Source organism: Pinus tabuliformis, chromosome 5_1 (assembly GCF_031772625.1).
Source record: "Pinus tabuliformis cultivar Carrire ecotype Pingquan chromosome 5_1, CPIR1, whole genome shotgun sequence".
Lineage (NCBI taxonomy): Eukaryota > Viridiplantae > Streptophyta > Pinopsida > Pinales > Pinaceae > Pinus > Pinus tabuliformis.
This window is the reverse complement of record NC_142305.1, coordinates 620,607,006-620,895,363: the sequence shown is the minus strand read 5'-3', so window position 1 is coordinate 620,895,363 and position 288,358 is coordinate 620,607,006. Positions and strand designations below refer to the sequence as shown.

At 39.8% G+C, this 288,358-nt stretch overlaps 1 long non-coding RNA gene across 1 annotated transcript; it reads left to right on the top strand.

Annotated features, from left to right (window-relative positions):
- Window positions 1-65,691: 65,691 nt before the first annotated feature.
- Window positions 65,692-267,675, top strand: LOC149166461 (uncharacterized). Its single transcript, XR_016260137.1, has 5 exons — window positions 65,692-65,715; window positions 65,861-65,883; window positions 246,055-246,175; window positions 267,214-267,315; window positions 267,418-267,675. It is a non-coding gene; the product is annotated as an uncharacterized LOC149166461 (long non-coding RNA).
- Window positions 267,676-288,358: the final 20,683 nt, after the last annotated feature.

Here is a 288,358-nt window from a genome sequence, read left to right as displayed (position 1 = left end):
AGAACACATAGAACTGATAAGAAGGAATCAATCACACATAACACAGAAGAATTTACCAGAGGAAAGCCTTAGCCTAAAACCCCAACTCTGTATTATCATACAAGTAGAAATATAACCAGTATTACAAAAAGAATCAGCTCAAAAGCTATCATTCTCTCTCTGCAATACCTCTACTGCTCATAGATAGTCAAAGGCCTCTATCTAACCTCTGGTATGCCCTCCAAGCCTCCTATTTCTTTGCGCAATTTTGATTGTGGTCCAGTGCAGCCACTTGTGTGAATTGGCGTCTTCACACACTCACTAACCTCTGATCCAACTATGCAGTCTTGAAGGAGATAAATCCTTCTCCATGGATGAGCTTCCTTTATAAGAAAAATCCATCCAACTGATAGTACATTGTCCCTCCTCTGATCTCAACTGGATTTCTGTCTGAACTGACATGCATGAGTTATTCATGAGAGAATATTCAGTTATCTGAAGTGCAGCAGTTATATGCAAGCATGCATTAACTAACTGAACTCACATTAATTTAAACAAACTGTTTAAATTAATCTAACTAGACTTGACTAAGTTAAACTAAGTCAACTGATTACAACTCAATGTTACAACTCATCCTTATCTCTTTAACTGATGGATAAATTCCTCAATTAATAGATAAACTGTTGCATGTGCTCACATAGACTTCAAGTTTGATTTTCCTTAACTAATTAACTCAAGATGAATTAATTAATTAATTTCCAACAGCTATTAAGTTCAAATTCGAATTTTACTTCCTATGTTTAGTCCAGGGACTGACTAAAATAGGAATCCATCCTGAAATGCTAAAAATAGAATGTTATTTTTAGCACTTCCATTTTTCATTCCCTGTTGCTCAATCCAACACTGGTACCCAAACTGCTATTTATAGCAGTGCTATTTTTAGCACTTCTATTTTTAGCATTTCATGTTGCCATTTTCAACAAATCGCTGAAGAAGTATAGAGCTGAAATGGCGAAGGCGAAGAGGATGATCCTGGATGGAGTCAAGGATCATGTTGTATGCCACGTTGCTAACAGAGGGACTACTAAGGAGATATGGGATGCCTTAGCCACATTGTATCAAGGATCTTCCAAGCAACGGAAGATGTACTTAGAACAGAAGTTGAGATCTGCGCAGATGTAGAAGGGAGACCGTGTGGATCCATTCCTCATGAAGTTGAAGGAGACCCGTGATGAGTTGTCGACTTGGGGGCACACACCTCAAGATTCAGAGTTAGTGAGATTCTAAATTTTGTCTCGAATGAATGGCAAGTCTCTGTCTAGAGTATTCTAGGTAGAGCAGCATTGCCAAATTAGGACAAGATGTGGGCAGCTCTGAAACAAGAAGAGCTGAGGAGAGACCTGGTTAAGGTCAAACTTGACGGAAGCAGCAGCAGCAGTGGGTCGAAGCCCAAAGTAAAGGAGGAGGATAATGCAACTCTTGTATGAAAGGGACAGTAGGGGCAACAGAGACAAAAGGAGGACATCTCCGAGGTGAAATGTTTTAGATATGGCGAGATGGGCCACTATGCATCCCAATGTCCTTTGAAGAAAAGTGATAAGGATGAGAAGCACGAGCCTAAGGTTGCAGCCGCAAAGATTGAATAGAAGGAGGAGTTCGCCATGACTGCCAAGATACCTTTAGGAGGGAGGTGGCTGATATAGAACTCTAGTTTGATAGAGCTACAGATGGGTAGCATCCTTGAGGAGCCCACCTCTTGGATCATCACCTTGCTATGGGAGCCCATAATCAGTAGTAGCAGTATGGTGGAGTTTTCAGCTGGTGCCATGGAGTGTTGATTCGACAGATGCAGTAGTTAGTAGTGCAAAGCAGAGGGGTAGCAGTGCAAGGACACACAGTGCAAAGCTTCAGCGGTGCAGTAGGCTTCAAAAGACAGTGTGGATCTAGCAGCAGTCAGGATTTCAGTACCAAGGTGTATCCACTGGATACTTATCCAGTTTTGGGTGTTTTCAATTGCTTCTCCCAGCAACTTAGTTGCAGTGCGGATGTAGTGTTAGTAGTGGCAGTGCTAGCAGCATAGCAGATGTAGCATTTGAGAGAGAGCTACAGTACATATGTAGCATTGGCAGTGGCAGTGTCAGCACAGTAGCAGCAGCAGCACAATAGTTGGTGGACAGCATGTTACACATCAACAACGTAGAGGATGATGCTTCAGAGTCATAGTAGTATGCAGTAGCAGTGTATTGGTAGAGAACGTTCCTCGCTAAGAGGGAGTGTTGATTTGGGGTAGCATTAGATGTGCTCTTAAGCCTAAAAAAATTTCGGGATGCTTGGGCACAAGTATTCCAAAGAATCCAGAAAGTGTTCTGGGAAATTCCACTTAGAAGTGATTTTATTAAAATAATTAATATTTTTAATGGGGTTCTTAAGTCTAAACTTAGGAAAATTAAAATATTAATGGGTATTAATCTAATCAGGGGTGAAACTTTTAGAAAAGGCCACAGATCAAGCCAAAACGATTTGAGCCTTTGATTAAGATATAATCTAGGCAGTTGGTTGTCCAATAGGAAGATATAAGAAGGGGCTTGAGGGTCATTTGGAAAACACACTAAGAGATCAAGGAAATCGATTTTTTGAAGTGAGAAGTTCTCAAGAGGAAAAATTGATTGAGGAGATTTCTTGCAGCAGGGGGGTAGTGAGAATCTGGAAGAAGGAATTTCCGGAGAGTACAAAGCAGAGGGAGAACATAGAGACATCCAGAGGAAGGCTGACATTGGCCAACGCATTGTTGACGCAGAGGCAACACAATCCTTGAGGGGAAGTCGAGTTTCCTGTGGAGGGAAGTTGAGTTTCAGTTGCCGGAAACCTGGTTGTGAGTCTAGGAGGTAGAAGATCGATTTTCTCAGCTAACTAAGGATCCAGAAGAGGGGCAGTTTAATACCCAGGAGGGGTGATGCAGAGCCTCCAGTTCAGCAGGATCAGTCACTGATTCTCCCAGTGACAGGGTGAGATCATTTTACCAGTATTTTGTTCAGTATTCTCTCTATATCGGATTTTGAGCATCCTAGAATTGTACTTAGATTTTCTCATGCATAATAATAAAACCCTTAGAGCTGCTGCACCAGTTTTCCCACATTGGGTTTTTCCGGGGACATTTGTCCAAAAATAACGGTGCCCTATGTGTTTGTATTTCCTTGCTTAGTTTCCATGTTTCAGAATCATATTTAATTTGGTGTAGGCTACTTCAGTAATTTGCTTCAATATTTCAAGAAGAAATCTGAAATAACTTTGAAATGTAATTTACAATCTAGGTAGAGTAGATTTAATTCGTTGCAGTAGGATTCCTGAGATTGTTAGATCTAGCAGTTTTCACTCTTGGTTGATCCAAATGGATCCAAGAATGCCCTCTAAGTCTTCATGAAACTTTTAAAATCGTGCCCAAGGCCAAAAATTCCTTAAAAGATTGAAATTATCATAAGAGGGACACCCTTAGCAAGGCGGAGAAACACTATCGGGAGGCCCAAAACCTGTGAAATCGTGAATAAAACAGAGTATGGAGTCATGGAACAATAGATACATAGGTGCCGTCAGATTTGACCGATCAACAGCCCAGATCTGATCGACAATCGCAATCGGGACTCACAGAACAGGGATATCGGCGCTCAACACACATATATGGCGACAACGAATTGGTAGAGTTAATATGGACCGTTGATCAAGCGCGCAGATCGATGACCCATATTACATCACAAGATCGCTATTGGAGAATGTAGTGGAGCACCTTATAATGGCCCGAGGGTTATTGCGATGAGCGATTGCGATATATCGCATCGCCGCCTCGCATCGGAACTATGCAGTGGAGCGGGGACGATACCAATAAAGGCAGCGATATTACGGACCAAATAATATAATAGGCGGCATTGCATATATTTTGAAGTGCGGAAAACTGAGTTTTCCTTTGTAAATCGCATTTTCGCGAACAAATGAAAAACCAGAGGGAAAAGCGTCGATGTGACGTTGCGGACCCGAAAGTGTTTATTAACGATATTGGACAGTATTTCAGGTCCGGGAATGTGGGATTTACAGTTTTTTAATGTTTTCGTATTAAAGAAAATACACAGAGACAGAGCCATTCTGATGTGCGATAGTGACCGATAGGCAGACCCGATAGGGGAATGAAGTGTATTGAAGGACTTTTGAAGTCCGACATATCCAATTTTTGGTGGATTTTCTCTGTTAAACTGTATTTTAACTGTCAAAATAGAGCGCAACTGTTACAGGCGTTTCAGAGGCCTGAAGCACTCTAGCGCTGCGGAAATGCTGGCCACCTCCTCTCCATGCGCTAGGCAATGATTGTATAACTCTGGAGAGGGATTCAAAGTGTTCAAGAGGCCGGGGAGACTAAGAGCCGAAGATGTGAAATGAACAGGCAACATGGTTGGCTTTAAAAGCCAAAGACAGAGAGTAAACGGGCAGAGTAGTATTCAGGCAAATGCCGAGACAGAGTTTAGGACAGAGAGCACTAGGGGAGTCTGTGTACTCGTAGAGAATTTGAGAGGTTCAAGTAAGCTCTTATTATTGTATTTCTGTTTGTGTGTGAGGCTCAAATTGAGCTCACTGTTGTAAACAAAACTTTGCTTGAAGACATAATAGAGAGGCCACCACTGAAGGCTGGACCAGGAGATGTAGCCCAGGAGTATTGGGTGAACTCCTTATTAAATTTGTTGTGTCATGTGTTATCTATTATGTTTTGTTACTGCTTCATTGTCTATGAATTTCGCAATCGTATCAATCCATTGCATATAATGACATAGACTAATCCATGCACATAGGTTTGTAATACCTTATTAATTGTCTTAGATCTCATTTTTAGATCAAGTGGTATCAGAGCTTTAGCTTGCTAAGGTTAGAAAAGCTTGCGCTGGACTGTTTGTGAATGATAACTAGATCAAAGCTTAAATTAGGAGGAGAATTGGTTGAAACTAACCCAAAAATTGGTAGAGTCTATCCTAGGAGGAAAATGCCAGAAGAAAACCCTTTGGAATCAAACTCTCAGTTCATGGACAGTTTCATGACCATGAGAGCCATGGTAGAAGAGATGTATAGAGAATTTAAGAAAGGTAGAGGTGAAGATTCTTCAACCTCCAAACAAGACAAAGGAACAGAAGAATCTTTTCGAGATGGCCATTGTGAAGTGTAATATCCCTTATCAGGAATATTCCTCAAACACAAGCAAAATCCAACCAGAGATGGATTGGGAGGGCATTTACCAGATATGTTGCCTCTGAAAAGAGGACGAGATCCGAAGGCTACTTGGCCCTTTCCAGACTCTGTCTAAGAGTATAGGAGAAAACACACAAGTGGTATAATGATCGAGAATGCTCAAAGAGATAAAAATAACAATGGTGCAGCATATAACAATATAACCATAACAGATACTCGAGAAATGCAGAGAGAAATGCTAAGCCATTTTATTATACTGAGTAATAGAATGAGTACAGGAGGTGATCAGGAAGATGGCACCTCGACTTGCACAAGGCAAGTGAAGAAATACACTCAGAATAGCAAAGGACTGGCCCCTCTGAATTGCGTCCAAGCTGCTGGAGAACTGTCGTGCTGCTGCTGCTGCTGCTAGAAATCAGATAAGGATTTGGGGTTGCTCCCATTCTCAGAAAAGGCTGAAACTATGGAATCAGACTCTACTCAAGAAATCTAGAAAAGCCCAGAAAGCTTTTCTGAAATGACCAACCCCTTAAAATCACCCCCTTGTGGTTCTACACAGTCCCTCAATGCTCTGCACTGCCACTGAATGAAACGCTCCAGAAATCTGCCTGAAACGCCTGCCAAAACTCTCCAATCTGCAAGGGCTGATCACCTGCTCTATCTCTCAGCACAAATCCTCCTGCAAACCCTCAACCCAAACTCCTGCCAGAAAGAACTGCGTCCCCCTCTCAGAGCTGTGCAGTCCTCCAAAACGCTGATGAAATTGCTGCTGAAATGCTGATGAAACTACTACTGAAATGCCGATGGAAATACCTTGCCCAAGCAGGCACTCGAAGTCCCCTGGGGCTAAGGGTGAGATCTCCGAACGAAGACACTCAATGCACTAAACAGTGTTGCAGACTAGCTAAACAACCAACGTGCTCTAAGTCAAAATGACTATCACAAATGCACATAACTAAATGATCAAAATGAGGGGGCTCCTCTCTCCTTTATAGCCTTTGCCTCTCTCAATCCCAAGGCTCACCTCCTCCTGCATGATTCCTCTCTTGCCACGTCCTGCGCAGTCCTTCCATGTGTCTGCGTGGGCTCCATTTCTACGTCCCCCTTTGGCCCCCTTGGCTTCCCTTTAAGTCACAACGTTGTGCTACTAGGAAGTGATTTTTTATTTTAAAAGCGAGTTATGTCCCCCTTCCTCACTTTTTTATTTACAAATAACTATAGAAGGCAAAAATTGAACAAAATCGAATATTCCAATTAGCCATGGCTAATTGGGAATATTACAGTCTCCCTCGGCAAAATGTTGCTTGTCCTCAAGCAATTGAAGTGATGGATGCTACAAGATCTTCTCACTCTCCCAAGTGCCATCCTCATCCGGCAAAATTCTTCCACCTCACCAAGAATTCCCGGACCGTCTTGCTCCGCCGCTGCCTCTCCCTGCTATCAATGATATCCTCCAGCTGCAATACCAAATGCCCCTCATCATCCATGGGTGGTAGCTCATCTGTCACTGTCACCTGCTGCCCCAATGCCTTTTTCAGGCATGATACATGAAAAACATTATGAATCTTGCTGCCTTGGGGCAGCTCCAACTCATATGCAACCTGTCCAATCCTGCGTATCACCCTGTATGGCCCATAAAAGCGGGGCTTGAGCTTCTCAGCCCCCTTCTACTTCAGTGACGACTGTCGGTATGGCTGTAATCGTAAGTAGACCATGTCCCCTACCTCGAACTATCTCTCCACCCGACCCCTGTCGGCATACAGCTTCTGCTGGTTCTGTGTTGTAGCCATGTTATCCTTGAGAGCTCGGAGGATATCCTGACTCTCTTGGATCCAAATCTTAGCTCTAGGAGCCTTGCTATCACCAAACATCACGTCAGCAAAAGATAAAGGATGATACCCATATAAGGCATAGAATGGTGACATACCAATGGTCATGTGATGTGAAGTATTGTAGCAGTACTCCTCCAGATGCAGCCACTTCAGCCATGCGCACTGCTGCCCACTGACATAGTTACGCAAGTAGCCCTCCAGCCACTTGTTAACTATCTCTGTCTGCCCATCCATTTGTGGGTGATAACTGGTACTCGGTGTCAACTCCGTCCCCACGAACCGGAAAAGCTCCTGCCAAAACCCGCCCATGAAACGGCTGTCCCTATCACTGACGTTGGTCTTAGGAAGACCATGTACCCTGAAGATCTCTCTGAAGAACAACTCGGCCACTTGTGCTGCTGTATAGTGTGCGGATATGGCAAAAAAATGTGTGTACTTCGTCAGTCGATCAACGACGACAAAGATACAATCTTTGCCCTGTACCATGGGCAATCTTGTGATGAAGTCCATCGAAATACTCTCCCATTTCCCCTCCAGAATGAGAAGAGGCTGTAATAAACCCGCGGGATGGCTCATCTCTCCCTTGTTCCTCTGGCAAACATCGCACTCCCGGATGTGCTGGAGTACATCCTCCTTGAGGCCCTTCCATGAGAACCTATCTCTAATGGCCCTGTAGGTTTTGGTAAACCCCTGATGCCCTGCCAATGGTGAATCATGTGATGCCTGGAGTATCTTCTTCTTGAGCTGAGACCCCTCAGTCAAGAAGATCCGGTCCCAGTAATAGATGATCTCATCGACCACCCTATTCCTGTCATCTGCCACCTGCCCATCCAGAACCTCACATGCAAGCCTGTCCTTGGAGTACTCTACTAAGAGTGGAGCCCTCCATTCTGTATCGAAGCTCATTAGAGACAACGTGGCTGGTCTACGTGAAAGGTCATCTGCTACCACATTGTTCTTACCCTTGACATACTGAATGTCAAAATCATATGCTTGGATTTTATTGATCCACTTCTGCTGCCTCTCCTGTAGCTGCTTCTGCTCCAAAAAGAACTTGAGGCTATTGTGATCAGTCCTCACCCTGAACCTGTTACCCACCAAACACTGTCGGTACTTAGCCAATGCATGCATGATGGCTAACATCTCCTTGTCATATATAGAATACAATCTCTCGTGCGGAAGGAGCTTCCGGCTCTCAAAGGCTATAGGGTGACCTCCCTGCATCAATACTGCGTCGATCCCCTCTCCCGACGCATCACACTCCAAACAAATGGCTGCATAAAATCTGGAAACGCAAGCACTGGGCAGCTGCTCATAACCTCCTTGAGCCTGTCAAAGGCTCGCTGTGTTGTATCCGACCAACTGAATGCCCCCTTCCTCATCAAATCTGTGAGGGGTGTAGCAAGCTGTGAGAAACCTTTGATGAACTTCCGGTAGTAAGTACAAATACCAATGAATCCTCGAATTTCCGTCACGTTTCTCAGCTCCGACCATTCTTTGATGGCTCTGATATTCTCCTTGTGGACTCTCACTCCTTCCACCCCTATGATGTGTCCCAGATACAACATCTTCGTCAACCCAAACTCAAACTTGGAGAGTTTGGCATAGAACTGCTGCTCCTGTAAGATACACAATACTGTCTCAATGTGCTGGAGATGCTCCTCCCAAGTCCTACTATAAATGAGAATATCATCAAAGAATACCAACACAAACTTCCTCAAGTGACTACGGAAGATGTGATTCATGTAGGACTGAAATGTAGTGGGGGCGTTGGTTAGCCCAAAAGGCATCGCCAAGAACTCAAAGTGCCCATAGTGACACCTGAAGGCGGTCTTGGGAATGTCCTGCTCCCTAATGCGAATCTGATGGTACCCAGATCTCAAATCAATCTTTGAGAAGAAACGTGCTCCTCTCAACTCGTCCATCAACTCATCGATCTTGGGTATGGGGTACCTATTCTTCAGGGTCTTCTTGTTCAGGGCCTTGTAGTCAATGCACATCCTCAATGTACCATCCTTCTTCTTCACCAACACCACAAAAGAAGCAAAAGGACTCATGCTCGGTCGAATGTGCCCAAGAGCTAGCAACTCCTGGATAGCCCGTTCAATCTCATCCTGATAGGCCTTGGGGTGCCTATAGGGGGTGGTGATCACTGCCTGTATGCCCTGCTCAAGCTCGATGGTGTGCTCAAACCCTCGATCCGATGGCTGTCCTCGTGGAATCTCCACAAACACTATGGAATACCGATCAAGGATGGACTGTATCTCTAGATGTATCGTCTGCCCTGTAGTCCCTGCCTGTGATGCACACAGCTCCACTACCCACTCTATGTCTCCCTTCTGGAAGACTGCCTCCATTCGATGAGCCGAAACAATCTGAGGCGGATATGTGTGCTGTCCTCGTATCTTCTCATGCCTCCCTGTCTTCTCATCATCCCACTCCATCTCTAGGGTCTTCCAATCTGTCGTGACCTTCCCTAGAGTGATAAGACACTGAACACCCAGTATCATGTTGGTGTCCGAAATATCGACCACGAAAAAGTGGTCAGTCAATGTGTAGGTGCCCATCGTCACTGAAAGCTCTCGAACATAACGAGCACACGTCATGGTCTGATCTCCTGGGACAAAGACTTTAAACCCATCGAAGCTCTCTATCTATATACCTTTCCTCTCAACCATCTGTGCATCAATGAAGTTGTGGGTCGCCCCATTGTCAACCAAAACTGATACTCGTTGGCCATGTACTGTCCCTCATACGCGTAGCGTCAGATACTTGGGAACTCCTCGCAAGGCTGCAAGGGCCCATCCGGTGGGTGCAAAAAATGCACAACTTGCTTTGGCGGTGGAGGTGGCAAAGGTCCCTGTACGGCATGGCTATCTCCTGCCTCCATATCATCCTCGTCATCCTTTTCTCCACTGCTCTCAAAGAAGACCTCAATAAAATGTGCCTTGCCAGCAGCACATCTATGCTCTGGTGCCCACGGCTCCTGACATATGAAGCACAACCGCTTCTTCTTCAGCTCCCTCCTGACATTGTTGTCAATCTGTACTCGTCTTGGATTCTCCTTGGGAGGTGGAATCCTCACATCCTTCCCCTTAGACTAGAAAGTCTGTCTTTGGGGGTAAGGTGTCCGGGTCCTAGGTAAGAATCCTGTAAGTCCCAGGTCCTGCTGATAGCGTCTTGGAGTGTGGCTGGTTTAGTGGATCGGACTAGACCCTCAAGTAGCTCTGCTAACCCCTCAACATACATATAGACCCTCCATGCTGTGTATAGGTCTGGCACTATCACAGAGACCCTCAAGAAATCTGCAATGTAGGTCTCTAGGCTCCCTATCTGTTTGAGCCTCGTCAGCTCAACAAAATGCCGCTTTGGATCTCTCCGATTAAATCACTTCATCAATCTCTTGGTAAACTCAGCATATGTCATCACTGTAGAGTGCCCAAGTGTAACCATCCCATGAAACCACCAATCTTGGGCCTCACCATCTAAATGCAACGTTGGCACCTTGATGGCCCCTGTCTCCGACATCTGGTTAAGCTGGAAATAAATGTTCAGCTTCTCCACCCAAGACTTTGCCGAACTGTTTGATGAACCATCAAACTTAGGCAAGTGGAATCTACTCGCTTCACGGTGGGTGTCACCATCATGGTAATGACGTTACCCTCTGTGATGGTCGCGGGGTCTACTATCCCGCTGGAGCTGAACAAAATCTCTGAATGAGAGGGCTTCCCTAAACTCCTGCCCATAGGCCTGGTACTCTGCAAAATAATCACCCATATGTCCGGGCTCTGCCTCCTGCTGGGCTACAACCCCCGTGTCTGCTCCTAAGAAAGTGGGCATGGTAGAGCATGTAGGGGCATGTGAGGCCACCTGCTGCGCAGTATCACGCTGCTCTGGCAAATGGTGGGATGCGCCTGATCCCTCACCAACCTGGAAAACTCGTGGGCTCTCACGCTGTCTAGCCTCTACTGCCGTGAATCTCTGCCCCATCACCTCAATCTGCCTCGACAGATCTTGCACTGATTTGAGGAGCATATCCGCAAATCTCTTCCCGTCATCATCTGCCATCGGAGCCTCCTGCTTTGCATCCACCACAGGCTCCTTCTATTCTGCGTCCACCACAGGCTCCTCCTATTCTGCGTCCACCACCGGAACACAGTCTCCCTCTCTGTAAGTGTTCTCCAACCTATGCCCAGTGTCCCTGTATCTCCGACCTTTGTAACAAATGTAGGGTTTTTCCCCGGTGTCATAGATTGATAGCTCCACAAGTTCAGCCAGATCTATGCTCTAATACCACTGTAATATCCCTTACCAAGAATATTCCTCAAACACAAGCAAACTCCAACCAAAGATGGGTTGGGAGGGCATTTACCAGATATGTCGCCTCTAAAAAGAGGACGAGATCCGGAGGCTACCTGGCCCTTTCCAAACTCTATCTAAGAGTATAGGAGAAAACACACAAGTGGTATAATGGTCGAGAATGCTCAAAGAGATAAAAATAAGAATGGTGCAGCGTATAACAATATAACCATAACAGATACTCGAGAAATGCAGAGAGAAATGCCAAGCCATTTTATTATAATGAGTAATAGAATGAGTACACAAGGTGATCAGGAAGATGGCACCTCGACTTTCACAAGGCAAGTGAAGAAATACAGTCAGAATAGCAAAGGAATGGCCCCTCTCTGAACTGCGTCCAAGCTACTGGAGAACTGTCGTGCTATTGCTGCTGCTAGAAATTAGATAAGGATTTGGGGCTGCTCCCCTCCTCAGAAAAGGTTGAAACTCTGGAATCAGACTCTACTCAAGAAACCCAGAAAAGCCCAGAAAGCTTTTCTGAAATGGCTGACCCCCAAAAATCACCCCCTTGGGGTTTTGCGCAGTCCCTCAATGCTCTGCGCTGCCACTGAATGAAACCCTCCAGAAATCTGCCTGAAACCCCTGCCAAAACTCTCCAATATGCAAGGGCTGATCCCCTGCTCTATCTCTCAGCACAAATCCTCCTGCAAACCCTCAACCCAGACTCCTGCCAGAAAGAATTGCGTCCCCCGCTCAGAGCTGCATAGTCCTCCAAAACGCTGATGAAATTGCTGCTAAAATGTTGGTGAAACTACTGCTGAAATGCCAATGGAAATACCTTGCCCGAGCAAGCACTCGAATTCCCCAGGGGCTAAGGGTGAGATCTCCGAATGGAGACACTCAATGCACTAAACAGTGCTGCAGACTAGCGAAACAGCCAGCATGATCTAAGTCAAAATGACTATCACAAATGCACATAACTGAATGATCAAAATGAAGGGGCTCCTCTCTCCTTTATAGCCTTTGCCTCTCTCAATCCCAAGGCTCACCTCCTCATGCGTGATTCCTCTCTTGCCACGTCTTGCGCAGCCCCTCCATGTGTCTGCGTGGGCTCCATTTCTGCTTCCCTCAGAATGTTGAGATTCCACTGGACGCTCCCTCAGTCGGTCCGGCAAACCCCTCCGGCCCTCAGATCTCTCAAAAACGTTCTCATTTATCTTCGTCCTCAGACTCTGATAAGGATATTCCGCGGCCAGGGCAGAATAGTCTACAACTTGTAACGGCTCAGCCAAACTCCTCTGGATGGGTCAAAGTAAGCAAGACAAAAGGCAAAAAATGTCGTAAGGCAGTAACTGCCCTCTCAGGGTAGATCTCTCTGCTTAGTTCTAGCTTTTTGTATTCCCATGTTCTCTATGGCCCTTTCCTTGTTTGTCTATTTGGAGCGAGGTGGATAGCCTTTCACCTTCGGCTCCCTTGCTTTTCTGCTAAGCTTGCATGCAAGCTTGATTGTACTATACTTTCTAATCTTAATAGAATTAGTCTTTATTCAAAAAAAATAAAAATTATTATATATAATTATTAAAAAGGAAACATATTAAAATTAAAAATGTATATTATTTATTAATAATTATTTTTAGAAAATAAAAATTATAGCATTCATATGTATAATTATTAAAGGGAAAAAATAAATTAACTTTATATTTTTATTTTCATAATAAATTTAATGAAAAGTTAAAAACATCTCATATTAAAAAATTAATGAAGATTTTTTTAATCGTAATAGATTTTTCTTTAATTATATATTTTTCTTTAAAAATAATTAGTTAGTAATAACATAAATGCATGTGTTTAAACTAGTAATTCATAAACACATACACATCCATAAATTCCACATATCTATTTATTTCCATGACTAACCAATATCACATTAAAGCTAACTTTTTTTTTTTGCTGGTGCAAGAGACGAACCTTCTATAGCATTAATTCAAAAAATAACTTACATAATTTACAACCACTCACGCACAGAGTGGACACAAAACCAAGGTGCTATCTACCAATGGTACGAACTTTTTAACCCAAAACAAATGAATGACAGACCCAAAAGGAAACCAACCCAAAACGTGCAGACAAAAGCTTAACGATCAGTTGTCCACAACAGCACTCACTAAAAATGCCAAAAGATACGTGGTCTAATCCACATCTTAAACCAACGGCGGAGATGAACATCTGACCAGGAACGGCTAACCGAACATAGTACCCCAGCCCCACAAAAAAGCCCAAAAAATCCTGACCGTTGATCTCAATCAACAGATCCAATGGCGGAAATGAAAATCGCACAACCCCACATGCCGCTTTTTAACGTGCGATCAAGGCGGTTTTCCAAACGGTCCCACTGCCACGTGTTATACATTGAATGGGATCGCTGCAAAAAAGGTAAAATCGCTTCCCGTTCACGGGTCTTGCGATCACCCCAAAACCGCTTTGGATAAGAAAATTCGTCCGGAGGCGAGAGGTTAAGGATGTCGAGGGCGCCAAGGGCTCCCTGCTCCCAATCGCACATCAAACCAGCGCTACCAGTGACATAGAGAGAAGAGGCCTCTGTCTACCTATCTGAAACCCTAAGAAAAAATCCACTCACTCTGCCACCACTGAAGCCCTGAATGAGCGTGCTTCTCCAGACATCAGACCGCCAAAGCACACTACTCGCTGTAAAACCAATAATGTACATTCCTCTTCTCATATCGCTTCTGGGTTATCTGTGCTGCTCTCCATGGTCTTGCTCCTAAACATCAACCAGTCTTCCTCGGCTTGATCATGGCATTTCGCCTTCAGACTGAGCTGAGGAAGCTCTTGTCATTTTATAGCAAACTTTTCCTCTGCGCAATTCACTCCTTGATTAGCCAGGAGATCCGCCAGCTTATTGGTCGATCTTTGAACATGTTTAAAAGTTATTGTACAGAGACCTAGAAGGTGGTTGTGGATCTGTTGAAAGATCTGAATGAGCCTCCAATTCTTTGAGAATAGCATCATAATGTAGATGGGCCAATTTTCAGTGCCATAGCTTGCTCAAATGATCAGAATCATGGACCAATTCTTAGATGATGTTATATTTAATAATTAGGGAGAATTACTAGGATTTTGGAAGTGGATTTTGATGAACTAATCGCTGAAATTTATCCATATTTTTGTTGAATCTATCTAAATGATCACTAGAATTATGAGAATCAACTTTTCATTGAAAGTATAATATTTATTGTGAGTATACTTGTTAGAATAACAAATTTGTGAAAAACAATTTAAATAATAATATTTATTATATTTATGCCGTAAGGCGTTCCATTTGAAATGAACATCTCTCTGGGCTTAGTTGTCTTCACTATGCACCATTAGATCAAGTGTTAGATGATTAAAATATTCTCTGTTGTTGATCCCATGAAGTGAACTTTAAACTGAATCCTTGATTTACTCTGCTCAACTAACTCGCTCAACCCTAGATTTACTCTCTCAACCAACTTACTCATTAATTTTTCAGTTGGACCTTTTTATCCCACCTACTAAACTAATTGTCATTAATTTTTCAGTTGGACCGTTTTATCCCACAGTTTTTGCCTTTTTCCCAAATTTACCTCATGCTAAAAAAAACCCTGATTTTGCCTTTGTTCTTCCCTTTAACCCGGATACTTAACACACAGCCTGTCTATTTCCTTTAAGTTGGAGTCTTGATCAGAGAATATTATTGAGCACCACATTTTCAACGTAATGTCTGACACATACCATTCCATGTGAGTATTCAAATGGAATTCGATCTCACGATTACGATTGCAGGGTAGGCTCATAGAAGAAAGTAGTGGGAAGTTATTCTTAGTTTCAATAATTTTGGAAATCATTCTATCACCCTCTAGCATTACCTGCACATTTTTTCCTTCTTTAATGCTCTGTAGGCGAAGATTCTTGAGAGCTTCAAGTAGAGGTCAAAACTAATGAGACAATGTCCTCTATTGATTGTGGTTATGCATTAACCTAGCTTCAAACTCCATGTATGATATCCTTTGAAGAATAATTATTCAATTCAAATGTATGATATCATCATCACTAGCCTTTGAAGGATAATTATTCAATTCAAATTGAAGTCTATATCTACTTTTGCATTGAAAGAGAAAATTATGTAATCGAACCTTGCCTTGTGCTCCTGATATTGCTTCACTCCCAATGTTTTTGTCTATGCAACATCTTAACTCTGTTGATCGCATTTATTGAGATTGAAATGTTGAGAATATAATTCTCTTCCTTTTACACAATGATTTGATCATGGACTCTTCTGAAACTTTTCGCGAAGTAGCGCTAATGATAGGTGGTTTTGTGCATATAATTTATAGTTAGACAATCACTTTCAAACCATATGAAATAAATTATTTCTTTCTGATTAATAATATAAGATCAAGGTTTTCACTTCATGCTCTAGATTTCTTTTGGCCATGAGATGATCGAGAAAAAAAAATGGTGCACCACACAGACAGAGAAACATATTGTAAAGCAACCATACAAATAAATAAGAAAAATAGCATTTCCATTGCAGAATATAAATATAAGAAAACACAAACAACAGAAATTATTTAAGAAAACACAAACAACAGAAATTCACTGTCATAGAAGATAGGCATAAAAGGAGGAAACGTATAAAACTGATGAAAATGGGATGCTAGAAGAAAAATCAATGAAAGCTTGATATGAACAATAAAACCAGCTCTGGAATGACAGAACCAGTGACTGAAATCCAAGTTTTATATAAAAATGGAATGACTGTTGGAAGGAGGTTGGAGCAGCTGCTTTTTCATTATCTGAAATTGAGGCAGAAAAGAAGTCTTCTGGAATAATCTGGTCATGCACAGACATTAAAATAAATAAATAAATAAATAAAATGGTGCACCACACAGACAGAGAAACATATTGCAAAGCAACCATACAAATAAATAAGAAAAAAAATATCATTTCCATTGCAGAATATAAATATAAGAAAACACAAACAACAGAAATTCACTGCCATAGAAGATAGGCATAAAAGGAGGCAACGTATAAAACTGATGAAAATGGGATGCTAGAAGAAAAATCAATGAAAGCTTGATATGAACAATAAAACCAGCTCTGGAATGACAGAACCAGGGACTGAAATCCAAGTTTTATATCAAAAATGGAATGACTGTTGGAAGGAGGATGGAGCAGCTGCTTTTTCATTATCTGAAATTGAGGCAGAAAAGAAGTCTTCTAGAATAATCTGGTCATTCACAGAAATTGAACGTTGCACTGTTGTCTTTATATGGTTTCCTCACATTGAACGGGATGGACAGCCATCAGGTTTAGTTTGAGTGTGGAATCATTACTCGTTACATTACCGTCGGGTGTAGTTTGAGCATGGGAATCATTACTCATTACCCATTACTGCAACATTATATGCATCATTTGGCTTTAATATAATCTGTTGTGTCTTGAATATAGTGATAAAGTGTCGTCTGGATGGATACAATCGTCCCTTCCTATTGGTTGAATACAGTGATAAAGTGTCATCTGGATCGATACAATCATCCCTTCCTATTGGTAACTCTACTCGAGGAGCATAGTACTTTATTTAGCTAACCATTATTTAAATCCTTACTTCATGGTTTGGTATGCACTTCACCCATAATGAGCATATTAGGAGCATAGTAATTTATTTAGCTAACAATTATTTAAATCCTTACTTTGTGGTTGGTATGCACTTCATCCATAATGACCATATTATGATCCGTGGGTAGTAGGGGTATGATATGGAATTTTGGGTTTGTCCAATTATTAGAATTTTCGAAGTTTTAGATTCAGAGTGCTACAAATATCATTCCAAAATTTGTGTTCTCATTAAATGAATGCCTAATCATCGAGCAAGGACGTTCACAACCCAATTTAATCCATTAAAGTGCCCATGTCATTACTCCTAGTATCAATAAGGGACATCACAAGACTAGGGCATGACATCATCATGGTGAACAGTGTATCGTCCCCTTAAGAGGGGTCCCATGTCATCACCATCATCAAACATCCTCAAAACTAGGGCAACATCCATCAACCAGGTGTAATGGTAGCCTATGGACATCTTGTCATCTCGAGGGTGTGTCTACTCTCAAGGTAACATTCTAGCTCTTAATAATAATGTCCAAGAGGTAAGTGAGGGTGTCATCAACTGTGTCAAGTCATCCCAAGGTCAACCTTCCTCAATAGATGCCCAACATTCCCTGTCAAAGTGCCCTCTGAAATAATCAAGTGGGATGGACTTCCTCTATGGAGTGTTGGAGAAGCATCATAGAATCCCTCAATGGATGGAAGTTGTACCAAGGAGTAAATATCTAACACATACTCACATAATCATATGAGATAAGCATCATGGGTGCAAGAACCATAAGAGTACTAGAATAAACCATATTCAATGTTAAAAGCATCAAAGTACCTCAAAAATGCATCATATTCAAATATCTTCCTAGCTTATGATTTGTATACAAGTTATGATGCTTTAGTATGGGAGGGTTATTACATGACATTATTAGGCTCTTCCAACCTTAAGGGAAGGAACAGTTCCTAGGCTCACCCTTTCAGAAGATAGGTGTATGTGATGGTGTTATGGATTGGGGTGTACTTCATGAATGAAATTCATAGTCTTATGATAGGTTATATCAAACCATTATACATGAGTGCCTTTGTAAAAGGAGTGGTTAACAATTCCTGAGTTTCCTTCCTCGCATTTTTTCTTCCAAATCCCCATATTTTCCTTTTGTCTTTTCTTTAGATAGCTTGTTTAACAAGATTCATTGATTATCATACAATAATGAGATAACTCCCTTTTGTGATGGGAAGTTTATTACTTCATCAGGGATGATATATTCATAGGGGGTTTACTTTCATAGGCATGATATACATGGATACTCTTAAGGATTAATGGCAATATAAGAAGGGGTAGTGACTCATGCTATAATTTGGCTTTTACTTGTTTTAATTCCCTTGCCACTCTTTTTCACTTTAACATTTGGCATATGTTTTTTCCTCTCCTACAATTACATCAATCTCAAGTATATACAACCCCTTATTCTCACACTAACAAGGTCAATAGTGAAACAACATGAGTGACTAATAATAACCAATCAAAATGTAGGACAATGGAGCAAGGTAATGATGACAAATGTTAAGCTTATCATGGAATGCTACCATCATGAGATCCTCCTATTTGTGCCCATCCTATATAGTGAAATAAAGTCCTCAAGGAAAGTCACACTGAGACTAATAGCAAGTGATAACCACCAAGGTGAAAAATGGAACAAATGTATAACCAATAGTAGTCTAACATCCAATTTAGCAAGTGATCCATATTATAATTCTCTTAAACATTAAATGAAAGCACTTAATATAGAAGTGGTTAATATACATCATAATATATGACCCACCTTCATCAAAGGAGCAAACAAATGGAATGGAATCACTGATTAGAAATTGGATGAGAAGCATCTAAGATTGGTTTTCTGTGGATCATGATAGTACTACTAGTTAGAAAACCATGTCATAGGATAAAAAAACTATTTGAACCCAGACATGCCCCTCCTATGGTTTATGTATTAATAAACATATAATCCTTCTATATCCTAGGTACATGTGCTAATAAGCCTTATAACCACTATTGTCCCCATAATAACCCTTATGGTCTATTTGTTATTAAACCTAATAACCTATATGATCCCTTTTCTATTGATACCTTATACATGTTATAACCACTAGAATCCTTGTTTTAATAGACCTTATAATCCTCATGGCCTGTACAATAATAATTTCTTTGGTCCACTTGCTAATACCCAATATGACCCTCATGATCCTTGTGTTAACCATTCCAATTGTCCTCTTCCTAATATCCCCTATAACCCTTATGATTATTGTGCTAATAATCCCTAAAAACCATATTGTTGATGTTCTAATAATTCATATAACACTTGTGCTCCCCATGCTAGTAACCTTACTTATAATACTTGTAACCATTATGGTAGCCATGCAAATAAATTATGTACACATATAATCCTTATGGTATGTAAGTGAATAGCCTCTAAAACCCTTATGGCCTTCATGATAATAAGCTTATAACCCTTATAGCATCAATGCTAATAATTCTTAAAACCCCTAAAGTCACTGTGCTAAAACCATCTTGAAATCTTCATGATACTTATAAAATTCTATAATGGATTCCAAGCTTTATTAAAACCAAATGGGTGCTAACTAGACTTCCATTGTATGTGTGGGGAAACATCAACAATTACCTTATTGTGGCCATACGTTTCACATACAAGCTTCATTTAATGCACCTAATAACTCCTTGGAAAGATATCAAAGAAGAACAATATTAGCATTGGTGTATAGCAAAAATTAATATCATATGTAATAGAGCACAAAAATTATTGTTTCGACCCAAAAATTGTGTAAGACTTTTCATGACTCAAAATTTTCCAAAATAAGGACCATTTCTAGACTGTCCCAATACAACCCATTAGATTAGTTGTCACAAATTATATTATTCCCATACCATAACATCAATAAAGTGATATATATTCTATAGGGTCATAGCATGGAGCTGGGTTACACTTTTTGGAGAAATGAGGGCACGTTTGGTGAAAAAGGATGCTCAATCAAGTAATTTTAAGCGCTCGATCGAGTTGTTGAGGTGCTTAAAAGTAGCTCTATCGAGCTTTTTTCTAACCTGAGTTAAAGGCTTGATCAAGAGTTATGGCTCGATCAGTTATATTTTTTGATCAATATTTATGGCTCGATTGAGTTATATTTTTCGATCGAGCATTATTTCTTATTAAAAACCCCATCTGCAACCTGTGTAATTCATTTCACTTAGACTGTGAGAGGAAAAGGAGTTCGATAGAAGATTTCTAAGCTCAACTGAGATGGAGGAACTCAATCTAGCTACCTATCAACCCTGGCAACGACCTAGAGGCTCAAGCCAATGAACAAAAAGGACAAGTATACAATTTAGGTAAAAAAAAATAGTAAAGCAGAGCTATCCTTGGACCCAAATATACAAAGAGAGTTATACATGAATATAGTACTAGGACCAGAATCCAATCCCTATACAACTACAACTGGAACTTACAAAGTGAAATAAAGATAGATAAACCAACCTCAAAGTCCATTCTTTTCTTCAAGATTCAAGTGATACATACACTTTTCTCATTAGCATCTAATTTAATTTATTCTCTAGGTGCCAATTCGGTGGCCTGCAAGTAGAGATGAAGTATGGAAGGTAAACATACCTCATACACATCTTGCCGAGGAGAAACCAGATCAGAACTAGATGGTGGTGAATCGAGATAAGATCATTTTTCCTAGCGAAGGAACTCATTTCCACTATGGAGCTGACAAGTACATTGTTTCCCTTGCAAAAGTATGACATTTTTGTGATTTAGGATCATTTTTCCTTCTGGCCAGGGTAAATATGTCTACTTTGCTTTTATTTATATGATGCAATTCTTGTATGGGATGGAGCTTCAAACTACATGAAGGGGTTAGTGCTACTATTGTGTTACTTTGACATTGCATCATGCTTCTTTCTGTTGCAAACACCTCTCACAAAGGGTAGGGATTTGCTTTGAGGGATTATCAATATTCTAATCAAATTATTTATAATATGTGTTTTTTCATTTCTAATAATATTTACAGGACATCGTCATCACCATCACGCCATAAACATTGCAATCCTGGATGAAAGAGTTGTGACAGAAACAATTCAAATCAAAATATCACTTTAACGTTGCAATCTTGGATGCAAGTTCTACGAATCAAAATATCTCCTTAACACTTCGAAACTCACTACTCATTTGCAGTGAAATTTGTATCAAGTGATCAGATGTCGTGGAGTAAACTTGTAGCTTTAGCCATTTCCTGTTGCTGATGTCAAGGAATAACATTTGATGTACATTAAGAAACTTACTCTGGGGAAACATATCCCATAGTTCCTAAAATCTGAGTGCATATTTCAACATTCCACTTTTCATAAGCAAGTTTGCTAGCCCAAAATCAAACACTTTGACACTGTAATTTTTGTCAATTAGGATGTTGTTGGACTTAAAATTCACCGTCTTTTTTACTTCTTGAGTTTATTTGTCAATTACTTTTTTAAAGACCATTAAATGAGATGAATGCCTGATGAGAAATGACGAGGAGTGGTTTGAAGGCTAACCCATTAGACGGCTTCCTATATTATTGAGAGAGGACAAGATCCAATTGGTAGATGCTCTTCAATGACCATTGTGCTTGTTGGAATTGCATGTTGTTTATGTTCCATGAATGCTCCAAATGATCATTATAGCATAATACAATTGCGGGTTTAGATGTCCGGGTCCTTATCAATGGATGAATAAATTATTTGTGAAGTCTTTAACATGGTGGAGTGGGATGGTGACTAAATTGTCAGTCATGCTAACAATCTTGGGCCAAAAAAAGTATCTATTATAGGTATTATAATATTAGGCAAAAATCACTTGATATTGGTCAGTGGTGCTCCTAGTGCAATCAAAGAGATGTCTTTCCTAAGTTCAAGTAAAATTGCATGGATTCTAATTTCTATGTGAGCTTGCAGAAGGCCAATATAAAACATATGTGAGTTTTTGATGAAACTTTAGATTTGGAAAGATAGTCATCATATTGTTAGCTATCATATTTTTCATGAATTAATGTTATTTTATTTAGCTTATCTAATGTCATCTACTAGTACTTTTTCAAAATCTATCAAATATTTGCTATTGGAACTTGAAACACCATCTTTGAAGATTAAGAGGCAATCTATGTTGGAAAGGTAATTTATTTCTCTTTATCTTCTAGTCCTAAATGACATTTTGTTTACTAATTTTTATTTTCGATTATGTTTTATATGGTAGGATTCTTCTTGAAATTATGCCTTACGGTGTTTCCTTTGCAACATTTGGTGCAATTGCTAGTATTTTTTATTTTGATAACAAAGTTTTGACTTCTAATTAGCTTTGAAATTTTTAAATAGATTCTATAAAGTTTATTAAAGTTTTGAAAAAAATAAATGTTAAATTGAATATTTTCAAAATTAAGATTTTTTTTTTTTCAAATATGAATTGTTTTTTGTAATTGGTTGATTTTTAATTGAATTATGAGATATAAACTTACATTAAAAAATAAAACTAAAAAAATACATATTTGCCAAGTGTCATAATAATGGTTGTTACTTTAGTGTTTGCACAACACAATGCCACATGGATAGCTTCCCACCATAAGTTGAGCAAGTATTTGCATAAAAAATGGATAGGAACAAGATGTAAACAAATACACTTACCAAGATTTGTTGTTGCCCACCATTATTTATGTTTTTTCAACACTTTAACTAGTAAGAGTAAAAATGTAATTGTACAGACTTAATTATATAATTTTACTTAATATCAATAAGAAATCCGTAAAAAAAATATTAATAATAAATTCAAATGGTTATCAATTCAAATAACAAACAACTATGTAAATAAAACAACTCAATTTTTTATACTTATATTTTTCATTTTTGAAATAATTTGTCTATATTCAATTTTTCAGTTCTTTATCATTTTTACTTTATTTTAGCATTCAATTACTTTTTGCATAAGAGGCATATACTAATTGTTTAATTTTCCAAAATTTCACCACTTACTTTATTTATTGTTTAATTTGCCAAATTTAAAATGTTGAGTAAGGTGAGTATAAACTCAAATTTTTAATTATAAAATATTATTTTAATCAATATCGTAAGCATTGAAGTTATTACTTTTTGTATGTTTCCATTATTAATTTGTGTTTCCTCTCGTTTAGAAAGGAGGAAAATTGAACATTCACTCTCGTTGTTTGGAAATTTATTGTTGTACCAAAATCCTCTTTGGATATGGGATAAAATTCCTCCCAAATTTTTCTCAAGCATCAGAAGAAAAATGTGTGTGGAGTCTCATCTAAGGTGTGTGTGGAGTCTCATCTAAGGGAATGGACCCATGTCAAAATACATAATGCCTTTATTCATTGTGGACTAGATGTGCTCTCCTCAAAAACCTCATCGGAGTGCCTCTATTGTTTGGAAAGGTATCCTAAAGGTTTACCCTATTGTTGGCGACCAACCTTGCTAGAAGGTGGGGAATGGAAAAAATGTTTTATTGGGTAGGGATAACTAGATTGGAAATGTACATTAATATCAACTTCCATACCCACTGATACATCCCTTGGAAAATCAAAGGAAATTCCCTCTAGCCCATTGCCTCTCCATCCTCCATTTTTTTGTCAACAATCATAGATGTTGACAGCAAACCTCTATCTTGAAGGATAGGATGCAGTTGCTTGGATAAATTATATCAAATCTCTAAATGTAATAACGCACCTCAAGTTATAGGGAACATAGAAATATTTGCATGCGTATGAGACATGCATATGATATCTACATATGCATGTATCACATGTACTACACTAGTACACATGCTCACTAATATTGGAAAATGTATAAGTTTAAGGTAACATATTAATTATCGAACTAAATTCCTAACTCACCAAAATATAATGAATATATCGAGTGGGATACTTGATAAGTATACCATCATTATATATAAAATTAATGCATTAATGAAAAATGGATAAATACAATGGGGATCTGGGCGATGGGAGTAACGTTAGTAGATAAGGTGGGGAGGCGGCCAAACGTCAGTACATGCATGCGAGAACGGTGTGGAGTTAAGACGAAGGACACACGATGTGTGATAAGAAAGGTCCCATGAGGGAAGTGGTGCTCTGCCTAGTTGTTTTGGTGGACAACACCTCAATCGTTGGGCATTTCTCCCTCAGGCAGATTCAGTTGGATTGTTTTGTGGTGTTGGTGTTCTATGTTGGTGAGTTCGTGGTGGAGGTGTTGCTCGCCAAAACTGTCACTGCAACCGAAAAGAATGGAAAGCGATACTGGGTATGTTTTTTCTCTTACCTCCCCTCTGGGCCTGAAGAATGTTTGTCGTAGTCATGAAAATGTTAGGGTTTTGGGATGGACTGGTCTGATTCGGTATAGTAGTCATCTGCATGGGGTGTCATGGAGTGAATTTATACATATCAAGTACATTGTTTTTATCACTGTCTTAGTTATATTTGGCATTATTCTCTCCCGCATGAGCATGTTTCTCTTTGTTCGGGGGTGTCAGGGTAGGCCAGGTTCCATGCGGCCTGAAGAAGGTAGTAGGTTAATCCAGGTCCGAGTGCGATGAAGGACCCTTCCAAGACCTTTTACTTTCGTGATGTGTTAAATTGCATTTTTAAAAGAACATTAATGAATACATGTGCATCCTATAAAAAAGAGGAACATGACAATCATCAGTAACATAAAAACATAAGTCGTTGATAACGGAGTTCATCCAAGAGGGACTACGTCTCCAGGCCCTGGTGTCAAGATGGTGTAGGCCACTGCATTAAGTGATGTCAATAGTGATGATGTACATAATAGGTGATGTCGCTATCATACAAGGAAAATTCCTCACGTAGAAGTGGCTCTGAGAGATGTTCTGCTACAGGAACTCTCAGTAAAAAAAACTCCTATCAGTATGACATAAACTCATGCATGATGAGCCTCCCGCCAACATGGCATAAAAGGGATCTCAATGCAAACATGCATGACGACAACATAAGTATCCCATCAACATACAACAAAGGGATCTCAAAACATAACATGATGTTTCATGACAACAAGTACATAACATAGACAATTCCGCGTCACATCAAGCAGGAATCATGAAAACAAGTAATAAACAAGATCCCACATCAAGCATCAAACAGGGATCTATGCAGCACAATGCATAGCAAAAGAAGTACATGAAGGCACTGCATATACCTCACAACCAGGGGCCATCTGAAGAAGCGAATGTCAAACTGTTGAATTGTTCGTGCCATCGATCTCACGGCATCAATCGCATGGAAATCGTTGCTCGCACATAAATGCTAACATCTGCATTCCACTTAGAAAAGTGGTTGAAGAATAGAATGAGTAAATGAAAAATCTGAACGCACCATCATATTTGTGGCGTCGAATGGTGCAAAATCGACTATCAAATTTTTAAATTCTGAGAAATTGAGAATCTGGGGCTCAAGGAATCTTTTAGATTCCCTCTAGATTCCTCAAAGATTCTACTCCATGGTTGGACTGGAAATCCGTAACTCAAAAGGTGAATCTGACCTCACCATTGCGATCCCTGCAGAAAACCGTGAAAAAATAACTATAAACTTGACTATATTTCGACATGGAGAAAATTACCTCCGCGGGAAAATTTCAAGGATCATGGTTCCACTCCCTGTGGCCGAAAAATGCAAAACTCTTATGAAGAAACAGACAGCTCCATTGAGTTCATGGCATCGAGAAGTGCTGAAACCATATAAAATTTGTCAAATTCTGACAAAGTGAAATTTCGCCCCTCCTGCAAAATTTTGCCTTGAACCGCGTGCACTACCTCCTCTGCCTAGGCGCACTGAAAACTACGTTTTAAATAGAAATTGGGTGACGGATTTCCCAATAAAGTTGTTAGTGGAGTTGGTTTGAGATCCAAATATTGGGGAGGAGGTCGGGCGGTCAAACCCCGCCTCCTCCCTTTTTTTACATAACAAAATTTTAAAGTGGGAAGGGAGGTCAGGCTGGGCCCACCTTGGGCAGCCCGCCCACCTCACCTGTCCCCTACTCCATTTCCTTTGTGCGGGAAGTTGTATGCTGGGTCTGCGCCCAAAGGGTCAGCCCACGTTTATAGGCAACGATGGTCTCCATTTTAATGTTGGTGGTTGGGTCCGTGCCCCAAGGGCCAGCCCACCACCTTAACTTTGGGCTTACGGTTATGGCTTCATGGTGTGGGCTCCGTGGAAAGCGTGGGAGGGACCAGGGTTTGTGGCCTGCCCGTCCCCTAATTAATTTATTTTTATATGGTGTGAGTTGGGGTGGCAAGGTTAGTGGCCCGCCGCCCTTTTTTTTTGTTATATAAAAAACAAACTATGCATTTTTGGAAATTCAGTTTTGGGCCAAAGGAGTATTTTTAACGAGACCACGATTTTTCCTGGAATTTGGTCAGAGTTGGCCGGATTCCGTCCGCCGGAAAAAGTTGAAATTGCAGCCCCCTTAAGCCTGCCCAGTCAGCAAAAAGTCAACCCAACTTTCACTGCCTTGATCTCCTTCATCCGGACTCTGATTGACGAACCGTTCACACCGCCGCGACCAGGACAACGAGATCTACGCTCTGGTCCTAGTTCAAGCATAATCCAAACACTTTGATTTTTGAGCTTTCTTGAGTCCTCTTTATCCTGTGTGTGTCTCTAGAGCCACCTGGATCAATCCTCCCCACTGAGGAGCTTTTGGTCTTGGAAGGGTCCTTCGTCACACCCAGACCTAGATTAAGTGATGAAAATAGTGATGATGTACATAAGAGGTGATGTCGCTATCATACAAGGAAAATGCCCTGAAGCAGGAGTGGCTCTGAGAAATGTTCCGCTACAGGAACTCTCAGTAAAAAAAACTCCTATCACTATGACATAAACTCATGCATGATGAGCCTCCCACCAACATGGCATAGAAGGGACCTCAATGCAAACATGCATGACGACAACATGAGTATCCCATCAACATACAACAAAGGGATCTCAAAACATAACATGATGAATCATGACAACATGTACATCACATAGATGATTCCGTGTCACATCAAGCAGGAATCATGAAAACAAGTAATAAATAAGATCCCACAACACCATTGCGTTCGTGGTGTCGAGAAGTGCTGAAACCATATAAAATTTGTCAAATTCTGACAAAGTGAAATTTCACCCCTCCTGCAAAATTCTGCCTCAAACTGCGTGCACTGCCTCCTCTGCCTGAGCACATTGAAAACTTCGCTTTAAATAGAAATTGGGTGACAAATTTCCCAATAAAGTTGTTAGCGGAGTTGGTTTGAGATCCAAATATTGGGGAGGAGGTCGAGCGATCAAAGCCTGCCTGCTCCCTTTTTTTACATAACAAACTTTTAAAGTGGGAAGGGAGGTCGGGATGGGCATGCCTTGAGCAGCCCGCCCACCTCACCTGTCCCCTACTCCATTTCCTTTGTGGGGGCAGTTGTATGCTGGGTCCGCGCCCCAAGGGCCGACCCACCACCTTAACTTTGGGCTTACGGTTATGGCTCCATGGTGTGGGCTCCGTGGAAAGCGTGGGAGGGGTCGGGGGTCGTGGCCCGCCCCTCCACTAATTATATGGCGTGAGTTGGGGTGGCGGGGTTGGTGGCCCGCTGCCCTTTTTTTAATATTTTTTTGTTATATAAAAAACAAACTATGCAATTTTGGAAATTCAATTTTGGATCGAAGGAGTCTTTTTAACAAGGCCACGATTTTGCCCAGAATCTGGCCAGATTCCGTTTGCTGGAAAAAGTTGAAATTGCGGCCTCCTTAAGCTTGCCCAATCAGCAAAAAGTCAACCAAATTTTACTGCCTCTATCTCCTTCATCCAGACTCGGATTGACGAACCATTCACACCTTTGCGATCAGGACAACGAGATCTACAGTCTGGTCCTGGTTCGTGCATAATCCAAACACTTTGATTTTTGAGCTTTCTTGAGTCCTCTTTGTCCTGTGTGTATCTCTGGAGCCACCTGGATCATAGGTTTTTCGAGCAATGGGTTTCACTACAACTTTGGTAAGGCAAGGGTCTGTTATGGTTGTCTGTGTCTTCTGGTATGGTTTGGTTGAGGTCTCAGTATGACGAGGAACTCCTCAGTGGTGATAATGTTCAAGGTTGTTGTTGCATGCATAGAGGATATTTCTATGGCCTTTTGATTCACTCGGTGTTTCACCACATTGATATACGATGGAGCGACCCACATGAGATGAATTGGACTCTTTTTTGGTGGCATAACTTGGAACCTGACTATCTTGTGATGCTCTCTAATGATTATATAGTAGGTCTCTGTAATATTAGTGTCTTCTGTGATTGCGTGAATATTTCTTGGCTCGGGCTGGTGGTGGGGCTTCTAGACTGGCCCAGCTGTGCTCAACGTGACAGTGTTCAGTATAGGATGGTTCAGGGTACAAAAATGACGGGGGCTAGAGGCCATGGAAATGGCAGCAGGTACAAGAAGACAAGGGAAAACACATCCCCTCAGTCAGAAAATCAAGAAGGAGCGGTCGATGCACCGACACTCAGAGACTTCAGGAGGTGATGTGGGCCTACCATTCGAGTATGCCTGAAGATGTCAACCATTTGATTAAAACCTGGGAAAATGATATTAACCATGAGGTAGTCTTGGAAGTCAAGGTGGAGGAATGGAAGGATCTTGTCCCAGACCCGGGCAACACCTATGGTCGTCTCACACAGTACAAGCACACTGTGCACCTTTACTGGATTATGAAGAGCTTGGTGGCCATAGCCATAATGACCCCTCAGGGGCATGCCAGGGAGCTAGACTCGGGACTGCAGGAAATTCAAAGAGAGCTACAACTGATCCAGGTTTAGATTCAGCATCAGAACAAGCGCCTAGGCTGCATTGAGGAGCACACTCAATGCCTCACTCGGACAAATCTATCGGGTTCGAGTGCACAAAACCCATCTCTAGTGGAGTCTTCTTATTAGTTGATGTTTTTATTTTTAGTGTGGTGGAATTTTACTAGTTTTTAACAATTATATATGTCGTCTACTATAGAATTATGTAGATATATTATTAGAAACTGTTCGTTAGACTTACAAACATATAGAGCCTTGGTAGACAGACATAAAACTTTCAGATTCTGGATGGCATATAATGCATTTTGGTGGCCAATAGACCTGGTTTCCCATAGGGCAGGTTGAGGCCACTGAACGTATTTTACATGTTTGTAACCTACTTTTACTTGAATGAAGAAGGACTTACCCAGTTTAAAAAAAAAAAGGATAAATACAATGGATTATGAATTAAATGTATTTAATTTATCATTTAACTTAACTAAATTAATTTATTAACTTTTAAATAAAGTGATTTATTTAACTCATAAATAAAGTAATTTAATTTAAATATAAATTAAATAAAATAAGATAATGATAATTTATAAACTAAATAAATAATTTTATCCAACGTTCCATTACATTGTATAAATACAACCACCTCGAAACAAAGGAAGGGGATTCTAGAAAGTATGAGACCTACAATAGAGGAATGAGATATGGTGATAAGTTTGGAGATGGTGGACATCGAGGGGAATATAAGGAGATCGAGGAGGGCATGAAGGGATGAGTTTTGAGTTTTCTTATCTCACAGACACAAGAGGAAACTACCGAGAGAGTCACAGATAGAAAATGAGCAATTGTTCTTGGAGTTTTGGGCACGGGGGGTAGAAGACCAATATTACGGAGTCTTCTAATTTTGGGAACCAGATAGGTTTATCCCATATATGATGGGAGGAAAAGGGTCGGTTTGGTAGCGAGAACAGGAGCAACAACAAAGCTTAAACACCTTCAAACAATAGTTTCCAGCAAGTACTTGCAAATTCTACTTTAAAAATTCATTGTCTGGAATATGAGTGTTGGGCAATTTATTGGACTTAAATTGCTGCATAAATTATCGACCAGGGAAACTCGTAAGCTTGTGATGATGCCAGCACAATATATGCAGGAGTAGGCAACTAACCTATGTCTAACTAAATTATTTACGATTCAATATAATATGCAAGGGAAGAGGCTCCTAACTAAGGAGGTCATGGTTGTCCTTCCCTACAGTATCATAGAGAAATCATTGATTATATAAAACTAGAAACTTGAAATGAAAACAAGAGAATGAACTTAATTGTTGTTCAGATTCAAGTAGAGAGAGAGACTAACTTAGTCTCTTGATTGTCCTCTCATGTACTAATCCAAACTAAACTAAGTTTCATTCATAAGCATAAGAAATGAAATGACTTGAAACATAAAAACAAAAGAATGAATTTCAATTACCATATAAATCATTGGAGAGAGAGCCTAACTTAGACTCTTGGTATCTCCTCATATGATACTTGAAACATAAAAGCAAAAGAATGAATTTTAATTATCATGCAAATCAAATAGAGAGAGAGAGTCTAACTTAGACCCTTGGTTGTTCTCTCACATGCTGATAAGATTTTAATTCAAAACTCATTCACCAATCAAATCCTTAAACATCTAAACAATGAAATGAAACAAGATCTAATATGAAATAACATGTTTCTCTCATCCTTTTAGAGTGAGCTCAATTCTCTTAAGAACAAGACAAATTATTCCATATACTACATTAAGAAAACTTATATCTAAAACTACATAAATTCATATCTACATAATGGAAATATATGAAAAATGAAGCCTTATTCTATTCCATCATCAATTGGATACAATGCTCTAAGAGTCCTCTCTTTGGAATGGAGGAGGTACTCCTATTTATACAATGAGAGGAGATAACAAACTCATAATGATGATCCATTAATCTCTCTTTTAGTTCCATACATTTCTCAACCATCTAGACACATAACCCTATCCTCCATGATTTCCTCCATGAGGTCCATGATCTTCTCCATGATCTTTTCCATGAGGTTTATCTTATCAAATTCGAATTTGATCATTCAAGGCCACATAAAGATGTCTTGGAAGCTTCCTTGCAACCTACACATGTCACCAAAACAACCCACTTTCCATATATAAAGTAAAATATATTATTTTCTAATATTTAATCAAGAATTTCTCTCAAAAATGCTTAAAAATAAACAATATTTGGAAAATATAAATGAGACCCATTAATGGTGAATAGTAGGGAAAATGGAGTGACAAGGTGATGAATAGTGAGCGAAATAATGGAAGCATAGGTGAAAAATGTATGGTAATGAGTGCCATTTTTGGAGCCCAACATACTCCCCAACTGAAGTTCTTGCATGTCCTCATGCAAGCTACTACAATGACTTATTTGATTTGATTCTTAAATGAGCTTCCTTTTAACTTTGCACATCTTTGGATAACTTTTATTTGTTTGCAAAGCATTGACATATTTTAATGATTGGTTTTTGTGTTACAATCATTATTTACTTTGATCTCTTTTTAATGATTGGTTCTTGTGTTTACACTCATTATTTACTTTGTTGAGATCTCTTTTTAATGATTGGTTCTTGTGTTTACAATCATTATTTACTTTGTTGAGATCAATCATATGCTCATCATTTTGTAGTAGTTTTTATTGTGAGAAGACTATGTGGGTTAAGATGTAATATGAATGAGAAAAAAAGAATGAAGTGTGAAATTCCCCCCTCCCCAACTGATGGTTTTTGGCAATTTTAAATGAGAAAGGAAATAGTGAAATAGTGGAATATTTTCCAAATATCATCATTTTAGCATCTAAAAAGAATTTCAAGATTAAAGGTTAGAAAACATCATACCTTACTTACCTAAGGAAGTGGATGAATCATGCATGTTCAGCTGCCACAATTCTGATCTGAAGCTTCTTCTTCAAGTTGTGGATGAAAGATGGGTCTGTGTTGTCGTATCGGCTGCTGGATCCTCTGCTACTAGATGATGAATCTGAGGAGTCTGTTGAACATGGTTGAAAGTTGTATCTGCTGCTGGATGATGAATATGATGAGTCTGCTGAATATGGCTGAAAATCTATAAGGCTTGGAAGGTATACAAAACTAAAATGTTGGGCAATTTATTGGGACCTAAATTGCTTCATTAATTATCAACCAGGGAAACTCGTGAGCTTGTGATGGTGCCAACAATATATATGCAGGAGTAGGCAACTAACTCTATGTCTAACTATATTATTTACGATTCAATATAATATGCAAGGGAAGAGGCTCCTAACTAAGGAGGTCCTGGTTGTCCTTCCCTACAGTATCATAGAGAAATCATTCATAAAACCAGAAACTTGAAATAAAGACAAGAGAATGAACTTTAATTGTTGTTTAGATTCAAAGAGAGAGAAAGACTAACTTAGTCTTTTGGTTGTCCTCTCATGTACTAATCCAAACTAAACTAAGATTCATTCATAAGCATAAGAAATGAAATGACTTGAAACACAAAAGAATGAATTTCAATTACCATATAAATCAATGGAGAGAGAGCCTAACTTAGACTCTTGGTATCTCCTCATATGATACTTGAAACATAAAAGCAAAAGAATGAATTTTAATTATCATGCAAATCAAATGGAGAGAGAGTCTAACTTAGACCCTTGGTTGTTCTCTCATATGCTGATAAGATTCTAATTTAAAACTCATTCATCAATCACAAACAAATCCTTAAACATCTAATCAATGAAATAAAACAAAATCTAATATGAAATAACATGTTTCTCTCATCCTTTTAGAGTGAGCTCAATTCTCTTAAGAACAAGACAAATTATTCCATATACTACATTAAGAAAACTTATATCTAAAACTACATAAATTCATATCCTACATTCACACAATTTATATCTAAAACTACATAATGGAAATATATGAAAAAATGAAGCCTTATTCTATTCCATCATAAGTTGGATACAATGCTCTAAGAGTCCTCCTTTTGGAATGGAGGAGGTACTCCTATTTATACAATGAGAGGAGATAACAAACTCATAATGATGATCCATTAATCTCTCTTTTAGTTCCATACATTTCTCAACCATCTAGACACATAACCCTATCCTCCATGATTTCCTCCATGAGGTCCATGATCTTTTCCATGAGGTTTATCTTATCAAATTCGAATTTGATCATTCAAGGCCACATAAAGGTGTCTTGGAAGCTTCCTTGGAACCTACACATGTCACCAAAACAACCCACTTTCCATATATAAAGTAAAATATATTATTTTCTAATATTTAATCAAGAATTTCTCTCGAAAATGCTTAAAAATAAACAATATTTGGAAAATATAAATGAGACCCATTAATGGTGAATAGTAGGGAAAATGGAGTGACAAGGTGATGAATAGTGAGCGAAATAATGGAAGCATAGGTGAAAAATGTATGGTAATGAGTGCCATTTTTGGAGCCCAACAATGAGCATAAATTTTCGTTAAAGTCTATTAGTGTACAAACTTAGGGCTTCACACTGAAGTAATTTATTTAAATAAATTTTTTTACTAACTTTCAAATAAAGTGATTTATTTCATAAATAAAGTAATTTAATTAAGTTAAATTATAAATTAAATACATTTAATTCATAATCCATTGTATTTATCCTTTTTCGGTTAATGCATTAATTATATATATAATGGTGGTAAGCCTATCAAGTACCCCACTCGATATATTCATTATATTCTGGTGAGTTAGGAATTTACTTCGATAATCAATTCATTACCTTAAACTTAGACATTTTCCAATGTTACCCACTATGTGTACTATTGCAATACATGTGATACATGCATATGTATCTATCATATACATGCATATGTAGCTATCATATGCATGTCTCGTATGCATGCTAATATTTCTATGTTCCCTTAATAACCCGAGGTGGGTCATTACACTAAAATTCAAAAATGTTACCATCTTTGACAATGAATATGGATACCTTTGGGAAGTATGTCTCGAAATATGGATACCTATCTCAACTTCATGCATCTGAAAGTATTCCCTAGTGGGGAGTTTTTTTGGAAATAGCATGTCCCTCCAAAGACAAAATTATTCATGTGGTTCATGTTGAAAGGGAAATCCTCTACCTGGGACACTCTCCAAAAAATGTCATTTTAAGGTCTCAACATATGAATCTATAAATCACCTTTTTATTGAATGTCTCTTCACAAAAAAAAATTGGGTGGAATTAAAATGCTCATGCCCCCAGGCGTTAGACTAGGCTGCTAAGAACATCAATCTTTGTTTGGAACCTTAGCTCCTTAGCCACCTTCCAGACAACCTTAAGGGACTTCCACTATGTTCCAGCTGGTGTATTTGGCTTGAAAGGGATGCAACTATATTTGAAAATAGACCCCATATCTCCTCTAAAGTTTCCTTACAATATCTGGCCATTGTCTCTTTATCCTCCTCATCTTCGTTTGTCAGTTGTTTCTCTCCTCTTTATCTTACTATTATACAAACAGACTCACCCTGGGAATTTTTTAATGGTGCTGCTCAAGGCTTCCCCAAAACTAGAGGCACAAGGGGAATTCTTCATCTCTTTTACTCTCATTCTCTCTCCTTCTCAGCGAACTTTGGGCCAGTTACAAATAACCTCATCGAAATATTTGCTCTCGACATCATCATCCTTCTTGCAATCTCCACGAATTTTAGATCTCTCCATATATATGACAATTCTTAAGGGTTATTAAATGAATGCAAAGAAAACAGCTCTTATGAATTTCACCTTGTTTCCTCTCATGAAAAAGATAAACCAATTTTTTTTCTCACATATCTCTTATGATCACTTCTACAGGCACAAAAACAAAGAGGCAAATAAGCTCTCGAAAATTGGATTGGATCTAGACAAAGACACATGCTCTATCTCTTAGATTAAAGAAGGCGTCGAAACAAAATTCATTTTTGACCTTTGGGCTTGACTAAACATTGGAGTAGGGTTTTTTTTTTTTTGTTAGGAATCATATGCATGATTTTTTTGCTAAAGTTGTTTTGTTTATTTTAAGCTTTTCACTTTGTATAGATTAGCCCACACACACACACACATATATATTGTTAGTAATTATTTTAGACAACATTTGGTCTATGTGGACTGTATTTTTAGAGACTTCTTTGTTGTCAGTCTCTTTCTGTAAGACCCGACAACATGTAATCCAATTTTAACATAGGATAGTTGTAAAACAACTATAGCATATTTTTACATACACATGAAAATCACATGTGCCATAAATTTTTTTTGCTTAATCATCTATAAATGTAACCTCTTCTATTTTATATATTAGAAGTTGCAAAATATGAATACAATTAACAATTCTCAGGTCAATATCTATATATCTATTTATTTATTACATTGCAAAATATATTATATATGTATTTATTCGATGCATTATTCGTTGATTTTAAAAATGAAAAAACTTACTTATTTATGCATTCAAAAATATGATTTAACAAGTACTCCCCAAGGAGGGTGCCTATGAGTGGGCATTCCCCCACCTTGATATGATGTCAGCTCAAACTAAAGGGAGTTTTGACTCCCACTATACTTGGCAGATTGCATGCACTATTGTCACTTCATAGATCATGGCATGAAGCTGACACCAGGTTAAATGCCATTTGAATATTGTAGGCCGCATAGGGAGGTACAAGAGGACTCAATAGGAGAATTCTATCATATTGGAAAAGTTGGGGAAATAATTGACAATATGGACCACACACTAACCATTCTAGCTAGGAGATCAACCAACATTTCCTTCTCCTCGGATGAGGGTAGTCACCAGCCAACGCGAATGCCTAGAGATTTTGTCCAATAGTTGTTATGGCTCACTGGATTTTTGCATGTAGCACTAGTAGTCTTATTTGTCTTCTCATGTCAATGTATATGAAAGTCTGACATAACCAGCTTATTTTTATAAGTTTCTATTTACAAATTGTTCTATTTAGACGAGATCTTAGCCACCTTAAAACTTGAACTTATAATAATGATCTAGTTTCCTTTTAACATATCAATAATTTATGTACTCTTCATTTAACTTAATGCAAAATGCCCAAAAAAAAAAAAACAACAACTTAAAATAATTAAACTATGCCACCAATAATATTAGTATAAATTAATTCACTCGTAATAATAAAAAAACTTTGTATAAAAAACCTTTATAACATTCATATCAAAGGAACTTAAAATTTTAAGAAAAGAAAAAGCTAAACATTAACCTATAAATAGGGATATATCCCAAATTCCTTAAAAAATTATTACATATATAAAATGCTTTATTTTCAAGAATAAATACGGGTACATGTATGTGAATTAAAACCTTTAAAAAGGTATTTCAATTATTATTATATAAAGATTCTATTGAAAGGAATTTTATTAAAATGGTAAAATAAAAAATAAGATCACAGAATAATATTTATATATTATTTATAGATTAAAAAAAAGATACGAGATAAAATTAGTAATGGTTTGTGATATCAATTCTCTGACAAAAGTGTAAATAGTGCAAATGTTAGTGATGGTGGGTTTTTTCAAGTAGTTTTTAGAAGTTGATGGACCATTATGGTTCTCATGGGTTTCTGAATCAAGAAATATTGCTTATTTTGAGATTAGAAAATTGAATTGGGAAATTTGGGAAGTGGGATGTTAAATTTTTTGGTTCGTTTGTTAATTAGCAATTTAGTTTTTCCTTAAACATGTGTGGGTCGAATTATGTTTTTAATGGTGTTCAGTTGTGAGGGTTTTCTTGAAGGTGGTGAGTCTCCATCTTCCCCTTCTATAAATTTGGTAGGCTCTAAATTAATTGTCTGAAATTTTGGGGATGATTCAATGGTTTTAGGTTTAGGGAGTCAACCTAGAGTGTTTTCTAGTGTATCTTGTCTTACCTCTTGTTCTTTTACAGTTTGTGGCTACCCAATGTGTCCCCTTTATACAACAGTGATGCCTCATAAACAACGCATGTGTTGTAGAAGGGGAGGAGGTAGCCATGTTTCTTTGAGACTGAGAAGGGTCAGACCCTTATATTATGATTATGTAGTGACACATTTTAATGTTATTCCTCCAGATGTGAGAAAGGAAATTAGTGGGTTGGAATCTCAAGACAAAATGGAACAGGAAGTTCATTATGACTCGAAGCTGCTTAACGATGCTTAGGAAAATATTCTTGGCCCTGGTTATTGCAGACGCAAGAAGAAACAAATTATGAGCTCATTAGCTTTGCATCAACAAATCACCTTCCTGTAATTAGTCCTCAAATATACACAAGCGGAAAACTATAATGTTTTATCCTCCCTGGAGGATGTTAAAAGAATGCTTCATAATCAATGTTTTTGCTTGGACAACTTGGATTCTCGTTTGGCATGTGTTTAGGGTTACATTGTGAGTGATTCTAAGAAGGGAGACCTTTTGGATCCCCCAATCTCAAGTTCTCAAGTAATAGGAACAATTTCTTCCTCTGAGAATGATTAGTGTTGTGGAGATTTAACAATGTTGGTGGGAATTTTTGTTCCTATCCTGAGTCATGTTTTCATTGAAAAGCTAGTTTGATTTACAATTATGGCATCCTGGTTACTAATGCTTTGTAGTGATTCTAATAGGCCTTCCATTGCTAGGTGTTGGCACAACTTTTTGTAATTTTCTGTTGTGATATTTTGTGGTCTCTCATGTTAAATTTTGTTGCTAATGACATGTATTCATGAGGAGATTATGGTATAATGGTATCTAGCTATTGTGAGTTTTGAATATCTTAGTTTTCACAATGTGTTGTTTCCATTTCTAATTTTCTATGGATTGGATGAAAAAGCATTGGATTAGGCCCCACTAAATCATATGTCTAGTTGACCAATGGTAAACAATGACCCATCATTCAATGGACGAGATTGAATTGTGGGGAGTGGGTGGGGAAGGGGGGGTATGTCCTCATGATATCAGCGGAGTGGAGGGTCGAGGAGGTATGTTATCATGGTTCCACCTCTCAGTTCCATCCCCTCAATCTGACGACCCAAATTAATCCAACGTGGGGGGGTACCTTGATTGGCGTACAGAGAGGGTGAATCCACTATCAAAGTTCCACCCCTCCTAGAACCTTGCCCCTTCATGACAAAGCATCGGGATTGTATCTTGCGATGGATGAGGTTCAAAGTCATGTAAGATTGACTCTTGATTTCTCTATGGGATTGTAAATAAAGACTAATAAACATTTTCTTGAAAAAACATTTTGAACCAATAAAACATATTCTTTTATTAATATAAAAGCTTGTCAAAAAAACTTAAAATTATAATCCCAAAATGGTAAAGGATCAGTAAAATATTTGTAAAAATCAAGAAACATTTGTAAAATAAAAAAGAAAAATACAAATATTAAAAACATAAAAATAAAAAGTGGTTGAAAAAATGGTCAAACGATAAAATGCGATGGGCCAAAAAAATAACCTGGCCAAACAAAAAAAATCGAATGGGATGTTTGCAACATTAATATGTTTGAATTTAAATTTTTATATTTCCCATTTTTTTCAAAAATTTTTTTAATGTTTTTGCCCACATAATGTTCAAAGGGTCTATCTCTAGAGAAAAATATTGAATTATGAGATTAAGATGGATTGCCAAAGAGTTGTCCAAACTTGAGCTATTGAATTTATGTGGTCTCGTCATTCCTATTGACGAGGATTCATTTGCAATCTTGGTGGGGTACTACTATAGACTTGCTTTTTTCTCTATCTTCTTGGGAGGTGGGGTGTGAGTAGATTCGTTAATAAGATTAAGATCTAGATTTTTTGGACCGGCATTAATATCTTTCTTTGGAGAGGTTGTTAGTTGGTTTTGTGCATATTGATCATCACATAATTCAATTATAATTATAAGTACCAATTATTTGCTTCTTTAATGAGTGTTTTTACCTATTTGGGTGAGCTCACATACAAGGGAAAGTGTCTTAAAGAGGTATTATTTATTGATAATTATGGCATCTAAAAGGTGTGTTTTCATTGGATTGAGAGGTACATTTTGCAATTTATTATGAGGGGGATGTGTAATAGTGCTCAATTTCAGGTTGAAAATGCCTCTTTTATAACAAAAATAAATATTCTTTAAATACAAAAATTAAGTTGCGTATACTAAAAACAACAATAAATACACATATATGGATAATTTAAATTAAAATCATTATAAAATATCAGTAATCTCATTTATTCCTTGTTGATATTACAACCTAGCATGAATAAGATGTGGTAAAAATATTTCACTTTCACTCTCACCCATAGTTAAAATATTTTGATATCATGTGAAATAACATAATTTTATATCAATTTTAAAGGGAGATAAAATAACTAAAAGTATAAAAAGTCTTAATAATTGTCATTATGATTAAACAAAAAAAAAACTATGTATATATTATATAAAACAACTAAGAAAAATAATTTTTTATTTTTAAAACATTTCAAGTAGTCTCATTATTTTACATTTTGGCATCTTTTTAGTCAATTTTTTTTTTCAAATTACAAGTGTAACCTATGTAGTCTATACACTACAAGTGCCCATGGGAAATTTCAAGGAGTTGAATATGTTTACATTCAAAAATGAAATTTAAACAATGAAAAATTACACGTGGTGTGTGTGTGTGTGAAACCATGGATCTATCAAACAGAAAGAAGGATCAAATCTCTCGAGGTGTAGGTCTTTTTTCATCTTTTTCACTTTAAAAGATGTTTACACCTCAAGAGATTTTATCTCTCTCAACTTTTGCTAGATTCATGGTTAAGATGGATCTATACTTGTAATGTAAAAATTGTGTCCAGTGAAAGTTTTCCTTTTCTAGAATGATCTCTTGTTAGATAAACCTAGATTAAAGTTGAGCTCAACACAATTCAAGCATATGTTAAGAGGCTAAGTTTGATCGGATCTATATTTTCTTCAATAAACCTACCATGGGAATTCCCAATATTGGTAAATTCCACACGCTATTGGAAATTTTGGGAGTCAAACTCAAGCTGACCTTGTGGTGAAATTCTTGGTGCTAGAGTTGAATTCGAGGAATCATGGAGTAGAAAATAGACTTTCTCTACCCAAAAACTAGGGTTCCTCCTTGAAAACTTGCTAACATTCAACAAGATTTGTAAATTAAATAATGAAGGAACCTTTATAACATAATTATACTTTATAATCTCTTATCCTTGTCCAAATGGAGTAAATCCATTGATACAACTCAACGGTATGAAGTTAAAATCCATTAAATTGAAATATTACTACATTAGATGCATAGTATGAGAGTAGATCAAAGACTTCATGTTCTCATGCTTTGAGCACTAGAACTTCCTGTGATCTCTCAATAATATAGGCGCTAGGTGGACGGGTTGAAGTAGTGATGAAAGGTGTTATGTTGACCACAGATTTGAAAGAGCAAGGCTTTGAGAAGGAGGGCATATTACCCCATACACCTCCACAAAGTCATAAGGCTAAGAAAATCATTCAATCATTACATATAACATATTTAGAAAGAAAATAGCCTACAGGGGGAAACTTAATTCACATGTTTTGTGATATGGATTAGATCATTATATTGTTTGTCATCCTCTCAATGCTTTAAGAGTGGATAAAGTGGAGGAATCAACTCTCAGGACCATTTTTATCAGTGGGACCCAGTTTGGAAAATTGGGTTATGAAACCTTCCAAAAGTGTTTTGAGACATCAAATGACATTTTTTTAGGATAAAACTTTGGCACTTTAGCACCATACATTTTCTTCCTATTCTATGTATAAATACCTTCCCAATGACACAATAATCATGTTAATTAGAGTATATATGTGAAAGTTATGCAACTTATAAGTCGACCTTCATGTTTTCACCACCATACTTTGAGAGGATGTCAGGTAAACCCCCATTAACCATGAAAAAGGAGCTAGCCATGTGATTAAGATGAAGAAGACTCTAGAAGAGTCTATATTCTAACTCTGGTTAAGAGTTGAGGTAGTCAAACCTAAACACTAGTAGGCTATTGGGTTGTGTTATAATCGAGCCACTAGGGGGAAAAAGGGTTCCATTCTTTTCAGTGCATTTGTTCCATAGCTGAGAAAAAATAGGCAAGAGATATAGGAGATAGAACACGTGAGGATTTGTGCACTCTAGTAGCCCACATACCATACTTCTTTCTACTCACAAATATTTTCTATTTAAAGAAAGAGAGCATAGTGACCTCAAATTCTAGTTGGGTTTTTCTCCTGAAAGGATTTCCCAAGTCATATCTTATTTCAAATGTGTGTGAGATATTTTATTTCGGTGTTATCTATTTTCTGCGTAATTTTTAATTCGCATTCATGCATTATCAAAAATATTCTATAAACCTAGAAATCTAAAAGGAAATAAAACTGTAATAGTGCAAAATTTCAGATTTTAAATATAATTTTATTAGATCTTTTGTGACCGTCCTACTTTGCCTCATTTTGTGGATGAGCCCGAGTTGGAGAGGGAGCCAGACGTAGTTGCAGATTTTGTCCACTCAAATGCATCTGGTATTGATGAGTATGAGGGGTTGGATGCCCGAATTAAATGGGTGATGTATTTTGGGGAGTACATTCACCTCAAGGAGAGGCATACTACAAGGGTTGGGGCCCACTACAGAGGGGGAACATCCAACCAAGATGTCCAGAAGATAGCAGTGAAGGTTACACTCCCAAATGTTGATGGGTTGGCAAAGAATTCAGCTATGGCATTGATGGCTTGTTGAGACTTGACCCAGGTTCGGAGGTGATTTAGCTAAACAAATCCTGGTACTACTGGCCCTTTTGGCAACACTGGCCCTTTTGGCAACAGTCCACGGAACACGGACTAAGGTCTCACCTGAAGTACTATGGGAGGGTGCTAGAACCAGGTTTATGCATCCTAGAGATGTTTGATGCTTTCAAGTGGTCTGTGGCATGCACGTCGCTACGCGCACTTACCCGTTCCCCGCAGCCTGTGATGCTGCCTTCGTGCAGCCCTACTCGGGGGGCCGAACAATGTTATTCCCCAAATCCTTACTAGTAACCCGATATTAGTTGATTAATTTAGCTTACTTGCATGTGTAAAGTATACTTAGCAATATAAATCATTCATACAAGTGCGCGCAGTAAATAAAAAGTACATTAGCAATTGATATCAAACATGTAATAACTCAAGAATAGATATGCGAAATTCAGATAAAACTTCTCTTTATTATTCTCTTCCTTCAGTTACAGACTCTATTCTGCCCTGCGCACTCAGCTGCAGGGGTCCGCGCACTCAGCTGCGGACTCTACTAGGCCTCTGCGCACTCAGCTGCAGAGCCTATTCCTACTCTATGACCCAAGACACACTTAGATACTTGCTCTGTGCTTCTATCTCCTACTTCACTCTTCCTTCTCTCCCTTTTACACTTAGATCTTCAATCTATTTATACAATCCCATGGTCCGTGGACCATGGGTAGGCCGACATTACATTCAAAACTAAACAACGTTATGCTTCTAACATATATTTCGCGCCCGCAATTCGCGGAGCTTTACAACAATATCAACTCAAAACTTAGGCTTTGAGCCCCAAAACATGTTGTGGGGGGATTCCAATCCCAACAGGCCCCCAACACAAACATTGTGACTCGCCCTCGAGTCACTCTGTTGGTGCGACGATCTTGGCGCGGAGTCCCTCCAACTGCTCTCGAACGATACTAATGTCCACAATGCACTGAGCTGCTGCTTGTTGAACCTGTTGCATCCATTCTTCTGAGACCTCTGTGGCCAGCGTGCTTTCCTGCATCTGTGCGTGCATCCCCTGTATGTGCGCAAGCTTCCCTTCAATATTTGCCGTGATCGTGAAGGCCTCATCAATCCATGGTTGAATGCGTGCTTTGAGAACTGCTTCCTTATGGTGCGCCACGTCCACCTGCTCATTTAATGCCTTGGCTTGCTACATGCTCGGAAGTTGCTGAGTGAGGACTACTGTTTACGCAGTTCCTCTGACACTATCGTACTGTTGCTGGAGTTCACATGCCTCTATCTCCAGGTGCTGGATGTTGGGGTCCTCCTGCAAAGTTGTGAGGACCTCAAGTGCCTGTTCCAACATGTCGGTAGAGTCGTGCACTGCACCACCAATTTCTTCCAACCCCGCTGCGATAGCACTAGCGCATTGTTCTCTAATTTCTGGGGGAGTGGAAGGCTGCGCCTTCACTCGCAGCTCAGTGATCTGGAGATTTAGCTCCAGTTGCACCTTTGTCGTCTCTTCCCTGGCCTCGCGGACTCCGGTTGTCAAATTGTGGATCCACACTTCTACCGATAGATCTGCTACGATGGCTAGCTCCGGGATGCGTCGGCAAGCGTCATCTACTATCTGCACCAAGTGTTGATTTTGCAACACCAATTCATCACGCTACAAGCTGAGTTGTTCTATGTTTATCTTCTGCTCACTAAGAAATTGGATCGCGCGGCTCTCCCTGGCCCGCAACTATGTTGTTATCCCATCTGTAGTTGATACAATGTCTCTCCAGGGAGGGTAGCCAAATTAAGGCCAAGTCCTTTCAACATGCTAACCAACAATCGATCCATCGCATTTGACGACACTAAATCTCCCTCCAACAACATTATTGTATTTGCCATCCTTGCGTGCAACATCTGCTCTGCTGTTGAAGTTCCTGCTATGACATGGGTTGACAAGGTACCTTCCTGAGCTGACCGCACCTGTAATTCCTGCAGCTACGCCCTGAGAGCCCCCAACACAGTCTGATGCTCCTGCATAAAATCCTGAAGCGCTTCATTCGTGACGTCGCGGACCATCTCGCCGATGTCATGGAGATCACCTTCAGTTAAGGTGATCGGTTCAATGGCCAACTTCGAAGCCTTAACCTTTTTCCTTGGTCCTGCTCTTTCTGCGATGCGTGGGCGATTTAACTGTGTGGACGTGGCCCCTGGGTTCGTGCTCCCTTCTGCTATTTCTGTTTGCTCCTCCTCCTACCCTCGCGAGGATGTTTCTTGGCCCTCGTCTTCTTGTGTTGCTACTGCCTCTACTGCCTGCGTTGCTGCTGCTGCTTCTGAGGCCTTTTCTGCTCAACGTATTTCTGTGCTGCTTCTCGCGCTGCCCCTACCTCAACTGCTGCTTTTTCCTTTCGCCTTTTCTCTGCCAAGTGAGTGAAGCGTAGCTTGGCATCGTCCTTTTTCTTCTGGGCTGCCACCTTCTCTAGTTCTTCCAAATCCGAGGCGTGCCATTCGGGAGGCCATGTATCCAAGACAGTAAAAATCGCTTCGTCAGTGGCTACAAACGGTAGCTTCGTCCACTGCTTTGCCAGATCCTTTCGCACCCTGATATAAATGTTGTGCATATAAGCTTTGAAGTCTGTAAAACTATGCAGACTATTGTACACCGTAGGTGACAGACACGACCTCTGATTAATCCACATCCATATGCTCACCTCCATGAGCAACCAGAAAATTTTGGTGTCGTGAATCTGTTTTGCATCCATCATGGCCCAGAGCAAAGCGTACTTTGCAGCCTCCGGTAAGTCTTTGTCAATGTTGGGGAATTCATTTTCTTCTAGTAGTTCCCCTACTACGAGCATGATGGATAACAACAACCACATGTAGTTGAAGGTTTTACCCTGCTTCTGGGGTTCATGACAGTTTGTCAAAAATTCTTCACAGAGGAATTCAGACTAGTAGAACTGGACCCCCTATGCGCATTGCTCGGCTAGTGCGACCATCGGCATTGGTACCTCATCGGTGCGACACTTCCTCATAACTTTTCCAGCCAGGAGTTGGGTTGCTACGCGCACTCCTTTGTCCTTGATGCTGGAGATGGTGTAGCCCCTCTTCTTCTTCTCTAGCTTGCATTTCGCCTTCATGGCTTCTACGAGAGCCAAATCGTTTTCCTTTCCGACTATAATCGCGGGGTCCTTTCCTTTACAGGGGAGCCAAGAAATACGATGAATGAGGTCTGCCGTGATGGGAATAGGCTCCTCCAACCATAGATACCCATCATGCACCAGGTAGAGCAGCTTCCTGATGATGAAAATGGTGATGGGTGCACGGTGGAAATGTGGTATCCATAATAAGTGTAGCAACCCAGCCTTTTCCACACCGCGCAGCCATTTTCGCGGCTCTAACGTTATCACCGCCCCCTCAGTATTCTGCTTCATCAAAGTTGCAGTCTCCAGATGAGGGAACTTCTCGCGGTCAGCGAGGTCCCAGTCTTCGAACTTCATGGTTGGCACGCGGCCCAGGTGTGTGCCTTCAAACACGATGCCGTCTGGGAGGAGTGGGGTCTGGAGCGGACTCTTGGTTTCATCCAGATTCTTCGGCACTTTAGTCTTCCCTTTCCGTGGAGGGACATATGCGGGCAGTTTCGTTGCAGAGCGTAATGGTTGGATATCCTCCTCCATGTCTTCTTCTGCGGCGACCAGGGCCTGCAAGTCTTCTTCTTCCTCATCTGTGCTAATTGTGACAGCTTTCCCTTCTTCTGCCATTGATAGCTTGTTGCGCAGCGGGTTTCTTAAGGACACGCGCACTGGAGCCATTGCCTATTTATCTTTCTTGGGCCTCAGCGTTCGCAGTGATTTGGGGATTTCTGCCACAACCCCAGTGCCTTCTGGAACATCCTCTGCCATTTGGGTCTACGCAGCCTTGCCGACAGTTACTTCTTCAATTCCCAACCCATCCTTAGTGGCCGTCATCATATCTAGGCTGTATTCTGTCACTCGCGAACTTAGGGGCTCAATTATCGCTCAGCTCTCAATGCTCAGTGCTCTGCTCAGACGCTCAACTCTCAAATGACCAAGGGTTGTTCGTTGGCCAGCCCTTTGTGTTTTATAGCGCCTTTTGAATTCAAATTCAATTTTTCCCCCCAATTTCGGGCCATTAATGCTTTCTTGGCTGCATATTTTCCCAAATATTTCCCATAAATCACGTCTTAAATGCCTGTCGCCCGCTCCATTTGGCCTCAAATCGAACATCCCATCGTGAACAGTGACACCAATGGTCACTTTCCGCCCAATCCGCACGGCAGCGCAGCCCTCCGTGCGCGGTTGCAGACCCTGTGATGCTCTGCTTCTACACGTATCCCCAATATTGCGTAGCTCCCAAGCAGAATATTTTATAGTCTCGCGCTCCCTTTCAACTGCCTAGAGTGCTAAGACTATTCTTCCTACAGCTAGTCAGGTGGTCGCACCACCCGTGCAGGCCAAAATCATGTCTTCCATCATGGTTCGTGGAGAATCCCCATCTTCCATTATGGTGATCGGCATCACACACTCTACTATTTGCAATGCGTTACCCTAGTCACTACATTTGGTGATATGTGGTCCAAGCCAAGGCAGCAAACTAACCAGTTCACGACGATAGTTTTCCAATTTTTCAGTATGATCGTACGCACCTTGCCTTACCATCCTTGGTTTTTCAACGAGAAATGCTTCCTTTATTTCATTTTCCAACTTCTTGACCTCCACGTCCATCAAAGCGCTTTTCTCCCTTAGCCGTACCCAGTCTTCTTCAAGTTCGCGAAGTCTAAGGTTTCCTCGTTGGATTTCTTCCTCAAGTATTATGTGTTCTGTTTCTCACGGCTGTGTGATTCCTTCGTTCCGTGCTTCGCGGACTGTCATATCTATGGGTGGTTCTATTCGTGGACTAGGCTTCGCATGCTTCCCAAGGATTATAGCCCCTACTTCATATTTCAGCTTTGGAATTGCGCGCGCGGTCAGGGTCTTGCACATGGTCCTATAAGCCCATAGAACCATTGGTACGCGCAGGTCCTAGTCAATACGTCTTGCCTGGTAGACCGTGTTCAAAACTTCGCATACCTTGTCAAAGGATTCCCAGCGTATGATCTTCGGTGCGCTTGGTCTTATCACACTTCGTCGTTTGCACCCTCGTCTTGCCCATTCCTACTTGTTGTTTCTGTTTCCTATAGTGAGGACGGTGTGCGTTTGTGCAGGTTGCGTACCATACGCCTGTACCCATCTAGAGAGGTGGGCACACATGCTGTTTCGTCCATCATACCCGACTTCCATCCACATTGAGGCTTCCCAAATCGTAAGCGCATGATCCTTCTGCGTACGCGCCAGTCGTAAAAAATTCTTTGATGCGTACCTCACCACCTTGCAGGCGTAGAGCGCAGTGCCCATTTCATAGCGTCTAAACACTGCTATTCTGGCACTTCTCTTTCAAATTTGTTCAGAAATTCATCCACCGTTGTCAACCCTTCATACATAGGTAGATCCCTTACCTCTATTGTCACGTAGTGCAATGATCTCACTATCATGTTGCAATTGAGCGTGGTTACCTCGTGTCACCGGTTCTGCCATCATTCTGTTTCCTCATCCGAATCTGATGTGCAGGAGCTTTGCGCTCCCACAAAATTCTACCATCTACTATAGGATTAACCCAATCATGTTCCCGAGAAGTTATCTTATAGATACAGTCTAGCTTGTCGTTTCTCTTGTCATCGCGCACTGGCTCTGTGTAGCACGCTCCTTCCGCAGGGTCTAAGGGTACCACTACGCGCAGTGCCTTCTTCTCAAAGATAATTTTATGCTTCTTCAGGTTTATCACTCCATTCATATCAGTGGCCCAATCTATTCCCAGTAGCGTGGGATAGGGATTGTTGTCATCGACAATGTCTATCACTTCGAAATCTACAAGGTGTACTTGCAACCCAAAACTTAAAAATTTTAGTTCTTTGCCAAATCGATCAGAACGCGATATTGGGAGAATACGATATCGGTTTTGAGTGAAACGATTTGCATTGGATTCAGATCACTGATATATATCCAATCATTCAGGTTTCGAGCTCTGTTGCACACTTTAAATTTTGAGCACTATTTTTATCCCTTGGATCACTCCCCATTGGAAGCTTTTGGAACTCCAAAAGCTCATTTTCAATCAAAAAATTGATGAGGGTACAGTTCTCTCACCCTTCCAATCTTAATCCACTTACCTTTGCTTGGATTTGTCACTTTGAGGTTTTCATGAAAGTACATCACTTTCCTTGATTTTGGAGTCCTTGTCTTATTGTTAAATATGACATCTTACTGTAGTTTCCCAAGATTTTCAGAAAAGAAAACTGCCCTTGAAGGAATCTAAACATTCCCTCCTCGGTCTTCAATCAAAGGAAACTTATTCAATTTAAAATTCACTTCACCTTGAACATTGTCGCCATAACGATGCTTCAAATGTCTAGCGTTGTACTTGGCTTGACTCTTCACGAAATGTGATCACTATCGCCATGAACCATCCTTCTTCAAAGCCACAAAATTATGAAACCCACAAGAATATATTTTAGAACCAATGTCCTCTTTGTCAAATAGCCTTTGCATTTTATTTTTGACCTTTGCATGCTTTAACACTGGCTTGTTCATACCAATGTTCAACAATGAAGCATCCTGTTGCAATTGCACTTCATTTTGTTTACCTCTTTTAGGAGGAAACTTGTTAGACTCCTGAAACATATTATCACATGAATTAGAAACCTCAATGAAATCAGATTTCAAACTTGATTCATATGCTTGAAAGGATTTAGGTTCCTCAACATCTTTGTGCTTGAATATTAACAATGCAAAATTCTGACTAGCATTAACAATCCTCTTCATTTGTCCAACATTCACAAGAGATAAAGTCAATTTCTTGTTACGCACTCTAACAATGTACTCAATCCCATTATTGAACAAATGGTATTTGTTCTCATGGTGATGAAAAATAGCTCTCCTATCATAAAGATATGGAATTCCCAAAACAATACTGCATATATCAAGAAGAGCTACATCAAGTTCAACCTCATCAAGAAAGTTTGCAGTGATTGCAAATCTAAGTATACATTTCCTTGTTTAGGATGAGGAATGATTTCTACATTCAACTTCTTGACAATGTCTTCTGAGGTACGATTTGCTTGTGAACCACTATCAAACAATGTATCTATCTTGGTATGTTTTGAAATGACTCTAATGTGGAAAATCTCTATTCTTGTTTTTTCATATTGAGTATCATTGAGACAATTTGAAGAACTAGTACTTGCAATGTCCTTACCTTTCAAACCCATGGTTGTGATCTTTGTTTCATCCCTGGAATCAGAACCTAAATCTTGTTGTGTAGTTGCAACAATCTTTTCTTTCTCCTTGTTATTAAAATTTTTGGGTCTCATCTTAGGATGAAGTTTCCAATAGTGGTCTTCATCATGGCCTTCTTTAGAACAATGTTTACATGTGATATTTTCTCCTTCTTTCTTGACTGCAACATTTTTCTTATCCTTGCCTTTAAATTTCCCTTTTCCTTTTTCTCCATACTTGAATGACTTCTCACTAGTTTCTTTAGAAACATTTTTCCCTCTTGCCTCTAAATGAGTTGCCTGTACACAAACTTCATCTAGTTTTGTAGGGTTAAACATGAGAATGGTATCAATACTTCCTCCAGTGTATTTGAGCAAAGTATCTTGAGAGGACAAATCTATACCCAAAATCAAATCTCTTTTCCTAAATTCTTGAGTATAAGTTTGCACATTTTGCCCCTTATCTTGCCTAAAGTTTTGCCAGTCCATGATATCTTTATGCATGTATGCTAATGTATAAAATTACCTTCTAATTGCAACAAAAAAATCATCCCAAGAGGATAAAACCTTACCATTTTTCTTCATGCCCTCTTGACTTTTGACTTCCCACCAAATAAGTGACGCACCTTCCAATCTAAGAGAAGCAAGTTGAATTTTGGTCTCATCATCCTTGATTCTTTGTATCTTGCAATACACTTCAATCTGATGAACCCAATTATCTAATTTCTCAGCATCTACCTCTCCATTGTACATAGGAAATTCAAACTTAATATCAAGCTTTAACAAAGGAGTTTTACCATGTCCTTTTGGAGAATTTGGAGGTGTTTGTGAAAGGGTAGAAGAAGTAGAAGATGAGGATGAGGATGATGGAGGTGAAGGTGGTGGTTTGTCACCATTCCCTCCATTCCCTTTTGGAGGCTTGTCTCCTTTTCCTCCATATCCTTTTGGATGTTTTGAGCTCTCTCCATACAACCTTGCATTTCTCTCTTCATAAAGAACCTTTACCATTTCAAACATCTCAAAGAATGATTTTTTGAAAGCTTTTTCATCTTCAAACATCCCTTCAAGACCTTCTTTTGTTCCATGACTATTGAAGCTTGAGGTGTGTTTTTTCTCCTTGAAACAATTTTAGATCTTAGCTCCACAAGTTCTCATTCTCCTCTTTTAAGATTCAACCTTGCAAGCATCATAAAAACACTTGCAAACAAATCAAACCTTCACAATAACCTGTGATTTGATACCAAAATTAATTGTAATTGAAACTTAAAGATTTGAATAAATTGCAAGTAAAATTTATATGTGTTTTGTGCAATGGACCAATTTACTAAAGACATAAATAAGTGTTTTTGAACCAAATTTTACAGCCAAAGAAAGACAAATAACCATATCTGAAACACATAACAAAAACATGATAAAGGAGTTCACCACTCTCTTGGGCTACATCTCCTAGTCCATCTTCCAATGTAGGGCTTCTTTCATTAAGTGCTCAAAAGTGTGCTTGTGTGGCCTTACAATGTTCAAACAACAGAACTTATGTCTCCAATTGATCCAGAACTATCAAAAACCCCCATACAGGTTCTTCTTGCACCTCATTTTGCCAAAAAATGAGTAAGTTATGCCTGTTACAAGTTTTTCCCAAATTCCCTATCTAGTCATCCTACAATTCGACCCAAATCTAGCTTGAGCGCCCCAAAATAGGAACCGGTGCGCAAATCTGGCCTACAATCCCACCCAACAGGCGAAATTGTAGGATCATTAATCCGCCCATTAAGCCCCCACTTCCGAAAATTTTGGTCACATTGGCACATGCGACCGCATTGGGAGTCGAGATTCCAGGGCCTAACTCCACACCATTTGGTTTTTCCGTGTTCTTAGTCGCATTGGGTCCTGGTGACCTAGGGCTAGCCCCCTTACTCCACGCGCGCTCTTATTCTATGGCTCATCATGTGGCCTTGGGGCTGGCCCCTCCTCATTTTCGCACCCATGGTCATGTATAGGGTCATGTGACCACGAGGTTGATGCTTAGGTGCCGGGCTAAGGCCTAGCCCCTTGTTCCTTCCACCTGTGGTCCCGTGGGCACTAGGGTGGCCAAGGGCTAGGGCTTAGCCTGACCCTTTCTCCAAACGTGTCACCATTAAACTTTATATAGTACCCATCTACCATAGCTATTAAGAAACACTTGTGGCACGATGGTGGAGCACGATGTTGCCACTTGAGAGGTCTACTGTTCGAATCCCATGGAGGCTCGATCTGGCCATAAACCAAATTTTGCTAAATAAAAGGAAGCCACGTGGTAGCCACTAATTGGCCCATGTGGTTCTCCCTCATTGGTCCCGCACTTAACTAATGAAATCACACCAAACACAACCAATAAGAATGAGACAAGTGTCATCCAACCATAGGTCCTCATAAACACAGTCATCTGCCCAGTCAGTGTACGGACTCTTGATTGGGTGTACCTACAACCCAAAACTTAAATTTTTTAGTTGTTTTCCAAATCGATCAGAACGTGATATCATGATCATACGATATCAGTTTTGAGTGAAACGAGTTGCGTTGGATTTAGATCATCGAGATCTATCGATTCATTTAGGTTTCGAGCTCTATCACACACTTTCAATTTTGAGCACTTTTTTTTACCCCTTGGATCAGTTTCATGGTCCGTATAAGGTGGTCAGGAGGGTTGGAGAGGTGGCTTATGAGTTGGAGCTACCTTCAAAGAGCCGAATCCCTAATGTGTTCCATGTCTCTTGCTTGAAAGAGGAATTGGGGCAGCAGGTTACAACAACAACTGAGTTGCCTCCCTTAGATGATGAGGGGCATTTGGTTTTGACACTAGAGTTCATATTGGAGACCCAAGAGAGGAGGTTGAGGAACAGGGTGATCAAGGAGAATTTGGTCAAATGGAGGGATTTTCTCGAGGAGGATGCTACGTGGGATAGTGGGCAAATTTTGTGGCATTTGAATTTGCAGTTTCTTGGGGGCAAGCAACATCCGGGAGGGGAGGACTGTAATGTCCCTTCCTAATTATTTTCCTAAGGTGAGACAAATTTTTTTGTCAATTTTGTCATTTTTGGGCTAAGGCAATTTTTGGTGAAGAAAACTTAGGAAAAGTGGGTCAATGAACATCTTAGTGCTATGTGGGGGGCACTTACCCACAAATAATACGCACCCCATGGTAATAAATTAGATTTTCCTAAGTGAGGTCGAAATTGGAGACGGGACCCACATGAGACTCAAGGCCAGTAAGCATAAATAGGAGAAGAGAAGCATCATTTGGGGCCTTTTGACATTTTGATAATTGATTGTCACTCTAGTTGTTTAGCTGAGTTACAAGTGCTTCTTAAGACAAGAACTTCCCAAGGAGTGAAGCTTAACCTTTCTTTGAGGGACTTCGAGTGCCACCCTAGGAAGGATTTTCTCTTGCTGTGGAGGATTGGAGAGGAGCATCACACAGGTACACACTATTCTGGTTTAACTGGGACATAGAGGGAGAGGACATGAAGTCATTGGGAGGATTGGTGTCGGAAGTTGGGGTCTCTGTTGCTACAGGGGTGTTCTTGGTCAGATTCCAGCCAAAGCAGGGAGATATTGGGAGGAAAAAGGGAGTCCCTCACTACTGTACGAATTGTTGAAGCTTGCTAATGCATCATCTTTCATAGGCCTGCTCAGTTCTCTTCAGTGATTGTTGTGTGGAGTGTCAGTTGGAGGATTTAGGGGCTGAGTTTCTAAGATTTAATTTGGAGGGAGATTGGGTGATTTCTAGCATTTTGGAGCAACAATTCATCATTTTCTGCTACAAGTGGAGCGTTATGGTATTTGAGGAGGGACAAGCTATTTAGGATCGAGTTTGGAGGGTCAAAACTAGAGCAAACCCTTTCTAGGTTTTTATGGGTTTTTGAAAAGGATCGCATCCCCAAATTTACAGAATTTTCTAGGAGGCTTTGAGGGGCCAAATCAGGGTGGCAAGTAACCCAATAGTGCAGAAAAATTGGGCCAGCGCAAATTTTTGGAGGGACAAACTATTGCAGTAGTTGGGCATTGAGAGATTAATCACTTGGAGCTTGTAGATTTCCTTGAGAAAGCCCAGGTGCACTCCTTCCAATTTTTTTGTACTCCAGGAGTTCATTTATAATAAAATTAGCCATTTTGGGTGTTCTAGAGCATTTTTCTCTTCATGGGTATTTTCTAGAAATTTATTGTGTTGTTATTTTTGTGCATGTCTTTGATTATCTCTATATCTATTTGGAATATTACACCTCCCCATAGCCAATACCTTTTTTGAAAATAATGTTACAATGAGTGCAAAGAAAGGAAAGGGTTTTTCCAAATGATTTGCAAGAAAAGTTTATTCTTATCAATACATTCAAATGGTACTTAAAGCTATATAATCTGTTGTATGGATTTTTAATGGAAGACATGGCATTTGGTAGATTAGTGGTCATGACTAGGAAGCCTTCAAGCAACCTCATGTCCTTTTCCGTGTATCATCCACACATTTTACCTTTCTCTAATGAAGATGCCCCAAAGACATTCAACCCTTCATGTACATAGACCTCCATTCTCCCATATTCTTCAAAATTGACAAGGTTGACCTTACCCCCATCATCTTAATGGTGAGGTACATGCCATAACAACTTCCCAAAAATAAAAGCCCTCTTCTGCGATATAGTGAAATAATTTGTTTGGTAGAGAGGTTTCATCCTCATTGTGAATTTCATGATGGTTACTTGTTATGACGATGATTTATGTATTGAGGGTTGCCATTTCTCACAGTTGAATTGGCTAAGAGGTACATAGAGCACATTGCATGGTATTAGGTATGAATGACTAATGAAATGGGAGAATCAATCATCATTGCCACTCGTGGCATTAATGTTGATGCAATCATTATCATGGTTTTTCCTCTCTATTGTCATAGCTACTATTACTATTACTATTACTTGCACCATCCTTTTTATGAAACCCTATCTTCACACACACACACATAAATCCATCTTATTTTAAAATCTTTTAAGCACTAAAATATTTACATTTCAATCTTTTAATTCTTTTTATTATTTAATATATTTAAAATAAAGGCCAATTGAGTTTATCTAGAGCCCTCTCCCAAAGTTCAATTCCCAAAGTGACATTATGAGCTTTGATGTAATGATTGAGAATAAAAAACCTCTAAAAAACCGAAACACACACAATTTATGAAAATACAAATTATTTTAATATTTTTTTCAAATTATAATTTTATATATAAATTAATAAAATATATAATAACTTCAAAATCTAAAATCTAAAATTAAATTCCATATTTTTAACCGATTGATATTTTTTCCCATGATTTTTCAAACATCAATAATTTAACAAAAAAATATAATACTTTTATCAAAAAGAAAATATTAATAGAAATTAATTATCCCATTTTTAAAATATGATACAAACATATCATCTAAGCTAATATTTAAAAATATTTTAAAAGGAGAAAGTTCTTCTAAATTTTTCCTTTCTTTATTGAAATTTGAATATAATTTTTAGTGATATATATTTTTTTTGTAATTCAAAGTTCTATTCATTCACATAAAAAGGAATACATGAGTTTCACAATGCAAATAGTATCACCTTGGCCAGGTTTGTTGACTATTGTGATCAACATATGACAAAGAAACAAAAGAATAACTAGAGACATAGTCCACAATTTAGGAGGCCAAAAGCACCAGAAAACATGTAAAACAAGTAAAACATTTGTAACCATGATTAGTCATCTGAATTAATTGAGGCAGGATTGTCCGGAGCAATTCCTGGAGGAGGAGGAGGGTGGAAGGAACATTGGACATGCTCCTCAAAGTGCGCCACCCATGACTCTAGCTTTTCCACCTTCTCTGATATCAAATTCGGGCCACGCCAAGATACCACGATCAATTCTCGAACATGACACTAGAAGTAATGCATCTTTTTTAAAGTGGCAATGAGTGTGACATGTTCTTCCTGCCACACCCTCTCTGAAGTTTCCAAACATTCCAAAAGAGATTGAATAAAATCTCGTAAGGTATCCAGACAACAATGTTATTCCATCATGCCTCCATGTCCAGGTCATCACGTTGTGCCTCGACTACTAGTTCCTCTTTGTCGCGACCCCCCACCCAGCTTCGAAGTGCACGGGTTCCTCCCTCCACGGCCACCGCGACTAGCCATCGAACCGCCATGTCCCCCATGCCCCCAGATGTTGCCCAACCCGCTCTTTTAGCGGTGCGACCACCCTGACCTGAGGATAAAGATGCGTCTGTTACCATTTCCACTTGCAAATAAGAGACCTGCCCTCTCGGCCTGACATAAATTCGTTTGGTCGGAGGGAGGGAGGGAGCGTTGCGTGGCTCTGGACGCATCATAACAATATTGCCTTCTCCAAGAAAAGACAAAACAAGCACACAAAGACAATGCACTCCAGAATTATGACTCTAGGGCAGCCTCCCAACCCCTCCTAGTTCGACAATGGTAACTACCGGACACCAAGGCCCCAAACCGACGAGGACACTATTAGCTCTGACTATGGTAATTACCGAACACAAAGAACCTAGATCGACAAGGAGATTATTAACCAATGAATTGCAGACACCAACACGTCATAGACGAAAATCTAACCATACACCCTGAGAGTTGCCCCCTCCCCACCACAAGAGACCTATATGGATACTCAAGGGATAAAACTAGCAACCCTGGAGTGCTAGAAGAGACGCAAAAGCTCGAATACCTGACCACCCACTGATAAGCTAACCGATCATCTCAATTGTAGTGAGCCAAACCCTTAGCCTTCTCCAAGAATCCAACAACCACCCACAAGGAAAGAAAGCATCCAATTGAATATCCCCAACGCTAAGGAAAAGGCACCAATGGTGGAATTTCCACCAATCCCATTCAAGATGCCAAACACAGGAGTGCTCTTTGCAACCCGAGATCCAATCTCAACCATCAACCCACCATAATAGCCACAACATTTTCCAAAGCATATGTTCACCACCTTCCAAATACCCATGCCACTCATCTGCTTCCTCTCCCATCAAGGTTGATGGATGGTTCACACGCCCAACATTAACATCCCTTGTATGAAGGTCACCGTGAGAGGCCGGGTTTGTCAGCCCTGCATCATCGGCCAAGTGTCTGGAATCATCCTCCATGTGTTGGGTTTATTACTATGTACCCCATCACAAAATTTTTTTGTGATATTTTCATTTTTTATTATTTAAATTATATAGATTAATAGATTTTGTATCCTAAAAAATCTTCATAATAATTCACATAACACATTTTAAAATTACAATTTCAACAAATTCATATCAAATTTTAGAGAAAAAAAATAAAAAAGATATATTTTTTTTTATTATTAAATTATGCTTTTAGAAAAATACAATAATCTTAGTATTTTTTTTTTGTAAGCTGAGGCGATACTCTATTTTTCCATTACTGAAAATAAAAGACATTACAGATATAGGCAGGTCTCAACCCGCCCTTAAGGGAAACCGGGTTTCTTGACCATCTGAAGTTTTTAAAAGCCATCCAAAAAAAGTATATTACCAGTCTATCTATCCACGCTAAATACCCGTCTATTCTTACTATAGTCAAACTGTTTTTTCTCTGAGTCATTAACATCTAATATTCCAAAAAACAAAATAGAAATATATAAAAACCTCCTTGCAGCAGCTCCATCTTCTACTGATTCATTGTATCTAGCTTTGGCTCTCTCTCTACCTTGACTCCCATTCCGCCCGCTTGAAGCATCTGCAGAATCTCGTCCATCTTTCTGTCTTGCATAAGTAGAGTGACCTGGATATTCTTCAATTCCTTTTTCAGGGTGGGGATTCCTTGGGCCAATTCAGCCATTTCCATGGCCACCTTCTCCATTGCTTTGGCCAATAACCACTTCATTCCCCAATAAACATGTAACGATTGTTTATACAAGGACATTCTTCCTCTCGTATACCCCGGGTCAGGGAGGAACCGCTCCCAATCTTCCATTTCGGGATCTGAAATCTCCTGCATGGCTTCTTCCTCTAAGTGGTCAATTATCCTTCTGATATTCGGATTTGTATCGTGGTAATACGCTTCTTCTGCTTCCTGTAGTTTTTTCCTCATGTCTTTCTTACCTCTTTTTCTGCCTCTTACCTCACTAGCTGTTCCCTCCTCGTGTTCCGATCTTTCGCCCCTACTCCCTCGACCGCCTCGTCCTCCAGTCCCCCCTCTGCCTCTCTGGTTAACGCGCCCTCGCGTTCCTCTGCCCCTCTGCTCCTTCCTCGTCTGCCAACCTCCTCTTCTTCCTCTGCCCTCAATAATCTTAGTATTATTTGTGTTGTATTAAAAGTTTTAAAAAAAATTAGTAATATATATATATATATATATATATATATATATATATATATAATCATCTCTTATATCTTATATATAATTGTATTAGTAATATAATAATCATGCCTCCATATATATATAAGTATATAATGTAAGGATGATTAGAAAAAATAATACTATTTAGTAAATATCATTTTTAAAAAATTGTAATTAATTAATAGTTTAGTTTTTTTGAGAAAATAAAAAATACATCTATAATTTAAAATTTAAAAGTATATCATAATAAAAATGAACTTCTCAAATGTCATGCATCATAGTCTTCCACTTATTTGTACCTTACGATAGCATTTATATTGCCTCAATATAATACATACTGCGTTTTTTTCTCTGAAAAATAAAAATGATAATCTAATTTTAACTATTTAAAAAAAAAAGAAAAATTTAGATAAAAATTATATTTCTTACTTTTGAATATTTTTATTTTTATTTTTTTTTAAATTGGAATGAGTAGTAACTTATTACTATTTATATTTTGAGAGAGAAAAACTTATTACTATTATATTAAATATGAGTATTTTGTAAATTTTACAAATAAACCAATTATAACATATTTGTAAATATTTAAACTTGTATAATTATGATCTCAGTGGACATTAACCATCATCATCATCAAAAATAAATGATTCACCAAATTATTTGAACTAAAATCTTTTAACAAAATTTAAATTTTAATCAAATTAATTAAAATTATATAAAATACAAAACTAATAATCCTCCCCATTTAAAATTTTAAAATTAAATAGAAATTCGATACTTTGTCTTGACTATAAAAGTAACACAACACACATCCAAATAACCTTTCAATCTTGTTTGATATTAAACGTAAGCAAAACAAAAAATTTCACATTAAATTTTAATCAAATTAATTAAAATTATATAAAATACAAAACTAATAATCCTCCCCGTTTAAAATTTTAAAATTAAATAGAAATTAGAAACTTTGTCTTCTCTATAAAAGTAACACAACACACATCCAAATAACCTTTCAATCTTGTTTGATATTAAACGTAAGCAAAACAAAAAATTTCACATTAAATTTTAATCAAATTAATTAAAATTATATAAAATACAAAACTAATAATCCTCCCCGTTTAAAATTTTAAAATTAAATAGAAATTAGAAACTTTGTCTTCTCTATAAAAGTAACACAACACACATCCAAATAACCTTTCAATCTTGTTTGATATTAAATGTAAGCAAAATAAAAAGTTTCACATTAAATGTACCCCATGGCAAAGCGTTACTATATCAACAATCATGATTATGATTGTACCCATTGGCCTTTTCTAAACTTGTGTTATTATAATAACTAGATACTTGCGTTTTCTAACCTTGTTTAATAGTTAAAAATGTAAAAATAAAATTACCTTCAATTTTAAAAATGTCAAACTTAAATAAACTTCAATTTTAATGATGCCTATGAATAACCTTCATTCAAACTGGAGCGTTCCACCTACGAATCTCTGCGATCATGATTTACAGTGATAGACACCTAAGGTCTCACGGTTCGACCTCGTGACCTGGGGTAGAAGCTAGAAATTGAAATTCAGAGATATCTGAATTTCAATGGAGCCCGCGGAATATAAGAGATTTTGTTTGGAATTGTGGATGCTCGTTGGATTGTAAAAAGGTGAATGTGCATTCCGGGGAGGGGAATCTATAAATTTGAATTGTGTCGAGGTAGCTTTTCTAACGGTGGGGAAGGATCTCGATCGATCGGTGGATCAAACGGCAGAATGAATTTGACCATTCACAAAAGCTAATTCCGGCAAGGGTAGGTGTGTTGTTGAAGTTATAATTCGAATTTTGGGAGATTGCTTTTTTTTTAAGGTTGGAATGATCTGTAGGGTCCGAAGGATCAAACATTGGATATAATTGAGAAAAGCGCATTACCGTTAACAAAAGCTAATCCATCTTCTATTTATTCCGTCTCCATCTCCTCCTCTTCTTGCCCCGCAATGCAGTCTCTCAAATCTCTGTGCTCCTCTGCTCTGTCTCTCAGGCGAGGTTGTGATGTCTTATGGAGCGCTCATCTTTGTTTTTGTTTGTTGTGCGATGTTTCTTTGATCTGTATCCATGGTTCTGTCTTGTGACTGTTCGTGTATGTGTAGTCTGTGGTCTTTTTATGTTTTTGTTTGAACATTCTGTTTGCATTTGATGTGATGAGTCTGAGAGATGGAGACAGAGATACCTTTAGTTTTTGGATGAGCAAATTCAGAGGCGGACAATAGATGCACGATGTGTTTCTGCCGGTCTCAGTGGTGATGAAGATCTGTATTTTTATCGGTTGTGTATTAATATGTTATTTATCATGATAATAAATAAGGTCGGTTTGTTTCTTTTCCCTTCTTTAATTATTACAAGTTGGTTAGTCTAGAAGGATAATTCTTTTGTTTCTTTTCCCTTCTTTAATTATTGCAAGTTTTAGTCTAGAAGGAAAATTCTTATCAGTTTGATTTTTAGCAGGAAGGACGGACTTATGCCAGAGAAGCAATTCTTATCAGTTTGATTTTTAGCAGGAAGGATCGTAAGAGGAGAGTAAAGCAAGAAGAATTAGATGATCATCTGTAAGCAAATTTAAATGATAATATTATGTAACGGTATTTTTTGTTTTTATTTGTTTGGTTTAATTTAATTTTCATTTTATTTTCAAATCTTCAGATTCATTCCTGGGAAACAAATTAGGCGTTCCAGTACTGTGCAAGAAACGGTGATGGCTCCAGCAGCAACATCAAATTCCAGAGAGTCACCCTTGAAGGATTCAAGTTGGTACCTCTATTAACCAATCCTACCTACAATTTATTGGATTTTCCATTTTCTAACATGAAAAGGTTTACATATATGTGTTTATATAATAACAGGGTTTTCCGTTTTCTAACATTAAAAGTTCTAAATATATGTGTTTATATGGTTTTCCATTTTCTAACATGAAAAGGTTTACATATATGTGTTTATATAATAACAGGGTTTTCCGTTTTCTAACATTAAAAATTCTAAATATATGTGTTTATATGGTTTTCCATTTTCTAACCTGAAAAGGTTGACATATATATGTTTATATAATGACAGGGTTTTCTATTTTCTAACATGAAAAGTTCTAAATATATGTCTTTCTCTAATAACTGTAAAATAATCAGAATTCTAGAAAATGTTCAAGAAAATATCTACACATACACTGAAATTCTTTAATTCTTTAGGTATATAGTCTGCTTTTTAATTAATCATGGCATTTCTTTTACTTCTGCCCTTTTTTTTTTTTCTAACTTCACCTAATTCAAACGTTTAATCCGATCATAGTTATTTCCATAAATAGAATGGATTCAACACTGTATATATATTGGATCTTTTGCTTTTTCTCTGTTTGGTTCTTTAGCATTTATTTTTCAGATCCGTCCCTGGGAAGCTGCAAGGCATGTGTTCGAATCCCATCCTTAGAAATGACAGTGGCTCCAAACGCACTCTGACAACATCAACATCAAATTCCAGGGAACCTCGACGGATTTCGGTGGGTACCTATATTAACTAATTTTACCTGCAATTTATTCGGCTTTTCTTTTTTCAAACATGAATAAGTCAGTAGATATATGAGTTTGTACGAGAATAGTGATAATGGTGTAAATTTCACTGGAGAATATGTGTACTGAAATTCTTTACACATTTATAATCTATTTTTTTTCACCTCTGCTTTTCTTCTTATTTTGGTACAGGTGTAGAATCCCTCCCCCACTCAATGACTCCATATATAAATCCCACGCCTCCAATGAATGACGATGCGAAGCATCCCTCCTCACGCCTCGCATTTCCCTTCCCACTCAATGCCTCCATATATAAATCGCACGCCTTGAATTAATGACATGGACGAATTTTTATTAAAACCAGTCTATCCCATTCTAAAATAAAATAACCACAGGTTACCATAGTTGAAACTTGGAAGCCGGTTGATGCCTAACTGATTAACTCAACCCTTCCCAACCTAGGTTAGTGAGCTGAGTGACATGGTATTTGTAGTCGTAGATTTTATTTGGAGATTAACACGTAATAGGGCAAATTTGACTATGATGGAGAATAGTCATATCACTCAGCAGTGTACCAATTATGTGGGTATTCACACGTTAATAATGAAGATCAAAGGCCGTAATCCTATGGGATTTTTACTTTCTATAAAGAATACCCACGAATTGCAAGTTATATTTTTTTATTAAAAAAATATAGAAATCAACCTTTCACGTTCTGGTCATCGGGCTACATTTTTACAGGTCTTATTATTTTATTAAAAAAATATAAAAATCAGCCTTTCACTTTCTCTTGTTATTCTGTTTGTGTTTGAACATTCAGTCTGCATTTGATGTTAAATGGCGAGTTTGAGAAATGGAGACACATATCTTTGGTCAACAAGTCTGCGTACATCTGCCGCCCTCAAATGGAGAGCCTCTTGTGAAATGTAAATCGAATTTCAATTAAGGGAGGAAGATCTGTATTTTTACCGTTGGTGTATTGATATGTTGTTTATAAAGATAACAGACGGAGATAATAGATGGAGTCTGTTAGTTTCTTTTCATGTTCTTGTTTTAATTATTAACCAAGGAAAATTTCTGATTAATTGATTTTAAATTTGGAATATTAATGTATTTTTATAGAAAGTATAAGACTTACACAATAGAAGCAATGGGAAGAGGAGAGTAAAGCAAAAAAAAAAAGTATACAACTATTTTTAAGTATATTTAAATTTACTTAAATGATAATGTTTTAGGAAAGTATTTTTTGTTTTTACTTGGTTTAATTTTCTAATTTTCATTTTATTTTTATCTTTCAGATTAGTAAAATAAGCTCAGAAAAATGACAATGGCTCAACATCAAACATCAATTTCTGGGGAGTGGCCCTCCAAGGATTCAGGTACTTACCTCTATTAAAGAATCGTACCTACAATTTATTGGGTTTGGGTTTTCTTATACGATAATTGACGGATAGTCATATGCTATGATATATGTGTTTGTACAATAATTGGGGGATAGTCTCAATGCTTGAAATTTTTTAGTAGATATATGTGTTTGTATTATAATGGAGGGATAGTCGAAATGCTAGAAATTTTACTTGATATTTTACTTGAGAATATCAAGGTTATACATATTCACCGAAATTCTTTACATATCTGTTTTTCAATCAATTATCGTTTTTTTTTTTTTTTCATTTTTTAAGTGTACCATCCCTCCATCGAATGAATGACTTGGATTGATTTTTATTGAAACCCGCCTAAATTAACCTAAATTAACCATGTTATCATGGCTGAAACTTAACTCTACCTTATTTAGGTTAACCTAGGTTAGTGACTTGAGTGACCATATTTTTAGTGATAGTCTTTATTTGAAGGAGATGGGTTGATTTTTATTGAAATGAGTCTAAATTAACCATGTTATCATAGCTGAAACTTAACTCTACTCTACTTATGTTAAACTAAGTTAGTGAGTTGAGTGACCATATTTTTAGTGATAGTCTTTATTTGGAGATTCATAAGTAGTAGGGCATATTTGGCTACCCTGGAAAAAAAAGTCATATCACTGCATTGTACCAATTATATGGTCATTCACACTTTTAACTTTAGAGTTAATGACGAGGATCAATGGCTGAAATCTTTTTGAGTTTTTTCTTTTGAAATCTAAGGATTGCAGGTTTATTATTTTATAAAAAAATATAAAATTCTCTTCATCACTTTGGATATATTTTTACAGATTTTATTAATTTATTAAGAAAATATATAAATCAGCCCTTAGCCTTCTCTTTATTGGTTCGATTACATTTCTACATACTAGGACGAAGGTTAATGGTCGAATTCCTTTAGGGTCTTTATTTTCAGCAAAGACTAATCACAAATATTATTTCTTAAATATTATTTCATAAAGAATTAAGAGATCCACCTTGCAACTTCTTTTAGCGTGTCAGAAATTAGATTTTTAAAAAATTAATTTTTTTTTTTTTTTTGTAAGCTAAGGCGTTGCTCTATTTTTCATTACTTAAACCAAAATATTACAAAATGGGACAGGTCTCCACCCGCCCTTAAGGGAAACCGGGCTTCGTTACCATCTAAAGTTTTTCAAAGCCATCCAAAAAAAGTATGTCACCAACCTATCTATCCACGCTAAATATGCATCTATCCTTACTACCAGTACATTGTTTGCTTTCTGATATAGTAGTATCTATATTTCCAAAACATCAAAACAACAAAACAACAATATATATAAAAACCTCCAAGCATCAGCTACATCTCTTACTGGTTCGGTGCATCTGTCTTTGGTTCGTTCTCTATCTTGACGCCCAATCCCCCTGCTTGAAGCAGCTTCATGATATCATCCATCTTTTTGTCTTGCATCAGTAGAGTGACTTGAATGTTTTTCAATTCCTTTTTCATGGTAGGAATGCCTTGAATCAGTTCAGCCATTTCTAAAGCCACCTGTTCCATAGCTTTAGCTAATAAACGCTTCATGCCCCAATAAACATGTAAAGACTGTTTATATAAGGACATTCGTCCTCGCGTATGTCCCAGATCAGGGAGATATTGCTCCCAATCCTCCATCTCAGGCTTTGAGTACCCCTGCATTGCTTCTTCCTCCATCTGTTCTATCATCCTTCTGATATTTGGATTTGTATCCAGAACATATGCAGCTTCTGCTTCCTGTAAACGCCTCCGCATGTCTTTCTTGCCTCTCTTTCTTCCTCTTACCTCACTAGCTGCTCCCTCCTCCACTTCCGAACGCTCATTCCTGTTCCCACGGCTGCCTCGCCCAGCAGGTCTCCCTCTCCCTCTTTGATTCACTCTTCCCCGCGCTCCTCTGCCCCGACCGCCTCCCTCCACCTCCTCTTCCTCATCTCTTACCAGATCCTCACTCTCCTCCTCGCTGTCCCCCGAATTCCGCGCTTGGGTCTTCCCTGTACCCGCTTTTCCTTTCGGACCTCGTTGAAACTCCTCTTCTGCAAAGAAATTTCGAATGTCGAAGTCTTCTTCCGAGTCATCCTGGATAGTCAAATAAACCTTTTGCATAGCGTCTTCAACAGTGCCCTTGCCTTTTTCCGCTGGAGTTGCTGTTTTACTCCTCGTCCACCTTCCTACTCCCCTGTCATGGTGCTCCGCCATCTTACAATCCTTCTGCTGCTGCAATTCCTCTCTACACTTCCTCGCTCTGCTCTGCTGCATTTGGAGATTCGCCTTTGGCTTTGGTCGATTGCATGCAATTCTTAAATGATCGTGAGGCTGCCACCTTGCCATCGTGAACCTTCGCTGCATCCTGGCTTTGTCATTAATACCCATTCCATATACACTTCCATGATGGGAAGCTAGTACTGCCTCGCCGCCATTACCACTAATTCTCCTCGGTACCTTACCCGATTTCCGTCTTGGGATGCTAAACCTTCCCATGGGTTGATTACTGCCACCCTTCATGACTTTAATCCCATAATCTTGAACTTGTAAATGTTTTGATCGCGCATTAAATCCTCTGTCCTTCCCCCTCTTTACTATACTCCAAGATCTTCTAATTATTTCTTTGCTGTGCGGTCGCATCATCATAATCCTGGTTTAATATAGTTTTTAAGTCATTCCACCTTGGATGATTTCTTATGGAATAAAACAAAATATGTGAAAGTTACATTTTATCTTTGATGCTAAATGACGAGTCAAAGACAAGACAAATGTACCTTTCTGTTAAGAAAGTACAAATGATCTCCCTTGGCCTCAATGGTGATGGAGAGTTTTTTGTTCAATGTAAATTGAATTTTAAGTAAGCGAGGTGGGAGATTTGTATTTTTGTTGGTGGTGTATTGATATGTGGTTGATAATGATTATAGATTAGGTTTATTTGTTTTTTTTTTTCTATTTTGATTATTGTAAATTGGTGATTAGAGAAGAAAAATTTTGAAAAGCAAGAAATATTAGACACGTATATTTAAAAGATAATGTTATACAAAAGTATCTTAGCCTTTTTATTTTATTTTTTAATTTCCATTTTTATATGTGTTTATACAATAATTGACAAATAGTGCTAGAAAATTATCTAGAAAATATCCAACTATATACTTATGTTCTGGAATTCTTTACATATATAATATGTTTATAATCAATTATAATTTTTTTTACTTTTCTTCTGATTTAATGTTATACTAAGGCATTTTTTGTTTTTCTTAAATTTAGTCATCTAATTTTCATCTTAATATCTTTTATGATTTTAAATGATAATGTGATAACAGGGTGTTTTTGTTTTTGTTTAGTTTAGTTCTTTAATTTTCATCTTTTAATTTTTTCCTTAGTTTAATTTTCTAATTTTCTTTTTCAGATCAGGTGATGGAAACAAAGCGCAGGGTTCCAGTCTATGGCACTATGACAACATCAAATTCAAGGAAATGACCATGGACGGATTCTAATTTTCATCTTTCAAATCAGTTCACGGAAGGATTCGAGTCCCCACAGAGAAATGACTAAAGAGTGGCACTAGGACAACATCAAATTCAAGGGAATAGTCATCCACGTATTTAGGTAAGTACCTCTCTTAACTAGCTACAACCTCTATTAACTAATCCTACTTACAATTTATGAGGTTTTCCTTTTTCTATCATAAAAAATCAGTAAATATATCAAACAATAATTGATCCATAATTATAGTATTAAAAAAATATCCACTAAAATTATATAACTATAGAATCTAGTTTTGAATCAATCATAAAATTTCTTTTACTTTTACCCTTCTCATGATTTTAGTTGAAATATACCATTCCTCTCAGCTCAGTACCTTCTATATATAAATCTTGCGACTCCAATGAATGACATGGAAATATTTTTACTAAAACAATTATATCCCATCCTAAAATAAAATAACAGGCTTGATGCCACTTATTAAATTAACCCTACCCAATTTACTTTTGACTAGGTTAGTGAGTTGAGTGACAATAATTTTATTCTTATTTTAGAGTCAGTGATGCCTTTATTTGAAAGACCCATCCTAAAATAAAATAACAGGATTGATGCCACTTATTAAGTTAACCCTACCCAATTTACGTTTGACTAGGTTAGTGAGTTTAGTGACAATAATTTTATTCTTATTTTACATTCAGTGATGCCTTTATTTGAAAGAGATTAACCTTTAATAGGGCAGAGTTTGCTATGGTGGAGAAAAGCTGTATCACGTAGCGGTGGTACAATTTATATCCTTATTCATATTTATATTTATATCCTTATTCATATTTATACCGATTTGAGATGCATTTTGTATATACATTTAATAAGTAGGGTCAATGGCAGATTTTTTTATTTTTGACAAAAATCAATTCAAAAATAATTATTTCATAAAGAACTTAAGTAGCAGCCTTGCAACTTCTTTTGGCTGGTTAGAAATAGCCTATTTAAGAAACTTTCCAATTTTTTTTGGCTATCTAGAAATAGGCCATTTAAGAAACTAAAGTTGGATAGATTTATAATTTTGAATTTTTTAAATACGAGTGTTTATCAAAACAAAATTGGTAAAAGTGAAATTTTATCTTATAAAATTTTGGTCAAGTTTGTAAATGTATTCATTTTATTAAAAATATATTTTTTTTACCTAAGTTTGTAAATTGAGTTATTTTATTAGAAATATAAATTTGCTATAGGATTAACTTAAATTTAAAGACACCCTTCTAAGTAAAGTGTATTTTCTCATGTTATTAATAGAATATGATATGCAGTTGACTATTTGGGTGAGTACCGACATAAAGATGAATTAAATAGGAAAAAGTGTGGAGTGTAAGAAGAGACATTGTTTAGTGGTATTTTAATTAAGACATTTTGGCCTTTGCATATTTTCTAATTAATTTTGCATCTATAGAGGTTTCTTTAAGTTTGAGTTGTGTAATATGTAGAATTCCACTGCCTCATAAATTTTTTAAGGCATAAAATACATTTGTGCCATCAAAAATGCATTTTAAACAACATATCAACATATGACAATTTTCCCAAGTTTGAGTTGTGTAATATATAGAATTCTAGCATCTCATAAGTTTTCCAAGGTACAAAATACATTTGTGCATTCAAAAATGCATTTTAAACAACATATCAACATATGACAATTTTTCCCAAAATTTTATTTCCAGATTGAGTTTGAGTTGTGTGATATGTAAAATTTGAGTGCCCCATAGGTTTTCCAAGGCACGAAATACATTTGTGCATTCAAAAATGCATTTTAAACAACAACATATCACAAATTTTCCAAGAAATGTATTGCAAGATTCTCTATGAAAAAATCCGAACCCTCTATTTATTAGATGTGGATGTGTAAAAAGAGGCATTGCTCTTGGGGATATCACATTTCACTTTTATAGTAAGTTTACCATTTATAAGTGAAGAGAACGCATATTGAGGTTTAGACAGAATTATTATGCTTCATTTTTATATCACATTTCATTTTTATAGTAAGGTTACCATTTACAAGTGAAGAGAACAAATAGTGAGGTTTAGACAAAGAATTATTATGCTTGGCACTCCATATTCCATATTTGAAAGAGACAATTTAATACCTCAAAGGTGAACTATTAATACACAAAATCGTATTACCTTTTGAAAAAACTTGTAGATTCATTTCATACTTTGATGTTCTTATTTCTGAACTCACTCTTTTTAAGAGACTATTTTTTTAAGATGGTTCATGGACACTGGGTGGCCGCTACATCCACAGGAAAATCCAGGCATATCAACCCAAAGGGATGTACTCGTCCGCCAAACACGCAGGGCCTAACCACAAGATCGTCGAGGAGATTTGACCTTGTGACCTCCCAGCAGGTGAGGTAATTAGCAACGAGAACTCGACCAACTGAGCTAAAACCAACTTCCCTCTAGAGTAATCTTTGGGTTAAGTTTTTTATTTTTTTATTCTCAGGTATTTTCAATAGTGCATGGTTCACCTTCTTTCTCCCAAAATTTGAACCATAATCCAAAGGTATATTTAGTCTCTCCTATTACACATTAGAGGGCTTTCAACTTTGGCCCAATATCACTTTGCATAAGTCTATTTTACTTGGATATATTCTCACCCTACCAAGTGTAAGTTGGTTTCTGATTACGCTAGGAATTTAATTCGAAGGTGATATGTGTAGCACTAATACTATAAAGAGGGAGTTGTTTATGTAGGGAGTTGTTCCATCTTTTAATAAAAGGAAAATTTTCTTTACTTATGAAGAGACCCTTATCCCTCAAGTTACCTGAAGAGATTTTTAAAACATCAAGGTTATTTTGGGATATGATTAAGCTAAGAGAATTTAAAACATCAATGGTCATCATGGGTGTTAAGTGTCATGACCAAGAGATTTTCAAAACATCAAGGGCTATTATGAGATAAGGTTAAGAGAATTTAAAGTATCGATAGTCTATCATGGATGTTAGATGTCATGACTAAGAAAAGGAATGGCATGCAAATCAAATGATCATGATTGTTAAGGACAATGATCAAAAAAGAAATGTTATTTAAATAAAATGATCGTGTTGATCACTTGATCATTCTACCAACTATATAAATAGATAATATTATATCAATTTCTTAATCTCAACCTAAAAACTTATATATATATATATATATATATATATATATATATATATATATATATTAATTTTAATTTTAATATACAAAGTAATAAAAAATATATCACACATTTTTATTTTCATATACATACTAAATAAAACTATTATATATACTTAAAACAATCTTATAACATATTTTTTATTTTAAAATATAAAGTAATAAGAAATATACATAGTATCAATATATTATATATTTTATTTTTCAAAAAGCTTCAAAATATTTATTACCTATAAAGAGATTTATCTTTAATTTAAGGGGTTTTAAAAATCAGAAGTCACCATACAAAAACGAAGTCGGCATGGAAATTAAAATTAGCGTTGCAAATTCCCCATGGATGTGTCATTGCATGGGGATGTGGGGATCAGGGTGGGTGCATGCCACCCTAATGATCCTTTGGTCATTTAACAAGGGGTGACGTGGAACTTGGGCGACATGCACCCCCATGTGAGAGAGGAGGTCGAGGTCACTCAATAGTTATTCTATTTAAAGACATTCTGGTGGATTTGTAGTGTTGTGGTGCCTTCGCGGGAAAGAGAGTCGGTTTCCTAGTGGTGGGTGTTTCAGACTAGTATGGGATGGACTTGGGAGTGATTTCAACCTGCATTTGCTAAGCAGGGTGGCGAGGATAATGGGGATTCTTATATGTGCATATTGGGAGCATTTGTCGAGGAGGGTCTTTGTTGTGTTTGGGGAGGTTGGAGCGGAGGGCCATCGGTTCAACTGAAACTTAATTTGGATCCTGGAATATGGTATGGTTGTTTGAAGTTGTATGGAGATTCAATTAATCTTGTCTCGCTAGTTTATGTCGTGGGTGTGCCAATATTGCTTCAGAATGAGTCGTGGAAGCTCCATTCCTGGAATGAGGTAAGAAATTGTGGTTCTCTCCCTTGGTTTGCCTCTTTCTTGTATGAAGAGCTTGGTTGCCAAGCTATAGTAAGGTGGTGCCAGGTGTTGGTTGTCGTTCATGGCAGTTTGACGTTTTGTGCTAGCGTTGTGGGGGGTTTGTTATTTTACTGGAGGGTCGAGGGCCTTGGATTGGGGGAATTGCACTCAACTTCTCCTCTGTTTGTTTTGGAAAGCCTTTTGGCCCTTGATAGCATGTGTTATATGTCCATTTCAGTGGGGGGAGAGGAAGCCATGAGGTTTGGTGATCTGGTACTGAGTTTATTAGAGTTGTGCTTGAGTTCAGTTAACCACCTTCTATATCAGTTTGAAGGTCATGAGCTGTTTGTGTCTCAGTGGGTTAACAGAGGAACTTGTGCAGCTGGTTATAATTAGGCACTGACCTGGGATGTATCTTATGGTCACTGTCATTTCAACGCTTTTATGGTGCCTAGTGGTAGCCGACCAAACCATTGTGGGGGTCCTCTTGATTTTTATACCCAGTGTTTTGCAATGACAAGGCTCTTTGGTTCACTAACTTGTGAATGGTGTTCTTGTTTGTGTTGGAAGCTCCATAGTTTTGGGGTTGTTGACTTTCATTTTGGGTGGGGGATCAATTGGACGAGCATCGCCATCAGCTAGAGAGTGGCCCAGTTGACAATGCCTCACCAACAAGGACATGTGAGAAGAGGCTTGGGAGAAAGGGGGCTACATGGGGGGGCATATGCAAGAAGGTCATGGATAGGGTTAGGCTGTAGGCCCGACCCCTGCTCAATCATCTGGCACTATATCCATCCCCCCTTACTTGATGATATCGACATTGTTTTGTGGAAAATTACTCACTCTAGACCAGCTTGGTTGAGCTTGTCATGTGGATCGAAATGTTGTCATAAGTTTCATGAACAATCTTCAACGCAACTAGTGGCAGATGCATGATCGCTTGACCAACCTGATGAGGGGGTAGAGGGGTATTCAAGAAAAGCTAGATCGATTTGAAAGAAAACTTGCCTATATGGAGAAGCATGTCCATTGTGATTTCAGGCCTCCACCATCTTTTGGCCCGGGACCATACCACCTTCCTCTAGTCAACTCTTCTGATTTCTGATGGTGGTTGGTTGTATTTGATCTTGCAGTTTTTTTGGTATCACTTGCCTTTTTAGTTATGGTTTTCTATGTTATTTTGGAAGTTTTCTTGTATCTGGGTTTGCACCTACTATCCAATAAATCTAGTAAGAGTGAGGCTAGTAGGATTTTGAGAAGTTGTAATTTGAGATGTAATCTTCTTGCTTAATAGAAACTCTTTGATTCACAAAAAAATAGTGTTGCAAACATCCCGATTTCAACACGAAAAATCACGAAATCGTGATTTTTTGGCCTAGATGATGTTCGCTGATTTTTACCAATATTTTTTTCATTTTTTTGTTTTTTGTTTTTTAGACCCTTGTCAATTTTATCTAAATACCGATATTTTTAATGTTATCAATATTTTTTTATCAACTATATATGCTTAGATCACCTCTATATCAAAATATTCATCTTTGTATATAAACTAATTTAGATCACTTCTATATTAAAGAAAATTGTGTAGTTTTAATTTATCTAATGATGTTTCATATCTTATTTATATATTTAATATTTAAAAAGTTTACAAGGATTTAATTTTCCTCAAAATTTTCAACCATTATTTTATTGGATAGTAGTGTTTCATTTTCTATTCCTAAATGAATTAAAGGTTGTTTTTTCACCAAGCTATTTTGGGTGCATGCAACTTCATTATACCATTTAGTTATTTACTTTTTCTGTTAAATATTTGTCATTTTCAATATTTATAATAACTCTTTTACTTAAAATAGAAATTAAATGAGAATTCATTTTATAATGACTTGCAAGATAAACATCACTTGTCTAAATAGACAAATTCAAGTGGTGAATGCTTTCTTGGTGTTGTGTTATACTCTTTGGATGTAGATTTTGCAGTCATGAACAAGGCATTAATTGTAACATGTAGATTGGGCATTTATCCATGAATGTTATCTCGAGTTCAAGGCTACTTTTTCCTTTCTGCTTTCATACTTTTTGGCCCATTATAATCTAATATGGGTTAAGGGATTAGGGTTTTAACCTAATTTGGGTTAGTGGATTAAGGTTTTGGACATTGTGAAATACCTAAATGTTGTATTGTGAATGTTAAATTAATACATTGAAGAAGATAGATGTGTGGTTCTACGTGAGCCTATTTTTCTCAATTAAAGGTTTCTAGGCTAAATCTCGGTGTAATGTGTGTTTGTCATTTTTGTTCTTTCTAAGTTAATTTTAGAATCTATATGCATTGCTTCACTTGAAAGGTTTAAAACTTACATGCCTAATCTCAAAGAATGGATGTAGATCATATTAGTAATATAGCATGTGAAATGTGAAATACACTTTTTCCCATTATAAGAGAAGATGGCTCTTAAAAACTCTCTACAAACTTTGTTCATTATTGTTCTACCTTATAATCTAACCTCACTCACCTCTCTTTTTTTCCAAATAATACATGAACATTAGGCTCCACAAGCCTCCAAGCACAACATTCTATTTGAAGAAAAATTAAACGCACATACGTAGTATTCACATGACACAAATAAACAAAGTATGTTTTATCAAATCATTTTACATGTATACATCCTCCATTGGTGCTTCGCTGCTACTCAAGGACCAAACTACTTCGGTAAAGGAAATGCTTGCCAGTCTAAGTCTCATCCCATGCTTGTGTCAATAATTATCTTGATAGGGTTCTTCGTTTGTATATAGGAATTATGGGTTGCTTTTCAACTTTTGCCTCCCTAAGAGCTATGGATTTTCTATTTTACCAAGCAAATTGTAGGGCCACTTCTTCTCCTTACACTAACTAGGTTTATCCCACTTCTTTGAGAGCTACAAGCTAATTTCCTTTTCCCTCTTCTATAGTTCTACTTGATGTGTTCATTTTTTTTTTAGATTCTCAAAAAGTGATTTGACCCAACACTACTTTTGCTTCATGATTCTACCTAGCATGTAACAATGAAGGCTTCTTTGGTCCTTAAGAGCTTTGGGACCTTCTCAACTATTCCGTGGTTCTACACAACTACCTTTGTTGGGACCCTTACCACAAAATTTGGCACCCTAGTGCTAGGTCGCTCTAGATCCCCAACAACAATAGGACCCACCACCATTGTCACCTTAGCAGTGAAATTCCCCGCTATTTTGTGGGTGGATGTTATCCCCACAAGGTGGGCTTCCTCAACAAGACTTATAAGTTAGATGAATAAAGGGATTCTAGCCCAATGACTCTTTAAGAAGCTTGCAAAATTTAACATTCCAAAACAGTCTTCAATAAAGTATAACTCCAGGTGAAATGAAGTAGCTAGGTCAAAGAAACGGTCGCTCAAGATAGGCTTTGGAGATGCTCAAATTGATGCCACTTTGAATTTAATGATTTTAAAAAGTATAAAGTGATAGAGAATAGAGGACAAGTGGATTGGCTCAACACTGAATTTCTTGACATATGAAGTCAAACAAGGAGTGAGTCAATCGCTGAAGACCTTGGATGGCATGGGAAGGAGAGAGGAATAACCTCTCAATCCAACCCTAGCAACTTTCCAAATTAGGAGACTTAAGGTCAAGGAATGCAATCTAGTTTCCTTGATGGATACTTGATGATAGATTTTGCATGAGAAGATAATAGATTTCATAAAAGATGTTGCAATTGTTAATATGACACATGGAAAATCCTACTTTAACAATTGCAGCAAAATGGAAGATAATACTCACAATAAAATACCACTATTCATCTAAGCATCACTTCGTCAATCCAAAAAAAGTTCCAACATTCAAAACATATCTTTCCCAAGACAATTCACCTCACTTGAAATATCCAAAGCCAAAATTTACAAGGAAAATCGCAGAAATTTCATATTGCTATGAGATTTCTCCCCCAAAAATCCATGAGAAAATGAGAGGAAGTGCACCTATATTTGTAAAGGAGGTGCTAAAATTCCCTCATAATAAAATAATAATGTTTTAACCTAAAATCCCCTAAGTTAGCCTAAGGAGGGGCCAAAGGCCCTCTCTACATATATTAAGCTAAAATATTACAAGTTGGGGCTTCTAAATCCACATGTACTAAATCTATGGGCATAAGCCCCCAAAAGATGACCCTTCTCCCTAAATGGAAGACAAGAAAGGGGTGTTGGTACCGTGTTTAGCTTCCAAAGGCCCTTCAATCACATAAATTCTTCAAAAATTCTTCCAATCGGCTACCTAGAAGCCTCTAAATTTAGGCGCATAGCGCCAAATAGTGGACACTCAACCAAATCAATTATTAGTGCTCCAAAAGAGGCTTCCAAAGTGGGTGGAAAGTCCATCTACAAATGATACAACATCCCCAACAATAAGTACACGTGGGATCTGAAATTTCCACTTGGCCCTCTTACCAATGACCAAACCCATGAGCTCTTCATAAACCTCCCAAGTTGGGTAGTTGTGGCCACAATGTGGGCTTGCTAACCTTGAGGGCCACCAAACATCTCATCTTCTTTCATAAGCAATGATTCCGAGAAGGGAAACCGGACTCAACATTACTACAGTGGTGACAAACATGGGTTATATGATGCCATGTGAGCAATAAAGAGACCCAAATGAAACCAATCTACCCCAATACTTAGCAAGGAATTGTATCAAATGTGATAACCAATTGTTTCTCCACATAACGAACTACCAAAGAACCACCCCTATGTCGGTTCCACATATGCCAGGTTGCTTATCATCATTTTATAAACAGACTTTAGTCGGCTCTGCTCCTTTACTTTAAAATCAATTTCAAAACCAATTATGGGTTGGCCTTGTATTGCAAGTATGGTTTTGGCATATTATAGGTCTGCCCATACGTAAATTTCAACGGTCCAACATATATATTAGACACATAAACCCTATTTTTACTTCTGATATGCTCCTCTATGCAACCTTAGGCTTGATCCAAACGAACTTCCTGGGTTGATGTCTGGTCATGACCTTTGCAACTTGGTTTGCTGGTACCTTTACCTCTGTAATTCCTTAGGAGCTCAGCGGCTCAGCCTTCTGTAATTCCCTCTACAATTTGTTCGCAATTTCTGTTTTCTTTCTTTGACAACTAGTTTAAATGCAGCCTCAAATGTTCTCTATTATAGGTCTGCCCTCAAAATAACAGGGCTCTGAGTTGGCCTGAGATCTTTTCTGGGCACTTCCACTGTTTATTTCTAAGTAGAGTCTATTCTTCAATGCTTCCAAAACATAGGAAATACATTCCTACAATTTACATTCCATTACGTATCTGTTGCCACAGATCTTTCATACGTTCGACATAGAAAGAAAAAATTACAAATTACAACAGCGTTATTTCCACAGTATAGTTTTCCAAGTGTAAGCAAAAATTTCTAATTTGGGTCTTGGGATATACACATCTTCATCTTTTGGGTTGCATAGGGGCTACAAGTCAACATTGTTGTTGCAACATGCTATGCTTTGCCACGTCCAGGCGTCCAGGTCTATGTGCTGATGTATATACTTGTGAACAACTGACTTTTATTGGCATTCCATTCAACATAAAAGAAAATTTCTTCTTTATGTGTTGTCACCCAAATATCACCCAGATATTTGGGTGTCATACTGAAACTGATTTTGATTTAATATGGTTACTCCTCACTTGGTACCCAGCAGAGTGGTGGGTAACGTCTGGCTCCAACTCGGGGACAAGTTTGGACAAGTTTTCTCTTGAGAACTCCGAAAGTCTGGTTATAATCAATATGTCAAATGAAGTCAGTAAGTTGAAGTTAGTGACCCAATGCAACCATTCCCTTATTTAATTAGTGAAATTCCCTCCTCCTCTATGTTTGATTGCAAAAATATTGTGGACACATCAAGGTATGGATAGCTATAGGGTGGAATTTCCATCAAGAATGCACGAAATGATTCATATTTAACATCTTTGAAGGAAATTCCAAGAAGAATGCACGACATGATTCATATTTAACATCTTTTATTTCAAAGCTCTTGTGTAGTTATTGATTGTAGCATATAGGTGCAAAGCTCAAGGCTAAGGCATCATCATGTACATACCCATCCAACACCATCTTCTTAGCAGATCCTAGTGTATGAGGTATGGTTGGTACCCCTTTATTTTTGCCTCTAGGCTCTCTTTTTAAGGTTAATTCTGTGAAAATTCAATCACTGCAGTAACTGATTTATTTTTCCTACTTATTCCGCAATAAGTTATTTATGAAATTACTTCAATAAACATTAAAATAAATACTGTTGCAGATATCACACCATAATACAGAAACAAACAATAACACATTGACACAGATATTTTGGATAATAGTCCCCGGAAAAACCTAATGTGAGAAAACCGGTGCAGCAAGGGAGGATTTTATTATTCAACAATTTTTCTGTACAACAGGGTGCCAAACTTGCTTACCCACAGAGAGAAATAATTCTCCAGCACTTCTCCCAATCCTAGTGTAAGCCCGACTGACCTCTGCGTGGCTCTCAAACCCTCTGCATCAGCCCCTGCTTGACTGTGTCAGCCCTGGGCCTCTCTGTGTCACTCACGCAGGCCCAACAAGTGACTGCGTAGTCTTTTGCTGCCTCTGCGTTTGCCTGAAAAGCCCTGCGTCTGCCTCTCTTGCCTCAGCGCTGATCTCCAGTGGTTGATCCCGCCTCTCTGCTCCGTACTAGCTGCCTCCTGACTACTCACCAGACCATTGGTTCAATTTCTCAGCTAAACCCGCTCCATAAATTGAACTGACTGGTCTCCCTTAGTGTGTTCTCCAAGTGACCTTTAAGCCTTCTTTTATACTTTTCTCATTGACAAATCAACGGCCGAGATTAAGTCCCTAATCAACATCCAAGACTAGATCTAGCTTGATCCATGACTTTTGGACCATTCTAACACAGTTTTATATTAATACACATTAATATTTTATTTTCCCTAAGTTTAGACTTAGGGACTCCATTAAAAATATTAATTATTTTAATATCTCCCAAACTGTTTAGAATCTGCCCAAACCATTTCTGGGTATTGGAGATCTCATGTTCTTTAGCCTCTCCACCAATTTTCGTGGCTAGATCACATCCGATGCTACCCCAAATAAACACTCCCTCTTAGCGAGGATTGTGCTCTAGCAATACTCCTCACTGAGTATCACCATGATCATCCGACATCGGTCCTTGTGCTGATGCTAAGAATCCTTGCCCAACATGCTCTGCACTGCTGCATTTATCACTCCCATTTTTGCTACTGAAACAGGTTCTTTACCATCCCCATCTTTTCCTTGAAGTAGTAAAATTTTGTCCTTCCAAGGGCCTTGGTGAGGATGTCTGCTACCTGTTCTCTTGCAGGAGTGTAGCTCAACTATACAGCTCCTCGTTGGACACAGTCCCTAACAAAGTGACATCGGATATCAATATGCTTCGATCTATCATGAAACACTGGATTCTCGGAGAGCTTGATGCAACTTTGATTATCACACATGATCCTAGTCACCTCCATATTCCTTCTGAATAGGTTCACAAGCAGTTTTCTAAGCCATATGGTCTCACACGAAGCTGTGCTTGTTGCCATATATTCTGCCTTAGATGAGCTAAGAGCCACGGACTTTTGTTTCCTACTGCACCAGGAGGTCATTCCTGATCCAATGTTGAAACAGTACCCAGAGGTACTTTTTCGATCATCTGAACTTCCTGCCCAATATGCATCAGTAAATCCACTCAATCTGATATCCTTACTCCTGGTGTACATGAGTCCATAATCGACATTTCCCTGTAAATACCTGAGAACATGTTTGGTTGCTGCCCAGTGCGCCCTCTTTGGTTCCACCATGAACTGACTGAGGGTGTTGACAGAGTAGCAAATGTCTGGCCTGGTATTGACCAAATGCATCAGGGACCCTATGAGCTGCCTGTATAGGGTGGGATCGACATCCTTGTCTTCTGATGCATCAATCTTCTTCCAATTGGTGATCATTGGCATAGCCATAGGTCTACAACCCTCCATCCTGAATCTTTTCAGGATTTCTGTAGCATACCTCCCTTGCCCAAGGAAGATTTCTCCCTTCCGCTGCCAAACTTCCAACCCTACGAAGTAGTGTATTCGTCCCAAATCCTTCATATCGAATTCTGTGGCTAGATTCTTCTTGCAGTCCCCAATGAGTCTGGATGATCCTGTGAGAAAGAGATCATCCACATACAACACTAAGATTAGCGGCTCGTTCTCTGCAACCAGATAGTAGAGATTCGGATCCGTGTTACTCTTGACAAACCCCATCTTCTGCGAGTAGCCATCTATTCGACCATACCATGTTGTCGGTGCCTGTTTCAGCCCATACAAGGCTTTCTTCAATTTGCATACAAGAGACTTCTTTTCATGAGTTTCAAAGTCCTCTGGGTGTTCAATGTATATCTCCTCTTCTATTACCCCATTCAGAAATGTCGCTTTGACATCCATCTGATGGATCTCCCATCCCATCTGGTCTGCAAGAGATATCACGGTCCTAATAGATGTATACCTGGCTACTGGGGCAAAGGTATCTTCATAGTCAATCCCTTCCTTTTGAGCATACCCCTTAGGCACAAACTTGGCCTTGTATTTTTCAATACTGTCGTCTGCAGCATATTTGATCTTGTAAATCCATCTTGAACCTACCACTGATCTGTCTTGAGGTCTTGGCACCACCTCCTAGACATCATTTACCATTATGGAGTTGTATTCCTCTACCATTGCATCTAGCCAAACCTGATGTTGAGCCGCCTCCTTGAAACTGGCAGGCTCTCCATCCTCAGCTACTAATGCCTGATATCTATCTGGCTGTTTTTGCTCCTTCTTGTTGTTCCTTGGCACACCGATGAAGTCCTCTGCATCTCGTAGAATCTGATGAAGTTCCCTGCTAGTTCTTCCTCTGCTAGTAGGTGCTTCTGTTCGCTCCTCCTCCTCATCCTGAGAATCTTCCCGTCCTAAGGAAGAATTGTTTACTTCTGTTGGTTGAAGAGGCTTAATCAATGGCTCCTCTTTCGACTGCTCCTCAGAAGGCATCTCGCGAGATCTTCTGAAAGCCGTGTCCTCCATGAACTTTACATCTCTTCGTACTACTACCTTCCTGCTCCCTGGAAGATAAATTATGTATGCCTTAGCGTTCTCTCTATATCCTACTAGATATCCCTTTTCCGCAGTCTGATCCAACTTCTTCCTCTTTTCTTCGCGTATGCGACAATGTGCTAGACTCCCAAATATCCTAAAATGACTATCTTTAGGTGTCTTCCCTGTGAAGACTTTCTTTGGAGTAATCTTGCCCACTGCCCGATGAGGAGTCTTGTTCTGAACATAGACTGTTGTGTTGCATGCTTCTGCCCACGAGAATTTTGGCATGCCCTGATCATACATCATGGTGCTAGCTGCTTCTACAATAGTCCTGTTCTTTCTTTCTGCCACCCCATTCTGCTCTGGATTATATGGATTTTCCACTCTCTTTTGATGCCCTCCTTAGCGCAAAAATCAGTGAAGTCCTTATCGACATATTCTCCACCATTATCCGAGTGCAAAAATTTTATTTTCTTTCGAGTCAGATTGTCCACTAGAGCCTTGAACTCCTTGGATTGATAGAAAACCTCATCCTTGGTTTTCAGAAAATAAATCCTAGTTTTCCTTGAGTGGTCATCAATGAAGGTAAGGAAATAATCGACACCACTAAGAGCTTTGACAGACATAGGTCCGCAGATATCAGAGTGTATCAATCCTAGTACACTCTTGGCCTTGTGTTTGCTCCTAGGAAATGTTGCCTTGGCATACTTTCCTAGAACACATCCCCTGCATACATCATCTTGTTCCGTACTCAGATCCGGAACTTCTGTTAGAGTGCTCCTGAGAATTCTCAGAGCTCCATGGTGCAAGTGACCCATTCTTCTGCGCCATAGTTCGTTTAAGTCCTTGTCTCCATGACTGCCTATTAGTGCCATTGGTGATTCTAGTTGCAATCTATACAACCGATTACTTTTGATCCCGATCTGCACTTTCTTTTTCCAGCTCGGGTGTTTGACGTATACCTTCTCCTTGATGAAGTAGACGTCATAGCCCTTGCCTTGTAGTTGTGACATGGAAAGTAAGTTCATCCCCAATCCTGGTACATGCAGTACATTTGTAGCACGGAACCGTTCTCCCGATTCTGTTTGAAAAACTATGGTACCCTTTCCTACTGGAGTACACTTTACCTTGTTCCCCATGGTGATCTGAAAGTTCATCTTCTCTTCTCGATATTCTGAGAAACACTCCCTGATTCTTGTCATATGCCACGAAGCTCCACTGTCTATATACCATACTTCTGATGATGCAACACTAGTCATACACGCCACTTCTTCTTCTAGCCTGGAAGCCAACATAGAGAAATCGAAATCTCTTTCTCTTGTGCAATCTTTTGAAAATCTGTGTGAGTCACTTGACGTGGATGCCTCTGCATCGTGGTCTTGACCCATAACTGATTTTCCCTTTCTGTTTGTGATTACTTGCTTTGATACCATGTGAAAATTCTATCACCGCAGCAACTGATTTATTTTTCCTACTTATTCTGCGATAAGTTATTTATGAAATTACTTCAATAAACATTAAAATAAATATTGTTGTAGATATCACACCATAATACAGAAACAAACATTAACACATTGACACAAATATTTTGGACAACAATCCCCGGAAAAACCCAATGTGGGAAAATCGGTGCAGCAAGGGAGGATTTTATTATTCATCAATTTATTCTGTACAACGGGGTGTCAAACTGGCTTACCCATAGAGAGAAATAATTGTCCAGCACTTCTCCCAATCCCAGTGTCAGCCTGGCTAACTCTTGTGTGGATCTCAAACCCTTTGTGTTAGTCCCTTCTTGATTACGTCAGCCCTGGGCCTCTCTACGTCACTCAGGCAGGCCCAGCGAGTGACTGCGCAGTCTTCTGCTGCCTTTGCGTTTGCCTCTCCTGCCTCAGCGCTGATCTCCAGTGGTTGATCCCGCATCTCTGCTCCGTACTTGCTGCCTCCTGATTGCTCACCAAACCATTGGTTCAATTTCTCAGCTAACCCCGCTCCAGAAATTGAACTAACTGGTCTCCCTCAGTGTGTTCTCCAAGTGACCCTCAAGCCCTCTCTTATACTTTTTTCGTTGACAAATCAACGGCCAAGATTAAGTCCCTAATCAACGGCTAAGATTAGATCTGGCTTGATCCATGACTTTTGGACCATTCTAACACAGTTTTATATTAATACACATTAATATTTTATTTTCCCTAAGTTTAGACTTATGGACTCTATTAAAAATATTAATTATTTTAATATCTCCCAAATTGTTTAGAATCTGCCAAACCCTTTCTCGGTATTGGAGATTTCATGTGCTTTAGCTTCTCCACCAATTTTCGTGGCTAGAGCACATCTAATGCTACCCCAAATCAACAAATTCCACAATGCTATCATATACTATAGGATTCCTCTCAGACTCATCATAATACAAAGGAGATGACCTGAGTTTCTCAGCTGAAAACAAAGAGAGGTCAATTTCCCTGACATTTCTCATTATTTCCACATTTATTTCAAATTTGGTTGTTCGGCTCATATTCCTGGCTGTAACAATGCATTCCTCATTGTAAGGAATGCATTTAAGAATTTGCACAAATAATCTGAAAGCTGGGTTTTTAAAAGCCTTGCACCCTTTTGACTCTTGTACATAGTTATTAGCATTTGTACTTGATTCACTGGGTGTGCAATTCATCACTAGATCGGTAAGATGATTTTTTAATGGGGATAATGATCCATCTGCTGTTATTTTCCAGGTAGTAGGATAAATTGATTTCAAAATGAGAGTCTGCATCCAAGGAAAAACATATTTGCACCTTTTTGAGCAACTATGTATGGTATCTCATCTGGTGACCTATGTTGTAGTCCATCCCGTGATTTCTGTATAGAAACACCCTTAAAACATATTTGCACCTTTTTGAGCAACTATGTATGGTATCTCATCTGGTGACCTATGTTGTAGTCCATCCCGTGATTTCTGTATAGAAACACCCTTTCATCACAATGCTCACCAACAAAAACAGGTGGTCCATCAAAGTACAATACATACAACCAACCATTGCTCTGTTTTAGGCACATATATAGATAAATGGATGTTCCATGGCTGTAGTTGTATTCTTCAAGATCTATAATGTCCTTTTTAGTTGTATCCAGATTATAATTGCCACCTCCATCTTTTTTTTTAATGTTGAGCTTATTATAGTTTTCCCTAGAATATTTTCCATTTTCATGATGCCTGTCATGCCACTGCTTATTTGGAACAAGAAGCATATTATTATGGGCTACAGAGTTGTAGATTGAAAGGGGTTCAAAAGAATTCTTCCTTGTGTTACAACCATAATATTCAATGTTCAAATATATTACGGGGTTGCCCTTGTTGCAGACTCTTGGTAACTCCTTCCACAACCTCTTTGACATTATTATTAGTTTGATTAGCATTGTTGTCTTCTTTTGGGGATAAAACTTCATTTTTAACAGCAGTACTATTATCATGATGTGGATCTTCATCTCTTAAACTGTCCTCTTGATTTTCATTAGGGAAGTTGATGGAAACATCATCAAAACAAGGCTTATCATTCTCAAAGACACTGATATCTTCAGCATCATCATGATCTTGCGTAGCAGTGCCTTCATTAGCTTTCATGGGCTGCTATCTCATCATCCAAGTGTGGAACAACTGGGAAGCTATGATGGTCTTTTTGCACTATTATCAAAAGAAATCCTTTCAACCATACTTTGAATATCCTGCTTTTGCTGAGATGCTCATCTTCCAAGAGCTCAGGAAAACCTCCTTCTTCAAGTGTTTCTAACAAATCTTGATATATATCATCATGCCATTGCAATCTTAGACCACAATGCTTGAGAAAACTTTAATCAAAGATTTGAGAGTATGAATTGTCTTTGGACTACAAGGGTGCTTGAGTTAACCACTATGATCTTGTCCCAAAGATTAAATGAATATCCTTATCCTGACATCCTCATGTCTTTCTTTGAATTTTGAGATATGTCCCATATATGCCAAATTTCCAAAACATGTATGACAATAGGCAAAGGAGTACCATCAAATGATGGAAGCTTCTTGCACAAGTTTGGATGAGGCTTGTTTGGATATCCTGGGATGCTTTCAACTTTCAAAAATTCAAAAATTGAAATTTGCAATTTTGTACCTTTCTACAATGGAGTTACCAAGGTCAGATGTCGAATGCCTTCAAGTGGTGCTTATCTCACCTCACAAGCGTCAAATCTTCAAAATATTCAAAGAACAAGGGCTTCGTTCCTCTCCTGGAGTTGCTTGGATTGAGAGATATTTAAAGAAAAACTTCATCTGCTATTGTCTTTCGAGAACCAGACTTCGTCCCTAGCAATAGTGCCAAAAATGTCATTGCAAAATCTAGCATCCTAGTGTTAGGTCGCACTAGATCCCCGACAACAAAGGGATCCACCATCGTCGTCACCTTAGCAACAAAATCCTCTGTTGTTTTGTGGGCATATGTTATTCCCACGAGGGAGGCTTCTCCAACAAGACTTAGAGGTTAGATAACTTAAAGGGATCCTAGCCAAATGGTTCTCTAAGGACCTTGCAAATTTTACTCCCCATTATAGTATTAAATAAAGTATGGTTTCGAGTGAAATTAAATAGCTAGGTCAAAGAAACAATCACTCAAGATACACTTTGGAAATGCTCAAACCAATTCTGAAACACATGCCACTTTGAATTTAATGATTTTCAAAAAGTATAAGTTGATGGAGAATGGAGGACAAGCAGATTGAATCATTACTAGACCAAGGGATTGTTACCCACCACTAGTGGGTGACCCCATGGGAGAAATTTTATCCTAAAATTTGTATTCAGCCGGTAGCTAGCAGCTCCTTTCCAGCCACTTGATAGCTTTGATGTGCTACTTTTCTTTGCCACTTGATCTAGCCATTGTGTACCCTCGCTCATCTATCATGATCTTATGTTTGAAGGTGGGCCATCCAATCCCAAAGGTATGATTTTTCATTATGAAATTGGGTGTTTATGCTTGTTTTTCTTGGGCACATTTGGGCATGAACTATTGGAGGACTTGCAAGAAGGAAGGGCTGTGAATGTACTCTTGTTCCCTTACCTCAATTAGGGGTTTAATCATGAATCCTAGTCCCATGGCATCTCCTTTATTGGCTATTAGCTTTAGGAAGGGAACTACATGGGAAACCCTGATTTTAGTCCCGTTTCTCGATACCATATATCTCACTCTCCTTCGCTCATTACAATCCCTTTTTCACATTTCCCCATCTGGGTCCACATTTGTCCATCGTATCCGCAAGGTGTTAGCATCTCCTTCTCCTTGTCCACACCCTGGGTCGGGCTTGGAACAATACTCCGGAGGTTGATGCAACTAAAAGAGAAGAAGATAAAAGCATAATATAACCACATACAACAAAAAATGTACCACTAAATGCAAAAGATATTTAGGACAATAAAATTTAGCAAGCGTGCAAAAGCCAAACTTGAGTTCTGCCCCCTATCATTATGGCTATCACCCCGGTTCCTAGGGCCCCTATGAGTGACCCTTGCATCATTAAGGAACCCATGAATGTCCCAGCCCCTGGTGGAAGATGAACTGCCCCATCTTAAGGGGGTAATCACTACTATATCTTACACATCATGCTCTCATCCCCTTGAGCCCCGAGTAGTAAAATAAAGAAAAATAAATAAAAGGAAAAAAGCATATGAAGAAGCGTGGAAAAACAATGGTCGGGGTAACTTATGTACCACAATTTCTCCCTCCTACATTCACACACCCCAGGTGTGGGCCTCCTTCATCATAGCTACCCTTGTACCATGGCATGTGGCTTGGAGCCTTACCTTTGCCCCCTCTTCATTCCATCATTATTTCACAAGACACCTGTCATTTGAAGGATGTAACTTGGATGTGTCATTCCTTTAGAGGTTGAAACTACCTAATAGGGTCCTTCATTAACCATTCTTACCTAAGAAGGTAACACTAATACATGTTCAAAACCCATAATTTGGAAGGGAAACCCATTACGAAGTGCTCACTTCTGCCCTTGATTAATGAGCTTATTTACTCAATTGCGCTAATGATAGTTGTATTGGAGGGTGAGGAGACACATTGGATCTTATATAGGATTGCAGGTGGGTTTTCATCTTGCACTTGGCCTCCCTATACGAGATCCAAGCCCTCCATAGGATCACAATAGCACTTGTAGGGTGAGCGTTAAGATCCATGGGCCTCCATTAAGGGCTTTTGTAATGTCCCTTCCTAAATTATTTTGTTACAAGTTTAATTTCCCACAAATCTGGATAATTTTGGAGGCCATGGAACCCACTCAATTTTGACATAGGGACTTAGGGAAGAAAAGGAGGCCGAATTATTTTGTTAGTGGAGTGTGGGGGCCACCCACATGGGAAAAAGGAACTTGGCCAAGTGAAGAGTTTGAATAACATTGGAGGGAAATCGAATGGCAAGGTGGAGGGGACCACGTGGGAAGGAAGGCCCACAAAATTATAAATAGGGAGAGCTCATTTTCACAAGGGGTCTTTTGTCAATTGAACTCATTTTATTGCTCGAGCTCCTTAGTTGAGTCACTTGCTATTTAGCAACGAGTTTTTTATGCGGAGAATACACCCTTTCTTCAGGGGACTTCGAGTGCCACCCTAGAGAGTTTTCTTCACTTCATTCCAGAGGAGAGGTGGGGGGATATTTCAGCACTTACATTAAGACATTCACTCAGTTGTAGCGTGTTCCAGGAGGACACAGGAGGAGCACATTTGGGGGTCATTTCGAGTACCTTCCAGGGAGAAATTGCTGGGAGGAATTTGGTGAGGGAAGTTCAGGGATATAACATACTTTGGGTGGAGTTTTGGAGCAGGAGGAGGCAGCTACAGTTTAGCACAAATTTGCAGCTCCTGGGCTAGCGCAGAAGCCTCTCACTGGGCACACGTGGGAGTTGGAGGATTGTGTTGTGAGGCTGGTACTTGCCAGGGAGATAAGGGAATCCTTTGGGGGAGTGTTTGCAAAATTTTGGAGTGCTTGGGGAAGGATTTCACTGGTGTGCAGGCAGGTCGTACTTCCTAGCAATTTGTGGAGGACGTGGTGCTTTGGGGGCCGAATTTTGGGGGTCAAAACTAGGCCAAACCCTTTCTGGGTTTTGGTGGGTTTTCCGTGAGGAGCTTGGGATCAATTCAAAAAAAAAGTTGAGCATTGGAGATGGGGTTTTCAGCAGCATCTTTGCAGGAGACAGTGCAGTTTTGCTGGGGCAGTGCAGGGCATCATTGAGATAGCTGATTTGGTCATTCGGGCTTGTATTTTGATCACCTGGGCTTTGCTTCACTTACCTTTTGGGCAAGCCCAGGTGCACTCCTTACATATTATTGTATTGTTGCTCCAAATGCTCCAGATTCATAATAAAATGGCTATGTTGCTTCTCATTTTCAATCTAGTTATGTGTGTGCTCTAAAGTTAGAAATTTTATGTTGTTGAATTTGTCATTTGCTTTACATATCATTGTTTTTCCTATTTTGGAACATTACAGTGGTATCAAAGCCCAAACCTTGGCTCAGCCGTGGGAGAATTTTCCTATGAGTGAGGAGGACAGGCAGAATATCACCTACAGGAGAAAGAGGTATCAGAGCTGGGAGAGGGAGTTAGAGATTACACCGGACATTGAGGAGCATGGGAAGGTTGTGGTAGTAGAGGACATGGTGGAACCCAGGAGTAAGGAGGATATGGCCTTTGATAGCTTCTTGAAGGCCCTTAGTGATTTAGCGAAGGGGCAAAAGGAGATGTTGGATGAGATCAAATAGCAGAACTGGGACCAAAGCATCCACCAAGATTTCCTATTTGGGGAGACTTCTGGGGCCTCCCAACAGTATGACCACCCTTCACCGGCTACTCACCCACCAGCCTCAGGTGGGCCAACTAGGACCATGCTGCCTTCTTTCCTACCATCAGCACCTAGTGAGCAGGGTGGACCAGATGACCAGATGCCCATGGGGGAGTATTTCAGGGAATGGCAATCCATGGGGGAAGATTTCAAGGCAGCCCTATCTTTCAGAGACTATTGTTAGCTCAAGCAAAATGAGAAGGGCAGGAATTATGGAGGCAGGGCATGCAGAGCTCCGAGTTGCAGCATATTATTGGGAGGATGTACTTCCCTACATATGATGGCACTACCAAGTGCACAACTCAGGCTTGGGTGGAGAAGCTGGATACTTATTTCCAACTCAACAGGATGACGGAGGTGGAAGCCATTAAAATGGCTACCCTACACTTGGAGGGGGAGGCACACAACTGGTGGTTTCACGGCTTGTCCACTCTGGGGCATGCCAATGTGACTTCCTATGAGGATTTCACAAGGAGAGTGGTGGAGCGTTTTGATCAGAGGGATCCAAAGGCTCACTTAAGGGAGATGACCCAACTTAGACAAACAAGTCACCCAGAGTATTATATATCAGAGTTTCTGAGGGTCTTAGTCATGGTACTAGATTTGTTGGATGCTAGGAGGGTGTACACGTTCATAAAGGGGTTGCTCGAGCCACTACGTGGACTGGTGAATTCATGTAGGCCCTCTACTCTACAGGAGGCTATGACATGTGCTCGAGACCTGTAGGGGGCAATCCCCAAGACCAGGGTACCTATTCCATCACATACTCCCTACCCTCAAAAGGGAATTGATATTAAAACACCACCATAGAGAGCAGCCCAAGGACGTGGGCTTCTAGATGAGGAGACTCGGAGAGACCTCAGGAGGAGGAAATTGTGATTTACTTGTTGGGAGCCATGGGCACTAGGCCGTCGATGCACAATGGGCAAGGCCTATTATATGGAGGTCTTTTCGGATTAGTGATCAGGAGGATGATGTGGATTTGGAGTATGGTGGGGGAGACAGTGAGGGTCCGGCAGATTGGGGACCACCAGCACCACCACCACATGGGGGAGCATGTTTTACACCATGTGGGGGAGTCCTTGCTTCCTTGTGTGGGGTCCCAAAATTTCTGACCTTGAGGATCAGAGGCACAATGCAGGGGCAACCTGTCTCAGTCCTAGTAGATAGTTGGGCCACCCACAACTTCATTTATGCTAATATGGTCCATAGGAGGGGCATCACCACAACAGAGTTTGAGGAGTTTTTTGTTCTGGTGTCGGGGGATAGGACAATGCAATGCACTCAGTATGTTCTCGCTTTGGCAGTGACCATGGGGAACTACTCGATGACGGACCATTTCTTTGTCGTGGACATACCAGACACCAACATAGTGCTGGGTCTCCAATGGCTATACTCCCTTGGTCGAGTCACAATTGATTGGAAGAAGCTGGAGATGGAGTTCACCAGGTCGGATGACAAGCTGATAGTCCTTAGGGGCATGCACTCGTATCCTCCATAGACACTTTTAGCACATCGGATGGAGGAAGATTTGAGGCACAGAGACATAGCTTGGGTTGTGGATCTGAGGATTTCAGAGGTTGAGGGATAGGCCCAACCACCACACCCGGGCATACAGGCCATACTAGATAGATACTAAGTGGTTTTTGGGGACATCCCACTGGGGAAGCCACTAGACAGGGGATTTGAGCACACAATTGAGTTGGAGCCAGGTGTGCGAGTAGTTATCACCACCCCTTATAGGAACCCCAAGGCCTATAAGGACGAGATTTAGCGGGCCATCGGGGAGTTGTTGGCATTGGACCACATTAGGCCGAGTTCCAATCCCTTTCTTCTTCAGTGGTGCTGGTGAAGAAGAAGGATGAAACCTTGCGCATGTGCATTGATTATAGGGCACTCAACAAGAAGACTTTGAACAACCGATACCCCACCCCGTGCATTGATGAGTTGATGGATGAGCTTAGAGGAGCTAAGTACTTCTCTAAGATAGATCTCTGCTCGGGGTACCATCAAATCAAAGTGAGGGATCAGAACATCCCTAAGACGACCTTCAGATGCCACTATGTGCATTTAGAGTTTTTGGTCATGCCTTTTGGGTTGACCAACGCACCTGCTACCTTCCAGTCGTGTATGAACGATGTGTTCCGGGGCCAGTTGAGGAGGTTTGTATTGGTGTTTTTCGACGAAATCTTGATCTATAGTAGAACTTGGTAGGAGCACCTGCAACACCTGGAGGTAGTGTTGCGTATTTTTGAGGAACAACAGCTTTACGCCAAATTGTCCAAGTGTGAGTTTGGGCTAACAGAGATGCACTAATTGCGGCAAATCATTGGCACAAAAGGGGTGAAGGTGCATGAAGAGAAGATACAGGCTATTCAGGATTGGTTGGTGCCTAGAGATGTGATAGTGTTGAGGGGGTTTTTGGGCATCTGCACCTATTACCGAAAGTTCGTCAAGGGATTCTCACAGTTGGCAGCACCCCTCACGGATTTGACCAAGAAGGGGGATTTGCATGGACAGATGGAGCCCAATTAGCTTTTGATCACCTCAAGGAGGTGATGAGTAGTTTCCCGGTGTTGGCACTCCCAAATTTCACTCAACCGTTCACAGTGGAGTGTGATGCATCAGGAGAGGGGATTGGGGCAGTATTATCCCAGGATGGGCATCCCATTGCTTTCGAGAGCCGGAAGCTCCTACCACATGAGAGGTCGTATTCTATATATGACAAAGAGATGTTGGCCATCATGCATGCATTGGCCAAATTCTGGCAGTACTTAGTGGGTAACCGATTTCGGGTGAAGACAGATCACAATAGTCTTCGCCACTTCATGGGGTAGCAGGGCCTCAATGATAGACAACAGAGATGGGTCAGCAAGGTGCAGGCCTACGATTTTGATATTGAGTACGTGTGGGGAAAGCACAATGTGCTAGCTGATGCATTATCTAGGAGACCCGCAGGCCTCTTACTCATGAGCATTTTCTATGACTGGAAGGCATAATTGTTGGTAGAGTACTCCGAAGATCAGCGGGCATGCAAGATCTTGGAGGGAACACACACAGACAAGTGCTACCGGGTGATGGCTGAGGTCATATATTACAAGGGGCGCATATTTTTGGTACGAGGCTCACAGTTGAGGGAGAGGGTACTTTATGCAACACATGACTCCCCATTATTAGGGCATCAAGGGTTTAGGAAGATATACATGGCATTTAGAGAGCGCTTCACCTGGAAGGGCATCAAGGGAGACGTGTTGAGGTATGTGCAGGAGTGTGAGGCATGCTAGAGGAACAAAGGGGAGTTGACCCATCCAGCTAGGTTGTTGCAGCCTCTTCCCATTCCTAAGGGGAAATGGGAGAGTATCTCCATGGATTTCATCACGGGGCTTCCCACGGTGTAGGGAAAGGATTGTATTTATGTGGTGGTTGATTAGCTAACCAAATATGCCCATTTCTTTGCCATTTCGACCTGGAATTTACCCTCGCAGGTGGTCGAGTTGTTCTTTAGGGAGGTCTTCCGTTTGCATGGACTCCCTAAGAACATAGTTAGTGACAAAGACAGTAGGTTCATGGGGGGATTCTGGTAGGAGCTCTTCAGATTAGTGGGTACTGAGCTCATCCCGATCATGAGTTACCACCCACAGACGGACGGTCAGACAGAGCGAGTTAATAAATGGTTGGAGGGCTATCTTAGGAACTACGTGATCGGGCAGTAGAGGGCATGGATTCGATGGATGCACTTGGGCGAGTATTGCTACAACACCACTCATCACATGTCCATCGGTATGTCACCCTTCCGTGCTTTATATGGTTATGATGTTGTATCTTTCGCTGATATTTTTTTTGGAGATAGCAGGGCCCCAAAGGCCAAAGATTGGATCCTAGAGAGCCAAGACATTCTCAAGGCTCTCAAGGACAACTTATTGACAACACAAAATCAGCAAAAGATGTATGCTGATAGGCACAGGGTTGAGAGGCATTTTGAGGAGGGAGACTTGGTGTACCTACGGCTACAACCATATAGACAGTCTACCTTGAAGCAGAAAGGGGTCGAGAAGCTGCAACCATGTTTCTTTGGGCCGTATGGAGTGGTTAGGGAAATAGAGAGGTGGCCTACGAGCTGGAGCTTCCCCCGGGGAGAAAGATTCACAACATCCTCCATGTTTCGTGCCTTAAGAAGGTGCTGGGCCAACAGGGGACGACAATCATAGAGTTGCCCCCACTTGATGATGAGGGGCATCTGATTTTGGAACCAAAGGCCATTCTGGAGACTCATGAAAGGAAGTTAAGGAAGAAAACCATCAGAGAGTTTTTGGTGCGTCGGAAGAGCTTGCCGAATGAGGATGCCACCTGGGAGGGTGAGCACATATTGGAGCAGGCAACGCTGAAGTTGCTTGAGGAAAAGCAACATTTGGGAGGGGAGGAATGTAATGTCCCGTCCTAAATTATTTTGTTACAGGTTTAATTTTCCACAATTTTGGATAATTTTGAAGGCCATGGAAGCCACTCAATTTTGACATAGGGACTTAGGGAAGAAAAGGAGGCCGAGTTACTTTGTTAGTGGAGTGTGGGGGCCATCCACATGGGAAAAACACACTTGGCCAAGTGAAGAGTTTGAATAGCCTTGGAGGGAAGTCCAATGGCAAGGTGGAGGGGTCCACATGGGAAGGAAGGCCCATGAAATTATAAATAGGAAGATCTCATCTTCACAAGGGGTCTTTTGTCAGTTGAACTCATTTTGTTGCTCAAGCTTGTTAGCTGGGTCGCTTGTTGTTTAACAACGAGTTTTCTGTGTAGAGAACTCACCCTTTGTTTGGGGGACTTCGAGTGCCACCCCAGAGAGCTTTTGTCACTTCATTTTGGAGGAGATATGGGGGGATATTTTAGCACTTACATTCAGAAATTCACGCAGTTGTAGCGTGTTCTAGGAGGACGCAAGAGGAGCACACATGGGGATCATTTCGGGTACCTTCCGAGGAGCAATTGTCGGGAGGAATTTGGTGAGGGAAGTTTAGGGATAAAGCAGACTTTGGGTGGAGTTTTGGAGTAGGAGGAGGCAACTACAGTTTAGCATGAATTTGCAGCTCTTGGGCCAACACAAATGCCTCTCCCTGGGCACAAGTGGGAGTTGTAGGATTGAGTTGTGAGGCTGGTACTTTCTAGGGAGGCAAGGGAATCCTTTGGGGGAGTGTTTGCAACAATTTTGGAGTGCTTGGGAAAGGATTTCGTTGGTGTGCAGACAGGCCATACTTTCCAGCAGTTTGTGGAGGAGGTGGTGCTTTGGGGGTTGAATATTGAGGGTGAAGACTAGGCCAAACCCTTTCTGGGTTTTGGTTGAGGAGCTTGGGATCAATTTGACAGAATTTTATGAGCACTGGAGGCAGGGTTTTCAGTAGCATCTTTGCAAGAGAGTGCAGTTTTGCTGGGGAAGCCTAGGGCATCATTGAGATAGTTGATTTGGTCATTTGGGCTTGTAGTATGATCACCTGGGCTTTGCTTCGCTTTCCTTTTGGGAAAGCCCAGTTGCACTCCTTCCACATTATTGTATTGTTGATCCAGATTCATAATAAAATGGCTCAATTGCTTCTCATTTTCAGTCTATTTATGGGTGTTCTCTAAAGTTAGAAATTTTATGTTGTTGAATTTGTGATTTGCTTTGCATATCACTGTTTTTCCTATTTTGGAACATTATAGCTTCTTCAGCGCCACCATTTGCCCCAGTTATTCAAGATGATGATGCACTTGGACTGCGTTGCCCCAACCAGCTACACATTGCACCCGACACTTGGCAGCTGATCCAAGGCCCAAAGGAGGTTATGTCTTTCCTAAGGAGACATGGGAGGGAATGTGTCATCTTCTAGCCCTCATTGATGGAGCATTGACTTTATTTTGAGCCACTTGGAGACCCATGAGACCCATTTGGTGTCCACAAAGCCCAAAATAGGGGTTTGGAGATGTTTTGCAGCATTTGAAGGGCATGACCCTCTTCATCATGATTTTTTTAGGTCCACTCACATGTTTCTAGCACAAGAGGTCTCAATGCTGCCCCTTCTAGGCCTCCATGCATGCATGATGTTAGCCTAGCGTGGGTTTGGAGGAGGGATAAAATAATTTTTAAAGCTATCATGGTTGGCTTGTAACCATGGGCGGGGTACATAGCTCATTAGACACATGGAGGGGTTTTGTCATTTGTTATTTGAACTCTTAGCACTTGTATAAATAGATGACACCTAGTCTCATTCTAAATCATCATCACTTGGATTTTTGGCCTAGAAAAAGATTTCAGACCTGCAATTTGTGAAGAGTTTTGGATATGTATAGATGAATTTCGATGTTTGGATAATCTTGTCTAATTTTTGGAGCTTCTAATTGCCATTGTTATGGATGGATATATTCTTCACTATCTTGTAAGTGCTTTTTATTGATGAATTTTTGAATTTTGATAATGTCTAATGCATGGAATTATGTGTCATGGTTATTAATGTGCCCTAGTTATTGAATAATGTTGAAATTGCAACTCTTTAGAAGTTTTGCATTTGTTATTCATTGGATGGTAAATGAATGAATTTTCCTAGAGGATCATTGTACTTGTTTCCTTGAAACTCCATTAATAAGTGTCAAGAAGTATAAATATCTAAAGGGTAGCGAAAGCCTTTCTCTTTAGGTCTCCTTGAATAGCGAATTGCCCACATCAAGATTTTTCATGACTCCATATCTCCCAAAGGTCTAAGACACTAGTCAAACATCCTTGGTGATTTCTTACAACTCAAATTTATCTTTCTTTTCACCTCTATTTTTGGCCCCTTTAAGGATAGGAAGGCTCCCTAGGGCTTGGTGTGAAATCATTTAGAGTGGGGCATTTTGAATTTTTCTTGGATAAGATTCTTCCTTAGTGCTCTCTAAGGATCCTCAAGTTTTGGTGGAATTCCCATGGTGGATTCTCCCTAAATTGGATGCCCTAGTTGTCACATCAAGAGGGAACCCTAGAAGCTAATCCCTCAACTTAGGGATTCTTTGAAGGCATTTTATTTAGTACTTGTTGAAGTAGATTATACATTGTCTTTTCTCTTATTTACCTTGACCTTGGATGCACTCATATCTTTCTATATATCTCAACCCTAGTTCTTGTGTAGCCATCATTCAAAGGATTTTTCATGGAAGATCTTACTAGCTTATCCCAAATCTCAAATTTTTGTTGAACCCTTCCATTGAATGAGCCACCTTCCCTCACTTCAAGCCCATCATAGATACACATCTATCACAAGTGAGGAATACTAGGACTCCTCCCGTCGATGAAAATACGAGAAGAGTAGGGGAATTGGGTTGTGGTGGCAGTGGGGCTCATGCCTTTTTACAAGGTCTGCTAGTTTGTGCAGCAACAAGGAAAAACGTGAGGTGGAGGACCACTATCTATTAGTTTTGTTAGCAATGGACAACTATTCTAGTTTCTATGGTGTCTAAGAGGCCAAGGAGCATGAGATCTCCAACACCCACAAAAGGTTTTGCAAGAAAAGCCTTAGAAACACCTCAATTAGATTAATTGGCCAATAATCAAATATTTCCTAAGTCCAAGTTAGGAAAATTGGTTAATTAAATTGGATTAATCGAGGGAAATCTATTTTTCTCTAGAGACTTACAGAAAAGTCATTTGATGGGGTCAAGATGATCTTACCCATCGATTGAGATGTGATCATGGTTTTTGGTTTCCTAACATAAGATTAATAGAGAAATTCAATGGGGTTTGGAGAAGCAATCGAAGAGAATTGAGCAGTTTGACTTTCTTAGTTGCAGTGATTCAGCAAGGGTGCAGTTGACTAGGGAGACACTAGATAGCTGGTTTTCAGTAGAGTTTTGGGAGAAGGATTTAAAAGGATATTTCTATATATTTTTCAGTGTCTTAGTGATAGGAAAAGGAGGTCGAATTCATCTGCAGAGGAGGTCGAAAAATGCTAGTGTGAGTAGCCAGTTTGATAGTGCGAGTGGCGGAGGAGCTTGTTTTAGTGAGCCAGTGTTGGATCTATCACTGGAGGTAGAGTGAGTAGCCTAAGGGCAATGTTGGACGCAGAATGACTTGTAGGAGAGACATTCCAAAGGCAATGTGAATTTCCAAAGGTAGGGAGTGTGCATTTCTAGAGGGCAGTGTGAATAGCTAGAGGGAATGCAAGTTTGCTGGAGGAGGTCGGATCGAGTTGTAGAGGGAGACTTTGAGTCTCCATATTATTTTGCTAGTGGAGATCAATATTTGATAGTAGCAGGCAAGCAGATTATTGTACTCCCAAATTGCTGAAGATTAATAATAATAAAACCCTCATATGTTGCACTAGTTTTCCCTTCGGGGTTTTTCGAGGGACGATTGTCCAAAATAACGGTGTCAAAATTATTTCATGTGTGCATTATTTTCTCAATTCCAGTATTTTATTTTATGCAATTTTTTTTATTTGTGAGAGACAGGATAAACTCAATAAGGGCACTTAGACTAAGAACAAGTTGGTTTCCATAAGACAAGGAATAGCGCGCTCTTCAAGAGACCTATCAAAGGTACTTATGGCATAGGGTTTAAGGGATAAGCAATGATGATGGCTTACAAAGGCACATGAGACCAAGAAAAGGCTTATGAAGAAAGGATATGGTCAACAAAGGAGCCACAAGCCTTCAACAAGCCCAAAGTTGAAGCCTTGGTGCTAGGTTAGGGTTTCCCTTGGGAAAAATTACGAAGGGCTTGTGACGTCAGCCGTAAGGAGGCAAATTTAACCCTGGAAGAGGCTAGATTTTGATGCAATGAGATTCAACCCACATGTATGACCTCACAACAAGCCAACATCCTCCCCCAAGTTGAATTTGGCCCTATTCATTTTGCCCTAGTCTAGCGTCTTGGAGTCTAAGGGAAACCTACTATGGAGATATCAAACCCTAGAAGGGAGTAAGGGCAAGAAAAACCATAGTTTTTAAAACCCTAGTTACCACTTTATGAGGGGATAACATCAAGAGGAATCCTTGCTTGAAGGTCCAGGAATGTCAAACATTCTTAGGCTGAAACATACAATATTTTACCAAGGTTCCATAGAAAGATATGCAATTTTGATAGGAAAATAGAAACCCTAGAAAAATTTGTTCCATGCAATAACCACCAAAAGAATAACAATTAAAATACTGACAAGATATGCATGAAAAAATCCTCCATTATCGCAAAGTGATGTCTCAACAACAAGAGCTAGTCTCCAAATGCAAAGTTATCTGCAAAGATCACATCTTCATATGAATACAAAGCTACAACAGCGAGGTCAAAATCCTCTAAGGAGGTCAAAATAGTCCACAAGTGATGATGAGAATGAAATATTAGGTGACCTATATTTATGAGGTCTACCTCAACTAATATTACCCTAATAAGCCCCTAGAATAAGTTTGACAAGTAAACCTTTGGTTACGATCCAACAAACTAGCTTTATGCAAATTATGCCTCAAAATACCAACACATATGAGTCGTAAGCCTAAAAAATATTGACGCCATGCCCTTTTTTGGGCTTCAAATTTCATGTCAAGGTGAGGTGAAGATTGAAAACGTGTTTGTGTGCCAGGATCATCCATCATTTGAGGATTTTCCCTCAAATCCATCTCAAATCATCCTCAGGGCTCCCAAATCTAATAGGGGTGTCACCACGTCATCTCCATCAGTATCCAATGGTCAACGTAGGGCCTCCTCTCTCTAGCGTTATGGTTCCATCAAGTGTAACAAGCCACCCATAGTCATCTATTGGAAGACCATTCTCATCTGGGCTTTGAATCAAGGCCTACCCATCAGTTAGTGTCAAGGTCAACTTGGGGTCATGCTAGGTTGAATGGTGCAATCATCAAGAATCCTTTTCTGGGTCAAAGAAGATCAACATTTTAGGTGTTGGGGGTGCTCGAGGGGATGCATCATCTGCTGGAGTCATCATAAGGCTCAACTCTCTGATGTAAGAGGGCAATGTTGTATTTGCATAATCATCAATCTCTCTAGAAGGCCTGGGTACCTATGGAGTGGGTGCCCTCAAGGCCTGGCTGAAAGAAACCAAGTTAAACTCTAGTGAAAGCTACCATTCATCACAGACTATATAAGCATCTAAGAGGACCAAAATTTCATGTTAAAGGCACATTAATACATCATACTTGGATCACCTTCCAATATATAACTAGAATAAGTCCCGTAAAGGTTTTCCCTACCTTGATAGAGGTGGAAAATGGTCAACCCTATTTGGTGCTTCCAACCCCCAAGGGGAGGTGGCATTTCTACGGTCAATTCCTCAATCAAAAGGCGTTAGTGTAAATGAGTGGTAATGAACAGGAAAAGGCTTCATGGCCAAGTGCCACGGTCGGGGGACCAACTGATGGGGGAGTCCACATCCTAAGTGTATAGATGTAAAAGTGGGGAGAAATTGTGGAGGCATGAATTACCCTACTTGGGATACTTTTTCTACCCATATAATGCGCCTTTTACTTCTTCTTGATAATGCTTTGTATTACGGTGCATAGATCAAGGGTTGGATCTTTCTCTTTATGATGTAGCATTTAATTTTACCTGTTAAGATGAGACAATTTATCACTCGTCAGGTTTGGGACATGCAAGGGTTCCCTTTGATGTAATGGAGCATCCAGTGCTCAGGAACTAGGTCACGGGTAATGAGGATGGTGGAGCTCATGTTAGGCTTTGCCCACATGCTAACTAATGTCTCTGCCATCTTTTGCATTTTGATTTTCTTCTTTTTCTTTTATTGTGGCATGATATGATTTTCCATTCTTTTAGTTGCATCAACCTTCAGGGCAATGTTTCTCGACCCTAGTTAAAGAGTGTGGACATGAGTGTTGGGACAGGTTCCCCTGGGGTCAATTTTGTAAATAGTTTTGGTATTATTGTAAAGTCTCCGCATTTTGAGGAGCAGAGCGCGAAGGTCGTTAGGAGTCAAAGGAGCTTTAGGAAGGTCAAAGCCCCCTAGTTTTCTAGAAGTTAAGTTGTTTTATGACCCGCCCATGGTTCACGGACCATGGTATTGTAATAGAAGATGATATAAAGGAGTCATAGAGAGTCATGAAGGATATCTAAGCATCTTTAAAGTGTGAATGATCTAAGTAAGAAATTTGTTTTCTGTAGTTAAGCGAAGGGGAAGGCTCCTGCAGTTGAGTGCGCAGGCCCTTGCAGGTGTGCGCAGGGTAGGAAGAGTCTATAATTGAAGATTTGAGCACAATAAAGGCTATTTTGGAGCATTACTTATGTATCTGTGTGTTATTCTTTACTTCTGCGTTTACTGTCTATTTGCTCTGTTTATTGAATTTATCATGAAAAGTACTTAATAGATGCGCGAAAGTGGTGGATCCGGTTAATTACATGGTGTTATGAATGTTTAGAACACTTAGCGAAGGGTTTAGTGCTGTTATCTGTAAGCTATTGTAATTTCCGCGTTTCAAGGGTTAGGGTTCGTGAAGGTCGGAATAAAGCCCTAGAAGTAATAGAAACACATCACATAGTCCTTTGGATGCAAAAACTTGGTTTTGGCATCCCCCAGTACTGCCTCGGGTGAGACTGCAGCCTGCGTTATGTGATTGTTGCTGAAAGGGCCGACAATGTAGGGTTTTGTTGGTTAACACAGCTAACTCTAAACTTGGGTCCAAGCTCCCTTAAGCCTAAGTCACAAGCCCAGTCAGTAACAGAGGTCGAAGTGATCCATCATAAGGTACATGAGTTTGCATGGGATTTTGATCAAAGATTGAAATGTTTGCTACAGTAAGCTAATATGCAGATCACAGATGAACAACACAAGGATTGGTATATTGCTTCATTATTACCCCATTTAAGATTTCCACTGTCACAACAGAATATTGGAATGCAAGATGAGGCCCTAGAGATTGCTATGAAGTTGGAAGCCTCACCTATTCAGCATACGAATCTGGGAGTGCAACAGATTCAGTCACAGCTGGCTAGCCTGCATATGGAGTTACAGAGTCTCTAAAAGGGAAAAGAAGTCCAGAATGAGGTCCGCGCGGAAGTATGGTGCTCGAAATGTAAAGGCCATGGTCACAGCAAGGATCATCGTCCAGTGTATCAAAGTTATCTAGTTGGGGGAGGTCCTGTCCCCTTGAAGCCAGAAAATACCATTGGGACAAGTACAGGTGTCATACCATGGTGCGTTATTTGTTAGATTACAGGAAAACTTACGACGGACAACTGTCATTTGCTACAGAAGTTTGTGCAGATGCCCTAACAGTTGTTCTATAATTTATATAAGTCTATGGGTCATGACATTGTCATTGTTCGTGGTCAGTGGTTGCAATCAGTGGTCATAGTAAGCCAGTCATTGCAAGCTCTAGTCATTGCTAGAAGTCATAGCCAGTCATTGCAAGCTCTAGTCATTGCTAGAAGTCATAGCCAGTCATTGCTAGAAGGTCAGTGCCAGCCGGTAAAGCCGAGAATCATAGCTAATCCATTGACAGCCGGTCATATAGCCAATCAATCATAGCCAGTGCTCATTGCCATAGGGTCATCCAATATCCACTCATTGTAAGTCTCATAGCCAGGAGGGAGGTCAACAGAAGGTCATTGCTTATAGCTGCTAGTCAGTCATTCGATAATTGTTGATTGGCTGGCCCATATTCTTATTGAGTCTTGATGCATGCTAGTCTTTGTCCTTCTTCCTATTATGGGCCATAGCCGTTTCTCATTGTTTATTGGCCAGATGGGAATAGGAATTGCCACATCAGGGAGAGAGAAAGGCACATTATATATGATGCTATTCAATCCAATACTTGGTTGGTGAAACCGTTCAATCTAGTAAGGTCCTGAGGAATTGAAAACACTTCGTGCCTGGGTTGAGGACTGGGATAACATAATGCTAAACCATGTTTTACACGGCCAAGTAAACATCGTTTGTTCAGTTGTGTCTAACACATATTCCACCCATGAAGTTGAAAGCTGAGGAGTATTAGGTGGGTGATTGAATTGAAAATAGGGCTTCGGGTCACACATTTCACTTCACTTAGAGCGCAATTGCTGAAGTTATGAATTGATGATGGACAGAACACCAACATATAGAGTACATATGGAGGTATGTCCTCGGTAGGATCAAGGCGCAACTGCAGCGCGCAGAGGATTCCAGGGACGAGGAAGAGGAACAGGAGGAGGAGGAGCTGGAAGAGGCCGAGGCCAGATCATTTGCTACAACTGCGGAGAACTAGGTCACTTTGTACGAGATTGTCAGAATCCGACGCATCCCTCGTGTCAGTATTGCAGACCATTTGATCATGTCATAGAAGATTGTCCTGTACTCATAGAAAAGATGCAAGAAAAGAAGACCCAGACTCAGTAACCTACTCAAAACATCCAGATGATGAGATCAAAACCACACGAATATGGGCCCAGCGTTAATATTGTTACGTGGAGTGGTATAGCTACCGAGGAGGATAAAGGGAAACAACCAGATGAAAATGTGTGGGTTCAAAAGGCTAATGATAAAGATGTTGGATTCGATTTAAATAAGGCAAAGGAAATTTTTATGGAGGCAAAGAGGAGCTCTGTGGACGCAAGAGTTTCTACCTCAAGAGCTTAGAATACGTGTACGGAGAAGCCTGAAGGAGTTAGTACTACACAAGAAACAGACCCTTCACTGTTGACATCTTTCTTACAGACCTGCATGAAGCTCCTAAGAGACCAAAAAGCAGTAGAGGGATTGCAAGAGTTGATAGATAACTGTGCCGGAAAGGGTAAGCCACCACCAGAACAACGCACAGTGCATAAGGTGGATAAAGGCAAGAAAAGGACTGGTCAGGAAATGAGATTGACTACCCAAATTGGAGAATTTAAAAGGGACCAAGTAATTCTTGATTTGGGATTTGATGCAAATGTTTTGTCGAAGCAAACCTGGGAAAGAATAGGAAGACCAACACTATAGTGGTCCCCGATTCAGCTGAGAAAGGCGAATCAACAAAAGATTATTCCTATGGGGCGCCTACATGGAGTGACCATGGATATTGAAGGGGCGCATGCCATAGCGGATTTTGAAGTGATTGAGATAGTAGATGATAGTAATGCCTACCGACACTTCTTGGCATTGATTGGGCCTTCGATATGAACACAGTCATCAACCTCAAGAAGCGCAACATGACATTTGAGAAGAAGGAACTAAGGGTGATTGTTCCATTGGATCTGGCCGACTGTGCGTGATATACTGAACTAGTCCGAAATTATTATGAAGAGGATGATATTGAGAAAATCTATAAGCTTACTGCATGGGATGAGGATTGGATCAACCCTACGGCGGATGGGTGAATTACTTGGGAGAAGGACAGATCTTGCAATTCAGATTCAGATGAGGAGCTTGAGCATTGACAGAACAGATTGCATGAGGTATCGTCGCTAAGGTGCAACAGGCTTACTAAGTCACTCCGGTGCATATCCACTGAGGTACGCAGCTTATCGTATTATGATGGTTTAGACGATGTCAGTTTATTTCTGGATAAATTTGAAAGGGATGTACCCGAGGAACATCGATTCCAGGCATTAGACATCGCGCTAAGTGCTACGCCTGTCAGATGGTGGGGTACACATAAGAACAACTTTGCAGACTGGAAGGAATATTGACGGATGATGAAGTTGCGGTTTGGGTATGCCAATACCCACATTACAGAGAAATATACAGGAAAGGATGATCCGCACGAGTATCTGGCTCGATGGACGAAAGCATGGGGAGAAGAACCACAACCAGAATGGATTCATATATTCTGCCACACTTTGTATACGATCCCGATGAACTGGTATCTAGAGACAGAGTTGCAACATGGAACCACAGAGTGGGATGTTCTAAAGGAAATTTTTCTGTTAACTTTCAGTTTTGAAGATGGATTTGAGTGTATTGACGAAGCATTCCAAGAGATCAGAGTTGCAATCTTCAGAATGCTCGAAGAGCCTGTCGCATGGGTATAACCAGACTGGAGCACGCAATTGCTCCATGCTCTAGAATGCTATAATTTGACCACAGAAGAAGGTGAGGGAAATCGTAGGAACATCAATATTCCTGAGTCAGAGGGACAACATGAAGTTGTGGGACCTAAGGCAGTAGTCCTCGATATCTCAAATCTTGAAGACTAAGCAGGTGAATATTGGGTCAGAAGTGCAATCGAAGTTTCCAAACATAGGTGACGATTGGGATGAGGATACAATGGACAAAGTTGCGGAGTTATTGCGGGAGTATCAGGACTTTCCCACCAAATTCTCGGATCTGAAGGGGATAGTAGGTGATCTAGGCATCACGAAGATCACTCTGAAGCCAGATGCGAAGCCAGTGAAGCAACACCCATACTGGTTGAATCCTAAGTATAAGGAAAAAGTGCACGAAGAATTGGATAAAATGCTTGCAGCCAGGATTATTGAGCCTATTGACGAATCAGACTGGCTTAGTCCTATGGCGGTTTAGGAAAAGAAGACGAAGGGCGAAATTCGGATCTGTGTAGATTTAAGAAAGTTGAATGATGCTTGTGCCCATGACCCATTTCCTACGTCATTCACAGACGAAATGTTGGAGAATGTTGGAGGTCAAGAAGCCTATCCAATTACTGATGGGTTCTTGGGGTATCATCAAATCAAAATCATGCCGGAGGGTCAGAGTAAGACTACCTTTGCTACTGAGTGGGGTTGTTTTCAGTATACAATAATGCCTTTGAACTTAAGAATGCCCATGCAATCTTCTCTAGGGTAGTAGTCACAGCTTTCAAAGAATTTATTCATAAGTTTTTGGAGGTTTACTTTGATGATTGGACAGTGTTTGGGTTAGTAAAGAGACATGTTTCCAGTCTTCGCCTCATGCTGGATACTTGTCGAAAGTATCAAATATCTCTTAATCTGAAGAAATGCATATTCTACGTACCTTATGGGATACTTTTGGGCCATGTTGTTTGTAAGCAGGGGTTGATGGTAGACCCTGCCAAAATTGCAGTTATTATCAATTTGGAGCCTCCGAGGAATGTCAAACAGTTGCGCGCGACGTTGGGCCATACAGGATATTATAGGAAATTCATCAAAGCATATGTGCAGATCATTACTCCCATGGACAGATTACTGAAGAAGGATGCGACGTTTTGGTGGGATGATGACTGCTAGAAGACTTTGGACGTCTTGAAGGAAAAAATGGTCACATCACCTATTCTAGTGTTACTCGACTGGAAGAAGGAATTCCATGTACATGTAGATGCATCCTGCATAACATTAGGAGATGTGCTAACCTAGCCAGGCGCAGGTGATTTTGACTATCCAATAGCATTTGCAAGCAGAACGTTATGTAAGGCAGAAAAGAATTATTCAACCATAGAGCACGAGTTGCATCAAGGGGTATCATTTGAGCTCAGAGTTTGGGAACAACACGCACTGCTGGTCATCAACAAAGTAAAAACCAACAACCAACAGATGTTCGAGGAAAAGGCATATGATCTTAAGGAATGGGAAGAAGTTATTGCGTGTAGTCAGCAGTAATAGCACATGCGCGTAGTGAGCTTCCTGAGCTTTAGATTCTAGCAGAAGCGGCCTCCATAGAAAAGATTTAGAAGTTAGCTGCCACAGTGAAAGCGTCGAAGGAGGAAATTGGTAAGGTTCATTTTGAGCTGCAGCTGCAGATATCTGAGCTCCAACTTAAGTTGTAGCCAACCACTCCTCCAGAAGTCAGAGAGCAGCGCGAGGCTACTATTAAAGAAGAGATGGCTACATTAGAAGTTGCAGTCAAGGGCTGCACCCAGTTGTTTGAACAAGCCATGGAACTGTGGACCTCGCTGCAGGAGGATCCAACTTTGTAGAAAATCAAAACAGATATCTGAGAAAAGCAGAGGCAGTTCGATGAGATCAGATCAACAGTGTGGACCTTAGCACTAGTGCAAAGGTTCGCCAGATTACAGGAGGGCAAGCTCATCTAGAGTGAGGTTGATGAGCTGTGTCGGAAGGAATCCATCATATATTCAAGGACGCAGCCCTGGACGGATGAAGCAAGTCAGCTGACACAGTTGGTGCAAAGCAAGCTGAAGGCCATGCAGTAAACACAGAGAACCAGGGGCCTTGCATTTGAAGGTCCGACTATTAAAAAGTTGTTTGAGGAAGTTCGTCAGGCTGCTATGCAGGGGACAACAGATCTTCAAGTATTGAAGATAGAATTCAATGGTTTGCAGGCAAAGATCGAGGCGACACCTTGCAGAGTGACTCGAGGACAAGTCATGATTTTGTGTTGGGGGCTTGTTGGGACAGGGTCCCCTTGGGTCAATTTTGTAAACCATTTTGTTATTATTGTAAAGTCTCTGCATTTTGAGGAGCGAAGCGCGAAGGTCGTTAGGAGTCAAAGAGGCTTTAGGAAGATCAAAGCCCCTTAGCTTGTTAGAAGTTAAGTTGTTTTATGACCCGCCCATGGTTCGCAGACCATGATATTGTAATAGAAGATGATATAAAGGAGTCGTAGAGAGTCATGAAGGATAGCTATGGATCTAAAGTGTGAATGATCTAAGTAAGAAGTCTGTTTTTTGTACTTAGGCGAAGGGGAAGGCTCCTGCAACTGTGTGCGTGGAGACCCTTAGTCATTTTTCTTGAATATATGTCGATTGGACAACCTTCCTTCAACTAGACCTCAGCTAAGTTGCACTGCGTAGTCTCAGCTCTAAGTGACCCTGCATTGTTTCCTAGAATTGCATAGAGCTTGAGGCTATCCTCCGGGCAGCTTGCACTGCGTAATTCTTGAAATGAGTCAGCTGACTATCTCCCAGAACAAAGTAGAAGTTGTCCTAGAATACAATCCAGTCTGCGCTTCCCACAAGATCATCCATTAAGCCTCCGTCTGGTTAGCCGGAAAAACTGAACTGAGATGTGACCCAGGGCTACATTGATCCCCAAAACTTTGAAGAACTTGTCCAACTGCCTGCCTTGCACTGCCTGCAGAAACCGCGCAGAACTATGGGACAAGTCTTTGTTGCCTATTGTTGCACTGTCCCAAGAAATTGCGCAGCTCTGATAGCCAGGCCCCCTTTTGGCCTGCTCTACTCTCCCTCAGAAAATTGTTTAGTTTTCACTTGAACTTACCCTGCTTCCTCACTCTGCACTAACCCCAAAAACTGCGTAGTTATGTCTTGGAGCCCCTGTTGTCTGTCCCAGACTATCTCCCAGAATTGTGTTGTTTTGACCTGCAGCTCCCCGCAGCCTAATCTTCCTTCGAAAAACTGCACAGATTTCCCTGCCAGTGCTTCTTGTTGCCCGCAATGTCTTCCCCAGAGAAACTGCACAGATTCCCAGCTGGACCCCTGGATGACCTGCCCAGTACTCATCTTGAAAACTGCACAGAACTATTCAGCAGTCCGCCGGACACCCTACCATCTCTTCCTCCCAGGAATTTCACAATTCTGTCTCCCATTTGGGTTCTCTCCTGCAACTGTCACTGTTGTACAGGATTCCGCAGATCTCTCCCCTAATGACATCTGCGTAGTTTTTCCCGACAGTGCCTCAAAGCCTCTCATCCCGCCTTGAAATGTGCTCTACACGGTTCAAAGCCTTGTCCTCTCTCCGGGTCACCTACACCTGGAACCGAAAGACACTGCATCATGGTAGACTAGGATATTTTGGATTTGATGCCATCTCGTCATGAGTGATTGTAGGAATAGGTACACCGACAGAACATGGCGCGACAACGAACGAGATGGAGAAGGAGCGCATGCTAGAAGACTTTCTTGCACTTGAACGTACACACGAAACACATCAAGTAGCAAGCAGAAGAAAGGCATGCATGGAACCACCTTGCAAGGACCAAGACCATTGAAGACCCCGCAACACCAAGCTATGTGGAGATGAAGACAAAGCACATTCAAGGACACATCCATCACCTAACAGAACAACAACTTGACATGGACACCACAGTCAGCTAGTACATGTCAATAGTGTCAGTTTGAGTTGTGTAATGAGTTGTTTCAGCCACCTCACTACTATGAGCCTTAACTGTTGTAATCAAATGTAATGTAAAGTGAAATTCCAAGTGATATTAGTGGAATGCAAACATTCATATGTAATGTAGTTGAAGAGTCATAAGGGTAGTCCAAGAGTCACAAAGGGGAATGTCAAGGGTCACCCCACCCCAATGTTTTTAAAACCAGAACCGGTGACCGGACCGGTCCACCTAATGAACCGGTTTACCGAGCAGAACCGGTCTAACCGGGACTGGTTTGGTCTAAACAAACCGGTTTTAAAAAAATACATTAAATAATTAATTTTTAATGAAACAAACTATTTTTAAGATGTAAAACCATGATTCCAAGCCAATAGAGACAAAATATGCAAAGTTTGCTTATTTATATACCATGTAAAGGTGAATATATCAAAATGGCACCAAGTGCAATACATATTATCGACAAAATAGCAAAATACATAAGAAATGAGGCTCTAAATGGCCTATAAAGTCCAAAAACAATGCTGCAAGCTATGAGGCCATTGGCCTACTACAAGTCTATGGTGTACACATGATCAATCATCAAGTTCATCACCACTACTAGACACAGGATCATCATCAGGAGCTACATAGACATCATCTGGTTCAGAGTTTGAGGATGCCTCAGCCTAATCTGCAACCTCAGTATCAATGCCACCAATGACAATAGAAGTGGACCTAATGGAAGCACGAGTTTGTCGACCTGCATGACTAGAGCCTTCCATTGGTTCTTTGCCTTTCCTTGATGCCGCTACTGATCCTGGTTCTGATGCCACCACATAATCTGCTTCATCCCCTGCTAAAGCCATGTCGATATCAAAATCAGCCTCAAACACAGGTTCTTCAGTCTCCTCCACCCATTTTGATGTTGGATCAATATCATCCAACACAATGGGATCTAGATCAGGAGTTTTGCTCATCATTTGGAGCTCCGATTGCATTTATTGTTTACCCCCAAACCATGAAATCCTGAAAACCATTAAGTTTGCTGAATTTTGAGTGAAATCTAAAATTCTAGTTTCTCCATATGAAATCCAATGAGGTCGGAACCACTCTCAAACATCCTGAGTCATTTCATGGTAATGTTAAAAATTTAAGTAAAAGGATGAAAATGAAAGTTAAAGGAAATGTCACTTTTACTTTAAGAATTTAACATTACCATTAATTTCCAACATTGTTAGGGTTGAAACACCCTTAGTTTCCCCCCAAAACCCTAAAGCACAGTCAAAAATATGCTTTTATAACTTTACAGTGGGCGTGCCTAAAACCGACCGGTTTAGGACAGAATTGGCCGGTTTGATACAAACCAACCGGTTCCATCCTAAACCGGCTGGTTTTCACCGGTCAGGGCAAAAAAATGGCGAAATGGCCTTTCCAACCGGGTTTTTTGGCCGGTTTAGACTGGCGGCCTTGCTAACCGGCCGGTTAGACCGGTAACCGGTTTTTAAAAACGGTTTTGAAAACACTGACCCACCCTTTGCTATATATAGAATCTCATAACTCATAAAACGGGCTTTTGGGAGCCAAGATTTTGCTAGGCGTTGCTTAGAGATGGCTTGGAGAGTATTGTGATGAGCCTTTGCTTCTCCACAGTGCAGAGTGAGTACAGCTCTTTGGAAGAGTAGGCAGGGTTGACTGTGACGTTCCACTATTGGGCTAGTGGCTGTCATGGTTGTGTATATGGATGAAACTTTCACTTTTATATAATATAACAGAGTCAACATGTTTCATGCATATGTTGTCATTATAGTTTGACTATTCTAGTTAATTTAGCAATGTATGTAGCTTTAACTTACGCATTTATGTATGGAGTATTCTATATGTGATTGTATGAATCTTATCGAAGCGTGTTGTTGGTTTAACTCATCACTTTGGATTGTCGACTATTTTGCTTTTTAGTTTGTGATGTCATTTAGCTTGTGTGTTCCTTTCAAGCTGTGTACTATTACAGGCTTTTAAGGGATACACTTCTTTTCCCCTTCCATGTGTTATCACCTCCCCATGCATTTCTCTTGACTTGCTGCAAGGTCACACATTTGCTTCCGACAAGGATATCTTGCTTACCTCTATGCACTATCGTAGTGAAGGCATAGATTTAGTACCCATTGCTGGGACTTCTACTCCAATGGCCCGAGGTCTAGTTGGGACTTCTCACTGGGGAGATCCCTTGACATGTTAGTGGGTCCAGCACCTTCAACATGACCCTTGGGCTTTAGGGATGTTATTACACGGAAATCCCTGATTTTGGTTGCATGGTCCTGTTCCTTCATCCATATATATTACTCCCCTTCCACTCATTATAACCCCATTCATCATTTCTCCCACCTGGGTCCACATTCCTCCACTGGGTCCACATAGGGTTAGCTTTCCCCTTCCCTTTGCCCATACCTTGGGTTGGGCCTAGAATGATGCAGCTGAAAAGAAAAGGAAAGGAATAAATGGCCACATTCAATAGGAAGATGTACCAAAAAATGCAAAATATGGCCTGGACAAACACATTTAGCATGTGGGCAAAAGCGAATACATGATCTCTACCCCATCACCATGTCCATCACCCTGGTTCCTACAGGCCCTAGATGAGCCTCCTTTATCATTTAGGAACACATGATTGTCCCAACCCTTGTTGGGCAATGAACCACCCTACCTTAAAAAAAGTATCGACTGCTATATCTCACACATCATGCTCTTACCCCTTGAGCCTCGAGCAGTTAATTAAAGAAAAATCATAAAAGGAAAAAGACATATAAAGAAGGGTGAAAAAATCAAGGCCGAGGCACCTAATGTACCATGATTTCTCCCTCCTATACATTATATATCCAAGTGTGGGCTTCCCTTTTACTAGCTACCCTTGTACCCCAACATGTGGCTCTGGGCTGCCCCTTTTCATTCCATACTCCATTCATCTATGTATCACATATCAACGCCTTTTAAAGGATGTACCTTGGACATACTACCCCCTTCATAAGTAGAAACCACCTAATAGGATTCTTGGTTAACCCCACTTGGAGCTTGGGGACATTAGCACATGCCATGGCCCATTATGGAAGGGCATGCCATTATGAAGTCCCCACCTGTTGTCCATGGTTTGTAAGCTCTTTTACTCGATTTCCTTGATGACTTGTTGTACTGGAAGGTTAGGGGATGAATTGGACCTTATGCAAGATTGCAGGTGGTCTTCATCTTTGGTTTGGTCTCCCTATACGGGGTCCTAACCCTCCATAAGGTTACATTGGCACATGTAGGGTGTGTGTTGAGAGCCATGGGTCTCCACAATATTAGACAACACTCCATGGATCCTGAGAGATGTTAAGAGATTTCTCGAGATTCACCTATTGGATGAAGAAGATGCCCCTAGTTCACCTTTGTCCAGAGAGCCCCACAGTTGTACCATGCACTTGGTAGTTTAACTAGGACTTGTATGTTGATGTGGCATCACTTACACCATCATCTGAGCCCTTGCAGATGGTCTACATGCATGTTCGACTTACTTTAAGACCCATGAGGTCACTTATGTGCCATCACACCATGGGGAGCACCACAGGTTTATTATGTGAAGAATAAGGGGTCAACCCCTTGTCTATCACTTTTGGAAGCCCTATTCATCATTATGGCACCTATTGACTTCATAAGGATTCTTAAAGAGCCCAATGATATGTATTATTGATCATACGACCTCTGGAGAGGCTTGTTATTTTGTTTATGAGCTAGTTTGATGGACTTGTCACCAAAAGTTAGTTATTTGCACCTTATTTTTATTTTAGGGGCTAATGTAGGCTCAAATAGCTAAATCGAACTCATTAGGAGTGTATAAATACAAATGATGAGAGTTCATTTCTCATCATCACTTGGTTTGGACTTGTAGCTCTCTTTAGATTTTCGCTATTCCTTCTTGGTGGACAAAATTTTGGAGTATGGATGAATTTTGATGTATGGATTGTCTTTTCTTATCTTGGAGCTTCTTGATTGGCAAGTTTATTGGTGGTTGGATATATTCTCTTACATGTAAGTACAAATTTAATGCTATTTATTCTTTTACTTTGTTACATACATTGATGATGAGATTTTCGCTATACTAGGGCTAGTTGCTGCATGCATTTACTGCGAATCTGTGGACTTATGTTTCTATACAACATATCTCTATGTATGGGCCATGTATGTTGAACAAATTCTCCTAGGGATAATTTTATGGTTGAATTTATCTTGACAAGCCACTTCACCTTGCAAAACGAAGTATAAAAGCTTTTAAGGTCACTCTCCTTTGCCCTAATGACAAGCAAAGTTGATCTTAGAGCCTCCTTGACCTAGAAACGAAGTCTATCTTTATATTCTTCTTGACTCCAATCTCCCCAAAGGATTAGGTACTAGTCTACCATAAGGTGATCACTTAAAGAAACATTTTTCTTAACGTCTCCTTTATTCTAGGTCTAGCCACATTAGATCTCCTAGGGCATCATTTTCCCGACAAACCACCCTTAGAAAAATTTCGATATCTTGGCCTCTACTGTGCTAGTGTGTCTCCTAGGCCTCCTCCAAATTTGAGGGAATTTCGACGGTGGGGTTGTGACCTTAAGCCCTAGCCTTGAGATTGGGTTTTTGCCCTAAGTTTCCCTAGGCTAGTTCCTCATAGGAATCATTTTGCACCTTCAACTAAAAATCAATTCTTTGCTCCCCTTCTTCTCCTTGTTCAGGTCAGGCCTATCATAGGTTGCTAAACTCCTTCCTCTTGACCTAACCTGGGTCCACTTGGTCCCGTGTGGTCCCATACATTTGAAAAGTCAACTCTTCAGAAACCACTTGGGAAACCAAGTTCAACAAGGATTTTAGGGTTTGGAAAGCTCCTTTACAATTCACACTCCTCAAACCTAACCTTAAATCCCCCTCCTTCTCCTAGAAAGTCTTGTACCTTCTTTAAGAAGCAAGCAAGTCCCATTCTTGAGCCTCCTCCAAGAAAGGGTCCTCGAGATCACTTCACACCAATCTTAGTTGATCTATCCTTCATAAGTGATTCTATATATTGGGTCTCCTCCCATCGGTGAAAGTCCATAAAGAATAGGAACTTTAGCTGTGGTGACAATGGGCTTTAGCTTCATTGTTGCACTTGACCTAGCAAGTGCCCCTCCAGGACACCCTTGCTAGTTTGAGCGGTAACAGTTCCCAACTGAAATATTTCAAATTGACATTTAAAATTTCTGAATTTTAACTGATTTTCAATGAGTCTTGTTACCCACAACCCATGGGTGAGACTCATAGGAGAATTTTTTTATGATATTCCCACTTAGCAATATTGCTAAGGGAAATATCAATCTTGCCCATTTTTTTCTTATTTCATGTTTGCACTTAGGAGATGTGGGTTTAGGGGTCCCACATGAAATTTGGGATTATGTGGGGGCCCAAACATTAGGAAGGGAAATATTGTGGCTCTAGTGGAGCGTGGGGGCCACCCCATTGGAGAATTACGACCCACATGTGGGAGACACTCTCATTGGAGCGAAGTTGGTGGGGAAATTCGAGTTGGGCCCACATGGGCATCTTGGAGGCTCTTTGAAAAATAGAGCGAGAGGCACCCATTTTGGTCATTCATTCATCTATTTAGAAATTATGTCTTTGACATAGCATGGTTGAGCTGAAGCCAAGTCTGCAGCATTGTTTAGCACACGAGTTCTTCGAGCGAAGGTCTCAACCCTTGCTTCGGTGGACTTCGAGTGTCAACCCAAGGAGGGAGTTCTACCTATACCAGTTCGTACCAGCAGTAGGGAGTGCAAGTTTGAGGAGAGAATTGGCAGCAACAGTACAGGGACTACACAGCTCTTGGAGGAGGCACGCTTGGAGGTTGTGAGTGAAGGGAATTAGGGGTTGAAACTTGAGGTGAGGTCTGAGGAAGTGTTGTGGGGGCTTTTCCAGCATTTTGGCGGAGCAGAAAACACAACATTTTCTTCAAGTTACATCTTCTGCTTCTGGAGGAGGTCCAAGCATTTGGGGGTCAATTTTGGAGTGTCAAAACTAGGACAAACCCTTTTTGGGTTTATTGAGGAGAGGCCAAGATTAATTTGGCAGAATTTTCTGGGTAGATTTGAGGGGTTAATCAGGTGTCCCAACTCAGCCAACAGTTAGAGGAGCTAGGGGAAAATTGGGACGAAATTCCAAGGTCAACATTTGGCGAATTCCTTCGTGGGTTATTAGTGGAGAGTCCGAGGCTAATTTCCCGGAATTTTCTGAGCATCCAAGGAGGCCCTAGCAGTAGTTCTTTGCAGCCAGCAACATATTTTCTAGGTAGTTTCAGTGCAAAGCCAGGAGAGAGCAACAACAGATTTGAGAGGGATTTCTTATTGTTCATTTGGGCTTAGCTAGCTTGCCTTGAGCAAGCCTAGGTGCACTCTTTCTAGCACCACATTGTACCCTCTTATTTATTAATAAAATGGCTCAGATCAACGCAGTTCATGGAGATTTCTGGTTGTTAAATGTGTTGTAAATTTTTGTATGTGTTTTTGTTATGTTTTCTTTGTTTAACATTGTATATTTCCATTAGGAATATTACAGTGGTATCAGAGCATGATTTTGGCCAGCTGTGGGTCTAAATCACACAAATGCTCAAGTGCTATTGTGGACTAGAATTCCAGAGGCTAAAACACTAGTCCCACATTATTCTCCAGATTGAACTTATGCCCAAAAATGTCTCAACAGGAGAAATTTGAAAATGTTACTAGGAGCATTGAGAGACTGGCGAGGCTTCTCGAAGATTGGTTGTCAGCAAGAAGAAACAATAGTTGTCGACCCGCAGATGAAGGAAATAAGAGGAGCATGATTGTTGAATGAAACACTAGTAGCAATACTGCAGAGACGAAGATGGGAGGCAGAGGTAGTGACGAGATGAGAGAGAACATACCCCTGGAGGAGGGAGTTCATCTAGATACATTCCAGCCGGTTGAGCATGAGGCTAATGGCATGCAGGAGGAGCACGAGGATACACCTAGTGTGACGCAGGAGTCACCCCTGTTGGAGTTTCCTTTGGTAGCCCCAGTAGACAGATTGGAGGAGGCAGTTGAGAACACATCCATCGATGAGGTATCCATTGATGTGGAATCCCGGTCTATGACAGAGCTTTACAATGACAGCCACCTACAGCTAACTGATGAGCATGTCTTGCATGTTGGGTTGTCTATGGAGGAGTAGTTCGAGGCTCATGACGGTCCCATGAGGGAGGAGGATGTGCAACCATCCTTTGGGCTAGCCATTGATGAGGGTCAACATAGAGACCACACGTTGGTATTCCAGCATAGTTCGCTTTAGAGGTGCATTGATAGGATCTACAACATTATCATACCACCCCTACGCATTGGATTGAGAGAGATGGAGTTGTCTAGACATACTAGAGAGGATGACCAGGTTAGCAGCACTATTGGCTCACCATTTCCCATTGGAGAGAGGGAGACGGAGCTACCTAGTCAGATCTCATGTGTTAACCTGGATAGTGGAATGAGACGATCGGAGTTGCACAAGGTGTAACATCCGCATGTCAGGATTGTTCTATATGCGGGAGTCCGTGCATTCGATTCCTCTCTTGGGATTGGATGGCGAGAGATTCTGAGTTGGTACCCGGTGGAGTGGAGTGGACTCATTGAGATGGTCATAGTCTGGAGTAAAGCTTAGTGGGAGCTCTTAGACATCGAGGGCACTGGAGGCCCAGGTTGGCATTGGAATCTAGGTGGAGCTCCCTATCCAATATTAGACATGCGGGATGGCTATGGAATTGATGAGGTAGTCAACCCAGTGACAGAGCAAATACATTCCCTAGGGGAATTCCTGTTGGTGTTAGTGGGCAGGTAGTTTGTGAGCAGGCTCCATGGATTGTATTGGAATGTTGGTTGCGCATGGGGTCGCAAGATGATTAGCATTCTCTGGTAGGAGCTAGTGGGAGGAGGTGGCATCGGTAGGCCACCAGAGCGGGAATTGTACGGAGATGATGTTCTCCCATTGGGTTATTGGGAACATGAGTCACCAAGGATCGGCACAACAGAGATATCTCCTCTAGCAGGTGTGGAGTTAGGCCGCTCAGGTCTACTAGGGAAGATGAGGAGGTGTATATCACTTCGTGGAAGGTGCACTAGTAGCGTGGTGGTTGCTGATGAGCCTCAGTATTGCAACAAGAATGTTGCAACTCCCAAGACTATCACATTTAATTATCAACCTAGGGTTCATACAAACTTAAGAGGTATCGACACTATATGTACAACATACAATGTGTCCTTTCATTGATCTGATGTAATGGAGTGAATATAATGAAATCAAAACCTAAATTAATTGAAGAAATGGAAATGTTACTTTGAAAATAAATTAGTCCTACGGAAGAACAACAATTTGTAATTGAAATCCTAAGAGTATGAATTCAAATAAACAGGCCTATTCTACATTGTAAAAATGCATGTCCTGATTGGTGTTTTTTCTTTGTCAACCATTGATTTAGAGCCTAGGGGTTATGATTTAAGCCTAAGAGACAAAAACAAATCTTTTGGAGCAAATTTGGTCAAGTTTACACATACTACAAAAGTGCTACAATAAGTTACAGATTCGCAATAGGAATTTTACAGGTTTGCTATAAAATCAAATCCAAATGGGATGGAACAAATTTTGCTATTGAATAGGATGTCTCAGGTCTCCATTCCAAGTGCAATAACTCAAAAATACCCCTGTTAACACGTGCTAAAAAATAACAGAAAATTACTAGTCTAAAATATAGAAATTCGAGAACTAGTGAGCTAGTTAATCTATCAAATTCCTAACCTAATCAAGTGCAAATGTAATGGGGTAATTTTTTTTATTAACTTGAATGTTTTCATGACCTAATCCAAGTGGAATAAACCAAATTATTCTCATTAGCATGTTCTAAAAAATAGTGGAAAATTACTACTATTTGCTAGAAGGAACTTCTAGAAATTTTAGATTTGTGAATAAGCAAACTAATCCAAGTAGCTCAATGATTACTATGACCTTCCAAAGTTGTTCCAAGGATGAAATCATGCTTGTGATCCTGCAAAAGAACTTACTTCAACCATTTAACCCAATCCTACAACAAGAAATCATCAATACTAAATGCAGAAATAAGAAAAACAAGAACAAGAGATGCATGTGAATAAGAAGTGAAAAGAAGAAAAGTAAATTATACAAAAAGGCTCTAAGGCTCCTGGGATGGCCAAGCCCAAGGAAACTCAGAGTCCTATGAAGGAGACCAATATTTAGAAGCTGAAAATGGCACCAAACTTCATTATTTCCATCAATACAATTACATCCCTGCAAGAAATGAAAGTGGAGCTGCAAAAATACAAGTTTTCTCCACAAGAAGACTAAACAATACATTCCTCTAGAGGAAAATTCGAATTGGTACTTCTACAAAATGATTATGAAACATTGTTCATGAAAGGTGGAAGCTTTCCCCTCCAAAATCCCTCAAATAGTGGATTTGGTTCCCAACACTAGGAATCTGCATTAAATGACAGGGAACACATTCCTAGATTTTCTCAATCATTGGAGTTCCAGAATTTGTGCAAGAATTTCATAATATCTTGTTGATTCGTTATCCAATATTGATCCTCCTGTAGTAGGGAGTAAGTCCCTAAATTATTTCCTACTCCAAATTTTCATAATTTGCACAATATTCTACAAAAATAAATAATATTAGGCACAAATATACAATTATCCATAACCCTTCCTAATGAACATATTAAAGTTAAAAATATGTCATCTAATGCAAAAAGAGAGGTTTAATGTGCTGAAGGATGGTCAGATGGGCCTTAATTTATGTCTAATTTGGAGGCCCATTAGGTGCCTGGCCACATATGGGATTCCCTATTGTACATGGCGGCATGGCATTGAATGCTAGTATCCAGGGGTGCACGGAGTTGTGCCACGGAGTTTAGTGCTATGCAGAGGTGTGTAGGGGTATGTACTTGTGTGCAACCTAGCAAGATGATGCAAACAGGTTGTCAGAGTGTTGCTACCAAAGATATATTTTGACAAGGGCATCAGGCACACTATTGGGTTTGGCACACTTCGATTTGGAGAGTGAGTTGATCACAGGGCCGACCGTGAGCTTCCATTTATCACTCTCCAGCATTTCACACTGACACAGGAGACTTGGATATCATCTCTCGATGCTCTCATCACGAGCAACAGGATCCATGAGGTTCATCTGAGACAATTGGATAGGACACAGTGCATTGGGAGAGAGGCTTTCCAGTTGTGGCATATGGTCAGGACGTGAGGTTGTGGATGCAGGCTCAAGGGTAGTCTGATCTCCTGTAGAGGTAGCACTTGCACCACCCTTGAGCCCACACTTAGGGTGATACATGATCCTCTTTTGGTGAGACATTCTGAGGTGACTCTAGAGCATCTACAATAGTGGGTGGACCTTGCTTACAGGCAGATGTTCAAACTCCGGGCAGTATTGGTGAGAACTTTTAGGAGGCAAGATGATAGATCCCAATATGTGGTGTGGTCAGTGCAGCGCTGTGTCTCACACACCAGATTGGTTCATGATGTAAGGAGTTCATATATTGATTGCTCATAGGGACCTGAGACATGGTACAAGTTGGTTCCATTAGTTGTCAGGGCTATGTCACAGTTGTTCTGGCTATATGGGATTCAGGGCTTTGGTTGGTCGATTGGACACTCTGCTTCATGGTGAGTGGGATTAGGACGGGGGATGACCCAACTCACCCTTAGTTTGACATATGGGGGAGCGGGGAGCGTTCAGTTGAAGGTTGGTTTTCATTGTTATCGTACAGATCAGGGTGAGTATTGGATGGGTAGGTGGTGACATCATGGAGGTGCTTGGTCCATATGTGTTGGGACTCCATAGATGTTTTGTCGCCAGGTCCCATGAGAGATAGATACAACTAGAGCCTGAAGGGCTGACTGTCATGATCAGAGTTGCGCAGCGACAACATAGTGGCACCCTTTTTAGACTAGCGTGGGATTCAGACATCGTAGGACTTGGTAGTACAACTACCCTTGGGGATGCGCTGATTTCTATAGGGGAAGATCATTCAGATCTTCCATTAGGATTTGGTGACTCGCTAATGGCACGAGGGACTTCATCAGCATGGAAGGTGGGCCAGTGGGATGATATCAGGAGATGCTCATTTGAGCGAGACGCTATCTCTACAGGGATTGGGTGGTATCTTCGAGAGTATACTCCTGGAGTGCATGGGATGACCTACGTGGTAGAAAAACTTCACGAGTAATTTGGCATAGTGCCACATTATCATGATCCACTACTCATTGATGGTATACAAGGGACTTCCGATACTTATATTGGACATGATAGTGAGTGGAGCGAGGGGAGCTTCAGGTGGGATAGGCTGGCTTGGGATCTTGGTATTGAGGGATTCTTTCATGTTAGGATAGTGCAGAGGTCAGGGACGAATCAGTGGCGCATCTAGGACCCTAAAACATTTTTGCAGTGACAATGGGGAGAAACAACTAGAGCAAGCATTGTTTGGCAGTGGCTTGAGAACTAGCAACGTTTTGGCGGGGAGGATTGTGATATTCCCACTTAGCAATATTGCTAAGGGAAATATCAGTCATGCCCAATTTTGTCTTAATTCATGTTTGCACTTAAGAGATGTGGGTTCAAGTGTCCCACATGAAATTTGGGATTAAGTGAGGGCCCAAACATTAGGAAGGAAGGGAAATATTGCAGCTCTAGTGGAGCATGGGGGCCACTCCATGGAGAAATACGATCCACATGAGGGAGACACTCTCGTTGGAGTGAAGTTGGTGGGGAAATTCGAGTTGGGCCCACATGGGCATCTTGGAGGCTCTTTGATAAATAGAGCAAGAGGCACTCATTTTGGTCATTCATTCATCTATTCAGAAATTTTGTCTTTGAGACAGCACGCTTGAGCTGAAGCCAAGTCTACAGTGTTGTTTAGCACACGAGTGTCTCCGAGCAGAGATCTCAACCCTTGCTTCAGTGGATTTCGAGTGCCAACCCAAGGAGGGAGTCCTACGTATACCAATTCGTACTAGTAGTAGAGAGTGCGAGTTTGTGGAGAGAATTGGCAACATCAGTACAGGGATTGCACAACTCTTGGAGGAGGCACACTTGGAGGTTGTGGAGTGAAGGGAAATAGGGGTTGAAACTTGAGGTGAAGTCCAGGGAAATGTTGTGCGGGCTTTTCCAGCATTTTGGCATAGCAGCAAACGCAAAATTTGCTTTAAGTTACATCTTCTTCTTGTGGAGGAGGGCCAAGCATTTGGCGGTCAATTTTGGAGCGTGAAAACTAGGAGAAACTGTTTTTGGATTTTCCTGGGTTTATTGAGGAGAAGATAAGATTAATTTGGAAAAATTTGCTGAGCAGATTTGAGGGGTGAAATAGGGGTCCCAACTCAGCGATCAGCGGGAGGAACTAGGGGAAAATTGGATCGAAATTCCAAGGTCAAGATTTGGCCAATTTGTTCATGGTTTTTTGTGGGTTATTAGTGGAGAGCCATGGGTTAATTTCTCGGAATTTTCTGATCATCTGAGGAGGCCTTAGCAACAATTCTTTGCAACCAACAACATATTTTCTAGGTAGTTTCAGTGCAGAGCCAGGAGAGAGAAGCAACATATTTGAGAGGAATTTCTTATTGTTCATTTGGGCTTAGCTAGCTTGCCTTGAGCAATCCTAGGTGCACTCTTTCCAGCACCACATTGTACCCTCTTATTTCTTAATAAAATGGTTCAGATCAACGCAGTTCATGGAGATTTCTAGTTGTTAAATGTGTTGTAAATTTTTGTGTGTGTTTCTGCTATATTTGCTTTGTTTAACATTGTATATTTCCATTTGGAATATTACGTTTTTCTCCTAGATTTCCTTCATCCAATAGCTAGGAACCCCTTGCAACCACCAGATAGATCAATGTGCCACCATCTCCATCACCTAAGCCAACCATTATACGCCTTCGTCCATTTTTTCATGGTCGTATGTTTGAAGGTGGGCCTTGCAATCCCGAAGGTACGACTTTTCATTATGTAATTGGGTACTTTTGCTTACTTATCATGGACACATTTGGACATGGATTAGTGGGGGGATTCGGCGGAAATAATGGGCTTAGTATGTACTCTTGTCCCCTTGTCCAACTTGGTGGTTAGTCTTGTATCTTAGTCTTGTGGGATCTCTTCTACCGGCTACTAGCTTTAGCAATGACACTACATGGGAAACCCTAAGTTGCAGGAAACGTGGGTCCAGGGTCCGTTTCCGTACGAAAACGAAACGAAAATGGGGAAACCTGTACTGTATGGCCCGGAAACTCATTTCTGGGCCGTATGTCAGAGTTTCCTCTTGTAACTTGACTTTTTCTTGTATTTTTTTAGATCTTTTTGCTTCTAATTTTTTATTGGGGGACTCAAATATCCTCTAGATACTTCTAGATGTATCTCAAGTTATAAAAAAAAGGATTTTTTTGAGTGGGGCAGTCGAATGTTCAAGCCTATGGCCCTAGTGTTGATATGCAGTTCATGGTAATGTTTAAGAATTGATATTCTCCTTTATTTTTCATTTTGATCCTTTTACTTAAATTTTTAACATTACCATGAAATGACTCGGGATGTTTGAGAGTGGTTTCACCCTTATTGGATTTCATATGGAGAAAGTAGAATTTTAGCTCTCACTCAAAATCCAACAGACTTATCCGTTTTTCAGGATTTCAGGATTGGGGGGATTGTAATGTTTCCATTGGTTTTTGTCATGTACTAGGGTATGGAAGTTGTATTTAATCAAGAGAACCAAGGCTTCTATGCAAGGGAGACTCCCAATAATCAAGAGCATGTAGGGTACTAGGGTATGAAACTTGTATTTAATCAAGAGCACTAAGGTCGTTCGACTATGTAGGAGGAGACTCCCAATCAAGCACGAGACAAGAAATTAGAAATTTTTCGTGGCTGATTTTGGATATTTCTATTTTCATTATGTGATCATTCATGAGTAAATGTGATGTAAATTTAGAGACTTATAGTTTATGCATTGACAATTGACAATTTAATCATAACATAATAAATTAAAATGTATCATATATGCTTTATGATTGCAGATATTTCTCAAATGTCCTAATATATATCTATATATATATATATATATATATATATATAGTGCGTTTCCCCGTTTCCAAAATTTGGGGGGGTCACGTTTTGTACCCGTGCCCGTTTTAGAAACTCGTACCCGTTTCCCCGTTTCGTGCAACTTAGGGGAAACCCCAATTTTGGTTGCGTGGTCCCACTTCCCAACACTATATACGTCACTCCCCTTTTCTCATTATAACCCCTTTTCACATATTTCCCATCCGGGTCCACATTTGTCCATTGGGTCCACAAGGAGTTAGCCTCCCCCTCCCCTTGTCCACACTTTGGGTTGGGCCTAGAAAAATGCTTCGGAAGTTGATGCATCTAAAAAGAAAATAAAAAGGATAATTTGGCCACTCTGAATAGGAAATGTACCATAAAATGCAAAAGATGGCTGGGACATAAAAATTTAGCACATGGGCAAAAACCAAACATGAGCTCTACCCCTATCATTATTGCCATAACCCTGGTTCTTAGGGCCCCTTATGTGATCCCCCTACATCATTGAGGAACCTATGATTTTACCAACCCTTGGTGGGCAATGAACTGCCCAACCTTAAGGGGTATCCACTGTTATATCATTCACATCATGCTCTCATTCGTTGGAGCCTCGAGCGGTTACAAAAAGAAATTCAATAAAAGGCAAAAGCCATATGAAGAAGTGTGGAGAAATAAATGTTGCGGTAGCTCATGTACCACGATTGCTCCCTCCTACATCTATAGTATATACACCCAAGTGTGGGCCTCCCTCATTATAGCTGCCCTTGTACCATGGCATGTGGCTTGGAGTCTTCCATGCTGCCCCACTTTGTTCCATCCTAGGTTGCACGAAACGGGGAAACGGGTACGAGTTTCCGAAACGTGAACCGATGCAAAACACGACCTCCCCAAATTTTAGAAATGGGGAAACGCGAATATATATATATATATATATATATATATATATATATATGGACATTTAAGAAATATGTGCAATCATAAAGCATATATGATACATTCTAATTTATTAGATTATGATAAAATTGTCAATTGTCAATGCGTAAACTATAAGTCTCTAAATTTACATCACATTTACTCATGAATGATCACATAATGAAAATAGAAATATCCAAAATCAGCCATGAGAAATTTCTAATTTCTTGTCTCGTGCTTGATTAGGAGTCTCCTCCTACATAGTCGAACGACCTTGGTGCTCTTGATTAAATACAAGTTTCATACCCTATTACCCTACATGCTCTTCATTATTGGGAGTCTCCCCTGCATAGAGGGCTTGGTTCTCTTGATTAAATACAAGTTCCATACCCTAGTACATGATAAAATCCAATGGAAACATTGCAATCCCCCCAATCCTGAAATCTTGAAAAACAGATAAGTCTGCTGGATTTTGAGTGAGATCTAAAATTCTACTTTCTCCATATGAAATCCAATGAGGGCGAAACCACTCTCAAACATCCTGAGTCATTTCATGGTAATTTTAAAAAAGTGATATTCTCCTTTATTTTTCATTTTCATCCTTTTACTTTAAGAATTTAACATTACCATGAACTGCATATCAACAATAGGGCAAAAGTCCACTTTTATAACTTTAGACAAGCATCTAGAAGCAGCTAGAAGTCACTAGGATAATCTAAAAATAAATTAGAAAACAAATTAAAATTAAAAAAATAAAAAATAAAAAATAAAAATAAAACGCTGAAACGTGAGTCGTACGGCCCTGAAATGCATTTCAGGCCATACTGGCCACGTTTCAGTTTCGTGAAACGTGGTAGTACGGCCTAAAACGCATTTTAGGGCCGTACCACACGCGTTTCAGCATTTCGTACTCGTTTCCGTATGGAAACGCCCCCTTGCCCTACGTTTCCTGCAACATAGGTTCCATCATTATTTCATATGATGCCTGCCATCTATTGAATGTACCATGAACCTGTCACTCCTTTATAGGTTGAAACCACCTAATAGGGTCCTTGATTAACCACCCTCTTGAACCTGAAGACACTTGTATGTTCTAAATCGCATTATGGAAGGGCATGCCACTATGAAGTGTCCACTTGGTTCCATGATTTGTAAGCTCATTTGCGCATTTGCACTGATGAATTGTTGTATTGGAAGGTGAGGAGACACATTGTATCTTATATAGAATTGCAGGTGGTTCTTATAGGATGTTTGCTAAGCTGAAATAAGGAAATAGGAATAAATTCCACGCATTGTGATTCATTATCCAATTTGAACCCATGATCTTTACTCGAAGGCCGAATACATTAAACTTAAACACTTCGTATGAAACAATGGATAATGCACCTCAGGTTTGTTGGGTCATTGTCATCATCAAATGATTGAGATGAGTATAATATATGAGGCAACTGTGGGCTACTGGTAGAGACTGTTGAAAGTTATCTCTTGGGAGGGGATAATAGGTCTGACATAAACATAAGTTCAAATTATGTTTATGAATTAATTTTTTGTTCATCTTGAGCCCCTCCTACTAGGGATTGTCTCGTCTTAAGATTACAAACTATGTCTTCCAAAGTATAGGGAGATGCGTTAAAAGAAAGAGAGGAACGTTGTAAAAAATGATAGCATGATTTTTGAATGCACGAGACAATCTATTTGAAACAATTTCGATATATTCACTGCCCAGTTTACCTTTACCACAAATTGTAAAAAATTTACTTTTATATTCTTCAACACTACTCGACAATCGCAAGATATTGGGGTTGAAGAGCTTTGTCTCAAGCCTTTGATTGGTATTCCCTTTATCAAATAGGTGTTATCTTTTCCTGGTTAATCCAAAGGTGTTTACACCTTGATAAGAGAGTACTACATCTCCTAGGCCCTTGATGATGGTTCATAGACATATGAAGGGTCAATTTTGGGGGATGCTTCACCTTGGTTAGAATGCTAGCATGGCACCCTTACCTAGGAGGTTGTTATCTTGATCAACATGATGACTATCCCATTGGGTGCACACAATGGGGTAGTCATTTGTTTGATTAGGAGAGGTACCTACCTAGGAGGAGGAGCATTAGGCACTTGGAGGAGGGCACTTAGCCTTAGGAGTACTTGACCATGTGGAATCCACCTTGAAATTTAGACACTTGAACCAATGATTGGGTTCAGCAACATACTTCATGGAGGTTGGTTGTGGAGTTGGATACATATATTGAGGAGAAGCATTGGAGCATGGTAATGACATTGGCAATCATGGAAAAACATTGGTCATGAGAGGACATGTGGGCCATAATTAGAGGAGGAATGCCTTACATGAGGACACTTGGTAGAGTTAGTGTTGGACTAATCGCTTATTGGAGAGTGCGCCATCTTTGAGCCCTAAAATAACCATGCTTAGAGGGAGTTTCATCTTAGGTTTTGGACAAACCCTAGTATGACACTTGGAAATACTTGTATTGTAGAGTGTTCCATGTGGGTTTCCTTCTTGGTTATTTGGATAGACACAAGTCCTTGATTTCTATTAGTCTCCCTTACCTATTGTATATATAAAGGGAGGGGAGAGATTTTGTTATAAAATATCATTGTTGAACTCTATTATTTGTAATTGTCTTGGAGAAGCCTTTGATGGAGCAAGATGCTAGGTTTGTGATGGAAGGCCTAGGAGAAGACATGAAGAAGAGAGAGATGCCTTGGATGTTCTTGGTGAGTTTTCCCTTGTGAGATGCTAGAGTTTTTGTTATGAAAGTAAACCTTAGAGATGAACATGGTGCTAAAGGGAGTGATAATTTGTCTTGTAAAGATAACCCCTTGGATGATTAGTAGCCTTTTTCTTTTTGATGTGTGGAGGTTAGAGCAAGATGTTAAAGAGCCTAGCTTGATGAGACTTGAGCTTGGTGTGATACCTTGCTTGAAAGAAAATTAGTTTATTGTAATCTTGTTGTTCCGTGAAGGTGTTGGTGCTTGTGTTGTTGCAAGAGTTGAAGATTGAGGATTTGAGGACTCTGTGAAATTTCTGGCTGCCTAGAAGGTGCTATTAATTGAGTTAATTATTTGCTATTGCTTGTTCATGGCAAACATATATCCCCTTTAGGTTTTCACCAATCTTCAAAATGCCATGTGTAAGCTTCTAATGCTAGAGTACACCATCTGAGGCTTCTTTAAACCTTAGCACATCTTCATCCTCTTTAGAAAAGAACACTTAGCAATATATTCTCTAATTCATTGTTATGCTGGCACATATGCTCTTTTCTTGTTGGGTTAGGGTCGATCTAAGCATAATGTAAAGTTGTGTTTAATCATGACTTTATGTTAGAGGATGATATCGCAAAAATCTAGCACCTTAGTTCATATAATTGCTAATTAATCATAGAAGTCGAGCTAATTATGTATGAAACTTAAAGACTAGCTATCACAAACTCTAATATAACATTAAAAATTAAATAAAAGGTTAGAATTTGAGTTTAATGATATTCAGAGAGTAAATCTAGCGCCTCTATTTTTTGTTTTGGTCATATAAACTAAGGACTCTCTTGAAGAAATGTACCTAGATCTAGGGTGATAACTAGGGTTTTCCACTACTATCCCTAGAAGATGCTCTTTGTACTTTTGCAAGCTTTAAAAACAAAATCAAGGGATGATTCTCCATTAGACATATACTTGGGCTTTAAAATAAGGGATCTATCCAAGAATAATACAAGGAGAATGCACCCTCATCACTAGATAAGCACATTTTCATTTAATACATTTGACAAATAAATCTAGAAGACTTAGAGATATCACTTACTCAAGAAATCATTGTTCATCCTTAAACCCTAGCCAGAAGACTTAGAGATATCACTTACTCAAGAAATCATTGTTCATCCTTAAACCCCAGCCATGAAACATACATTAAGGTTAAAAAACCATCCAAAAATCATCTCTCCAAGAGGTCGCACTAGTTATTCATCCATAGCTAAGATAACTATAAGAGTAGAGAAATAGCGACCATTTACAAGTGAGGAATGCTTCTCTTATTTATATTAGAGATCTAGCACTTCCTCATCCACTAAAAGCTCCAAAACATTAAAAAATTCCTTTATCACTTACAAACTGCAAAGGTAAGGCAACAATACATAAAATAATCCATCATACACAAGTGGATAGGTCTCAAGGACCCAACAATGCCTCATAAGTGAGATATAATGCTAAAAATGCAAGTTGTCCTCATAATAAAGGTGGTCCAAGGTCACACGTGTGGCATAAATGCTCATCAATAGGTGGATGACTCACTCTATGTGGCAAGCAAGGGCTGAAAAGGTGAAATGTTGCCTCCAAAAGTCACAATGTTTCATTTCCAAGAGTCACTTAAAGTGTGAAAATTTGGAAATTCCAAATCCTACTGCAACAACTAATAATATTTCTTCTATTTGTTAATTTACTAAAACAAATTATTTGCAGTTATCTATGGCAAATATTGAAAAATATATACTGCAATCTTCACAAATTAATTACTATGAAAATAAATGTAAGGAAAATACTAGCACAACAATAACACATTAACACAATTATTTTTGGACAATTGTCCCCAGAAAAACCCAGTGTGGGAAAACCTGTGCGGTAGATGAGAATTTCTTTTATTATTCTTGAGCAAAATATCATGTACAATCTACATATAGAAGAATAGAAAAAGAATCACTGAGAGAAATTTTACAAACAAATTTCTCCACTCCATAGTGAATTTTGACACCTGAGAGGAACTGTTGCCCTCTGCGCAGTGACTACGCTTTCCTTGCGTCACTGTCTCTGTGTCAATGATCTGCGTTGCCTCTTCCTGCACTCTCGACTATTTCTGATACCCTCTCTCTCACCTGCAACTCACCCTCTGATTCGATTTCCTCTTGCCAAACTTTAGCCAGTGAGAAAATCAATCATCTTGGGTAGATGAGTATCTACCTCGTATCCTTTCCAAATTCCCATTGAAGTCCTTATAATCCTCTCGTTGATCAATCAATGACCTAGATTAGATTATAATCAATGGCTTAGATCATTTTGACTTGATCCTCGTTTTCTTCTAGAAGTTTCACACCCAGTTTAATTAATACCCTTTAATTATTTTAATTTCTTAAGTTTAGAATTAGGCATCCATTAAAAAGATTAATTATTTTAATAAAACTGTCTCCTGGTGGAATTTCCCAAAATTATTTATGGGTGTTCTGGAATACATGTGTCCTAGCCTCCCTGCAAATTTTCAAACTTAGAGCACATCCGATGCTACCAGAAATCAACATCAAGCTCAAGTGGCATGATGTCATGCTTGAAAAGTGTCCAATCATCATCTAGAATCTGATATCCATCACCAAGGTGCCAATCCAATCTCTAATTGCAATGTTTTATTTCCAATGAGTGAAGAGGCATTTGAAGAGAGGTGCCACATCATTAATAATCCCAACGTTTTTCAAAAGTCCAATGTCCTTAATCAAGGATGCAAATTTATCAAAGGTAAGGATTATCATGTCATCTCAAGCCCCAACACCTTCCAAAGGTATGCAACATCCTAAATGAAGTGTCAAAGAAGAACCATGAATGTCCTCCAAAGGACCATGTTTGTGCAAGCATCAACAAGTAGGGGCTACAAGAATTAAGTGACACTGACCAACATTTATACAAGATTCATGGTAACATAAAAAAGCGATTCATGTTTAATGCAAAAACCACTATGTAGATCACATTAGTTATCCTCTTCAAACTTCACTCTAGTTAATGACTTAATGCAATTTACCAAGTTTAGGTATGGGAAGGCCATTATAGAAGACTCTTAGGTGTACCAATGCCGAAGGATTAGATAAAATCCCAAGAAACCAATCAAGATGTTAGTGTAAATGACTATGTGATGACTTGGGGTTTACTTCGTTAGAATTGTGCCTTTGACATGCAAGGCCACGTGTGATGATCATCTCCATGGGTGCCTTTATAGAGTGAGTGCTTTGTGCATTGAGTTACACTTTACTCAACATTGTGTCTTTCCACAACTTTTTTGCCTATTTCTTTTATCCCTTATTTTGCTTTGCAAGTCCTATTTTGAGAAGAGAACCAGTGCTATTTTTTAGCAGAGATGGCAATGAATGGGTTGAGGGATCATGACAGATTGGACGAAGCTTCCAATTCTGTCATTTGAAAGGCCAGGATCCTGGCAATCTTAGATAAACATCGCATCAAGGACTATGCCTTAAAGGTTGTTGTTGAAGCGGTCGACGCTAATCCATTGAAAAAATACGAGGAGGCCTAAGCTAAGGCCAAGTGCATGATCCTAGACGGGGTGAAAGATCATGTAGTACCAAACATTGCTGAGAAGAACACAACAAGGGAGATGTGGGAAACCCTGACCACCTTGTATCAAGGCTCTTCTATGCAATGGAAGATGCTATTAGAAAATCAGCAGAGACAATACCACATGCAGAAAGGAGAAGAGATTGATCCATTCCTTCTCAGGTTGCAAGGGATTCGCGACCAGTTGACTTTCGTGGGGTCTACACTAGATCTTGAGTTCATGGTCAGCACTGCCCTGAATGTAGTCACCAAGGACTGGGAGAGATTTGTCCAAAGTATTTTAGGCAGAGCGACTCTCCCCAGTTGGGAGGAGAAGTGGGCAACTCTTCGACAAGAAGAGCTCAAGAGATTGACCAAAGCAAGGAGTAGCGGCAAGGGAACCCAGGTCAAGAAGGAGGAGGAGGAGGATGCAGCGCTCGCATCAGTGGAACAGCAGGGGCAGCAAAAGAGGAAGAAGAAAGACATCACCAAGGTCAGATGCTTCAAATGTGGGGAGCTAGGACATTATGCCACTTAGTGTCCCCGGAAGAAGGGAAAGTGGGAAGCTTCTGAATCAAAGGTTGCTTCAGCGAAAGCAGACAAGGAAGGCGAGGATGACAATTGTGCCATGAGTTCTCATGTGCCTCTGGAGAAGAGGTGGGGCGATATGGAGTTGTAGTCGGGAGGACTACATGACGGACAAGATCCTTGAGGTGCCCAAACTCTTGGATCACATACGGCTACGGGAGCCCTTAACGATAGTAACAGAATGACGGGTGTCGGTTGGAGCGAGGTGTGATGGAGCAACAGTGGCAAAGCTAGAGTGCCAAAGTCTGAGGCAACGCAATGGATGTTGTAGCAGTGCGAGAGGCACAAAGCAGTTTGCAGCAGCGCAGTGCTAGCAGAGGGTCAGCACAGATTAGCAGCAGAGGAAGCTTCAGGATCACGAGCCATCTGATGAGCCCCATAAATGGGTAATTATATAGGCTCATTTTACCTCCTAACATAGTTAAATCAACCATTCTCTTAGGTTATTGTATGTTTCTTGATTATATTTATGCTTATGGAGTGAGTTGAGTTAGTTATGATGCCATGTGGTCTAATGTGTGTTTAATGCAGCTTATTATTGAATTTTGAGAACAAAGTCAAAGATTCAGTGGACAAATGGCAGCAATAACTCGAAGTGGACAAAGGAGAGGACTTATAGGAGGGAATCCCCCTCATTTATTACTCCCCACTTCGAATTCCCCTTCATTCAGCTCGAAGTACAAACAGCCAAATCAATGCACTAGGAGGTAGCCGAGCAAGTGGAGGATAACTGATGATTATCTCGAGTTTTGGGAGCCAAGCCTCCCTGATTTTAAGGAAGCTGTTGGTAGCTTCATTTGTATAAGTAGAGAGGCCTAGGGCCTCACTAGGGTCGGATTTTTGTTGGATTTTTGCTGCAGTATTGCTTATGTAAACTCTGCTCAACTTCGAGCTTATTATTTTGACAGTTCATGTAATCTTGTTATTATTTTGGAAATAAAGATGGAATCCTTTTTGAGTTAGCACTGAGTTACCTCAGAGGGCTGAAGCTCTTGGGTTAGGGCCCAATCCAAGCAACCAAGCTCCTCTTTACTTTTATTTGTATGTTTCATTTCAGTTTGTAGAATAGGTTGCTGCTAGATGTATTTCTTTTCTGGTTAAGAATAGGTCGCTTTTGATGATTCAATAGTTTGCTTCCATTTGTGCTTTCTATAGCAGATTAAGTAGTGATAAAGAAAAGATCCAAAAGGCTAGCAACAGTGCCTTGGCCTCTCTTCCTCCCTTTGGGACCATGATTTGAGGCAAAGACCCTCTTGCTGCCCCAAAAACACAGATTTTCCTCATTCATAGGATCTCTAGTGTTTGCAGCTTCTTAGTTGGTTCATAGTCTAGTTTAGCTTTGCTTCAGAACTTCTTCATCATGCTCATTTCCTTATTTTCAACAGTCTTCTTTCATGCTTTATTTTCCTGCAATGGTTATCAGCATTTCCTTTCATAGATCATAGTTTACTTGATGTAAAAACTCTGTTTTTTGATACACTTATTTCCTTGCTTGCTTAATCTCATTGGTTGCCTGTCAGTTGTTTATGCAGCAGATATCTTCCGGTAGCAGGCCAACCTATTAGCCATTCCATTCTCCATCTGATCCATGCCCTACAGGTCGCCCAAGTCCCCCCTCAAGTTTGCCTTAGTTTCCTACATTTTCCATGGAATTTCTTCCTCTCTCCTTGAGCAAATCCAATCATCTTTCTCTCTCCTAATGATTCTTGGTAGACCCTAGGTGCCCTAACACTTCACTCCAACCTTCATTCACCTTTTCCACCCACTCTCATACCCTCAAAATAACGAAAACTGCTCTCGGCCTCCTCTTGTAGGCCTTCTGTAGAACGTTGTTTTTCCTCTTATAGATCCCCTGTGTCCTCCTATAGATTTTCCTGTAGGCTTTCTTTTGAAGGCCGAATGTGGAAAAGCCTCCAGAAGGCCACCTGAGACCTCCTAGGACCCATCCACACCATCTTACATCCTCTCAAGTCCCAAAACCGCCCTCTATCGCCACCTATTTGCTGCCACATTCACAAACAAATAAATTACAGGCATGACACATTCACATAAAAATACATAAAAATCCCAAAAGATGTTTTTTTCTCATTTACTTCCAAAAATGGCTTAGTTAGATGTTGTTTACTTCTTTGAATAGATAGATGGCATTCTTTCCATGGTTTTCATAGTGCTTTCTGCAAAAGTAGGATTAGTTGGTTAACTAGGATTTCCTTAGTTTGCTTCACATTCTAGTCTTCCTTTCTGCAAGTAGAATAGCATCTGTAGAATAATCTCTTCTTTCATCACATATAGAGCTTCTTCTGGAATCCATAGAAGTTGGCTTGAGCTCCTAGTGATCTTGCGCCGGCTAACCAAGTGACAACCTACAGTAAGAACTAGTACTTGTGCATACAACACCGTCGCTTCCAAGTTTGTTACGAACTACCAGGTTGATAAGAGTAAAGTAGGCAACCCAGGAGTTTCAGCATTATTGCTGCAATACTGGTGCTCACCACCATCCATACTGACCAGGATGTCAGTGTTTGGGTGAAGTTTCAATTGCTTACTTTTCAGAAACTGAGTTGCAATGTAGCAGTTAGCAGTGGCAGTGCTATGGGCAGCATGATGCAACATTTTGAGAGGGAGTTGCAGTATAGATGTAGCAGTGGTAGTGGCAGAGTCAGGGTAGCGGTACAAGAAGTAGCGGTGTAGTGGCTGAAGGGCATCAGGCCAAGCATCAGCGACAGAGAGGACTGATGCAGTGTATTAGTGTAACACTTCCGTTGAGAAGTACTTCTAGAGCACATTCCTCGTCAAGAGGGAGGGTTGATTTTGGGTAGCATCGAATGTGCTCTAGCTTTGAAATTTTGTGGATGGGCTAGAACACATGAGATCTCCAGAACCTAGAAATCGTTTGGAGAAATTCCACCCGAATGAGGAGTTATTAAAATAATTAATATTTTTAATGGGTTCCTAAGTCTAAACTTAGGAAAATAAAAATATTAATGTGTATTAATAGAGATATTGGTGAGAAGGTTCTACGTGACGAGGGTCAAGCCAGTTCTAATATTAGCAGTTGATTAGGGATTTAATCTCAGCTGTTGATTCATCAACAGGAAAAGTATAAGAGGAGGCTTGAGAGTCAGTTGGGGATACACCGAATTGATCTAAGAGTTCAATTTTTCTGGGGCGTGGTTTGTTGAGAAAATCGAGCTAGTGATTTGAGTTGCAGTGAGGGCTAGTTCGGCAAGGGAACTTCAGTCACAGGCTGGAGAATACATAGCATAAAGGTAGAACAACGCCTGGAGAGGCAACGTAGTCCTTGAGAGGTTGACGCAGAGGCCGTAGAGGTTGACGTAGGCCCTTAGAGCCAGTGCTGGGAAGATTCTGTGGGGCAGAGAAGGAGCAGATCAGCAAAATCGACTTTCTGAGCAAGGGAGGCTCACTATTAGGGTGATGCAGCTCCTAGAGGAGTGACGCAATTCCAACGCAGAGCTTGGAGTAGCCATCGCTGTCCAGCACTGGGAATAGCGGGGTCACCGTGGGGTTTGATCATCCAGTTGCTAAATTTCCCGGAATATCTATCTCCGAATAGCGGTACTATTGGTAGGATATTTCTCTGTTGGGTGAGCCATATCTGGCACCCTAGTTGTATTCAAGAATCTGCTTAATAATACAAACCCCTTATATGCTACACCAGTTTTCCTGAATTGAGTTTTTCCAAGGACGATTGTCCAAAAATAACGGTGTCCCTTGTGTGATTGTCTCAGTTCATGATCTGTATGTATGTGTAGGTTGCAATAGTGTTTTTCATCGATTTTTATGTAATTAAATAACTTGTTAATACAAAGAACAAGTAGGAGATGTTAAACCAGTAATTGCAGTAGGGGTTTCTGATGTGTAGATTCAGAAATTTTCATAGTAGTCAATTGTTTGATTAGGAGAGGTACCTACCTAGGACGAGCATTAGGCACTTGGATGAGGGCACCTAGCCTTAGGAGTACTAGAGCATGTGACATCGACCTTGAAATTTAGACACTTGACCCAATGATGCTTAGGTTGAACAACATACTTCATGGATGTTGGTTATGGAGTAGATACATGTATTGAGAAGAACCACTAGAGCATGGTAGACATTGGCACTCACGAAAAAGCATTGGTCATGAGAGGACATGTGGGCCATAGTTAGAGGGGGAATTCTTTACATGAGGACACTTGGTAGATGTAGCGTTGGACTAATAGCGTATTGGAGAGTGCACCATCTTTGAGCCCTAAAATAATCATGCCTAGAGGGAGTTTCATCTTGGGTTTTGGACAAACCCTGGTATGACACTTGGACATCTTTGTATTGTAGAGTGTTCCATGTGGGTTTCCTTCTTGGTTATTTGAATGGACATAAGTCCTTGATTTCTATTAGTTTCCCTTACCTATTGTATATATAAAGGGAGGGGAGAGATTTTGTTACAAAATATCATTGTTGTACTCTATTCTCTCTTTGTAACTATCCTGGAGAAGCCTTTGAGGGATCAAGATGCTAGGGTTTGTGATGTAAATCCTAGGAGAAGATATAAAGAAGAAAGAGACGCCTTGGATTTTCTTCGTGAGTTTGCTCTAGTGAGATGTTGGAGTTTTTTCTATGAACATAAACCTTAGAGATGAACATGGTGCTAGAGGGAGTGTTGATTTGTCTTGTAAAGCTAACCCCTTGGATGATATTGTAGCCTTTTTCTTTTTGATGTGTTGAGGTTAAAGCAAGATGCTAAAGAGCCTATCTTTATGAGACTTGTGCTTGGTGTGATACCTTGCTTGAAAGAAAACTCGTTTATTGTACTCTTGTTGTTCCGTGAAGGTGTTGGTGCTTGTGTTGATGTAAGAGTTGAAGACTGCGTACTTGAGTACTTTGTGAAATTTTTTGCTGCCTAGAAGGTGCTATTAACTAAGTTAATTATTTCCTATTGCTTGTTCATGGCAAACATATATACCCATTGGGTTTTCACCAATCTTCAAAAATCCATGTTGAGTCTTCTAATGCTAGAGTACACCATCTGAAGCTTCTTTAAACCTTAGCACATCTTCATCCTCTTTAGAAAAGAACGCTTAGCAATATATTCTCTAATTCATTGTCATATTGGCACACATGCTCTTTTTTTATTGGGTTAGAGTCAATCTAAGCATAATGTAAAGTTGTGTTTAATCATGACATTATGTTAGGGGATGTTATTGCAAAATATAGCACCTTAGTGCAAAATATTTTACAAAGGCGCTAAGACTTGTGTAACATGGAAGTATTATGACCATCACCTAGGCAATCACTTCTCTCTCTATAGTGAAAGATGTAACCTACACAAGGAAGGATTCCCTAGTAGTTTCAAGGAATCCTTAGACAAGAGTAGATCAAATCTCAAGCCTCCCAGGTTGACTACTCACTATACCACCAAAAATATAAGATGTTTAAGGTGAGAACAAGGCAGTTTGTTAAAAGCAATTTCTAGATTTGAGTTTGTAAAGTTTACGAGGCAATTTATGATATCTAGCAAGTTGACATACATCAACGATCATACCCCAAACACTACAAAAGAAGAAAAGAACTATGGATGTCATAAAATTTGTGGAACATAGTAAATTTCAGCTATATTAAGTTGTAACAGCAGCAAACAAATCCATGATTTAATAGGTAGATAATAAATGAAAATTAGGCTTGAAAATATGATTTAAACTAAGGTTTAAGAAACTAATTATTTCTGAAAATTAAATAGCACATAATATCCCTAAAATGCAAGATGTTGAGCCCTAAAAGGTTTGAAAAATAAATCAACTATGCAAGAAAGGATACGATGATATATTTTTTATCATATAATTGCTAATTAATCCTAGAAGTCTAGCTAATCATGGATGAGACTTAAAGAGTAGCTATTACAAACCCTAATATAACACTAAACATTAAATAAAAGGTTAAAATTTGAGTTTAATGATTGAATAATTGAGAGTAAAGCTAGTGCCTACTATTTGTTGTTTTGGTCATATAGAGTTAAATTAAGGACTCTCTTGAAGAAATGTACCTAGATCTAGGGTGATAACTAGGTTTGTCCACTACTAACCCTAGAATTTTCTCTTTGTACTTTTGCAATATTTCAAAACAAAATCAAGGGATGATTCACCATTAGTCATATACTTGGGGTTTAAAAGAAGGGATCTATCCAAGTATAATACAAGGAGAATGCACCCTCAGCACTAGAGAAACACATTTTCATTTAATACATTCAACAAATAAATCCACAAGACTTAGAGATATCACTTACTCAAGAATCATTGTTCATTCTTAAACCCTAGCCATGAAACAACCATTGAGGTTGAAAAACCATCCAAAATCATCTCTCTAAGAGGTTGCACTAGTTATTCATCCATAGCTAAGACAAGTATAAGAGTAGACAAATAGCGATCATTTACAAGTGATGAACACTTCTCTTATTTATATGAGAGATCTAGAACTTCGTAGAAGGGAGTTCTTCTTCATCTCAGTTTGTAGCAACAGCAGGGAGATGAGTTACAACAATGGTAAGTCAAGTAACAACAGCAGGGGGAGTTACAGCAACGCGGGGATTGTGCAGTCTCAGCGTGAGGCACTCCGGGAAGTTGGGGAGACAGGAACATCCTTTCATCATTTTCAGGAGTATAGAGGGTAGCTACAGACAATAGGGCCATCCTACACGTAACTCTCGTTTCATCACACGCAGGACTGCACCATCTCCTCCATGACTGCGCAGTCATTGGAGTGAGACTCTTTAAAGTTTAGGGCAGCACCATCCAGGGGAATTTGGACCTGGGGTGCTGGGAGATCATTTGAAGAGCCATTTGAGGAGGATTGTTGGAGTTGGGAGAGCAAAGATTGACAGGATCAGTCACAGCAATAGAATTCGAAATTGGAGGAGGGCTAAGCAATGAAGGGTCAATTTTTGAAGGATCACACCTGATTTTATAGAATTTTTTGGGCAGATTTGAGGGGTCAACCAGGGGTCCCAACTCAGCCAGCAGCTAGAGGAGCTAAGGGAAATTTGGGCCAAAATTCTAAGGTCAACATTTGGCCAATTCTTTTGTGGGTTATTCTGTGTTTCTTGCGTAGAGGCTAGGATTAATTTCCCATATTTTTCTAAGAAACAGGGAAGGATCTAACAACAGATCATTTCAGCTAGCAACACCTTTTTGGGCAGTAACAACACAGCTCGTGGGCCGGATTACCAGCAGATTTGAGGAGGGTGTTCCATTGTTCATTTTGGGCTTTTGCTAGCTTGCCTAGAGCAAGCCTAAGTGCACACATTCCAGCACCTTGTTGTACACCTCTTTCCATTTAATAAAATGAGTAGACAACATAGTTTGGTTGCCAATTTTGTGGTCTGATGTAGTTTGGTTGCCAATTTTGTGGTTTGATGGTCTGATTTAATTTTATGGTGTTAATTTTGTTTTCCGCTTTGTATAGCACTATTTTCCCTAGTTTGGAACCTTACAGTGGTATCAAAGCATGATCTTGGCCCAGTTGTGAGAAACTAGTCAGAAGATCATGGAAGCTTTGGGTATGAGTGCACAGTGACGGGTGAAACTAGAGACAAACCCATGGCTCAAGGGAAATCCAGTATGCAGAAATTCTACGATAGAATTCATTGGGACGATGAGCGGTTGGTCCAATTGAGGAGGGTGACCAACCGAACCCATCCTCACCCTTACAACAAAGACGTTAGAGGTGAGAAGGTCGAGGGGGTGCAACCATCTACATCATGTGGGGAAAGTCGACCAGATCAGGGCACCAGATCTCCTGAAAAGGAGCAGGCATGACAAAGACAGTTAGAGGTTGAGACCAGGGGGCGCTTTTGCTGGTGGATACTTGGCTTTAGATATCAGGGGCCTGAGGAGGAGGTTGAGCATGATGCTGAGAGCCCACAGGATTGTGAAGAGCACATCGATATACCCAGTGTAGCACATGAATCACCTTTACAGGATGGTGAGGAGCACATCGATATACCCGATGTAGCACGAGTCACCTTTATTAGAGACCTCTTTGATAGCCCCAGTTGACACCTTGGTGGAGAAGATAGAGCCTACACACATAAAGCCATCTGTTGAGGAGGAGCCACCCATGGATGAGATGCCAACCATTGTTGAGGTATCTAGAGTTGTGACCGAGTTTACAGGCGATAGACGCCCACAATAGTTCCACTGGTTTTAGGCCGACCTTCTAGCATTAAAAAGGAAGGTCTCATTAGTGCATGAGGCTATTCTGCAGTAGAACGAGGAGCTGGAGGGCATGAGAGTGGTTTGTGCCAAGTCCACAGCTGAATTGACTCACGTTGGCGAGTTGTTGGATTCCCTACTAGTGCAGCTAGAGTGCACGTTGGAGCATGAGAGCAGCCCTCTTCGGGCATACATACATGAGGCTCGCAGCACTGTTAGGTTACCTTGGCCCATTGGACAGAGAAACACAGAGCTACCTAGTCAAATTTTATGTATTGACCAGGATAGCGAGATGAGACGACCTAAGTTGCACAGGGTGCAGCACCCGCATGCTAGGGTTGTTCTATGTGCGGGAGCTCATGCATTTGATCCCTCTCTTGGGGTTGGATGGCGAGATATTTTGAGTTGGTACCCAGTGGAGTGGGCTATGGAGATGGTAGTGGATCCAAGTGGAGCTCAGCAGGAGTTTCTAGGCACTGGGGATGCTGGAAGCCCCAACTAACATTGGGATCCGGGAGGGACCACCTATCATTTCCTAGGTATACTGGTTGACTACGATCTAGAGGGTATAGTTGACCTAACAGTGTAGCATGCACCTCCACTAGGAGAGTTTCGGTCAGCACTAGTGGCCAACCAGTTTATGGACAGGCTTCTTGGGTTGACTTGGTACGACATTTGTACACAGGATCACGGGGTGATCAACACACTCTGGCAGGAGTTTGTCAGAGGAGGTGGCATTGGTAGGCCACCAGATTGCGCCTTGTATGGAATTGGGGATTCTTCACTTTTGTGTGGGGCATAAAGGACGCAAAGGAGCAATGCAAGGGTAGTATCACTGCTGACACATAGGGAGATTCACTTCTCAGATCTCTCAGGGAGGATTTGGAGTGAAGATCCATTCACCAGAGGGTATGATGATGCGACGATGGAGGTGATGATACCAGTTGGGTGTGGGCTGGCGCATAGGGACACAACGTTAGGCCATCTCATTCGGGGATGGGTAGGTGCATCTAGCGTGGAGCATTGGTCTGTTGATGGGCATGGAGACGCATGGGGGAGTGCCTCACATTGAATACATGCGGGGAGTGATCGGTGCAGTGACACAAGCGGGACACAGGATGGCATAGCCATAATCGAGGGTATCCGGTGGTGTATAGGAACAAGTTACAGCATACGGTGGCATGTTGAGGAATGAGGTGTTGCTTGGTGGTGTGCAGTGACACATGGTGCGGTGCAATGGGCTCTTGGAGCATTGCCTCCAAGGAGGCATATGGACAAGGACATTAGGTGTACCATTGGATGCAACTCACCTAGGATCAATGAGGACATTGTTGAGCATCTGGGGACACCATGATTAGCGGAGACAGTGCTTCGAGTGAGTTATCAGCAGATTTGAGGCGGAGAGAGTGTCATCTGTAGGATCACTCTTGGGCATTCTGGCAGAATTTTGATCATACCGTTTCGGACATACCCACCCATCATCCTCTAGTGTTGCTTTTAGTCATAGAGTGTTTGGTTGTTTCCCCTTGACACTCTCCATTCAGGGAGCAGGGTATGGGAGGCTCACCCTAAACAGTTGGATGAAACATCGCGTGCCATGAGCCAGGAAGAGACTCTTCAGTGGAGACCCTTGGTAGGTGCGCGAGTTGTCGGATATAAGCTTAGGGATGGCGTGGTTGATAGTTGAGGTAGCATGTATTCCACTCTTGAGCTCACAATTTGTTGATTTTGGGTAGCATCGGATGTGCTCTAGCTCCGAAATTATGTGGAGGGGCTAGAACACATGACATCTCTAGAACCCAGAAATCGTTTGGAGAAATTCCACCCAGAAGATGAGTTATTAATATAATTAATATTTTTAGTGGGTTACTAAGGCTAAACTTAGGAAAATAAAAATATTAATGGATATTAATAAGAATATGGATGAGAAACTTCTAAGTGACGAGGATCAAGTCTGTTGTAATCTTAGCCGTTGATTAGGGACTTAATCTCGGCCGTTGATTCATCAATAGGAAAAGTATAAGAGGAGGCTTGAGGGTCAGTTGGAGATACACCTGTGAAATCAAAGAGTTCAATTTTTTGGGGCGAGGTTTGCTAAGAAAATCGAGCTAGTGATCTGAGTTGCAGTGAGAGGGGAAGTTCGCAGAGGGAGTTTAGTCCAAGGCTGAGAATACATAATAGAGAGGCAGAGCAGCACCAGGAGAGACAACGCAGCTCCAGAGAGGGTGACGTAGAAGCCAGAGGAGCTGACGTAGTCATTTAAAGGCAGCGTTGGGGTTTCTGTGAGGTAGAGAGAGCAACAGTTTAGCATATCGATTTCTAAGCAAGGAAGGCTCACTGGGAGGGTGACACAGCTCATAGAGGAGGTGACGTAGTTCCAGCGCAGAGCTTGGAGTAGCCATCGCTGCCCAACATTGGGAACAACATTGTCATTTATGGGGTTTGATCACCCAGTTGTTGGATTTGCCAAAATATATGTCTCCAGATAGAGGTACTTCTGCGAGGTTTATTCTCTGTTGGGTGAGCTGGATTTGGCACTCTAGTTGTATTCAGAAATATGCTTAATAATAAAAACCCTCTATATGCTGCACTGGTTTTCCTGAATTGGGTTTTTCTTGGGACGATTGTCCAAAAATAATGATGTCCCTAGTGTGATTGTCTCATTATATTTCAGTTCATGATCTGTATGCATGTGTAGTCTATAATAGTGTTTTTCATCGTTGTTTAAATAATTAGATAACTTGTTGAATGTAAAGAACAAAAAGGAGATGATAATCCAATTATTACAGTAAGATTTCTAATGTGTAGATTCATAAATTCTCACACACTTTAGGGACGGTTGATGGTAGACTTCGTCTACAAGAGGGTACCCAAACTCCAAGCAGTGTTGAGGTGTATCATCAGGAGTTGGGGTAACCAATTTCACTGTGTGGTATGGCAAGAGTAGGGCAGGTTCACAAGCATGAGACCTACCCCTTATACTTGGGGTCCACCCAAGGAATACATACATGGATCGGAGATGAGGGCCAGATGGGTTCTAGCTGGTAATGACATTATGCAGCGACATCCTGTTAGGAGTGGGAGTTATGAGCTCCCTGTATGTTTGGGGAACACGGGGATTCGGTTGACGACAGATCACTCCACTTTGTGATGAGAAGGTTCATGGTAGAGGATGATCCAATTCACTTTGGGTTTGACACATGGGGGATCATTGAAACCTCCACTGCATGACGAGGAAAACATTTCCTGTTATGGCTCAGAGTTGAGATTGGCAATGGAGGGGTAGATATTGGCATCATGGAGATGCCCGGGCAGGATGAGCTTGACTCACAGATATTTCACCACTAGGCCGCAAGAGGGGAGGATATTGTCTGCACACGATGGGGAGTATGTCATAGTCAAAGTAGCGCAACGTCAGCATCGTGGCACCACTCTAGGACTAGCAGGGAATTGGGGCATTATATCTCTTCACAACTCAATAACCTTTAGGGATGCATTGGCTACTACAGGGGGAGATGATACATATCTTCCATTGGTCTTTAGCGAGTCACTGATGGAGCAGGGGACTTCTGGTACTTGCACCGGGAAGGATAATGAGTGGAGCGAGGGGAGATTCATGTTAGACAGGATGGTCTGGGATCTTGGTATTGAAGAATTCTTTCATTTCAGGATAGTGTAGAGGTCAGGCACGATCCAGTGGCGCATCTGGGACCCTGACACATTTTGCAGTGACAGTGGGGAGCAACAGTTAGAGAGGATGCTTTCTCAGGCATTGCTTGAGGAAAATCGATTTTTGGTGCATTGGAGGAGCTTGTCGGATGAGGATGCTACTTGGGAGGGCAAGCACATACTTGAGCATCGAGCACTGAAGTTGTTTGGGGACAAGCAACATTTGGGAGGGGAGGACTGTAATTTCCCTTCCTAAATTATTTTGGAATGGGATTAATTTCTACATTTTGGGTCCGATTTTGGAGGTGATGGGGCCCATTTGATTTTATTAGCTGGCTAGACTTAGTAGAAGTTATTTCGATGTGGTTAATTTGTACGTGGGGGCCACCCACACTATGAGAATACGCATTCCCTAGTTCGATTTGCATGGAGGGGAAATCGTTGGTTAAGTGAGGGACCCACGATGGAGGGAAAATGGAGGGAAAAGTGCTCCACAAAATCTATATAAAGAAGACAACTCTCCTCATTTCAGCATCTATCTTTTGACATATTGAGCTCAATCTTAGTTGCTCGCGCTACTTAGCCGGGTTACTGCGTTGTTTAGCACACGAGTGTCTCTAAGCGGAGATCTCAACCCTTGCTTTTGTAGACTTTGAGTGCCAACCCTAGGAGGGAGTTATTCTTCATCTCAGTTCATAGCAGCAGCAGGGAGACGAGTTACAACAGTTGTAGATGAGTTACAACAGTTGTAAGTTGAATACCAGTAGCAGGGCGAGTTACAGCAGTGCGGGGATTACGTAGTCACAGCGTGAGACACTCTGGGAAGTTGGGGAGACAGGGGCATCCTTTCATCATTTTCAGGAGTATATAGAGCAACTACAAACAAAAGGGCCATCCTACACGCAACTCTCATTTCATCACATGTAGGACTATGTCATCTCCTCCATGACTGTGCAGTCATTGGAGTGAGACTCTTTGGGGCAGCACCATCTAGGGGAGTTTGGAGCTAGGGTGCTGGGAGATCATTTGGAGGAACATTTTAGGAGTATTGATGGAGTTTGGAGAGCAGAGATTGACATGATCAGTCATAGCAATAGAATTTGAGGGTTAAGCCGTGAAGGGTCAATTTTTGAAGGTTGGAACCAAGGGAAACCCTTTCTGGATTTTTCTGGGTTTTGGGCAAGGATCACACTCCTAATTTTATAGAATTTTTTGGGTAGATCTGAGGGGTTAAACAGGGGTCCCAACTCAGCCAGCAGCTAGAGGAGCTAAGGGGAATTTGGGCCAAAATTTCGAGGTCAAGATTTGGCCAATTCCTTCGTGGGTTATTCTGGGTTTCTTGCGTAGAGGCTAGGATTAATTTCCTAGAATTTTCTGAGGAACAAGGAAGGCTATAATAACAATTCATTTTAGGCAGCAACACCTTTATGGGCAGTGACAGCGCAGTTCTTGGACCGGATTACCAACAGATTTGAGGAGGGTGTTCCATTGTTATATAGAGCAAGCCCAGGTGCACACATTCCAACACCTTGTTGTAAACCTCTTCTCATTTAATAAAATGGGTAGACAATGCAATTTGGTTGCCAATTTTGTGGTCTGATGGTTTGATTTAATTTTGTGGTGTTATTTTTATTATTCTCTTTGCATAGGACTATTTTCCCTAGTTTGGAACCTTAGAAACAATAAGCCCAAATTAAAGGATAATGGAGGGGAAACCAATGGAATATATTAAGTATGTAAGGGACAAGGGCACATTATCCTTACCAAGGCTCCTAGTACTACCCCTTTCCTCGAGAGTGGTGACACTTAACTTGAATACATACGATGGTCACTAAGCTGAAATAAGGAAATAGGAATAAATTCCAATAATTATGACTCATTATCTAATTTGAACCCGTGATCTTTACTTAAAGGCCAAATACATTAAACTTAAACACTTAGTATGAAACAGCGGATAATGTACCTCATGTTTGTCGGGTCACCGTCATCATCAAATGAGTGATATGAGTATAATATATGAGGCAACTCTGGGATACTAGTTGTAGAGAGTGTTGAAAGCTATTTTTGGGAGCATTGTCTCTAATGTGGATCATTGGAAGAAATCTCATCTAGTTACCCCTAGATGCGAGAAGGTAATAGGTTTGACTTAAACATAAGTTCAAATTATGTTTATGAATTAAGTTTTTTTTCATCTGGAGCCCCACCTAATAGGGTTGACCTCGTCTCAAGATTACGAAGTATGTCTTCCAATGTATGGGAATCTGGGTTAAAATAAAGAGAGGAATGTTGTAAAAAATGATATCATACTTTTTGAATGCAGAAGAGAAGCTATTGCAAACAATTTCGATATATTCAATGTTCATTTTACCTTTACCACAAATTGTAAAAAAATTACTTTTATATTCTTCAACCTAGTATGTAGCGCTCAACAATAGAAAAATATTGTTGTTAGAGAGCTCTATTTCAAGCCTTTGATTGGTATTCCCTACATCAAATAGGTGCTAAATTTTGTGGTTACTCCAAAAGTGTTTACACCTTGATACGAGAGTATTGCGTCTCCAAGCCCCTTGATGATGCTTTATAGACATATGGATGGGTAAATTTTGGTGGATGCTTGAGCTTCGTTAGAATGATAGCATGGTAGCCTTACCTAGGAGGTTGTCACCCTAATCAACATGATGACTATCCCATTGGGTGCACACAATGGGGTAGTCGACTGTTTGATTAAGAGAGGTACCTACCTAGGAGGAGGAGCATAAGAACTTGGAGGAGGGCACATAGCCTTAGGAGTACTAGAGCATGTGACATCCACCTTGAAAATTAGACACTTGACTCAATGATGCTTGGGTTGAGCAACAAAATTCATGGAGGTTGGTTATGGAGTTGGATACATTTATTTAGGAGAAGCATTGGAGTATGGTAATGACATTGGCACTCACAGAAAAGCATTGGTCATGAGAGGACATGTGGGCCATAGTTAAAGGTGGAATGCCTTACATGATGACACTTGGTAGAGGTAGCATTGAATTAATAGCTTATTGGAGAGTGCACCATCTTCGAGCCCTAAAAGAATGATCCTTAGAGTGAGTTTCATCTTGGGTTTTGGACATGGTACCACTCAAACTAGTAGGGGTCCTAGGAGGGGATCCTATAGGGAAACTACTAAGTGAAGGGAAACAATGGAGTGATAGCCCACTATCACCTCAGCTAAGGCTCCCTGCGCTTTACAAACTTTCACCGATGGGAGGAGACCCAGTATAAGAGGAATCACAATAATGGATGTGTCAATGAGAGGATTAAGTGTGATTCCCAAGGTCTATTTGCAAGAGAGACTCAATTGTGTGGATTTCTTGTTTGGAAAACAAGGTGATAGGCTCTCTATTAAGGGCTAAGAGGATTTTGGAGGCTAGGGTTTGGGAATGTATCTTGTAAAGATGATTCCTAGGCCTAGAAATGCTTATGGAAACTTGGTCTTTATGTGATCTTTGTGGAGTTGGTGTTGTAAAGTTGTGGGACCACGCAGGACCAAGTAGATGCAAAATTAGGTCAAGGGTATGGAGTTGATCAACCAAGGAGGGGATTGACCTAATTAGGGAAGAGAAGTTGATCAAAGGAGAAATTTTCTTTTGAAATTTGGATGCAATGATCCTAATGAGGTCACTAACTTAAAATCAACCTAGGTCAAGAAATGGTCTTATCTCGAGATTGCACCATCGAAATATCTTGAAATTTGGAGGAACTCTTGAGCAAACTACAACATAGCAATGGACCAATTTTCAATGATTTTGGATGGCTATAAATGATTTCGTGTGATGCCTTAGGAGACCTTCTGGGGTTAGGCCTAGAATTGGAAGAAATGAAGAAAATAAATGCTATTTTGACCACCAAAGGGATACTTGGATGAATTCCTTATTGCTTGGGCTTAATGGAGTCATGAGACACAGATCATGAAATTTCGTGAGATAAGGAGCCCTAATAGATCTTTGCTAGCCTCTCCAATGGTAACAACTAGATCAATAGAGATTTATACTTCAAATTTGCGAAGGAGACAAAGTTTTGAGGTCTTTAACCTAAGAGGTGCCTCTAGGAACATTCGCCCAATCCCTCAAAGTTCAACACATGCATTTAATAACTTATTCAAGGTCCTAGAAGAATTTCACATTACGTTTAACCCACACAAGAATAAAGATAACAACATACATGGAGTTAAACAGTAAGATAAAAAGAATAACATCAAAATTTCGACTTACATGAGAGAGAGAGTATATGCATTTATCAAGTTCGCATTAGAGAAGCTCCAAAGACAATAGCAAAATACAAACATCTTAGTGCATCAAGAAAAGCTCCAAAAATTCATCCTAGAAAAAAGTGTGAAAATCTCATAAGAGATACTAATCCAATCTAAGTGATGATGATAAAATGGATCACCTCACTTGTATTTATACAATAACTAATGAGTTTGATTTGCCTAATTTGGTCTAATTGAGCCCCAAATAATAAAATAATGTGCAATAATAACATTCGTTGGTGACAAGCCCACCAAGATAGCTCCATAACATAATAGTAAGCCTCCCAAGAGGGTTGAATGATCAACAAATTGAGTCGTTGGGTCTTTGAGGAGGCCTAATGAAGTCTAGAGTGTGCCATGAGGTGAAAATGGACTTCAAGCATATTGGACAAAGGGTTGGCCCCTTGTTTTCCAAGCGAATCCCTATGGTGCTCCCATGTGGGTGTGCGGGCACAAAGACATTCTCATGTGTTTCCAAGTGGATTGAAAATGCCTGTAAACCATCTGTAAGGGATAGGATGATGACATAAGCCCTCTTCTGGACCCATATCATTTGACAAGTGTATGGTGCAAGTGTGGAGCCGACTGGACATGGTGAACCAGGTGCATCATCCTCATCCAAAAGGTAGAATACGATAAATTAATGAGTGGTGTTGGGGATTCATGAAGTACTCTTTGCTATGGCGAAGGCCCATGGCTCTCAATGCTCACCCTACAAGTGCCAATGTGGCCCTTTGGAGGGCTAGGACCCTGTATAGGGAGACCAAACCCCAAATGTAGACCCGTCTGCAATCTTGCATAAAATTTGATGCGTCCCCTTGCCCTCCAATACAACAAATCATTAGAATAATTAAGCGAAAGAGTTTACAAATCATGGAATCAATGGGGCACTTCATGGTTAACCAAGGACCCTATTAGTTGGTTTCAGCCTTTAAAGGGGGTGACATGTCCATGGTAGTCCATCAAATGGTAGGTGGCATGTGATATAATGATGAGATGGAGTGGGGTCATGGGAAAAACTCCAAGCCACATGTTAGGGAACAAGGGTAGCTATAATATGGGAAGCCCACACTTGGGTATATGAGTGTAGGAGGAAGCAAGCATGGTAGATAAGTTACCTCGACCTTTGTTTTTCCACCCTTCTTCATATGCCTTTTGCCTCTTATTGATTTTTCTTCTGAATCTACACATCATAAATCCTACTGCAATCATTGGTTTCTCATCTCCTACTTGTTCTTTACATTCAACAAGTTATTTAATTATATAAACAATGATGAAAACATTCTTGCACACTACACATACATACCGATCATAAACTGAAAATAGAATGAGACAATCACACAAGGGACACCATTATTTTTGGACAATTGTCCCTAGAAAAACCCAATTCAGGAAAATCGGTGCAGCATATAGAGGGTTTGTATTATTAAGCAGATTTTTGAATACAAATAGGGTGTCAAATCCAGCTCATCCAAAAAAGAATAAACCTAACATAAGTACCTCTATCCAGAGACAAATGAACAAACCGCACAGGTAACTGTGTTGTTCCCAGTGCCAGGCAGCGATGGCTACTCCAAGCTCTGCGCTGGAACTGTGTCACCTCCTTTAGGAGCTGCGTCACTGCATCACTGCGAGACTATGTTAGAGCTCTCCCTCTGCATCACTACATTAGAGCTCTCCCTTTGCGACACTGCGTCTCTGCGTCAGAGCTCTCCCCTGCGTCACTGCATCACTATGACACTGCATTAGAGCTCTCCTGGTGCTTCTCTGCCTCTCTGCTATGTATTCTCGGCCTTGGACTGAAGTCCCTCTGCTGAACTACCCCTCTCACTGCAACAGATCACTTGTTTGATTTTCTTAGCGAACCTCACCCCAGAAAAATCAAACTAACTAATCTCTCAAGTGTATCTCCAACTGACCCTCAAGCCTCTTATACTTTTTCTATTGATGAATCAACGACCGAGATTAAGTCCCTAATCAATGACTAAGATTAAAAAAGACTTGATCCTCGTTCGGGTGGAATTTCTCCTAACGATTTCTGGGTCTTGGAGATTTCATGTGTTCTAGCCCCTCCACAAAATTTTGGAGCTAGAGCACATCCGCACATCCAATGCTACCCAAAATTAACACTAAGGAGAGACTTGGTCAAGTGTAAGCTTGACAGAAGCAACAACAGTGGGTCGAAGCCCAAGGAGGAGGAGGATAATACAACTCTTGCATCGAAGGAACAACGGGAGCAGTGGAGACATAAGAAGGATGCATAGAAGATAAAGTGCTTCAAGTGTGGTGAGATGGGTCACTACACAACTCAATGTCCTCTCAGGAAGAAGGACAAGGATGAGAAGCACAATTGGAAGGCTACGCCCGCGAAGATCAAGGAGGAGTTTTCCATGACAGTCGAGATAACTCTAGGTTGGAGGTGGGCTAATTTGGAGTGTAGTTCGAAAGAGCTACAGATGGGTAGGATCCTTGAGGAACCCACCTCTTGGATCAATACCTTGTTACGGTAGCCTAGTTTTGTGGTAGCAGGATGGACTAGTGTCGGATGGTGTCGACGAGTGTCAGGGAGATAGTTGTAGTGGCTAGGAGTGCTTGAGACTAAGCAACGCAGAGCAGAGTTGGCAGCAGTGCAGATGGCACAGAGCAGTAGTCAACAGAAGTGCAGAAGATTCAGAGGGTCAGCGCAGAGACTAGCAGCAGTCAGGTTCCAACATTCACATGGTATCATACTGAACACAGTTAGTTCAGTAATTTGGGATGTTTTTCCATTGCTGATAGCAGCAACAGTTTGCAGTGCAGTGGCAGTTGGTAGTGGCAGTGCTAGCAGCAGCATGGATGCAAAATTTCAGAGGGAGTTGCAGTACGAATGCAGTGTTGACAATGGCAGGGTCAGTAGCAGTACAGATGCAACATTTGCACAATGGTTGGTGGACAACATGTTAGACATCAACAACGCAGAGGGAGATGTTACAGAACAGAGTAATGCTTCAATAGGTTGCATTGCTAGAGCACATTCCTTGCTAAGAGGGAGTGTTGATTTCTGGTAGCATCATATGTGCTCTAAGTCTCAAATTTTGTAGGGAGGCTTAGGCACATGTATTCCAAAGAACCCAGAAAGTGTTTTGGGAAATTTCACCTAGAAATAGTTTTATTAAAATAATTAATTATTTTGAGATGGACCGTAAGTCTAAACTTAGGAAACTAAATAATTAAAGATTATTAATATAAAATGTGGGTGTAACTTCTAGAAGAAGACGATGATCAAGCATAAATGATCTTAGCCATTGATTAGCTTCTAATCTGGGTCGTTGAATGTCAACGAGGAGATTATTTAAGGAGGCTTGAGGGTCACTTGGAAAAACACACAGAGTTCAAAAGTTCGATTTTATGACGTAGAGCAGAGGAGTTGCTGGGAGATTTTCGATGGTGGGTTGTTGCAGTGAGGGGCAGGGATAGTTGGGTTGGAGTATTTTCTCTAGGACCCAGGATACGCAGCAGAGAGGCAAAGAAACACCAGGAGGAGGCAGTGCAGACCTAGGAGGGGTTGATGCTAGGCTAGAAGGACCCATGCAGAGCTTGACGCTGAGCCAAGAGGGCTCATGTAGAAGTTACGCAGTCTTCAATGCAAAAGTGCGAGTTTGCTGAAGGAGCTGACATTTCTGAGCCGGAAGGGCTGGAAACTGCTCCAAAGGGAAAACGTTTCCCAGTTGAGCTAACGCAGAGCCTTTTGAGGTTGACGCAGGGCCAGCGCAGAGATAGCCAAGGACAGTTGGTTCAGTAGCCGAAACAATCAGGACTTGCCGGGTAGAGTGAGGTAATATCACTACGTTTTTCTGCCAATTTATTTTCTCTATAACTAGATTGCCGGAAGGGCATCCAGATTTGTATTCAGAAACTACTGCATAATAAAAAAAACCCTCAGAGTTGTTGCACCGGTTTTCCCGCATTGGGTTTTTCTGGGGACATTTGTCCAAAAAATATTGTGTCACTTGTGTGGATTTTTCTCTATTGTTCTGTTTTTATTTTGGGCAAATTAAGTAATTAAGTGAAGGCTGTAGTTGCATTAGCTTCGATATTTGTTGTAGGAAGCAGTAAATAATTTGTTTCAGTAATTAACAAATAGGGGAAGTTTAATCAGTTGCTGCAGTGGTAGATTCGGATGGGATTCTCGAATTTTCACAAGAACATTGTCAATTGATCCAACGCCCAACACTTTGTTCTGCCATTGATTGCAACGTACAAATACTTTTACAACCACAACATAACCAAATACTGACTAGTTCAATGATGCATCAAATCGCTTTGTGCGAGGAATTGCTTCTAATCACATTGCTTCATGAATACCTATGCACTATGAATTCAACACAAGCAAGGACACATCGCACTGGATCTAACTCTTCTGGCTTAATCAACACATTGGTGTAACCGTAGCATAACAATTGATGCAACTTCTAATCGAAATAGGTCATGACTCTTGTATTAATTACCCACTAACTACGCTACGATCACTGATTGATGCCAGAATCTATCTAAAAATCGGTCCCGATCATCTCATTCTCTGACTAGCACACTCCCGTCGGCCATGAACTCGTTACAATCAGACTCGTCCACACTTCTGGAGTGATATATTCAGACCAGGTGCTCTGAATTAAAAATCAATTTAATCCATATATCAGATCATGCATGCAGTCGTCCCTTGTAACAGAGAAGTCGGCTTATGAAATTGACTCTCAATTTGCCTCAATTTGTGGTGCAATTAGTCGCCCTCAATTCTCTCACTTCGAATCTCAAGCCATACATTAATCTTGACTACACATTAAACGACTTTTATGACAACTCTCCAAGATTATCTCAACAATCTTCATAAGAGAAATTTGCCCCTATACTTTGGCTTTATGACTCTCTTTCAAATGTTTTACAACGACACTCAAAAATTTAATATTCCCCTTTAAATTTCACTCTCATAAAAGAATAATTGGTATCTTTTACTTCCACTTTGATTAAATAAGCATTTTGTCGATCTATTATTGAAGATGCGAAAATTCTAGGTTCATTGACAAAATAGAATTTGACACAAAACTTGGACAATTTGCAGTTGGAATTGAAACCCTCCAGGCTGGTAGGAAAAGCTAGCTCTGATACCACTGTAATATCCCAGACTAAAAAATTTGGGAATTTCTCAGAATTTAACCCAACAAAATTCTCCACATAAAATTTCCATTCATTTTTAACAGAACATTGCCATGTAAAATTGTATCAAATAGAGAAATGCAAAATAGTAAGACGAGGAACATAAATAATATAATCTTTACTTAAAATATAAAATGGGGGATTATAAGCTGAAACAACTAAAATAGTTGATATGGAAAAAGTTGGCCTCAAGAATCTGCTCCATTGCTGCACTGGCCCTCCAAAACTAAACTGAACTGCAAGTGCTAAGCTCTCCTGTGAATTCTAGATGAATTCACCAAGGGGAAAGCAGGGTACTCACCCACCCTCATTGAATCACGCGAGGGTTTCCATCCTGGGGCTACTATTGAAGCTGGGAACCCCTGGCTCTCCAAACCTCTCCACAAGAAAAAAAACTCAGCTCAAGGATGTCCTTAAATGGTCTCCCTCCTGCTGAAATGAGGTTCTTTTGGCTTCCATTGTCGACAATGAACTGCAGTGGAGAATTCTTCATCCACATCTGTGAGTGGAAGAGTCGCTCCCCTTCCTCTGGATCTTCGGGTTCAATCTCCTGGATCTTGGTGGTGGAAACAGTGGCGCTGAGCTCCGCATCAATAATCTTCTTCCCTTTGTCATTCCCCTTGTCGGGTTCTGACTCAAAGTCGGAACATGCATATGATTCAGAAGCTTTCAGCTCGACCACCGGTGGCTACTTGGATCGACACTCACTTGTGTTGTGAATGGGGCTCTTATGGAAATCACACCATTTCCTTGTGTCCTTTGTCTTCATGGTGTTGTTCTTTGCTTGCAGCTTTAGCGGTTTTTCCTGGGTCGCCTCGCCTTGGCTTTGTCCTTTGTTTTGTAGTTTGGGGGCACCTTTCCCTTGCTTTGGATTCGCAGATCCAAAGTCTCACTTCTTCTGTTTAAATTTCTGCTCGATCTTGACAACGTATTGATAGGCGATGCCAAGCGAGGAGATGTCCAGGAACTCCATCTCATGTTGGATGTACTTATGTTGACCGCCGCAGTACTTGAGTACCAAATACCACTCAAAATCCTTGATACTCAACTTCGTTCGTAGGGTATGAAAAATATTTGTGAACTTTGACACGTCTTGGTCTCTTCCCTGCCGCAACGCGGTCCACTTTATGTATGTATCTTTATAGCTCTTGACAGGGTAATATTGTTCCTTGATGGTGTCTCATAAAGAATTCCAAGTGGGTGCGGCTTAAAATAGCGAGGGTTCACTTTCGTCCCTCTGTTCACAGTAGGTTTCCCACCAGTTCTTGACATGGGGGGCGGCTTTGAGGAGTGCAAAAGTAATATTTTCCCGATTAGAAAAGTCATGAACCAAAAAATATCCTTCCAACAGATTTAGCCATCTATCTACAACATCTGCATCTATCTGGCCTTCAAATATGGGAATGTCAAAGTTGACTTGTACCTTAAAGGGAGTGGCTGCTAGATGAAGATGCGTCGCTTGTGGGTAGCCGCTGAAGGTTCTGGGGAAAGCTAACCATCATCGCATTCCTCTGTCGGTCGAGGGCTTATTTGAGCAATATTTTGAAAGGACCTCTTGTTCCCTCGTCTTTCTTTTCTTCTACCATGGGAGGCCATCGGGGTTTTTGAGGCTGGTCTTGCAAAGGTTCAACCAGTTGGAGCCCTAAATTCTTATATCCCTGACCTCATTGGGGACATGAAAAGAAAAACAAAGAAAGAACAAACCGCTCTGATACCACTGATTCGAACCTAAGTTGCATGAAACGGGGAAACGGGTACGAGTTTCTGAAACGGGCACGGGTACGAAACGTGACCCCCCCAAATTTTGGAAACAGGGAAACACAATATCTAATATATATATATATATATATATATATATATATATAGATATATTAGGACATTTGAGAAATATGTGCAATCATAAAGCATATATGATACATTTTAATTTATTACGTTATGATTAAATTGTCAATTGTTAATGCATAAACTATAAGTCTCTAAATTTACATCACATTTACTCATGAATGATCACATAATGAAAATAGAAATATCCAAAATCAGCCACAAAAAATTTCTAATTTCTTGTCTCGTGCTTGATTGGGAGTCTCCTCCTACATAGTCGAACGACCTTAGTGCTCTTGATTAAATACAAGTTTCATACCCTAGTACCCTACATGCTCTTGATTATTGGGAGTCTCCCTTGCATAGAGGGCTTGGTTCTCTTGATTAAATACAAGTTCCATACCCTAGTACATGACAAAATCCAATGGAAACATTGCAATCCCCCCAATCCTGAAATCCTGAAAAACAGATAAGTCTGCTGGATTTTGAGTGAGATATAAAATTCTACTTTCTCCATATGAAATCCAATGAGGGCGAAACCACTCTTAAACACTCAAACATCCTGAGTCATTTCATGGTAATGTTAAAAATTTAAGTAAAAGGATCAAAATGAAAAATAAAGGAGGGAGAATATCACTTTTACTTTAAGAATTTAACATTACCATGAACTGCATATCAACACTAGGGCCATAGGATTGAACATTCGGCTGCCCCCACTCAAAAAAATCATTTTTTTTATAACTTGAGAGACATCTAGAAGCATCTAGAGGATATTTGAGTTGCCCAATAAAAAATTAGAAGCGAAAAATTAAAAAAAAAATACAAGAAAAAGTCAAGTTACAAGAGGAAACACCGACATCCTCGAGAAACGGACTAGTACGTCGGAAACGAGTTTTCGGGCCTTACCGTACGGGTTTCCCCATCTTCGTTTCATTTCCGTACGGAAATGGACCCTGGACCCACGTTTCCTGCAACTTAGATTCAAACTTATATAGGAACACAACAGAATATCGATCCAAACATAAACATCAATATGCAACAGAAATAAAACTTCATTTCATTAATATCAAAGAACTGGAATATGCTTACATACAAAATGGAAATAAGCTAGCTCGGGTGATGGTAGCTTATCTCTGAGAAGAGATGTGGTGGCTACATGCCTCTGAACTGTCTTACAATGATGCTCGAAGGCCTATGTATTATTGAGAAACAATGGAAAACCCTAAACATCCAAAAATCTAACCCTGGGAGATGAAGCGCCAAAATTGTGGGCCTCGTTGCGGTAAATTGGTACATTAACTTCCCATGGTCATAGCTTTGGCATACAATCTCCGTTTGACACGCATGATACCTCATTAGAAAGATTTATTCGAGGACTACAACTTTCGACTGTAAACATAAGTTGAAGACTCATGTTTACCTGTTTTCCAAAAAAAACGTCATTTAGGGCCTCAAAATGGCTCCAAAAGTTTAGGATCCAAAAATTTGCCAAAAATAGTAAACTGTGCTACAATTAAGGAAATTGAAGAATTGAAAGAAACAATGGTGGGGGTCCAAGTGTAATAGGTGGGTGGCCACCAATATCCACTTGGATCAAAGCATCAATAAGTAGGGGCTACAAGAATTTAGTGAGACTGACCAACCTTTATACAAGAGTCATGGTAACATAAAAAAGTGAGTTACATTTAATGCGAAAGAAATTATGTAGATCACATTAGGTATCCTCTTCAAACTTCACCCTCGTAAATGACTTAATGCAATTTACCAAGTTTAGGTATGGGAAGACCATCATAGAAGACTCTCAGGTGTCTTTGTGCCGAGGAATTAGAGAAAATCCCAGGAAACCAATCAAGATGTTAGTGTAAGTGACTATGGTATGAGTTGGGGTTTACTTCATTACAATGGTGCCTTTGACATGCAAGGCCATGTTTGATGATCATTTCCATGGGCACCTTTCTAGAGTGAGTGCTTTGTGCATTGAGTTACCCTTTACTTTTCCACAACTCTTTTGCCTATTTCCCTTATTGCTTATTTTGTTTTGCAATTCCTCTTTTGATGTATATGCATTTCATGGCGTAGGGTTTATGATTTCATTACTTTATGACTTGGGGTGATGGTGTCAAATCAAGGGGGTAGAGGTTAATCTTCCCTGGCTTTTGAATTCTCACTAATATCTCTTTTATTTTTCTTCTGTGTTTTGAAATTTGTATTATGATCTTTCTCTTATATAGTTGCATCAAGCTTAGGTGTTCAAGCAGATATTTACTATAGGATTATGAAGTACAAGCCCTTTTTAGGTGCATGTAAAAATAAACCCAAATGAAAGGATAATGGAGGGGAAACCAATGGAATAGGTTAATTATGGAAAGGACAAGGGCAGATTACCCTTACCAAGGCCCCTAATTTTTGTTTTGGTCATATAGAGTTAAACTAAGGACTCTCTTGAAGAAATATACTTATTTCTAGGGTGATAACTAGGTTTTACCGTTACTAACCCTAGAAGTTCCTCTATGTACTTTTGCAAGCTAAAAAAACAAAATGAAGGGTTGATTCTCCATTAGTCATGTACTTGGGCTTTAAAAGAAGGGATCTATCAAAGAATAATATAAGGAGAATGCACCCTCACCACTAGATAAGCACATTTTCATTTAATACATTCAACAAATAAATCCACAAGTCTTAGAGATATGACAAACTCAAGAAATCATTGTTCATCCTTATACTCTAGCCATGAAACTGCCATTGAGGTTGAAAAACCATACAAAAGTCCTCTCTCTAAGAGGTCACACTAGTTATTCATCCATAGCTAAGATAAGTATAAGAGTAGACAAGTAGTGATTATTTACAAGTGAGAAATGATTCTTATTTATATGAGAGATCTAGCACTTCCCCATCCAATAAAAGCCCCAAACCATCAAAAAATGCCTTTGTCACTTACAATTATAAGGCAACAATCCATAATATAATCCATGATACACAAGTGGATAGGTCTCAAGACTCCCATCAATGCCTCATAAGTGAGATATAATCCTAAAAATGCAAGTTGTGCTAATAATAAAGGTAGTCCATGGTCACACATGTGGCATATACGCTCATCAATAGGTGGACGACTCAATCTAAGAGGCAAGCAAGGGCTCAAAAGGTCAAATGTTGCGTCCAAAGTCACAATGTTTCATCTCCAAGGGTCACGTCAAAATCAAGAGGCACAATGTCATGCTTGATAGCTGTCCAATCATCATGTAGAATTCGACATCCCTCACCATGGTGCCAATCCCATCTCTACTTGATTGTCACATCTAGAGTTGTCTGAAGAGAGATGACATGTCATCAATAATCCCAATGCTTATCAAAAGTCCAAGGGCCAATGTCCTTATCTTGTCATCTCTAGCCCCAACACCTTCCAAAGGTATGCAATATCCTAAATGAAGTGTCAAATAAGAACCATGAATGTCCTCCAAAGGACCATATTTGTGCAAGCATCAATAAGTAGGGGCTACAAAAATTAAGTAAGACTGACCAACATTTATACAAGAGTCGTGGTAACATAAAAAAGTGAGTCACATTTAATGCAAAAGCCACTATGTATATCACATTAGGTATCCTCTTCAGACTTCACCCAACTTAATGCCTTAATGCAATTTACCAAGTTTAGGTCTGGGAAGACCATCATAGAAGACTATTAGGTGTCCTAATGCCAAAGAATTAGATAAAAATCACAAGAAACCAATCAAGATTTTAGGGTAAATGACTATGGTACAACTTGGGGTTTACTTCCATAGAATGGTGCCTTTAACATTCAAGGCCACGTGTGATGATCATCTCCATCGGAACCTTTATAGTGCGAGTGCTTTGTGCAATTAGTTAATCTTTACTCAACATTGTGTCTTTCCACAACTCTTTTCCTTATTTCCTTTATTCCTTATTTTGCTTTGCAAGTCTTCTTTTGATGTATATTCATTTCATTGCTTATGCTTTCATTGCTTTAGGACATGGGGTGATGTTGTTGAATCAAGGGGGTAGAGGTTAAGCTTCTTTCGCTTTTCAATTCTCACTAATATATCTTTTTATTTTTTCATTTGCGTTTTGAAATTTATATTATGCTCTTTCTCTTATATATTTGCATCAACCTTAGTTGTCCAAGACCGTTCTTATTATAGGATTATGAAGCACAAGCCTTTTTGAGGTACATGTAACAATAAACCCAAATGGAAGGATAATGGAGGGGAAACCAATGGAATATGTTAAGTATGGAAGGGACAAGTGCACATTACCCTTACCAAGGCCCCTAGTAGTACCCCTCTCCTCGAGAGTGGCGACACTTAACCTGAATACTTGGTCACCGTCATCATCAAATGAGTGAGATGAGTATAATATATTAGACAACTGTGGGCTACTGGTTGTAGAGAGTGTTGAAAGTTATCTCTGGGACCATTGTCTGCAATGTGGATGATTGGAAGAAATCTCATCTAGTTACCTCTAGATGCGATGGGGTAATAGGTCTGACCTAAACATAAGTTCAAAATATGTTTATGAATTAAGTTTATGTTCATCTGGAGCCCCTCCTAATAGGGATGGCCTTGTCTTAAGAATATGAAGTATGTCGTCCAAAGTATGGGAAGTTGGGTTAAAATAAAGAGAGGAACACTGTAAAAAATGATAGCATAATTTTTTAATGCAGGAGAGAAGCTATTGCAAACAATTTTGATATATTCAATGTTCATTTTTCCTTTACCACAACTTGTAAAAAATTTTCTTTGATATTCTTCAACCTATAATGTACTTGTCAACAATAGCAAAATCTTGGCATTGTAGAGATATGTTTCAAGCCTTTGATTGTTATTCCCTTCATCAAATAGGTATTAAGTTTTGTGGTTACTCCAAAAGTGTTTACACCTTGATAAGAGAGTATTACATCTCCTAGCCCCTTGATGATGCTTCATAGACATATGATGGGTAAATTTTGGTAGATGCTTGACATTGGTTAGAATGCTAGCATGACAACCTTACCTAGGAGGTTTTTATCCTAATCAACATGATGACTATCCCATTGGGTGGGTAGTTCATTGTTTGATTAGGAGAGGTTCCTACCTAGGAGGAGGAGCATTAGGAACTTGGAGGAGGGCACTTAGCCTTAGGAGTGCTAGACCATGTGACATCCACCTTGAAAGTTAGACACTTAACCCAATGATGATTGGGTTGAGAAACATAGGTCATGGAGGTTGGCTGTGGAGTTGGATACATATACTGAGGAGAAGCATTGGAGCATGGTAATGACATTGGCACTCATGGAAAAGCATTGGTCATGAGAGGACATGTGGGCCATAGTTAGAGGAGGAATTACATGAGGACACTTGGTAGAGGTAGCATTGGACTAATAGCTTATTGGAGAGTGCACTACCTTTGATCCCTAAAAGAATCATGCTTAGAGGGAGTTTCATCTTTGGTTTTTAACAAACCCTAGTATGACACTTGGACATCCTTGTATTGTAGAGTGTTCCATGTGGGTTTCCTTCTTGGTTATTTTTATGGACATAAGTCCTTGATTTTTATTAGCCTCCCTTACCTATTGTATATATAAGGAGGGGATATATTTTGTTATAAAATATCATTGTTGTACTCTATTCTCTCTTTGTAATTGTCTCGGAGAAGCCTTTGAGGGAGCAAGATTCTAGGGTTTGTGATGTAAAGCCTAGTAGAAGACACAATTAAGAGAGAGATGCCTTGGATGTTCTTGGTGAGTTTGCCCTTGTGAGATGCTAGATTTTTTGCTATGAAAGTAAACTTTAGATATTAACATGGTGTTAGAGGGTGTGATAATTTGTCTTGTAAAGCTAACCCCTTGGATGATATTGTAGCCTTTTTCTTTTTGATGTGTGGAGATTAGAGCAAGACGATGAAGAGCCTACCTTGATGAGACTTGATCTAGTTTATTGTACTCTTGTTGTTTCGTGAAGGTGTTGGTGCTTGTGTTGATGCAAGAGTTGAGGACTCTGTCTTGTTGCCTAGAAGGTGCTATTAACCTAGTTAATTATTTCCTATTGGTTGTTCATGGCAAACATATATCCCATTTAGGTTTTGACCAGTATTTAAAATGCCATGTGGAGCTCTAATGCTAGAGTACATGATCTGAGGCTTCTTTAAACCTTAACACATCTTAATCCTCTTTGGAAAAGAATGCTTAGTAGTATATTCTATGATTCATTGTTATGCTGGCACATATGCTCCTTTTTTATTGGGTTAGGGTCGATCTAAAGATAAAGTAAAGTTGTGTTTAATCATAACTTTATGTTAGGGGATGTTATTGTAAAATAGAGCACCTTAGTGAAAAACTTTTACAAGGCACTAACACTAGTGTAACATTGAAGTATTATGATCATCACCTAGGCACTAGGCAATCACTTATCTCTTTATAGTGAAATATGTATCCTACACAACGAAGGCTTCCCTAGTAGTTTCAAGGAATCCTTAGACAAGAGTATATCAAGTCTAAAGCCTCCCAGGTTAATTACTTACTATACCACCACAAAGATAAGATGTTGAAGGTGAGAACAGGGCGGTTCGTTAAGAAAAATTGCTAGATTTGAGGGTGTAAAGTTTATGAGGCAATTTAAGATATCTAGCAAGTTAACATACATTAAGGAGCATACTTGAAACACTACAAAAGAAGAAAAAAAATATGGGTGTTGTAAAATTTGTGGAAGATAGTAAATTTCGATATTTGAGCAATATGAAGTTATAACAGCAGCAAATAAATCAATCATTTAATAAGTAGATAATCAATTAACACTAGGGTTGAAAATATGACTTAACCTAGGGTTTAAGTCACTGATTATTTCTAAAAATTAAATAGCACATAATAGCCCTAAAATGCAAGATGTTGTGCCCTAAAAGGTTTTAAAAATAAATCAACTATGGAATAAATGATGATATAGTTTTTTTTTTACCATATAATTGCTAATTAATCCGAAAAGTCTAGCTAATTATGGATGAAACTTAAAGAATACTTGTTAAAAACGCTAATATAACATTAAACATTAAATAAAAGATTAAAAGTTGAGTTTAATGACTGCATAATTGAGAGTAAAGTGAGTTCCTACTATTTTTTGTTTTCGTCATGTAGAGTTAAACTAAGGACTATCTCGAAGAAATTTACCTATATCTAGAATGATAACTAGGGTTGTCCACTACTAAACCTAGACAATCACCTTTATACTTTGCAAGCTTTCAAAACAAAATCAAGGGACGATTCTCCATTAGACATATACTTGGGGTTTAAAAGAAGGGATTTATCCAAGAATAATACAAGGAGAATGCACCCTCATGACTAGATAAGCACATTTTTTCATTTAATACATTCAACAAATAAATCCACAAGACTTAGAGATATCACTTAATCAAGAAATCATTGTTCGTCCTTAAGCCCTAGCCATGAAGCATCCATTAAGGTTGAACAGCCGTCCAAAAATCATCTCTCCAAGAGGTCGCACTAGTTATTCATACAAAGCTAAGATAAGTATAGGACAAGTAGCGATCATTTACAAGTATGGAATCCTTCTCTTATTTATATGAGAGATCTAGCACTTCCTGATCCACTACAAGCCCCAAAACATCAAAAAATCCTTTATCACTTGCAAATTGCAAAGATAAGGCAACAATAAGTAAAATAATCCATGATGCACAAGTGGATAGGTTTCAAGACTCCCATCAATGCCCTCATAATTGAGGTATAATGCTGAAAATGCAAGTTGTCCTCATAATAAAGGTGATTCAAGGTCACATTTGTGGCATAAATACTCATCAATAGGTGGAAGACTCACTCTAAGTGGCAAGAAAGGGCTCAAAAGGTGAAATGTTGCCTCTAAAAGTCACATGTTTCATTTCCAAGAGTCATATCAAGCTCAAGAGGCGTGATGTCATGCCTGAAAAGTGTCCAATCATCATGTAGAATCCGACATCCATCACCAAGGTTCCAATCCTATCTTTAATTGCAATGTCACATCTCCAATGAGCGAACAAGTGTCTAAAGGGAGGTGCCATGTCATCAATAATCCCAATGCTTTTCAAAATTCCAATGTCCATATTCAAGGATGCAAATTTATGTTCAAAGGTAACGAGTATAATGTCATCTCAAACCCCAACACCTTCCAAAGGTATGCAACATCCTAAATGAAGTGTCAAAGATGAACCATCAATGTCCTCCAAAGGACCTTGTTTGTGCAAGCATCAACAAGTAGGGGCTACAAGAATTAAGTGAGACCAACCAACATTTATACAAGAGTCATGGTAACATAAAAATGTGAGTCACATTTAATGCAAAATTCACTATGTAGATCACGTTAGGTATTCTCTTCAAGTTCAAACTACACCCTAGTTAATTACTTAATGCAATTTACCAAGTTTAGGTGTGGGAAGACCATCATAGAAGACTCGTAGGTGTGCCAATATCAAAGAATTAGATAAAATACCAAGAAACCAATCAATATGTTAGTGTAAATGACTATGGCATGACTTGGGGTTTACTTCGTGAGAATGGTGCCTTTGACATGCAAGGCCAAGTGTGATGATCATCTCCATCGGCGCCTTTATAGAGTGAGTGCTTTATGCATTGAGTTACCCTTTACTCAACATTGTGTTTTTCCACAATTTTTTTGCCTATTTCTTTTATTCCTTATTTTGCTTTGCAAGTCCTCTTTTGATGTATATGCATTTCATCGCATAGGGTTTATGCTTTAATTGTTTTATCACTTGGGGTGATGGTGTTGAATCAAGGGGGTAGAGGTTAAGCTTCTTTGGCTTTTGAATTCTCTTTTAATTTCATTTTTCGTTTTGAAATTTGCATTATGCTCTTTCTCTTATATAATTGCATCAACCTTAGGTGTCCAAGTTCGTTCTTACTATAGGATTATGAAGTAGGAGCCCTTTTTAGGTACACGCAAAAATAAACCCAAATGAATGGATAATGGAAGGGAAACCAATGGAATATGCTAAGTATGGAAGGGACAAGGGCCATTACCCTTACCAAGGCCCTTAGCAGTACCCCTCTCCTCGAGAGTGGTGACACTTGATTTGAATACATTCGATGATCACTAAGCTAAAATAAGGAAATAGTAATAAATTCCAAGTATTGTGATTCATTATCTAATTTGAACCCATGATCTTTACTTAAAGGCCAAAAACATTAAACTTAAACACTTTTTATGAAACAATAGATAATACACCTCATGTTTTTTGGGTCACTGTCATCATCAAATGAGTGAGATGAGTATAATATATGAGGCAACTATGGGCTACTCGTTGTGGAGAGTGTTGAAAGTTATCTCTAGGACCGTTGTCTGCAATGTGGATCATTGGAAAAAATGTCATTTAGTTACCCCTAGATGTGAGGGTGTAATAGGGATGAACTAAGCATAAGTTCAAATTATGTTTATGAATTAATTTTTTGTTCATCTGGAGCCTCTCCTACTAGGGATGGCCTCGTCTTAAGATTACGAAGTATGTCTTCCAAAGTACGAGAAGCTGGGTTAAAATAAAGAGAGGAACACTGTAACAAATGATAGCATAATTTTTTAATGTAGGAGAGAAGCTATTGCGAACAATTTCGATATATTCATTGCCCATTTTACCTTTACCAAAAGTTGTAAAATTAACTTTTATATTATTCAACCTGGAATGTACTACTAAACAATAGCAAAATGTTTGGGTCAGAGAGCTCTGTTTCAAATCTTTGATTGGTATTCCCTACATAAAATAGGTGTTATCTTTTGTGGTTATTCCAAAAGTGTTTACACCTTGATACGAGAGTATTATGTCTCCTAGCCCCTTGATGATGCTTCATAGACATATGGATGGGTCTATTTTGGTGAATGCTTGACCCTTGTTAGAATGCCAGCATGGTGGCCTTACCTAACAGGTTGTTATCCTAATCAACATGATGACTATCCCATTGGGTGCACACAATGGGGTAGTTGACTATTTTATTAAGAGAGGTACCTACCTAGGAGGAGGAGCATTAGGAACTTGGAGAAGGGCACTTAACCTTAGGAGTACTATACCATATGACATCCACCTTGAAAGTTAGATACTTGACCCATTGATGCTTGGATTGAGCAACATACTTCATGGAAGTTGTTTTTGGAGTTGGATACATATATTGAGGCGAAGCATTGGAGCATGGTAATGGTATTGGCACTCATGGAAAAGCATTGGCCATGAGAGGACATATGGGCCATAGTTAGAGGGGGAATGCCATACATGAGGACACTTGGTAGAGGTAACGTTAGACAAACAACTTATTGGAGAGTGAACCATCTTTGAGCCGTAAAAAATCATGCTTAGAGGGATTTTCATCTCAGGTTTTAGATAAACCCTAGTATGACACTTGGACATCCTTGGATTGTTGAGGGTTCCATGTGGGTTTGCTTCGTGGTTATTTGTATGGACATAAGTCCTTGATTTCTATTAGTATCCCTTACATGTTGTATATAGAAAGGGAGGGGAGAGATTTTGTTATAAAATATCTTTGTTGTACTCTATTTTCTCTTTGTAATCGTCCTGGAGAAGCCTTTGACGAAGAAAGATGCTAGGGTTTGTGATGTAAAGCCTAGGAGAAGACATAAAGAAGAAAGAGATGCCTTGGATGTTCTTGGTGAGTTTGCTCTTGTGAGATGCTAGAGTTTTTGCTATGAAATTAAATGTTAGAGATGAACAAGGTGCTAGAGGGAGTGATGGTTTGTCTTGTAAAGCTAACCCCTTGGATGATATTGTAGCATTTTTATTTATGATGTGTGGAGGTTAGAGAAAGACCCTGAAGAGCCTAGCTTGATGAGACTTGATCTTGGTGTGATACCTTGCTTGAAAGAAAACTGGTTTATTGTACAATTGTTGTTCCGTGAAGGTGTTGGTGCTTGTGTTGATGCAAGAGTTGAAGACTGAGGATTTGAGGACTCCTTGAAATTTCTGGCTGCCTAGAAGGTGCTATTAACCTAGTTAATTATTTCCTATTGCTTGTTCATGGAAAACATATATCCCCTTTTTTTAACCAATCTTCAAAATCCCATGTGGAGGCTTCTAATGCTATAGTACACCATTTGAGGCTTCTTTAAACCTTAGCACATGTTCATCCTCTTTAGAAAAGAACGATTAGCAATATATTCTCTAATTCATTGTTATGCTAACACATGCTCTTTTTTATTGGGTTAGGATCGATCTAAGCATAATGTAATGTTTTGTTTAATCATGTCTTTATGTTATGGGATGTTATCACAAAATCTAGCACCTTAGTGCAAAGCCTTTTACAAGGAGCTAAGAATTGTGTAACATGGAATTATTATGACCATCACCTAGGCAATCACTTCTCTCTCTATAGTGAAAGATGTATCGTACACAAGGAAGGCTTCCCTAGTTGCTTCAAGTAATCCTTAGACGAGTATATCATTTCTAAAGCCTCCTAGGTTAACTACTCACAGTACCACCTCAAAGATAAGATGTTGAAGATGAGAACAAGGTGGTTCATTAAAAGCAATTCCTAGATTTGAGTGTGTAAAGTTTCCAAGGCAATTTATGATATCTAGCAAGTTAAAATACATCAAGGAGCATACCCCAAACACTACAAAATATAAGATGTTGAAGGTGAGAACAAGGTGGTTCATTAAAAGAAATTTCTAGATTTGAGTGTATAAAGTTTCTGAGGCAATTTATGATATCTAGCAAGTTAACATACATCAAGGAGCATACCCCAAACACTACAAAAGAAGAAAAGAACTATGGATGTTGTAAAATTTGTGGAAGATAGTAAATTTCAGTAATATGAAGTTATAACAACAACAAACAAATCAATCATTTAATAAGTAGATAATCAATGAAAATTAGGGTTGAAAATATGAGTTAAACTAGGGTTTGAGCAACTAATTATTTCTGAAAGTTAAATAGCACATAATAGCTCTAAAATGCAAGATGTTGAGGCCTAAAAGGTTTCAAAAATAAATCAACTATGCAATAAATGATGATATAATATATTTTTTGAGCATATAATTGCTAATTAATCCCAGAAGTCTAGCTAATTATGGATGAAACTTAAAGAATAGTTGTTACAAACCCTAATATAACACTAACCATTAGATAAAAGGTTAAAGTTTGAGTTGAGTGATTGAATAATTGAGGGTAAAGCTAGTGCCTACTAGTTTAATCATGCTTAGAGGGAGTTTTATCTTAGGTTTTGGATAAACCCTAGTATGATACTTGGACATCCTTGTATTGTAGAGTGTTCCATGTGGGTTTCCTTCTTGGTCTTTTGTATGGACATAATTCCTTGATTTATGTCTCTGTTACCTATTGTATATATAAAGGGAGGGGAGATATTTTGTTATAAAATATCATTTTTGTACTCTATTCTCTCTCTGTAATTGTCTTGGAGAAGCCTTGGAGGGTGTCATGTACCCAATTAAAAAAAATTGTCAAGCAAATTTCCAATTTTGCAATTTTGGTGATTAATATATTATTAGATAAGTAAAATTTAGGAGAAATAAGTTGTGGAGATATTAAATGAATTTTTGTAGAAAATGCTAAGGTTGGGACTTAGGAAAACAAGAAAAATTAAAGTGAAAATAAGTTGTGGGGGTCGTCAAAGAGGAAATTGAACCCCCTAGGAGAAAATCAAACCACATCAAGAAGGGAACACAAGGGGAGTCGAATTAGTGGAGCCCACAATGAAGGTTGAGCATAAATTTTAAAAGTAAGACTGGAGCTTCATTTTGATCATTCCATATTGGCATTTCATTTATGATTTTGGATGGTTTGCTTGGGCTGCTGAGCCATGCCAACCAATGTAGCTTAGCACAGGGATTTCCAAGCAAAAAATCCCAGCTCTCTTTCCGTGAATCAAGAGTGTCACCCTAGGAGAGAAATTTAGAGCGGATTGGAGATTTATTTTCTGAATTTTTTGAGCCATTTCATCTCTACAACAGTTGGTACAAATTTTTCTAGGAGAATGCAGTAGCAGAAATAGAGTTTCTTGGAGGTGGAAATTGCCAGCGAGATTTGCCTCAAGAGTTTGCAAGAATTTTTCTTGGAGGTGGATGAGTTTCCTTGAGAAGTTTCGGAGCTGGAAATGATTGCATTTGTTAGGGCCAAAATTTTCTCTCTAGGGCCTGTGTAGATGTTTTACTGGGCTATTTTGCTGAAGCAATTGCTGCAGCCTTTGTGTTGGGGAAATAGCTGCAATCTCACTCCATTATTTCAATGCTATTTTCTCAGTGATTTCTCAACTATTTTGGTCGAGGATTTTGGGTGCAGCTGTTGTAGATTTTCTAGTGGGACGCAGTGCTGGGCAGTGATTGTTTTCTCATAATTTTGGGTAATGCCAGGAGGTTGGAATTAGCCCAAAATTTTTATGGGTTTTGTTGGTCCATTGATGGAGAGCCTTGTCCGAATTTTTGAGAATTTTTGGAGCAGATTTGAGGCCTCAATTATCAGTTTGCCTCCAGCAGTAGCAGTGGTAAATTTTTGGGCAGATTGTATAGCCAATGAGCCAATTTCAGAGTGGAGTTTCCTTCATTCTCACCTGGGGTTTGCATGCTTGATTTCGCAAGCTCATGTGCACTTATTCCACTACATATTGTACTCATAGTTTCATTGGATATTTAATAAAATGGCTTAGCTCTATTGTTTCTGCTCAACAATGTTTTGAATCTGTTGTTCTTGTGGAGATTTCAGATTTGCGTGCTTATTTGTTGTAGCTTGTTCATGTTTTGATATTTCACTGTATTTCTATAGTTAGAATATTATAGTGGTATCAAAGCATGTTCTTGCCCAACTGTGGGCTCGAGAGCATGTCATGATAGTGTTGAAGAAAGTAATTAGCTTCGGTCTTCATAATTGTACTTTTCAAAGAAAATTTATTATTAAAGAAAAATGATTTATTAAAGCACGGGTTTCATGCTTGGGTCAATGTTTTCTAGGTAAAAGCCTCCATTGAAGGCTTCTAGGTTTTGTCTTGAGTCATTAGAGTCATTTTTATTTTTATTAAACCCTTCTTGGGTGTTTGTGTCATGTAAAAAAAGAAAATTGAGTCAAAAGTATAATTTGTCACCTCCTTGCCAAGTCAGCCCTACCCTCAACAAGTCGGTTTGGATTAGGGCAATTTGATCTCACAAGAAGCCTATATATTGAGCAACTCGACTTCTTTTGGAGTATATCATCAACAAGTTCAATTTCTACGAAGCAATAGCTGCAAAAGAGTGCGAAGTTGTTGGAGAAGAAGGAGAGAAGATAAGAAGAATAAAATTGAGTTTTTCGGTTGCCTTTCTCTCACACGTGCGAAATTATTGGGCTGATGTTGGGTCCAAAATTCTGTTTTTGTTGTAGGGTCAAAGTTATGAAGCTAGGGGCCAGAGATCTGCTGCTAGGGCCAAATTTCTGATCTGAAGCTTCACTTTGAAGAGATAACACTTAGAAGGTTGAGCAAAGGACATCTACAAGGAGGAAGGGATGACTTGGTGGATGGAGGAGGTCTTTGTCTAGGTCTAAGAAGTTTGGAAGTGTGTCATCTTGAATTGAATTACTAAAGGAAGAGTTCCTGACTGGGTTTTCCCCTTATAGGGGTTTTTCCCTGGCTATGCGCCTACATCTTGTGTGTCTTGTGCTTGTGATCTTCACACATACATAATTTGGTAATTGCTTGATGAAATATAATCTAATAAAGAAGTAAAAGAAGCCAACGTAATTCACAAGTAATTATCAACAAATAGGAATCAAACCCTAATATCTACTAGCATTGATTTCTCAACGGATAGGACCATTTGATGGAGTTGTTTATCATCCTAGAGGCAGAGGCAAAGGTAGAGGAAGGGGTCGTGGTAGAGAATATGAGCTTGAGCATTTTTCCGATACATAGTTTGAGAACACTTGAGACTACATGGGGGACAATGGTGATGAGTAGCCTAGGTAGGGTGGGCGTGACCCACTACTAGAGGAGTTGGCTAGATTTAACAAGGAAATGATAGAGATGGTGAGGCAGATGATGGCATTGCAAATGCAGAATATGCAGGGAGGACCTCAAGGTGGTGGAGGAGCAAACAATGAAGGAGAAGGAGGTTCTGGAATAGGAGAAGGGAGCCATGTGCCTGCACGAACAAACCACATGTATGGTCAGGCTCATAGGCCAACTATGCCTCTCTTCATAGAGGAAATTGAGCGAGATAGAGGAGTTGATGCATTCACCAACTTGATCAGATCATTCACAGATGGTGTTGATGTGTATGAGGCGTTGGATCCTAGAGTCGGGAGGATACTTATTTTTGCAGACTATTGCCATCTGAAGGAGAAGTATCGGCTTGGAGTAGGGACTTCCACCAGAGAGGATAGCATAATCATAATTGGAGTAATCAGAAGCTGGCAGTGAAGGTGATATTGCCTAAGTTTGATGGGTCAGCCAGAAGTTCCGCGTGGTCATAGGTTCAGAAACTAGACACTTACCTTAATATGAAACCCATGCAAGAGAAATGCCATTAGATTTGCTACATTGCATTTGGAGGGTGATGCACAAGAGTGGTGGTATCACAGATTAGGTACACTTGGGCATGCCTCTATCACATCCTATAGTGAGTTCACTCACAGGATGGTGGAGAGATTTGATAGGAAGGATCCAAAGTTGCACATCAGGGCGCTGACTAACCTGAAGCAGATAGCCAGTACAGAGGCTTACATAGCAGAGTTTTAGATACTAACAATGACGGTCTCAGATATTTCAGGGGCATGGTTGATCATGCTATTTATTGAAGGTTTGGTCGAGCCACTATGAGGTTGGGTGTGAGCTTATAGACTAGCATCATTACAGGATGCCATTAGTCGAGCACGACACATGCTAGACGTTGTTCCAAAGATGAGGGCTCCAACACCTTACTAGACCTTCTTTCCTTAGAAGGGAAAGGATACCATACTTCCGCAAAAGGAGTGGACTGGGAGAGGGCAATTAGACAATGCGACTAGGAGGGACTTCCAGAGGAGGAAATTATGCTTTACTTGTCAGGAGCCATGGGCACTAGGGCATCGGTGTACCAAGGCCAAGGGCCATTAGATATAGATATTTTTAGATAATGAGCGAGAGGAGGACGCAGATCAAGAGATAAAGACAAGTGAGGGTGGACCTCATAGCTCAGGAGGAGGTGGCCCACCACCACCACCTAGTGGAGGAGCTTTCTTGCCTACTGGGGGAGTTATTGCTTCACTTAAGGGAATTATGAAGTATTTGATACTGTGAGTTCAGGCACCGTACAGGGACAACGAGTGTCAATATTGGTGGATAGTGGGGCAACCCACAATTTTATGGATGCACAACTGGTGGAGAGGAGACACATACAGACAGAGAATTTTAAGGGATTTTCAGTTTTGGTGCCCAGTCGTAGGACTATGCAGTGTTCACTTCTTTGTTGTGGACGTTCCAGACACCAATGTAGTGTTGGGAGTACAGTGGTTGTATTCTTTGGGATGTGTTACTACAGATTGGAAGAAGTTGGAGATGGAGTTCATTAACCCAGACAGGAAGCTTGTAGTGTTGAAAGGCATGCATTCATACCCACCTCAGACAATATCAACGCACAGGATGGAGGCTGACTTGAGGCATGGTGACATAGAGTGGGTTGTAGAGTTGAGGATCTCAGCAGCAAGGCGTTCAAAGCAGCAGACACATCCAGACATATTGGCTGTCTTGGAGAGGCATCAGTCGGTATTTGGAGAGATTCCACTAGGTAGGCCACCTGACAGAGGGTTCGAGCACACTATTGAGCTAGAGGAGGGGGTCACATAGTCATCACCACTTGTTACAAACATCCTAGGGCATATTGGGATGAGATTGAGAGAGCTATACAAGATTTGTGAGGTTGGGGGATATCAAGCCTAATTCGAGTCCTTTAGCTTCTTCTGTAGTGTTGGTGAAGAAGAGGGATGGGACCCTTCATATGTGCATAGATTACAGGGCCATCAACAAGAAGACATTAAAGAACAGGTATCCCATTGCGCGCAGTGATGAGTTGATGGACGAGTTCATAGGAGCCAAGTACTTCTCTAAGATAGACTTGTGCTCAGGGTACCATCAGATTTGGGTGAGGGAGTAGGACATTCCCAAGACTGAGGAGTAGCAGTAGCAGCTATATGCGAAAATGTCCAAGTGTGAGTTCAGGTTGACGAAGATGTTATGTCTTGGGCATGTTATTGGGAAGGATGGAGTACAGGTGCACCAGGAGAAGATTAGAGCCATCTTGGATTGGCCCACGCCTAGGAACGTGACAGAGTTGAGAGGATTCGTGGGCATATGTATGTATTACAGGAGGTTTGTGAAGGGGTTTTCCTAGTTAGCATCACCCCTTACGGATTTGACGAAGAAAGGGGATTTTGACTGGAGTGATGTGGCATAGGAGGATTTTGAGCACCTCAAGAGAGTGATGAGTAGTTTTCCTTTTTTTGCCCTTCCAGATTTTCACGCCCATTTGTCTTGGAGTGAGATGCATCAGGGGAGGGCATTAGAGCATTTTTGTTGTAGGGAGGTCACCCCATAACATTTGAGAGCCAAAAACTTTAGCCACATGAGAGATTGTATCCCATATATGACAAAGAGATGCTAGCAGTCATGCATGTGTTGGCTAGGTTTTGTCAACCCTTAGTGGGGAAGAGGTTAAAGGTTAAGACTAATCACAACAGTCTTTGGTTTTTCTTAGAGTAGCAAAACCTGCAGGAGAGACAACAGAAATGGGTTAGTAAGACCCAAACATATGATTATGAGATTCAGTATGTCAAATGAAAGCAGGACATAGTAGCTCATGTATTATCATGGGGGCCCGCGACACTCTCTTTGATGGATATCATGCAGGATTGAAAGGCACAACTTTTGGTGGAGAATTCCAAAGATCAGTAAGCATGTCATATCTTGGATGCTACCCATGGGGGTGATAGGTATTGGGTGATGGATGATGTCATATATTAAAGATACAAGATTTATTTGGTGTCGGGTTCATAGTTGAGGGAGAAGATCCTGCATGCAGCTCACGATTCACCTTTGGCAAGGCACCAAGGGTTCTACAAGACATATAGGGCCATTAGGGAGCATTTCACTTGGCGGGATCTCAAGGAGTATGTTTTGAAGCGTTATAGGGAATGTGATGCATGCCAGAGGAGCAAGGGAGAGCACATACGTCCAGCTGAATTACTACAACCTCTTCCCATTCCTAAGAGGAAGTGGGAGAGCATAGATGGACTTTATCACTGGGTTGCTCGTAGTACAGGGGAGAGATTGCATTTATGTATTTGTTGAAAGGCTGACAAAGTTTGCGCACTTTTTCACCATTCCAGCTTGATCCTCAGCATCACAGGTGCCAAGTTGTTTTTTCGAGAGGTATTTAGGCTACATGGGGATTGTCAGTGACAAAGATGCAAGATTTATGGGAGGATTTTGGCAGAAGTTGTTTCGCCTTATGGGTATTTAGGCTACATGGGCTGCCTAAGATGATTGTCAGTGACAAAGATGCAAGATTTATGGGAGGATTTTGGCAGGAGTTGTTTCGCCTTGTGGGCACGCCGCTAACTCCCAGTACTAGCTATCGCCCTCAGACAGATGGGAAGACGGAGATAGTGAATAAGTGGCTAGAGGGATATTTGGGAAACTATGTGACTAGGTAGTAGAGAGCATGGGTGAAGTGGTTGCACCTTGGGGAGTATTGCTACAACACCACGTACCACATGTCTATAGGTATGACACCCTTTTGTGCTTTATATGGTTATGATGCACTGACTTTTGCTGATATGCTTTTTGGAGATAGCATGTCCCTGGGGGCCAAGACTTCTTGAGAGCACTTAAGGATAACTTACAGATGGCGCAGAACCAACAAAAGTTGTATGCAGACATGGGCAAAGTAGAGCAACACTTTGAGGTGGGAGATTTGGTATTATTGAGATTGCAACCATACAAGCAGTCCACACTGAAACAAAAAGGGGCTGAAAAGCTCCAACCTCACTTCTATAGGCCCGACAGGGTGATTCGACGAGTTGGAGAGGTTGCACATGAGTTGGAGCTTCCACCAGGAAGCAAGGTGCATAATGTGTTTCATGTCTCTTGCCTAGAAAAGTCTTTAGGACAACCGGTGACGATTTCCACAAAGTTACCATTGTTGGATGATGAGGGGCACTTGATCTTGACAACTGAGGCTATTCTACAAGAGAGGAAGAGAAAGTTGAGAAACAAAACTATTAGAGAATGCCTTGTCAGGTGGAAGGGTTTGCCTAAAGAGGAAGCCACCTAGGAGGGAGAGCAGATTTTGTAGCATCCAACACTACAGTTGTTTGAGGACAAGAAACATTTGGGAGGGGAGGATTATCATGTCCCCAATTAAAATTTTTGTCAAGGAAATTTCTAATTTTACAATATTGGCGATTAATATATTATTAAATAAGTTGTGGAGATATTAAATGACTTTTTGGAGAAAAGGCTAAGGTTGGGTCTTAGGAAAAGAAGAAAAATTAAAGAGAAAATAAGCTGTGGGGGTCATTGTTACTACTAAAACTAGCGGGGGTCTTAGAGGGGCACTTGCTAGGTTAAGAGCAACAATGGACCTATAGCCCAATGTCACCACGACTAAAGTTCCCTACCATATATAGGAATTCATCGATGGGAGGAGACTTGGTACATATAGCGAATCACCTATGAAGGATAGGTCAATGAAATGGATAGGAGGTGATTACAATAACCCTTTCCTAGGAGAAACTCAAAATTAGGGCTTGCTTGCTTGTTAAGCAAGGTGTAGGGTTCTCTAGGAGGGGTTCATGAGTATTTGAGGGCTAGGTGTAAGGGATATGACTTGCAAAGTGGGTTCCTAATCCCTAAAATTCTTATGGAACTTGGTTTTCCAGGTGGTTTTTGAAGAATCAATTTTGATAGGAAATAGGACCGAACGGGACCAAGTGGACCCCCGGATAGGTCAAGGTAATGGATTTTAGCAACCAATGGTGTACTTGACCCAACTAGGGAAGAGAAAGGGATCAAAGAAAGAATTTCTAATAAAGGAAATATGAAGATCCCAATGAGGCTACTAGCCTAAGGAAACTAAGGGCAAGATTCGATCACAAGGCTAGGGCTTAGGATATCTCACAATCCCACCATCGAAATTCCCTCAAATTTGGAGGAGACCTAAGAGACACACCAGTGTAGTAGGGGCCAAGAGATCGAATTTTTTTAATGAGTGGCTTGCAAGAAACGTGATGCCCTTGGAGACCTAATGGAACTAGGCCTAGAAAAGGGAAGAAGGTGAGAAGAAAGTTAGGTTTTAAGGTGATCACCTCATGGTAGACCAGTGCCTAATCCTTTGGGGAGATTGCAGTCAAAAGAACAATGATTATGGATTTTGTTTTCTATATCAAGGAGGCTTGAAGGACAACTTCACTTAGCATTAGGGAAAGGGAGAGTAGCTTCGAAAACTTTATACTTTGTTTTGCAAGATTAGATAGCTTATGGGGATAAACTAAACAATGGAACATCCCTGGGAACATTAATTCATCATACATGTCCGATACATGAAGAAACACTATCTAGAAACATAATTATCACAACGTCGCATAAATGGATGCAGCAAATTAGCCCTAGTTTAGCAAAAATTTCATCATCGATGCATGTGACAAAGTAAAAGAAAGAATAACATTAAATTTTACTTACATGTAAGAGAATATATCCAACCATCAAAATTTTTCCAATCAAGAAGCTCTAAGATAGGAGAAAATGATCCAAACATGAAAACTCATTCCATGCTCCAAACTTTCGTCCACCAAAAAGGATAGTGAAAATCTTTTAAGAGATACAAGTCCAAACTAGGTGATGATGCTAAAATGAAATCACGTCACTTGTACTTATACATGTCCAAATTAATTTGATTTGCCTAATGAGGCCTAATTGTGCCTCTAAAATAAAATAATGTACAAGATAACTAACTTTTGGTGACAAGCCCACCAAACTAGCCCAAAATCAAAAGAATAAGCCTCTCAAGAGGTCGAATAATCAGTAATGCATGTCGTTGGGCCTTGGTGAAGGCCTAATGAAGTCCATAGGTGCCATAATGTGAAACACGACTCCCAAAAGCAATGGACAAGGGGATGCCCCTTGTTCAAGTAGTAAGTCTGTGGTGCTCCCAAGTGGGCGTGGGGGCACAGTGGCACACAAGTGTCCTCATAGGTCTCCAAACAAATCGAAGATGCCTGTAGAACATCTGCAAGGGCTCAAATGATAGTATAAATGATGCCACATCATCATACAAGTCTTGGGTCCTCTGCCAAGTGCATAGTGTAACTGTGAGGCCGACTGTGCATGGTGATCCAGGTGCTTCTTCTTCGTCCAATAGGTGAATCATAAGCGACCTCTAAATGACTTTGGGGATCCATGGAAGGGTATTTGTTGTTGTGGAGGCTCATGGCTCTCTACACACACCCTACATGTGCTAATGTAGCCCTCTGGAGGATTAGGACTTCGTATAGGGAGACTAAAACCAAAATGGAGACCATCTACAATCCTGCATAAGATCCAATGCATCCCCGTACCTTCTAGCATATCAAGTCGTTAAAGCAATCAAGTAAAAGAATTTTCAACCCATGGAAAACAAGTGGGTACTTCATAATGGCCCGTCCTTCCATAATGGGCTTTGGAATTTGCTAATGTCTCCAAGCTCCAAGGGGGGGTTCACCAATCATCCTATTAGGTGGTTTCCCCTTCCAAAGGGGGTGATATGTCCATGGTACATCCTTCAAATGGTGGTGGCATGTGATACAATGATGGAACAGAGTAGGGGATGAAGGGGAACAACCTGGGTCACATGCCATGGTACAATGGCAGCCAATAAAAAGGGAAGCCCACACTTGGGTAAATGATGTGTAGGAGGGAACAATCCTGGTACATGAGTTACCCTGGCCATGATTTTTCCACCCTTCTTTGTATGCCTTTTTCCTTTTTATGATTTTATTTGGTTAATTGCTTGGGGCTTAAAGGAGTGAGAGGATGATGTGCAAAGTATAGCAGTGGATATCCCATTTTCAAGGTAGGCCAGTTCATCGCCCACAAAGGGTTGGGACAATCATGGGTTCCTAAATGATAAAGGAGGCTCATCTAGGGACTATAGGAACTAGGGTGATGGCCATGGAAGGGGTAGAGCTCATGTAATGGACTTTGCCCATGTGCGAAATATGTTTGTCCCAACCATCTTTTGCATTTTGTGGTACAATTTCCTATTGAATGTGTCGAATTATGATTTTTCTTTTCTTTTAGCTAAATCAACTTTCAGGGCATCGTTCTAGACCCGACCCAAGACGTGGGAAAGGGGGAGGGAGTGACTGACCCTATGTGGACCCAGCTGGGAGAAGTGATGAAAAGGGTTATAATGAGCGAAAGGGGGATATATATGAATTGGGGAGCAGGACCACACATCCAAAATCAGAGTTTCCCATGTAATACCATCCTAGAAACCCAAAGGTCAGTAAAATAGATTGCATGGGACTAGGGTTCAAGGTTAACATCCCAAAAGAGACCTAGGGGACAAGAGCACAAAGCTAGTCTACTCTTTCTGTCGAATCCCCCCATTATTCCATGCCCAAGAGTTCCCATGATAAGTCAACTAAAATACTCAATTACTAAATGACAAGGCATACTTTAGGGTTGGGAGGCACACTTTCAAATACGATCATGACATATGGGTGAGGGACCACATGGATGGCTCAGGTGGCGGAGAAATGGCACAACGAGCTAGTTGGTGGCTACAAGTGGCTACTGGTTGCGGGTTGAGGACCATCATGGAGAAATTTTTTCTCTTGTGGATATCACCCACAAAGTGGTGGCTAACATCTGGCTCCAACTGGGAGATTATCTCTCGGAAAAGTTAGCAAAGCTACTCAAATGGGAGGTCATGAGAACACCAACAATCTCTTGGTTATCGTAGACCTGTTACTTGCACATATCAAAGACTAAACACACGGGGCAACATGTTTTTATGGTGTCTTATGATCACCCATACTTAGTGTTAGGCCGTGAAATCAACATAAAAATAAAATATGCAAATTTTAATCTAAATGCAGCTGATCTACTTTGAGAAATATCATATGATGTTAGTTCTAATGCGAAAATCAACATGCAATGCATCCTACTCTACCATGCATATAGTACAATGTCAAGTATCAAGGAAAGGGGTGATATGACTTAACTTGACTAGTTGTGGTCATAGTTCATCGTTGAGTTTAGCAATGTAATAGTGGTCCTCCCCAACTTTCCCATGAATCTTGACAGGCATTGGGTCTTTATTGACCAAGACCAAGTCCTTGACCTTATACTCCTTTACAGGCTTCCACCTTTTTCTTGTTTTGTGATTTAGTCATTTGAGAATGCAAACTTCTTGTGAAGGGAGAATAGGAGATGAGTTCTCGATCTCATGTGTCTCATAGTATGGGAATGGTCCAGGCTCAATCACATGAGAAGGGTAGGTAGGCTCCCTATAGAGGACAAAAGGGGTTCCATCAGTCTGTGGAATAGTAGCATATGATAAGTCTATTTGGACATGACCTCCTACGGTGTGGCTCCCCATTTCCTAGATAAGAGCATCCCCCATACAACAGGAATGTCTATGGCCACAACATCCATGAGAAGTGATACATCAGGATTCCTAGCCAAAGAGACCTTAAGGTCTTTTATGAGACCTTCCACCTCCACGGGCTTAGAGTTAAAACCACACACCTTTCTATATGGCCGCGTGATGTTGAGACCCAATTGCTTCATGACTTTCAAAGGCATGATGTTTGCAGAAGCCCCTGAGTCTAACATACAATTATGTAATAGGAGGTCGTTGATAGCCAAAGTGAGCATAAATGGCTCACATCCAGGGTTTTGATCAGGAATATGAATGTTTTGCAAGTCTTCAGGCAATTCTTCCTCTTCAAAACCTAGGGATTTCTTAATTTGTTGTTGTTGTTCAAGAAGTTTCGCAATCTCTTTTAAAGGAACGAGTATAGTTTTTTTCCCTATGGTAGTCTCTATGTCAATGTTAAGTCCAACTTCTTTGTCCTCTTTCTTCTTGGGGCTCTTTTTCCCTTGGGGATCCTTTTTCGGATTGGCTTTAGCTTTGGGACCCTTTTTAGGAGGAATTTTGGGGAGAGTTTCTTTAGGAGGGGATTTCTTGGGAAACAAGTCATCTTTATTGGGTTCCTCACAGGTTGCTCCGTCCTTATTATTGTGTTTTCGTTAATATTGAACTCCTATGAATCTCCCATTATCATCAGTGTTAAGAATGGGCTCCTTCTTTTCTTCTCTAATGGTGACCTTGCTAATGGGAGGATGCGTGTATGAACCTCCCAACAAAATGTTAAAGACATTAGATACTACGAGGTTAGCTTACTCATCTACTTCATACTCACTCTCATCTTTCACTTTGATCATCTTTAGAAGATGAATCTTGCTTCACTGCATTAGTTGGAGCCGAAGTGTTTGGGAATCAGGATGAGCTTAGCTTATCTTCTTCATTTTTCATCTTTCGAAAGGGTTTTCCTTTTGGGATGTAACAAGATTTTTGGGCCCTTTACAAGGCAGTGATTTTGTTCATGATGACCCTATCATGTGAGTTGACTTCGTCACTAAGATTTTCCATTTTCTTAAGGATGGCCAAAAGGGTTTCTTCATGTTGATCTTTGGATTTTTCCTTCTTAACCTCGACTTTGGCTCTAGGGTGGTCATTGGCATCCACTTTCGAGATTTGTAAGTCTTCTTCAAATTCCATTGCTATCTCTTTAACTTCTGCCAATGTGGAAGGTTTATTGTCTCTTAATGGATTAGTTAGGTGGCCACCCACAACTTTTATGAATTTGTCAAGGATTTTGGCATCAAGGGGCTTTAATTGATCAGGGATGTCCCTGAAACCCTATCAAATTTTTGAATGAATTCCTAGATGTCTTCCCTTCCCCTAGTTATTTGATAAAACAAATTCAATGTTAAAGGTTCCATGGGCATTGCATGACCATCTTTTCATGAATAGATCCTCAAAGTCATCGAAATCTTCTATGCATGTAGGGGGAAGACTAAGGTACCATTCTCTCACTTGTCCTTCAAGTGATAAAGTAAAAGGCATCATGAGCCTATCCTCATCAAAAATCATTCTACGGGACATGTGCCAATAGAATTATTCAACAAAGTCATGGGCACTCATGGTAGCATCACCCTTGAATTTGGGTAGCCATCAGTTATACTTCTCAGGTAATGGTTTAGGATCATCACTCAACTTCAAAGGGGCAAAGACACTAACCAAATGTCTCTCACTCTTGGTCATTTTGGGATGGTCAGTGGTGGAACTAGATGCCATCTTTGGGGTGCGATCACTAACCTTTTGAAACTCAGGAAGAAGAGTAGTTCTAACAGGTGATGGAGTTCATTCTCCCCTTTTTGCAGTGGCCCTAGTTAAAGGAGGAATATTGTCACCTTCAAGCAAACTAGGGTTTTGGAAAATGAATGGAGCCAACAAAGATTTGTGTAATATCCCTAATGGAAAATTTTATAGTGATAACAAAACATACAACACAATTTAGCACAAAAAAAATTCAGTAAACACCAAGAAACCATAAATTCTCCAAACACGCCAAAAATGGGCCAATTTTATTATATAAATTTGCTGGAGTACAATAAATAGGAAGAGTGCACCTGGGCTTGCACAAGGCAAGCTACAAGCCTTAGGTGGATGCTCTATCGATGCCCAACTGTTGAAGGAATTTCCCCTCCTAAAATCTGCGCTGACCCTTATTTTTCTATGATGCTAGCTGTGTTGAGACTCTGGTTTGACTCCTCCAAACTGGCCAAAAAAATTTGATAAATTATCTATGGAATCCTTGTCAAAAACCCAGCAAAAACCCAGAAAGGGTTTACCCTGGTTTTGACGCTCCAAAATGGACCCCAAAATACTCGGCCCTCCTCCACAGACTAAAATTCAGAATTGTAGCAGGATGCTGAAAAGGTTGTCCACAAATGCCTGGAAAATTCTCCACAAACCACTCCTGTCCATCCCAACAAATCCCAACTCCTAAGACCCCTTCACAAGCCTTCTCGACAAAGTGCCTCAACAATGACTGCGTAGTCCTTGGACAGGATGACACAGGCCCACCTCCAGGAATTGGACTTGCTGCTGTGTTATGAATTCTGCTCTTGCAAATCTTCCTCCTTTGCCCAAAAATTGATTAGAAAATGATCTAGCAACACTATAGCTCCAAACTCCAACTCTTCTCCAATCACTGTGTGGCTCCCAAAACCTGCGTCCCAGTTGGTCTGGAGTTCATACCACATGCATATCCCTCTCTCCAACTCCAAAGTTGATGTAATAGCCTTCCTCGGGTGGCACTCGAAGTCCTCCACCAAAGAAAGTTTGAGCTTCCTGCTTGGGAAACTCTTGTGATGAAAAACACTTTGTGACTCTGCTAAACAACTAGAGCAACAACTCAGTTGTCAAGTTATTAAAAGGCCCCAAATGATGTTGCCTCCCTTCTATTTATAATTGTTGTTCCTTTCCTCATGTGGGTCCCCCTCACTTAGACAATTCGAACTATTTCCTTGGCTATACAAATTTCCCTCCAACAATGAGTGCGTATTATTAGGAGAGGTGGCCCCCACATTCCACTAAGTGCTGAATTTTGACCCTAAGTCCTATGTGTTTTTCCTCCAAAATTGTCTTAGGCCCAAAATTGACAAAAATGAAAAAATTGAGATATCATTAAGAAAATTATTTAGGAAGGGACATTATAGTCCTCCCCTCCTAAATGTTGCTTGTCCCCAAGCATGCAAAGTTGGGTGCTGCAAAATTTGGTCAATCTCCCAAGTGGAATCCTCATCTGGAAAATCCTTATACTTAACCAAGTTCTCCCGGATGATCGTGTTCCTCAGCTTCCTTTCCAGTGTCTCCAATATAGCCTCTGGTGTCAATATTAGGTGCCCCTCATCATCCAGTGGAGGAAACTCAGTGGTTTCTATAACCTGCCACCCCAACGCCTTCTTCAGGCAAGAGACATGGAATACGTTGTGAATCCGACTCTATGTGGGTAGATCCATCTCATAATCTACCTCTTTGACCCTCCTGGTCACCTTGTACGGACCATAGAAGCATGGCTTGAGCTTCTCTGCCCCTTTTTGCTTGATGGAAGATTACCGGTAAGGCTACAAGATTAGGTAGACAATGTCCCCCACCTCAAACTGTCTCTCCACTCTATGCCTATCAGCGTACATCTTTTGCTGATTTTGTGCCACCTGCAAGTTGTCCTTGAGAGCTTTGAGTATCTCTTAGCTCTCTTGGACCCAATCATTCGCCTTGGGGGGCTTTCTATCTCCAAATATGATGTCACAAAAAGAAAGGGCATCATAACCATAAAGTGCTCGAAAAGGGGACATACCAATCAACATGCAGTAAGTGGTGTTGTAGCAGAACTGTTGGAATTTCTAAGTTTAACCCGTCAGAAATTCTTCCTGTACTATCTGATTTATTTCTTCCTACTTGTTCAATTACTTAACAAGTTATTTACTATGCAAATACTGAAAATAAATACAAGTACAGTATCAACATCTACAGATCATCAACTAAAAGTAAACAAGCACATAAGTGAGACTGTTATTTTTGGACTAATGTCCACGGAAAAAAGCAAGGTGGGAAAACCGGTGCAGCTATTCAGAGGGTTTTATTATTATACAGTTTTCAGAATACAACTACGGTGCCAGAAATGGCTCACCCAATAAAGAATGGCCTCGGCAGTAGTACTTGTCACTCGGAGACAGATATTCTAGCTGATAAATCACCGGATGAACGATCCCATAGCAACAATTGCAGCTTCTGCTGCTTAGCGTCACCCTATCCTTTTCACCAGCTCCCAGTTTGTCCCACAAAATCCTCTGGCGTTGCCTCTAGGCCCTGCATCAGCTTTGCTAGCCTCTGTGTTAGGTTCTGGGGCCTCTACGTCAACCCCTAGAACCTCTGCGTCTCACATGCTGGCCTCTCTAGCTCTGCGCAGCTCCTAGCTGCCTTTGCGTAGCATCTAGCTGCCTCTGCGTCAACCTCATTGGGCTCTGCGCTGCCTCTTTGGTACCAACTCTTGCCTCTCTGCTATGTATTCACTGCCCCTTAGCTACAACTGAGATCACTCACTTGGTTTCCTCAGCAAACCCTGCCCTAGAAAATCGAATTCTTGATCTCTCTTGGTGTGTTCTCCAACTGACCCTCAAGCCTCCTCTTATACTTTTCTCGTTGGTCCATCAACAGCCGCTATTAAATCTCTAATAAATGGCTAAGATTAGATTTGGCTTGATCCATGACTTTTGGACCCTTCTAACACAGTTTTCTATTAATACCCTTTAATAGTTTATTTTTCCTAAGTTTAGACTTAGGAACTCAATTAAAATATTAATTATTTTAATATCTCCCAAACTGGTTAGAATCTGCCCAAACCATTTCTGGGTCTCGGAGATCTCATGTGCTTTAGCCTCTCCACCAATTTTCATGGCTAGATCACATCCGATGCTACCCCAAATCAATTCTCCCTCTTAGCTAGGACTGTGCTCTAGTAATACTCCACATTGAGTATCACCCTGATCATCCAGCATCGGTCCCTGTGCTGATGCTAGGCCTCTCTACCTAAAATCCTTTGACTGCTTCATCATGTATTACTACCCATGACCTTGCCACTGCCATTGCTGCATCCGTATGGCAGCTCCCTCTGCATCTGTGTTGTTGTTGGTCCATATACCCAACACTCCATCTACACAGCATCTCCTTCTCCTCACATTGCATCGTGCTGCCCATAGCACTGCCACTGCTAACTTCTGCACTGCAACCCAGTTACTGAGATGGAAGTAACTTATCCACCCAACTCTGACATCCCTGTTAGGGTAAAGACTCTCCCGATGCTAGAGCTCCCTTTGTCGCCAACAAGTGCTCCCTCTACTGACCTCTGCGCTACTACAACAACTCCATCCATCTCGCACCGTTGTACACCTCTGTGTGCCATCTTGCACTGGTGCAATACTCCTGTGCTTCTCGCACTGTTGCATCCTACTAGCCTCTGTGTTGTCCCGGGACTTCTGCACTATAGCACTCTCTACCGCTCCATCTGCATCCGTCTCTACCAACATCTTCTAGTCCTGCTACTCCTCCTCGGGGCTCTTGTAGCAAGGTATAATCCAAGAGGTTGGGTACCTCGAGGATCTTGCCCCTCATCGCCTGTAGTCCGTCTGACTATAGCTCGATGTCACCCCACTTCTTCTCAAGTGGCGCATGAGCACTCGTGATACAATCGTCATCCTCCTCGACTTCTTTCTCCACCCTTGCTGGCGCTACGTTGGTCTCAGAAGCCTCTCCTTTACTCTTCTTCCTAGGACACTGGTTTTCCAAATGACTCAGTTCCCCATAATGGAAGCACTTGACCTTGGAGAGGTCCTTCTTCTTTCTCTTCTCTTGCTTTCCCGCAGATGCTAGAATCGTATCTTCTTCTTCCTCCTTTTTGATCCTGATCCCTTTACCACTACTCCTCACCTTGGTCAGCCGTCTGATCTCTTCTTGACGAAGAGTCACCCATAGTTCTTCCCAATCTGGAAGTTTCGACCTACCCAGTATGCTCTAGACAAACACTTCCCAATCCTTGGAAACTGCATTTAGTGCGGTCCTCACCAACATCTCCTCATTTGGCGTGGCCCCTATGGAAGTCAGTTGGTCTCGGATCTCCTTCAATTGACCGAGGAAGACATATATCTGCTCTCCCTTCTGCATCTGGTATGACTGCAGCTCATTTTCATGTAACATCTTCTTCTGCACGGAAGTATGCTAGTACAATTTCTTTAGGGCCAACCACATCGCATTTCTCTTGTCCTTTTCGGCAATATGTGGCACTACATGATCCTTGACCCCATCAAGGATGATGCACTTCCCCCTGGCCATTGACTCCTCATACTTCTCATTTTCAGCTGGGTCAACTGGGATCGCTATCGTTTTCAAGGTGAAGTCCTTGATGCGATATCTGTCTAGAATGGACAAGATCCTGGCCTTCCAGACCACAAAGTTGGACTCTCCGTCTAGCCTATCCTGATCTCTCAGCCCATTCACGGCCATCTCGCTGCTCTTTTGTCGACTCCTCCGAGCCTCTCAACTTCCTGTCTGGAAGTTCTCGGTTCGACTCCCTTTGAGGCTCGACCTCCCTTCTGGAAATCCTTCTACCAATGTCGAGTTGCCCCACTTCGATCGTCTGTGCAACCACACCACTGATCTAGATTCCTTGGCTAGAAATCTGCCTCGGTAGCAACTCCCTCCTCCTTGGTCTTGCCCTGTTAGGTACTGTTCTGACCATAATACCCCACCAGCTTCGCTCCGCAACTTACCCACAGCCTCTTAAGCCCCAACAACTGAAGGACTGAGCCTCTAGGCTTTGCTCAATCCCGACACCAACAAAATTTGCACCTCCTGGCCACAGCGTCGATCTTTCCTAACTGAGAAAGATGATCGGGCATTGCGTAGGTCAGGTCTGCTCCTCTCTGCCTCTGCGCTAATCCTCCTCCTGGGTCGAACTAATGACGCACACATTCTACGTCACCCCTTCCTTGCTGCTTTCTGCTAGGAACAACTTCTATCACTCGGGACAACTGTTTCTGCTGCTGCTGCTCTACTCAGCTGATGCCTTCAGTTATCCTGTGATCTGCAACCACGCTTTGATACCATGTTGGAATTTCTAAGTTTAACCCATTAGAAATTCTTCCTGTACTATCTGATTTATTTCTTCCTACTTGTTCAATTACTTAACAAGTTATTTACCATGTAAATATTGAAAATAAATACAAGTACAGTATCAACATCTAGAGATCATCAACTGAAAGTAAACAAGCACACAAGTGACACCGTTATTTTTGAACTAATGTCCCCGAAAAAACCTAATGTGGGAAAACCGGTGCAACTATTCTAAGGGTTTTATTATTATGCAGATTTCAGAATACAACCAGAGTGCCAGAAATGGCTCACCCAACAGAGAATGCCCTCGACAGTAGTACCTCTCACTCGGAGACAAATATTTCGGCTGATAAATCACCAGATGAATGATCCCACAACAACAATTGCAACTTCTGCTGCTCTGCGTCACCCAATCCGGCTGACCAGCTCCCGGTCTGTCCCACGAAATCCTCCAGCGTTGCCTCTAGGCCATGCGTAAGCTCTACTAGCCTCTACGTCAACTTCTAGAGCCTCTACATTAACCCCTGGACCCTTGGCGTCTCACACATTGGCCTCTCTAGCTTTGCACAGCTCCTGACTTCCTCTACGTAGCCTCTAGCCGCCTCTGCATCAACCTGACTAGGCTATGCGCTGCCTCTCTGGTACCAAATCTGCCTCTCTGCTATGTATTCACTGCCCCTCAGCTGCAACTGAAATCACTCACTCGATTTCCTCAGCAAACCCTGCCCCAGAAAATCGAATTATTGATCTCTCTTGGTGTGTTCTCCAACTGACTCTCAAGCCTCTTCTTATACTTTTCTCGTTGGTCCATCAACATCCGAGATTAAATCTTTAATCAACAGCTAAGATTAGATTTGGCTTGATCCATGACTTTTGGACCCTTCTAACCCAATTTTATATTAATACCCTTTAATATTTTATTTTTCCTAAGTTTAGACTTACGAACTCCATTAAAAACATTGTTATTTTAATATCTCCCAAACTGGTTAGAATCTGCCCAAACCATTTATGGGTCTTGGAGATCTCATGTGCTTTAGCCTCTCCACCAATTTTCATGGCTAGATCACATCTGATGCTACCCCAAATCAACAAGAACTCCCCTAGGTGTAGCCACTTCACCGACGCTCTCTACTGCCCCTTGACATAGTTTTGTAGGTACCCCTCCAGCCATTTCTTCACGATCTCGGTCTGCCCATCTATTTGTGGGTGATAGCTGGTGTTGGCTGTAAGCTCGGTCCCCACCAATTGGAACAACTCCCGCCAGAAGGCTCCCATGAACCTACTGTCCCTGTAACTAAATATGTTCTTTGGGAGTTCGTGTAGCCGGAACACCTCCCGAAAGAACAACTTGGCCACCTGTGAGGCTGAATATCTCGATGAGATGGCGATGAAATGGGTGAACTTGGTCAATCTGTCGATCACAACGTAAATACAATCTCGCCCTTGTGCAGCCGGAAGCCCCGTGATAAAGTCCATGGATATGCTCTCCCACTTCCTCTTCAGAATGGGGAGTGGCTGTAGTAACCCTGCGAGATTTGACAACTCCACCTTGTTCCTATGACAATCTACGCACTCCTGCAAGTGCCTCAGTACATCTCCCTTGATTCCTTGCCATGAAAAACTCTCTTGGATGGCATGATATGTTTTGAGGAACCCAGGATGTCTTGCTAAAGGGGAATTGTGGGTTGCCTGCATAATCCTCTCCTTGATTTGAGATCCTGGTACTAAGTATTTTCTGTCCTTGTAGTAAATCACGTCATTTATCACCCAGAATCTATCATCCCTGTGTGTGCCATCCAATATCTCACAAGCCTATCTGTCTTTGGAGTACTCAACCAAAATTTGATCCTTCCAATCATGAGTAATGTCCATCAAAGATAGTATTGTGGGCCTCCGGGAAAGTGCATCTGCTACTATGTTGTGTTTGCCCTTAACATACTCAATCTCAAAGTCATAGGCTTGGATTTTGCCCACCCACTTCTGCTGCCTCTCCTCCAGTGACTACTGCTCCAAGAAAAATCAAAGAGTGTTGTGATCAATCTTCACCTTGAGCCGGTTACCCACCAGATACTGCCTAAACTTGGCTAGAGCATGCATGCGGCCAGCGTCTCTTTGTCATAGACAGACTACAACTACTCGTGGGGTAGCAGTTTCCTGCTCTTGAATGCAATAGGATGGCCTCCCTATGTCACCACGGCCCCAACTCCCTCACCAGAAGCATCACACTCTAGTAAAAATGGTCGTCTGAAATCTGACAAAGTCAAAACAGTGCAATTTCTCATAACCTTCTTGAGGCGCTTAAAAACCTCCTGTACCACCTGCATACACTCAAAAGCCCCCCTTTTTGTCAAATCAGTGAGGGGGGATGCACGCTGTGAGAATCCTCTCACGAATCTCCTGTAGTAAGTGCAAATGCCAAGAAACCCTCTCAAATCCATCACATTCATGGGTGTTGGCCAATCTAATATGGCCTTGATCTTCTCCTTGTTGATTTGGGGTAGCATGGATGTGCTTTAAGCCTAAAATTTTGTAGGGAGGCTTGGGCACTGGTATTCGAAAGACCCCAGAAAGTGTTTTGGGAAATTCCACCCAGAAGTAATTTTATTAAAATAATTTATATTTTTAATGGGGTTCCGAAGTCTAAACTTAGGAACTTTAAAATATTAATGGGTATTAATCTAATCAGGGGTGAAACTTCTAGAAAAAGCCATAGATCAAGCCAAAACGATCTGAGCCTTTGATTATGATTTAATCTAGGCCGTTGGTTGTCCAACAGGAAGATATAAGAAGGGGCTTGAAGGTCATTTGGAAAACACACTAAGAGATCAAGGAAATCGATTTTCTGAAGTGAGAAGTTCTCAGGAGGAAAAATCAATTGAGGAGATTTCTTGCAGCAGAGGGGCAGTGAGAATCCTGAAGAAGGAATTTCTGGAGAGTACGAGGTAGAGTGAGAACAAAAAGACATCTAGAGGAAGGTTCACGCTAGCCCATGCAGACGCAGCACAGTCCTTGAGGGGAAGCCGAGTTTCCTGCTGAGGGAAGTCGATTTTCAGTTTTCGAAAGCTGGGCTGTGAGTCCGGGAGGCAAAAGATCGATTTTATCAGCCAACAGAGGATCCGGAAGAGAGGTAGCGTAATACCCAGGAGGGGTGATGCAAAAACTGTCGGGAGTGACACAATTCTGTGCAGAGACCATGCAGAGGGTGATGCAGAGCCTCTAGTTCAATAGGATCAGTCACTGATTATCCTAGTGAAAGGGTGAGATCATTTCACCAGTATTTTGTTCAATATTCTCTCTGTATCGGATTGCTAGTCGAGCATCCTAGAATTGTACTCAGATTTTCTCCTGCATAATAATAAAACCCTTAGAGCCACTGCACCGTTTCGCACATTGGGTTTTTCCAGGGACATTTGTCCAAAAATAACGGTGTCTTATGTGTTTGTATTTCCTTGCCGAGTTTCTATGTTTCAGAATCATATTTAATTTATTGTACGCTGCTTCAGTAATTTGCTTCAATATTTCAAGAAGAAATCTGAAATAAGTTTGTAATGTAATTTACAATCTAGGTGGAGTAGATTCAGTTGGTTGCAGTAGGATTCCTGAGATTTTTAGATCTAGGAATTTTCACATGGTATCAGAGTTGTTGATGTGAAACAAGGAAGATCAAATCTAGCATCGAAGCAAGGGCCAACTTGCTGCAGCAAGCAGCTGTTCGAATCCCCTGAGGGATTGCACAGCTCTATCCAGGAGGGCTATATTTTTGTGTGGGTCTCTCTCTAAGTGAGCCGACAGAGAGGTAAGACTGCCATATCGAGAATTTTCCAAGGTAGAGGGAACCACGTAGAGCATTAGCATAGAGCTAGAGGGACGCAGTTTTTTGCAAGCTAAGTGCTGGGTAGAAAATCCATCGGAAGGAAGAAGATCGCATGGTGAGGGAATACTTCCTCAGTGATTTCTTGCCGAGGAAATCAATATTTCTAATTTGCTGAGTAGCAGAGGAGCAACAACTTACCAGCTCCATCAGGGAGTGCATAAGCCAACCTAGGAGCTACACAGTAGGGAGAAAGAGGGAGTTGTTCGACAGTTTTTAGAAGATATGGAAACTAGTGGCTTGAGGGATCAGGACAGGTTGGATAGGGCTTCCAACTATGTAATTGGAAGGCTGGAATGTCTTTCCTTTTAGATGAGCATGCCCTTAAGGCGTATGTTGATAGTGTGGTAGTTGTCCCTGTGGATGCAAATCCTGTAGAAATTTCCCACTTGTAGATCACCTAGTAATGCAATGTACTAAAGAAAAACACTTGATCTACTTCTACAAACAATTTAGCGGAAGCTTAATCGAACATGAGCAACATCAATAAGAACACATATAACTGATAAGAAGGAATCAATCACACATAACACAAAAGAATTTACCCAGGAAAACCTCAGCCTAAAACCCCAACTTTGTATTATCATACAAGTGGAACTATAGCCAGTATTACAAAAAGAATCAGCTCAAAAGCTATCCTGCTCTCTCTGTAATACCTCTAATGCTCATAGACAATCAAAGGCCTCTATCTAATCTCTGGTCTACCCTCCAAGCCTCCTATTTCTTTGCGCAATTTTGATTGAGGTCCAGTGCAACCACTTGTGTGAATTGGCCTCTTTACACACTCACTAACCTCTGATCCAACTATGTAGTCCTGAAGGAGATAAATCCTTCTCCATGGATGAGCTTCCTATATAAGAAAAATCCATCCAACTGATAGTACATTGTCCCTCCTCTGATCTCAACTGGGTCTCTGTTTGAACTAACATGCATGAGTTATTCATGAGAGAATATTCAGCTATCTGAAGTGCAGAAGTTATATGCAAGCATGCATTAACTAACTGAACTCACATTAATTTAAACAAACTGTTTAAATTGATCTAACTAGACTTGACTAAGTTAAACTAAGTCAACTGATTACAACTCAATATTACAACTCATCTTTATCTCTTTAACTGATGGATAAATTCCTCAATCAATAGATAAACTGTTGCATGTGCTCACATAGACTTCAAGTTTGATTTTCCTTAACTAATTAACTCAAGATGAATTAATTAATTAATTTCCAACAACTGTTAAGTTCAAATTCGAATTTTACTTTTTATGTTTAGTCTAGCGACTGACTAAAATAGGAATCCATCCTGAACTGCTAAAAATAGAATGCTATTTTTAGCACTTCCATTTTTCATTCCCTATTGCTCAATCCAGCACTGGTACCCAAACTGCGATTTATAGCTGTGCTATTTTTAGAACTTCTATTTTTAGCATTTCTTATTGCCATTTTCAACACTCCCTCTCAACAAAAATGGCTTCAACTCGAACCCGATCCTGTACCTTTGGAATGTTCTGCATGCAACACTTCTATCAAGTGTGGTTGCTCCAACAACTCTAGAAACAAAAAAATTCCCCACTGATCTCTCTGTTGGGATAGAAACATACTCTGACATTGAAGCTCTACCTGCTGCTGACAAGTGCTCCCTCTTTAACCTCTGAGTTGCTGCAACACTCCATTCATCTCACACCATTGCACACCTCTCTGTGCCATCCTGCATTGGTGCAACACTCCTGTGCCTCTCGCATTGTTGCAGCCTGCTAGCTCTACACAGTCTTGGGACTCCTGCATTGTACCTCTCTCTGCCGCTCCATCTGCATCTGTCTCTACCCACTCAGCCAGTCCTGCTGCTCCTCGTCAGGGCTCTCGTAGCAAAGTAGAATCAAAGAGGTTGGGTACCTCAAGGATCCTGCCCCTATTCCAGCCTTTTTGGGATGATCACTCCACATCGTCCCACCTTCTACATGGAGGTATGGATGCATGTGATCCCTCTGCCCACTTGGCTCGAAATTTCCCCCTACTAAAGGTCTTTGCATGAGTCGATTCCTCCATTCTGACTCCTCTCAGTTTCCTCAGTTATGGCCGCTCCACAACCTCTTGAAGTTGCTTCACCAATTGTAGCTCCTCCATAATTGTTTGAGACTTTTTCTGGCGCTGCATGTTGAGAGGTAATTTACTCTCCCTCTCAACCACCAAGTATCTAACTCTCAACCACCAAGTATCTAACCTTTGCCTTGCTTCTCAAGGCTTTGCATGCATCTTGTACCTCAAGTGCATACAGGTTCTTGGCTAGCACACCAATCCGTTTCCACTTTCTTTCCGTCATGAAATTTTCTGGAAAAAGAGCTGATTTTAAATCAGCGATATCTCCCTCATCCAAAGTCCGATTCAGCCGATTTTTTTTTGAATTTGGGTTTTTTTCCGCAAGGAATCCAAATCTGTTATTTGTTTCTGAAAATTTTGTACAGAAAATTTCAGACCTGCTCTGCAAACTCTAAGCCCAAAACTCGAAACTTTGAAATCTCCTCTCAGTATATTGTTCTCTCCTTTGATCACCTTTGCTCCAATACCATGTAGAAATTTCCCACCTGTAGATTACCTGGTAGTACAATGTACTAAAGCAAAACACTTTATCTACTTCTACAAACAATTTAACGGAAACTTAATCGAACATGAGCAACATCAATAAGAACACATATAATTGATAAGAAGGAATCAATCACACATAACACAGAAGAATTTACTAGGGGAAAGCCTTAGCCTAAAACCCCAGCTCTGTATTATCATACAAGTGGAAATATAACCAGTATTACAAAAGGAATCAGCTCAAAAGCTATCCTGCTCTCTCTGCAATACCTCTGCTGCTCATAGATAGTCAAAGGCCTCTATCTAACCTCTGGTTTGCCCACCAAACCTCCTATTTCTTTGTGCAATTTTGATTGGGGTCCAGTGCAGCCACTTGTGTGAATTGGCCGCTTCACACACTCACTAACCTCTGATCCAACTATGCAGTCCTGAAGGAGATAAATCCTTCCCCATGGATGAGCTTCCTTTATAAGAAAATTCCATCCAACTGATAGTACACTATCCCTCCTCCGATCTCAACTGGGTCTCTGTCTGAACTGACATGCATGAGTTATTCATGAGAGAATATTCAGTTATCTGAAGTGCAACAGTTATATGCAAGCATGCATTAACTAATTGAACTCACATTAATTTAAACAAACTGTTTAAATTAATCTAACTAGACTTGACTATGTTAAACTAAGTCAACTGAATACAACTCAATATTACAACTCATCCTTATCTCCTTAACTGATGGATAAATTCCTCAATTAATAGATAAACTGTTGCATGTGCTCACATAGACTTCAAGTTTGATTTTCCTTAACTAATTAACTCAAGATGAATTAATTAATTAATTTCCAACCGCTGTTAAGTTCAAATTCGAATTTTACTTCCTATGTTTAGTCTAGGGACTGACTAAAATAGGAATCTATCCTGAACTGCTAAAAATAGAATGCTATTTTTAGCACTTCCATTTTTCATTCCCTGTTGCTCAATCCAGCATTGGTACCCAAACTGCTATTTATAGCAGTGTTATTTTTAGCACTTCTATTTTTAGCATTTCTTGTTGCCATTTTCAACAAATCGCTGAAGAAGTATAGAGCTGAAATGGCGAAGGCGAAGAGGATGATCCTGGATGGAGTCAAGGATTATGTTGTATGCCACGTTGCTAACAGAGGGACTGCTAAGGAGATATGGGTTGCCTTAGCCACATTGTATCAAGGATCTTCCGAGCAGCGGAAGATGTACTTAGAATAGAAGTTGAGATCTGCACAGATGTAGAAGGGAGACCGTGTGGATCCATTCCTCATGAAGTTGAAGGAGACCCATGATGAGTTGTCGACTTGGGGGCACACACCTCAAGATTCAAAGTTAGTGAGATTCTAAATTTCGTCTCGAATGAATGGCAAGTCTTCGTCTAGAGTATTCTGGGTAGAGCAACATTGCCAAATTGGGACAAGATGTGGGCAGCTCTGAAACAAGAAGAGCTGAGGAGAGACTTGGTCAAGGTCAAACTTGACGGAAGCAGCAACAGCAGCAGTGGGTCGAAGCCCAAAGTAAAGGAGGAGGATAATGCAACTCTTGTATCAAAGGGATAGCATGGGCAACAGAGACAAAAGAAGGACATCTCCGAGGTGAAATGTTTTAGATATGGCGAGATGGGCCACTATGCATCCCAGTGTCCTTTGAAGAAAAATGATAAGGATGAGAAGCACGAGCCTAAGGTTGCAGCCGCAAAGATTGAACAGAAGGAGGAGTTCGCTGTGACTGCCAAGATACCTTTAGGAGGGAGGTGGCTGATATAGAACTATAGTTTGATAGAGCTACAGATGGGTAGCATCCTTGAGGAGCCCACTTCTTGGATCATCACCTTGCTATGGGAGCCCATGATCAGTAGTAGCGGTATGGGAGCCCATGATTAGTAGTAGCGGTATGGTGGAGTTTTCAGTTGGTGCCATGGAGTGTTGATTCCACAGATGCAGAAGTTAGTAGCGCAAAGCAGAGGGGTAGCAGTGCAAGGATGCACAATGTAGAGCTTTAGCAGCGCAGTAGGCTTCAAGAGACATTGTGGATCTAGCAGCAATTAGGATTTCAGTACTGAGGTGTATCCACTGGATACTTATCCAGTTTTGGGTGTTTTCAATTGCTTCTCTCAGCAACTGAGTTGCAGTGCGGATGCAGTGTTAGCAGTGGCAGTGCTAGCAGCATAGCAGATGTAGAATTTGAGAGAGAGTTGCAGTACATATGTAGCATTGGCAATGGTAGTGTCAGCACAATAGCAGCAGCAACACAGTAGTTGGTGGACAGCATGTTACACATCAACAACGCAGAGGATGATGCTTCAGAGTCATAGTAGTATGCAATAGCAGTGTATTGGTAGAGAACATTCCTCGCTAAGAGGGAGTGTTGATTTGGGGTAGCATTAGATGCGCTCTTAAGCCTAAAAAAATTTCGGGATGCTTGGGCACAAGTATTCCAAAGAATCCAGAAAGTGTTTTGGGAAATTCCACTTAGAAGTGATTTTATTAAAATAATTAATATTTTTAATGGGATTCCTAAGTCTAAACTTAGGAAAATTAAAAGATTAATGGGTATTAATCTAATCAGGGGTGAAACTTTTAGAAAAGGCCACAGATCAAGCCAAAACGATTTGAGCCTTTGATTAAGATATAATCTAGGCAGTTGGTTGTCCAATAGGAATATATAAGAAGGGGCTTGAGGGTCATTTGGAAAACACACTAAGAGATCAAGGAAATCGATTTTTTGAAGTGAGAAGTTCTCAGGAGGAAAAATCGCTTGAGGAGATTTCTTGCAGCAGAGGGGCAGTGAGAATCTGGAAGAAGGAATTTCCGGAGAGTACGAAGCAGAGGGAGAACATAAAGACATCCAGAGGAAGGCTAACATTGGCCAACGCATTGCTGACGGAGAGGCAGCGCAATCCTTGAGGGGAAGTCGAGTTTCGTGCTAAGGGAAGTTGAGTTTCAGTTGTCGGAAACCTGGTTGTGAGTTTAGGAGGTAGAAGATCGATTTTCTCAACTAACTAAGGATCCAGAAGAGGGGCAGTGTAATACCTAGGAGGGGTGATGCAAAGCCTCCAGTTCAGCAGGATCAGTCACTGATTCTCCCAGTGACAGGGTGATATCATTTTACCAGTATTTTGTTCAGTATTCTCTCTATATCGGATTGCTAGTTGAGCATCCTAGAATTGTACTTAGATTTTCTCATGCATAATAATAAAACCCTTAGAGTTGCTACACCAATTTTCCCACATTGGGTTTTTCCGGGGACATTTGTCCAAAAATAACGGTGCCCTATGTGTTTGTATTTCCTTGCTTAGTTTCTATGTTTCAGAGTCATATTTAATTTGGTGTAGGCTGCTTCAGTAATTTGCTTCAATATTTCAAGAAGAAATTTGAAATAACTTTGTAATGTAATTTACAATCTAGGTAGAGTAGATTTAGTTCGTTGCAGTAGGATTCCTGAGATTGTTAGATCTAGCAATTTTCACTCTTGGTTGATCCAAATGGATTCAAGAATGCCCTCTAAGTCTTCATGAAACTTTTAAAATCGTGCCCAAGGCCAAAAATTCCTTAAAAGATTGAAATTATCATAAGAGTGACACCCTTAGCAAGGCGGAGAAACACTATTGGGAGGCCCAAAACCCGTGAAATTGTGAATAAAACAGAGTATGGAGGCATGGAACAATAGATGCATAGGTGCCATCAGATTTGACCGACCAACAGTCCAGATCTGATCGCAATCGCAATCGGGACTCACAGAACAGGGATATCGGTGCTCAACACACATATATGGCGACTACGAATTGGCAGAGTTAATATGGACCGTTGATCAAGCGCGCAGATCGACGACCCATATTATATCACAAGATCGCTATTGGAGAATGTAGTGGAGTACCTTACAATGGCCCGAGGGTTATTGCGATGAGCGATTGCGATATATCGCATCGCTGCCTCGCATCAGAACCATGTAGTGGAGCAGGGACGATACCAATAAAGGCAGCGATATTACGGACCAAATAATATAATAGGCGGCATTGCATATATTTTGAAGTCCGGAAAACTAAGTTTTCCTTTGTAAATCGCATTTTCGCAAACAAACGAAAAACCAGAGGGAAAAGCGTCGATGCGATGTTGCGGACCTGAAAGGGTTTATTAACGATATTGGACAGTATTTCAGGTCCGGGAATGTGTGATTTACAGTTTTTTAATGTTTTCATGTTAAACGAAATACACAGAGACATAGCCATTCCGATGTGCGATAGCGACCGATAGGCGGACCCGATAGGGGAATGAAGTGTATTGAAGGACTTTTGAAGTCCGACATATCCAATTTTTGGTGGATTTTCTCTGTTAAACTGTATTTTCACTGTCAAAACAGAGCACAGCCGTTATAGGCGTTTCAAAGGCCTGAAGCACTCTAGCGTTGCGGTAATGGTGGCCACCTCCTCTCCATGCGTTAGGCAATGATTGTATAACTCTGGAGAGGGATTCAAAGTGTTCAAGAGGCCGGGGAGACTAAGAGCCGAAGATGTGAAACGAACAGGCAACACGGTTGGCTTTAAAAGCCATAGACAGAGAGTAAACGGGTAGAGTAGTATTTAGGCAAATGCCGAGACAGAGTTTAGGACAGAGAGCACTAGGGGAGTCTGTGTACTCGTAGAGAAGTTGAGAGGTTCAAGTAAGCTCTTATTATTGTATTTCTGTTTGTGTGTGAGGCTCAAACTGAGCTCACTGTTGTAAACAAAACTCTGCTTGAAGACATAATAAAGAGGCCACCACTGAAGGCTGGACCAGGAGATGTAGCCTAGGAGTATTGGGTGAACTCCTTATTAAATTTGTTGTGTCATGTGTTATCTATTATGTTTTGTTACTGCTTCATTATCTGTGCATTTCGCAATCGTATCAATCCATTGCATATAATGACATAGACTAATCCATGCACATAGGTTTGTAATACCTTATTAATTGTCTTAGATCTCATTTTTAGATCAAGTGGTATTAGAGCTTTAGGTTGCTAAGGTTAGACAAGCTTGTGCTGGACTGTTTGTGAATGATAACTAGATCAAAGCATAAATTAGGAGGAGAATTGATTGAAACTAACCCAAAAATTGGTAGAGTCTATCTTAGGAGGAAAATGGTAGAAGAAAACCCTTTGGAATCAAACTCTCAGTTCATGGACAGTTTCATGACCATGAGAGCCATGGTAGAAGAGATGTATAGAGAATTTAAGAAAGGTAGAGGTGAAGATTCTTAAAACCTCCAAACAAGACAAAGGAACAGAATAATCTTTTTGAGATGGCCATTGTAAAGTGTAATATCCCTTATCAGGAATATTCCTCAAACACAAGCAAACTCCAACCAAAGATGGATTGGGAGGGCATTTACCAGATATGTTGCCTCTGAAAAGAGGAAGAGATCCGGAGGCTACCTGGCCCTTTCCAGACTCTGTCTAAGAGTATAGGAGAAAACACACAAGTGGTATAATGATCGAGAATGCTCAAAGAGATAAAAATAACAATGGTGCAGCGCATAACAATATAACCATAACAGATACTCGAGAAATGTAGAGAAAAATGCTAAGCCATTTTATTATACTGAGTAATATAATGAATACAGGAGGTGATCAGGAAGATGGCACCTCAACTTGCACAAGGCAAGTGAAGAAATACACTCAGAATAGCAAAGGAATGGCCCCTCTGAATTGCGTCCAAGCTGCTGGAGTACTGTCGTGTTGCTGTTGCTACTAGAAATCAGATAAGGATTTGGGGCTGCTCCCCTCCTCAGAAAAGGCTGAAACTCTGGAATCGGACTCTACTCAAGAAACCTAGAAAAGCCCAGAAAGCTTTTCTGAAATGGCCGACCCGCAAAAATCACCCCCTTGTGGTTCTATGCAGTCCCTTAATGCTCTGCGTTGCCACTGAATGAAACACTCCAGAAATCTACCTGAAACCCCTGCCAAAACTCTCCAATATGCAAGGGCTGATCCCCTGCTCTATCTCTTAGCACAAATCCTCCTGCAAACCCTCAACCCAGACTCCTGCCAGAAAGAACTGCGTCCCCCTCTCAGAGCTACGCAGTCCTTCAAAAAGCTGATGAAATTGCTGCTGAAATGCTAATGAAACTACTGTTGAAATGCCAATGGAAATACCTTGCCCGAGTAGGCACTCGAAGTCCCCTGGGGCTAAGGGTGAGATCTCCTAACGGAGACACTCAATACACTAAACAATGCTGCAAACGAGCTAAACAGCCAGCGTGCTCTAAGTCAAAATGACTATCACAAATGCACATAACTAAATGATCAAAATGAGGGGGCTCCTCTCTCCTTTATAGCCTTTGCCTCTCTCAATCCCAAGGCTCACCTCCTCCTGCGTGATTCCTCTCTTGCCACGTCATGCGCAATCCCTCCATGTGTCTGCGTGGGCTCCATTTCTGCATCCCCATTTGACCCCCTTGGCTTCCCTTTAAGTCACAACGTTGTGCTACTAGGAAGTGACTTTTTATTTTAAAAGCGAGTTATGTCCCCCTTCCTCACTTTTTTAATTTACAAATAACTATAGAAGGCAAAAATTGAACAAAATCGAATATTCCAATTAGCCATGGCTAATTAGGAATATTACAGTCTCCCTCGGCAAAATGTTGCTTGTCCTCAAGCAATTGAAGTGATGGATGCTGCAAGATCTTCTCACTCTCCCAAGTTCCATCCTCATCTGGCAAAATTCTTCCACCTCACCAAGAATTCCTGGACCGTCCTGCTCCGCAGCTGCCTCTCCCTGGTATCAATGATAGCCTCCAGCTGCAATACCAAATGCCCCTCATCATCCATGGGTGGTAGCTCATCTGTCACTGTCACCTGCTGCCCCAATGCCTTTTTCAGGCATGATACATGAAAAACGTTATGAATCTTGCTACCTTGGGGCAACTCCAACTCATATGCAACCTGTCCAATCCTGCGTATCACCCTGTATGGCCCATAAAAGCGGGGCTTGAGCTTCTCAGCCCCCTTCTGCTTCAGTGACGACTGTCGGTATGGCTGTAATCGTAGGTAGACCATGTCCCCTACCTCGAACTATCTCTCCACCCGACCCCTGTCGGCATACAGCTTCTGCTGGTTCTGTGCTGTAGCCATGTTATCCTTGAGAGCTCGGAGGATATCCTGACTCTCTTGGATCCAAATCTTAGCTCTAGGAGCCTTGCTATCACCAAACATCACGTCAGCAAAAGATAAAGGATGATACCCATATAAGGCATAGAATGGTGACATACCAATGGTCATGTGATGTGAAGTATTGTAGCAGTACTCCCCCAGATGCAGCCACTTCAGCCATGCTCGCTGTTGTCCACTGACATAGTTACGCAAGTAGCCCTCCAGCCACTTGTTAACTATCTCTGTCTGCCCATCCGTTTGTGGGTGATAACTGGTACTCGGTGTCAACTTTGTCCCCACCAACCGGAAAAGCTCCTGCCAAAACCCGCCCATGAAACGACTGTCCCTATCACTGACGTTGGTCTTAGGAAGACCATGTAGCCTGAAGATCTCTCTGAAGAACAGCTCGGCCACCTGTGCTGCTGTATAGTGTGCGGATATGGCAAAAAAACGTGTGTACTTCGTCAGTCAATCAATGACGACAAAGATACAATCTTTGCCCTGTACCATGGGCAACCTTGTGATGAAGTCCATCGAAATACTCTCCCATTTCCCCTCTAGAATGAGAAGAGGCTGCAATAAACCCGCGAGATAGCTCATCTCTCCCTTGTTCCTCTGGCAAACATCGCACTCCCAGATGTGCTGGAGTATGTCCTCCTTGAGGCCCTTCCATGAGAACCTCTCTCTAATGGCCCTGTAGGTTTTGGTAAACCCCTGATGTCCTGCCAATGGTGAATCATGTGATGCTTGGAGTATCTTCTTCTTGAGCTGAAACCCCTTAGTCAAGAAGATCCGGTCCCAGTAATAGATGATCTCATCGACCACCCTATTCCTGTCATCTGCCACCTGCCCATCTAGAACCTCACATGCAAGCTTATCCTTGGAGTACTCTACTAAGAGTGGAGCCCTCCATTCTATATCCAAGCTCATAAGAGACAACGCGGCTGGTCTATGTGAAAGGGCATCTGCTACCACGTTGTTCTTACCCTTGACATACTCAATGTCAAAATCATATGCTTGGATCTTACTGATCCACTTCTGCTGCCTCTCCTGTAGCTGCTTCTGCGCCAAAAAGAACTTGAGGCTATTGTGATCAGTCCTCACCCTGAACCTGTTACCCACCAAACACTGCCGGTACTTAGCCAATGCATGCATGATGGCCAGCATCTCCTTGTCATATATAGAATACAATGTCTCGTGCGGAAGGAGCTTCCGGCTCTCAAAGGCTATAGGGTGACCTCCTTGCATCAATACTGCGTCGATCCCCTCTCCCGACGCATCACACTCCAAAACAAATGGCTGCGTAAAATCTGAAAATGCAAGCACTGGGCAGCTGCTCATAACCTCCTTGAGCCTGTCAAAGGCTCGCTGCGTTGTATCCGACCAACTGAATGCCCCCTTCCTCGTCAAATCTGTCAGGGATGTAGCAAGCTGTGAGAAACCTTTGACGAACTTCAGGTAGTAAGTACAAATGCCAATGAATCCTCGAATTTCCGTCACGTTTCTCAGCTCCGACCATTCTCTGATGGCTCTGATCTTCTCCTTGTGGACTCTCACTCCTTCCACCCTTATGATGTGTCCCAGATACAACATCTTCGTCAACCCAAACTCACACTTGGAGAGTTTGGCATAGAACTGCTGCTCCTGTAAGATACGCAATACTGTCTCAATGTGCTGGAGATGCTCCTCCCAAGTCCTACTGTAAATGAGAATATCATCAAAGAATACCAACACAAACTTCCTCAAGTGACTACGGAAGATGTGATTCATGTAGGACTGAAATGCAGTGGCAGCGTTGGTTAGCCCAAAAGGCATCACCAAGAACTCAAAGTGCCCATAGTGACACCTGAAGGCGGTCTTGGGAATGTCCTGCTCCCTAATGCGAATCTGATGGTACCCAGATCTCAAATCAATCTTTGAGAAGAAACATGCTCCTCTCAACTTGTCCATCAACTCATCGATCTTGGGTATGGGGTACCTATTCTTCAGGGTCTTCTTGTTCAGGGCCCTGTAGTCAATGCACATCCTCAATGTACCGTCCTTCTTCTTCACCAACACCACAAAAGAAGCAAAAGGACTCATGCTCGGTCGAATGTGCCCAAGAGCCAGCAACTCCTGGATAGCCCGCTCAATCTCATCCCGATAGGCCTTGGGGTGCCTATAGCGGGTGGTGATCACTGCTTGTATGCCCTGCTCAAGCTCGATGGTGTGCTCAAACCCTCGATTCGGTGGCTATCCTCATGGAATCTCCCCAAACACTATGGCATACCGATCAAGGACGGACTGTATCTCTGGATGTACTGTCTACCCTGTAGTCCCTGCCTCTGATGCACACAGCTCCACTGCCCACTCTATGTCTCCCTTCCGGAAGACTGCCTCCATCAGATGAGCCGAAATAGTCTGAGGCGGATATGTGTGCTGTCCTCTTATCTTCTCATGCCTCCCTATCTTCTCATCATCCCACTCCATCTCTAGGGTCTTCCAATCCGTCGTGACCTTCCCTAGAGTGATAAGCCACTGAACACCCAGTATCATGTTAGTGTCCGGAATATCGACCACGAAAAAGTGGTCAGTCAATGTGTAGGTGCCCATCGTCACTGAAATCTCTGGGACATAACGAGCACGCGTCATGGTCTGATCTCCTGGGATCAAGACTGAAAACCTATCGAAGCTCTCTGTCTGTATACCTTTCCGCTCAACCATCAGTGCATCGATGAAGTTGTGGGTCGCTCCATTGTCAACCAAAACTGATACTCACTGGTGACGTACTGTCCCTCATATGCGTAGCGTCAGATACTTGGGAACTCCTCGCAAGGCTGCAAGGGCCCCTCCGGTGGGTGCAAAAGATGCACCACTTGCTGCTGGTGGTGGAGGTGGCAAAGGTCCCTGTATGGCGTGGCTATCTCCTGCCTCCATATCATCCTCGTCATCCTTTTCTCCACCGCTCTCAGAGAAGACCTCAATAAAATGTGCCTTGCCAGCAACACATCTATGCCCTGGTGCCCACGGCTCCTGACATGTGAAGCACAACCGCTTCTTCTTCAACTCCCTCCTGACATTGTCATCAATCTGTACTCGTCCTGGATTCCCCTTGGGAGGTGGAATCCTCACATCCTTCCCCTTAGACTAGAAAGTCTGTGTTTGGGGGTAAGGTGTCACGGTCCTGGGTAAGACATCCTGTAAGTCCCAGGTCCTGCTGATAGCGTCCTGGAGTGTGGCTGGTCTAGTGGATCGGACTAGACCCTGAAGTAGCTCTGCTAACCCCTCAACATACATATAGACCCTCCATGTCGTGTATAGGTCTGGCACTATCACAAAGACCCTCAAGAAATCTGCAATGTAGGTCTTTGGGCTCCCTATAGGTTTGAGCCTCGTCAGCTCAACAAAATGCTGCTTTGGATCTCTTCGATCAAATCACTCCATTAATCTCTTGGTAAACTCAGCATATGTCGTCACTGTAGAGTGCCCAAGTGTAACCATCCCATGAAACCACCAATCCTGGGCCTCACCATCCAAATGCAATGTTGCCACCTTGATGGCCTCTGTCTCCGACATCTGGTTAAGCTGGACATAAATGTCTAGCTTCTCCACCCAAGACTTTTCCGCACTGTTTGATGAACCATCAAACATAGGCAAGTGGAATCTACTCGCTGCACGGTGGGTGTCACCATCATGGTAATGCCGGTACCCTCTGTGATGGTTGCGAGGTCTGCTATCCCGCTAGCGCTGAACAAAATCTCTGAATGGGAGGGCTTCCCTGAACTTCTGCCCATAGGCTTGGTACTCTGCAAAATAATCACCCATATGTCCGGGCTGTGCCTCCTGCTGGGCTACGGCCCCCGTGTCTGCTCCTAAGAAAGTGGGCATGGTAGAGCATGTGGGAGTTTTTTGATTCATGATCCGGATTAACCACAGTCTTCAGTTCATTCTGCCAACGTTTCAAACCCCAAAGGGGGTCCATCATCAGGGCAAATTAGAAAGAATAAGAATGAGCGATTATTGAGAGAGAAGAGAATTGCGACCTGAAAATAAATACAAGAACCCTAAATTCATAAATAAAGGCCGACATATGATTTCTAATTATTATTTTATTTATTATTTTCCTATTTATTAGATCAGGTTTTTTATTATTTAAAATTCTGAACAAATATTAAAATTTTTACTATAATTAAAATATATTAATTATTAAAATTATTATTTATTAAAATTATGAACAAATATTAAAATCTTTACTATAATTAAATTATATTAATTAATATAACTAAATTATATTAGTTATATTATTATAATTAATATATATAAATAATATATATAATATATATAAATTATAATTAATTTATATAATTATTCTAATTTATATAATTAATATAATTTAATAAAAATTAATTAATATAATTTATAAGATTTTAATATAATTAATATAAATTAATTAATATGATCTATATAATTAATATAATCAATATAAATCAATTTATATTAATATAATTAATATAATTATATAAATTTGCTTTAATTGTTTTAATTTATTATTTTCCTTTTTATTAGATCAGGTTTTTATTATTTAAATTTATGAACAAATATTAAAATTTTTACTATAATTAGAATATATTGATTATTAAAATTATGAACAAATATTAAAATCTATACTATAATTCAATTATATTAATTAATATAACTAAATTATATTAATTATATTATTATAATTAATATATATAAATAATATATCTAATATATATAAATTATAATTAATTTATATAATTATTCTAATTTATATAATTAATATAATTTAATATAAATTAATTAATATAATTAATAAGATTTTATAAGATTTTAATATAATAAATAATATAATTAATATAAATTAATTAATATGATTTATATAATTAATATAATTATATACTTATATAATATAATTTAATATAAATTAATTAATATAATTTATAAGATTTTATAAGATTTTAATATAATAAATAATATAATTAATATAAATTAATTAATATGATTTATATAATTAATATAATTAATATAAATTAATTTATAGTAATTTATATTAATATAATTAATATAATTATATACTTATATAAATTTGCTTTAATTGCTTTAAGTAAACTCCCGGAATGCAAGACCCCTTATTTCCGATCCAAGGGTCCGGGGGGGTTTATTTGCTTTATCAAAGGAAGCCAATTTCCACTGATTTCACTCACATTGTCCCTGTTGAGGTTCTGAGGGTATTTCATAATTTCAATGGCCTCTCTGATTTTTCTTTTATGATAGTTGTCTTCTCTTGCAATTACCCTGGCGCCTTCCAAACACACATGATGTTTGGTTTTGGACGAGTGCTCTGCAAGGGCTGATGTGCGGGATCTTTCATTCTTTATGTCAGCGGCATGTTCTTTAAGCCTTATTTTCAGAGATCGACCTGTTTCCCCAATATAACTCTTGCCACAGGAGCAATCGATCTTGTACACCCCCTTGAGCTGCTGTCGATCAATGTTATCCTTAACCGACCTCATTATTTGCCTTATTGTTCCACATGTTGTAAATTGAGTGTGAATGTTCTTCTTCCTTAAAATTTTTGCAATCTTATCTGTAATCCCTTGGATGAATGGAAGGTAAACTTTCCCTTGATTTTCTTTCTTGTCTCCAGGGGGACGCTCAGAGAGGGCCCTATCCCGAGCCCTTCTTATAGCTTTCGTGATACTCCACTCCTTGTATCCAATGTTTTTGAAGACAGAGGTCAAGTGATCTATCTCATCCTTTATGTGATCAGGGTCAGAGATCCTAAAAGCCCTCACAGCTAGGGTGTTTAAGACGCCGGATTTTTGGGAGGGATGATGATAAGAGTCAGCGTGAAGATAGCTATCAGTATGCGTTTTCTTCCTGTAGACCTGGTGTCCCAAAGTACCATCCTCCTTTCTACTGATCAGAACGTCTAGAAAGGGGATCTTACCATTCTCCTCAAGCTCCATTGTAAATTTGATTTCGGAAGATATAGAGTTAAGATGATTGAAGAACTTCTCAAGCTCTGCCCTACCATGAGTCCAATTCAGGTTGGTGTCATCTACGAATCTTTTCCACCATGCTGGCTTCAAGTGGAAGGAGTCAAGGGCTTTTCTTTCAAAGTACTCCATGTATAGGTTGGCGACAATAGGTGAGAGCGGGGAACCCATGGCGACTCCAGAAATTTGCTCATAATAGTGATCTTGAAAACTGAAAAATGTGGACCGTAAACAGATTTCTGCAAGCTTTGTTGTTTCAGGATCGGTGGCCATCTTTATGACATGAACAGCTTCATCAAGAGGAATCTTTGTAAACAACGATACGACATCGAAGCTTACAAGAATATCATCCTTATGCACCCTTTTATTCTTAATAAGCTTTACAAAATCACTTGAGTCTTTTATAAAAGAGTCTGTGTTACCAACCAGAGGTTTTAGGATTTTAGCCACATATTTCGCTAATTCATAGGTAGGGGAACCAATGGTGTTAACTAAGGGGAACCCCTTCCTTATGGATTTTTGGTAACCCATAGATTCTAGGAATAACCTCACAGGAGGGAATCAGCTTCTTCTTAATTTTATCTTCCAGGTTGGTTTCCATGATGGCTTTCTTGACCTGTTTTATCACATTGGGAATAGGGTTGGAGTTAACTCTTTTATAACTTCCACAGCTCAAATGCTCATTCATTTTTTGAATGTAATCTTCTTTGTTTAACACAACGGTGGCGCCACCTTTATCAACTTTAAGAACAACTATCTTATCATTATTTCGGAGAGATTTGAGAGCCTCTCTCTCTTCCTTATTCAAGTTACTTTTTGGCCGCTTGGACTTCAACATAGCTAGGGAACATTCTTGTCTTATTATTTCTCTGTCGTTTGATGAAAGACTTTGAGTCCCATTCTCAATGTTGCAAATGATGCTTTCAAAGGGAATGTTATGGCGATATTCGCAAGCACAACCTTCAGATCGTGCTTCTCATCCTTGTCCTTATTCTTAAGACGACACTGAGTAGTGTAGTGACCCATCTCACCACATCTGAAGGACTTTATCTTCGAGACGTCCTTCTTACGTCTCCTTTGCTCCTGCTTCCCCTTCGATGCGAGGGTTGCATTATCCTCCTCCTCCTTGGGCTTCAACCCACTGCTGCTGCTTCCGTGAAGTTTACACTTGACCAAGTCTCTCATCAGCTCCTCTTGTTTGATAGTTGCTCACACCTCATCCCAATTCGGCAAAGTCACCCTACCCAGGATACTCTGGACAAAGACTTGGCACTCATCTGAGACAAAATTAAGGGCCAGTCTAACCAACTCTGAGACTTGAGGTGTAGACACCACAGTAGCTAATGTTGATTTTGGGTAGCATTGGATGTGCTCTAGCCATCAAAATTGGTGGAGAGGCTAAAACACATGAGATATCCAAGACCCAGAAATGGTTTGGGCAGATTCTAACCGGTTTGGGAAATATCAAAATAATTAATATTTTTAATGGAGTTCCTAAGTTTAAACTTAGAAAAAATAAAATATTAATGGGTATTAATATAAAATTGGGTTACAAGGTTCCAAAGGATAAGGATCAAGCCAAATCTAATCTTAGCCATTGATTAGAGATTTAATCTTGGTCATTGAAGGACCAATAGGAAAAGTATAAGAGAAGCCTTGAGGGTCAGTTGGAGAACACACCAGAGTGATCAGTCATTCGATTTGCTAGAGCGGGGTTGCTTAGCAAAGTTGAATCAGTGATTAGCAGCGAGGGACAGTGAGTACTGGACAGAGAAGAAGAGATAGTACCGAGAGACTAGCGCAGAGGCAGAGAGCGAGAAGCAGCAGCCAGAGCAAGCCACGCAGAGCCCAACAGAGACAGCGCAGAGGCCATAGGGCCTGCATCATCCACGCAGAAGGCAGTAGGATTGACACAGAGGGTCCCAGAGGCTGCGCAGTGCCTCAGAGGGCTGACGTAAAGGGTTCTGAGGCTGACACAGAGCAGCATAAGGCTGACGCAGTACTTCAAAGTTGCTGGAGAGGGTTTTGTGGGACAGGTTTTCTAAATACCTGTTTCCGAATAGAGAGGTATTACTGTCGGTTGTCTTTCTCTGTCGGGTGAGCCAATTTGGCACCCAGTTGTACTCAAGGACATATTGCATAATAATAAACCCTCAAAATAGCTGCACCGGTTTTCCCGCATTGGGTTTTTCCGGGGACAATTGTCCAAAAATAACAGTGTCGCTTGTGTGTTTGTTTTCTTTTAGCTAATGATCTGGAGATGTTGAGACTTTATTGTGTTTATTTCGTTATTTATATGTTTTAAATAACTTGTTCGAATTTAACAAGTAGAAGAAATAAACCAAAAGAATACAGATTAAATTTCTAACAGATTGACTTAGAAATTTCAACATGGTATCAGAGGGTGGTTGTAGATCACAGGAGAGCTGAATGTTGGAATTTCTAATTTTAACCCGTTAGAAATTCTTCCTGTACTATCTAGTTTATTTCTTCCTACTTTTTTAATTACTTAACAAGTTATTTACCATGTAAATACTAAAAATAAACACAAGTACAATATCAACATCTACAAATCATCAACTGAAAGAAAACAAGCACACAAGTGACACCGTTATTTTTGCACCAATGTCCCCAAAAAAACCCAATGCGGGAAAACCGATCTAGCTATTCAGAGGGTTTTATTATTATGCAGTTTTGAGAATAAAACTAGGGTGCCAGAAATGGCTCACCCAACAAAGAATGCCCTCGACAGTAGTACCTCTCCTCGGAGATAGATATTATGGCTAATTAATCACTGGATGAACAATCCCACAACAACAATTGCAGCTCCCACTGCTCTGCGTCACTCTGATAGGGACTGCATCACCCTACCCGGCTCACCAGGACCCAGTCTGTCCCACAAAATCCTTCCGGTGATGCCTCTTGGCCTTGCGTTAGCTCTGCTAGCCTTTGTGTCATCTTTTGGAGCTTCTGCGTCATCCCCTAGACCCTATGCGTCTCACACGCTGGCCTCTCCTGGCTCTACGCAACTCCTAGCTGCCTCTGCGTAGCACCTAGCTGCCTCTACGTCAACCTCTTCGGGTTCTACGTGTCTTTCTGGTACCAACTCTCCCTCTCCACTATGTATTCACTGGCGCTTGCTGCTGATCACTGATTCTATCTCTCTTAGCAAACCCTGCTCTAGAGAATAGAATGACTGATAACTCTAGCGTGTTCTCCAACTGACCCTCAAGCCTCCTCTTATAATTTTCTCATTGGTCCATCAACAACAGAGATTAAATCTCTAATCAATGGCTAAGATTAGATTTGGCTTGATCCATGACTTTTGGAACCTTCTAACCCATTTTTATGTTAATAACCATTAATATTTTATTTTTCCTAATTTTAGATTTAGGAACTCCATTAAAAATATTAATTATTTTAATATCTCCCAAACTGGTTAAAATCTGCCCAAACCATTTCTGGGTCTTGGAGATCTCATGTGCTTTAGCCTCTCCACCAATTTTCATGGCTAGTGAACATCCGATGCTACCCAAAATCAACACTGAAGGCATCAACTAAGCAGAGCATTTGCAGCAGAATCAACTGTCCTGAGTGACAGAAGCTGAGCCTTGTAGAAAGCAATAGAAGAAGGGTTGTTGCAGAGGGACTACGTCATCAATCCAGGCCAAAGAGAGGCTAGCGCAGAGGCTGAGGAGGGCATAAAGAAGCTCACATAGAGCCAAGTAGAGATCAGAAGGGTTGACGCAGTTGGCTGAGGGAGTTGTTTTGCCAGTGTCAGGATTGCGCGAAGCCTAGAGGCTCAGTCCTTCAGATGCTGGGGCATAGGAAGTTGTGGGCAGTTTGCAGGAGCGAAGCTCGTGGGGTACTGTGGGCAGAACAGTACCTAACAGGGCAAAACCAAGGTAGGAGTTGCTACTGAGGCAGATTTCTAGCTAAGGAATCCGAATCAGTGTTGCAGGTTCATAGAAGATTGGAGAGGTGCAACTTGACGATTGGAAGGAAGATTTCCAGAAGGGAAATCGTGACTCAGAGGGAGTCCAGCAGAGAACTTCCAGGCAGGAAGTAGAGAGACTTAGAAGGAGTCGAAGAGAGAACTTGCGGAGGGAAGTAGAGAGACTCGGAGGAGTCGATAGAAGAGCAGAGAGATGGCCATGAATGGGCTAAGGGATCAAGACAGGCTGGACGGGGCGTCCAACTTTGTGGTCTGGAAGGCCGAGATCCTGTCCATTCTAGATAGACATCGCATCACGGCCTTCGCCTTGAGAACAATGGAAATCCTAGTTGACCCGACTGAAAATGAAAAGTTCGAGGAGGCAATGGCCAGGGCAAAGTGCATCATCCTTGATGGGGTCAAGGATCATGTGGTCCAACATATTGCCGAGAAGGAAACGAAAAAGGAAATGTGGGACACCCTGAAGAAATTGTACCAGCGTACTTCTGTGCAAAGGAAGATGTTACTTAAGAATCAGTTGCGGTCATTGTACTAGCATACTTTCGTGCAGAGGAAGATGTTACTTGAGAATCAGCTGCGGTCATACCAGATGCAGAAGGGGGAGCAGATAGATCACTTCCTCGGTCGGTTGAAGGAGATCTGGGACCAACTTACTTCCATAGGGGCCATGCCGGATGAAGAGATGTTGGTGAGGATCGCACTTAACACAGTCTCTGAGGAGTGGGAGACATTTGTCCAGAGCATACTAGGTATGGCGGATTTTCCATATTGGGAAGAATTATGGGCGGCTCTTCGCCAAGAGGAGATCAAGCGGTTGAGAAAGACGAGAAGTAGCAGCAAAGGAGTCCGGATCAAGAAGGAAGAGGATGCAACACTGGCATCTGCGAGAAAGTAGGAGAAGAAGAAAAAGAAGGACCTCTCCAAGGTCAAGTGCTTCCACTGTGGGGAACTGGGTCATTATGCGAACCAGTGTCCGAGGAAGAAGAACAAGGGAGAGGCTTCTGACTCCAAGGCAGCGCTAGCGAAGGCGGAAAAGCGGGTAGAGGAGGATGACGATTGTGCCATGAGTGCTCATGTACCTCTAGAGAAGAGGTCGGGAGACATCGAGCTGTAGTCAGGAGGACTACAGGCGATGAGGGGCGGGATCCTTGAGGTACCCAACCTCTTGGATTATACCTTGCTTGATCTAGGAGGATATTGTCAGATCATGTTCACAGCTTCAGTTTCCTCGTCAGCGTTCAGTCCGGTATATTCAGCTTCGATAGTGATGTTTATGGTTCAGGTTATCCGGTGATGCCAATGGCTTTCATAGTGTTCAGCAACTATGGTTTGCTACCTGGTTATTGACATGTGGTTGTCTTCAGCTCTGCCAGGATATGGTTGTCGACTTGGGTTGGTCATCTGCCTTGCAAAGTTTGTTTGTCGACAAGGGTTTGTCATCATGTGGGCTTGAATGTCACTTTGTGACAATTGGTTGTAAAAAAGGGTTGTTTTTAAAACAAAATGATGTTAAGATTAAAACCCTAAACCTAAGACATTATGTTAATAAACCTAGCCCTAAAAAGCTATGGTGAAAAACATGTAATTCAAGACATAATACCTAAAACCCTAAACTAAACCTAGACCCATGTATTAAAAATGCATTTACAAAGGAATTAACCCTAATCTACAAACCATATTAAAACAAAACATTGTAAAACCATATAAAAAACCCTTTCGGGCCATGTTCATTGCAAAACCTATGTAATAAACCATAAACATTGCTTAAAGGAAAAAGAAGGACCTCTCCAAGGTCAGGTGCTTCCACTGTGGGGAACTGGGTCATTATGCGAACCAGTGTCCGAGGAAGAAGAACAAGGGAGAGGCTTCTGACTCCAAGGCAGCGCCAGCGAAGGCGGAAAAGGGGGTAGAGGAGGATGACGATTGTGCCATGAGTGCTCATGTACCTCTAGAGAAGAGGTCAGGAGACATGGAGCTGTAGTCAGGAGGACTACAGGCGATGAGGGGCGGGATCCTTGAGGTACCCAACCTCTTGGATTATACCTTGCTTGATCTAGGAGGATATTGTCAGATCAGGTTCACAGCTTCAGTTTCGTCGTCAGCATTCAGTCCGGTATATTCAGCTTCGATAGTGATGTTTATGGTTCAGGTTGTCCGGAGATGCCAATGGCTTTCATAGTGTTCAGCGACTATGGTTTGGTACCTGGTTATTGACATGTGGTTGTCGTCAGCTCTGCTAGGATATGGTTGTCGACTTGGGTTGGTCATCTGCCTTGCAGAGTTTGTTTGTCGACAAGGGTTTGTCGTCATGTGGGCTTGAATGTCACTTTGTGACAATTGGTTGTAAAAAAGGGTTGTTTTTAAAACAAAATGATGTTAAGATTAAAACCCTAAACCTAAGACATTATGTTAATAAACCTAGCCCTAAAAAGCTATGGTGAAAAACATGTAATTCAAGACATAATACCTAAAACCCTAAACTAAACCTAGACCCATGTATTAAAAATGCATTTACAAAGGAATTAACCCTAATCTACAAACCATATTAAAACAAAACATTGTAAAACCATATAAAAAACCCTTTCGGGCCATGTTCATTGCAAAACCTATGTAATAAACCATAAACATTGCTTAAAGGAAAAAGAAGGACCTCTCCAAGGTCAAGTGCTTCCACTGTAGGGAACTGGGTCATTATGCGAACCAGTGTCCGAGGAAGAAGAACAAGGGAGAGGCTTCTGACTCCAAGGCAGCGCCAGCGAAGGCGGAAAAGGGGGTAGAGGAGGATGACGATTGTGCCATGAGTGCTCATGTACCTCTAGAGAAGAGGTCGGGAGACATCGAGCTGTAGTCAGGAGGACTACAGGCGATGAGGGGCGGGATCCTTGAGGTACCCAACCTCTTGGATTATACCTTGCTTGATCTAGGAGGATATTGTCAGATCAGGTTCACAGCTTCAGTTTCGTCGTCAGCATTCAATCCGGTATATTCAGCTTCGATAGTGATGTTTATGGTTCAGGTTGTCCGGTGATGCCAATGGCTTTCATAGTGTTCAACGACTATGGTTTGGTACCTGGTTATTGACATGTGGTTGTCGTCAGCTCTGCTAGGATATGGTTGTCGACTTGGGTTGGTCATCCGCCTTGCAGAGTTTGTTTGTCGACAAGGGTTTGTCGTCATGTGGGCTTGAATGTCACTTTGTGGCAATTGATTGTAAAAAAGGGTTGTTTTTAAAACAAAATGATGTTAAGACTAAAACCTTAAACCTAAGACATTATGTTAATAAACCTAGCCCTAAAAATCTATGGTGAAAAACATGTAATTTAAGACGTAATACCTAAAACCCTAAACTAAACCTAAACCCATGTATTAAAAATGCATTTACAAAGGCATTAACCCTAATCTACAAACTATATTAAAACAAAACGATGCAAAACCATATAAAAAACCCTTTTGGGCCATGTTCATTGCAAAACCTATGTAATAAACCATAAACATTGCATAAAACATATATCAGTCATAAACTGCAGGCCTAATCGCGCGGGGAATTAACCGCAACGGGGCCATGTGAGAAGTCGTGGTGGAAGTTAACTCGACAGTCGGGGTTTACATAAATAACAGTTCACCGCACCGTCAGTTTACCACACTGTCAGTTAACCGCGGCATGAAAACCACAACCATGTGAACACGCAACACTGTCAACTGGAACCGCCGGACGAAACCGTGCAGGTGGCAATTAGCGAGTCGATCGTCAAGGCATGTGGCCTATCACATGGAACCTGCCTAAATAACGCGCCATTTGATAACCGCCAGCGGGTTCGAGGACAAACATTGGTATATTTGGGTTTTTTTGGTTATTTTAATACAATTTATAATTCGAGGACCATGGAACTTTATCCTTAGGTGTTCAACCATGATATGACCGAGACTCATGAACCCTCTTGCTAGCCATTCATGCCAAGTTTAGTCAAAAGGAGTTCAAATGAACCTACTGAGCCTATAAATTCATCCTTTTACTCACGGAGAAGGGGAGAGTAGCTTTTTTTTAGTTTTGTATGCAGATTCTGGAGGACATAGTTTGTTTTGTTTTTAGTGTAACAGGAGCATCGGGAATCGGAATTGGGAACCGTGACAGGCTTTGGAAAGCTGGTTCAGAGAGATTTCTTATGACAGTGACTAGAAGTGCCTTCGTGCACATTCAGTTCGGTCAATTTGCTATGTAATCGACCTTCTCGGATTCAATCCTAATAAAGCGGTCGCCCATCTTGAAAGCAGACAAGGAGACGTAGTCCATCAGGGACGAATTCCATAATCAATCTTACTGTCTAGTATCCCTGTGTTTTGTTGTTCTTAACTTCTGTTTTGCATATTTCTTATGTTTCAATTCTGTCGTAAAGTCTTTCTTCTCACGCAGTTCTCACGATAAAAGCACTTTCAATTAACATTCTGCTCACTAATGGCATTAATCAATTCTACATCAGTTTGACATATGATCATTTCAGATCATTGCTACGGGAGCCAAGAAGAGCAGCAGCAGGACTGGAGGATGTCGGTAGAGACGGATGCGGATGAAGCGGCAGAGAGTGCTATAGCGAAAGAGTCCCTGCGTAGCGCAAGGCTACCAGGCTGCAACAGTGTGAGAGACACGGAGAATGTTGCACCAGTGCAGGATGGCACAGAGAGGTGTGCAACGGTACGAGATGCATGGAGTTGTTGCAGCAGCGCAGAGGTCAGTAGAGGGAGAACTTGTTAGTGGAAGAGAGAACTTTAGCATCGGGAGTGTTTCTACCCTGACAGGGGTGTTAGTAGTTGGGTGGATTAGTTACTTCTTAGTAACTAAGTTGCAGTGCAGTGGCATTATGCAGTAGCACGATGCAACATGATGAGAGGGGATGCAGTGCAGATGCAGTGTTGGGAAGATGGATGAGCAGCAGCACGGATGTAGAGGGAGTTACCGTACAGATGCAGCAGTGGCAGTGGCAGGACCATGGGTAGTAGTACAGGATGTAGTAGTGCAGAGGATGTTGGGTGGGGAGGCCTAGCATCAACACAGGTATCGATGCCATATAATCAGAGTGATGCTCAATGTAGAGTATTACTAGAGCGCAGTCCTCGCTAAGAGGGAGTATTGATTTGGGGTAGCATCGGATGTGTTTGTAGCCATGAAAATTGGTGGAGAGGCTAAAGAACATGAGATCTCTAAGACGCAGAAATGGTTTGGGCAGATTCTAACCAGTTTGGGAAATATTAAAATAATTTTTTTAATGGAGTTCCTAAGTTTAAACTTAGGAAAAATAAAATATTAATGGGTATTAATATAAAATCAGGTTAGAAGGTTCCAAAGGATAAGGATCAAGCCAAATCTAATCTTAGCCGTTGATTAGAGATTTAATCTCGGCCATTGAAGGACCAACAGGAAAAGTATAAGAGGAGGTTTGAGGGTTAGTTGGAGAACACACCAGAGTGATCAGTGATTTGATTTGCTAGAGTGGGGTTGCTAAGCAAAGTCGAATTAGTGATCAGCAGTGAGTACTGGACAGAGAGGCAGAGATAATGCTGAGAGACTAGCGCAGAGGAAAAGAGCGAGAAGCACCAACCAGAGCAGGCCACGTAGAGCCCAACAGAGACAACGCAGAGGCCATAGGGCCTATGTCATCCATGCAGAAGGCAGTAGGATTGATGCAAAGGGTCCCAGAGTTGCGCAGTGCCTCAGAGGGTTGACGCAGAGCAATAGGAGGTTGACGTAGTGCTTCAGAGTTGCTGGAGAGGATTTCGTGGGACAGGTTTTCTGAATACTTGTTTTCGAATAGAGAGGTATTACTGCCGATTGTTTTTCTTTGTCGGGTGAGCCACTTTGGCACCCAGTTGTACTCAAGGAAATACTACATAATAATAAACCCTTAGAATAGCTGCACCGGTTTCCCCGCATTGGTTTTTTCAGGGACAATTGTCCAAAAATACTGGTGTCGCTTATGTGTTTGTTTTCTTTCAGCTGATGATATGTATATGTTGAGACTGTATTGTGTTTATTTCGTTATTTATATGTTTTAAATAACTTGTTCGAATTTGACAAGTAGAAGAAATAAACCAGAAGAATACAGATTAAATTTCTAACAATAGACTTAGAAATTTCAACATGGTATCAAAGGGTGGTTGCAGATCACAAGAGAGCTGAATGTTGGAATTTCTAAGTTTAACCCATTAGAAATTCTTCATGTACTATCTGGTTTATTTCTTCCTACTTGTTTAATTACTTAACAAGTTATTTACCATGTAAATGTTGAAAATAAACATAAGTACAGTATTAACATCTATAGGTCATCAACTGAAAGAAAACAAGCACACAAGTGACACTGTTATTTTTGGACCAATGTACCTGGAAAAACCCAATGCGGGAAAACTGGTGCAGCTATTCAAAGGGTTTTATTATTATGCAGTTTTGAGAATACAACTAGGGTGCCAGAAATGGCTCACCCAATAGAGAATGCCCTCGGCAATAGTACCTCTCCTCGAAAATGGATATTCCGGTTGATTAATCACCGGATAAACAATCCCACAGCAACAATTGCAACTCCCACTGCTCTGCGTCACTCTGATGGGGACTGCGTCACCATACCCGGCTCAACGACACCCAGTCTATCTCACGAAATCCTTCCAACACTGCCTCTTGGCCCTACGTCAGCTCTTCTAGCCTCTACGTCAGCTTCTGGAGCTTCTGCATCATCCCCTAGACCCTTTGCGTCTCACACGCTAGCCTCTCTTGGCTCTGCGCAACTCCTACCAACCTTTGCGTAGCACCCAGTTGCCTTTGCGTCAACATCTCCGTGCTCTGCACTGTCTCTTTGGTACCAACTCTGCCTCTCTATTATGTATTCACTGCCCCTTGCTGTTGATCACTGATTCTATCTCTCTTAGCAAACCTCGCTCTAGAGAATAGAATGACTGATCACTCTGGTGTGTTCTCCAACTGAGCGTCAAGCCTCCTCTTATACTTTTCTCGTTCATCCATCAATGGCCGAGATTAAATCTGTAATCAACGGCTAAGATTAGATTTGGCTTGATCCATTAATTTTGGAACCTTCTAACCCGGGTTTATATTCATACCCATTAATATTTTATTTTTCCTAAGTTTAGATTTAGGAACTCCATTAACAATATTAATTATTTTAATATCTCTCGAACCGGTTAGAATCTACCCAAACCATTTCTGGGTCTTGGAGATCTCATGGGCTTTAGCCTCTCCACCAATTTTCATGGCTAAAGCACATCCGATGCTACCCCAAATCAACACTGAAGACATAAGCTAAGTAGAGCATTTGCAACACAACCAGTTGTCTCGAGTGGCAAAAGCTGATCCTTGTAGAAAGTGACAGAAGAAGGGTTGACGCCGAGGGACTGCGTCATCAGTCTGGGCCAGAGAGAGGCAAACGTAGAGGCTGAGGAGGGTAGAAAGATGCTCACGTAGAGCCACGCAAAGACCAGAATGATTGACGCAGTTGGCTTAGGGAGTTGTTTTGCCAGTCTTGGGATTGCGTAGAGCCTACAGGCTCAGTCCTTTAGTTGTTAGGGCATAGGAAACTGTGCGAATTTTGCCGAAGCGAAGATGGTGGGGTACTATGGGCAAAACAGTACCTAACAGGGAAAAACCAAGGTAGAAGGAGTTGCTACCAAGGCGGATTTATAGCGAAGGAATCTAGATCAGTGTTGCAGGTGCACAGACATTCGAAGAGGTGCAAGTTGACGATTGGAAAGAGGATTTCCAGAAGGGAAATCATGACTCAGAGGGAGTCCAGCAGAGAACTTCCAGGCGGGAAGTAGAGAGACTCAGAAGGAGTCGAAGAGAGAACTTCTGGAAGGAAGTAGAGAGACTCGGAGGAGTTGATAGAAGAGCAGAGAGATGGCCATGAATGGGCTGAGGGATCAGGACAGGCTGGATGGGGCGTCCAACTTTGTGGTCTGGAAGGCCAGGATCCTCTCCATTCTAGATAGGCATCACATCACGGCCTTCGCCTTGAGATCAATGGCGATCCCAGTTGACTCGGCTGAAAATGAAAAGTTTGAGGCGACAATGGCCAGGGAAAAGTGCGTCATCCTTGATGGGGTCAAGGATTATGTGGTCCAACATATTGCCGAGAAGGAAACGACAAAGGAAATGTGGGACGCCCTGAAGAAATTGTACCAGCATACTTTCGTGCAAAGGAAGATGTTACCTGAGAATTAGCTGCGATCATACCAAATGCAGAAGGGGGAGCAGATAGCTCACTTCCTCGATCGGTTGAAGGAGATCTGGGACCAACTGACTTCCATAGGGGCCACGTCGGATGAAGAGATATTGGTGAGGACGGCACTTAACATAGTCTCTGAGGAGTGGGAGACATTTGCCTAAAGTATATTGGGCAGGGTGGATCTTCTAGATTGAGAAGAATTGTGGGTGGCTCTTCGCCAAGAGGAGATCAGGTAGTTGAGCAAGACGGGAAGTAGCAGCAAAGGAGTCTGGATCAAGAAGGAAGAGGAAGAGGATGCAGCGCTGGCATCTGCGGGAAAGTAGGAGAAGAGGAAGAAGAAGGACCTCTCAAAGGTCAAGTGCTTTCACTATGGGGAACTGGGTCATTATGCGAACGAGTGTCCAAGGAAGAAGAACAAGGGAGAGGCGTCTGACTCCAAGGCAGCGCCAACGAAGGTGGGAAAGGAGGTAGAGGAGGATGACAATTGTGCCATGAGTGCTCATGTACCTCTAGGGAAGAAGTGGGGAGACATCGAGTTGTAGTCATGAGGACTACAGGCGATGAGGGGCGAGATCCTTGAGGTACCCAACCTCTTGGATTATACCTTGCTATGGCAGTTGAGAAGAGCAGTAGCAGGACTGGCGGATGTCGATAGAGACGGATGCGGATAAAGCGGCAGCGAGTGCTACAGTGCAGGAGTCCCCTGGCAGCGTGAGGCTAGCAGGTTGCAACAGGGCGAGAGGCACAAAGAATGTTTTACCAGTGCAGGATGGCACAGAGAGGTGTGCAACGGTGCAAGATGCAGGGAGTTGTTGCAGCAGCATAGAGGTCAGTAGAGGGAGCACTTGTTAGTGGCAGAGAGAGCTTCAGCATCAGGAGTGTTTCTAGCCTGATAGGGATGTCAGTAGTTGGGTGGATCGTTACTTACTTCTCAGTAACTAAGTTGTAGTGCAATGGCATTATGCAGTGCACAATGCAGCATGATGAGAGGGGATGCAGTGTCGATGCAGTGTTGGGAAGATGGATGAGTAGTAGCACGGATGCAGAGGGAGATGTCGTACGGATGCAGCAATGGCAGTGGCAGGGCCATGGGCAGCAATACAGGATGCAGCAGTGCAGAGGATGTTGGGCGGGGAGGCCTAGCATTAGCACAGGTACCGGTACCGGTACTAGAGCACAGTCCTCGCTAAGAGGGAGTGTTGATTTGGGGTAACATCGAATGTGTTTTAGCCATGAAAATTGGTGGAGAGGCTAAAGCACATGAGATCTCCAAGACCCAGAAATGGTTTGGACAAATTCTAACCGGTTTGGGAAATATTAAAATAATTAATATTTTTAATGGAGTTCCTAAGTTTAAAATTAGGAAAAATAAAATATTAATGGGTATTAATATAAAACTGGGTTAAAAGGTTCCAAAGGATAAGACTCAAGCCAAATCTAATCTTAGTCATTGATTAGAGATTTAATCTCGGTCGTTGAATGACCAATAGGAAAAGTATAAGAAGAGGCTTGAGGGTCAATTGGAGAACACACCAGAGTGATTAGTCATTCGATTTGTTAGAGAAGGGTTGCTAAGCAAAGTCGAATTAGTGATCAACAGTGAGGGGCAGTGAGTACTGGACAGAGTGGCAGAGATAGTGCCGAGAGACCAACGTAGAAGCAGAGAGCAAGAAGCAGCAGTCAGAGCAGGCCATGCAGAGCCCAGCAGAGGCCATAGGGCCTGCATCATCCATGCAGAAGGCAGTAGGATTGATGCAGAGGGTCTCAGAGGCTATGCAGTGCCTCAGAGGGCTGACGCAGAGGGTTGAGGCTGATGTAGAGCAACAGGAGGGAGACAATGCTTCAGAGTTGCTAGAGAGGGTTTCGTGGGAAAGGTTTTCTGAATACCTGTTTCCGAATAGAGAGGTATTACTGCCGATTGTTTTTCTCTGTTGAGTGAGCCAGTTTGGCACCCAGTTGTACTCAAGGAAATACTGCATAATAATAAACCCTCAGAATAGCTGCACCAGTTTTCCGGCATTGGGTTTTTCCGGGGACAATTGTCCAAAAATAACGGTGTCGCTTGTGTGTTTGTTTTCTTTCAGCTGATGATCTGTAGATGTTGAGACTGTATTGTGTTTATTTTGTTATTTATATGTTTTAAATAACTTGTTCGAATTTAACAAGTAGAAGAAATAAACCAGAAGAATACATATTAAATTTCTAATGGATAGACTTAGAAATTTCAACAAATAACTCATCACAGGTCTCTTGAAGCTTCATGAGGAATGGTCCACATGGTTCCCCTTCTGCATCTGAGAAGATCTCAACTTCTTCTTTAAGTACATCTTTCGTTGCTCGAAAGATTTCTGATATAACGTAGACAATGCATCCCACATCTCCTTAGCAATCCCTCTGCTAGCGATGTGATAGACCACATGATCCTTCGCTCCATCGAGGATCATTACTTCTTCAGTGGATTTGGATCTGTTGGTTCAGCCACCAAGCTGTCGACATATGTCTTGGGGGCATGCTCATCTAAAAGGAATGACATTCTAGCCTTCCAGATGACCTAGTTGGATGCTCCGTCCAACCTATCCTGATCCCTCAATCCACTGGTTGCCATCTCTGCCACAAATGTCGAAAATCTCCTCTCTAGTTCTTACTGTTGTTACTCAGCCAATAAGAAAATGGAATTTTTGGCGAGAAGACTTATTGAGGAAGAAATACCCTCAACTGTGCTTCTTCCTTCTCTTCTGACGTCTTTTTGCCCAGCAAAACCACCTGAAGAAAAGGTTGTGTCCCACTAGCTTCTCCTCACTCTGAGGCTTCAACGCTGCTACCTGTGCCCCGACAAACTTTTGAGCTGGGAATCCTTCCTCTCTGTCGACTCACTTAGAGAGACACTGCCTCGAAAAGCATCCCTCCGACTAAGACTATGCAAACCCTCTGGGGTTTCGAACTTCTACCTCCTGCATCTTTTTCGATCTCCCACTTCTGCTTAGCGCTGGGTTCTCTGGCACTGTACTTCTTGCTTCACCTACAACGCTCTGATACCATGTGAAAATTCGAGAATCCTCACCCTAATCAACTACTGAAGCAACTGATTAAACTTCTCCTTTCTGTAAATTACTGAAACAAATTATTTACTGTTTTCTATAGTAAATATCAAAGCTAATACAACTGCAACCTTCACTTAATTAATTAATTTTCCCAAAACAAGAATAGAACAATAGAGAAAAATCCACACAAGTGACAGTATTTTTTGGACAAATGTCCACAAAAGAAACCCAATGCGGGAAAACTGGTGCAATAGCTCTGAGGGTTTTATATTATTAAGCAGTGGTTTCTAAATACAACTCTGGATGCCCTTCTAGCAATCTAGTTTCAGAGAAAATAAACTGGCAAAAAAACTTAGTGAGATTACCTCACTCTACCCGACAATTCTGGCTGTTCTGGCAGCTGAACCAACTGTCCCTGGATATCTCTGCGTTGGCCCTTTGTAGGCCCTGCATCAGCCTCAAAAGGCTCTGCGTCAGCTCAACTGGGAAATGTCTTGCCTTCTGGAGTAGTTTCCAACCCTCCCGGCTCAAAAATGTCAGCTCCTCTGCAAAACTCGTACTTCTGCTCTGGATGATTGTGTTGTCTCTGTGTGAGCCCTTCTGGCTCAGCGTCAAGCTCTATGTGGGCCCCTCTGGCCCAACATAAGCCCTTCTAATGTCTCTCTACCTCTATTTGCTGCTTATCAGGGAAAATTTTAGGGGCTAATTTTCCATGCTTTTTCCAAAAAAAAGATTCATCAATTTCCATTTTTTTCAAAAATAATTCGACCAAATTTTATAGTACATCATTATTTTACCTTTAAAATCACCAAAATATTATATCGACTAATATAAAATCATTGGAAATCTAAATATTTCTACAAAAAATTTACAATTTGCATATTAGGGACTAGTAAGATTTGCCAAGGGCTCTAAACTTTAAGATAAACTTCCATCCTTAAAATTTCCCCTGCTCACTAAGAAAATCTCCTGGTAGCTCCTCTACTCTGCTTCAGAAAATTGATCTTCTGAACTCTTTGTGTGTTTTTCCAAGTGACCCTCAAGCCTCCTTAAATAATCTCCTCGTTGACATTCAACGACCCAGATTAGAAGCTAATCAATGGCTAAGATCGTTTTTGCTTGATCCTCATCTTCTTCTAGAAGTTAAACCCACAGTTTATATTAATACCCTTTAATTATTTTATTTTTCTAAATTTAGACTTAGAGTCCCTTTAAAAATAATTAATTATTTTAATGAAACTGTTTCTGGGTGGAATTTCCCAAAACACTTTCTGGGTTCTTTATAATACATGTGCCCAAGCCTCCCTGGAAGATTTGAGACTTAGAGCACATCCGATGCTACCAAAAAACAACATGGAGAGGTGGATGGAGGTTAGAGAGAGTGAAGGAAGGTTGGGTTGAGCCCCCTAACCAAGCCCAGGACCTCTTAGAGGTCTGTCTTTTACCAGGATGAATGTTCATGGTGTCATAAGTTTACTAGGCAAAGTGACTGTGGAAACAGAGTTTTGGGACAGAATTGAGGGATGGAGAGAGAAGATGGAGGAGTCCAAGATGAAGGTGGAAGAGGTGCCCTCCCCTGCAGATCAACACAACCCTGCAACTAGCCACATGCATACATCCATTGATCATTAACAAAGTGATATAGACTATGATGGAAAAGATGAGTTAAATTTAAATAACATCTATTTTATGCCATAACACTAATCTGATCACTAAACTGACTTCTAAGCTACATAAAGCAAATGTGAAGAAGAACAACTAACATTCATCTATTTCCAAGAAATCATAAACACGATATTTTTGGACTAAAATTGTAAATCCTTCCAACCATTCTCCCACAAGAGAGGTGATGTAAACATGTCATTACCTCTCTTGAGAGGGCATACCCCTCATTGCATCCTACCCACAGGTCTATACCTATTATGAGCTTCTCTCCATTGCCAATGTGTCAAGACAATCCTTCTTCTATGATCCTAAAGGATTCCAAAGTTATCGTCCATACTACTGAAGCATGAGGAGACTTCTTATCAAGGGTTCCTCAACCATTCATCCATGGGAGTCAGGTCTATGTATTTCCTTTTGATGACTGTCGTCCACAGATTCTCCATTGATATTAGCCTCCACCCCAATTTTGTTGCTAGTGAAGAAGCAAAGAATGTTAAATCTTTTATGCCCCATCCACCCCATTCCTTTGGTCTAGCTACTTTTTCCTAGGCCACCCATGGCAACACTAAATCCTCCTTTGTTTCGGCCCACAGGAACCGACTGCACACTTTCCTTATTCGTGAAAGTATTCCTTTTGGGACCCATGTCAATGCAATCTAGTAAATAGGGATGGCAACAAGAACCGATTTAATCAAAACCAACCTTCCCACTCTTGACAACCATTTATAACTCCAATGTTTTATCTGGTTTTCAATTTTAGGCAAAATCCAGTACCAATCTTGTTTCCTGTAAGAGTCCGGTTTAAGATGAAATCCCAGGTACTTAAATTTTTCCTTCATCGAATTAGCTTCAAATGGGAGAGACGATGTAATCCTCATGATTTCAGTCCCTGAGAAACCTTCAAGAATCAAAGATGATTTTTGAGCATTAATACACATACCTGTTGCTACTAGGAATAGATCAAGGGTTGTTTTTATGTGATGAATATCACTTCTACTTCCATCACTGAATAAAAGTATATCATCAACAAACAACAAATGAGTGATATGCAGGTTTATAGCGACTTCAATGCCTTTTAGATCTCCTCTTCTCTTCGCCTCCAGTATCAATTGACTAAGTCCTTCTGCCGCTAGTAAGAAAAGTAGGGGGGACAGTGGGCATCCCTGTCGGAGGCCTCTTTGACTGTGGAAGAAAGAGGAGGGTGCCCCATTGATCAGGACAACAAAGTTGACGTTTGAAATACATCCCATTACCCAGTTTATAAAGCCAATGCTAAACCCCAGATGGGTCATTAGCATACGAATATATAGCCAGTTGATTTTGTCATAGGCTTTAGAAAGATCAATTTTTACAATCACACCTTTTTTCTTGCTCCACTTGATACTGTGCAGTGTCTCCTGAGCTACCCTAATTGCTTCATGGATCTGTCTTCCATCTAGGAATCCAAATTTCTCCTTATATATGTTGCTTGAGAGAATAGGCTTCAGACAGAATGCAATAACTTTTGCTATAATTTTATAGATATAGTTGCAAAGAGATATAGGCCTAAATTCCTCAAAAGATGAGGGATCCTTTGATTTTGGGATTAAGGCCAGGAAGGTAGAGTTGAAGGGTTCATAAACCGATCCTTTATCCCGGGATTCCTCCACCACCCCAGTAAGTTCATCCCCTATAAGCTCAAAAAAGTGCTGGAAGAATTCCACTGTCCAACCATCTGGACCTGGGCTCTTGTCTCTCTGCATAGATTTTAAGACCCCTTCTACCTCCCCTTTTGACACAGGAGCCATAAGTAGATCATTTTCCTCCTCCTCAACATACTGAGGAAAGATTTGGGCAACCCGGATCACCTCTGCTATTAAGACCGCATTTGGGGCTTTGAATAGATTTTTAAAATGATTCCTTCCCATCGAGGCTAGATTGTAAAAGATTTTGCAGTTTCTCCTTCCTCCATTTTTAGCCCCCAGATCATATTTGTATTTTTCCTCCCTTTAACATAATTCTGAAAAAAAATTGAGTTTTCATCCTTGGTTGCAAGCTAGATTGCTATGCTTTTTAGCCTCCACTGCTCTTCCCTATCATTTAGAATTTTCCTTCTTTCTGTCTCCAATTGTTTAATCCTTTCCCTCTTCTCCACCGTCTCATATCCATCCATTTCTAGACTCTCCAATAGATCTAGTTCCTCCCCAATATTCCTACTTAATTCAGATTCATACCTAATCTTCTTAGCTTTTGCCCATTCTATGGTTTCCTTCTTCATTCGCTTTAAGTTATCCATAAAGGATTGAGCTAAATACAACCCTTGTTCTCTAGTCAAAGGCCTCCAAGTAGCTTTAACCAGATTGTTGTATGAGATTTCATTGAGCCAAGCCGGGTTGAATTTGAATGGAGACCCCGATTTTTTATTAGGTCCTTTCATTTCCAATAGGATAGGGAGGTGGTCCAAGTCTCCTCCTTCTCCCACCCAGTGTCTAAAACAAGGAATCCTAGATGCCATATCCTCTTTTAGTAGAAAACGGTCCAATCTCTTAGCTACCTTGGCCTCCCCCACTCTCCTGTTCCTCCAAGTGGGTTTGGATTTCATCAGATTTATATCAATAAGCTTGCCGGAGCGAATCTTGTTCAAAAATAAATCAGCTAGGGGATCAGCTTGTGCTACGGGGCCCTAGGTTTTTGACAAACCCAGGGAGAAGTTCAGATCCCCCCCACCACCAAATTTGGATTATTCATAAAGGTTTTAGAGAAAATAAATACAACCCTTGTTCTCTAGTCAAATGCCTCCAATTAGCTTTAACCAGAATGTTGTATGAGATTTCATTGAGCCAAGCCGGGTTGAATTTGAATGGAGACCCCGATTTTTTATTAGGTCCTTTCATTTCCAATAGGATAGGGAGGTGGTCCAAGTCTCCTCCTTCTCCCACCCAGTGTCTAAAACAAGGAATCCTAGATGCCATATCCTCTTTTAAGAGAAAACGGTTCAATCTCTTAGCTACCTTGTCCTCCCCCACTCTCCTATTCCTCCAAGTGGGTTTGGATTTCATCAGATTTATATCAATAAGCTTGTCGGAGCGAATCTTGTTCAAAAAGAAATCAGCTAGGGGATCAGCTTGTGCTACGGGGCCCTAGGTTTCTGACAAACCCAGGGAGAAGTTCAGATCCCCCCCACCACCAAATTTAGATTATTCATAAAGGTTTTAGAGAAAATATTATTCCAGAATAACACCCTGTCCTGACATGGCCCATAAATATTTAAAAGTAATAATTCTAAATAGAGCTCCTGGGAATAGACCTCAACCCCCAATACCAGATCCGATCCCCAGGAATTTAATAACTTCACACTGAAATCTTTGACTCCCAGAGCCAAACCCCCAGATCTTCCTTTGGCATCTATAGTCATGAAAGTCCATCTCAGAAGCATTTTGTTAAGAGCCAGTTTAATCTCCTCTCCTACTCCAAGAGTTTCTTGGAGCATTATAACATCAGGATAGTAAAAATGGAACAGAGTCTTAAGTGCTAGTTTTTTAGAGGCACTAGCAAAACCTCGGCAATTAAAAGACAACACAATCATTTAGTCACTTTGGATGGGGCCTGCGCTGCTCTAAGTACCCCTTGTAATGATAATTGTTTCCCATCTGCAATGTCAATTTTTTCTCTTTGCTGAGCCTTTGAGAGGTTAGACTTCCTTCCTCTAGTCTTTCGAGGTCCAACCGTAGTCTGTGGGGCTCCCAAACCACCCACAACTCCTTGGGGAATTTCCTTCTTTTCTCGAGGGCAAAGGTTAGAAGGGGATTTCTCAACAATTTTCTCATAAGGGGATAAGGATATATGGCTCAAAGACAAGGGATGGTTCAAATGAATATCTGGAATAGAAGTGATGATACTATCCAGGGCATCAGATACAGGTTCAACATGCATATTTTCCAAAGAAAAAGGCCTGGAAGGACCAGGCCTCTGGATCGAATTGAGAAGAGATATAAAGGATTTTTGAATAGAAGGAAAGGAAGAAGAGACAATACCCTCCAACTGTGATGCAGGGACAGTGGCACCTCTCTCCTCCAACTCTTCCCGAATAATCTCCTGAGGTTGTTCCTGCTCCTGCATGACCACTTCCTCCATCTGCACTTCCTGGAATTCCTAAATTTCCATCAGCTCTTGTTCTCCTTCTTGCCTGATCCCCATTTCCTCTACTTGTGCCAATTCCTCCTCTCCCCCCGTGGACGTTCTGCATTTCCTGCCTCTCCTCTGTGTCTTCTTCTCCTTCTGAACCCCAGAGGGCAGTCCTGTGCTAGATGACCATATTTATGGCACCTGTGACAGTGGAAAGGGAGTTGTTCGTAATCTATGATCTAGGTATAAGAGAGTTCTTTGTATTTTAGATGTATTTCCTCTGCCAGTCCCTCCCTTGGATCCAACCTTACCAGGATACGAGCAAGACTCTTGTCCCTTGTTTCAAGAAATGACATGTCTGCCTCTAGGAAAAGACCCAAGGTATTTCCAATAGCTCTGAACACCTCCTCCGTCCAAAAATGCGGAGGGAGTCCCGGAAGGCGAACCCATACCTTTTCTCTCTGAGCGTCAAATAGAGGATTCCACCTTTTGAACAGAATTGGTGCTCTACCAAAGCACCAGTTTCGCCTCATTATCCATTCTAGTGTTTCTCCCTTAGTGAAGTTAATCATAAACCAACCCCTGGTCAAGGTGGTCACTTCGACTTGTTGGTCGGGAGCCTCCTTCCATGCTTTAGATATCCACTATGAGATGTAATTTGCAGAGTATTTTTTCCCTTTTTCTCTCCCTACCAGAGTTACTTCTGCGGCTTCCATGACCCTATCGATCTGAATGTCGACTCCAAGAACCAAATTCAGACATACCTCCTTTTTCTTGATTAACTTCCCTTTCTTCCTCTTCGCCCCTATATTCATGTTCCTCCCTACTTCCCCTGCCTCTGACTAGTCTTCCCTCTCATTGATTCCTTCTTTGGAGAGCGGCCCTAATCGCCTCTTCGCTATACGGCTCTGATTGATGTTGGTCCTGACTACCGAGGGCTGCCCCGCCTCTCCAAGAAAAAATGTATGGTCCCCCGCTTCCTAGGGTGGTAAAACCTGGGTACCTTCCTCTTCAATCACCACCGGGCTAGGCACGAGACTACCTCCCCTATTTTGACCTCTGAGATCCACCGATACTTCGGCTGAATCTTTGAAATGTGCCCTGAACCCCTGAAGCAGGGCTTCTTTTGTCAACTCCTCCGAAATAGGGTTTCCATGATATATTAGGGACTCTCCAGTCTTCTAGTTCAATGGGTTCTTGCATGCAAGGGCACAATCAAGTCGTTTCCCACTTATAGCTTCTAAATGTCCCAAGTCTGCTATCAAACACGATTTTAACCCCTCATTGCCCCTAATGCTACTATTGATGACAATATCTTCTAGCCCTCCAGAAAAAGACCCGATGCATTAAAATAACCATGGTTTTTAAAACTTACTTCGCTTCCCACTGTCGCATCCACTGCACATCCTGTCGAGAAAACCGCTAGCTCCTATGTCTTAGAAAGTTCCTTGTCAGGACCCCAGACCTCTGCCTTTGAATCGCAGAGCATACCATCCTCCAGAAACCCTAATCCGCCATCTTGGCTCCAGTCAACTATTGAGCCTTTCTCTTCCCTGCTGGAAGCCTACCTGGACGAATGACCTTCTCTAAATTTTGCTGAGTGATATCCAATCCCCAAACCGATAGGATATCCTTCATTTCAGGCTCTAGGTCGACACAATCTCGTTGGTTGACCATTCTTCCTATCCCTGTCTACAGGGTAAACCTTCACTGTAAAAAATAGTTGTTAAACTCCTTCGTCGGGCGCGTGCAGCTGAGGGAGGAAAACAAGAGCAATACCAGCAACAGTAAACCTCTCCCTCGAAACAATCCTACCCTATAACACCGTTCCCTGTCTTCATCATTCCTGAGGAAGCCTTCTATGGTGACAGGTATAGTCCATGTGTTCATTGATTGTTACCGCCTACCGCCAGGCATACAGTCCTCCTTGCAGCACGTCCTCCTTCCCTTTGACATCCTCCTGATTAGGGTTTTCCGTCATCGCTCCAGTGCCTCGTCTGGTTTTCAACTGTTCAAAAAATCAAATATCTCTTGAATCACATGCCTTATCGGATCTAGACCCTTTTTCAACACTAACATAGCTCTAATTATAGATCCCCACCTAACCCCCTATTCCCCCACATTCTTCACACTCTTTTCATTGAGTATTTGTGAGTGCTTTTGGGTGTGAGCACACTTATAATGCTTAAGTACTTATAAATGAAAAAGAAAAGCCAGTTGGAAAAACAACAATTGAATGCTTTAGTCTTTCTGCAATATAAGTTATAACCCTTGATTGAGGTGCAATATGTTGCTGGACACCACACCTGACTCAAATAATATTAGAGGATCTTGATACCTCCTCGAAGTGGATCATGGAAAGTCAACCATGCAACATTTGTAGAGAATGACTTGAACTGGATGGATTTGCAGTCATTTTATCCCAAGTGATATGTAGAGAGACCAGGCAGAGATGCACCACTAGATTATCCTGAGGTGAAACAAGAGTTAATTGATGATATATCAAAGATGTGTGGAATTTGAACAAGCAAGAATAATTCAACAACTATTTCCTGATTTCACATAGCAATACCCAACTTACACAGCTACTACAAGGGAGGATAACAATATGGTGCAGGTAAATCCCACTGGATGGTGGAGAATGTAAGAGAACAAAGCTCTAGAAATTTGAAAGCTTGCTATGCATTTCTAATTTTAGGTTGGCATTCCTGTAACTACAATGGAACATGTTCACACACAATTATCCAGTCCATTAAAAGAAAAAAACTTACCTTTGGCTTTAAATCTTATTCTATAAATGCCTGACATTGGTTTATGCAAATATATTTAACTTGAACAGAAAATAACTCAACTAACTATCAACTGATGAATTGAAATTTTAGAACAACTGGGAGTTGCACTCTGAATGCAAAAATTCAAATAAAGTGAATCATTCAAGAAACAATGTCACATAATCTTAATCGAATGATTGCTGCTACAGAAAATGGAAATACACACACCAGCTACAGCTACGGAAATAAATGAAACCATACGAGACATAACTCAAACCATGCAAGGGGAAAATACTATTCCCAGTTGCACATCCTGAGTGGGCCTTTGTTCTGAAGGTCAAGGTGTTGAATCCATCACACATAAATGCTACTCATGGAACCATAATGGAATAAAGTATCTAGGCTTTGAATGCATCATCTAGAAATTACAGAATACACTTTAATTGTCTATATCTCTCTTATCTCTAACTTGAACCCTAAATGTGTTAAAACAGGAACTACTTATGAGGTAAGGTTGTTGGGTTCTTTGAAATTCCAACAGAATCCCAAAATACCCTGACAACTTCCTAAACTGAATTCCCAAGTATAACCTAATAACTTCCTGAATGGAATTCCCAGGTATAACCTAGCAACTTCCTAAAACCAAATTCTGAAGAATAACCTAACAACTTCTTGGAAATGCAAACTAACAACTGTTGGAATTAACAGATTATACTTTTAGCTGGTGAGTTGATATTGTGGGGACTATGTTGCCCTATAATCCGGGTGCCATGTGTCAACCTAGCTATTGTTTGGGAATTCCACCCTAGAATTGGCGTGCTGTAGAATTAAGAATAATTCTGCAGCTTCCCTAAGGAAGTGATTCTGGAGATTCTGCAACCGTCTTTAATCATTCTCTGTAAGGAATTCTGTGGTAGGTGTTAATTCTACACAAAATGTTGATGAACATTGGTAACCTTCAACATATCATAATTGGCGAGAACTAAGACATTTCATTCAAAATCTTCATAGAGACTATCAAACACATTGATTTGCAATGAATTACTTATTTAAAGCCAAATTTCTATAATAAGGTGGTTAAGCACTCTAGAAAATTGGATGTGTTAGGTTTTTTATACTCATGAAAATGTCAGTGGAAGATGAGAAAACCAAGACATTTATGAGGTTCACCATCACCCCCAAACTGAAGGAATTGTACACCCTTGTGCAATAAAGTTGTCCATGTCATTCTTATCTAATTTCCCTGAAATCATAAATTTCAAATGGGTTTGTGCATTTTTTTTTTTATGATATCCCATGATTGATTCAATTTACTCCAATTGTTCACGTTCACTTTCTTCTTTTATTGGACCAGTGCTCTTCCAGTTCAAAATTGGATAGCATAGCAAGGGAAATTTGAATCCAAGTCCTATCCAATGTATTTCAAGATGCATTACAAAGCTAGTGTAAAGGTGAGCCTTGAATATAGCTGGTTTGAGATTTGGAATTGAGTTGGGTTCCCTTCTCTTCAATTCTTATGTAAGTTCATTCCTTCTCATTTGGGAATTCATAGCATGGTCACTTCAAGTATCAACAAAGGCTTTGAAATGCTCTAATAATTGCTGCTATTCCATTACCCATTGGATCTGAGAATGTGAAGCGTTTCAGTAATGCTCATAGATATCCTCTGATGGGGCATGATCTCTGCTCAGACAAAAGAATTCTTGGCATGGGTTATTTCAGCAGGCACAAATCCCACCATTCCCCCTTTCCAGCTCCCATTCATGGCATCATAGTTAGTCTAAGGAATCCACTTATTCAATCAGCTGTTTGGCAGCTTTCATTAAAATAATAAACATATTTACATCATCATGGATATAACAAAATATCTATGTTGGTGTCTCTCAGCAATACATGTCACAATAATATTTACAAACTGGCGTTAAAAAACAGGGTGTTACAGCTTTGGGTACATTTCAACCCTTCATTTATGGTATTTCACTTTTCGTGTCTAAGTGGTACTTGGACAATGTCATGTTGAACACTTGAGATTTTGTCATTTTGGATCTGTCTGCAAGTTGATTCTTCTTCTTATTGCCTCCAACAATGAATTGGCATGATAACTCAACTTGGATTGGTTGCATCAACTCCTGCCTTTAGCAGCCTCCCTTCTTTTTAGTTCTTTCCAAATTTCATCATTTAAATAATAAATTTACAAAAATTTGCAATCATTTGTGTATCTAAAGTTACCAAATTGAGATGAGTGTGGAGGAGCACTCAGAAATATTTTCAAATTTTAAGGGGCTGCCTACCGCAGCTTAGAAGAGTAGCAATGGCTTTGATAACAATAGCAAATGCAAGCCACTTTCCCTGCACTACCTGCCTACCAAACAAGTAGAATAGACCAGCGACTACTCCTGCTAATACCACCAGCTGAAAATGCAAGCTATGACAACAGAAACAACTGATAATGAAGCGTGAATTTTATTTTCGAACAGCCACTCAATAACAAGCAAAATCTACTTTGTCCAATATTCTATTAGCTGGCAGTTTCCTGGTCTGTCTCTTCATAAGTCTTATTCCACATGCACTAGCATTCCAGCAATCCTGCAGAGTCCCAATCCAACCTGAGAAATCCTTGAATGTAAGACTTTATTGGCATTTCTAGCCCCTCACTGGCCTTTGAATTCTGCTTTAAGACTGTCCAATCACTTCCTTCAAAACCCTTCTAACCTCGCTGACTTGGCACCTGAATTTTCCATTGCATTATTCTTTCAACTAAATCCTGTGTAAGTTTTGGCCTAAGTGCATAATCTAATATTAAGAATTTAGCTCTTTAGTCAGGAGGATTGCCCTAATTTGACCTTGAATGTGTGTTGTTTCATTAGGGAGTGTACATCCATCTTAACTCTTGATCTAGGGAGAAACCTACAAATTCTTCCCACTTTCTCCCTATGATTTTTGTGACAGTTGTAGTTGGCCTTCTCATTGCTCTTAATTAATAGTGGGTCCATCTTTGAGCCACCACATGTCAATATTTTATGTTCTCCTCCAGATTTTCTTTACTTAAACAATATGTCTATATGGGATTTTTATTCAGGTATGATTTAATAACTGAAAATGGTAAATAACTATTGTCATTAGTTTTTCTAGTAAGTTGTTTTGTTCCTAACGTGTTTTGTGAATTTTCAGCCTGTTGACCGCTACGTGTCAACTACCCATAGCAGTACACCCCATTTTTCGCAAAAGGGATAGCACTTGAGCGACGTGTCCGTGCTATTCGCTTGTCATCATCTGCCCGATTATGTTATGTTGTAAACCCAGTCTGCATGTGTAAATTGTAAATAATCTTAGCAGATCTGAGTCATGTATGTAAATTGCCTAGGCAAACCTAATTTTCTAGTGATAATCTACGTTCCGGAAGGTTTTTTGTCTCACCGATCCATGATTGGCAGAGTTTTCCTTCAGCCTAACCCCAAAGCTGGAATGGATTTTGTCATTAGAATCTTAGGGGACTCCTAGTGTACTTGGTCAAGTCTATGTAAAAATAATTTGGAAATAACTCTAACTATTTGGTTAGGTTATTACAAATTGCTTGATCTGCTAGATTATAGTTGTGTCGCAGAACTAGGTGGTCTATGAGGGTCTATGTCAAATGGGTTTTCCCCCTTGAGATGTAAAATTGTAAAAGTCATGATGTAAAGTGTCTTGAGGGTTAGAAAATGTTTTAATCCCCTTATAAGTTCTAAGTCCTAGGTCCTAGGTGATTTTTCCAAAGGGCTAAGTTCAAGGATCCAAAAAAAATAAAAATAAAATAAAAATAAAAAAATAAAAATTCAAAAATAAATAAAAATTTTTGAAAAATAAAATAAAATAATAGTAAGTCAAAAGTTTTGAGAAAATAAATGCAAAGTTTTAATTTTTTAATATATGAAAATGCATTTAAAATTTCAACGGATGAGATTAAAAGGGATTTTGATCTTCATCGATGATCGAGATTAGTTTGACATGGATTACTCGAACTAGCCGTTGGGATTTTTTCTTTTAAATAGGGTGTCAGGGGTCATTTGAGATCAGATTGGATCTAAAAGTCTAGTGCTAAAGAAAGCTCTCTTGTAGTCATTTTTTTGTGCAATAAAGAAAGACTTTGGGGTTGAAAATCTTGTTGTTGTTACTCTTCTGGAAATGTTGTAAGATTGTTTATTTTTCTGCATAATTTTATTTCAGCCATTGATGATAGCTTAATAAAGATTGATGTAGGCACAGGTATTTTGTCTAATCTCTGGGGTTTGAATGATAGTTTAGATTCTGAAATATAATGACAGGTATCTCCATTTGATCTAGATTTCACTATTGTTTTCTCCCTCTATGTTAATGGTTGATTTTAAGCTTTGTAGGAAATCCTTTTTTTTAGATTACCGGGCGTTCGGGGAAGTTCTCGACTAAACCAGCCAACTCCTGGATTGCGTTTTCTGAAAGAGCCCAGCCAATTTTGATCTCGGGCTTATCATTTGAAATTTTTTTATGAATGCATGAAAGGTTTTTTGAAGTATCTCACATTAAATTTAAATTCTGAAAATATTACTATGGATTATTGACAAATCTGGCTACTTAAGAGTCGAAAATCTGTAAATATTGTAAATTCTTTTAGCTGGTTTTAGGGTTTTCAGTTTTGTTTCTTGCACATTTTACTTCTCGGTGTTCTGTTTTTGCCATTGCAGGTATAGATTTTAAAAAAATTTCAGAGTTTCCATCAGGCAATCTGAAGCGGATTGATTTAATTTTTTTTTACAATTTCTGAAGAAATTCAAGACTCTCCAAGCTATCTGTCTACTGGGGTTTCATTTAAAATTGCTCTCCAGGAATATCAACCAGCAATCTTGCAGTCCAAGGGTTTTAAAAATCATTCATTTTCAGATCTAAAATTTTTTAATGAGGGTTTCAAGAAATTTGAAGGAGAGCGAGTTAAAAATTTTATTAAGATTTCTGGAAAATATTTAGAGGTTCTGGTGGAAGTTCTCCTGTCTGCTTCTTGGGTTTTCAGTCTTTCTGTTGCCTGAGGTTATTTTTCTAGCAGAAAATTCTGATTTGTGTATGCTGTCCTGGGGTTTTCTGGAATTTTCAGCTCCTCTGACTCTGCTGCAAATCAAATCCCAATCTCCACGCAGCTGTTCCATTATCCACTGCTCCATTACAACGCTCCATCTTCTACGTTGTCTTCATCGCTATCCAAAATTGCAACGGATCCCACCGGCTCCCTGCGCAGCTCCTCATCCATCCCTGTTCACACTTCTGCCCTTCAATGTGCTGCCCATCTCATTCCCGTGGCATCCCTCATCTCCCTCTACTGTCCGCCAGCATTCTGCCATCCCGCAGCTCTCCAGCGTTCTCCAACTCTCCACGCTGATCGCTGTCCATTCCATTCCAGCTCTACGCATATCCCTTCACCGAACTGCTGTCCAAGCCCTCGCAATCTTCAGCCGCCGGACCTGCAGCTGCAAAGCAAACTCAAAACAATCGATTTTCATTTGGTTTAATATTTGCCTTTGGGTTTTGATTTTATATGTATTTTCATGAGTTTAGTTTTGATTTGGTTAAGTTTCATTTCGTTTTAGTTTTAGTTTGAATTTTTTTTGATTAATTTTTTATTTCATTTCATAAAAAATTTAAAACATTTTAAAATTTCAAAAGTCCAAAAAAAAATATTCGATTTAGTTTTTTTTTTATTTCACCCTTTTAGCTTTGTATAGTTAGAGTGTATGTAAATTTGTTTCATATATTCTGATTTTTATGATAGTCATTTGTAATATAAAATAAAAATAATAATAATAATAAAAATTCATAAAAGGTTTTTTTTTTTTTTTAGGAATCTTAGTATAGAATAGATTTAGATTAGAGTTTAGCTTTATTTTTGGTTTAGCTGTTAGTTCATTTTAGTTTTAGATTTATTAAATTTTTGTTTTTGTTTTAGTTTTAGATTTCTTTGAATTTAAATTTAATTTTGCTTAATTTTAGATTTTAATAATAAAAAAATCATCAAATATAAAAAATACAAAAAGCAGTTTTGGGTTTGATTTATTTTTTTTATTTCATTTATGAAAAGAAAAAAAAGTTTCATAAAAACAAAGAAGTTAAAAAGGGCTAGTTTTTAAGATTTATTTAGATTTAAATTTTTAAAGTTTGATTTTAAACAATATCAAAAAGTCATAAAAATTAAAAAATTAAAAAGGCATAAGGATTTTTTTTTTTTTTTTTAAGAATTAAATTTTAGATTTAGATTAGTTTAATATTTGTTTTTTTTAGTTAGTTAGGTTTTGGTTTTAGTTTATTTAGTTTAGTTTAGTGTTAATAATTTTAAGTTTCATTTGCTTTAGTTTTGCTTAGCCTAGTTTTGTTTTATTTTAAAAACATAAAAAAATATTTAAAAAATAGAAAAAATTTATGGAAAAAACTAATTAAAAATTGGAAATTCTTTTTAAAGTCTTTTTTCTGTTGTGGTATAGTTAAGTGTGCTTAAAATGTTTATATCTGGAGATTAACTATTTGAAATCTGGTCAGCATTTAAATTTCGTGGTTGCCTAAAGCTTTTAATCTTTTAAAATTTAATTGCTGGATCCTTATTAAGGCGTTGTGCGTCTATTGAATATCTTGCATTCTGCTTGGGTTATTTGATGATAAATGATTGTTAATCATGGAATTATAAAGTTCATATTTCTACAGTTTTTGATAAACAATCATTTAATCATTAACTCCATAAGGCACTGGTACTTTAATTTCCAAAAATCAATCAGGTGCTAAATCACTTTGCTATGTCTCCCAACCTAACTGGTCCACAGTTGGTCTTCCTTCATCCCATAGGGTCTACCCCCTTAGCCTCGGGAGATGGCTTAAACGGAGAGATCAGGGATCAGGGTGACAACCCCCAGTCTGAGCGTTGTCGTGACAATCTGTGCGACAACATTTTTTGGCGCCGTTGCCAGGGATAGAGTTTTTTCTGTCCTTGGTTTATTCAACATTCATCATTTTTTCTTCAATCTCATCTCTCATTTGAACTGGCAGATTCAACATTTTTTTGCATCATTTGGATCTTTTCATCACCTTATCTTATTAGAATATATTAGAATATTCCTATTTAGCATTTAATGCTCATTCCTTTTAGCTGTTGCTATTTATATTCTTTTAGCAGTTTCTTTGATGAAACTGAGTGTTTCTATATTCTACATAGAAACCTGATGTTTCTATTATTGTAAATATCTCTGTATTATGATTGAGCTGTTTGCTCATTCGAAATTAATTCATTCAACATTCTTTTATGGTATCAGAGCAAGGTTAAGAGATTTTTTGAACAGTAATTCTCTCTGCATCGTAATCTCTTGAGTCCTTTCTAAGGTCGAGCCCTCTGTAAGCCAGGCAGCCTTCACTGAGTCTTAGCCTCGGCTTTGCTCGCTGTGATAAAAGCTTACAGTCGTCCATCTCGATACAGAAATGGATTCTTCCCTTGCATGGTAATTTTTTTAAGGAAATAACTTTGTGGCGGTGACTGTTTTCGTGGGAGCGGGATTTTTTTTGGCTGGCCAGTTTGCTTGGAATCGTGAATCCGGCTATCTTCTTCTTCGCCTGGCGGCTATTCGACCACAACGTGGAATTCCTCAGCAATCGTGATCCAGGTGTTTCCTCTCAAAACTCATTTGTTTGTTTGAAAATCGGAGTCGTGGTTTGAAAAGTCGATCTGCGGGCACCTGTCTATTTTTTTTAACTGCTGTTAAACGCTGTCAAACCCGTGGATATATGTACCCGTGGATATACATTTTGAAACCCGTGATATTCATTTGAAACCCGTGGAAACCCGTGGATATATATTTCAAACCCGTGGATCTATATCTGAAACCCGTGGTTCATTGTATTTCACGCGTTATACTTCTGATATATTTCAAACCCGTGTATATTTCAAACGCCGATATATCTCAGTCATACGCGTGTTATCAAACTCGTGGATATATTTCAAAACGGGTATATATATAAAGCGTATTCACCTGTGGCTTTTATTTATATATACACGTATATAAACGTAGCTGAGACGTGACGTGAAGCTTTGATAGCTCACGTGGTCCAATTTCAAGCGTATACACCTGTATATTTCAAGCATATACACCTGTAGCTGAGACGTGACGTAACGTGAAGCTTGGATAGCTCACGTGGGCCATTGTTTAGATCTTCGTATTTGTTTTGTGGACCAATTTGATACCTGAGACGTATATATCCGTGGTGTTTGCCGGCAGTGTGTTACCAATCATCAGAAACGTGAAGCTGAGACAGCACATGTGGGTCCATTTTTCAATATTTGTATTTGCTGTATTTGTGGTTCTGGTTGCCGGCAGTGTGTTACCAATCAGCGGAATTTTTTTTTTCTTGTGATCCTGACAGCCTTCATTACAAACTCAGACCTGTGACATCTGTTTATTGCATCAGTATACACTTGTGGTAGACCTGCATTCTCTTGTGGGAAACTGTATTCTCAGAACTGTATTCTGTGCTAGCAGTATTACTATTGTTTTAGACTGAAGAGATATTTTTGCTGGGTAAAAAAAAAAAAAAAAAAAAAAAATTTTTTTTAGCAGGACAAAGTCTGTTCTTTAATTTACATCAGGATAAACAGGCAGCTACATTGTTCTTGTGTGTCAGACTTCTGTATTTTCTTTGGGAAAATGGCCACACTTACCAATCTGATGTTAGAAGGAAATCAACGCTTTAATGGCAGCAACTATAACATTTGGAAACAAAGAATGTTGACCATTTTTGAGTACAGGCGTCTTGATCAACTCATTTTGGGCAAAGAGCTTCGTCCCGGTACAGCCGGGACCGATCAAGATAAATTTGATGATCGAAATCGAGAGGCTGTTATGCTTCTCAAGCTCTCTGTCGCTGATGATCAGTTACCACAGATCCCTTCTGGCAAGACAGCTGCTGAAATCTGGCAACAGTTGAAAGAACTGCATGAGACATCTGATAAAAGCAGAGCTTTTTTTCTCAAAAATAAGTTGTTCTCCATCATGATGGACGAACATATGTCTTTACAGGAACATCTCAACAAAATTAAAGACATTCGAGATCAGCTCGAAGCCATTGGTCGGACCATGGAGGAGGAAGATATGGTAGTCATTACTTTGAAAAGTCTACCGAAATCTTATGAACACTTCATTGAAACGCTCAACATTACCACCACAAATGTTGATCTGAAGTTTCCAGAGTTATGTACCAAACTTCTGCAGCAGGATCGGTGGAAACAGCAGTTTGGTAGTAGTGCTTCATCAGTGTCCTCGGAAAATGCATTTTCTGCAAAATATCAGTCCTCTCAGTCCTTTCAGCAGAAAGGCTCCTCTCAGCCTTTTGATCCTGCTCGGAAGAAAAGTGTGCAGTGTAATTACTGTCACAGGTTCGGTCACATGAAGAAAGATTGCCGACAGAGGATTGCTTCTGAACAGAGGAAACAGGGAGGGCCACATCAGACAGCAAATGTTGCAGAGCATTCCAAGTAGACAGAGTCTGCCTTTTACGCCTTTATGGCTAAAAGGTCTTCAGATCATGTTCCTTCCTCTGCATGGTACATTGATTCTGGCGCATCACGTCATTTTTCTCATAGGCGTGACTGGTTTATTGACTTCTCACCTTTCAGTGATTCCGTGGTATTTGGCGGAGGTGAAAAGTACACAGTTGCTGGCAGAGGTACAGTTCAAATTCAGTCTGGTGGGCGCACACTTATATTTCTGAATGTATACTATGTTCCTGGTATGGAAATTAATCTGCTATCTGTCAGCCAGATTATGAGGAATTCTCCTCAACTTGATGTAGTGTTCAGTGCCCACAAGTGCTCCATTATTGACAGGGAGTCTAGTTTAACAGTTGCTGTTGGCCTAGAAGATCATGGTTTATACAGGCTACTTGACACCGGTGACTCTCCAGAAGTGGCTCTAGCAGCACGTATTTCTCCTATCAGCACTCTATGGCATCAGCGATATGGGCATCTCAATATGCAGTATCTCTCTCAGCTCTCTAGGGAGGGACTTGTGTCTGGATTACCTGATATTCAGACTCAGCAGTTGGGGGTATGCAGCGCCTGTCAAGCAGGAAAGCAACATCGGTCTTCATTCAAAAATGGAGAATCTTGGCGCGCATCTAAGGTACTTCAGTTACTTCATGCTGATATTTGCGGACCTATGAATACAGCTTCTATCACTGCTTGCAAATATTTTTTACTTATTGTAGATGATTTCAGTAGAAAGATGTGGGTATATTTTTTAAAAAATAAATCTGATGTTCTTAGTACTTTTCAGAAGTTTAAAACTTTAGTGGAGAAAGAATCTGGTTGTAACATAATGACCCTTAGGACAGACAATGGGGGGGAATTTTGTTCTTCAGCGTTTGCCAACTTCTGTGATATCCATGGCATCAAACGTCAATTAACCACTCCTTACACTCCTCAGCAAAACAGTGTTGTCGAGCGTCGCAATCGCACGGTTGTTGAAATGGCTCGTTCCATGCTACAACACAGGAGTGTTCCCAACAAATTCTGGGCTGAAGCAGTATTTACTGCTGTTTATCTTCTTAACAGATCACCCACTCAGGCTGTTACAGGGAAGACTCCTGAAGAGGTTTGGTCTGGCCGAAAGCCTAAGATCAGTCACCTCAAAGTATTTGGCTCAGTTGCATATGTTTGGATTCCAGCTGCTAAGCGATCTAAGTTGGATTCCAAAAGCCAGAAACTCATGATGACAGGGTACAGTGATCATCACAAGGCCTATAGGCTAATAGATATAGCCACTGGTCGTCTTAGCTTCAGTCGGGATGTAGTATTTGATGAAGACAGAGGAATTTTTCAGTCTTCTTCTTCTAAGCAGTGTTCTGAGGATCAGCCTCACAGTGTTCTTCTTCCGGTCGGTCCACCTGATGGGAGGGATGATGTAGCATCAGTATTTGATCATACTCTATCTGAGCTTCCTCCAGAAAATAACCCTTCTCTTGCGGCCCCTATTGCTCTTGAGTCTCCTCCACCTCCTCCTGATATTGGTTCCTCTACTTCTGCTATTACTTCTTCTACTCTTCGACCAAAATGGTGGGCTAAAACCATTGGTGATCTCCGGGATGATGAGCTCCTTGAAGGCAGAACTTCTAGACATAAGAGCAGACAACAGTCTACAGTCAATTTTGCTCTTATGGCTAACCTGCACAGTACTTTTGAGCCTCAAACCTATTCAGAGGCTAAGGGTACATCTGAGTGGGAACAGGCTATGGAAGTCGAATTCCAGAGTCTTCAGAAGAATCACACATGGACACTTTCTGATCTTCCTGCAGACAAAAAGCCCATAGGCTGCAAATGGGTGTATAAAGTGAAATACAAAGCTGATGGAACCATAGACAAGTATAAAGCTCGGCTTGTGGCTCGAGGATTTTCACAGAAGGAAGGCATCGACTATGAGGAGACTTTTGCTCCTACAGCCAAGATGAGTACCATAAGGCTTGTTCTTGCCCTAGCAGCTCAGTTCAATTGGAAAGTTCATCAGATGGATGTAAAAAGTGCTTTCCTAAATGGTGATCTCCAAGAAGAAGTCTACATGACGCAGCCTCCAGGATTCAAGGTTGCTGGTCAAGAACAGAAAGTGTGTCGGTTAGCTAAAGCAATCTATGGATTGAAACAAGCTCCTCGGGCTTGGTACATGAAAATTGATCAGTACCTGACAGATCAGGGTTTTCAGCGGAGCCCTTCTGATGTAAACCTGTACATCAAGCATACTGGTGATGATATCTTGTTTGTGGTTGTCTATCTGGATGATCTTATCATTACTGGCAGCTCTGCACATTTGATCCATGGGATCAAACAAGATTTATGCAGAACTTTTGAGATGACAGACTTGGGGCTTCTTCATTATTGTCTGGGGGTTGAAGTTTGGCAGACTGAAAATCAGATCTTTCTCTCTCAGTCCAAGTATGCCAAAAATCTTGTGGACAGATTCAGAATGCAGGATTGCAAACCGGCCACGACTCCTATGGAACCAGGGCTCAAACTTTCAGCTCAGTCATCCTCTCCCCTTGTGGATGAAACTTTATTCAGGCAATTAGTGGGCAGTCTCATCTATCTTACTGCTACCAGACCTGACATCAGTTTTGCAGTAAGCTACATTTCTCGCTTCATGTCCGCTCCTAAAGCTGATCATTGGCAAGCAGCAAAGCGTGTGCTACGATATGTGCGTGGCACTTCTGATTATGGCCTCCTATACACTCGAAGTTCCAATCCTATTCTCAGTGGTTACACTGATTCTGACTGGGCTGGTTCGGTTGATGACCGTAAATCTACAGCTGGGTATGTGTTTAATCTAGGATCCGGTGCTGTTACTTGGACTAGTAAGAAGCAACAGGCAGTGGCTCTCTCCTCAACAGAAGCCGAGTATCGGGGAGCAGTTAAGGCATCCTGTGAGGCAGTTTGGCTTCAACGTATGCTGGCAGATATGCATGTTTCTCAGACAGGGCCTACTTCTTTGTTTTGTGATAATCAGGGAGTGCTCAAACTTGCCAAGAATCCTTTCTTTCATGAACGAACAAAGCATGTGGAAACTCATTGTCACTACATTCGCCAGCTTGTTGAAGACGGCTCAGTTCAGTTGCAATATGTTCCCACAACAGAGCAGCCCGCCGACATCTTCACCAAGCCTCTTGGTCCTGATAAATTTGTAAAATTCAGAGGGTCTATTGGTGTTGTAAATAGATTGAGCATTAAGGGAGGGTATTAGAATATTCCTATTTAGCATTTAATGCTCATTCCTTTTAGTTGTTGCTATTTATATTCTTTTAGCAGTTTCTTTGATGAAACTGAGTGTTTCTATATTCTACATAGAAACCTGATGTTTCTATTATTGTAAATATCTCTGTATTATGATTGAGCTGTTTGCTCATTCGAAATTAATTCATTCAACATTCTTTTATGGTATTTCGTCATATCAACAACTACTCTTCAGTTCGTTTCTTGTTTGGGTGGCGAATCCATTTCTTTTCATCTATTTTTCCCAAACAAGAAGCCTCTCTCATATCAGCTTGTTTGTTGCTTTTAGGGATCTCTCTCTATCATCCATTTGGTCCCTCGTTATTCATCATGGATTATTCATTTAAACCATGTAATTTTACTGATGACATCCATGATTTACCGGAAGTGGCCATTTCTAAATTACCTTTGTTCTCGGGTGGTGGTTCAGTCGCTATTAGAAGGCATTTATGGAGTTCTTATCGTATAACGGTCATGTATTGTAGACTTTCTCACTATGATCATGAAGATGTCAAAATGCATCTATTTGTCCTTTCTTTAGAGGGTGATGCTTTGAATTGGTTTAATAATTGTCCTGAAAACTCTTTCACTTCTTTACAATATATTTACAATGCTTTTAAAGATAGACATGGTGACCCAGATAGCTCACCTTGTGCCCCTAAAATTGTGCAACACAATGAAAGTAATCTTATAAAAGGTCCAGCTATCGATGAAAGATTTCAAGACAATTCTTCATATCAGAATGTGTCATCCACCTGTACCATTGTAGATCAAATCCATGATAGTGGAAAAGCAAGGACAAATTGTAAAATCAGTGTCGACAATGAAAAAGAAAATCAGAATCAAATTATACAAGAACTAATGCAACTAGTAAAAAATATGGAGATCAATCAAACTAATTACGCCAATGATGTGAGAACTTTATGCACCCACCTAGAAAAACCTAATAAGGAGATGGAGATCATGCAAAATCAGCATGCTAAGGAAATTGAGGCCATGAAGACTAATCATGACACAAAAATTAGTTTTATGCAAAGCAAGTTATCAGGCTTAGAGGAAAATATGACGACCATGAAAGCTAATCATGAGAGGGAAATTAATTCTATGAAAAACAAGTTATTAACTATGGATGAAGAAATGACTATCATGACATTCGATCATAATAATCAGTTGGCTACCATGCAAGCAAATCATAAGAAAGAGATAAACTCTATGCAGCATTGCTTGATGACCATGAAGGAAAAGAACGATAAAGTACTAAAAGATATGGAAGAAGACCATGCCAGGGAAATCAGTGCTATGAAGGTTGAACACTCTAGTCAGATAGATGCCATTAAAATACAAGTTCAGAAATTTCAACAGTGGTTAGAGGATGAAAGAAACCAGGAAACATCGACATATCAGAAGCCTCCTTATTTGTTGCAACAAGCTCCATCTTATTATGAGGAGGTCATTGGTTTGATTGAAAGGTGGTTAATTGAAGGTGATCCAGATAAAATTAAAAACGATAAAGATCAGATGCAAGATGAAGAAAGACATGTCACACATATCTTACATACTTCATCTGAGAGCTTTGAAACAGAAAGTTCCACGTCATCAATAATACAGCCTGCCACAAAGAAAAAGCGCAAGAGAAAAAAATGAGAAGAAGATTTGATGCATCAGACAACCGCGAGCAACTTGATTTTCGGATAAGGAAAAGTCCTACCGTATGCAGAATTGGACATGGCACATCCGACAAGTAGTCGACAGATTTGCCTGAAAGCATACAAATGCTCAGTATACACTATATTGAACACATCTAATGCCATGGGGCATCCTTTATATTTCTAACCCTACTCCTTGTTTTTTCAGCATTTTCATTTCCGTTTTAGGATTAGATTTACTTTTCATGTTACTAGATAAATAAATGAAGAGCTTATATCTTTTCTGTGCTTAATGTTATATGATGATTATGGAATGGACACTACTTATGTTTTGTTGTGTGTTGCGTGGATGCAAATTCTGGATTCTCACATTCCTATAGTGCAGCAACATGTCCCCAAGTAGAGCCAGATGTTGACTGCTACGTGTCAACTACCCATAGCAGTACACCCCTTTTTTTGCAAAATGGATGGGCTTGAGCGACGTGCCCGTGCTATTCGATTGTCATCATCTGCCTGATTATGTTATGTTGTAAACCCAGTCTGCATGTGTAAATTGTAAATAATCTTGGCAGATCTGAGTCATGTATGTAAATTGCCTAGGCAAACCTAATTTTCTAGTGATAATCTACATTCCGGAAGGTTTTTTGTCTCACCAATCCATGATCGGCAGAGTTTTCCTTCAGCCAAACCCCAAAGCCGGAATGGATTTTGTCATTAGAATCTTAGGGGACTCCTAGTGTACTTGGTCGACTCTATGTAAAAGTAATTTGGAAATAACTCTAACTATTTGGTTATGTTATTACAAATTGTTTGATCTGCTAGATTATAGTTGTGTCGCAGAACTGGGTGGTCTATGAGGGTCTATGTCAAATGGTTTTCCCCCTTGAGATGTAAAATTGTAATAGTCATGATGTAAAGTGTCTTGAGGGTTAGAAAATGTTTTAATCCTCTCATAAGTCCTAAGTCCTAGGTCTTAAGTGATTTTTCCAAAGGGCTAAGTTCGAGGATCCAAAAAAAAAAAAAAAACAATAAAAAATAAAAGATAAAAAATTAAAATAAAATAAAATTTAAAAAATAAATAAAAAATTTGAAAAATAAAATAAAATAATAAAATAATAATAAGTCAAAAGTTTTGAGAAAATAAATGCAAAGTTTTAATTTTTTAATATATTAAAATGCATTTAAAATTTCGACGGATGAGATTAAAAGGGATTTTGATCCTCATCGACGGTCGAGATTAGTTTGACATGGATCACTCGAACTAGCCGTTGGGATTTTTTCCTTTAAATAGGGTGTCAGGGGTCATTTGAGATCAGATTGGATCTGAAAGTCTAGTGCTAAAGAAAGCTCTCTCGTAGTCATTTTTTTGTGCAATAAAGAAAGACTTTGGGGTTGAAAATCTTGTTGGTGTTACTCTTCTGGAAATGTTGTAAGATTGTTTTATTTTTTTGCATAATTTTATTTTCAGTCATTGATGATAGCTTAATGAAGATTGATGTAGACATAGGTATCTTGTCTGATCTCTGGGGTTTGAATGATAGTTTAGATTCTGAAATATAATGGTAGGTATCTCCATTTGATCTGGATTTCACTATTGTTTTCTCCATCTATGTTAATGGTTGATTTTAAGCCATGCAGGAAATCCTTTTTTTTAGATTACCAGGTGTTCGGGGAAGTTTTCGGCTGAACCAGCCAACTCTCAGATTGTGTTTTCTGAAAGAGCCCAACCAGTTTTGATCCTGGGCTTATCATTTGAAATTTTTTTTATGAATGCATGAAGGGTTTTCTGAAGTATCTCACATTAATTTAAATTCTGAAAATATTATTGTGGATTATTGACAAATCTGGCTGCTTAAGAGTCGAAAATCTGTAAATATTGTAAATTTTTTTAGTTGGTTTTAGGGTTTTCAGTTTTGTTTCTTGCACATTTTACTTCTCGGTGTTCTGTTTTTGCCATTGCAAGTTGTAGGTATAGATTTTAAAAGTTTTTCAGGGTTTCCATCAGGCAATCTGAAGCGGATTGATTTAAATTTTTTTTACAATTTCTGAAGAAATTCGAGACTCTCCAAGCTATTTGTCTGCTGGGGTTTCATTTAAAATTGCTCTCTAGGAATATCAACCAGCAATCTTGCAGTCCAAGGGTTTTAAAAATCATTCATTTTCAGATCTAAAATTTTTTAATGAGGGTTTCAAGAAATCTGAAGGAGAGCGAGTTAAAAATTTTGTTAAGATTTTTGGAAAATATTTAGAGGTTCTGGTGGAAGTTCTTCTATCTACTTCTTGGGTTTTAGTCTTTCTGTTGCCTGAGGTTATTTTTCTAGCAGAAAATTCTGATTTGTGTATGTTGTCCTAGGGTTTTCTGGAATTTTCAGCTCCTCTAACTCTGCTGCAAATCAAATCCCAATCTCCACGCAACTGTTCCATTATCCGCTGCTCCATTACAACGCTCCATCTTCTACGTTGTCTTCATCGCTATCCAAAATTGCAACGGATCCCACCGGGCTCCCTGCGCAGCTCCTCATCCATCCCTATTCACACTTCTGCCCTTCAATGTGTTGCCCATCTCATTCCTGCGGCATCCCTCATCTCCCTCTGTTGTCCGCCAGCATTCTGCCATCCCGCAGCTCTCCAGCGTTCTCCAACTCTCCACGCGGATCGCTGTCCATTCCATTCCAACTCTACCCATATCGCTTCACCAAACTGTTGTCCAAGCCCTCGCAATCTTCAGCTGCCGGCCCTCGAGCTGCAAAGCAAACTCAAAACAATCAACTTTCATTTGGTTTAATATTTGCCTTTGGGTTTTGATTTTATATGTATTTTCATGAGTTTAGTTTTGATTTGGTTAAGTTTCATTTCGCTTAGTTTTTAGTTTTATTTTTTTATTTATTTTGGTTATTTTTTAATTTCATTTCATAAAAAATTTAAAACATTTTAAAATTTCAAAAGTCCAAAAAAAAAATATTCGATTTAGTTAGTTTTTTTTTTTCACCCTTTTAGCTTTGTATAGTTAGAGTGTATGTAAATTTGTTTCATATATTCTGATTTTTATGATAGTCATTTGTAATATAAAAAAAATAATAATAATAAAAAATTCATAAAAGGTTTTTTTTTAGGAATCTTAGTATAGAATAGATTTAGATTAGAGTTTCGCTTTATTTTTGGTTTAGCTGTTAGTTCATTTTAGTTTTAGATTTATTAAATTTTTGTTTTAGTTTTAGTTTTAGATTTCTTTGAATTTAAATTTAATTTTGCTTAAATTTAGATTTTAATAATAAAAAAATCATAAAATATAGAAAATACAAAAAGCAATTTTGGGTTTGGTTTATTTTATTTTATTTCATTTATGAAAAATAAAAAAAAGTTTCATAAAAACAAAAAAGTTAAAAAGGGCTAGTTTTTAGGATTTATTTAGATTTAATTTTAGATTTGAATTTTTAAAGTTTGATTTTAAACAATATCACAAAGTCATAAAAATTAAAAAATAAAAACGGCATAAAGTTTTTTTTTTTTTTTTTTTGTAAGTTAGTTAGGTTTTGGTTTTAGTTTATTTAGTTTAGTTTAGTGTTAATAATTTTAAGTTTCATTTGCTTTAGTTTTGCTTAGCCTAGTTTTGTTTTATTTAAAAAACATAAAAAAAATATTTAAAAAATAGAAAAAAATTATGGAAAAGACTAATTAAAAATTCGAAATTCTTTTTAAAGTCTTTTTTCTGTTGTGGTATAGTTAAATGTGCTTAAAATGTTTATATCTAGAGATTAACTATTTGAAATCTGGTCAGCATTTAAATTTCGTGGTTGCCTAAAGCTTTTAATCTTTTAAAATTTAATTGCTGGATCCTTATTAAGGCGTTGTGCATCTATTGAATCTCTTGGATTCTGCTTGGGTTATTTGATGATAAATGATTGTTAATCATGGAATTATAAAGTTCATATTTTTGCAGTTTTTGATAAACAATCATTTAATCATTAACTCCATAAGGCACTGGTACTTTAATTTCCAAAAATAAATTAGGTGCTAAATCGCCTTGCTATGTCTCCCAACCTAACTGGTCCACAGTTGTTCTTCCTTCATCCCATAGGGTCTACCCCCCTTAGCCTCGAGAGACGGCTTAAACGGAGAGATCAGGGATCAGGGTGACAGCCCCCGGTCTGAGCGTTGTCGTGACAATCTGTGCGACAACATAGCGATTGGTTTTTCTAGTATGTTGTTTTTCTCCTAATGCGTTTTGTGAATTTTCAGAACTGTGAGCATGAAGCTGTTGGAGGAGATAATCTCTCAAAAGGTGCAGGTAACACTCAAAACATAATGAGGTTATCATGGGTGTTGGTACATTCACAACGTCCTGCAAATGTTCAAAAGAGGGATAGCAATGTTGGAAGGCAGGTGATTGTTCTTAGCTTAAAGTTCTCTAGGATGCAAAGTTGGAAATTGTTGCTGCACTTTTCACTTAATAATGTTTTGCATCAATCTAATTTTCTTGAAGTCAACTTTCTGGAAGCATTTTTATGTTTCTGGTCTAGATCTAGTCAAAACCTTTCAATTCTCTAAATCTCTATGAAAGTATGCAGTTCCCTTTTTTTATTTAATTTTTCCTTATGAAGGCATGCATCATATATTACCTTACTACACAGAGAGATACATCAAGCGATACATAAGAGTATAAATAAATACTCCAAGCAGTGGCTAGACAGACATCCCCTCCTCATATATTCCAAGAGTGGTGGCATGCCAACCTTCTGCCCAATCTCTAGAGAGCTTCTATATTTGGTAAAGATTCTTATCTTAGTAGAGAATTGAACTTCTAGTGCAGAGGGCTGACCGAAACAATAGCGACCATTCCCACAAGTATGGTGTCCCTCAGCAAGTCTCACGCGACAAACTTGACAGTTTCAGACATGGTTTATTGTAAAACCATTTCCAATCCTTCCAAATTCATCCTTGAGTGTTTAGATAAATTTTGAATAGAATAGATCGAGGTAGAATCTTGCATAACTGAAAAAATGCTTGTTCTTTGCTACAACAATTGTTACAATTTATTCACTACTCTCTGCTCCAACCAAAGGCCATCTTGTCCCACAAATACTAATATGCTTGCTTGTAAAGGGAAATGTATAGATGAATATCCCTACCAAATCTGAGTCATTTATTGGCCTATTGAATTCCCAATGTGACTTGGATAATTTACTCGTGCCTACCAAATGCTTTTGAGAATAACTAAACCTATGAGCTTGAAATCTCTAGCTCCTCCTACTTCATCGTTGGTCTTAAAAGGGCCTTTGATATTGCACACATGATCAACATTTCTAATATGGCATGAAATAAGAATCTGCCAAGGGCCATCCCCTCCAATGGATCTTATATTTGTTCAACTACATGGACTATTACATAACTCAAATATCAATTACAAGTTTATAATCAAGAACCCCTTTCATTCATGCTAGGTTTTCCTAATGGAAACTCCCCAAAAATCATCTAGTTTTCTTTAGCCAGCCATGGATGGGGTAAAGGCAAGAACAATAGAATTACATATTCTATTGTCAGGCTTCTATTAACTATGCTAAGGTTCCAGTTAGTGGAAGATATCTATTGGACATTTTCTGGATTTCACTTTGAAATCTACATAGCATCCATCTCCACTAATCAACTAGCGACACATCATATGAAGTCAATCTGGAAATCCATCTTGACCAATTGTGAGCACTTTTGTCTTACCCACAACAATACTTGTTGCTAGAGAAAAAGTGTCAAGGCACTGCATTGATCTTTCAACTAAATCTTGTGTAAGTTTTGGCCCAAGTGCAGAGCCAATAAAGGGCATATTAAGAATTTAGCTCTTTAAACAGGAGGATTTCCCTAATTTGACCTTGAATGTGTACATCCATCATAGATTTTGATCTAGGGAGAAACCTACAATTTGACCTTGAATATGTGTTGCTTCATTAGGGAGTGTACATCCATCTTAACTTTTGATCTAGGGAGAGGTCTAACTCAATTGTCTTGAACTCCTGCATAATAGAAGAATTTCCAGCATAATAGAATGGGTGGCACCCCATATCAAATATTTCCTTCCTTCTCTAGAAGCATCCCTCGAATTCCATGATATTAAGCTAATAAATATTGAAGGACCTTAGTGTCTGGTCTTGTGCCAATTTTATCTTTATCCCATTCCACCATATTGAAATCTCCATTCATAATCCACTCAATAGTAGGAAGAAATTGCAGTATGTAGTTTTGAAATTGCATCTAACTTATGGAATCATTAGTTGCATAAATTGAGCAAAGAGGCCAAACTATCCAAGAAATCACCACAATCCAATGACATATTGGAAATGGGTCCCTATATTTATAATATGAGGGATTAACCAAGGACCAAGTATATAAATAGAAGAAAATCCAACCCAACAGAATTGATGGAACTCCAAAGATCATTTTCCTTCCCCAGAGATACTGAGATTTTGAATAGAAAGGGAAACAAATATGGCATTTTTGTACTTTTCTGTCAATTGTTATAGCTACCCAACCATAAGGAGACATATGCACACTAGAATCCTCATCTCCTATGTTGAACATTTATCTTTGAAAGTATTCTTGATTTTGGATAATTTTAAATGTAATTTTTTTTCTGTCAAGTTCTAAAACTACTGTACTGCTTGCAGCTGCCTTAGACAAAGATGGTGGTCCTTTGCAGAAAAGGGAGATACTTATCTTCTTGTAGTAGGTCACTACAGGGCAGAAGATTATCTGAGGAGCAGACTGTGCATAGACCAAGCATTACAGGTATGTGTATTGTTTTGGATCCATTTTTATGTCATATTTGTAGTATATTTTTTCAAATTTAAGCTAGCAACCATATATAATAGATAGGACATATTTGGGGTTCCTGCTTGATGTGAATTGACATTGGAAAACCTCATAATGGAACCCTTATATGCTTCAGCTGCTAGAGATGGAACACTAAATCTAACTTCCATATAATGACCTAATATATGTTAAAACTTAGAAGGGCCTCTGGAATACTTTTCCAAGTTTTTTCAGGTCAACATATAATCTGGATTTGAGAATCCTGACTGAGAAATACACATCCTTTTTGCTACAGAAACAAAAAGAAACCTACTCTGTATACAACTTCCTAGAAGTACTTGAGGTGCATTCTTCTATAATCCTCCAAATGTAAGTCAAATTCAACAACATATTGGAAATCCAACCCAACAAAATTGATGGAACTCCAAAGATCGTTTTCCTTCCCCAGAGATACTGAGATTTTGAATAGAAAGGGAAACAAAAATGACATTTTTGTACTTTTTTGTCAATTGTTATAGCTACCCAACCATAAGGAGACACATGCACGCTATAATCCTGATCTCCTATTTTGAACATTTATCTTTGAAAGTATTCTTGATTCTGGATAATTTTAAATGTAATTTATTATTATTATTATTATTATTATTATTTATATATATATATATTTATTTATTTATTTTTATTTATTTATTTATTTTTATTTTTTTCTGTCAAGTTCTATATAGATTTGTGCTCGATGCAGGGGCAGTAGAGCATGACACATATCCAAATTATTGACCCAATAATGGGAGCTGTTGGGTCTGTTAATCATGAGGAGCTAGGATAGAACCAAATGGCAAGAAGATAAATTACAGAAAGACCATGAAGCAAGATTCCTATGAATACTTTGCCACGGATAAGTGTAACAAAAGTAGAGCTTAAAGCTTTGAGAAGTCACCCAAATTTTGTTAATTCTTCCTCTGCACTTAAACAAATTTGATTTTATAATGTGCTAAATTTTTTATAAGAGTTAGCTCAAAAGCCATTAAGGCTTGCTCCCTTGTTCTTTTGTAATGAAAACATCACTTCTTGTAGTCTTCTTCAGTGATGAGTGCCCTAAGATTTTTGTTGACCTCGATGCTTATAAGATTTGGGATATGTTTTCACATAGCTCATTGCTTTTGGGGGCTATGTCACTAGGTTCCATTAACAAATTCTTAAAAACCTGTGTCCTTACATATTTGTCCTTTAATCACACTATTATTTTCCTTGATAATTTGGGAGATTCTATTATGGGTTCTTCTGCTTTGGGTGGCTTTGTGAAGAACTTTGTGTTTCTCTCCCCTTCCTTGAGACACAGAATTCTTGATTTCTGCCTCCAGAAATCTTCCTCCCTTTGATATATATTGTCTAATTTTACTTTAGAACATTTTTTTAATCTAGCAAACCTCATTTTCTTCTATTTCGTCATGGAGTTTATTCATCTCAACCTCGGGTTCTGATTTTTTGTTGTAGATATTTCTGAAAGTCTGCTTATTCCCTTCTTTTAAGATTCTGATGGCTTTTATGCAGAAAAACATTTTTGATCCCATGAACAATATTATTATTTCCTCATCCCACCATTCCCACATTTTTATTTTCCAAATCAGGTTGGGTGAACTACATATTCACAAACTTGAAAGGGATATTTTTTGGTTTTCCCTGAGCTGATAATGCTTCCTTTAGATTAAAAGATTCAACTTCAAATCCCTAATCATGCCAATCTTCACTTATCTGTAATCTATTCAATCTTTCCAACACAAAACCTTACCCTTTTCTTCTGTTATTCCTGGTATAATTAACATTCTTTGGTTCCACATCTACCAAGGAATTCCTATTTAATGGAATCTACTAATAATGAGTTATTTTTGCTTGTCAACCCTCCTTTTTTTATGAGCACCCCTAATAAAGTTCATGCCAAGGTCCATGGCAGGTTTGGGAGATTTTCCCTTTCCATTGCAAGAAGATGCTATCACTTGGCTCCTAGAAGCACCAAATTAGGTCCATACACATTTGTCACGTAGAAACTAAGATCCCACACTCTAGAGAAAGCTAAGGTGGTGTGATCCAAAACCTTCCTTGGAAAGAACCTCTATGTTACACCTAGGACTCATCCATATTGATATTCCTCTCGATTGCCTATCCAATTTTTGTATATTCATGTTGCCTATCTGCACACATAACTTTTCACAATATCCATTCTAAGTTCTAGTAGTAGATTAAAAGATTCAACTTCAAATCCCTAATCATGCCAATCTTCACTTATCTGTAATCTAATCAATCTTTCCAACACAAAACCTTACCCTTTTCTTCTGTTATTCCTGGTATAATTAACATTCTTTGGTTCCACATCTACCAAGGAATTCCTATTTAATGGAACTACTAATAATGAGTTATTTTTGCTTGTCAACCCTCCTTTTTTTATTATCACCCATAATAAAGTTCATGCCAAGGTCCATGGCAGGTTTGGGAGATTTTCCCTTTCCATTGCAAGAAGATGCTATCACTTGGCTCCTAGAAGCACCAAATTAGGTCCATAGACATTTGCCACATAGAAACTAAGATCCCACACTCTAGAGAAAGCTAAGGTGGTGTGATCCAAAACCTTCCTTGGAAAGAACCTCTATGTTACACCTAGGACTCATCCATATTGATATTCCTCTCGATTTCCTATCCAATTTTTGTATATTCATGTTGCCTATCTGCACACATAACTTTTCACAATATCCATTCTAAGTTCTAGTAGTTTTATTTCATGAATAACTACAATATCGGGCTTTTCTAAATGAACCTTGCCCCTATGGATCTTTTCAATTCAGTGCCTATGTGATAGATATTCCAAGTCAGAATATTAATAGCAAGGCCACCAAATAAATCTTTTTAACAGGAGTTAGAAAACATGTTGAATTTTTGTGGGAAACTTTGGGACCTCCCTTAGAGTTTGGAAGTGTTAATTTAAAACTGATCTTTAAAACACTGGAATCATTGGAAATACCGATTGGATAAGAATCAATATCTTTCCATACATAGACTTTTGTTTACCTATGGATCCAACATGAGTCTGAGTTTATCAACAATTTGTGCCCATTCCCATGTTCTACAATTTGTGAAAGAGGGGAAAACCAAGATACATTGTTGGTAAATCATTTTTTTGGAAACCCATAATTTCGTCAATCTTTATCTGAATTCTTTGGTTGGCTATGATCCTAAAAACCTTTGATTTTCTAAGACTTTATCTTTTGACCAGATGCATCTTTGAAAGTCTACAGAATTCTTAGTATGTTTCTTGCCTCCCAAAAATTTATCTTCTCTTGGTAGTAGGGTATATCCATAAATTGAGCATGAGACATGGGCTTTATTTTGGAGGAAACCTTAAAGACTTAGCTCTCCTTGGTTCTCTTGCTTTTGTGATAAGACCTTTCCCAAGGCTTCTATCAAGATTATAAACAAAGAAGGATAATGGACAATCATGATTTAGACTTCTTGATTGTTTCAAATATTTGGAAGGTCCTCCATTTATGAGAACATTAAAAGATGCAGTTGATAAGTACTCAAGCACCCAGTTCACCCACTCTGAACAGAAATCAAATTTTAGCAAATTCACCCTTAGAAAATCCCACTTCTATGTCATATGCCTTGGCCAGGTCCATTTTCAATAACATGTCACTTTCTTTCTTAACTTTGATAGAATGGCTGGATTCTTGTACCAGAAACAGACTGTCCGCGATTGTCTCCCTGCAACAAAACCTCCCTAATACTCCAATATCAAACTGCTTAGGATTGGCTTCAGCCTTGTTTCTATCATCTTTATGATGGTTTTATATGTGATGTGTTACACATGGAAATGGCCTAAAAGAGTAAAATTTTATTGTTGTTTCTTAGTATGCGCTGTGTAGTGGGTCTCTAACACCCAAAAAATGTGGCAGCGTTGGTGTTTGGGGGTTTAGATGTATTTCTTTCAAGAAATTTAGGATATAATGATTGTAATCTGTGTATAAGGGGACAAGCCTGCCTCTATGTAACAGAGACAGAGAGATAATGTGCTCAGAGGAGCCTTAGTATGCCTGTGGCATTAATCATTGGCTGGAAACCATGGTTTTGACTTGTGTGTTGCATTAAAGATTAGAAGAGGAGCTAATAAATAAAGAGATTGTGTTTATGATGCCACAGGTTGTGTATTCATGTTCATTTCTGATCTGCTAGAATTAGGTGTTAAATCTCTCTTGATTCCTCCAATTATAATGTTGTGTGGCAGAATGTTTTTCTTATTTGCTAATAACACTTTTTTCAGATCTTGAGAAGTATTATTGGACTTACTTGTGGGCTAGAACAGGGTGTGTAAATATACACATGTGCAGACTGGAGGTGTCTTCATCAGTTTTGCAGATCTGTGCCTGTAGCAGCCAGAGGATCTGCACCCATTTGGAGTCAGTTCCAGATTTGTGTAGTGTACAGTCAGAAAAACTGCATCAGTTTTGATATTAGAGCAACCCCAAAAACATCCCAGAGGGGAATCCATTTGAACTGGGAAAGGAGAAGCATGAGGAATGTTGGACTTAGAATGATGCGGATGAATCACTGTGAAAATGAATGGTAATCGAAGCCCAATTCTAGTAGGATGAGTCAGAAGATGAACAAGAGAATGTGAGAATCCCTATTGGAGGTGTTGATCCCACAGAAAGTTAGCATCCTTGGGCTCATGTAATTAGTATCAAAATATTATCTTCCGATCTACATTTCTTGTTGTTTAGTTAATTTTCTTAGTAAGAGTAATAAATAAGTTGCCACTGCTACAAAACTTCTGTGGATCCATGCATTTCCACAGAATTCACATGTTGCTATAGAATTGACACACTGCTACGGAATTGCTAAAGACAAATGCATGGGAATTAATTGGGACTGTCAAAGGGAGATTCACCATGCACTACCCCTGGGAGATACACGGAGTATTAGAGTATTAATAGCTGTGGACAAGTTAGTAATGATGAAGGGTTAGAAGAACCAAGTAAAGAGAAGTCCAAGGCAAGTGGCAGTTACAAGTTATTTGATGTTAACAATAGAAGTTGAAGAAAAATGAAGGTAAATTGTAAAGGTTTCTAAGATTGAAACTGGAATTAGATTTCACTAGTTTTAAGAAGGGAAAAACCTTATCCTTCATATGGAATATCCAACAACAATAGCAGATTTGGTGGCTAAATTTTTCAGCAACAAAGGAAGACCGCATGTGGTATCAAGCAATACAAAATGCAGATAGAAGTACCATTAAATTATTGATATTCCATAAAGAAGAGTGGCATGATTACCTCAGCAGTGATGATTTCACTCATTTATATGATGGCATCAGGTGATACTATATGACTTCATGAATCCATAATACTTTTAAGCAATGAATAGGTCCAATGCAGCGGGGTGGACCTAATTCCAGTGTTGTTTTTCAAAAAAGCGCGCGTTTTTACCTTGGCCGATTAAAACCCGCGTTTTATAGGTAAAAAGCGCCGGTTTTTTTTATACCGTTTTTTCCGAAAAAAGCGCGATTTAATTGGAAAAAAGCGCCGAGGGCGCGGGCAGCGGGGTTATAACAATGAAATTCGATTTTTTTTTTGTCATTTCTGACTGTCGCCGTGCGGAGGAGGAGGAGAAGCGTTGAGGAGAAGAGCTGAAGGGTTTGGGTCCACTTTGGGAGCGAATCCAAGTGCTTGTAGGAGAAATCCAAGAGGAGATCACCAATTTGTCCATCAAAACGGTATGTAGATTATTTTTTTTTTGTTTTCCTTATTTAAAAACTTTGTTTTTCATTGTTTTTGGTTGGGAAACTTCATATGGGCATCATTTTCCTTTTGTTTTCATTGTTTTTAAAGAATTTTTTGTAATTTTTCATTGATTTGGGATGGGTAACTTGGTATGACTATGGGAACCAATTTTTTATTTTTTTTTCATTTTTTTTAAACATTGTTTATGTTTTTTCATTGTTTTTTGGCATTTGCCATTTGGTTGGGTAACTTGGGTTTGGAAATTGGGATTTTGGAAATTTGTAACTTGTAATTTTGTAAATGCTAAATTGTAATTTGTAATCCTAAATTCCTATTTCCTAATCCTTATTTTTCCATAGGTTTGCAAATTCAAAATTCAAAAACAAACATGCCAAGGAAATTGGATCCTTTCTGGGAATATGGTGAACCTTTTGCTCCGAATGATAGACAAAACTTGAATTGCAAGTTGTGTGGAAAGGAGATACGCGGGGGGTGTACAGGTTGAAGTACCACCTTGCACAAATCCCTGGACATGATGTGGGGCCCTGTATAAATACAAATCCTGAACTTATCCAAAGAGCCATGAGAGCATTGGGAGAATTAGAGCACACTAGAGAGGCCGAAGAAGAACTCAAAAGGCAACTAAGAAGGTCAGCTGAAGGAAGTGGGCCAAGTGGCACTGGTTCTACTGCAGCGTCAGTCAATCCGGCAGCTGCATCATCATTTTTTGTTCCTCGAACCACACCTGGTTCACAACCAACTATCGGTTCAATGCTAAAAAGAACTGGAAAAGAACAAGCTGATAGGTTGATGGCAACATTTCTCCTCTGGAGTGATATTCCTTTCAGCATTGTAAAGAATAATCCATTTTTCCAACCTGCTGTTGATGCTATTGCCAGTGTTGGCCCGGGGTACAAAATCCCTTCTTATCATGATTTCAGAGGCCGGATTCTTCAAGATGAAAAGCGTGACTGCACCCAAAGATTGGAGGATTTTAGGGCATCATGGGCACAAACAGGATGCACTGTTATGTCAGATGGTTGGACTGACCAAAAGGGGAGAACCCTTATAAACTTCTTGGTTAGTTGTCCCAAGGGGACTATGTTTATCAAATCTATTGATGCAACTCATCAAATCAAAGATGCAAGAACTTTATGTGATTTGCTGGATGTGTTTATTTTGGAGGTGGGTGCAGAAAATGTTGTCCAAGTCATAACGGACAATGCTGCAAATTATGTTGCTGCTGGTAGAATGCTTATGGACAGGCATCCTACTTTATTTTGGACACCTTGTGCTGCCCATTGTATTGATTTGATGTTAGAGGACATAGGGAAAATTCCCTTTGTCAAAGATATTGTTGACTCATCAAAAAGCATCACAAAATTTATTTACAATCATACATCTGTGCTTAGCTTGATGAGAAGATGCACCAACAACAAAGAGTTGGTGCACCCCGCCATTACACGGTTTGCGACGAGTTTCATATCTCTTCAATCCCTTTTGAATTCTATGTGGGATTTGAAGAGAATGTTTCTTTCAGAGGAGTGGCGTGCTTCGTCAATGAGCCGCAAACCAGAAGGAGAGGCCGTATGCAGACTAGTTTCATACCAGGAAGACTTCTGGGCGGGAGTGCAGGAGGTGTGCGTCATTACTGAACCTTTGGTAAAGGTTCTTCAGTTGGTTTATGGTGAGAAGCCCGCAATGGGTCATTTGTATGAAGCCATGGACAGGGCCAAAGAAGCCATTCGGTCCTACTATGATGATAAGGGAGATGATGGGTTTCAGAGACAACTCCTTCTATGGGAAGTGATTGATGAGCGACGGAACAACACACTCCATCGTCCCATTCATGCTGCTGGGCTTTTCCTGAACCCTGCATTTTCTTATGCATGTGGGTTTGATTTTGATGCTGAGATCATGGATGGATTCTTATCCTGTATCCAGAAGATGGTGCGATCTCCAGAACAACGTATAGAGATCTCTAAACAAATTGAGACATATAAGATGGCAGGTGGCACATTTGGCTTTGAGATGGCTATCATTGATAGGACGATTAAAATGCCAGGTATTTTTTAGTTTGTACTTTGTAACTTTGTTTCAAATTTCATTGTCTCTTCAAATTCCATTTTTTTCTTATGTTTATTTAAAATTTTATTTGTAATTTTGTTGTAGACGCATGGTGGAAGATGTATGGTGGCAGAGTACCCCTTTTGCAAAAGCTTGCCGTACGCATCCTCAGCCAAACATGCAGCTCCTCAGGATGTGAGCGCAATTGGAGTGTATTTGAAAAAATACACAACAAGAAGCGCAATAGGTTAACACTTAAACATTTAAAATATTGCAAATTTCCAAATAAATTTTTGAATTCATTAAACAATATTTTTTTTATAATATTAATTATTAATTATTATTTCATGAACTTTGTACAGGTTGGAGTCCCATAGCATTAATGACATGGTCTATGTCTACTACAATCTTCGATTGTGGGTGAGGCAACTGGAGAGGACACCTGATATGGATGCCATCTCATTGGATGGGATTGACACCACTGCTGAATGGAGGGTTGAGACCGAGAGGCCTCTCATGGATCCCACTGATGATTGGTTAGTGCAGGATGAGGGGGAGGAGGAGGGGGAGGAGGAGGAGGAGGAGGAGGAGGAGCAGGAGCAGGAGGAGGAGGAGGAGGAGGAGGAGGAGCAGGAGGAGGAGGTGACACCGCCTACCCGGGCTACCACTACCACCAGTAGAGGACGTGGTCTCCGTCTACCTCCTGTAGCTGCTACTTCTACTTCTTCAGCTTCTAGAGCACGTCAGACTCCACTGCCATTTCCACCAGCACAGGCACCAGCATCTTCATCTAGAGGGAAAGGGAAAGCAGTGACATTTTCTCGCAAGAGGGGCAGAGGAAATCAATAGGATTAGACTTTCATTTTATTGTATATGTATTATGACATTATGACATGATGAGATACATTATCATATTTTTTGTTGATATTTTGAGGCTGAGTTGGGACTCAAGTCCTTAGGAGTCAGGACTTACTATTCAGGACATGATTCAATGTTATGTGTGATTTTAGCGCTAGAAATGATATTAAACATCTTATATATTAGTTTTTTTATCATATTTATGTGTCAATGTATTTATTTTATGTTGTAGATGGTTTAGATATTAAAAAAAATGAAAAAAAATGAAAAAAAATGAATATTTTTGTGCCAAACGCTTTTTTCCGCTTTTTTCCAGCTTTTTCTGATTTTTTCCGCTTTGTTCCCCACGCCGATTTAATCCCGCTCGCGCTTTTAACAACATTGCCTAATTCCATTCATAAGCAAAATCTCTGCAGCACCTTGCAAATGAGTTTGCAAATAATCAGTATGATTTTTCAGTGAGAAATATTCCTAACACAATATTCCATGAACCGGGCATTGGATTACTTATTCAGCGGAATTTTTTTTTCCACACAGACATCAGTGTCAACGACAAGCAAAATATTTATGAAATCAGACTAGGAAATGGGAAAACAGATAGTAGAATGTTGCCTAGACCTAAAACATTCAGAAAAAGGCACAATAATATGAGGCACCATGATAAAAATAAAACTAAAATTAAAAGGAATAATTTAAAAAAAATGTGATTTGAGACGTCCAAAAATGTTAAAAAACAATGCACATTTGTGGCATCAGAAGGCACCTCTTTGGGTAGCAGAGGTGGAGGTGTGACGTGAAGCAAGATTATAATGTTTGAGGTACATAGAACAAGTAGAGGTTCAAAATGCTCTAGACATTAAAAGGGTGAGATCTTGGGTCTCTTCTCAGCCTTCCCGTTGGGGAGATCAACAAATACCATTGAGACTAGTTTAATGATGTTGAACCATACATCATTTTCGCAGGTTCTTAGAGCACCAGAGGGACCAACTCCATACAGTTCTAGAGCAAGGTGCTCCTGACATGTCTGGCTACATCCCAATCCCACAGGAGTGGCCAAAGACCTATTCAGAGTTTCTTCCTTTTGAACACAGATGCTAGGAGTACCCCTTGCTCATACACCCCCCAAGATCATACGATTGGATCCATTGTTGGCCCCAGGGGACTTTGACAATGCACCTGTACCCAATTCGACTTCCTTGCCATCAATCATTAGACTCAGGGCCCCTGACATATCTAGCTCCATTGCAATACCTTACCATCTTGCTCACTCGTTCCTTTTTAGTAGGCCATTGAGTATTTTGTATTATACCACGGTCTCTTATATGCGTGTTGCAACAACATTACCACTAATTTCTTTCTCTATATGTTACTTTTAGCATTTTTTCTAGGATATGCACTTGCACTCCTACATTGTAGTCATATTGACTACACTCTTCTTCAGTCCCATTGACCTACTTTTGTGATTATCATTAGGAAATTAATAAATTTACTTACAGGGTTCAGTGACAACAATTGTAGGTAGCATTTAAATGCCCAACAGTGGTGTCACATGTAGGGATATGCAAGTAAGTAGTGTCCAAACTATCCCTAAGGTTGGTAGTGTGCAAGAAGCACCCAAAAGAGTGGTGTGAATATGAGAATGGAGCAACTAGAATGTTTTGGATGCTCTCAAAGCCATTAGTGGGAATTTCAAAACATTTCATTACTGGTTCGAAGCCCATGGGTATGGTCCCCTGAAACCTGTAAGTAGTTCTTATGTAATCATGGTTGTAAATTTGTAATCCACAATCTGCTTGCATTTTGTAGGAAGTACAATAGATATATCCAATTATAAGTTTTATTTTCCATTGTTTCCTTAATTTAGGCCCTCCAATTGTAGGGATGCTAGTATTAAAATTTAATTAGATATGATAAATGTTATCTTCCATGCATGCGTGGAATGATTTCATAATTTCCTTACATACATTCTACTTGTGGATATATAGGTCAATTTCTACACTTGGTCATGAGTTCATATGTTAGTGTGTCACTCTCTTAGATCACTTTATAGTGTATCATGTGGATTATGCACTGAGGATGATATTGCATAGGGGGACTTGTCCCTACTTCTAGGATGCATCCTCTGGATTTTCCCCTCCTTCGGGATTGCAAGGGGAAAGTCCCTATTTTGAACAAGACATCTCTGAGGATGTGTGATCCTCTCCCACATTGTCTAAATGTTTCTTGCCAGAAAATGGGATGTTTGGGAGACGTCTTATGATGGTTTTTCGGACTTATCTTAGATCCTCTAGATGGTTCTTTCCAAAAACAAGGAGTTTTGGGAGATCTGTTGGGATGGTTTTGAGGACATTTGTTAAATTTTAGGTATGTTCTATGCTTAGAGCAATTTATTTCAATTTTCATGGTTAGCTCAATATCTTTTCTAGATTAGCAATCACATCAGCATTAAAGTAAACTGCAGATAGAACATAAACATAAATCGTAGAAGACAAGCCAAGACAAGAGGACACAAGATGTGGCTCTAGCCAGGGACAAACCCCGATGTGGGGAAACCCTTGATCAATTCTTCTTATATGTCTTCAATAGTTCAGCAGAGAGAGAGAGAGAGATAATACATTTACAACAGAAGTCAACGCTTAGACTTTCTAGATAAGAGAATATATCATCTCTACATGAGATCAGTTGAAGACATGCTGCTTCAATTGATTCTCCAAGTTGACTCCTTCACCTATTATAGTGCTGCATCTCATCATCATGCTGCACCATGCTGCACTCATCATCACATTGTTGGACCTCATGCTGCCACTACTGTCCCATGTACCATATTGTTGTCCCACTGTTAGTGATATAGCCATTCCATGGTTGCCATACTATTGTCCCGTTTGCTTGCTCCATCAAGCTTCATTGTTGTCCCAAGGCTGCACCATACAACACCATATGCCTTCATCATGCTGCCACCTATCACATCATTATGCTACTATACATATTGTGCACAGATCTGCCCCAAGCCTATCCACGTTGTCCCTTGTCTGAGATGATAAGGCCTGCTGCATATCATAGTATAGCTGTCATCTATATCTCACTTCAAAACCCCTTAATTGCAGTCCAAACTATCTTGATTTGGACTTCGTCTTAACAGCCGTACACACTACTCCTTGATCCTTGAGACAGCCCTGTTCAGGACCTATTTGCACCCTCAAACAACCCTCAAACTAATCCACACTTCCACGGCAACTTGTCCTCTGAACTAAGCTCTCTATGCTATCCTAAAGTGACTTTACCTTGTTGTCTCTTCTTGTTGTGGCTAGGGCATCTAGTCATCATCTTTGGACTGCGTTTGGCTATGTATATACTATGGCTAAGTCTCCTGGTTGTTGTGTCTAAGGGTTGTCCTAAGCCCTTCCAAAACAGTGTCAAGGTCTTACCTTGCTACTTATAGATGATCCTCTAAACAACGCCCTTCTTGCTGCGGCTAAGTAGCCTTTGTAGAATGTTGTTAGGGCATTCTTTTAGACAGCGAGTTAGGGCAGGCTAGGGCTGTGTATAGGAGCAAGTTAGGGCAGCGTATAGGGCAGGTTTCTCCTCTCTTGGACTGCGACTTAAACCTCCCTATTTAGGACTGCGGCTAGGGTAGTATTTAACCTCCCATTAGGACCGAGTATAGGGCAGCATTAGCCCTTCCTTGACAAATGATTAGGGCATGCTTGGACAGCAACCTGAGCTCCTAGATTGGATTGCGGCTAGGGCATTTTATCTCCATTAAGACAACATATAGAACCCTTCTTGAATGCATAGAGGTGTCTCCTCCTAGGACTGCGTAGAGGCTGATTTAGGGCTTCTCCATTAGGGCAGCGTAATCCCTTAGGATCTCTCCTCCCACTAAAACCCAAAGACAAGTAGAGAGGAAGAGATCCCAAGTGTGTGTCCAAATGACTTTCAAGGCACCTCTATTTATACTAAAACGTTGAGCACATGTGGGGTTTATTTGGTTGCTGGCCGACCTTGATGAATTGTCCTATAACACAAATAAATTCATATCTCCATGAATACTTATCGGAATCAGATGATCTTTAGATCAATCCTACACCTCTCGATAAGAGGAATCCAAGAAAAATATCAGATGTCACTAATAAGATGACCCACATGGAGTTTGGCCCTAGTTTCCAATTTTAACACTCCCTCTCAACTAGGGAGAACTCCATCCGCTGATCCATATGTCCGACTGTACTATCTCTGCCATCAGTGCCATGCACTGCTCTACTATGCTTGGCTCTGTTGAGCTCTACTCAGTTCTGCTCTACTTGGCTCTGCTGAGCTCTACTCAGTTCTGCTCGGCTAAGCTCTGCTCTGCTGAACCATGAAGAAGAAGAATTGATCGAGAATGTCTCATACCATTCTCTTCTGACCTGAAGTCAGTTTCATTTGAAGAGAGTGTGTCATGTCACTCTTACTGAGCCGAAGTCAGTTTTATTGATCCCAGATCAATATCACAAGAGAGTGTCTCAAACCACTCATACTGATCCCAGATCAATTGGAGGTCATCCTAGCATAGGGAGTACGGTAGATACAACGATGCGTCCATCGATAGTACTACTATGGTCCCTAACCCCATTTCCCTGCTCATTGATCAGATGAGAGGTACTTCCCATGAGTCCCAGACTGCATGGGTAAGATGCCTCGACAAGAGAACTAATCATCCTGTCCCACAGGAGAACGAATCATCCTGGCTCATAGGAGAACGAATCATCCTGTCCCAAAGTCGCCTCGGGGTATCACAGGGGAAGGCTGAGCTATTCACCCTGTACACAACGCACCATTAGGAGAGGGTGAGTCATCCTAATGTCATGTGTTGCTCCAGTAAGTACCCCAAGGCCCCCCAGAGCTCCTAGATCTCAATGCATGCAACATGCAAGACCCTTATACGAAGGTCTCTCAACGACCCCAAGTCGTTCGGGAAAGTCACATATTTGACCTTTCCCCGGGGCTTTAACAAAAAGTCTGCGACCTGTACATTAGTCTCAATGCTATGGAGCCTCCTCGCTCATCGACTTACCATATCCCAGATAAGGTAGTATTGGATTTCTATTTGCTGGAGCAATCATCGAATACGAGATTCCTCAACAATTGAATCCCCCCTGGTTGTCACAGAGAATCGCAGTGGTAACATCTCATTGAAGAGATTCCACAACTAGGAAACTTCACACGAGATCATACTCATAGCTATGAATTTGGTCTCGGCGGTGCTTATAGCAATCGACTTCTGCTTCCTGCTCATCCATGATATCGAAGCAGAATCCAAAGAGAACTAGCACTGAGAATTGCTCTAATGATCCTCCACACTGCCTGCGCAGTCAGAATTCGAATAATCATGCAGCTTCATATTTCCAACAGTGTATCTCAATCTATGATAGATTATTCCTTGAAGATATCTCAGAAGATTCTTGGCACCAATCCAGTGAGGCTCAACCAAATATGAGCTCACCATGCTAACTGCAAAACATATATCTGGACAGAAGTTCACCAAGAACATCAATGCAAATGAGTTTATGAAACTCAGAGGCATTTCCCAAATTTGGTCTGACATCATCACCATATAACTACTGAAAGTTAAGATCCTCAAGGTAGTCACAGGTTTGCAGTTTACCATTCCACATCCGAAATCCAACTCCCTCTTACTTTTGCAAATGAGAGGGTCTGCACTTGTCCGAAATAGGTCATCCTCAAAAGGTGCTGCTATGAGAGGTCTATCATCCACAACCTTCGAGCAATGGTTTGGATCGGTTTCACTCCTAGTGAATCTCAGCTTCATCAGACAGTTATCAATCTTCTCATACTATGCCCGGAGTGTTTTGCTTCAAGCCATAGAGGGCTTTCTTCCACCCATATACATGAGATTCCTAATCATGAATCTCAAACTCCTCGTGTTGTTCCAAACCTGTGAACCTGCTACATGAGGGGAATGGTCCCCTTGTAAGATTTTCCTTTGGTACATCTCAGACATGTACCTTCATGCTCTTCTTGAATTCAGGCATCTTAGTTACCATCTGACTCACATCGGGTAGGGCCCATAAGTAGCCATCTGATGCTATAGATGAGATGTGTCAACTGATATGGTCCCCAATGGACTATCCTGCAACTTCATACAAATTTCCAACCCTGAACTCAAAAGCATCTTAGAAAATTTAATTTTTAAACACGTACCTTTCCATTGATGAATGCCACCCTGTAACCTTTGACTTCCATTGTCGAAATGGACACCAGGTTCTTCTTGTGATCAAGTACATAAAAGAGATTCTGTAAGTGAATCTAGTTACCCTCATTCAATTGAGGGGTAACATTCCCTACACCCTTTCTAGGATAGGTGGCATCGGCTCCAAGTATAATCCCACGATTGTTTCAATCTCTACCAAATTAGAGAGAGCACCCTTCTATCCGATGGAGTGCCTTGAAGCACTACAATCAATAAACCAAATTCCCAAAGAATCTAAAGGAGAGGGCTAATACAAGATAATGCTTCTTTATCTTATCAGAAACAACATATGATTCTTCATACCTGGAGTTCCTTGCTTTCTCTGAAGAGTCGGTCGTTTCCTTGATGACCTGCATTACCTGTCATTCCTCTTATCATTGAATATGTCCCTGGAATGATTGTTATCATCATCAAGTGATGTGTCCCTACCTCGGACACTCCTTCACATAATGGCTGAACTTATTACAACCAAGGCATTTGCCTTTCCTTCCACCCTTAGATCCAGAGTTCCCATTGAATTGATCTTTAGGTAGGCCATCTGAAACTTCCGTTGCGCCATTCTAATAATATTCTCTGCTTCGAATTCACCCTTGGTGAATTTGAAGAGGGATGAGGAATCCATTGATCCTTTTGTCCTTTCCCAACCGTCTTCGGTGATTGCTCTTTCACTCTTGCTTAGGCATTGTCTTCACCTCAGGTCTGATACCATGTTAAATTTTAGGTATGTTCTATGCTTAGAGCAATTTATTTCAATTTTCACAATTAGCTCAATATCTTTTCCAGAGTAGCAATCACATCAGCATTAAAGTAAATTGTAGATAGAACATAAACATAAATCGCAGAAGACAAGCCAAGACAAGAGGACACAAGATGTGGCTCTAGCCAGGGACAAACCCCAATGTGAGGAAACCCTTGATCAATTCTTCTTATATGTCTTCAATAGTTCAGTACAAAGAGAGAGAGAGAGAGAGATAATACATTTACAACAGAAGTCAACACTTAGACTTTCTAGATAAGAGAATAGTTCATCTCTACATGAGATCAGTTGAAGACATGCTGCTTCAACTGATTCTCCAAGGTGACTCCTTCACCTATCATAGTGTTGCATCTCGTCATCATGTTGCACCTCACCGTGTTGCACCATGCTGCACTCATCATCACATTGTTGGACCTCATGCTGCCACTGTTGTCCCATGTACCATATTGTTGTCCCACTGTTAGTGATATAGCCATTCCATGGTTGCCATACTATTGTCCCGTTTGCTTGCTCCATCAAGCTTCATTGTTGTCCCAAGGCTGCACCATACAGCACCATATGCCTTCATCATGCTGCCACCTATCACATCATTATGCTACTGTACATACTGTGCACAGATCTGCCCCAAGCCTATCCACGTTGTCTCTTGTTTGAGGTGATAAGGTGCGTTGCCTATCACAGTATAGCTGTCATCTACAACTCACTTCAAAACCCCTTAATTGCAGTCCAAACTATCTTGATTTGGGCTTGGTCTTAACAGCCCTACACACAACTCCTTGATCCTTGAGACAACCCTGTTCAGGACCTATTTGCACCCTCAAACTAATCCGCACTTCCACAGCAACTTGTCCTCTGAACTAAGCTCTCCATGCTGTCCTAAAGTGGCATTACCTTGCTGTCTCTTCTTGCTGCGACTAGGGCATAGTCATCATCTTTGGATTGTGTTTGGCTATGTATAGACTGTGGCTAAGTCTCCTGGTTTCTGTGTCTAAGGCTATCCTAAGCCCTTCCAAAAATAGTGTCAAGGTCTTACCTTGCTAAGTATAGATGATCCTCTAAACAAATCCCTTCTTGTTGCGGCTAAGTAGCCTTTGTAGACCATTGTTAGGGCATTCTTTTAGACAATGAGTTAGGGCAGGCTAGGGCTGCGTATAGGAGCAAGTTAGGGCAGTGTATAGGGTAGGTTTTTCCTCTCTTGGACTGCGACTTAAACCACCCTATTTAGGACTGTAGCTAGGGCAGTATTGAACCTCCCATTAGGACTGAGTTAGGGCAGCATTAGCCCTTCCTTGACAATTGATTAGGGCATGCTTGGACAACAACTAGAGCTCCTAGATTGGACTGCAATTAGGGAATTTTATCTCCATTAAGACAACATATATAACCCTTCTTGAATGCGTAGAGGTGTCTCCTCCTAGGACCGCATAGAGGCTGATTTAGGGCTTTTCCATTAGGGCAGTGTAATACCTTAGGATCTCTCCTCCCACTAAAACCCAAAGACAAGTAGAGAGGAAGAGATCCCAAGTATGTGTCCAAATGACTTTCAAGGCACCTCTATTTATACTAAAACGTTGAGCACATGTGGGGTTTATTTGGTTGCTGGCCGACCTTGACGAATTGTCCCATAACACAAATAAATTCATATCTCCATGAATACTTATCGGAATCAGATGATCTTTAGATCAATCGTACGCTTATCGCTGAGAGAGATCCAAGAAAAATATCGGTTGTCATTAATAAGATGACCCACATGGAGTTTGGCCCTAGTTGCCAATTTTAACAACATTTGAATAGCCACTATCGAAACTAGTGCCCATTTGGTTCCAATTCTCAAATAAAAATATTCACCAAGTTGTTCTACATTCAAACTTGGACAAAGGTTATCTATGCATTGCATGCCTAAATACTATGTAGTATGTTTTTGTAATGAGGGCTAATTTCCTTCACAATTTTGACTCCCATGTTTGGTAGGTTTGTGTATCCTATATCAACTCTTTCTTTTGGGAGGGTTATAATATCTATGTAGACAAGATATTTAAGATATATTATCTAAGACTTGTTACTTTTATTGAGTTACATTAGATCTATTATCTATGGAAGTTACTTTTATTGACTTATATTACAACACTATGTTCTAGAATCTTTGTTTTTAAATTTTATATTACTTTAAAATTTTATTTTTTAAAAATATTTTTTGTTATCCCATTGAAATTTGGGCTTAACTTCTACCCATCCTTGAAACCCTTTAGAGATTTGCCCCTTCTTCCCACTTAAAATTTGAAAGTTGACATCTTTTTACTTTCTTTCCTTGATTTTCTCCTTGGGTTCACCATGCAAAATTTTCTTACTTACTAATTTACCTCACATCTTCCTTCCCCATTTATTTTCCATTCATTCATTTTTTCAAAGTTATAAAGTATAACAAAAGGGATTTTGAATTGTATCTCAGATTCTATTAAAACTGACATCTTATTTTTTGAGTTTTCCATTTTTACTTAAGACCTTCAATAAATGGAAGCACACCTCAATACAATATGTAGGATCAAACTTTGAGGCTTTGTGAAAATGAACCAATTATTTATTCTTTATATTTCTTGGAGTTTGATGGATTGGGACAGTGGTGGACCATGTTTTCATGCTTTTCCATTTAAGTTGTTTGACGTTTGTCCCGTTTTTCCCATGCATTCATTTTTCCAAAGTTATAAAGGATATGAAATTTGTATCTTGGGTGCTATTATAATTGCCATCTTATTTTCTGAGTTTTCCATTTTCACATAAGACTTTCAATAAATGGAAGCACATCTCAATACAATATGTAGGATCAAACTTTGATGCTTTGTGAAAATGTTCCAACTATTTATTCTTTATATTTATTGAAGTTTAATGGATTGGGTCATAATGGTGGACCATGTTTCATTGATTTTCTATTTTTTTGTTTGGCCAATTGTGGTAGAATACTAAAACTACAAGTTGTTATATGGTTTCTAGATAGTTAGCTTAGGATTGAATTTTTTCAATCAAATTACTTAAGATGGTAGTTAGCTTGTTCAACATAAAATTGATTCATATGGTGTTGATGTATAGGGATATGTTCTGTACCTATTCCTTGAGACAAAGAATGCTATCACAATGTCAGGAGACATTGGTGTGGAAAAGAACATTAATCAAGAGCCACCTGGAAACATTTAGGCATTACTTTAGATGAAGAGTTTCATCTTTCTTATCCTTATGTTTTTCACTATGATAGGTAGGTGAGGAAATATATATCTTATTAATGTGATTTCGTAAACATATGTTTGGAAGTGAGGAATGTTTCATTGGGGTTCTTGTTTAATTAGAACTAAAAGTTGACTTCTTGAAATCTAGGTAACTTCTATACAATTATGATCTCACTTTAAGTATAAGATTCTTATTAATACATGCATTTCTTACAACCTTTGTCCGCATTTTCTCTTCTATGTTATTGATATTTACATGCTCAATGAGCCAATACCTAAATGGGTAGGACCTGTACTCTCCTTAGGGTACGTATAGGTCAGCTAATGGGGTTTTACCATTCACCCTCCCCATTGTGATCATGGCAAAGTCCCAGGTCATGGTGATTGCAATATAGAGTTCTCAAAGTGGTTGGCGTGAACCTCATAAGCCATGATGAGAACATGGGTGCGTAATAAACACAAAATTATGTTCAAGCTCCAAGTCTCACCAACTCTAAATCAAAATCAATTTGCACTTTTCAAACTTCATCTTGTCAAATATAAATGAGACAATTTGTTTAGTAAATGGTTTTGTGAAAATTTTGAGCGACATTAGGATTAATTGGTAAACTTTTATAGCAGAAAATTGTGATGCGGTGAAAGAACAAATGCATTCCTTGGGATTTTGGTTAATGCATCTTTGCTTTGTAAAGAAGGTTGTTAATATTGAAACAATGTTTCAGGAACCTAGAAAGATCAACATTATTTGTTTGCTTGTTTTAAATTTGTTAGTTTGAAATCATGTGCATTTCTCCCTTTATCATCCTCTTCAGGGTACACTTTAAAATAACAACACTTTTTAGTAACAACAACTTGATGATGTTTAGGAGCACTAGTATTAACAAAATGGTAATAAGGGTGGCATTTTCTTGTGTAAATCTTGAGATTTGTTTTTTATTTCTGCCTGACTTTTTCCTTATGAAAATAAATCAAGTTTCTTAATTTTCATTCATTTTTCTCATTATGTCATTGTTGTCATCTATTTCAATTTTATAGATATTTTTTCTACACACTTTCCTCTTACATTGTTTTTTTGTATATGTAGATATACATAATTCTTGAGAGTAGCCAGAAAGGGGATCTTCATCTTTACCGCATTGAATTTTCCTCTTGAGTGGAGAATGGAGAAGGTGCTTCTTAAGAAGTTGCTTGTAGAAACTTTCTTGATCCACTATAATGAAAATTATTGGCTTTTTTGATTAGATATTAGTCGATTTGGTGCAATAAAAAATGGAGAGCTAGAAATATGGTATGTTAATTCACCACTTGGCCCTTAGAACATGTAACTTAGTTTGCATGATTATTCCTAAGTTTTTTCTTGAAGGTATAATACTAAGTTCCTGAGGTGTTATTTTCTATGGTGACATTTTATTTTTTTCTTTATACAAGTCATCTAACCACATGATGGCCACTATTTCTCGACTAAAGAAAAATTGTTCGAGTTTCTAGTAGGGATTCCTATGGTTTTTAATGTTGTGATTATTTCACCTCATTTTTATTTTCGACAAGCAAATGTTTTAGGAATGCCAGACAAGACACTGATGGATAGGTAAACAATTTTTTTTATAATTGCAATGTCCATTCCATGATATCTTATCTTTATTGTTTGATTGTATTTTGAATGTTTCTTTTGATTTTGTTTTGTCTTTTAACTATGAAATTGAAAATACTTGGTATCATGTTCATTTAAACAACAACCAAAGCTTGAAGATGAAATTAGTATTACACTTAATTGATTGAAATCCTTTTAGTTGTTTTATCTTAAAATATTTTCATGACTATTAGAAAAGTTTAATTTCATGTTATTTAATGAGAACATGTTGTTTATATAGTTGACCAAGTTCACGCGTTAGAGAATAAAATGTTGTTGCGAATAAAATGACAAGGATTAGACATCACACCTCAGATTATTTGTTTTCACAAGTTATCTACAGCTTGATCTTTTTAGCATATAACTTAGTTGACATGATTGTGCCTAAGATTTCCTTGAAGGTTGAATACTAAGTTACTAAGGTTTTCTTTTTTATGATGGTGTTTTATTTTCTATGTTTATACAGGTCATCTCGCCACATAGTGACCATTATCGCCCAACTAAAGAAAACTTGTTCGAGTTTCTTGCTTTTATGGGGAAAAATGGCTTTGACATTGTTGATGTTGAGGTATATGTCGTATAAATCCTTTATAGTGTACTTTAGTTTATATTATAATGTTCATCGTTTTTCATGTCTTATACTCTACATTGTATCTTATTTTGTTTTCAGAAAAGGAACTCATAATTGATGGTAAGAAACAGGAATTGAAGAAAGAGAAGAACAATAACACTAGAGCGATAAATGAAAAAAGAGAGAGAGAAGATAATCGGTCTAGTGATACTCTTAGAGCCAATATCCCGCATAATACACACACATAGAGACTGATGGTCAAGTTTTCAGAGTTGGTGAATTCGCCTGCAATGCCTTGGCAACACAAATGATAATATTTTGAAGCGATGAAACAATATTTCATGTATAAATTGTAATCCAACCAATATTAAGTTAGAAACTCATATTGTAATATTTGACATTTCATATAATATAATTTTGTGGTTGAAATTATTTATAGTTGCACTTGATATGGTTTAATATTGTAATTAACATATGTAACTTTGTATGACATTTTTTTAATTTAATCACAAAGTCACATTAATTAATTTATGTTGATTAATAAGGAACACATAAAATCAATCTAAAATTACTAAAAAATGACTAAAATTTGCATATAAACAACCATTAAACTGATTAATGATAAAGACAAGTAAAATAAAATTACAACTAAATTAGTCATTTATAATGATTATTAATAAAAGTAAATGAAATGAATATAAACTACTAAATTAGTTGTTTATATAATGAATATGAAACTACCAAGAAAAGATAAATGACTAGTGCAAATGATAAATTTGTGATTACAAATGACGACTAAATTTTGCATATATAAGACTATTAGTCACTAATTTACAGTATCTTATAATATGACCAAAATTTAGTCATATTTCTTTGGTCATTAACTAGTTTCAAGTGATGACTAAATTTTGCATATATATGACTAATTAGTAGCTAATTACAATATCTTATAACGCAATCGAAATTTAGTCATATTTCTTTAGTCATTAATTGGTTTCAAGCGATGACTAAATTTTACATATATATGATTATTAGTAGCTAATTTACAGTATCTTATAACATGACCAACATTTTAGTTATATTTCTTTGGTCATTAATTGATTTTCTAAGGTGATCATATAGTAATATATTTTGTTGTATATTTGTTCATTAATTTTGGCAATTAATGATTAAATCAATGACTAAATTAATTACCAAATCTATGACTAAATATACTATTATACGATAAAATTGAGACAACCAATTAATGCCTAAGCTAAAAATGGCTAAAAGTTGGTCGCGTTATAAGATATTGTAAATTAGCTACTATTGATCACTGACTGAAAAATGGTTGTTTATATGTAAATTTGTCATTTTTTTAGTAACTAATTAGCCATTTTGTACTAATGAATCCTCCCCCACCTTCTCGGGATCCTCCTTCAGCTCCTCAGCTTCCAAAATGGGTCTCCAATATTCGGGATGCAGTGGGTGCTTTTGCAAGTGATCCTATGATCAGCGTTGTACACGTTCTCAGTTCGATAGAGCCTCTTATTTACTAGCTCAAGCTTCAGCGAATTATGATCCTCACACCTTTGCAGAAGCTTCATGCCATCCAAATTGGGATGCAGCTATGAATGAAGAATATCGTTCATTATTGGCAAATGATACATGGGACCTTATTCCTCTTCCAAAGGGACGAAAACTTGTTAGATGCAAATGGGTTTACAGAACCAAGTTTGGACTAGATGGAAAAGTTGATAAACATAAAGCTCGTCTTGTTTCTAAGGGTTTTTCATAAGTTGAAGGCATTGACTATACTGAAACCTTCTCCCCTGTCGCCAAAATGAACTCTATCTGCCTTGTTCTTTCTCTTGTTGCCTCTATCAAATGGGAAGTCCATCAGATGGATGTTAAATCTTCCTTCTTGCATGGGGACTTGCATGAAGAAATCTATATGGAACAACCTCCTGGCTGTATACAAACAGACTCCAGCCTTGTATGTCGGCTTAAAAATTCCCTTTATGGTCTCAAGCAAGCCCCTCAGGCTTGGTATGCCAAAATGGATAGCTTTCTTTTAGATACTGGCTTTTCTAGGTGCCATTTTAATATTGTTTACACCAAGAAAGTAGGTAAGTCTATTATCATTCTTGTTATTTATGTTGATGATCTTATCCTTATTGGTAGTGATCCCAACCTTATAAACCATGTGAAGTCGATCCTTAAAAAGCAGTTTGAAATGACAGACTTAGGACACTTGCATTATTTTCTTGGTCTTTAAGTCTTGCAATCCAAAGAAGGTATTTCCCTTTCCCAGTCCAAGTATGCATGTGATCTTCTATGCCACTTTCACATGGAAGATTGTAAGCCATCCCTTCTCCCTTTCAGTCTGGAGCCAAACTTTCAGTCACTTGTACTTCCCTTGAAGTTGATGCTACCTTATACCATCAGCTTGTTAGAAAACTTTTGTATCTAACGCATACCGGTCCTGGCCTTTCCTTTGTTGTTGGCCTTTTTGCTTGGTTTATGCAAAACCCCCATGAAAGTCATTGGAAAGCAACTAAAAGAATACTTCATTATGTTCGAGGTACAACTCGGTTTGGGATTCATTCCAATGTAGAAGCATATCCTCTATTGATTGGTTTCATTGATTCTGATTAGGCTGGTGACCCTGATGATCAGAAGTCTACTGCAGCTTATGTCTTCACTCTTGGTTATGGAACTATTACATGGGCTTGCAAGAAACAAAGTGCCATTTCTCTTTCTTCAATAGAAGCAGAGTATCATGGCATTGTTGAAGCTAGTAAAGAAGCTTTGTGGCTTTGTCAAATCCTGTCAGAGTTTGGTTTTCAGCAGTAGCCTCTGACTAAACTTTGGTGTGATAATCAAAGTGCCATTCAACTATGCAAAGATCTAGTCTAACATCTACGTAGAAAACGCATTGAACTATACATGCACTTCATCAGAAAGCTCATTCATGACCATGTTCTTGAAGTGCAATATTGTTCAATTGATGATCAAGTTGCAGACATCTTTACAAAGGATCTCCCAGAAGCGAAGTTTACTGAACTTCAATTTATGGTTGGAGTTCAGGAAGTTGTCACTAAGAGGGGATAGGCTCTAATGTCTCCTTCCTTCTATTGTGTCATCTTTTTACATCCTTCAATCCTATCCCAAGTTGTTCTTAAGGGAGGGTGTTAGGATATTCCGATACATAAGAAATAATTAAGTATAACTTGGTCTAGTGTATAGTTAGGTAAAGTGCGTTTCTTTAGTATGTAATTTTTGTAACTTACAATCCGATGGTCACGATATGTTCTATACATGAAGTGATCTAACGGTTCATTCTCTCCTCGGTATTACTAACACTTGATCTGTGGCTTAACACCCGATTGGTCCATGATCTCTATTTAAAGAGCATGGACGGTCATTTGGTAGGTGACCGTTCATGAGAGAATCTTATGTAAATTTTCTTTCTTTTACACTAATAAATTTTCTAAAGTGGTCGTGTTGGCTCAGGTCGCGGATTGTTTCCCTCTTTGATGGTTTTAAGCACGTCAAGAATATTGGTGTCTATGATATGTTTGTGAACGGTGTCCTTTGGTGTTCTATATAGGGAACTTACCCTATAAATTCCTACACACCCAGGATTCATTTATAGGCCAATATGATTGATTAAAAATGCATATTATTTATTTAATCAATTTACACACTTTTGCATTGTTATATCTTCACTTTGATCTTAAATATTTGTACTTGATATTTCATACAACATTCTAAGTTTTGCTCCGACTTGCCTTATGTGAAAATTGTGTATAAGTGGGAAACATAGTTATGTAGGATCTGTGTTAGACATGATGAAAGGTTATATCCTAAGGTTAGGAATTGTCCAATCATGTACCATTTCAAATTTCATTACCAAAAGTGTAATTGGTTTGGCTTGGGAGTGCAAATTTGTTCCAACTATGATCATTGCTAGATATGATCAATCGTTATTCCGACAGACTTGGATTTCAGTGTATAAGACTTCCTTTATGAAAACAACTATGCTATGTTGCATAAAATGGTATTATATTTAGGTTGGAATGATCTCTATCGCACAATCAATTAAGTACGATTCCTAGTGTGCTCTTATTTGAGACACACAAACCTTGACTTTAAACCTACAAAATCGATCCAAATTGGCATATTCTTACACAACAAAAATTTCTATGTGAAAAATTATTGTTAATTATGAGTAAAAAATTACTCTCCATGTTGAATCATTCAATTTGGCTTTGAAATGAAAGTTGGGCATGCATTTTTGTGAAATAGACAAAAATTGTCGTGCTTCACTAAAGTGTGTGCCTAGACTTCATTTATTAGCCAATCTGATTGATTCAAATTCTAGATTGTTTATTTAATTATTTTACACACTTTTGAATTATTATATGTTTACTTTAACCCTTAAATAATTCTGCTTCAAATTTCATACAACATTCCAAGTTTTTATTCAACTTGCATTATGTGAAAGTTGTGCATAGGTTTTTCTTCAGCTTGTTGTTGGGAAGAACAATTGTCCTTTTAATTCAGAGCAATAGTTCCAATTATTCACATTAATTCTCAATCTGGGTAGGTTTTGTTATTGCAAGGCTATTATGCAAAATATATGCAAGAGAAAATGACGACTAGCGGTAATGAATCTCAAATTCAATCATTGCAATCACACTCTCAACAATTCAACACTTTGGTCATTACATTCTCAAACCTTGTTCACACTCCTAAGATATAAACACATAATGCATAATAAAACCACTATGTCATGCTTTCACTCTTATTCAGAAAATAAGAGCACTCTTGGAAACCATTCGCTCAACAAATGTTGAAATGACATTTAAATGAAATGAACACACCATTAAACTGTAATGAGAATTAAATAAATGTCACACTAATAAAGGGCTTGGTCTAGGACCTATGTTATTACACAATACAGAGGTTAGGATTATGTAATCATTAAAGCGTCAACAAGACTAATAATAATAGTAGTAACAAAAATCACACATGAATTATAACTGAGAGGAAATAAATCAAACAGCTACAATATCTTCCTACCCAGTGATCGCTACTAAGAAGGAGGGCCCTTCCTTCCTAGTAGGGGTTGGTACACTACACAACACACAAGCTAGTAAACGGAAAGGTATGACACCATTCCACAATTTACTAACATTTATTAGAATTGTTGCATGTTTTAGATCTTTGGCATGACATCTTACTTGTAACTTAATTGAAATTGTGTTACGGTATATATGTTCACTTTGATATGATGTAAGATTATTACAATTTTGTTTCATATGTTGAAATATTAGAAATACAAAAGAGATATTAAATATTGCATTAAATAAATAATAACTTATCATTTTGAATGTTTTTTTTTGCAGAACATGTGTCTTTCAGAAGATCTAGTTGATCCTGAAATCGATCCATATTATGTTGGGTTTGATTTAGACATTCGAGTCAAAGTTGATGAGGTAAATGGAAAGGACACTAAGGCAGATGACATCAATGATAACAATGATAATGATCATGATGTTGATGATCAAGATAAACATGATGATGATAATGATGAGCAATTTGTTGGTAATAGCCAGTGACATTGATCATATAGACTCCATCATGGATCATTGTTGATAAATCGTTATGATGTCTCTTTTCATGTTTATTATCATATGTATCATTTTCACCTGCAATACCATATTGAGTTGTATCATTTTGACATGTATTATATGGGCCTGCATTATGTGTAGTTGGTCATGGACCAACAACTTTGTTTATTAATAATATAAAAATATAGGTTATAGTTTAAAAAATATATATCTTTTTATTTTATTCCAATGTTGTGGTGTGGTATGTAACTATAAGAAACCTGAAAGAGATTTGCTCTAGAAATCTTTATGATGTGAATCTGGGCTTACATTATGTGTAGCTAGTCACGAACAACAATTTTGTTTATTAATAATATAAAAATACCAGTTATAGTTAAAAAAAAAATTGTTGTTAGTTTGTATGGATATCCATTTCCTTGAACATTCTTTATAAGTCGTATGCTATAAAATATTTCAAATGAAATATGACTTACTCTATAATCATATAAGTTATTTAAGAGGTATGACATACTTAACTAATTTAATTGAAATAAAAAATATTAAATTAATAAATGGAAGTTATAAAGGAAGCATCATGAGTTGTTAACATGGAAGTAAAATTCGACATTAAATTGGAAGCCATACTTGGAGCTATTACTATCTCTAAATAGGAAGCTAAATTGGTTGTTTAACAGGAAGAAAAATTGGAGGCTAATTCAGAGGAAAATCCCAACACTAAAAGGAAGCAAACCCTGGACCTAAAAAAGAAGCAAACCCCTACGTTAAATAGGAAGAAAACCATGAGGCTAACAGGGAAACAATTTTGGAAGCCAAAATAGAAGCAATCTTAATCAAAACTTGTCGTTACCTAAGAAGCAAAAAGGGAAACAATTTAGGTAGCAAACCAAGAAGTAATAATGGAAGAAACACTAGTAGCCCAACTAGGCATTGCTTGAGAAGCAAAAGTGGAAGCAATTTAGGTAACCACAAAAGAAGTAATTATGGAAGCAAAACTTGGTGTTACATGAGAAGAAAAAAAAAAGCAATTTAGGTACCAAATAAAGAAGTAATAATGGAAGCAATATCAGAAGCCAAACTTAGCATTCCCAAAGAAGTAAACAAAGAATCCATTTAGGTAGCAAACCAAGAAGAAATAATGCAAGCAATATTAGAAACAAAAAAAAACACTATAATGGAAGCAATATTACAAGCTAAGGAAGATGCCATAATGGAAATAAAGCTAGATGAAACAAACAACACCATATTGGAAGCATAACTTGGCGTTAATTAGGAAGCCAAAAAAGAAGCTATTTTCGATGACATTCCAGAAGAAAAATAGGAAGCACATCTGGGAGTAAAACTAGAGGTGCAAATGGACACAACAATGGAAGCAAGAATGGAAGAAACTATTCCCAACGCTATTTCTGGGACAAATAAAGGCGTTGATATGGATGTGTGTTCTTTCGTCAGATATTGCACCACCACTTGATGTCAATTCATGTGCTCGAAAACATTGAATTCTGGCGTTATTTGCGGCGCTAATGGCTTTTTTGTTGTGGAGAATGGAAATGAAATGTAAGGAAACTTTAAACCATGCAACAATTATTAATATACATAAAACATTATTATACAAATAACTTAATGAAACTAAAAATGAAAATGAACAACTTGAAATTGACATAAACTAGGCTCGGGTGTTACTGAGTTTCCACCGATGCTAGACTAGACTAGAAACGTTTATTCTTTGTAAAATCATAAGGGGAAATTACCAACAACAATACCAAGGCACATTGGTGTTGGATTCTCGTTCATTTCTTGATCAAATCATCTTTCACCAAATGTATTGATATCTCCACCAATGCTAGACCATACCCTAAATGTTCTCATTAAAAATGTTTAAATAAAATAAAATACATGACATGAAGTCATTCCTAAAAACCATTTGCATATGAAATATAACCCAAATGAAATATGTCACATTAGAAAACTATTCTTCTACAAATCATAAATTATAGAGAGAAAATGACCACACCTAATACAAGCCGCAAGCTCTTATGGAGTCCCAAAAAATGCTAAACTAGACCCATCTCATTAGAAACATTAGAAACACATGATGATGCCACTAGTACTACAATCTCTACAAATACCAAACTAGATTGTAAACCTACTCACTAGAAATGTCTTAAAACATAATCATCACCAAAACCTAAATGAAAACCATTAATGAGATATCAAATTATCTAAAGCTTGAGTATGTAAAACTACCATGTAAAAAAAAATAAAAAAAATATCATAACTACTTCATTGTAGGTGAAACACAACATCGATAAAAGTGATTGCGAGAACTTAGTTGTGACAATAAACCTACATAAGCATCATACTAGACTTAAAATGTTTCTCCATTTTTATCAACCAAGAGACACAGAGCCCAAAAAAATGCATATTTTTATTTTTTTCCAACTAATTTATTTAACATAGTAAAACAATCCTAATCACTTCAGCCCATCATCTAATAATCTAATGAAAAACTAATAAAATCATATTTTATTATTAAAAATATGAGTTTAATATTTGCCCAACTCAACATTTGAAAATTTGGCAAATTAAAGAATAGATTATTTGGCAAATTAAAGAATAAATAAAATCTAATGAAAAACTAACAAAATCATATTTTATAATTAAAAATATGAGTTTAAGCCATACTCAACATTTGAAAATTTGGCAAATTAAAGAATAAATAAAGCTGCACGCACATGTTTTGATGCACAAAATCGTACATAAGTTGCTTCTTGGCTAGGACTTAATAGATTAAAAAAAATAGACATTAAAAAAGCAAATGATAATGTAGAATGATTAAAGATATCATCACATTAATATCTTATATTCGAATGGGTGATGATAAATATTATGGAATTTGAAGAGAAGTTGCATATTATGTGAAGTCAAAAATACATATAATATTGAAATTTTAATAACTATAAAATTATATAAATTAAATGGTTGAGAATGTTGATGGGCATCAATTCATAATATACATCAAAACACTTGCTTTATAATAAATCTCAAATTTTCAAGATTGAAAAAACATAAAAATTATATAAATTATAACTTCATTACAATTATTATTATTAGTAATAGTAGTAGTATGGTGAGAGACACTCTCTAGCCCAATATGGTAGAGATGTTGCAATTTCATTTTGAACATTTTGACTTGGTCAAATTACACAAAATAAAAATTAAAAAATTGATAATTATATTTATCATTATAATTATAATAAATAATTAAAACAACCTAGATCCATCTTAATTTCGGATATACCAAGCCTCGAGAGGATCAAATCTCTTGAGATGCAAACCTCTTTTAGAGTGAAAAGTGATTTTATCCCTCTTGGCCCATGGTAGATCCAAAGTTAAAGTGAATCTAGGTCTATTATTATTAAAATAATTAATATATGAGTTAAACACACACACATTTAAGAAACATGTAACAAGTAAAAATGTAATAAAGCAACAATAAGCAATGAGAATTCAATGTCATAAATAAAAAAAAATCAAATTGAATTTGACACTTGCAAACATGAGGTTTTTTTAATTAAATTGAAAAACAAAAAGGGCATAGCTACCTTTGAAATAAATCCCAACCCTCTATCCATGACTATTACGACAAATATTCTATGAATATTCTGTGGAGGTTAAACTCTACCATCCACCTAATAATTATTTATAACTAAATTAAAACTTTGGAAGCCCTATTCCAAAATAGACACGCTTGTCGTTGTAATTATTTATAATTTTAATTATTCGAATGGCATCGATGTTATAGAATTTTGACAATTGTTATTTGGATGAGAAACTATTAAATGGAAACATTTTTGTGATATAAGGGTAATTGATGTTACTCATCGAATGTAGATTAGTTTGCTCATGTAGATTTTAAGCCCCATCAAGTTCTAGTCTTAGGTTAAAATCTTATGGGGAGGGGTTGAGGATGGGAGCTAACAATGGGGGATAAAAATTGTACAATAGGGCATTCAAGCTCAATTGAGTCTTGCATAATCCTGGTGACAACTTCCCATAATTAGGGAAGAAATTTTTTTCCAATCAATATTAGGGTTGGCCCCAACCTAAGCTCAACATAGATTGAAAAAAAAAGGGATAATTGATGTTAAAGTGACGATGATTGTTATCCTAAATTTATTATACATGTTTATAAGTAGGTTATATTAGGATTCAGTTTCATTTAAACCTCGAGCTGACTCTAAAGTTTTAGGACATATGATGACTAATTGCTTTTAATATAAGAAAATAAACACATATATTTATAATTAAAACCATTCAACTGAATTAAAAAGGATGTTATTAAAGCCCTCAGGTCATATTTATCAACATTAAAAGCAATAATGATGTCAACATGAAATATATTATATATTCATTCATCCTTTGACCAAATGGTACCTTCACGTACTTCACCTTTCCACTCTAAGACAAACACTCTACTTCCACTTCCTTTGTCGTTGAGCAAATCCCATTCATGACCATTTTGTGCTCTAGTATGATCAAATTCACTTTGAAACTAATGATCCACATACCCAATTTTACACAATCCTTTCCACCATTGTTAGATTGAACACGAGCATTAGAGTATTGATCAATTCAGCCCACACAATTTTTAGTGTGTTAAATTGGGAGCGAGAGTTAAGTGGTGGGTATCATTTGATCATGCAGACTCACTTCATTATGCAAACTTAATGAGTCGTTAATGTCAACAAATGGAGGGATCTATTGATGCTAGATTTATTGGTAGAAGCATGTACTTCATGTGATGGCAATGTAGTCCACAAGTCTACTAATTGATTCCATGCCAAAGATTTTGTAGTCTTATAGGTATGCTCCTGTGCTTGTAAACTCGGAGAGGTGAAAGTATGAGAAAAATTCTCGTGGCCAATATGAGTAGAAATTAGATTAAACTAGAGATAAGAAGAAGAAATGAGGTGGTTATTTGTGGGGTCTTGACAAATTGAAAATTTGTTCCCTAGAGATAAAAACATTATTTTTCTACATCAATCTATACCTTAAAGGTGTTATTAGGTGGCTGGTAGCCTTGATGCAATCAATGGCTAGGAAAAGTGGAAGGAGGTATAAGCATCGTGACCAAGAATGTGATGATAAACAAATAGTGGGTCAATATAGTTGATCTGATTGTAATCAAGTGGAATATCAAATTTGGCATTAGTGGAGGCATAAGAGGAGGAGAGCCTCTCTTTTATGTTGGGTTTCTTCTTAAAGGAATAATTTCATTAATTCTTGATATGGCTACCCATATGTCTTGAAAATATCACAAGAAGTTGACACCACTTTCCTCGACAATACGATGTATTCCCTAATTAATGGAGGAGGCAAAAAAACCTCATGTAAACAATTATACCTAGGAAGCTAGGAATAAAGGACAAGAAATACAAGCCTAGATGGTGTGATTGAGACACGCCAGGTGGGAAGGCGCATGGAAGTTTTCCCACCAATAACTCATGGGTGAGGACATGGCCAAGCACCCTCCTTGTTGATAACTATCAATAGTTATGTTTGTACGTAGAGGTTGATGTGTTATTCCACCCACAATATGTCGAGACAGTATAGAACCCAATGCAACTTGATTGTAGAGATTAGGTGGAGAATATGGGAAATAATCATCTCTGGTTTTGGTTTTTTGATGTTGATGTTAGGATTTTTTATTGCCTATACTCCCATGAAAGGCATTTATGATCTACAAGGGAATATTTTTAAGTCCTAATAGTAGTCAAAATTAATACAAATTAGTTATTTCCTCATGGTACGGGGCATTGGAGGTTTCTCTCTCTCTCTCTCTCTCTCTCTCTCTCTCTCTCTCTATATATATATATATATATATATATATTATGGACCTCCCCTCTCCACTTGTATCTAAATTAATGGTTAATAACATCCAAAACTTTTTTACTATGCCTTGCATTTGATAAGTTGGTTATTCCATGTTGTTTCCTTAGTATTGGGAACTATTATTGAGCACATCTATCATGCATTTTTACTTTTGTTTCCACTTTCACTAGTTGGTTTATTCATTTATTGCTCCTTTCTAAGGTTGTTCTAGGCTGTAATCTTTGGGTTATTCTCCCATTTATTTTTTTATTATCTCTCTTCACATCCTTTTCCCTCCATGCCATTCTCTCGTTATTTGTAGCCTCTCTGAATGCTCTTGTGTCCTAGGCTCCTCTTCACTCTTGCTCCCCCTCGAGCCTATGCTCTCTTTATTTCCATCTTCCACCTCAAAATTAGACAATTCTTTCTTAAGGGGATTTTTCCTTCCCTAATTGTTATAAAATATGCTCGAGCAAAGAGCCAGAAGTAGGAGCTTGGAAATTTGTTATAGTGAAGATGGAGGTTCTCAAGCCCTATAACACACAAAATCTTCATCACACTTATAGTGTTCCCAAATGCCATAGAATATATAGGATGAAATTACAGAAGTTGAACTAGAAATTGCAGGTGAGCATGGTTGTTTGACCAATTTTGAGGTTGTAGGAGAGGTTGCAAACTGGGTACCTAACACAGGGAACACCATTGGTAAGTAAAATCAATACATGCACACCATGCAGACTTACTAGCGCATGAAAATTCTTCTAGGGAAAGTCTTCCACTACAATCCAATCACATATTTTGGAATTGACGAGAACCTTTATCTATAACTCCACCATGCTCTTTTATAGCCCTCAAAAGAGTCCTAGAATCCTATGTTGTAACATATATGTACTAATTATCTGCTTCTAGTAGCATTCTTTGTTATTCTAATTGATCAAATATCCTCTAGTATCTTAGTGTTTAATGTTTATAGATGTACTTAGAAGAGATCCCACGCAGGGATAAGGGCTATTGGGATGTTAAGATATTTGTAACAGCCCTGGCGAAAAGTTCATGTAATAAAAGTTAATAAAGGCAAAATAAGACCACGGGTTAGGGACATGTATTCCAAGTTGAATGTTGGGAAAATATATCCTAGTGGGCATCAATGGATGTGTGTTTTGGCTAAGGAAAAATGGAAAAGGCTAAGGAAAAGGCATTAAAAGGAAAAAAGGCATTTTGGCACATTTATTTATGAAAATAAAGTAAATTAGGAGAAAATTAAGGTGAAAGGTCACACGTTGCATGTGAGGAGGAAATTAAAGGAAAATAATGGAAAATGAAGAAATTAGAGGCCTCATACATTAAAATACTTCTAAGGATCAGTTCATGGCTTTTCAAGTTCAAGTTTAGATCTCTCTCATTATTCTCTCTCTCTCTCTCTCTCTCTCTCTCTCTCTCTACTCTCTTGATCACTTAGAGTTTTATTGGAGCACTCTAGTTTGGAGCAAAGAAAGGAAAAGCAAGCAAGGATCAAGGAGCTTCAGCAGGAATACTTGAAGGTAACCTTTTGCATGTGTGATTTCCTAACTGGTTTGGACATGCATGGCTTAGCAAGTTTGTGTATGGTTCTCTTGTTGTCGGTGGCATGGTCTTTTCGGGTTATGAAAGTGGATTTTAGCCTAGCCTAGCCTTTTCTGGATGCCATGGTATGTTGGTATGTCTATTTCGGTCTTTGAACTTTGGTTTGCTGGATGGATTTCAGAATCTGGGGCAGAGGTGGTCTCAAGGTTCCCAAAGGCCTAGGAATCCCTTGACCTGTTTTAAGGGATACACGGTAAAACCTGAGGGACCAGTCTCAGTTTAGGGCCTAGTGATCCGGGTTTGGATTGCGATAAAGCCTGAGAGACAAGGAGATGAAAAATTCCTCAAGGATAGTGATGGATTTCGGATGGCATTCCAAGTTCTGTTCGGTTGTGATTGGAGCACCGGTTTTGGTGTGATCACGGTTTGATGAGGGTGGAGGTGGTTTAACCTTTGGATTCCCTTGGTTGTTCTTGGATTGGTTGTTCTATGAGATCCCACATTCATGCTTGGAATCTAGCACGGGGGTGACTGACTGAAAGAGAGATTTGGTTCAACCATGTCTATGGTCGGGTGGTACGTGGAAGTCCCGAACCTGGTCAGATCTGCCTATGATTAATAAAAGCTAAGTTCTCTTACTTTTGCATTGATTTATATGTGGATTTAATGATTTTCATATTTCTTATATTTATATGGTTTTATGCTAGTTATAAGCATGGTTGAATGACTGGTTCATGTCATGTTTATTACATGTATTTACTTATAACTATTAAATGGATGGATGCAAGACCTAATTAATGATGTAGTAGTTCAATGGCAAAGGAGGTGATCCTTCTAGTTATGTTTCATAAGTTGTTTGTCATTTATGTTATGTCTTATATCCAAGACCTATAGGTTGCATTGATGCCAAGTGTTTGATAGAGTATCAGTCCCGGTTGGGGATGCTCAGGCCTAGTCATGAGGGTGGTTTTTGATTGATCAACATTGTTATTATGTTTTCAATGAATTATGGAAGTTACAACAAGTTCTGGGTAGAGGCCAGGATTTTGGGCTAGAAAAGTGGCTTAAATCTCAAGGTCGCTGACACAAAAATAGCAATTTTGGTCCACAGTCACTGGCAGGAAGGCCTGTGAGAGTGACTTTGGGTTTTTGGCTGTCGCTTTGCCCATAGCATGAGAGCAACTATGGCCTAAGAGTTGCAGAATAATAGTGGGACCCAGGGACAGAGTGTCTAAGCAGTTAACTTGTCTCCTGAGGGTTCTGTTGATGATGTTGGATGTTTGTATGTGATGTTCCCTCGATTCCACTTCCTTAAGGTGACATAGGAGGTTGAATCTGATTGTAGTAGCATATTTCCTCATGTTTACCCCGGTTGGCATGGTTAATTTGGGTAGACCTTGGAGGGGGTGTTACAATATTAATCCCTCTTCCATGATGATTGGTTGAAAACATCCTATGAACTTGTTGGTATTAGAAATACTAACGATTAGGCTTGTTTTTTAATCTTTAATTTTAAGAATAGATTAAAAATGAACAAGTTGCAACTTCAATTAGGCATCATAAATTAGCAATTTGGGATTTATAGTGCATGTCTTCCACAATTTTGAGAGGGATGACCAAAACAAATACACTTACTCACCTCTAGTGTAGTGTTATAAAAGTGTTAGTTGTTTTATTTTTAATGGGTAAAATTGAAACTTTTTAATTATTTAAGTATTAATTAAGGAAAATTTATGCAAGAATATGTATGCATATCTTTGAAAATTTAAGTTGTCTATTATTCAACTAACCCCTTCAAAAACAAGTTCTAAGTAGTTTTTCAACTCATTACTCTTGGAACATAACCTTCACATCTTATGCTAAATTTAATTACTTTCATTTTCAAGCAAAACTTACAACCATTCTCTTTAATATTTTTTCTTGAATGGTTATTTCTAACATGAAAAAAACTTAGAGACATTATACAAAACATGATACTTTCCTAATTGGAAACTCTTTCCATTCGTTGTTATACCATGGAGTGGTGATGCTACTGTTGAAAATGAGGCCCCAATGAAACTCCTGACCTCATAAACATTAGTAGGAACCAACTTCATGATGGCCTTTGTCTTGGTAGGATCAATCTTCAGCTCTCCTCTACCTATCACATACCCAAAATACACCAAATATTGTTGTGAAAACTCACAATTCTTGAGATTTGCCACTAATTAGTGCTTCTTTAATGTCTCCAACACTTGCATCAAATGTGATATATGCTCGTTCCACGTATAATTTTATACCGGTATATCATAAAAATAAACAATAACAAATGAATCTATAAAAGGGTGCAATATATCATTCATTAACCTCATAAATGTAGTTGGTGCATTGCATAAGCCAAACAACATGACTAACCACTCATACAAATCTTACCTAGTTTTGAAGGCAACCTTCCAAGTATCTTCTTCTTTGACTCTAACTTGGTGATATCCATAATTTAAGTCCATCTTGGTGAAGCATTTCAATTGTTGCAATTGATCAAACAAAACATCTATCCTATGCAAGGGGTACTTGTTCTTGTGTGTAATTTTGTTTAACACCCTGTAATCGATACACATCCACTAGGTCCCATCCTTCTTTGTCACAATGATGATGGGTGACCCACATGGTGAGGTACCCAGTCAAATGACACCTTGTTCTAGTAGTTATGACAACTGCTTCACCTCACCTGCTTCTATAACAGACTCCCTATACAACCCAATGTTTGGTAATGGGGAGTTTAAAAATAGAAAAATCATGTGCTTCACTTATCTCTTTGGTGGTTGATGAGCCCCAAAAATGGGTAACTTATTGGGCTCATTTTTCCTATTGTTCTTCATCAATCCACAATTTTTCATAGTTTATGCATTTTTTTTTAGTATATTTATGTTAGTTGAATGAATGAGGATAGTCACTTGACCAAGAAGGCTAACACGTGGTTATTGCAGATTTTTGGACAAATTTTGGACCAAAGCAAAGCAGTTATGAGCCATATGACAGCCAAGCATGAAGGAACAAGGGTGAGGATTCATAGGAAGGGTGTCTCCTGCACTAAATGGCCCCTTCCTCGAAATCTCCACCCTCAGCTTGGAGTTCAGCAGGCCACCGAAAAGGATTCCCAAGGGCAGCCGAGCAGTTTTGTGTAAAGTGACTGATCACTGGCAGTTTGAGCAGCCGAGCCCCTCGAGTTAAGGAGGGCTGTTGGAGACCCTCGTAGTGCATAAATAGGAAGGCTTCCAGCCTTCGTACTTTACTTTTTGAACAGTTGTATTTTGCACTATAGTGCTGCTAGTTTCTCAGCTCATTTTGTAGTTTCTGTTGTACAACTTTCTGGTGACATGGTTGTTTTTGAATAATGGAAAGCAGTTTCATTTGGCATCAGTCCTGAGCTTTTTTCTTAGGAGCCTACAGCTCTTGGGGTTGGGCCCAACCCAAGTGCCAAGGCTTCCTTCTTGTACTGTTACATGTTTTGAATGTCTTTATCAAATAATTTCTGTTAAGTAGATTACGGGTTTGCTTGATTACATAAGTCATTGTTGATGATTAAAAAGGATTTTCATGTTCAGATTGTTTTGATACGTTAATAACAAAGAAGATCTTCAGAAAAAGGCCATCAAGCACCCCTGATCTCACCTCTCCCTCTGTGGGACCATGAGTTGAGACCAAGGTCTCCTTTCTGCTACCAAAAACACTGTCTTTGCTTCATCATGCAATTGTTAGTGTAGATTCTCATCTGCAAAATTTGATACCAGTTGAGGTTACATGTTCAGGTTCATGATCGCTTAGTTTGCATAGCTATTTTACATGATTTCGTTGCAATAAACTTCTGCTCATTTTCTTTGCTGATATTCAGGTCAGATTAGGTTAAAGTAGCTAGGTCTTTGGTTTTTCGAGTCTTTGTTTGAATAGTTTGGAAAATAACTTGCAGAGCACCTGTACAACCTCTTTGCCTACCCCTACTTCATCAATACCTTCTGCTCACCCTCCAACCCTGATTCTTGCCTCACATTTGCTACATTCCCTCACTTTGACCTAATTTCCATATTTTTGTGCAACATTGCTCTACCCCTCCTTGAACAAATCCAACCATCCTTGTCACTCACCCGCTTCGTTCGCCAGGTCCTAGACCATTCCACATCATCATCAACCTCCATACCCACTTCTTCACCTCTTTTCCACCATCAACCCTTCAAAAATCTCCTTTCGGAACATCCTGTAGAAACATCCTATAGAAGCCACAGAACATCCTGTAGAACCCCTGCAGACTTCCTATAGAAGCTCACGAAAGCGGTTTCTTGGAATCCGATCACTGTGAAACTCTCTGGAAGGGTGCTAGGGACCCCTTAGGCCCTCTTCTAACCTTCCCAACCTCCTGCAAGCGCCTACTCCATTTCCTTTCGCCAGTTAACCTCTGCACAGTCAAAAACAGTTAAAGCATATGCAAAATAATCTTGACGAAGTACTCAAAAATGAAAAAAGATGTTTTCTTCATATTTCTCTTCAGAAGTAGCTTAGTCACATGCATTTTACCTTTCTAGAAGTCAATGGCATCCATTCCTGTAGCTTCATCCTTTTACTTGCACCAGTAGGGTTAGTCGGTAAAACTAGGGTTTGTTAGGGTTTGCGTTCCTTTCTAGCTTTCAACTTCTTTCTGCAAGTAGATTAGCCTCTGGTTGAGTTAGCTTTCATCCATCACCATTAAAAGCTTCTTCTGAGAGCTCATAGAAGTTGGCTTAAGCTCCTAGCGGACTTGTGCCAGCTGATCCAGTGACAGCTGCGGCAAGAGCTAGTACTTGTGCATATAGCACCGTCGCTTCCAAGTTTGTTACGAACTACCGGGTTGATAAAAGTAAAGAAGGGAGTCCCAGGAGTTGCAGCATTATTGCTGCAATACTGGAGCCCACCATCTTTTTGGCGTCGTTGCCGGGGAAGCGTCAGAGTATTTGTGATTGCTGCTTTTCTTCTATTTTCTACTACAACCTTCTGCTAAGTAGTTTATTTCATTTCCATTCTGCAATTTCATTTCTGCAAAAGTAGAATAGACCTTTCCTGCTTTCATAGATTAGCATTTCAATTCTGCAAGCGTAGATTAGCATTTCAATTCCGAAATTTCAATTCTGCAAGCGTAGATTAGCATTTCAATTCCGCAATTTCAATTCTGCAAGCGTAGATTAACATTTCATTCCTGCAATTTCATTTCAGCAAGATAGATTTTAGTTAGTTGCAATTCAATCTATTTCAGTTTTGTAGGTACAAGCAGAGAAAAAACAAAAGCCACTAAAAATATTTCATTTCATGCCTCATAGGAACAGAGGTAATACCGGAAAATTCCTACCCAACACCCCCACCACATCACTGAGTCACCCTTTTCTCTTCTTTGGTGGCAGTGATCCAGAAGAACCTATAGGTGAACCTCCTGAGATATATGAAGATCCTATAACAGAAGAAGAGCAAGAAAACATTCCTTTTGAGACCATGGCTGAAAACATAAATGGTAGAGAAGATGAGGAGAGAATAGAAGGTGCCTTCCCCATCCGAGAGACCAACGGGGACATGAAGATGAAAAACATAAGTCCCTCAGCCTTACCTCATTTCCATGGATTGACCACTGAAGACCCTGATACCTTCCTGTTTGAGTTTGTTGTCCTTTGTTGAACTTATGACTATGCAGAAGACGAGCAAAAGTTGAAACTCTTTCCCTCTACCCTCAAGGATGCAGCACTACGCTGGTTCATGGGGTTACCTGGAAACAGTATCACAACTTGGGCTCAGATGCAGCAAGCCTTTAACAACAAATACCGGGACTACTGTAGGTCAAAGGAAACAAAGGGAGAAATCTTTCGGATGACCATGGGAAGCGATGAGTCTTTAGAAGACTACGAGGAAAGGTTCCAACTTAGCTATAAATGGGCCAGGTGCACGCTTGACCCTGAATCTCTGAAGCTGGTTCTGCTCTGAGGAGTCCCCGAAGACCTTTTAGATACCCTCCATCTGCTAGCTGGAGGAGACATCTACCAACTACCTTATGAGGACATAAAGACTGTGTTTATCACAACTTGGGCTCAGATGCAGCAAGCCTTTAACAACAAATACCGGGACTACTGTAGGTCAAAGGAAACAAAGGGAGAAATCTTTCGGATGACCATGGGAAGCGATGAGTCTTTAGAAGACTACGAGGAAAGGTTCCAACTTAGCTATAAATGGGCCAGGTGCACGCTTGACCCTGAATCTCTGAAGCTGGTTCTGCTCCGAGGAGTCCCCGAAGACCTTTTAGATACCCTCCATCTGCTAGCTGGAGGAGACATCTACCAACTAGGACATAAAGACTGTGTTTAGAAACCACTCTAGGGCAGCCCAGAAACGAGGTAGGGGGAATCCACTCTCAGCTAGTACCACCTTCTCCAAGCATGAGTTTGCTAATTAGATGGAAGACCTCAAAAGTGAGATGAGACAGGCCATTGCTATGCAACTGGACACCTTCCGAATCCAACAGAAGAAAGAGGAAGCTGAGAGGGCTTTGGCCATTTTTTGTCCCAGATGTACAAGGAATCATCCTAAGAACGAGTGTCCATTGCACTCAGTGGAGGTATGTTTCGTTTGTGAGGAAGACCACCCCATGAAACAGTGCCCAACCTTACATGGACTTAAAGCCATGTACCAAGGGGCTGAAGGGGCCACTGAGCCACTCTACTTCCTTAACCAAAGGAGGCTGCATGGGTCGAGACCTTACCAGCAGGGGATGCAAGGAACATCACAAGCTTATTACAACCCCAACCAATCCGCTCACATGCCTTCTTGGGGACCCCCTGCTCATCCTTCCTGGTCCACACCTCCTCCTTGGTCTTATCCATCTCAGTACCATACTCAACCTGTTGCTCATTCGTTTCACTCTCATGTTCAGCCACAACCTCTGTGGAATGCACCTCAACTGGGGTGGAGGCCCCAATACAACTCTTCTCCCGCTATTTTGCCTCCACCTCCTACTCAACCACAACCATTACCTCCTGCTCCTCCAAGACAACCCCAAATGCCTGGTCAACCGAACTCGAACCCCAACAATAAACAGGCCCAGCAGGTATACACCGGAGAGACAACATGCCCTACCTATGTTGTGGAGATTCAGGAGATCAACCTATAATCTGGAAAGGTCCTTCCAGATCGTCAACCTCCTCCCCCGAAGGAAGAGGAAGAGAAACAGGAAAGTGAACCCAAAGCCATTCCACCCTTTCCTGAGAGACTAATAGTAGCCATGCAACCAAACCTAGAGGAGACTGAACTTCTAGGAGAACTTAAACAGTTGTGTGTGAAAATTCCACTTCTCCAGGCCATAAAATATGTACCAATCTACAACAAATTGATCAAGGAGAAGTGTTTCAGGCACCCAGGCAGGCGCAAGAGAGATGCCCCGACTATCAATGTCATAGGACAACTGTCCGATCTGATGTTGGGACAAGTAATCTGTCCAAAATATTTGGACCCTGGGAGTCCTGTAGTTGATGTCCACATCAATGGCACCATAATCCCCCACACCTTGATTGATCTAGGGGCTACCATTAATGTGATGACCAAGGACACTATGCTTAAACTTAACCTTTAGAGTTCCTTAAGAAAGACCTCGACAGTACTGCAGTTGGCAGACCGCTCCACCGTGACTCCCGAAGGGATTGTGGAGGATGTCCTGGTCTCTGTTGATTCTTGGGAGTACCCTGCGGACTTCTTGGTCCTTCAACCAAAGGCAAAACTCACTGGATACCCCCTCATTTTGGGAAGGCCTTGGTTAGCTATTGTGGATGCTTACATCAGTTGTCGAGCTGGAAGCATGACCATCAAGAATGGGCCTATGTCCAAACAGCTAGTGCTATACCCTCCTGCCCAACCTCTATTAGAACACGACTTACCGCTCTAGTTGGAGGAGGAAAATGAGGGTGAAGTCTACTCTACACCATTGTGCATAGTAGAAGCCATTAGGG